Below are 241,146 nucleotides of genomic sequence, written 5' to 3' on the forward strand. Positions count from 1 at the left end.
AAAATGTGGCCAAAATCATTTTGTGTATAAGCGTGTATAAATTTTATTTACGTGGCACTTGTGGCTCTAATGCACAGAAAATAATATGATACATATTTGAAAAGAATAAGCTGTTTACATATTTTATGAGTGGATCAAACAGTGAGTGAAGCGGTACTAAAAGGCTCATGGTCACCCCACATATCGATCACAGATTGTATCAGATTCTCGTCATTGACAGAGTAATTTTATTAGGATATGTAAAGTTCCACAAGCTTGTTGAAATGTATTTACCTAGAAGTAAACTTCTATAACTATCACATAAAAATCGTTGTGCATTATAATAGTGCTCATGCAACGAATGAAGAAACGTTATTCAAGTGAAAAATATAATATTAGCACATAAGAGGTATTATTCCGACAGACAGATTGGGACGAAAACAAACAACTGAGTTGATAAGAACACATGACAATAAAAACATATTTACCGTAAAATGCATAAAAAAGGAGTGAAATCACAGGGAGATCAAGTATATTGACATACAGTAAACTACGGTTATAACGAACACGCTTATAACGAACTGACCGATATAACGAACTTATTTTTTAGTCCCGGCCATTTGTTGTATATATGCTTATAACGAACTACGGTTATAACTAACGAAAATTAGTGGTCCCTTTGAGTTCGTTATAACCGTAGTTTACTGTATATAGAATTTGCATATGGGGTCTGACCTGTTTGAAAGAAGCATGCAGACATCATTATAGGATTCAACCTTTCGACAGTCATTCACCAGGCATTTCCAGACCCTGTAAACCTTACATGTAAATGAATTGACCCGAAGTTAGATAAGTTTTTTACCTGGGTACCTCCACTGTAACTCCATGTGGGGGTGGGGGAGTAGGTCGACTGCATACATTTATGACATTTTGAAAATATTGTGAACAATATTGAAAATGAAACGTGGCAATTAAGGGGATAGTGAATGGGGTTTAACGTCGCGTCCAAGAGTATACATACACGCACACGCACACGCACACGCACACGCACACGCACACGCACACGCACACGCACGCACACGTATATATATATATAAAGTGTGTGTGTGTGGGGGGGGGGGGGGGGGGGCTGCTTCTACTAGTTGTCCAGACTAATGCCGATTTTATAGTGCTCTCCCACTTAGACCACCATGCCGCAGTTTAACATAAATACCCCATTCAGACACATTGTACTGACATTGAGCCGAACAGTCCTTGTTTTAGCCCCTTAATACCGAGCACCAGGCAGGGTAACAACAAGTACCATTTTTAACGTCTTTTGGTAAGACGCGACCGGGATTCGAACCCCGGACCTTCCGCTCTTCCATGCACAAGCTCTACCACTAGACCACGGAAGCGGTCGCCTGTGTAATCAAAGCTAGGTCAGACAAACCAGTGACTAAAAGCAAGCACAACGATTGACGCCGTTGGTCTCTGATGACACATTCAGCTTGATTTAGACTGACATTTAATCCAGAAATAAAGTTACGTTATTTGAAAATATATATCTACAAAATTAAAAATAAAATCCAAATGGAGCCCTGAACTATGCTTAAATGTAGGCAATGAAGATTTCCAAATCATTCTAGATTTTAGTTGTGTTCCCTTTTAATTTTTCTCTTGGGTCTTGGAGAAAGGCTAGACTAGGCTACATAATAACCCTCAATCACTATCCTAGTCGGTTCAAGCGATAACCCCCTTGAACACCCGGGTTAGAATTGGTCTCCAGGAACCTATGCTGATCGCAAGACTCGACCAACAGGATTGAGTGGTCAGGCTCGCTGACTTGGTTGATGCATGTCATCGTATCCCAATTGGTAGTTTATGACTCATTTGCATATATATCAACTTGTTCTCGTCGCTATATTATGGCTGAAATAATGCCAGTAGGACGTTAAAGTTTATAACTCACTCACCCTATTGCGTAGGTCGGTGCTCACGATGGCAGCCTGGTTACAGACCGCCGTCACATAGCTGGAATATTCCTGAGTGCGGTGTTAAACAACAAACACACAAACAAACAAATGTAGCGATAAGCATGCTTAAAGTACTATAGGAACCTATCTCTACTGGTAAGGGGACATGGGTGGCCCAGTCGTCTAAGGCGCCGCGATTCGCTGTGCAGAGTTGCGTCCCTTGGACACGCCAGAAACCTATGATTGTGGGTTCGAATCCCGGTTCGCCGCGATTATGTTTCTACATTTGTCTGCACCATACCTACGCTCGTGGGTTTCACCGAAGTGGTAAACGTATGAGACCTGAATCACTTCGGGCTTTCCTCCCACATTAAGCTGACACGCCGTGATATAACTGGAATAATGTTAAAAGCGGCGTTAAACCCAACTCACTCACTCGTCTCGACGGGTAGCGAGTACCGCCGAGGTGATCTTCCAGTCTATGGTTCCATTTACAAAGCTGTTATACTAGATTCAATTCGGCGCTGTCCCCTCAACCGGTAAATGACTGAATAAGATTGATCTGAAATTGAAAGTTTGAATGGTTGCACAGCGTAAGTAGTAGGCACTTATGCATTTTCATAGTGTGGTGGTGTCTATGTACGAACTCAGTAATGCGCATGTACTATATATACAGTGTGTTATTGGTGTAAGGAGCTTATCTGTGAGCATAACAACAATTAGATCGTATAAGTTCATTGCCTGTCGTATCCCACCTGCTTTGATCGATGCTCACTATATCAATCCTTGATTGTCTAGTCCAGATTCGATTATTTACAGACCACCGCCATATAGCTTGAATATTGCTGTGTTAAACAACAAACAAACAAGTTAGACACCCTGGTCAATATACATAATGTTATCATGTATCAGCACCGATACCTATATAAACTGGACGTCAAATAGCACAGATAATTGTCATTATCACCATGCGAAATATAATCAAGCTATCTGGTTGTCTAGTCGCCATCTTGTAAAAACAAAACAAAACTTTTCCCATAATTATACGCTATCTTCGTTGAAAGCAGGTGTTTATGAGTCATTATCAATTAGTAATGATACCAGGTGTTGGCGGAAAGGTAAGCGTATACTGCCTCATTTGTGGCGCTCCTGGAATATCACTCGACAGATATTGAGTGACCTGTGTCTAGGCTAACGCCGCATTGAACACTATTACAGTTATATCACGGCGTGCGAGGTTAACGTTGGAGGAAAACCCGAAGTGGTGCAAGTCTCAGACATTTAGCACTTTGGTGACACCCACAAGCATGGATATGGTGCTGACAAATCTAGAAACACAATCGGGACGAACCGGGATTCGAACCTACATTCATCACAGGTTCTTCGGAAAGCTATTGGAAAGTTATTGTGGGTAAAATAGGTGGAAAGGAATCGGTTATTTGAACATTATTGAGCGATATCAGATACTTCTTGGACACATTGTTTTGATTTTGTCAATCCGAGCAGAAATTCCGATTCATATGCATAAAAAACAGATAAGTATTGTGATGCCTTCTCTTGCTGTTTTTGACTTGCTTTACGGATTTTATACAGATAAATACTTGCCAGTAGGTATAGAAAAATAAAAAAATATGCAATTCATTTTTTTGGTTATTTTTCTGCTGGCATAAAACAAATAAAAAAGGTTAAATGTGTGAAGAGAGCCTGCATCACAGCTGTTGCTTTGATTCACGTGTTTAATATATATATATATATATATCGCACTAACTGCTTAATGAGAAGATAGTGATGTGCAATGGTGCATTTGAAGTCATTGCGCTTGCACAATTCCTGACCTCGGTGAAGGGAATGCGTGTGTGGAATTTGACTTATTGTTTTTTGATAGTTTACGGATTAAATATTACGCTGCAGAGCAGAAGTCGCGGGTGTTGGCTTTAGCAATGGTAGAACTGTATTTTGGCAAAAAAGATACACCCGGGAGGTATAAAAACTAAACAGGATGTAAAATTAACTGTCAATATTTTAAAAACAATCCCTTTTTTTAAATAGATGCATGTTAATTAACGTAACGCACAATGAAATAAAATAAAAAACGCCAAAAATATATTTCATCTCATGATTTTCTTTGCTAAAGAGATTCCATGTTAAAATTCATCCTCACTAACCTATGGTGTGTGTGTGTGTGTGTGTGTGTGTGTGTGTGTGTGTGAGAGAGAGAGAGAGAGAGAGAGAGAGAGAGAGAGAGAGAGAGAGAGAGAGAGCTGCAGTGGGTCATTGTTTGAAACGTATATTTTGGTGCAGTATGCCATCAGCTTATCGGTGGGATAAAAAAGAGAGAGCATATTCTACACTCCCTGTTTACCGAAACAAAATTTACAATCGGTTGATCCACAAAGCAAGTAAAAAAAGTGTGCACGAACGTTCGTGTACACCCCCGACCTTCGGTCTCACGGTATACACGTCCAATCTACTCGTAAAACCCCGTAGACCCCTCTATTTACGTATATTTATAAGTGCAATAATCGTGAACGCGGTGCTAAACCCCATTTCACCTCACCTCCATTGACACTTGCAACTTTCATTAAGCGTCATAAAATCTAGGTATGCGTTGTATACCGGCGCGTCACCATCTTGTTAAAAAGGTACAAGTGTTCGTTGCCCAATCGGGTTGCAATGACACGCAGTCAACAAAGTCACCGAGCCTGGCCACCAAATCCACTGAGTCGCCGCGAATGTGTTCTGTCTTTCTTGATTTGTTAGGGGCGGTCGGGTAGCCTAGTGGTTATAGAGCGTTCGATCGTCACGCCGAAGACCCGGGTTCGATTCCCGACATGGGTACAATGTGTGAAGCCCATTTCTGGAATATTGCTAAAAGCGGCGTTAAACCATACTCTCTCACTCACTTGATTTGTTAAAAGGCAACGACAGCATCGAGGCCATCATGAAAAAAAGCCACCATATTAAATGTCGAAATTGTTATAATTTTGGGTTTGGGGATGCACCTTATAAGAGAGTACGACCAGCATAGGTTGCTGAGGATGAATTTTAACCTGGAATCTCTTTAGCCAAAAAAATCATGTGATGAAATATATTTTTGGCGTTTTTATTTTATTTCATTGTGCGTTACGTTAATTAACATGCATCTATTAAAAAAAGGATTGTTTTGAAAATACTGACAGTTAATTTTATTTCCTGTTTAGTTTTTAAACCTCCCGGGTGTATCTTTTAAATCACCAAAATACAGTTCTACCATTGCGAAAGGCAACACCCGCGACTTCTGCTCTGCAGCGTAATATTTAATCCGTAAACTATCAAAAAACAATAAGTCAAATTCCACACACGCATTCCCTTCACCGGGGTCAGGAATTGTGCAAGCGCAATGACTTCAAATGCACCATTGCACATCACTATCTTCTCAATAAGCAATTAGTGCGAGTTCGTTCAATAAACAGCCAGTAATTGTTTGATTGTTGAAGAGTGATTTATCACTCCGATTCACGAGATGATGTCTGCGCTGTTGTTACGTAACACTAGGACGGTGATGTCAAGTGCAGCCGCTCATGCCGTTGTTGATACGGGCATTTATATTGCTCAACCACTCAAGTACCGTATTTTCTTTAATAAGCGCGCCGACGCTTAAATTTGTCATCAGGCTCCAAGACCTTGCGTTTGATAGCGGTACAGGGATAGACAGAGAACCATCGCTTAAGATTTCATATCTACATTATATAAATATACAATAGGGATCTAGTTGAATCTGACATACCTTGCACTCATTCAGTATTTGGCGCTTATTTTGATAATAGTTCCGTTAAACAAAGCGATCTTTTACAGATACAACACATAATTCCCATTCTTTGAGATAGTCTTGCGATAGCCTTTGCGCTAAGATAGCTTTGTACATAATTTATAGGCGCTTATTAGAGTGAGTGAGTTTGGTTGAACGCCATATTGAACATTAAGCAATCATATCACGGCTTGTCAACTTGATGTGGGAGGGACGCCCGAAGTGATGCAGATGTTACACGTGAAACCAACGAACATAAATATCGTGTTAACAAACCGAAAACAGTCCTCACGAATCTGGGATTCGAACTCGCGACCATGGGCCTCTGTCACGCATAAGGGACACAACTCTGCATGGCGTATGTCGGCGCCATAGACGAAAAGGCCTTTCGTTAGAGGAAACACGGTGATATTTAAAGGGAAAATCTGTTCAACCTTCTGACGACCATTTAGAGTCAATGTCGAGACGTTGAGTGAACGCTTGTTGTGAAACTGAGATAGAAGGGTGTTTGGACGCACATTGACTGTCTATTCAATATACATGATGAATTTTGAAGATGCAGGCAACGATTGGTTTGGGTATTGTCTTGATTGGCTCGTTTCAATTTTAATGTTCTTTTGCCTCTAAAATGCATCCTAACGAATTTGGGACGCTAGGGATACCAATCGCCTCCAGCCTAAACTCCCTTTAAAATGAATGGCTGCATATCATATACTCTGTTAATAAAATTATTTATAATCAAACAGGACCGATTTAAGATGTTGTGGGGGCATTCTTGGATATATTCAGTGCGCAATGGATAAACGAGGATTGTGTAGGATTTAATGTTGATATTTTGACATTTCAAGGTTTATGAACAAACAACAAAAATAAGATTCTGATGCAAAACAAAGGGTCTAACAAAAACCAAAGTCTTCTTCTACGACATCAAATATATTTTGATTATATCACTCAAAACATAACATTTCATTTCATACAACAAATAATATTAATCAGAATCTTTGTGTGAATTTGACGTAATGGAACAAAGACGAATCCAAGCGGTCTAGTTATTGACCGATTGCCTGTCACTCATATTGATTTTCCTTTTATCTCTGTGGCGACTCCGGATCCGCATCATTGTCCATTCCACATTTCATATTTCCCCAACTACCTGTGTTATTCTGTTATTGGTGCCCAACCTTCGAATATGAGACTGTTTTTACAAGTTTCAAAGCATCTCCCGACGTTTAAATGAAGTATGATCTGTGAACTTAATGTGTGGATCAGTTCCTAGGATTCTGACAAGACGTAAAACCTATTTTACGAAGTAAATGTCATCAAGCGGCGAGGCGAAAGCAGGTGAGTGGATGTCGCTTGTTTCGAGTGATTTATTTCAGCTGTACACATGTCATTGCGTGGGCTGTGTTTGTATAGCCTGAATGGAAAAGAATATTTATTGGATCCACCCCATACACTTTTCTTATTCAGTGGGTGCATATTATGTGTGGGTTTTTTAATCTTAGTTAACAATATTTACATCTGCACTGTCATTCTGACACAACAGTCAATACAGATATGACAACTCGTAGGTGGTCGATTTATTTGTATATATACCTGTATATGGTGTGTCAATGTGCTCACAAAGATACGTACATGCACAGATACACAAATCACAAGTAAAACCCTTATTGGAAAATTTTATCTTCGCAGTAAGAGGAGTTCTATGTTAAAAGAAAGTCTTGGACAGATATAACTTTGTTTGTGTCATAGGTTCACAGACAGCCTTTGTTATTTTGATACGTAAGGATGAAATATTTTTTGCCCACTCAGCATCTCTTAGATGGGTTTATTAGCAATAGGTAATACTCTGTTACATGTGTAATAAAATGCTTTCATCTTTGTCAGCACAACTAACATGCCTAAGATTTCAGAACCACAACTGAAACATTGGTGTTCTTGGAAAATTTGAAATATTTTGATACATTTGGTGTATGTGCGTGATAATATCCTTCAAAATATAGATGTTTAGAAATTTTGAAATACCAAGACACTTTTGATAGCTGACTTTTAAATGAATCAGATGTACGTATAGGCCTACCATACCGCTTTAGGTTCACGTGAACATTATGAAATGGTGAAAGTATGTATTGAAATCAACTTTGGATGTAAAAAAATATAAGAATTGTCTTTCACTCTTTGTCAATCTCATTAAAATCATATCTACTCTGATATAATACCCTGAACCCTGAGCAAAAATTGACTGTCTTACCCAATAGAAAGCTGATTGGGTTCTTGAGCCTATCAGAAGTCAGCTAAAATAATTCAGCTTCGTTTCTTTACCATCTCAGTTCAGAAATTTCAATCTTAGAAAACCCCACAGAACAAAGTTCACCCTTTTTGAGGTACATGCCTGGTGCTTGGAAACTATAGGATTTATGAAATATTCTCAATGTAATAGTTTGGTTTTATTAATTTGCCTTCGTTTCCGAAATACCAAAATCAGATATGCCGGTCTGAATGCTTCACTCACAATTACTAATTAAGAATTTCTGTGCTGATTGGCTGTTTAGAAAGTTCACCTCATGTGGCCCGCGGAGGCATCCTCGCTTGATTTTTACAAGACATTTACATATGTTCTATTAAAGCACCTGTTCGGATGCCTCAAGCCTATTATAGAAGGGGTTTGCAATTTAGGCTGAAGAAATCTACCAATGAATGGCATTGATACTCTGAATTTGAGTGTATTTCTTGCCAGAATAGAAATGTCAGTTACTTGTAACATGCTATCTACTACTTGATTAGTTTTAATAATTAACATTATGATTAATTATATATAAGAAGCCATACTTTCTCTGTCCTCCAGAACTATTTGTGTCTGTTCTCTAATACTACGTATGAAAACCCTGAAGCCATGTAATATATTGTAAATAAAACCAACAAAAACTCTTTCCTATTTATAAGAAATCTCAGCCAAAAGCAGAGGCGATTGTACAATTCCAACAATACCATAAGCATATGTTTATCAATCCCTATCACAATGGTGATGTTAGTAGGTGCTTGTGAAACAGTGACCATATCCTGCCCCACTGGTGGCACCTGTCACAAACACATCCAAAGGCAAGTCAATTGTTCACCTGAAAAAACTTGGGAACATAATTCAACGTATGTTATAAGTAAAAATAGAGATATAAATCAGACATAATCTTTGTCACTGATAGATCAGTCTTCAGAAGAATGTTTTGAATGGATCTCTGTGTCCAAAGCACCTTCATATTACCAAGTACCATCATGTCCAGGAAGGGGAAGATAATCCCTCTACACATTCATCATTAATGTTATGACAGTTGGAATAGCTGATGGATCAGCTTCGCAAGGATTAGGCTAATAATAGTCTTTGATGAAGAAGTCAATTTCACTGCTTCCACTGTCGGCATGTGCATCTTCCCTCCTGCCTGTTTATCCAACAGACAAGAATAGAGAGCCAGATCGGTACTATTTTGGTGAGCTATACCTTACTGGACATTCAAGGTTGATGTGTGGGATGATACCGTGGCACATGGCTGTCCTGTGTGTAAAGATGTAGCAGGCTCCAGGGCCCTTCCAGAGAGCATTGTGCTTTTATGGTTGTAGACTCCAGTTTGGTCCCAGCAGCATAGTTTTCTTATTTAAAAATACCGTATTTGACGTAATAAGCGCCCACGGCGACATTTGCTTAGATATTGGCTATTGAACAATCCCAATCAGCACCCCTTCCGAGTGATCAATGTACACAAGACATTTATTCGCGTATAATATGCACTCGTGTGTATTATGCACCCTTATTTATGGGCACTTAATTCTGGAAAAATATATCTGTCGTACATAAACATTTCAGGCTGTCAGCATAAACCACGAAATTTATCTTTCAACTCTGTTTTTTCCACCAAAATAACATTCTAATAAGAGCCCCCTATTTCTAATTTTGAGAGCGCCCTGGGTACTTATTACGTCAAATACGGTATATAACTACAAAATAAAGAGTACTGTATTAGACGTAATAAGCACCCAGGGCGCTCTCAAGATTAGAAATAGGGGCTCTTATTAGAATGTTATTTTGGTGAAAAAAACAGATGTGAAAGTTTGTAAATTTCGTGCTTTATGCTGACAACCTGAAATGTTTATATACTACATATATATTTTTCCAGGATTTAATTGCCCGTAATTTAGGGTGCATATAACACACGAGTGCATATTATACACGAATAAATTAGTTTTGTGTACATTGATCGGAAGGGGTGCTAATTGAGATTGTTCACTAGCCAATATATTAGCAAATATCGTTGTGGGCGCTTATTAGAGTGGGGTGCTTATTACGTCGAATATGGTATTATCCAAATTGAGACCACAACTTCAGCGCTGTGCGATCTAGACTTGCCAAATCATTCTAGACTTTAGTTGGATTCATTCTTTTAATTTATTCTCTTGGGTCTGGGAGACACTTTAATGGTTTAACTCCCTTTCTTTGACATGGGGGGCAGTGGGGTAGCCTGGTGGTTAAAGCATTGGCTCATCAAGCTAAAGTCCAGAGTTTGAATCCCACATGGGCTTCAAATGTGTGAAAACCCATTTATGGTGTCCCCTGCCGTGATGTTGCTGCGATATTGCTAAAAGGTGCTAAAAACTATACTCACTCACTCTTTTACATAAACCTTCAACAGTCATTGTGGAACAATGACCTGGACTGGATTAGAATGACTGAATAAATCAGATATCTATTTGAGGCTTCTTTTTGTGAGTGCTCTTTCCCTGATTGCCCTGTGGTCTTAGGCATCATAATTGTCCAGGGCCCCGTTCCTCAAAGCGATCTTAGCACTAAGGTGATCGTAAGTCCCTTTCTTTAACATATGGTTATGATCATCGTAGCGCTAAAATCGCTTTGAGGTACAGGGCCCTGATCTTTGATTTGTCATCAGTGTTCCTGTGCTCACAGGAATAGGATGCATGAAACCCTAACATCGTCAACCCTTGTTATTGTCAGGTAGGGTTTGAGAGCAATACAACCAAGAACCCCTCTAGCCAACAGAACAGTGTTCAAAATTAACGTAAGACCACTGGTCAGGACAGAAAATTCAGAAAGAATGAGTGATTTTTACCATCAGATAGAGGACAACTCTGTTGCAGATCAGTTCTGAAATTTATGAAATTAAAGTAATTTGAAACAGTGCATGGGCATTGGAACAACTGTAAGATATTTCCTGGCTTGTTTTCTTTAGGAATCACCTAGTGGCATTTTATGTCAGGCAAAAGTAATTAATGAGTGAATGTTGTTTCATGCCACAGTCTGCAACATATATAATGGCTAAAATTTAGCCTTGATCATACAAACCAGTGATTGATAGCATGAGTAAAACTCCATGCTGTCAGGGTATGTTGCCACTAGGGCTAGAACCATACACCAACGGTGCTATCCGATGTGTATCACGTTACCATGCTCATGATCAAATACGTATCACAAAACCTTGCTCACGATCCGATACGTATAACAATACCTTGTTCACAATCCGATATGGACCCGTGAAGATTCCAGGGTAGAATAGGTCTTCAGCAACCCATGCTTGCTGTAAAAGGCGACTATGCTTGTCGTAAAAGGCAACTAGCGGGATCGGGTGGTTGATACATGTCATCGATCTATCGAAGTGTTCATGAACTCCTGACTTTTTTATGACTGCCTCCGTGGACATGTCATACTAAAAGACTTGGTACTTGTTGTTACCCTGCCTGACGCTCAGCATTAAGGACATAAAACAAGGTCTGGTCGGCTCAGAGTCGGTATACTGTGCCTCAGTTGGGAATCCATTTTAAACTCCACTGTCAAACTGGCATTAGTCCAGATTAGCATGCATGCATGCACGCACGCACATCACTATACATGCTATAAATATATAAGTACAGTACCTGATTGTTTCATTATCAGATCAGGTCATCGATCCCAATTACGTGGATTGATGCTCATGATATCAATCCCTGGATTGTCTGGTCCAGACTCGATTATTTACAGACCGCCGTCACATAGCTGGAATATTGCTGAGTGCAGCGTTAAACAACAAACCAACCAACCAACCTTGTTCACGATTCAATATGTATCACAATACCTTGTTCACAATCCAATATGTATCACAATACCTTGTTCACAATCCAATATGTATCACAATACCTTGTTCACAATCAAATATGTATCACAATACCTTGTTCACGATCCAATATGTATCACAGTGCCTTGTTCACAATCCAATATGTATCACAATACCTTGTTCACGATCCAATATGTATCACAATACCTTGTTCACAATCCAATATGTATCACAATACCTTGTTCACAATCCAATATGTATCACTATACCTTGTTCACGATCCAATATGTATCACAATACCTTCCTCGTGATCCAATATGTATCACAATACCTTTCTCATGATCCGATACGTATCACAATACCTTCCTCATGATCCGATACGTATCACAATACCATCCTCATGATCCAATATGTATCACAATACCTTGTTCACAATCCAATATGTATCACAATACCTTCTTCATGATCCGATACGTATCACAATACCTTCCTCATGATCCGATACGTATCACAATACCTTGCTCATGATCCGATACGTATCACAATACCTTGCTCACGATCTGAAATGCATCATGATACTTACATGTGGTGTGTAAGCCATCTTTTTCATAGACAGGGTGGCCAAATACCTGGCACAGTGATGATTTACAGTTGGCAGTGTCAAGTATGGTGCAATGGATAAAAATATTGATGTTTTAACTTCTAATTAGTGTTTGATTAAAGCATTATTAAAGCAGACATTAAAGGTAAGAATAAATATTTTTGACTTTACTTAGTGTGGGACTGTGATCGATACTTTTATTGAGAAGTAATATTTGCAATATATATATCAGTGTATCATCCCATTACTATTTGAGACACATTTGTAGCTACCAAATCTCCATTTAAGTCGCCCATCTAACAAGAAGGCGAAGGGGACCCATTCACATGGCTCGGTCCAATAGATTCTTGGCCGGCACTGGCAGGAATCCATTTTGAAACTCGTCTCATGCATGTGACTATCATGTGACTCAACATGGCAGCAGACGCGAACCTTATTAATGGTTTGAATTGCCTATGTTGCTTTTGTTCTCAAGACAAAGTAAATACCTAATTTCTAACTTTAAAAAATCCGTCATAGGAACTATATGCGACGGGATCTGGCGTTACTGGGTTTACAGTGAATTCATGCAATATTACCACACCATTGTCGCCCATTGTATAGTACATGGTGAAACGAGCCGAGTGGACCTGACCGGGGACCCATTAAATCAACGAGTCTCTACTTGAAACTACATTGTAAAAACCAGACAGGTTAACATAGTTTTTATAAAATTTTAATTTCATTAAACCAACTCATAGGAATGATTCAATAAATAAAGGTATTAACATTATGAGAGATTATAATGATTGATTCTTTCATTTAAAGTAGACACACTATATACATCAGCGTGTTGAGACTTGAATTCCAGTGAAATGCTCACTGGATCTGATTTGTACCTGCTTCCTGGGTGATTAGCTTTAGGAACGTCTACATCAATACAAAGGACATTACTCTGTATCAATGAATCGTCGATCAAGATATTGGTTAATCACAACGATTTCACTGGCAATGGTACCATCCAGACTAATGACCAATGTTTCACACTGCTCATCACAGAAGCTGCCATAATCGTGCCGATCATGTACGTAACTAGATATGTAATATCACTTATTTGGCATTTCTGCAATGGAAATGCCAATCATAGCCAATATTGTTGGCACTTGAGAGCCGACTGGGTAATGACGTTCTTAAAATACTCAGTTGTCATTGATTCCATCGTGATCTGTTTAGACATTTTTGGACTATTGATCGGGCTGGGATATTGCAAGAAGTAGTCATCTGCACCTAAAAAAGACCTTGGCAGTGTGTGGCCTTGTATGGAGTTGAGACGAGGTGTCAGTGTTATTTGGTTTGCAGAAATCTTAATGTTTGGTTAGGTCCAAAAGTCAGTCTTGTTTAAGATGTGATAAGGAATGAGATTATGATTAAATTTCTGAATATAGAAGTTTTGATGGTTTCTGCTATAAATAGGCAAATCAATGTTGAAGTGTTCATGAACTCCTGACTTTTTTATGACTGCCTCCGTGGACATGTCATACTAAAAGACTTGGTACTTGTTGTTACCCTGCCTGACGCTCAGCATTAATGATATAAAACAAGGGCTGGTCGTCACGGAGTCGGTATACTGTGCCTTAGTTGAGTATCCATTTTAAACTCCACTGTCAAGCTGGCATTAGTCCAGATTAGCATGCACGCACGCACATCACTATACATGCTATAAATATATAAGTACAGTGCCTGATTGTTTCATTATCAGATCAGGTCATCGATCCCAATTACGTGGATCGATGCTCATGAAATCAATCACTGGATTGTCTGGTCCAGACTCGATTATTTTACAGACCGCCATCATATAGCTGGAATATTGCTGAGTGCGGTGTAAAACAACAAACCAAACCAAACCAAACCAAAACATTATCAGATCATTCTGTAGTAAACTTTTTTTTTCTTTTATTGTTTTTAGAAAGACGCACCTGTTACATAAATGGGCTTCCGCCCAGGGTAGCAGAAAGCCCGTGACATAAAGCACAACATATCAGTACATCTTACTTTGTTGTTTTTTTTACAGAAAATAACATACTTCTCACTCACACATTCACTCTTGTTTATATATCATATTGCAGTTTAGGAAAATACATGGTCCCAAACATTAAAATCTTAAGTACAAAACTAAAATTAAATTGAAAGCTGCTCCTCATTTTCGAAAAGTTGATGATACAGAATCCAAGCACCATAGTTCTGTAGTAATCTTGATCATGGTGAACTGTTAAGGATTATTTTTCCTGAGGTTACATTGAAGTTTGGTTACATGTGATTATCATGATCGTTATACTTCAGTGTCTGAAATAACTACCTGCCTGCCGGCCTGTGGCTGGTAACATTTCTGTTGGGCTGCATGAAATATTTCTCCACCTGCCGGACTGTCTGGCAGATAATTTTAAGACTAATTACGTATTCAGTTTTATCATAACTCCTTGTAGATTCTAATGTGACTGTTTTGCAGTCCAAGACGAATTGTGCAAAAACTTGCAGAAAATGTAACTGACTGCAGATTGCAGAAAATGTGAGGAATTTGCCTTGTTTTTATCAATCACTTTACCAATTTTCATTACTTTCAAGCTTTTCTACCAAATTTTGCACTTGAATGATGACAAAACATTTAAACATACAAAATATGAATCCTGTATTAAAACGAAATTGGAAATTCACACATTCAAATGTTCTTGTGACATAATGCATATTAATTTGCATAATTTTATGTCTTATCCAACAAAAACTGTTTGTAATGACAGTTTGTGGAATTATTTTGTTTTTGGAATTGGATTCAACGTTTTGAAAAATGAGTTTGTATTAATTTTATGGAGGAAATGGTTATGTTTTTAACGGAGAATTTTCCATAGGTTTTAGCTGCAGAATGTTGGTAATTTGACTGTAGAATTTGTCTAGGACTGCCTCTTGTGAGATGGAAGCTAGGCTACTGGGGACCTATTCTTTTTGGAATCTAAAATACAGCCCTCATAGGGCAGCGTGGAAATAATCAAGTTCTAGGAAACCTGAACAGTTCTATCAATAATAAGATGCCAAGCTGACATTTTCTTTGCTTTTGAACAAAGGAAATTGAAGAGTGTCAGTTTCAAGATAGATTTGCATAATTTGAAATTGAGGCCTTTATATTTCACTCTCTTTCAAGATGAAGGAATAATCAAATGTTTTTAGAGATGATAATTTATGATTTAATCCCTATAATCATTTGTTTTATTTGAAATAGGGCATTTAATTTGTAATGTCCTTGCTGTTTATGAGGTTAGTGGAACAGCTCTCACTTCATGCAAAGATATGGTATCATGCGTTACCGAGGCAATACTTTTAATTTGATAACAGATTTGATTGACCTTGACCAAAAGCCACAAAGTTTTTTTTTAGTTTCATTTGTGAGACTGCTTAGTCTTTTGTTTGCTTATCATCCTGCAAATATGTATTGCCTGTAAAAAAAATATTTTTTGTCGTTGATTTTAATTGTGATCTGTCAGTTAGCCAAAAATAAGAATTCATTGCCTGAGATATCCAGATATTCTGGTGGCAGACATTGAGTTAGTGCACAGCAAATGGTGTAGGTTATACAGATGCCAGAATATAGGCATTCTGATGTGAGGGTGCCTAAGGGATTCTAGCTGAAATGACTCTTAAAGGTTCATTGCTCTTGGGGCCTGTGTGTTGAATATGGAGCTGTGTATGTCCTAACCAGGGAAGACAATGTGCGTGTATTCTGTGTGTAGTGGTGGTGCCAGAGAAATACAGGCATTATTTTGAATTTAGCTCATTGGATTGAGTACATAGAGCTTGTTATCGCATTAGGCTTATCATGTGAACCGGAATGTTTGTAAAAACCCAAGTTGATATATGCTACTCCAAAGAAGTTGAAGAACACTGATTTTTTTACGACTAGTCTATCCGTCATGGCTTCTGGGTATTGCAATGCACAGCCTTCCAATTGTGTGTGATCCTTAACTTGTTTTGAGTGGTAAGTTTTGTGTAGTTTATATATTTGACTTGATTAGAAAATCTTAGTGAACCTGTGCTGATGAATCTAGGTTTTCCAGATTTGAAACCTCAGCACATTGTTTGAAATGTGATGACCTTAAATTGTTGGAATGTTGCTAAAAAAAGCAACCTCACTCATTCACCCGCCCGCCTGCCCACCCACCCAACCACCCACCCTATAGCTCACTCACTCACTCACTCACTCACTCACTCAAAGGCATTTATAGTTTTCTTTGGATAGTCAATATATTACAATATAAGACAATGGGTTTTTTTTGGGTTTTTTTTAAATTTTATGTGTATTTAATCAGATAATGGTGATTTGTTTTGTGTATATTACGCAAATACGCAGCTTGTCTGGATCTCTGGGATGTAAACTCCTGAAAAGACAATATTCAGGCATAGACTAAGGACAGAACAACAAGTCAGCTGGTACTGAAACGTACTGTCCTTCGCGAACACTCCCTGACCAACAGTGCCTCCTGTCCCAGCCTGATAGGTTTGGTCATCTGTGGGATTCTAGACATAAATATTGATAAATGTTTCAATACACCTCTGCATACTTGTGTCTGACTTTGGCAATACCATCAGCACGCGAAGCCCTTTCTTACATATTAGCAGGCCTTCTGTCATTCCTTGTGGGGATTCCAGGGAAAAGTTGGTCCCCAGCAATTATGGTAACGTATGTTTATCGTAGGCGGTAAACAAAATGGATTGGATAGTAGGTCTTGTTAATGTGTGTTGTCTCATGCCCCAGTGTAGGGGGTAGTAGGGTAGCAAAGTTGGTAATGTGTTCGCTCATCATGCCAAAGATCCAGGTTCACTTCTCCACATGTGTACAGTGTATGAAACCCATTTCTGGTGTCCCCTGCCGTGATATTGCTGGAATATTGCTAAAGCGGCAAAAACCTCACGCACTCACTCACTCACCGAGTGGTGTGGGTCTTTCCTCATGCTTTCAGGCACTGGTTTGTCTGGTCCAGACTTGATTACAGGCTATGGGGATATTACTAGAACATTGGTGATTCACCGGTCATCATGAATAACAACTACTTCTCTTCTGGAACAAAGAACCAAGAGCAGTGGGGTAGTCTAGTGGTTAAAGCGTTCGCTCAAACGGGTTCGATTCCTCACATGGGTACAATGTATGAAGCCCATTCTGGTGTCCCCTGCTGTGATATTGCTGGAATATTGCCTAAAAGTGGCGTAAAACCAAACTCACTCTGCATTAGGAACAAGCACCTAACCTGACCTAACCTGTGCATTTTAATGTTTCAATAATTAAAAATTAACATCCCCGGTGAAGATCTGGGTCAGAATTTGTCTTCAGCAACCCATGCTTGTTGTAAGAGAAGACTAGGATTGGAGGGTCAGGCTTGCTGGCTTGGTTGATGTTTGTGACTATATGACCAGTTGCATAGATCGATGCTCACAATACCAGTCACTGGATTGTCTTGCTGGATTGTTGCTGAGTGTGGGGTTAAACCACAAACAAAGATTAATGTAGAAAAACTAGAATTTGGTTTCTCTTAAAATTTTGATTACAATGCCCTCCTATGTGCATTGTCTTATCAATACTAGGTATGCCATTTCAGACCAATTACAACTGTCAATTTCACACTTTATCGATATACAGATAAGTAATCACTGTGTCTAACCCCGTGGATGAGGGCATTTGTGACAGAAAACTGTCACTCTCATGTGAAGAGGACGGTAGGTGTAATTAGTAATTACCAGATTTTTCCTTAAATAACGTCACGTTACACATGTGAAACCCTTTTCAAAAGAACAAAGACGTTGGAAAAAGGCTAAGAACGAAGTTGACCTATTTCTTTAGGTCACCAAGGAGAATGTTAGCCCACAGTGGTATTAATTCATTAGGTTTGTGAGTACTTTATTTCATTTATGTCACAGTGCGTAATGACTGAAGAATAATGGCTCGACTTAGTCTCCTCCAGATGACACAAAAGCCAGTGACCGCCTCAAGTGTAGTGCTTTCAGCAGCCATTGTGGGGGATGAAGATGAGGTTCCAAGTAGGCTTCCAGACTGACCATCTGGCCGACATGGATAGTTACAGTCATAATTACGCTCTTTGAAGGTCGCGTGGGGATTGCCGGGGCGTCAGGGAGGGGTGGAGTAAGGACAAGGACAAAGGATGGGGGAGGCAGGGATTATTTCCTCCCAATGTCCTGGAGGTGTGGTATGGCCACCCTGTAAACAGTGATACATAATGACGCAAAATGTGGGTCTGATTAGAATGTCATTAATCATGTTAATCAAGCAAATGCCTGGGCTCTTAGAAGACAGGAAATGTTATCCAGTAGCCTAGACAAATTGCTTAATTTTAGAAATGTTTTTTGGAAAATAATATAATCGAAAATAAACGTCATTGAATTGGAGATCTTAAGATGCTTTTTAATAAATTTTCATTGTATAATAATTAGGGATGGGTATTGGAGGTTTAAAGTTTATCACAATATTTTGCGATGCACAAGGCTGTATTGCAATATGTATCACGATATATTGTATACTTCTCAATTTTGAATTCTGAAGCAATCTGATACATTAAGGTATGAATTGAAGTTCATAAATGGAACAAAACAAGATGCTGGTACAACATAATGTTTACTCAGTCAATAAATACGTGGCCATCTTGGATGCATGCGCCGGGGGCAGCGAAGGCATTTGGCAAGTATATGACATTAAACACATGACAAAAATCGCTATTTGAAATCACCCGATATATTGAGCATGAAAAACTTATATTGTGATACGAAGTGTGGAAAGAATGAACTTCATTTTACCGATATACCGATAACAACGCACACCCTTAATAATATTATTAATATCCAAAGTTGAGTTGATAAATAGTTGATTGCAATGATCATGATGATCATGCACATATCCTAAGCAGTGTGCACATATTGCACATGCTCGGCTGTTGTCATGATGCACCCCAGTGATGCACTATGGGTAACTGGGAATGTCCAATGGAAGTAAGGATGTTTAGCAAGGAACAGTCATAGTGTGTTCACTCAGTACACCACATTCATCATCCTCAGTACTTCGTGGCTTTGTATACTCTACGTTCCTCCATAACCTGTGAACATACGTGTTCTGGTGTAGTCACTATTTTTAAACCAACCATTCCAACCATTGCCAGGTTCCAGCCAGTATTCTGACCAATGAGCACTCCGGTTACAGTGGCTATATTTCCTTGTGCCCATCGGCTCTACACATTGCTTCAGTGTCAGGAAACGGAAGAGTTTACATCAGAACCATGAATTGTACACAGCCTCACTACAGCACTTGATTTGAAATAGCCATGCATCACTACTTAACCGCAGATCGGCACTATGTATTTACGGATGGTGTAGGAATGTAGTCTATACAAACCTAGCAAGTATTGATGATGTCCATTCAATGTCCGGGACCTCTGTCCAGTTGTCCAATTGGCCGTAAAACTGATACACAAGGCCTGATACACAAAAAAACTGATACACAGAAAACTGATACACAAGGTCTGATGCAGAGAAAACTGATACACAAAAGACTGATACACAAGGTCTGACACACAAAAAACTGATACACAGACAACTGATACACAGAAAACTGATACACAAGGTCTGATACACAGACAACTGATACATAGCAAACTGATACACAACAAACTGATACATAAGGTCTGATGCACAAAAAACTGATACACAGAAAAGAGATAGACTAATAACTGCTTACATTACTATAATAGATATATGATGGTCGTATATGTAATGGATATCCAACCTAGCAAAGGATTCATTATTTTATTTTTATCTTAATTCAGCAAACAAATAATTTGATAGTTCCCATGATAATAAAGGGTCACAGTAGGTTCTTTGTATCCCACTTAGGATCCAACTTTTTTCTGGCTGATTGTATCAACTGTTGCTCATGCTATCAACCACTAGTTTGAAGTCTACTATGATGTAGATAGACTACTGCCAACAAGCAGTAAAACACATTAATACAACATTCACTCAGAAATTCTCTTTTTTGTTTGACAACTGGTTTGATTACTTACAGATGCTGTGATTTTGCATATTCTATATTCTAAGATAGTCTGGCTACAGTGTACACCAACATTGACATCCATCCGATTGTTCTTTGGTTCATGATGATTGCCCTGGCAATGGTTGCTGAAATAGCTGTTGATATCGTAATAAGATCATGTGTACTTGCAGTCTTACCGGGGGAAATATTCGTTTCGTAAAAATGTGCATCTCTTCCCACAGAAATAGATTTTATGACTAAATCAGTATACAGATAATGGATGCTTGACTTTTATCTCAGTGGTGTTATCATTTCAAACAATAACAAAGAACCTTTAAAAAATCTCTTCCTTTGCAACCAATTCACAGTGCAGGAAATTTCTGCTGACTTGGCAAATCGTGTTGAGAGAAAACATTATGATGAGAAAGTACTAATTGTGCTCATTTACATAAACACACAGACACCCTGGCAGCAGGGGTGAACCAGGCCATGGTGGCAACTTCCTATGTATTGATTTACTGCATGATGGTACATTCAAGTGATGTATGGCTCCGTCTAGGTGAACCATTTCATGGTCGACAATACAACACGCACTCTCAGCCTGTCTGTGTCTTCCCATTGTTTTACCTCAAACACTAGGCTATGTAGCATTGGTTCAGCTGTACAAAACTGTTTAGCATGCTTGCTGCCTCCTGCGATTGATATTGAAGCGACACTGAAGCGATTCCGGTAGCTCCTCACGGAATCGATCAATAGTGGATGCATTATTAGTTGGGATGACTCATCGGGGCTTCAATGTTCCTGCTCCCATCGCAGGTCTTAGTTAGACCAACCAGTTAGTGTTTGCAAGCTGCATGTACAATATTTGGGATCAAACTTAATTTGAGGACTTTTAAATTAACAAATATTCAGTGAAGAGGAGAGGAGCTTGCAAAGGGTGGGCCTGACTGGATCGTTTGTTGTTTTTAGCATCCGATTAAATTCGACTTTTTAATGTGAAGTTTGCAAGTCTGGATGTGGATCACTGTGGCTGGATTGAAAGGTTGGTTTTTTGGGGTCGGAGGACCTTCTCCTTGAATGCAGCCACTGGGGCATGACTGATTGTTGGGAGCAGCTGGTTGAAGGATAAGCCCAAGATATACATTAATTCTCATGTTTAGATGCTCGGATCAAGTTCAACATTCAAGACATGGTGTGGAAGCTGTAACGAAATCACTGTTATCCTGCATTGTTTATGAAATCCGCCCGGACACTACCTAGACCTGTTCTGTTAATGCATTAACATTGACGACATGTAAATATATGTTACTATGTTGTAATAGCATTAACTTTCTTTGATGGGCGAATTTGAACCCTTATTCAACAAACCGTGAAACTCATTGTGTTAAAAATATGTGAGGATTCAAAAACTGGAGTAGCGGCTTTGAGTTGTTTAGCCTATCTAGGATGAGTCATGGCTTGGGAGAAATCCCCCTCTCGGCTCAGGAGACAAGATACGAAATTACCTTTATCTCCACTCCCTTGCTTTCACTGCTAGGGACTGTGCAGGATGCATAGAATTTAAACAGGCTGAAGAAGACTCTAACCCTGCAGTGGAGCCGACTCTCATTGTATGTACATTTTGTGCACGACCGTGGATTTGATGGAGTGCAATCACCGTTATGTATCTGACAGACGTTTCTGACTCATAATTGTTTTCTGATGATCAATGAGAATTAGTAGATTGACAAGATTTGGAGACTGGATTCCAGGCCGAAATCTTCCTATGACGTTTGTGCTGAAAATGGAAGTGTTGGATTTAATGGATGTGTGGGACTACTGACTTCTGTGGGATGAATTCATTTGACAAGCGAGGAGGACAACGACCACTGATGGGAGAGTGAGTGGATGAAGCTGAACACATGGCAAACTCTCACCGTAGGTTCTACATGTCTTTGAAATCTCAATATAACGAGATTATGATGAGGTGAATTAAAAATTCAACAATACTCTTCAATCTAATGTGAATTTCAATTCACTCATCTAAACAATTAACTAATGGTTAAAATACAAAAAATGATCAAAGTATGATTTGTAATTGTTTTCATTCATGGTTTATTTATATGCGATTAATTGTCAAAATTCTGACTAAGATAATTGTTTGTGATGAATGTGTAATTCAAGGAATGTTTAAGTCTACTCAACTCTTCATCATAGTATTTAGGGATGCGGCACGTCCTTGATCCGGCTAACTACTTATAATTCTCGCTACAGTGGCTGGGAGATTAAGGGGATGGTTTATTTAGGGAGATCTTGGCAAATCCCTCTGTGTGACCAGACAGTCAATTGGATTCATCAAGAAGTCTTCCAACAAAACATGTTGAGATGTAGGCACTTTTTCACCAGGATTGTAAATATGTACTTTTGTTGTAGTATTTCCCTAGAAACTGTAACACAGATTCAGGGCTTTTTTCTAGCATGGGGTCAAACTTCAAGGTCAGTGGAGTGTCTTTTTCAATAGTTTTCTTATTTGTGGGTTAATGTTTGCACTACCTTCCTGATGCTGTGTTGAATGTTTGTCTACACCCGGGCAGATAATTGGCCAGATCCCCTCCGGTTCCCTCCCCTCAAACTAGCAGTTGGTGATACAAATACCTTCTGGGCCACTTAGGTAGACAGGTGCCCTCGGGGGCATCTCATAACCGAAAAGGAAGTTTAAGTGTTTCTTGTTATGGTATTGTCAAATTGATATGATTATTAATGAAACTTTTCAGTTTGATTTTTAATCTTTAAGATGATATTGAAAAGGGAGTGGTTTCTTTAGGTTTTAGTTTGCAAATTAGGAGTCAAGTTAGTTTGAGTAGTAAATTGTTGTTCTTCAGAGCTGCTTGATGTCTTTTGTGATGGGTTCAATTTCAAGTAATGTTTTCAGGAAAGCATGTTTTACTTGATTAATTTTTGCTACCCAGTACATGTGTTCTTGACAGAAGGTATTATTAATCAGAGTGCATTTATTAAGACCCACCCTTAATTATTTAATGTGAACACTCTGACACAGATATTGGGCAGTAGGGTAGCCTAGGGTTAAAAGGGTGGAATACTGCTAAGAGCAGGGTAAAACAATTCTCGCTTCCTCGCCCGCTCACTCACTCACTCACTCACTCACTCACTCACTCACTCACTCACTCACTCACTCACTCACCACTCACTCACTCACATGGATGCTTGTGTAACATTTTGTACTGTGGGTTATAAATAAAGAAATCCGAGAAGTATAAAATTTTAAAATTTTAGAAAGACACGCAAGACTTGTTTCTTCAAGAGAGTCTTTGACTAGATCAATCATGATCTAAGTGCATTTGAGCAGTAATTTGGAAAACATGCCATACAAATAAGGGTAACAATAAGTACAATCTTTTAACATCTTTTGGGATGATGGCGACAGGTGATTGAACCATTGACCTTCCACTGTCCGGGAGGTGCTCTGTCCTCAACAGCATGCAGGCAAGGTATGGATGGATGTTCCTTTGTATGTTGCCTAACCATGATATTCCCATCCCAATCACCCAAACTGCAGGCTTTTCAGGATGAATGATTTCTTGCAAGTGAGAAAGCAACAAGTGGATTAAGTAATATGATCTGCTTTACGAACGTATTGTGCCATTACATAACTGAAATACTGTACCAAAGGGCATTATGACAAACTCACTTACAAAGGTAGTACCTGCACTAAAAACTAAACTAAACACTTACTCTTTGAACACATTTCTTTAAAATAATTGTAATATATTTTTTTAAATAGAATCTTTCCCCCTCTGCTGTTTTCATGTTGAATCAAGAATACTAGACTTGGTTTAGTGTCATCTAGACTTGCCTTGTCTTTTCGTACAAAAATAAATATATTTGAGCATCATGGCGCAGGACCAAAATGTTCAATTGAAGGAATAAAAATGTTGAAATAGTCAGGCCTGTCTTCAAAGTTCAGCTTTAGTTTCAGAAGCATGTTTTGAGAAGCTCCCTGTTCAACGTTACTGAGGTAGTAGCAGTTTTGTTTAATTGCAAGGGTTAGGTCAGAGAGCAAATCAGTCCCCCTTAACCTCCCAGTCGATCTAATATTGGACAGGAAACATCAATTCTCTCCTGTAATTGTGTCTCGGCTAATGAACAGAGGACTAGAGTGCGCAGTAGTCGGTGTGTTCGACGAGAGACAGTGTATGATTCACAGGTGATGAATATGGATACAACATACATCAAGGGCTTGTGTTTGACAGCAGACATCATCGGCTGCTTACTGGGTCGTCGTGGATGGATCTTTCGTCAAAATGATGTATTATTGATTTTTGAGTGGAAATCAAGGGGGATATGTCTTGTTCAGGATTCTTTGTCTTTTGTCGATCTAAGGTTGAGTAGAAGTTGACAACTGTTCAAACTTGGAAACCATGTCATCAATGTGTTAAGTGTAGTATCTTCTATTGTCAGATTCAGTTTAAAGCAATAGGGTTTTTACCCAAGAATTCAGATGTTTTGACTATTATTGTTGCTTATCAGACCCTTTCCTCCCAAAACTGATGGTAATTTGTTATATTTTAGTTAATAATTTGGGGTACACTGGTGGCCCAGTCGTCTAAGGCGCCGCAATTCGCTGTGCAGAGCTGCGTCCCTTGTGCACTCCAGAAACCTATGATTGTGGGTTCGAATCCTGGTTCGCCCCAATTATGTTTCTAGGTTTGTCAGCACCATACCCGTGCTTGTGGGTTTCACCGAAGTGGTAAACATCTGAGACCTGAATCACTTCTGGCTCTCCTCCCACATTAAGCTGACATGCTGTGATATAACTGGAATACTGTTAAAAGCAACGTTAAACCCAACTCACTCACTCACTAGTTAGTATTGGTTTAGTCTGTGACTTAAACCACATGTCTGAAGCCTGAGTCAAGTAAAACTTCTTTTGGTTAAGTAAGCATTGCTAATAAAAGTAGATACTTTAACACTAAGGTTGACTAAAATTGATGTCAAATAACTGGTTCGGTCTAGTAAACGCAAATGTTTTTGCCACAGATGTTAACATAAATTATTTATTTACATTTTTGTGTGTTAATGTCTTTCACAGAATCTCTTTTTATTTTGGTCCCACACACATTTCCAACTTTATTTTGCAACAAAGTATATAAATATCTCCCTGATCAGAAAATTAGGCAGCAATTCCAACAAACAAGGAATCACTTTAACCAAATTTCCACTAAATAAAAGCCAGCTTTCATAATCAGTAGGGCGGTCGGGTAGCCTAGTGGTTTGCTTGTCACGCCGAAGACCCGGGTTCGATTCACGACATTGGTACAATGTGTGAAGCCCATTTCAGGTGTCCCCCGCCGTGATATTGCTGGAATATTGCTAAAAGCGCCGTAAAACCATACTCACTCACTCATAATCAGTAGCTTAAATTAAATTCCTCACTTAGGTGATAAAGGGTTGCCCACAAGACATGTGTGATACACACTCCCTTCCTAAAGAAACACGAACCATAGAAACATATAGAGAAGTATGTATGTTTAGAAGAAACGTATGTGTACCACTAATGACAAAACTAACAATCAGTCAAGTGTTACCACAGTATCTTTATTTTTATCACGATATGCTGCATGTGATTTCCAAACTTTACACGCAATACCTGCACGAGACAAATGGTGCATCTCGAGTTATGGATCTATGATGTCACATGTGATGTGTTCATGAGCGTCAGTTCACGCAACATACCAGTATGTTCGTTTGTGCATAAAACCAATCTAATGTCTATTGAATATGAGTTATATTTCATAAATTAAACAACATGTATGCAACTCACATGTTTTTGTCAGTGAGTATACAATTAGGCATGGAAGTCAAACATGGTAAAAGATCAGGGCAAACACTAGGCTCCACTTAATTTCCACATAAGCTGTAACAACCCCCCCCCCCCCCCTGAACGAGGCGCCCCAGCGTTAACGACCATGTGCAGCGAGTGTGACATTTTTGTTTTTGCATATTATCATATGTCACAGTCACTTTGACATTTTCAAGACAGAATATTTGAAATTGAAATTGGTAATCTGATCTGATGGCAAGGCAAAAAAGATGGGAAAGGGAGACGGATCTGTTTCTTGCTATGCAGCCAGCAAGGGGCCAGGAGCAGCTATGTCTATTGTCTGCATGTTGTTGTAGCATCACGGAGGTGTTCATTAGCAAAAAATATAGTTCTTCTTCTTGTTGAACTCAGCAGTTTTCTAGCTGTGTAAGGCAGTCTGTAAATTGAAGTCTGGAATAGACAACCTAGTGATTGGTATTGTGAGCATTGATCCCCCCAAAAAGGGTGTATAATGCACGAGAAATACAGTAATAGGCACAATGCAGTAATAAATAAGTCTTCATTTTTTAAATTTTTATGTTTTTGCCTCCTTTATGACGTGTAATTAAGTTGGTCTGGCCGTATGAGGAACATGGAGATATGTTGATATGGTAAGGTGACATTGTGTCATCATTATATTATCTGAATTGACTTTGATGTTTAATCGGAGTTAATACATGCTGTGTTTGAAATTAAGGGGATCTGGGCGTCGTTGAGGTTTGCTGCTGATAGTATTTCAATTAATCCTAATTTTTTACATTTAAGATGTTACAAGCACTTCAATATTCGACCTTATTAAATGCCCCACTCAGATATGTTCCCTCTGACCAGCTTCTAGACCAATCTGGGGCAGGCGGGTAGCCTAGTGGTTAAAGCATTCGCTTGTCATGCCGAAGACCCGGGTTCGATTCCCGACATGGGTACAATGCGTGAAGCCCATTTCTGGTGTCCCCCGCCGTGATATTGCTGGAGTATTGCTAAAAGAGGCATAAAAACCATACTCACTCACTCTAGACTAATTTGTAAGAAATGTTTACAAGTGCTGTATACAAAACACGAAAAATTATATCACAGTCCATATTTTGTTGTGTGCATTACAATTTTGTTTCAGTAAAACATCACTGTAGAAAGTGTATATATATTCACAGGGTGCTTATTACAGTGAGTGCGGTACTACAATCTAATGCTTTAATTTGTAACACTGATTTGCTGGTATTAAAGTATGTCGCTGATATATGCATATGGTTTAATGTGGCTAGATCTGTCCCTCATGGTAATCATAACTGAACAAACAGTAATACTCATATCAATACCTCTCTGGGAATCTCTTGATAGATTTCACAAAAACATTTTGATATTGCAGCAGATGTAGAAGTTTTATATATTGATATTGTGAGGCAACACCTGGTTTTTGGAGACAAACATGACCATAAGAATACCAGGGAGTAGCCACCCATCTGTGCCATCCCAGGGGGAACCAGTGCAGTTGACAGGCTGCTAGCACTACAACTACTGTTGTTCTTGCACTAGTAGAAAAGACAGATTGTAACAACTGCCTTTATTTCTACAGTTGAGGATTTCTAGGTGAGGAATTTACTTGTTGTTTGATACTGATAGTTAAGATATGGTATATGGTTTTACCTTGAAGTAGAAAAAGTGGGAGCCCCCTTAAAGTGGGGTCGAGGGGACCCCCAATGATAGATTCCATGTGGCTGTGCAGGCAGTATGAGGGTCCAGTAAAGTAATGAAATGGTTCGGTTTGGTTTGTTGTTTAACTCCGCACTCAGCAATATTCCAGCTATATGACTGCGGTCTGTAAATAATCAAGTCTGGACCAGACAATCCAGTGATTAATATTATGAGCATCGATCCATGCAATTGGGATTGATGACATGCATCAACCAAGTCAGCAAGCCTGACCACGCGATCCCGTTAGTTGCCTCTTAGAACAAGCATAGTCGCCTTTTACGGCAAGCATAGGTTGCTGAAGACCTATTCTACCCTGGATCTTTACAGATCAATAGTGTAGTGTACTGTCTAAATAGATATTGCTAATTCTCGCTTTTTAGTTTTATCCGTTTTACCACAGGCAGCGATAGAAACTTAACATTTTTAGTCCACTAGTCCTTATAGTGATAACATATAGCAAAACCCTTAAAAATGGCCAATTTCTTCTAGTCATTATGATACCTTAACTATAGGGCAGTTTGGCAAGGACTACAGGACCAGTGCCAGTTTCTAACGCTGCACAGGGATTCTGTTATTGATTCTGGATTCCATACTTCCTATTCTTTACAAAATATCACAAGGATGGGGCACCTTATTTATTATAGCATTTCCTCCCCAAGCCAACAAGCCAGGTTCGATAGCTAGGTTATATGTACTGTAACCTGCATAAAAATCCTACTCACTCACTCTATCTTAACATTGTGTGATTTTTCGTCAATACGGGTTCGATAAAAATCCTTCTCCCTCACTCTCTCTTGAATAGTCTTTGATATCAAATATCAAATAACCAGAATCTAATCAAGAATCAAATGATGTGCACCCATTCATTTACACCAACTAATGCCATCCATACAAACACATTCATAGAACTTCACAACCAAGACGGAGAACTATCAGCCAGAACCCTTTTCAGAATATGTGACTCCAGTAGAAATACCCCGGGATAATGTCCCAACCATTATTACTGGCTGCTGCTGTGGCACCGAGGTTGTTGTTCGCTGTTGAGGCCGCATGACCTTGTGTTAAAAAACTCGGGGAGTGAAGAGATCCTACATTGATTTGCCATCATAGACAAGCAGGAGGATATTGTCTTGAGACTCTCCATGGAAGGAGATGGGAAGGGTTAAGATTAATACTCTTGGGAAGGCCTGACAAGCCTGCTACTATATTAAACCTCGGAATGTTTTGAAATCATGGGGTCCGCAGATGGCAGCCTGAGAGTAATAAAGCTGCTTTTCTAATTCATTTCTGGATTGTGTGAGTGAGTTAGGATTTTACATCACATCGAACAGATTCCAGCTACATAGTGACTCACTGGTTTTGGACAACAATTTTTATGATAGACGATAGAGTGAGTGAGTGAGTATGGTTTTACGCTGCTTTTAGCAATATTCCAGCAATATCATGATGGGGGACACCAGAAATGGGCTTCACACATTAAATATTGTACCCATGTCGTGAATCGAACCTGGGTCTTCGGCGTGACGAGCGAACGACTTAACCACAAGGCTCCCCAACCGCCACGATAGACGATTCCAGTACTAGTATGATGCAATATATATATTTTCAAGCAATATGTTGTGAAATATTTTTTCTGTGTACCAGTGTATTGGGTAAAAAAATATGTAGCAGGTTTCATTATTATTTGTACAGTTTAATGTAAAATTTAGACAGAAACTCCTTCACAAATTATGTTTTCTATCAAAGATGATTGACAAAACCGTGGGACCTGTGAAGATCCTGGGTAGAAAAGGTCTTCAGCAACCAATGCTTGTTGTAAGAGGCGACTAATGGGATCGGGTGGTCAGGCTCATTGACTTGGTAAATGCATGTCATCGTATCCCATCGATGCTCATGATGTCAATCACTGGATTGTCCGGTCCAGGTTCGATTATTTACAGAATGCCGTCATCTAGCTGGAATATTGCTGAGTTGGGCGTTAAAAAAAATAAAATCGAACCAATCGAGAAAACTCTTACATTGTTATTTCCCTTGTATCCATGACTACAAACTCATCGTGACTGACCAGAATGAGTAATATTATGTAGAAAATAGGATCTGCATGTACAAGCAGTGTCAATCACTGTCAAACACTCTAGCTCCCAATATATCACAATACTACTTATCGCAATACAGATACCTGTTTCGCTATATATTGCAATGCAATCTTTTTGCTAATACATAGCCCTAATAGACGAAATTGTTTTAATTCTGTATTGGACCCTGCAATCAGTTTTTTCGGGGGTCAGGGTTGTTTGCGACTTACACCATCTACCATGAGCAAGGAATAGTCCATGTTATTTTCATTGTCATTTAGGAAAAATGGATGCCCACCAATGAAACTTGCTTGAAATGAAATGAAAATTTATCACCCACTCAGATGATAACGCATATTAATACAGGATGGATCATGTCCATAGTCCTCAAGTCCTTGCCAAACTGCTTAATAAATAAGGTATCATAAGGACTAGTAGAAATTTGCCATTTTTAAGGGTTTTGCTATATGTTGTCATTATAAGGACCAGTGGACTAAACATGCTAAACTTGTTAGTTTCTATCACTGATGTCATGTATCATACCTTTGTTTAATTACATGGTGCATTAGTGAATTCTTTCAGTTTTATTGTGCAAATAAGTTGAAACAACTAATTTCAATGGTTCCAAGTGGGTTGTATTCATAGATCACCTCATGTTGTGTAGCTATGTTGTTGGCAGTGAAACCTGAGTCAATTGTAAGGAATTATTTCTTTGTTCTAAAGTTATATAGCACTGGTGGGTGGCTCAGTGGTTAAAGGTTGGGTTTGATTGTCCACAAAGGTGCAATGTGTTCAGCTCTTTCTTGGTGTCCCGGGCGTCAATGACTGAAATATTGCAAGAGCTTCTTAAAACTTGTGCTCACGACACAAGACACAAGACACAAGTCTGGTTCTCCATGTGGGTACATAGTGTGGAGCATGTTGTTCGAAATGTGCCTCTGTTCACCTTGCAGTGAATGGGTACCCAGTAATATGAGATGGCAATGTTTGTTTTTAACCTTCTAGCACCTCATGGGCAGCTTGGGTTGTATACTCTCCAGGGAGCTGAGAATGATTATTGAGTGTAAAGTGATCCAGTGAGCGGGGTAATAATAGCGCTTTGAGCATGCCCCTGAGTGATGTGGAAATATATGTAGCCTATCATTATCATAATTCTGGGTGCCCCCAGTGATGTGGCTGAAATATTGCTGAAAACGTTAACCATTAACGCTCACTATATGCTTGACTTCCAAGTTAATTTGAACTCTGATAATGTTAAGTCTGATGGCAGCTGTGGGAAGTGATCAGGGCCCTGTCCCAGAAAGTGATCGGAACTATGATTTTCGTAAATCTGTGTTAAAGTATGTGAGTTCTGATTGTGTTAGCTCCACGATCGTTTGTGGAACCGGGACCAGGCCAGTTGCGATGTGAAGCAACTGCTGGACTCTATTGATTCTTCCAACTGGGTAAGAACTCTCCAAGACAGGCTCTTTGGTTAACTTGTCTACGTAGCAAAGTGTCCCCCCTAGAAGCCGACACCTTCCTATTGATTCCACGGTGTTTGACATTTAAAACACACAAGTTGACTGCCATAGGTGGCGATGTGCTGCGCGGAAACGAATGAGCCCATGGTTAACTGTGAAACTGAGCTAACAGAGCGTGTGGCGACAGAAGGGAAATTGATGTTAGGTTCAAATACTGCTGAAGAGTTGAAGATTAGCGATGCTAGTGTCAGAGATGTTTTGGAAGGGAGTTATTTTTCGTATTGATCTGTATGAAATATAGACTTTTTTCTTGCCTTGAAATATGATTGGAGTGAGTGAGTGAGTGAGTGAGTGTTGCATTACACTATTGTAGAATGTTCCAGCATTTGTCATGAACAAGCTAACACAATGTACCCATCTGGAGAATTGAACCTGTTCTTTTACATGAAAGTTTGAATCATTATGCTATCCAACTATGCGTGAAATTTCGAACTCTGGAAAGTTTCACCAAAGTGGTAAATATCTGTCATTTGGCTTTTCTCCCACATGAAAATTGCCGAAAGTATGTGAAAATCAAGTAATCTACCCCTGCCTCAGCTTTTCCACTGCATAGCTCTGTCATGTTTACAGCCAGTACCTGTCACAGTCTAGACAGCAGGTCAGTTTTGACCATATTTTCCAAGGGAGTACAATGTGTTTGTACTGCAAAAGTTCCTCTTTTTCTTGCTAGGCTCCAGATTTGTTTGTTTCTAGTTATGTGATAGTGCCTTGTGTCAAACTCAGCAATGAGCGAGGAACTCTGGAATGTCTGGGACCACGTGTTGCTGACCTGCCCACAGTAATATTACAAAGCAGTATGATATTGATAGGGACATTTTCTGAATGAGTCAGTAACTGATAAGGCTTGCACACCTTGAAATAGACTGAGATGTTATACAAAGTGGTGTGTGATAATAATGATTAATAAGTTAAGGAACTATCAGCTATAGAATCATCTGCCCAAGGCAAGGGAGTTAACTGACTTTAAAAGTCCAGTTTCCACCCATACCAAACTTGGCTGGAATTATGGAGCTATATTTTGGCTGGACTAACAAGTCTGTCCATAGACGAATCAAATATTTTATAATGAAATCAACATCCTGTTTGTAAACTTCTGTGCAGATTTCGGTCGATTGCAGGATTGGCAAAGCATGTGTACCAACAACTTAGCATCAAAAGGTATTTACCAAATCTTGTCATGTTTTTAATCACTAAGTTTAATAATTAAGGTGCTCATGTGATTTGATGCACTTCACAAAGTAAGACCCGTTTTATGACATTATATATCTAGATTATCAATCAGATCGTCTTCACTGGGCGATGTCATTTTATTTGAAGCCAGTGCAAGTGATATGAGAGGTCAGCATCAGAGATTGGCACTAGTCCTGTAGTCCTTGCCAAACTACCCAATAGTTAAGGTATCATAAGGACTAGCAGGAATTGGCCATGTTTAAAGCTTTTGCTACATGTTATCATAATAAGGACTAGTGGACTTAATATGCCTAGCTTGGTAAGGGTGAAAACAACTTTTACAGTTAGTTAACTACCTTGCCACGGGAAGATACCATTGAAAATGACTAACTAAATGCTGCAGGAAACATATGAGATGAATCCCATGATGAAAATACCTTTCATCTGAATGTCAACATTGATTAGACCATTTGTCATCCCTATTCAGTTCAAAGTTTATATGAAATTTTAATGTTCTATCATGCTTAGTATTGAGATAAGCCTTGTATGGCTTCTCCTGCAAACCAGTAAACTACGGTTATAACGAACTCAAATGGGGACCACTAATTTTAGTTCGTAATAACCATAGTTCGTTACAAGCATATATACAGCATATATACAACAAATGTCCGGGACTAAAACTAAGTTTGTTATATCGGTCAGTTCGTTATGAGCGTGTTCGTTATAAATCTAGTTCACTGTGGTATTTGAAAGATGCTGATGGTGTGTATGGTGTGTTTAGTTTGCTTGTTTGTTTGTTGTTAGTGAGGCACAAACTGCTTTAAATGGACCTTTTCTATTGAAACTGGATTGTATTTGAACTAAAATTGTTATAGTGTTATATACAGGTGCAGGAGAAGGGATGGTGATAGAGTTGCCTCCCTTTGTGCATGTCGGCTTCAGTCAGTGTGAACTATGACCTGTGAAGGCTTCTGATGCAGTATTAAACCCTAATGGCCCAGCACTTTAGCATCTGACTTAAACAGATAGTTATTCTCATACAAACATTGCTACAAATGATCAGTTTTCGATAATGATTAGTTTAGAGAGAATATTGACTGTAAAACCTGTGCTTATTTTAATTATATGACTACATTCCAGTATGATTTTGTTGGGAATCACATTCTGATAAAAGACAAATGAGTCTTGAGATAAAACAAACACAACATGAATGTAAATTCTCTCTCTCTCTCTCTCTCTCTCTCTCTCTCTCTCTCTCTCTCTCTCTCTCTCTCTCTCTCTCTCTCTCTCTCTCTCTCTCTCTCTCTCTCTGAGTTTGAAATTCTATCATACATAGTTTTGAATAAAAAATTATTAAAGACTAAAATATTACATTGCCTAAATATGTCGGTGGAATTCCCTCTCAAATATGCTCTTTAGTTACATGTATATTGCAAAACCAACAATTAATTCAAGTGAATGCCCTGTGTTTTTGTTACACAATGGCAACCTTCAAAGTCCAGTTCACTTGAACACAAATTGTATGCAAGTTGGGTGACTGAGATGGACTGTGTTGATCACACCCATAAACGTGATTCCTGTCACCTAGCTCGTAGTTGACTTGGATGTATCTAGTTCCCAATCTCTGTCTGCTGATACACAGTGGTCACCGAGACCGATTGTCTCCAGTGTGGATGGGTTCAGTAGGTCAGTATGAGGTGTTATGTCACATGGTGGTTATGATATGTATACCCATATATATATATATACTCCTCAAAAGAAGTTAAGGAACACCCGAATCTTTCCCATTACTATAGTTGATCTTTCATGCCATGACAGATTAACTATAGTAATATGAAAGAATCGTGTTTTCTTTTACTTCTTTAGAGGATATTTTGGTGTTTAATGTCCACTAAACATTATCTTCTCTCCAAATTGGTGTTAAATTGTTACCTAACCAAATTACCTGAAAAATACCATGGACAAGTGAATTTTTTCATGGCAGTTTTAGAATTTAAGAAGAAACTGGCAGATCTAGAGAATGTGCAGGGGGTGCACAGTTTTTAAAAATATTTTTTATTCAATTCAGTATATGACATTACAGAGTTATACATGGAGTAGCATGTCTTGTAGCTTACTTGTTAGGTATAGGTTACCTATACAGCAGACAGCAGGTCAGCAAGTTTAAGTTCGCTACAGGTGTCCATCAAAGTTTACAAATGGTGAAAACAGGCAAATATTTGCCATATAAGGGGTGCACAGTTTGCAGTCTTGCCGAAATTTGGTTCTTATGTTCCTTGCAAATAGATCAACTAGCCCATTGGTCAGTGACCAGTGAAAATCTAGAGGGACTAATTTTCTTTCTCCCAAAATGTAGATATTTGACGTACACCACAAGTTGTGGGCCAGTTGCCTATGACCAATGGTGGGTATCTCAGAGTATGGCTATGGGACCATTTTGCTCACACTGAGAGGGTTGTTGGTGTTCCTCAGGAGTCAGTGACCCCCTGAAAGCTGGGGCACTTATCTACTGTGAATAATTTGGATTTAGAAAGAGGGACTTTGCTTTATTGTGTGGTGCCCATTTCCGTACTATTACATAATAAGTGTCCTGTATGAAACTGAGACATCACCTCTCTGTTATTAGGGTAGTAGTTTAACTGAAAGATTGAATGCATCATATTTATGGTTGCGTTGATGGCCCATCTGCTGTGCAGAGTTGCTCCCATTGTGAGTTTGAATCCCGGATTCACCCTGATCATGTTTCTTGGTTTGTCAGTACCATACCTGTGCTCCTGGGTTTCACCCAAGTGGTAAACATCTAACATCGGCATTACTTCGAGCCTTTCTCCCACATCAAGCTAACAAGCCGTGATATCACAGAACAACTGTTCAAAGCAGTGTTAAACCCAACTTAAGCACTCACTCACACTCATAATATTTGAGTGAGTAGACAAAGTGGGTTTTGAATTATTTAAATCCAGCATACTAGGACCGCCATTTTGTGTTGGCAACTCTGTGTCTGTTCTGCAGCAGACTAAATGTATACTAAGTGCTGTTGGCAGTCAAATTGAGAAAAAAGACATCATTTTGTTCAAAATTTTGATTTTATTTAAATCCTTATTTGCTTAACTTCAGAGGTCTTTTAACATTGCATGCCATGCAATAATGTAAAACTGAGGATAATAGCCTCTTACTCCTAATTGGTCCTGTTATCAGTACAAGTCACATCTACAAAGCCATGACATTGGTGGGGTGGTCGGGTAGTCTAGTAGTTAAAGTGTTCGCTCATCACGCCGAAGACCCGGGTTCCATTCCCGACATGGGTATAATGTGTGAAGCCCATTTCTGGTGTCTCCCGCTGTGATATAGCTGGGATATTGCTAAACGCAATGTAAAACCATACTGACACATTCATAACATTGGTAATAACTATGACTAATTGGGACATTTTTAATTCCAATTTGGGAATTTGTACTGACATTTGCATCAGACCTGGTGCCAAATACCAGCCTCTAAGCAGATCTAGATAAATCCCTGGATGCCGAGAAATAATATTGCAACAGTTTTTAAAGAAGGTCTTGCAAAGATGAGGGTTGTAGTTGGTTCATTTATTGTTGGTTTTCTTGTCAGGTGTTTAATGACATCAGTACATACAAGGTTGAAGTGGGTTCAGCGACGTGCCGTAGATCAATGGCAGACGTAGGACAAGGTACCATTTGAATAATTAAACATGTAGGCAAATGAAATTATGTTATAGCAACGATCCGACTTGCTGCATTTCAGGTGAGAGCGTGCAACTATATACAAGTGACATACTTGCGGCGCCGTTATCACTCTGAAGATAACAGCATATCACTAGATGAAGATTGTCTGTTGAGTATCCTTGTAATGTGCAAGGTGCCCGTGACTATCCCAGGTTGCAATCAGCGTGCTTCATCTGTTTTGTAATGTTTCTTATTGAATGGATCCTCCCACTGCTTGTAGACTAGCCTTGTGAGAAATAGCCATTAACACCAGACCTAGGTGTTTTCAGCATTGTCTGAGCGGGATATTTCACCAAGACCTCACTAAAATAGACAACTGACTTTTTTCGTCTGTGAATAGACTGTTAATAGGTCTTTCAGCATTGTGGATGCAGTTCTCTCGTGCACGTCAGGGAGAAAGGCAGCAGACAGATAGTTAAGACTCTTGTGCTGTCGCAATCACAACCCTTCATACCAGATGCTCTTACAGGTTGTTAGACAATTGAGGACGTCGACGTACTAACATTTCCTTGATTACAGCAGTGTAGTCCTTGTAGAGATTGTGTAGTGTGGGTTGTGTTGATGTGAAATGGACACTGAATGACAGAGATGTGTTTGAAATGGGCATCTTGTAAATAGCGTGGATTACAAGACAAGAGGTTTCATTGGATATATATCACCATGATGGAGCATTCCAAGTCCCTCTCGGACACAGAGCAGCCTATGACAGAAGGTAAGGGGATGTTATCCATGCATGTCTCTCATTATGTCACAATGTTGCTATGTTTTGATATCAAGCGGGCATTCATGTGATGAATGTTTGTCAACATGCATCCAGGCAAATTTCCACTTTGTGTGCATGTGATCTATTGTTTGAATGCTTGTATGGGTTAATCATGTGTTGATGTGACATTAAGAAAATTTTGCTATGTCAGCATTTTTAACCCTGCTGTATTAATTTGAATGTCATTGACTGATATTGATATTTTCAGGACTTGTCTTCAGCATGTTCAGATTTAGTTCATTTACTTCCACAGCAGTAGAAATTGGCATTAGTCCTAGAGCCCTTGAGAAAATGCCCAATAGTTAAGGTATCCTACAGACAAGAAGAAATTTGCCCTTTTTTAGGGATTTGCCCTATGTTATCATTATAAGGACCAGTGGGCTAAACCTGTTGATTTCTATCGCTGCTTCCAGATATTGTTTAGAACTGTTATGGACCATTGGTTTGTGATATGTGTTCTATTGATAAAGCACGATGAATTACATACATTCTTTATATTAATCAAAAGATTTTATCATATGGCAATAGCGTCATGCCGTGACAAATTAACTGTAGTCATTTGAAAGAATCAGGTATTCTTTAACTTCTTTTGAGTAGTATGTGTTTTGATTTCATTTGCATTAACTATTGCTCATTACCATACTTGCAAGGAATGTCTCATGCTTCATAGTGATCAAATTGGAAATAATGTGAGGTTTAAAGAAAATATTATGTGTCAGTGTGTGAGGTGATATAATGTGTCAGTGTGTGAGGTAATATTATGTGTCAGTGTGTATGAGGTAATATAATGTGTCAGTGTGTGAGGTAATATAATGTGTCAGTGTGTATGAGGTAATATAATGTGTCAGTGTGTATGAGACTATGAGGTAATATAATGTGTCAGTGTATGAGGTAATATAATGTGTCAGTGTGTATGAGGTAATATAATGTGTCAGTGTGTATGAGGTAATATAATGTGTCAGTGTGTATGAGGTAATATAATGTGTCAGTGTGTGAGGTAATATAATGTGTCAGTGTGTATGAGGTAATATAATGTGTCAGTGTGTATGAGACTATGAGGTAATATAATGTCTCAGTGTGTGAGGTAATATAATGTGTCAGTGTGTATGAAGTAATATAATGTGTCAGTGTATGGGGTGATATAATGTGTCAGTGTGTGAGGTAATATGATGTGTCAGTGTGTATGAGGTAATATTATGTGTCAGTGTGTGAGGTAATATAATGTGTCAGTGTGTTAGGTAATATAATGTGTCAGTGTGTATGAGGTAATATAATGTGTCAGTGTATGAGGTAATATAATGTGTCAGTGTGTATGAGACTATGAGGTAATATAATGTGTCAGTGTGTGAGGTAATATAATGTGTCAGTGTGTATGAGACTATGAGGTAATATAATGTGTCAGTGTGTGAGGTAATATAATGTGACAGTGTGTGAGGTAATATAATGTGTCAGTGCGTGAGGTAATATAATGTGTCAGTGTGTGAGGTAATATAATGTGTCAGTGTGTGAGGTAATATAATGTGTCAGTGTGTGAGGTAATATAATGTGTCAGTGTGTATGAGACTATGAGGTAATATAATGTGTCAGTGTGTGAGGTAATATAATGTGTCAGTGCGTGAGGTAATATAATGTGTCAGTGTGTGAGGTAATATAATGTGTCAGTGTGTGAGGTAATATAATGTGTCAGTGTGGGAGGTAATATAATGTGTCAGTGTGTGAGGTAATGTAATGTGTCAGTGTGTATGAGACTATGAGGTAATATAATGTGTCAGTGTGTGAGGTAATATAATGTGTCAGTGTGTGAGGTAATATGATGTATCAGTGTGTATGAGGTAATATAATGTGTCAGTGTGTGAGGTAATATAATGTGTCAGTGTGTGAGGTAATATAATGTGTCAGTGTGTATGAGACTATGAGGTAATATAATGTGTCAGTGTGTGAGGTAATATAATGTGACAGTGTCTGAGGTAATATAATGTGTCAGTGCGTGAGGTAATATAATGTGTCAGTGTGTGAGGTAATATAATGTGTCAGTGTGTGAGGTAATATAATGTGTCAGTGTGTATGAGGTAATATAATGTGTCAGTGTGTGAGGTAATATAATGTGTCAGTGTGTTAGGTAATATAATGTGTGTTTATGAGGCAGTATAGTGTGTTTGAGGCTATATAATAGGTCCCTTGCATTTAGCTGATGTTGTATGAGGCAGTATTATGTGTCCCAAGTCTTGAGCTGGAAGTGTATGAGGCAATATTATGTGTCCCTAGTGTTGAGCTGGAGTTGTATGAGGCAGTATGTGTCCCTAGTGTTGAGCAGGAGTTGTATGAGGCAGTAGGTGTCCCTAGTGTTGAGCTGGAGTTGTATGAGGCAGTATTATGTGTCCCTAGTGTTGAGCTGGAGTTGTATGAGGTAGTATGTGTCCCTAGTGTTGACCTGGAGTTGTATGAGGCAGTATGTGTCCCTAGTGTTGACCTGGAGTTGTATGAGGCAGTATGTGTCCCTAGCGTTGAGCTGGAGTTGTATGAGGCAGTATGTGTCCCTAATGTTGAGCAGGAGTTGTATGAGGCAGTAGGTGTCCCTAGTGTTCAGCTGGAGTTGTATGAGGCAGTATGTGTCCCTAGTGTTGAGCTGATGTTGTATGAGGCAGTATAATGTGCCCCTAGTGTTGAGCTGGAGTTTTATGAGGCAGTATGTGTCCCTAGTGTTCAGCTGGAGTTGTATGAGGCAGTATGTGTCCCTAGTGTTTAGCTGGAGTTGTATGAGGCAGTATGTGTCCCTAGTGTTTAGCTGGAGTTGTATGAGGCAGTATTATGTGTCCCTCGTGTTGAGCTGGAGTTTTATGAGGCAGTATGTGTCCCTAGCGTTGAGCTGGAGTTGTATGAGGCAGTATGTGTCCCTAGTGTTGAGCTGGAGTTGTATGAGGCAGTATTATGTGTCCCTAGTGTTGAGCTGGAGTTGTATGAAGCAGTATTATGTGTCCCTAGTGTTGAGCTGGAGTTGTATGAAGCAGTATTATGTGTCCCTAGTGTTGAGCTGGAGTTGTATGAGGCAGTATAATCTGTCCCTAGTGTTGAGCTGGAGTTGTATGAGGCAGTATTATGTGTCCCTAGTGTTGAGCTGGAGTTGTATGAGGCAGTATGTGTCCCTAGTGTTGAGCTGGAGTTGTATGAGGCAGTATGTGTCCCTAGTGTTCATCTGGAGTTGTATGAGGCAGTATGTGTCCCTAGTGTTGAGCTGGAGTTGTATGAGGCAGTATGTGTCCCTAGTGTTCATCTGGAGTTGTATGAGGCAGTATTATGTGTCCCTAGTGTTGAGCTGGAGTTGTATGAGGCAGTATAATGTGTCCCTAGTGTTAAGCTGGAGTTGTATGAGGCAGTATTATGTGTCCCTAGTGTTGAGCTGGAGTTGTATGAGGCAGTATTATGTGTCCCTAGTGTTGAGCTGGAGTTGTATGAGGCAGTATGTGTCCCTAGTGTTGAGCTGGAGTTGTATGAGGTAATGTTTTGCTGATTCATGTTTACATTGTCTTGTCACATGATGGGCACCACCACACGGCTGTGAATGTCCAGGACACTGTGTCGTGTAACGCCAGTATGTGCCAGGAGCCTCAAGTAGACAGTGTAGACTACAATACTCCGTAACCGGACCTCGATGTCCATGTACTGACCTCATCAAGGCTGTCTGTCACCAGCTACAGCTGAACAATATTGTCAAATCACATTCAGCTATTCATTCCTTTGAACGATCTATTGTTTCGTCTTGAATTACAGTCAACATCCAAATTAATTAACTTGTATATGTATGGTGTGTTGTTGAATATGAGTAGAGACAAAGTTCTTGTTAAGAGTTTAAACTGATTTTTAGGGTTTGTTAGAGTTTTTGTATTCAGTTGATTGCATTGAAACCAAAATAACTGGAAAACCTCTGGCACTGTGGGTTCGAATCCAGGACGGGACTCAACATTGCTCAACCCCCTCCCCCCCAAAAAACCCAAGAAAAACAAACCCCAAAAAGTATACGAATCTGTACTTTACAAAGAAGGTGTTATCCCTAATATAGCATTTGTTACATTTGACCAGTTTCTAAATGGCAGTGTGTGTTTATAACTCAAAATTAATTTGAAAGTGATGTTTCATGTTTTCATAAATATTTGACATTAATGATAGGCATAAAAAAAGATTATGTGTTCTATTTTTTTTAGCATTCAAAATATTCTGGGCATTGAGTTGACATGGTCATATTTTGTAGTAAAACATGTTTGTCATGCTGATATGAGTAATCTAGAATACTATCAAATACATTTTGCACTTGTACTTTAATGCTCCAGCAAGTGATAGCATGCATGTGTTAAATATATACTTCTTATCAGCTTATTTATTCCTGCCCAGGAAGTGGACACTCATAGACACTGAAAATAGCTCCCCAGTACAGTTTAATGTGTCACATGATCTAGTCACATGACCAGCCCATTCGGACTGTCTATGGTCAGATGATGCTGGTGGAACTATATGTTCCTCTGATGTGATCTATTTATAGCATTCAGCTTCCCCCTCACCATGTGTGTCTAAGTTCCTGGCACTGCGCCTGATGCTGTGGTAGAGCAGAGGCTGTGCTTTAGTCAAAGTGGAGAGATATTTATACAGCTAGTATAGGCTTGTGGATTTATTCTACGCTTTTTGGATTACCTACAACATGGAGAAGAGTATATTTTGTGGCGGGTTTTTACTAGTGGATTTATTTTGGTGAGTGTGCATTTTTGAATGGCTGCTTTTGTGGTAGGTTATGCATGGATACCGGCATGAGATGTCTGCCTCAGTATAACACGGCTATTGTTATATGGTGTGAAACTACCTCATTTTAAGGCAGTATTTTGATTATGATTTTACTTTTCATGTGATATGACTTTGCCTTTAATAAGTAGGCATGATTGATGGGGTAAGTAGCTCATTTTGACAGGGTGGTTATTTATTATTTGTAAGTCATGCTAAACTAATTTCAATGAAATATTTCTCTCAAATTTTGTTTATGATGTGATTAGTGACGTATATAGATCCTTAATTCATGTATCCTCGTAATGAGATCTATCCAAGTATATCTACTACTATGCAGAGTTGTGTCCCTTACTTGCCAGGATCTGCTGGTCTGCTAGTGCCAGATCCTAGAACATTGATTTTTATCCTGTCAGCATATGATATCTGTGTTGTTGGATTTCACCAAAATTGTTGTCATTACTTGATGTCTGCCCATGCTTTGTCAGAGAGGTGTTGTTTGTTGTTTAATGCTGCAGTCAGCAATATTCCAGCTATGTCATTGAGGCTTGTAAATTATCAAATCTGGAGCATACAAGCCAGTGATTGATATTAGAAGAAATGATCCACACAGTCAGGGTATGATGACACACAATCAACCTAGCCGCCAATTCTAACCTGGAATTCCATGTAGTGTGTGTCTGTGATAAAGCATGGGTTGTATATTCCTCAGGGAGCTGAGAATGAAAATTGAGTGCACATTGATCCATTGGCAGGAATAATAATGTAGGATTTTAAGCATGCTTTCAGGTGTAGATTTGGTGTATTATCAGTATGTACATCATTATTGTTATCACAGGGTGGTTTTAGGGAAATATCAATAATAACACCCAAGCCTGATACTGACCAGTTGATGTACTGTATTTCCTCAGTTAATGCCATACCATACCATACCATACCATACCATACCATACCATACCACAAGTAGAAACTAACATTTTTAGTCCACTAGTCTTTACAATGATAACATACAGCAAAACCCTTAAAAATGACACATTTCTGCTAATCCTTATGATACCTTAACTATTGGCCAGGTTGGCAAGAACATACATGACTAGTGCCAATTTCTAATACTGACCCATACCACAAGTAGAGCCCCAGGGCCTTCACGATTAAGGTTACTTTATTTTATCTGAATATCTCCCCTAACAAAATTAAGTTGAGGTTAAGATTATTGCACTTATATAGCTGTGTGTCTGTCTGTCTGTCTGTCTGTCTGTCTGTCTGTCTGTCTGTCTGTCTGTGTCTGTCTGTGTGTGCAAGCCCACTGAGATACCATGCCACACTTTAACATGAATACCCCACTCAGACACACTGTACTGAGTCCAAGCTTGTTTTAGCCCCATAATGCCGAGTGCCAGGCAGGGAAGCAACAAGAACCATTTTTTAACATCTTTTGTATGATGCGGCCCCAACCTTCCCCTTTCCAAGTAGATGCGTAGATACAAATAACATAGGACATGACCCCACACACACACCTTCCTTAATTTTGAATGCTGATTAATTATCAATTTTTGACATTTGGATAATGTCAGGGACTAATTTTGAACAATGGCTTACCAAAACCTCAGGCTCTTCAGCATTATTGGTATACTTCTGCTTCAAGACAGTTTGCATGGTTTTGTTGAAATGTGAGCATTATTCTGTGGGAGTACTGGTATGATCAATCAGCTGTTGGCGAGTGGGCTAGTTATTGAACCAATCAATAACGAGTCTCGTGTTGTAGATGTAATTAACACCTAGGGTAGAGAATTGAGTGTGAGGGGTCACCCTGCAGTGTGTGGCTTCTGTGGTAGGATCCACCATCTGCTGACAGCAGATATTGAAAAACAAAATAAATGGTTAATGTAAGTTGAAATATTTCATGGAGAGAAGTATGTGGCAGGAAATATTTGGCATACGCCGACACAACTCGTAAACAGGTCACAAGTCACAGGTCACCTTGACCCTGCTACTTTGCATTTATCAAATTTAATAATAGCGTCCCAGAAACCAACTATCAATATTAGTAGATGACAGGATGTAACAACAAACAAACAATAATGACAAACCGTAAAGGAGTTAAAATTTGTTTTTTAATTAGTTTTAATTATTTTAATTTGTGGTAATAAGATCATTAAATCAATACTCAGGACAATTTCTTATCAAATTATCATTTTCTAATTCATAATGAAAAATAGTTGTCAAAAAAGTACAGGAAATTGTTTTGTTAATGATGTAATGTTTCAGTCAGATTTGCTGCTGTATTTATACCAAAAAGAGTCCTTTAGATTTGTGTAACCTACTGGTTAAAGTGGGAGCGCACATCGGGATGCAGATGATAGCACTTGTGTTTAATGTGTTCAGGCCCATGTAATGGAATGGCCACTGATTTACCATGGTCACCACAGCTCAATGCAACATCTTGTGCAGTAAGACCCGCGAAGACCCGTGAAGACCCAGGTTAGAATAGGTCTTCAGCAACCCATGCTTGTCATAAGAGATGACTCTGCTTGTCGTAAGAGGTAACTAACAGGATCGGGTGGTCAAACTTCAGGAGAACAGATTGTGTAACAGTGAATGAGCGTGTCTGTTTAACACCACTTTTAGCATATTCCAACCATATCACGGTATGGGAGGTCAGAATTAGGCTTCACATGTTGTAACAATGTTTGGAATCAAACCAAGGTCGGCATCACTTTAACCACAAGGCTACCCCACCACCCCTGTTGACAAACAAGTGGATTATCTTCATTATGGGGGTGCTGGGGTGGCCCAGTGGTGAAAGTGTTCTCTTGTGACACTGAAGGCCTGAGTTCTCTTCTTATAATGTATAAGCCTAGTTTTTTTTTTCACCTGCTGTGAGTGGATGAGTGAGGTTTGAGCAGTATTCACAGTTATATCATGGCCTCCTGCTGTGAGTGAGTAAGTGAGGTTTGAGCAGTATTTCAGTTATATCATGGCCTCCTGCTGTGAGTGAGTGAGTGAAGTTTGAGCAGTATTTCAGTTATATCATGGCCTCTTGCTGTGAGTGAGTGAGTTTGGTTTACTGCCATTTGAACAGTAGTTCATATATACATATTTATGCTTGCCACCTGCTGTGAGTGAGTGAGGTTTGAACAATATTTCAGTTTCGTCACGGTCACCTGCTGTCATATTGATGGATTATTGCTACAACCCTACTCACTCACTATCCTCATCGAGGGTTTGGGGTAGGAGTGGGACATTCTCAAATATAACCATGGTTGCAAAAGTGGCACAAAGAATGTTTTGGTGCAAATTAGGTAAAAATACAGTAATGTATGTAATTTTAATTTCATACTGTCTCTACTTCAACCATGCTCTTCACGCATCAATACACTCTATACACATAAAGATGGTGAGAGGCTTTACTAAATGTCATTGTTAGTAACCTGATGTTAAAGTGTTAGCTTGTCTCACCTTAGAGCCAGGTTCAATTCCCATGCTGTCTACAACTGTCATAATATAGCTCAGAGTAGCTTAGAACTATACTTGCTCACTCAGAAACTAAACAATGTATTGAGGCAAGAACTATTGTATTTTTTGTGTATTCCTTAAAATAACTATACATAAAGGTTTTAGCAAAAATATGAATGAGAATAAGCTAAGGTATCTTTTTAACTTGTTTTGTCTATAAATGAATGGGATTGGCTTGAAATAAAAAATTTACAGAAATTAATTTTTTGAAAAGCAAAATAATGACTGATCCTTTCAAGAACATGCCAAATTAAGTGAAATTCCTTTTCATAATGTCAAATAATGTTCTAAACTGCACCAATATGATCTGTTCATGTTTATTTAAGTTTGATATAAGTATCTCCTCAACATTGGTTCCCCGTGAAGATCCGGGGTAGAATAGGTCTTCAGCAACCAATGTTTGCCGTAAAAGGTGCCTATGCTTGTCGTAAGAGGCAACTAACGGGATCGGGTGGTCAGGCTCGCTGACTTGGTTGATGCATGTCAGCGATCCCAATGGTGTGGATCGATGATCATGATGTCAATCACTGGATTGTCTGGTCCGACTCGTTTATGTACAGACCATCATATTGCTGGAATATTGCTGAGTGCAAACAAACCAAACCAAAACAACATTGGTAATGTGACCATATCATGCACACCATCTATCAGTATCAGTTCCATTTATTCTTGTCTGTTATTGTTTTTGTCTGTGTAGCAAGTTTTGCAACCTGTTTTAAATATAGGATGTTCTTTGCAATAAATACCTTATTTTATCTTATCTCTGAAATTTATCCCAATAAATCTGCTACAAGAGCTTCTCAAGATATGCTACATAAGCCATGAGGTTGGATGTTCCTCTTGGTTGATAAGGGACTCTTTAGGAAGTTTTGAGGGCTGTGTTTACAACTATATGTATATCCATTTAGTCCAGGTCAGTGGGAGAGATTTATGGGCCCCTGGAGTGCCAAGCTCCTGTCTGTTTGATATAAGTCTGCAGCATCACTACCCTACAGGAAGTCAGCCTGCAGCCTGGCTGGTGATGAAATGGCTGTGGAGATGAGGTGATAGGCGATGTCAGCTGTGTAGAGATGAGATAAGCAATGTTCTGTGTGCCTCCAGAATGAAGTCATATTAACGAAAATAGGCCAAATGATTTATTTCTTGAATTTTAGTGTAAGCCAGGATTCGAAATTAACATTAAGTAGATTGCAGCTCTGTAGAAGATCATTTTGTGAACTATTCAAATTAAAAAAAATTTAAATTATTACATTAAAGAGAGCCTAAACTTAGGCCACTTTTCAGTGTCAGCAAGTTTTGATTGAACAAACTTATTCTGGCAACTCATCTTTGGGGATGATTCCGGGCTAGAATATAGGCCACCAGCAACCTATGCTTGTCTCCCTGTGGGAGTTCGAGGTAAGAATGTAGGCCCTCCCCCAGCAACCTATGCTTGTCTCCCCGTGGGGATTCCAGGTTAGAATGTAAGTCCCAAGCAACCTATGCTTGTCTCCCCATGGGGATTCCAGGTTAGAATGTAAGTCCCCAGCAACCTATGCTTGTCTCCCCATGGGGATTCCAGGTTAGAATGTAAGTCCCCAGCAAACTATGCTTGTCTCCCCATGGGGATTCCAGGTTAGAATGTAAGTCCCCAGCAACCTATGCTTGTCACCCCGTGGGGATACGAGGTAAGAATATTGAGCCCCCAGCAACCTATGCTTGTCACCCCGTGGGGGATTCGAGGTAAGAATATTGAGCCCCCAGCAACCTATGCTTGTCTCCCCGTGGGGATTCAAGGTTAGAATCTAGGTCCCCAGCAACCTTGGCTTGTCATAAAAGGATACTAAATTGATTGGGTGGTTAGACTCGGTGACTTGGTTGAATTGTGTGGACTGATGCTCATGATGTCAATCACCGGATCATCTGGTCCAGACTCTTGCTATGACTGATTGAGATGCAAATTACCCATTTATTCTGTTCGTAAAGAGAATGTAAATTGAGGGGGAGCTACATTTAAGCAAAGTGGCAATCTTGGCAACATTTAATCTGGTCATTCAAACCCTGCTGTTATGAGGGTAATGCTATTTGTAAGGTCAGTATCAGTTGCAGAAGTTGAGGTCTGCCATTAACTGCCCTGCTGAACAGACCAAGTTGGCCTTCGTTACCAGCATGAGGGTATTATCAAATAACAGTGTCCGACACTTAGCCTGATAACTTGTAAGCTGGTTTATGGTAATTCAATCTATTTAAGCTATTATGCCCACTAATTCGTCAAGATCAATCAAGCTATAAATGACTACCAGAATTCCACAGAGGTAATATTCCACAAACCTACAGTGACTTAGTCTGAAGCTATGGGCACCCAACTGTGATGGCTAATCTCCCTTCCACGTCAAGCCTTTTTCAATAATTTTGTTGTACGAAATTGCCCACCAGTGTATTTTTGCAAGATAATGGTATATGACTATGGTTCTTACTAAGTATGGGTACTGGAGGTTTAAAGTTGATCATGATGTTTTATGATGCCCAAGGTCATTGCGATACGTATTGCGATATATTCCATAATTCCAATGGTTTAATTCAAAGAAATTTGAAGCACTAGTGTATGAATTGAAGTTGATGAATGGAACATAACAAGATGCTGGTACAACATAATGTTTACTCATTCAATAAATACGCACTGATGCATGCTTCGGATGCATGCTCCGGGTATTTGGCAAGTGTAAAACATGATAAAAATCGCGATTTGAAATCACCTGATATACCAACCATTAAAAAATGATATTGTGATACGTATCGTGGAAAGAATGAACCTCAATTTACTGATATACCTGTAATACCTCACACCTTTAGTTATAACATAGATATAGATAACAGATATAACTTTTAGCTGAAACGTGTGAAAAAAAGGTTTTGTAACTTGAACATTCTTTCAGAGGGGCCATTATTTGCATGAAGTGTGTGGTTTTGTCAATCTGACCTGGGTCGACTATTTCTAGCAGTGCCTGATTAGGTTGCTCCTGATGCCGACCAGCAGTGGGATGGAAGTAGGAAGTGTTCCTCATCCTCATTGAAATAGAAGTCACAATGATTTGCTTCAAACCTATTTAGAGTGACTTGCCCGTGCCATGTGAAATAATGTGAAATGGAACCCAGATCCGTTCCAGAAATGTGCAAAACTGTCATGCTTGACATTCAGTGACAATTCATGTACACAGGTATCATGAACAACTTGATTGTAAAGTTATCTAAAAATAAAGATCATCACATATTTTAAAAAGTGGATGAAATTTATAATTATTTATTGTGGCCTCTTAATGGCTTTCACCAGTTGTAACTCTGCAATTGTTTCATGACAGTCTGACATGCATCGCTATCAATGATGAACATGGAAACAGGAAGAAACTAGTTTTTTGGCCTAATTATGTGATTGAGGAAGTCGTAGATACATTGGGAGCATGAAACTGTTCAACTCACATCTGCTCAATTCACACATCGGAACCAGTGACACATGTAAGGCAACCAAACAAGCAATTCATCCGTCTGCAACTTTTCAGGTGACAAATGTCAAAAGGACGTGTCAATGATTTTGTCACTTTTGATAAAAATTCTTCTAAATCATTACCAAATTTGAAAATGATCTTTAGGACATTCAGCTCATGTGTTTGAGAGAGTCAGTTTGGTTTTTTACAGTATTTCAGGTATATCACAGCCACTTGGTTTGATATTGGCTTTTAAACCTTGCATTACAAGATTTTTTTCCCAGGAACACAAACGTGATCTGAAAGCCTGTCTGTGGACTATCCAGGAGGTTTCAGTGCACCAGCCCGACCTTTTTGGCATCACTTTCACTTTGTACCCAATTACAGCCCGACTCTTCCGACTAGGTGCTGATGTTGTAGGCTTTAAGAAGTCTAATGATTGTGCATGTGCCACAAAGTAAAGCTGAGTGGCATGTAGGTCATGACGACTCAGGGTACATAGACTCACACACAGGTACATCACACCATACACCCCACGAGATGGGTGGGGGCGGTCGGGTAGCCTAGTGGTTAAAGCGTTCGCTCGTCTCGCCGAAGACCCGGGTTCGATTCCCGACATGGGTACAATGTATGAAGCACATTTCTGGTGTCCCCTGCTGTGATATTGCTGGAATATTGCTAAAAACGGCGTAAAACCATACCCACTCACTCACTCACGAGATGGGTGGACTACTTATATTGTTAAGATGACAATGTTTAAGATGGACAATACAGGTTTTTACGAAATGCACAAAGGGGCGTCCAGTACTCACAAAAGTTGAGATTGGACACAGAAAAAGAATATATTGCATCCCGGTGGATGCACAGTAATATTCATTGTACCTACACCACATCAAGAGCAGTTGTGGGTGTCATTTCACCCTTACATCATGACCACTGTCCACGTGATCATTGGTTCATTCCAGGCTCTATTAAAAGTAATTATCCAAACATACATTACACTAAACCATTTCATTACTTCATAGACCACCTCTGTGGTCTAATGGTAGAGCGTCTGCCCGGAGAGCGGAAGGTCCGGGGTTTGATCCCCGGCCGCGTCATACAAAAAGACGTTTAAAGATTGTACTTGTTACCCTGTCTGGCGCTTGGCATTAAGGGGCTAAAACAAGGACTGGTCGGCTCGGAGTCAGTATACTGTGTCAGAGTGGGGTATTCATGTTAAACTGCGGCATGGTATCTCAGTGAGCTAGCACTATAAATCAGCATCAGTCCGTACTAGTACAAGCAGCCACACATACACGTGCATGCACATCGCTATATAAGTGCAATAATTTTGGACGCAATGTTAAGCCCAATTTCACCTCACCTCATTACTTCATATTGCCTGCAAGGACCCTTAAAATGAAGTATCGTGGTCCCCTAGGACCCCTACTATTGTAAGTCAAGGTAAAAAAACCTTGACAAGAAGACACAAAATCAGGTTAGTTCATATGAAGCATGGTTAAATGGCAGGTCTAGACAGCAATTTTTTAAAGTCATTTTGTTATCAATTTATCGAAATGTCAAGATTTTTTAAAGTTTTTACCTCGATGCTAAACTTACCAACCAGTGACACCCGTACATAAAGGGTGTTGCATATTCAGAAAATTCACAATACGGCTGGAGGTTTTACTACATTGTGACGGAGGGAATGCCATGTCAGCTATCTGTAGGAGTCCATTAGCGGAGGCTGGCTGCCGGGCAGGTATGTCTGCTTGCTCAACCAACCTGGCAGAAACAGGCAGGTACAGCTATTTCGGGGCACAGTTGGGATGTCGCAATGTGTATTACAGTACATATGGTGTGTAAGAGGGAGGTACATCTGGCTCTCGGATAGACTTGCACAAGTCTCTCGGGAAATAAATATTAGTTGAAATCATAATTACCAGGTGATGGGAGGAATATGAACATGTTGTCCCTTTAAGAACCTGCATACTGTCCACTTACATAGACTTGCCTATTATAAGGATAGAATTATTACACATCCATGGCCTCAGTACAGACTTGGAGCAAGGCTAGCTCTTGGATTACAAGGCTCTGTGTGTGACCTCCACTTCCATTCCTAGGGACATAATGATAGATGTGATAACAGTGTGGCAATATTTAGCTTCTGATGCATCAGTTGGGGGGGGGGAGGGAGGGGCACGGATGGCCCAGTCGTCTAAGGCATCACTATTTGCTGGGAAGAGTTGTGTCCCTTGGGCATGCCAGAAACCTATGATTGTGGGTTTGAATCCCGGTTCACCAGATTATGTTTCTAGGTTTGTCAGCACCATACCCGTGTTCGTGGGTTTCATCGAAGTGGTAAACATCTGAGACCTGCATCACTTTGGGCTTTCCTCCCACATAAAGCAAGTGGGAATTAAACCCAACTCACTCACTCACTCACTCAATGCGGGGTTTGAAATTGTTTTTTATTTTCGCTAGTCCAATCTTTGAAATTCATGCTTGTCTGATAACCTGCGTCTACAAAATTATGCTGAAAACAAGTGAACATTTAATAATGGTTGTACTCATTGACTAGTAATCTCTGGGATTTGACATTTACCACCTTGGTGAAATTAGAACTATACTCAGGGTAAATCTCTGGGAACCACAATCACAGTATTCTGGCATGCATAAGGGATGCAACTCAGTGCGAACTGCGAATTGCTGCACCTCAGATGACTGGGCAGACTGCAACCCTACAATATCATCAAGCTTACAAGATTGGCCCAGTTGTCTAAGGTGAAGCCATTTACTGTACAGAGTTGCATCCCTTGGGAACACAAGGAACCTATGGCTGTGGGTTCGAATCTTGGTTTGCTGGTCAGTTAAATGTTCCATCCGTGAAAACAGCAACCCAACTCACTTGTGGCCAGTGGTATCCACATATGGGGTAGTGTACAGTGAGGCAACATGTGGGTAGTGTACAATGAGGCAACATATGGGGTAGTGTACAGTGAGGCAACATGTGGGGTAGTGTACAGTGAGGCAACATGTGGGGTAGTGTACAGTGAGGCAACATGTGGGTAGTGTACAGTGAGGCAACATGTGGGGTAGTGTACAGTGAGGCAACATGTGGGTAGTGTACAGTGAGGCAACATGTGGGGTAGTGTACAGTGAGGCAACATGTGGGGTAGTGTACAGTGAGGCAACATGTGGGGTAGTGTACAATGAGGCAACATATGGGGTAGTGTACAGTGAGGCAACATGTGGGGTAGTGTACAGTGAGGCAACATGTGGGGTAGTGTACAGTGAGGCAACATGTGGGTAGTGTACAGTGAGGCAACATGTGGGTAGTGTACAGTGAGGCAACATATGGGGTAGTGTACAGTGAGGCAACATGTGGGGTAGTGTACAGTGAGGCAACATGTGGGTAGTGTACAGTGAGGCAACATGTGGGTAGTGTACAGTAAGGCAACATATGGGGTAGTGTACAGTGAGGCAACATGTGGGGTAGTGTACAGTGAGGCAACATGTGGGGTAGTGTACAGTGAGGCAACATGTGGGGTAGTGTACAGTGAGGCAACATGTGGGTAGTGTACAGTGAAGCAACATGTGGGTAGTGTACAGTGAAGCAACATGTGGGGTAGTGTACAGTGAGGCAACATGTGTACAGTGAGGTAAGGAGATGAAGCTGAAGAACTGCTTCCTGATGTGAACCAGATGGTAGAACCCATTGAAGACAGAAACTACTTGTCTTCTGGAGAACTCAAACCAACTTTTGAGTCGTTGGAACCCCTCAGTTGCAGGCCCACAGCTGATTCTTGGCATCCTTTAATGGTGAGGATCTAACCAAGCCTGACAGCACTAGTGGTATAATTAGCCCTGTGGACGAGGGGCATCCCTGTTGGCTACCCCAAACTCTCTTATCTGTTAGCTGTGGACTAACCTATAGTCACAGATAAAAGGTATGTGTGAAGTTTAATGAAGTGATTCTATGAAGGATCCCCAGAAGTTCACATCAGTAGTGCAGTGAAATAGAGTTAATTTGGCAATGATTTTTTTATCAATGGGCCAGAAAATTTGTTCTGTCAATTGGCAGTTAACAAAGAATTGTTCTTAAAAATGTGAGATCTTTGGGAAAAGTTAGCTAAAGACAACTACAAGTACCATATTTACCATGACAAGATTGTTTTTTTTGTCCTAAAATAATTATATTCCACAGTTATGGTGCAGGACTAGAAGTTGGTCAGGGGCACTTAATTCTGCAAATAGGGTAGTCATGACAGCAGAGTTGTCTTGCCACTGGACTTACAGCTGTGTGAGCAGCAGGATGGATATTGTATAACAACTGTTATGTACCACCTGTTCAATATGACAGATATCAGATCACAGGTGTTGAAGGAAGACCTCAGCAGGGGCGGGCGGGGGGAGTGACGGTGTGTTCCCCACAGTTTAGTTGGTGTGAGTTATGGGCATTGCTATTTTAAAACGCTGCTATTTTAAACATATTAATCATGAGCTGTGTGAACATGTGTCCAGTTCCTCAGTTGTAGAAACCAAATGTTTCTTTCTCGTACAGACTTCAGGGTATATCAGTCATTTATAAATCTTCAGTGCAGTAAGTACACACTGTGCACTAATGTCTATCTCTGTTTTGTTTTGTAATATTCTGGCTATATGACAGCGGTCTGTAAATAATCGAGTATGGACCAGACTATCCAGTGATTGACATCATGAGCATCGATCCACTCATTTTGGATCGATGACATGCATCAACCAAGTCAGCGAGCCTGACCATCTGATCCCGTTAGTCGCCTCTTAAGACAAGCATAGTCGCCTTTTACGACAAGCATGGGCTACTGAAGATCCGGGGTAAAATAGGTCTTCAGCAACCCTTGCATGCCATAAAAGGCAACTGTGCTTGTCATAAGAGGCAACTTATGGGATCGTGTGGTCAGGCTCGCTGACTTGGTTGATGCATGTCATCATATCCCAATTGCGTAGATCGATGCTCATGATATTGATCACTGGATTGTCTGGTCCAGACTCGATTATTTACAGACCGCCGTCATATAGCTGGAATATTGCTGAGTGCGGCGTTAAACAACATCCTTTACAGAGCAGTGGCACTGTTTTTATTGTTGGCTTTTAAATGTGTTATCATTATTTGGCGAAGTGTAAAATAATTGAGCTGTGCTTTGGTGAAAGCCTTGGTTGAAATAGATTGAAATATGAGCTGGCCCCTGCTCTAAAACAAGCATTTGGTTATACCCACACAACTGGAAACTCTTCCTCATTCTTGGTGGTGTCTAATGTCATCTTGACCCAGCAAGGGCATTCATTCAAAGGAGGGATGAGATATTTGAATTTAATACATAAAAAGTACGTCTTCATTTTTTTTAATCCCCCAAATTGATGTTTCCAAAACATTAAGCCTTATACAAGAATTATGATTTTGTCATAATTACACGAGTAGGTCAATACATTAGGCTAACATTTAGTCTCTGAAATCTTATCTTACACAATATCCTTCTTGACTTCTTGAAAAATAAAAAAAGATTTCCCTATGCTGATTTCAGAATAGAGCTAGCTTGAGCTGGCTAGACTTGCTTTTGTATGCGTTTCTAGATTTATTATTTTTCATAAAATAAATATATTCCATGGTCATGGTGCAGGACTTGTCAATACATGTGCAGTAGATGATTAAATTTTAATTTCAAATTGTTTGATAGGCATTACTTAGAAGTTGACGGATGACAAGGTAGACACAATTTTATGGATAACAACTTCTTTAATACAGTAAAAAGCGACGTTTCAGTATAGATCCTTATACTGTTGTCAAGCAAGACTGAATGAGGGACAATTTCAACTTAATATATTTTGAATAATCCTTTCAAGGATAATTACCATGTGTTTCTGAGATGTCAAGTGACATTTGGAATTCTCCATTATTTAGCCATGTTTCCTGACGGCTAGTTTGCTCGACAAAGTTCATAAAATATTCAATTGAAGTACATTAGGTATGAATTTTTGTTTCATTTTTTGCTACAGATTGAAGTGATAATAGGTGAAAGTAATATTGGAAATCATATATTGGAATTAATTGTTTCGAATTAATTATGCTATAACTTTACAATATATACGATTGGAAAACCTCTCTTAGGGGCCAACACTTTGTTTTGTTAATGGGGGTAGCCTTGATTTGGGTTAGAGAGGAAACTTTTTTATTGACAACACATTTGTCTTGTGGGGTAAAACCTGGGAAAATAGTAAGCCCCTGTTAAGTATGTATATTAATAAATAGTGAAATTAAATTTGACAATGATTTTTGTGTATTGGAGTGAGTTAAAGTGGTGTTGCCTGGGTGACTTTCCCTCATAAAATTGCAATAATATAAAAATTTTTTTTATTTAACTAGACATAGTTGGGTCCAGAATAGTCGGTCTCACAGTCCCAGAACCATACTATTTTCCATTCCACCCAGCCCTTACTGTAGCCCTAAACAAAGCGAGTCTAGATTTACCACAGGTGAATCTCCCATCTCACTTGGGCTCCTTTTCACTTTAAATGTAGTGGCTTGTTTCTATCAAGTGATATATTTTCAGAGACTAAACGTTAGTCTAGGGTCAAAGTGCACTGCAGCCAACAAGTCACGTATCAGCGCCCTTCAATTGCTAATTGAAACATGAATAATGTCATTCATCAGTGTATGCAATAATTGACCTTTCATTGTAATGAGACCTTCCATGGTGTGTATTGCCTCCAATATGGCTCTGATAATCCTCAACAAATGAACACCACAGGCCCGACATAATTAACTTTGGTACTTAATTATTTATTCCTTATTTACATTGACAACAACCCTGATTACATTGGCGGCCGTTAATATTTGTATTGGTATAATTGCTATTGCTTGATATGCTGTAAGAGGCAGCTGGGAGTGTTCTCTGCTGTATGTGGATCAACAGAAGGATGCAGTGGCATAAGGGGTCCTTTTGGAGTACTTTTAAAGTACTTTTGACCCACGGGACCTGCATAATTTAAGGACTGGGCAAAACTTTCAGAAATTGTTATGAAAGATATCGAACACAGGGTTTTACAAGACGCAGAATTGAGTATCCAGTACTCATAAATGTATATAATGGATGCAGAAAAAAATATATATTGCATCCGAAGGGACATACAATTCTTTTCATAAATGCACCAACTTTTTGACAAGAAATATACAGTTCCTGTAATTAAAGTAGTTAGCAAACCTTACAGTCCTGTACACTACACCATTACCAGAGCTCCAGATACGTTTTTGGTGTTGTGGATATTTTACCCATTCATTTTAAAATCATTGGGTATCAGTAATTCTATCTGGGTATTCAAATTTCTGTTACCCACTAGTTTTTACACATGTGGGTATTTAAGTTAAATATTTAAAAACGCTATTCATCTACTCAAAAATACCACGATACTTCCACAAGAAAGTGTGATGGCAAATGATCATGATGTAACTGTCATTGTGGAGTTTGGCAAGGTTGACAGAATGCCTGTTTATAATTTCAAAATAAGTTGCTGATTCGCTAATCGAATATGCAGGGTTACTTCACAATATTTTGATGATACTCACAAGTTTTATTTTTGTAGCGTATCTGTAATGTTTGTTGCGTATTTGATACGCTTGGATTTTATTTTTCTGCATATTTCTGCATTTCTGATGCGTATTTTACGCAGATATGCAGCTTATCTGGAGCTCCGCAGCTTATCTGGAGCTCCGCATTACGTTGCTTTACAGGACCCTCATATAGAACCGTTGAAATTAGTAATTGGGGGTCCTCTGGACCCCTAGTTTTGTAGGTCAAAGTAAGACCCTGCAAATATGCAGTCTTTAGCCACTAGTCTGACGTCTAGTCTAGTAAAAGTCTGTTTGGTCTAGTAAGCTCAGCTAATAATAGTCCATATGATAGACAAGACTGCTGGAGAAGATTCTAAGAACCATGTCGGGCAAGTAGTCTCAAAAGTTTTGGGCATTGATTGGATATGTTGTAATGACTGTGAACTAGTCTTTGTTAATGTCAACACTTGCATGTTTGGAACTTATGTCGAAACAAAATAACAAATGATATATTTGGAGTAAAGACAATGGCATTGTATTCATATTCAAATCTAAATAAGGTAAGGATACAAGTGTCAAAATGTCTGTTTTTAGCAGTCTTGTATGAAAATAAGGGTGAAATGAACAACAGTATGCCATGTTCGTCAAATGTCCATAAGTGTCAATTTTAACAGCTGTTGTTAGTAGTTGTCATGAATATATTTTCATAGATGTACATGAAAACATTACAAGCTAGGGCTGGAACGAGTCCAAATTTACTTCCCAGGTACCCACCCCCACCCTCCCCCCTTTTACCCGACCCTACCCGGGTACCTGCTGTAGGTCATAAGTTGGGCACAAAGTGTTCAATTGTGAACTGTTTTACCAGAGCCCTGGCAAAAAGTGTTCAGATATAGTATAAAACGATCAGATTTTGTACACACTGAAGTAGACAGAAACTTTGTTTTTACTCAAACACATAAAAGTCAGAAGGGTACCCGGGTCCTACTCAGGACCCACCCGACCCGAGTTCCCGATTTAACCATCCCAGCCCTATTACAAGCATATAGTACAACATTATTGTTGAGTTAAAAAAATTGCTCATACTTAGATCTTCATATGAAATTTAAAGAATAGGCCTTTTTCATTCAATTTAGCCATATTTATGTATTTGACAATGTCAGAAGCCCAAAACTTGGAAGTGTAAGAGAGAAATGAGGCTAGATGTCAGCAATTTTAACATGTCTGATCATTTTCATACCATTATTACAAAGTTTTTTTTCAGCTTTAAACTTTGACATTTCCTTTTCGTGGAAAAGGACACTTACCCCTTTTCTGGCTGTGCCACATACTGATTGTAAGACACTAGGGAATAGACCCGTGAAGATCCGGGCGAGATTAGGCTTTGTCATTGTGTCGAATAGTGGAAGCCAAATAGTATCATGTTAAATAAACAAGTATGGACCCCATCAGGCACTGACACCATGAACATTGAGTAACAATCCATGCCACTGATAAAGAGACTAACAACCTATCCACTAAGTCATCTGACCCGTGAAGATCCGCGGTAGAATAGGTCTTCAGCAACCCATGCTTGCCGTAAAAGGCGACTATGCTTGTTGTAAGAGGCGACTAATGGGATCGGGTGGTCAGGCTTGCTGACTTGGTTGATGCATGTCATTGTATCCCAATTGCTTGAATCGATGCTCATGATGTCAATCACTGGATTGTCTGGTCCAGACTTGATTATTTACAGACCGCTGTCACGTAGCTGGAATATTGCTGAGTGCGGCGTTAAACAACAAACAAACAAACAGTAAGGAACAAGAAACAGAAATAATAGTCAAGCCAGATAATAAGACATACAATAGGGTTACAATTTTGTTTCACATGTCTGCAAAACTGATATGCTACAGATTTGCCATCTACCTAATGATAAGGGGCCTACAAAGAAATGTCACTAGTCCTTCCTGGATTTTACAAACTAAGTCTAACAAACATTTGTTCATTTTGAACCCTGTTCAGGATTAGAAATTGGCACTAGTCCTGTAGTCCTTACCAAAATGCCCAATAAATAAGGTATCATAAGGACCAGTTGAAATTTTCTGTTTTTAAGGTTTTCCTATATGTTATTGTAAGGACTAGACTGAAACTGTTAGTTTCCATGGCTGCTGTTCATCTTTTTGGGTTAAAATACAAAGCATGTTTATTGAACACAGTGAATATTCTTGAACAGTTGAAAGATGTCTAAATTACATTTCAGTTGAACAGTATGACAGCTTTCAATGTTTCTATTTCCAGCTTGATGCTGGGGTCGACCCTTGCCACCCACCATCTTCATCTATAAACTAATTACAGGTCACTTCAAAGGAGCAATAACATTTCCCATTTCCCCCACTGGGCAGATTGCCTCTCTGTTGTCGGCTAAGCCGGGTTTATTTGTCAGGAGAAAATAGGTGTCCCTTTTAATCTCACTCCCTCACTATTAAATGTCCTTTGATAAAGTTGAACTTTACTTACTTAATATTAATTCAATGACATTTTATAACATTTTGAAGCAAGGCGGTGGAGTTTTACTTTGTTCTGTTATTTTCAACTTTTTTAGAAGTGAGTCAGTCAGTCAGTCAGTCAGTCAGTCACTTTTAGCAATTTTCCAGCAATATCATGGAGGGGAACGATTTCACTCATTGTACCCATGTGGGAATCGACCATGGGTCTTCGTCGTGAAAGCGAACGCTTTAACCACTAGGCTTCCCAAGCGTTCCATTTTCGAAGGAGACCTTTTGGTAATAAAAAATACAATGAAACAACATGTTATATGGCGTTTTCAAACTGTAGCCAGATGCAGGTTTATGCCAGGTGGTCTTTTGTTGGCCACAGTATTCAGGATATTTGCGTGTTAATGCTTTAAATTGCAAGACAAATAAGAATATGGGAGCAGACACATTTGTTACCAAATGTCTTCCCAACAATATACATGTATCTCAATTGAACCTATCCCTGCAGTTAGCAATATCCAGCTCTATGACAGCATTCTGTAAATAATCAAGTCTGGACCACTGAAAATCCTGTGACTGACATGATGACCATCAATCTAAACAAATGGTATATGTCATGCATCAACCATGTCAGCGAGCCTGACCACCTGATCCTGTTAGTCAACATTTACAAGTGTGGGTGGCTGAAGAGCAGTTGTGACCCGGATGACCATATATGGGTTCTGGGTTAGAATCGTTCCTCTGCATTCTCTGCTAATCGTATGAGGAGTAACAATGGATGAGTGGTAAGGTGACTTTGTCGATTGGGTGTCATCTTAGCCGCTAGCCGGGACCAGTTTTATTAGTGGTAAAGATATCCTAAAGGCTAGTAGTATTTCAAACATTTTGTGGGGTATTCAGGGGTAGAAACTAACATATTTAGTCCACTAGTCCTTATAATACCATATAGCAAAATCTTTAAAAAGGGCAAATTTCTACTAGTCATTATGATACCACACTACTGGCCAGTTTGGCAAGGACTACAGGACTAGTGCCAATTTCTAACGCTGGTATTGCTATATGCCATCACTAATCAGGCAAGTTAATTTCCATCCCTGTTTGGACCCACTGCCTTGTCTGGTCCAAACACAGTTATCTATAGGCTTATCTATAGACAAGCATCATCAAGCCAGGAATACCCTAATCTGCCCAAGAAAGCTAAGGATAGATTTTATTGTGGTCTGTCTCCAGTCCCTGAACCATATTATTTTCCCTTCTTCACAACCCCTACTGTAATGCCATAGCTCTAAATAAATCAAGTCTAGGTTTACCACGTGTGAATCTCCCATCTATCAAGGGTTCCTTTTCAATTTTAATAGAGTTGTTTGTTGCTATCAAAATAACGTATTTTAAGAGACTAAGCTAGTCCTGATCCATCACTTGAATTAAAATATAGAGAGATTTTCTTTTACTTAAAGCGTAGGCAAGTCTAAATCTAACTACACCAAGTCTAGTTTCCTTGATTCCACACAGCAGAAGAGGATAAATTCTTTTGAAAAAGAAAAAATATAATTATTTTAAAGTAATGTTTTCATTAACTAAGTGTTAGTCTAAGGCTAAGCGTGAGCCAAACTTTATTGATGCAGTAGACAAGACCAGTGATTCAGTCTGACCCTTCTCACAGATTCATTTTTGAAGGTGACTCCTTTTCGTGAGGCAGTTTGGAGGGATGACAGTCATTGATTCAAGACTTTTGACTAATTCAGATTATTTTTCCTGGCACTGCGTGATCCTATACTTATTAAAAGCAGTGTAGATCGGCGGCAGCGGTGGTAGATGCAGCATCAGCAGAGACAGACTGCTTTTTAAGAATTGGATCATCTCCAAGTTTGCCACTATAAGTACCGTATTCGACGTAATAAGCGCCCCGCTCTAATTAGCGCGGACGGCGATATTTGCTAATATGTTGGCTAGTAAACAATATCAATTAGAACCCCTTCCGATTGATCAATGTACACAAGACTTATTTATTTGTGTATAATACGTACTCGTGTGTTATATGCACCCTTAATTATGGGCAATTAAATTCTGGAAAATTATATCTGTCGTATATAAACATTTCAGGCTGTCAGCATAAACCACGAAATTTACGATCTTTCACCAAAATAATATTCTAAGAAGAGCCCCCTATTTCTAATTTTGAGAGAGCCCTGGGCGCTTATTACGGCGAATACGTATCTGCTGAAGATATTTTGAAGGCACCTTAGACCTTCCTCTGCTATCAACAGGAGTTGAATATCACCCATCCCCGACATCCACGCTATTTTCAGGCATGGAAGGCAGGTTTTGCCAGCAGACATCAACATGGGGAGTATTTAGGCGTGAGCATTGGAATGGCTGTCTGTGACTTAAATCAGGTCTCAGACATCTGGGGCAAGTCTGACCATATTATGGGATATGTCTGTCGTCTTTGCTGAATTGAATGATGCATGAGTGAGTTGGGTTTAACGCCGCTTTGAACGGTATTTCCAGTTATACCACAGCAATTCTCCTATTCAGGCATGTATGGTCTCAATCGAGAGATCACTTGTAATGATTCTCTCATGGAAGATGCAGTATTAGAGTGAAAACATCTTTTGAATTTTCTGTTAATGATGTGATCATCTGAAGTTTGTTGTTTGTTTGTTTGTTGTTTTACGCCGCACTCAGCAATATTCCATCTATGTGACGGTTGTCTTTAAGTAATCAAGTCTGGACCAGACAATCCAGTGATTGATACGAGCATCTATCCACGCAATTGAGATACAATGACATGCATCAACCAAGTCAGCAAGTCTGACCACCTGATCCCGTTAGTCGCCTCTTGCGCCAAGCATAGTCACCTTTTATGGCAAGCATGGGTTGCTGAAGACCTATTCCACCCCGGATCTTCATGGGTCCATCATATAAAGGGTTGTCTGTACAATATATGGTTGTCTAGATATGAGCTTAATCTGAGAAGGACTTGTCAAGATGGAACACAACACATATGTTTCCACTTTTGCAAAATTTATTCAAAATATAAAAAATTGTCTTGGCTGATGGATTATTTTCTTTCTGTGCCTCAAATGTTATGCTTTAAATTCATTTGAAGTTGATTTTTAGACAATTTTTAAACTCTTTCATCTTGTTTTTCTCTAATATTTTTTCTAAAATTGAATCATCAGTATTTTTGTATTTATTTATATAAATGATGTACACTGACTCCTTGATGTAAGGTACATGTTTGGATGGAATGGGGAACTTCATCATTGTAATTATTGAGTCATGTATTTCGGCATGTGATGGGGAGGGTAGAGTTTCCAGTTCGCAACAAAAAGTGAAGTTTGCTGGTTAGAAATTCCAGTTGTTAAGAATATTCAGGACCAGCTTTTTGAATTTTGTTATGACGACAAACAGTTGTTGGGGAAACAGCATATGTTGCGCTATTTAAGTTACAGCCCAGCTGGTGCGAAGAAATATTGGGTAGTCTCATAAGGCATTGACCGCAAAGATCGTACTCACTGTACTGGGTAGTTTTTGCGTTTGCTGCAGCAGTTGTGCATCTCACTGGCTGATTGGGTGTCATCTGGGGACCGTCTCAAAACCTCAAATTTGATTTAATTCAAATTAGTTTCACATTGTTTTGTCTCAAAGTGGCATTTTTGGTAATAATTAGTTAAATGTCATTTGATGTTGCTTTTTAGAAAATGAGAAATATTTGTTTATGAAATTATTTTTTATTTTCAGTGTTTTTTAAGTTTTCATATACAGAACCGATTCTACCATTTTATGGTTTTAATGTTTGTGTGTCATGTTGAGGTGATTAGGTGAAGGCTTAAAGGTATTGTAGACTATCTTAACTGGGAATATTCACTTCAAGTCTCTGTAGTTAATAAAAAAATTGAGGTCCATGATTGTGGGCCAAACAGGTCACAATCCTCAGTCATGTTTCTAAGTTTCATGTAAATAGTATTTGACATGAAAGCAAGCTATGTAAAGAATCACTTCACTCCCACTCACCCTAATGATGGCTGAATGTTGAATAAAGCAGACAAAAAATGCTCTGTGTTTGGCAAAAATAGAATATACCCAGAGGCTTTTGAGAAGTGTAGGCAGTAAAATAGGTGCAGTGTGGTTCAATAGAGCTCAAACTCCCTGCAACACTACAATCATATAATCCCTCCACCCTTTTTCCAGTGAGAGGAAAACAGCAAGGTGTGTGTATTACGTCATATTTGTAAACAAACTGTCATCGCCTAATTCACCTGCTATGTAATATGCTGGTTAGATTTATCATCCACATTAAGGGCAGATGTGTGCAAAGAGGGGACCTTACAATGTATATTCAACAAGCATCTAAAGAGTGGTGAGGCTGTTTGTACGCGGACCAAAGTAAGTTGGAAGTACATGTCTATAGCTGTAGGTAGATGTTTGTGAAAGTCCGGTGTATTGAGTGAAACATATCCATAACAGACTGTTCACAACCGACATAACATAATGATTGGATTTTGTGAAGCGTCGTGAGAATTTCTGTGAGGTATGATTCACTCCAGATAACCGGTGTCACCATGATGGTTTCACCTTTCTTGGCCTGTTTCAATTTAAAGATTTAAATTCCTTATTGAAAACCTTTTACATTTGTTACAATTGCATCTGAGAGTTAGTCAATGGAGATTTGGGATTTTACACTAACCTTGTTTGACACAGTGTCACGGATGAAGATATAAACATCAAAGACTTAATTTAATTAAGTACCACTTAAATGTATTGCAAGATAATGTCTTGTTTGTAAGGGCTGGTCCCATGGGGTTTCTGGGTAGAATTGGTCCCCAGTATACTATGGTTGTCATAAGAGGTGACTAAGTTTGTTTGTTTGTTTATTGTTTAACATCGCACACAGCAATATTCCGGCTATATGCCGGCGGTCTGTAAATAATCGAGTCTAGATCAGACAGTCCAGTGATAAATATGAGCATCGATCCACGCAATTGGGATCAATGACATACATCAACCAAGTCAGCGCGCCTGACCACCCGATCCCGTTAGTAGCCTCTTACGACGAGCATGGTCGCCTTTTACAGCAAGCATGGGTTGCTGAAAACCGATTCTACCCTGGATCTTCATGGGTCAGGTGACTAAGTGGATCGGTTGTTAGTCTCTTTATCAGTGGCATGGATTGTTACTCAATGTTCATGGTGTCAGTGCCTGGTGGGGTCCATACTTGTTTATTTGATATGATAAGCATTTCCTTCCACTATTCGTCACAATGACAAAGCCTAATCCCGATTCAGGCATCTGACATTTCTGTCCCATTAGGGTTCAGGCCTGGACCTGGTTGGGGCCCCCACACCCACCCCACCCCCACCCCACCCCCACCTCCACCCCCACTCCAGCCCACCCACTCACCAACCGATCAACCCCCCACACACACACACACCCCAGTTTGTCTCGCTTTTTTGATTGTCATCCTTCAGTCAAATGCCTGTTGATCAAACAACGGATAGCCTGATGAGTAGTTTCTGATCAGGAAGTTCAGCAGTTTATACATGTTTTCTGTATGGATAACTGTTTGGCTCTCCTAACAAGTTATATTTTTGGACCATTGAAAATTTCAATGCTTCAATAGTTTGATCAGTGGTTACAGCCCTATACTATCAGCAAGGACAGAAATTCACGCTGGCCCATTAGCCCAGGTCAGTTTCAATTATGGTTAAGTTTCCTAAGGGCTAGTAGAATTTTCAACATTCTAGGGGTGTTCCTATATGTTATCACTAGTCAGGCTAGAAGACTTCTTATGATAATTTCTATCCCTGTATTTGTGTTTTCACCACACCTTCCCTGGAGTGGAGTCTTCAGCTATATAGGTCACATTGTAAATAACTGAATTGATCAGCAGGCGATCATTAACCCGTCCTTGTCTTTGTATATTCATGTCCTAACAGCAGCAAAATGTGTACTCTCTGTTTTACTGAAAGATTCTGCTTGGACTTCATATTTGGTGGTTAGTTCCAAGGGAGGTAACTCATCAGACCTTTGCGTCCCTTAGCCTGAGCTGTTGGGCCTGTTCCATTACTTTCACTATGTTTGCATCATAATAAGATGTGGTTTCATTCTCAACATGGCTGAGTACAATACTTGCATTCCAAACTGTTTTTTCATTATTATTGAAATCAACCCCTGTCCATTAATTCACTCACTAGATCAACCCCTGTCAATTACCTTATGAGACGTAATATGTGCCCACAGCGATATTTGCTAATATATTCGCTAGTGAACAATCCCAATAAGCACCCTTCCGATTGATCAATGTACACAAGACTTATATATTTGTGTATAATACGCACTCGTTTGTTATATGTACCCTTAATTACGGGCAATTAAATTCTGGAAATATATATCTGTCATGTATAATACACACAGACTTTTCTTTTGTATCATTTCAGGCTGTCAGTATAAACCAAAATTTTTTTGATATTTCAACTCTTTCACCAAAATTATATTTTGGGCGTTTATTCCGTCGAATATGGTATCTCACTCACAAGATCAACCCCTGTCAATTGACTCACTCATGAGACAGACCCCTGTCACTGAACTCACTAGACCAACACTCGTCTTTTAACTCACTCACAAAACCAACACTCGTCTTTTAACTCACTCACAAGATCAACCCCTGTCAGTTAACTCTCTCAAAAGATCAATCCCTGTCAATGGGAGTGTGGGTTCGAATCCCAGATGGGACTCAACCCAAATGAGTATTAGAATCTGTACTTTACAAAGAAAGTTTTATCCGAAATATAACATTTGTTACATTTGACCACTTTCTAAATGGCAGTGTGAATTTAAAACCCTGTCAATTTACTTACTCACAAGATCAACCCCTGTCAACTCACACACAATGCCTCCAAGGTCTTGTGGTAGTGTGTCCGCCCGGAGAGCGGAATGTCCGGCGTTTGATCCCGGGCTGCCTCATACCAAAAGACTTTCAAGATGGTACTTGTTGTTACCCTGCCTGACACTTGGTATTAAGGGGCTAAGACAAGGACTGGTCGGCTCAGAGTCAGTATACTGAGTCTGAGTGGGGTATTGATTTTAAACTGTGGCATGGTATCTCAGTGAGCTAGCACTATAAAATAAATCAGCAGACACACACACACACACACACACACACACACACACACACACACACACACACACACACACACAACCTCTGTCAACTCACACACAATGCCTCCAAGGTCTTGTGTGCCCAGAGAGTGGAATGTCCGGCGTTTGATCCCCGGCTGCCTCTTACGGAAAGACTTTCAAGATGGTACTTGTTGTTACCCTGCCTGGTGCTCGGCATTAAGGGGCTAAGACAAGGACTGGTCGGCTCAGAGTCAGTATACTGAGTCTGAGTGGGGTATTGAAGTTAAACTGTGGCATGGTATCTCAGTGAGCTAACAGACACGCGCGCACACGCACACACGCACAAGCACACACGCACGCACGCACGCACGCACGCACGCACATACACACACACACACACACTGTGAACCCTGTAGACACAATTCTCCTCGCTGCACTGTAATTTCCAAGTATTTCAGTTTCTAACACAGTCGAGGAAAAAGAAAGTTTCCTTTCCCAGTATCAGTGTGCATCCTAGCCAGAATATACAATGTATTTCCTGATTGAACTTGACCTACTTAACCTGAAGTGGCCGTGATGGTGGTCATGTGCACATTGTAGTTTCTAGACATGAAGACTCTCGGCCACGAAGCCATCGAGAAGATCCTTCAATATGTCAGAAGGTAGTGTTGGCCACTTTTTCATATCCCACTACATATCTACTACTCTGTGTAAGCAGTTTGTGACTTCGTTGCTGCTAGCTGGAAGTCTGAGTATGGTAATACATGTTTCAGCCTTGTAACCAATGTTTGATTTTGTTTGTTTGTTTGTTGTTTAACGCCGTACTCAGCAATATTCCAGCTATATGACGGTGGTCTGTAAATAATCAAATCTAGACCAGACAATCCAGTGACATTAATTATGAACATAGATCTAAGCAAATGGGATACGATGACATGCATCAACCAAGTCAGCAAGCCTGACCTCCCGATCCCGTTAGTCGCCTCTTACTGCAACAGCGTTAGAAATTGGCACTAGTCCTGTAATCCTTGCCAAACTGCCCAATAGTTAAGGTATCATAAGGACTAGTAGAAATTTGCCATTTTTAAGGGTTTTGCTATACCGTTATCATTATGAGAACTGGGGGACAAAAATGTTATTATCCCCCGCCGCGCGAAAGCGCGAAGCGGGGGATATAGTATTCACGACCGTCCGTACGTCCGTCCGTACGTCCCACCTGCTTGTTGCCGCGATATCTCAAGAACTAAACACTGGATTGTCTTCATATTTGGAACTATGGTGTATATACAGACTCCGCAGACACCAGTCGGTTTTGGTGACCTTGACCCCATTTTCAAGGTCACAGCAGGCATATCTGCTTTTGGAGTTGGAAAACGGTGTTGCCGCAATATCTCAAGAACTAATCTCTGGAATGTCTTCATATTTGGAACTATGGTGTATATACAGACTCCGCAGACACCAGTCGGTTTTGGTGACCTTGACCTCATTTTCAAGGTCACAGCAGGCATATCTGCTTTTGGAGTTGGAAAACGGTGTTGCCGCAATATCTCAAGAACTAATCTCTGGATTGTCTTCATATTTGTAACTATGGTGTATATACAGACTCCGCAGACACCAGTCAGTTTTGGTGACCTTGACCCCATTTTCAAGGTCACAGCAGGCAAATCTGCTTTTGGAGTTGGAAAACAGTGTTGCCGCGATATCTCAAGAACTAATCTCTGGATTGTCTTCATATTTGGTACTATGGTGTATATACAGACTCTGCAGACACCAGTCGGTTTTCGTGACCTTAAATTAATTTTCAAGGTAACATTAACTTAATTTTCAAGGTAACAGACTCCGCAGACACCAGTTGGTTTTGGTGACCTTGACCCCATTTTCAAGGTCACAGCAGGCATATCTGCTTTTGGAGTTGGAAAACGGTGTTGCCGCAATATTGGTGACCTTGACCCCATTTTCAAGGTCACAGCAGGCATATCTGCTTTTGGAGTTGGAAAACGGTGTTGCCGCAATATCTCAAGAACTAATCTCTGGATTGTCTTCATATTTGGAACTATGGTGTATATACAGACTCCGCAGACACCAGTCAGTTTTGGTGACCTTGACCCCATTTTCAAGGTCACAGCAGGCATATCTGCTTTTGGAGTTGGAAAACGGTGTTGCCGCAATATCTCAAGAACTAATCTCTGGAATGTCTTCATATTTGGAACTATGGTGTATATACAGACTCCGCAGACACCAGTCGGTTTTGGTCACCTTGATCCCATTTTCAAGGTCACAGCAGGCAAATCTGCTTTTGGAGTTAGAAAACAGTGTTGCCGCGATATCTCAAGAACTAATCGCTGGATTGTCTTCATATTTGGAACTATAGTGTATATACAGACACCGCATACACCTGTCAGATTTGGTGACCTTGACCCCATTTTCAAGGTCAAGGCAGGCAAATCTGTTTTTGGAGTTGGAAAACGGTGTTGCCACAATATCTCAAGAACTAATCGCTGGATTGTCTTCATATTTGGTACTATGGTGTACAGGCGGGGGATATTTCGTCACTCTGTGACAAATACTTGTTTTCTACCATTGCTGCAAGCATAGGTTGCTGAAGACCAGTTCTAACCAGGGATCTTCACAGTGGCAGTGTTGTTGGTTCAGTGATCACTTTGGGACCAATATTTGCACGCAGCAGACTCCCGAAATAATTGCTTGGAATCCCCAGGACTCGTAAATAGAAACACCCAGTTTAATCTGTGATATATTCATTTCAGAACTCTCAAATGAATCATTAATCATGTAATTGTATATTTATCTTAATCAAATCATTAGATTATATAACACTTGGAGTAACTCTGGGTTGACAGCTGTTCATGTTTAAGTGAGTTTAGGCGAATGAAAAGACAGAGCCCAGTTTACTGAGGTGACATGTATGGCATAATATCAGTGTCACTTCCTGGTGGAAGTAAGCTGAATACACCTCATAGCAAGGGGCGGTCGGGTAGCCTAGTGGTTTAAGCGTTCGCTTGTCACGACGAAGACCCGGGTTCGATTCCCAACATGGGTACAATGTGTGAAGCCCATTTCTGGTATCCCCAACTGTGATATTGCTGGAATATTGCTAAAAGCGGCATAAAACCATACTCACTCACTCACCTCATAGCAATGGTAGTTTCTAGTAGAATTAAGGTTAAGCGATTCACTGCCATGGCAATGTATAGTTGGCAGTGAGACGTCTATATTAGTCGTTATTATGTACTGTAAGGACTTTTGACAGCAATGATTTATCTACGATTCCTGACTTAAGTGGCCTCGCCAGCAAATAGGGAAAAAATATTATATTGTTCAAAAGTGGATTTTTTAGTGTTTTTATTTTGTTATTATTATCATTGTTATTATTACTGTTCTTTCTGCAGATTTGGGGCTGAATATGGGCCCGTGGCAGGTCCAGATCATCTCTGGCTATATTCATTGGCCGAGTAGTTGCCTCATAAGGTCTATAGTTGTATAGACGAAGGCTTAGGTTTGATTCCCCACATGGGGACATTGCTGAAATATTGCTAAAACTCACTCTCACTCACTCACTCACTCACTCACTCACTCACTCACTCACTCACTCACTCACTCACTCACTCACTCACTCACTCACTCACTCACTCACTCACTCAATGTTTACACTTCTTTTCTTTTTCTAGAAAATCTGTGGTTTGTTTTTGTCATACTTATTTCTTATTCTTTTGTTACAGAGAAATCTTCAGGCTCCAAAATGTTGAAGAAGGCAAAATCATTCCGAGATGACATCAAAACGAAGATTAAGCGGAGGCCGTCGACAGGGGCACAACAGATGATTCCTGAAAATAAGTCCCCGAAGAACAAGCAGTCGAAGGCCGTCAGCAGAACCAATAGCATGAATGAGGGGTCCAAAACAGACAGATCAGAAGACACAGACGTGAGTAGATCTACTAGACAAGTTACGCCAAAATAAGACACTTGTGTTCCAGGAGGCATGGGTGGCCCAGTCGTCTAAGGCGCCGCGATTCGCTGTGCAGAGTTACGTCCCCTGGACAAGCCAGAAACCTATGGTTGTGGGTTCAAATCCCGGTTCACCCCGATTATGTTTCTAGGTTTGTCAGCACCATGCCCGTGCTCGTGGGTTTCACCGAAGTGGTAAACGTCTGAGACCCTGCATCATTTCGGGCTTTCCTCCCACATTAAGCTGACACGCCGTGATATAACTGGAATACTGTTAAAAGCGGCGTTAAACCCAACTCACGCACTCACTCACTCAATCACTTGTGTTCCAGGTCACCCCACCAACCCATTGTTTCACTTGTGACCAAATGTTTTATCACTGAGAAACATCCATCTTTTACGGTTGGAAACAAATTGGATGTTTTCACATATCATTGCTGCTATTATGACCTACATTGCAACTAACATCAGTTCTAAAGAAGCCATCTGTGGTAAAACAAAATAATAAAAAATATCCTTATTACCAATATCTGTCGAGTCGGTCAAGTAATGTTTGACTTTAAACACACAATGCCATTTAGAAAGTGGTGCCAGAGTGAGGCACCTAATCGCAAGCACACAAAGTCAGCGATCTAACCCACTCAGCCACCGAGACTTCAACCAAAATGAAAGTCCAACAACTGGTTGTCTAGATCACATACTTTGTGTACCCCTCTGACAAGTAAATTGGCACGGCTCCCGTGGCCGAAAGCTATGAACACACACTGCCATTTAGAAAGTGGTCACATAAGATGATTGAACATTTTAGAAATATAAGTCCAAATTTACTATCCGGGTACCCACCACGCTATTACCTGACCTTATCAGGATACCCGCTATATGTCTCAAGACTTGGGTGTAAAAAGTCTGATTGGGAATAGTTTGACCGTAGCCCTGGTAAAATGTATTTAGATACATGTATCTAACGATCTGGTCATGCATACACTGAAGTTGACTAAAGTTTTATCTTTATTCAAACCTATAAAGGTCAGAAGGAATGGGTGCATAGTCAGACAGAAATGCGAACAATTGTGACTTGTAGTGTAACCATAGTTTTAGATATGTTTTGTCAAATAAACAATATATCACGTGACTAACCATGGGTCCGGGTAGTCCTGTGGGTACCCGCGTCCTACTCAGTACCCACCTGACCCGAGTACACGAGTTACCCGTCCCAGCCCTAATATGTAGTCCCATTTTTTGTCTTTCTAAAAATGTCAATTTTATGAAAAGTCTATCCCACCGGACATTTTCTACATTTTAGTTGAACACTCGTTCTGTAGATCAGTCTTGTGGAGTACAAGCCATTATTGGTGCTGCTCTTGGCATCTGCATTGTACAGTCAGAATAATTATTTAGTTTTTAGAATCGTATGACAGAAATGAACATTTTGGGATAATTCACTATTGATATGGAATCCATTGCTATGCATTGTCTTGGAATCAAGGGACATAACTCCTATGACCTAGGACAGGGCTTCCTTCACTATACACAACAGACAACAAACACAAAAATATGATACAAATATAGGATATAATGTAAACAAACAGTCCATTACTGTTAATTGGCAAGAATTTAATCAATAATTGCTTTATCAAAATGAATGGCAACACTTTATATCTGTTAAGACAAGTAATATTAATTCTAGGATGTGATCAAACAAGACGTCATGTCTGAAATAAGGGCCACAAACTTTCGAGGAAATTTAAAGTTTCTGTTTTCGCAGGTTTACAATTATGTAGCCAGTTATCTGTGTGTGGAACTCTAATGAGCTGTATTGGACAAATGTTAATGTGGCAATTAGCCGGCTATTTGTTAATTGCATGTTCGGAGTTGTTGTGGTATTTGGGCTTTTTATTCGTAGCAGATTGTCGAGTATGAATGCTGACACATGTGACAAGTATTCGTGTCAGTAGGATAGGTATTGCAAGCATCTGTCAAACATGACAGTCACATTAGTTGGCACATGTGACAATTATCCAGTCAAATTACTCCCTGAAGAAACATGTGACATTTACCAGATTCGTCGGTAATGTTATTTGTCCATGGTTGTGAATGTTGTCTCTTGAAATAATTGAGTCAAATGGTTATGAAGTAGGAAGACTAGAAGTTTGATTTCTAGAAGTTTGATGTATTCTTAATCTGATTGCCTTCGTGGTCTAGTGGTAGAACGTCCGTCTGGAGAACAAGAGGTGCAGGGTCAATCCCTGGCCGTGTCTTAAAAGATGTTAAAAGATGGTACTTGTTGTTACCCTGCCTGGCGCTCGGCATTAAGGGGAGAAAATAAGGACTGGTCGACTCGGAGTCAGTATACTTTGTCTTAGTGGGGTATTCATGTTAAACTGCGGCTTGGTATCTGAGTGAGCTAGCACTATAATCTCAGCTTTAGTCCAGAATAATACAAGCCAAGGGCGTAGTTAACTTTTTTTTGACAGTGGGGGCAAATATTTGTACAAGTATCACTTGTCCCCAACTTGTATTTATATGATTCAAATAAAACTGTTTTCTATAAAAAATACACTTTTGACCAAACAAGACATTAAGGTGAGAACTATTTTATCTAATGTATATTCAGGGGAAAAAATGTATTAAATTTTTAAAAAAATTTTTTAATTTGCATCACAAGTTAAATATATCATTGTATATTTATAACATAAAAAATTAAAATATTCATGGTAGATTTGTCTGTAGGACAAGGAGATTGTTAGTGATTGCAGACTGAAATGGATATGATGGCTTATTGTGCCTGTGCTCTTTTTTCTCCACAGGGATCTGTGTCACTTTGGACTTTCTTCAGAAATTGAACTTTGGTATGACTAAAATAGTTTTATGGATGGCTTTAAACCAGATTCACTAACAAGGTAGACACAATTTATGAGTAACAAGTTCTGTCGTGTGATTAATTACATTAAAGAGGTTGTTATCCATAAATTGTGCCTACTTCGTCATCCATCAACTTCTAAGAAATGCCTATCAAACAATCCCTCATTGAAAATATTGTCCTTTGGAATACCTGTTTTATCACTTCCTGTATAGCAATATTAATTGTATGATCAGTTATTATATCCTTATTCTTTGACTGAAAAACAACTACGGGTTAAGATGATGTGTTATAATGAAAATGGTGAAATATCCTTACCTCTTCCCTTCCATCAGTGTGTAAGAAAACTCATGTCTGAATGATGCAGGCTCCGCTGCCCTCTCTGCGTCTGCCAGGAGCTACCGAGGAGCTTCAGTGCACAGGGCTATTTCTCAGTAATCTCAACCAACTTTCCTACACAGGAAGGCTGTGTTTTCTGTTACACTGATTTTTATTTTCCTCCAACTGTTGATATGAAAGTATTAAACACTGTGTGGCAGAAACACGTCTGTATATAGAAGAGAGATTGGGAGCCGATTGTGATGTGTTTATCATGTTTATGGAATAATTGAAGTTTGTGAAAAAGTAAACGGTGACTGCCGAGTGGTGCATGCTGGGAGTGATGGCAGGGTAGTGAGTTTACTCCGATATCTTTTAGTGAAATGACAAGTCAAAAGATCCACAAGAAGTAAGATAAAAACAATTTCAATCTATTTTTATTAGCCAGCTCTGCCACTATTCCGAAGCCTGAGTCTAGTAAAATTCTGTTCAGTCCAGTAAGGTCAGCTAATAGATCTACTGAACATGATGTTAAGAGCCTTGTTTGGGCTAGTGGACTTAAAAGTGTTTGGCACAAACTGAAGTCTTTTCTTTAAGGGGGCAATGGGGTAGCCTAGTGGTTAAAGTGTTCGCTCATCATGTCGTAGGCCCTAGTTCAATTCCCCACAACATGTGATGCCCATTTCTTGTGTCCCGATGGGGTAGCCTAGTGGTTAAAGTGTTCCCTCATCACGTCGTAGGCCCTAGTTCAATTCCCCACAACGTGTGATGCCCATTTCTTGTGTCCCTCACTTTGATATTGCTGGCATGTTGCTTAAAGTGGTATAAAATTCAGCTCACTCACTTTTCCTTATGATTGGAAAATAAGAAGATATGACCATAGTTGTAGCTAAAGGTTATTCTGTGTTGATATGTACTATAGAGAACAGCGTCTTCTTTCCTGACAAGATCAGTGTTTGAATTAAGGGAAGTCTTTGAGGTCTCCTCTTGTGGTATTTGAATCTGGAGTCCCCATTAGTCTTAACTTTTGACAAGATTATGACAACCACTCCTTGACTCATTTCGAACTCTGCAATAGTCAATATTGTGAAGTTACTTGTGGTATTTCAAGGAACCTGTTTGTCGTACAAGGAGACATCAGAACATCAGAGTCAGGTTGATTGTGTGTCATTGTACTCAAGCGGCATAGGATGCTGCTCAGAATATCAACTTCGGTGTGCCTCTGTATCCTCCAAAATCAGTTATTTTCCAGCCATGGTGATATAGCTCGTATACTGCTGACTTGTGCGTAAAACAACAAAAGATACTCAAGTTACTTTAATTCTTAATTGTGTAAGACATTACTTAATGAACCTGACATGGGGAATGTTAGTCCTGCACCGTGACCGTGGAATATATTTATTTTATGAAAAAAAATAAAGTCTAGCCGGCTCAAGCTAGCTCTATCTGAAATCAGCATAGGGAAATATTTTTTATTTTAGAGTCAAGAAGGATATTGTGTAATATAAGATTTCAGAGACTAAATGTCTAGCTGTGGTGCAGTGGGTGCAGTGGTCGAAAATAAGGGGGTAACCAGTTCCTGGTGTCATTGAGGTCATCTGTGTTATTTTTGATATTATTCTAATATTAGTGTTATGGGAAGGACCCCTTTCAAACACTATGGTGCCAGCCCAAATCTATCCTCTCGGGGCAGAATGGGTCCCATGTACCCCAAACTCTTTATGCAAACTGGGAGGGTAATCGAAGATCTAGTCGGAGCCACATCATGTTCATGGGGTTGAAGGACGGAAGATGAGGAGGAGGGATTTGTCATGAGAAAGCCTGGTGTTGAATGGACTGCTCATTGATTAGGAATGTACATGACATAATTTATTGTGAATACGAAGTGTGTGATTGTGAAGTGCCTGATTGAGTCACTGGAGGATCACTTACTCTCCCCGCTTCCCCATGAGGGCATCTGCTGAAGGGGCCGTGTCAAACTAAATATCCACTGTCACTCTTCATGGTAATAGCTGCTATTTTACATGTGCATCTGCATCTGATGATCTATTGCTGTGGATGGAGACAAACCTTGTAATTGCATTGAGGAAGGATATCAGGTGTGTCAAATCAAGGATATATGTTGCATAGATATCAACAGCTTTTGAAACGTGCCCCCAGTTGGATTAGCGCCATGTGAATCATATCCTTAGCACAGCCATACTTTCCTGTGATTACGGTAACATTTGTTCTTGGCAGAAGTGTTTGCTGTTGAATATTTCCTGAGAAACAGTTATTTATGATATGGGTGTGTTAATGGTGATATCATAGTGTTGGTGGTGGTATAGTGTTTTGTTGTGGTGATATCATAGTTAGAGCAGTCCCAACTTTAATCCGTGACAAAAAAATAAAAAATCTGGGGTCAATTTTTGTTAATGCTGCAACCAATTTTTGATAAATTGTGCTCACAATTCTGCAAACTTTTAAGCTTTATGTTTTCGTGAATCTCCTAGTTCTCCACTTGTTTGTGTCTTGCGGCAGACATTTTTTCTGATAAAATTATCCACGACTAAATAGCTTTTGAAGTGAATCTGGTGATCACTGTTGTAAACATACAGACACGCACTTTCAGTCAGTAATAATATAACAGTCACTTTCTTTAAAACGAAATCAAGATATTAGTTTCAATTTGCCATTTCTCAAAATGTAAAATGTTTAAGAGATTGTAAATTGTTTTTTCTTTATTCCATATTACACAAACACCTCAATAATTATTATTTACTCCCATACTTTAACATGGACTACGACTGACGTGAAGCTACAATCGCTTTGTGATCGGGGCCATGGGCAACTAAATGGTCGGGTCGTCAGGCTCTGTGACTAGCTGATGCTTATCATATCAGTCACTGGTTTGTGTTGTCCTGACTTGATATCTTATTGCTGCAAATATTGAGCACTAGGATGTAAAACAAGAAACCAACAAAACATTGATCCCAAGAGCATTTAGAAAGTTGTCAGCATTTGTGAGTGAATGAGTGAGTGGTTATTATTTTATGCCAAGTTTAACAATATTCCACAGCTAGGCACACCAAAAATGGGCTTCACACTTTGTACCCATGTGGGGAAAAGAAACCCAGGCCTTGGCCAAATAAGCGAACACTTTAACCACTAGGCTACCTGTCAGCATCTGTAGCTGTTTGTATGATGAAAGAAGATGGATTTTCCCCAGTGGTATTGCCAGAGTACACACATACTCCGGCACTTTGGTAGGTTCCACTGGCATGTGGTGTAAAATCATCAGATATGCCTTCAGACACTATCAGTCCATATCTCAGTAGTGGCAGGCTTTTATCTTTTACAGACCATATTGTACATGTAACAGGATATCTTGTAGTACCCCATCTCAGACAGACAGATACCTTCATGTTGTAGTGGAAACTAGATAGTACCTCCATGTTATCTGTTGCTATGGTGACGGGTTTCCTGTTACAGGAGTGGTGATGGAGGGCTAGGGTTGAGATGGGCATGTTCTTCCATCCATCTGGTGCTGGTCAGCCTGGCTAGTTTGCCGGATGATGAGCGTGAAGATGACAGGGGCAGATAACAGAGTGTCTGTCTGTACCTGAACACTGGCCAGCTCCCTTGGTGATGGAGGGGATGATAACAGGTCATATACACCTAGCTAGTCCATCTGGTGTTTTTGCTTCCTTGTCCTAACCCTAAGGATAACAGGTCATATACACCTACCTAGCCGATCTGGAGTCTTGGGGTCCTTGTCATAACCCGAAAGATAACATGCCATATTCCCCTAGCTAGGCCATCTGGTGTTTTGGCTTCCTTGTCATAACCCTAAAGATAACAGGTCATATACACCTAGCTAGCCCATCTAGTCTTCGGGTCTTTGTCATAACCCTAATGATAACAGGTCATATATACGTAGCTAGTCCATCTGGTGTTTTTGCTTCCTTGTCCTAACCCGAATGATGACAGGTCATATAAACCTAGCAAGCTCATCTAGTCTTCGGGTCTTTGTCATAACCCTAATGATAACAGGTCATATACACCTAGCTAGCCCATCTGGAGTCTTGGGGTCTTTGTCATAACCCTAAGGATAACAGGTCATATATACCTAGCTAGCCCATCTAGCCTTGGGGTCCTTGTCATAAGTGAATGTTTATTTAAGTAACAGTCTGTAACATTACTACAGTTACACCCATTGTTCCCACCCAATCCCCATTTTAGTCGACACAAGATACTAGGCACAACTTCGCCCCTGGAATCTGCACAGGGAGGTTAAAGCCAAATTTCTAACATTAGTGGAAGGAGGGGTTGAGGATGAAGTGTAGACTAGATTACTGAGGTATCTGAAAATGAGTGAGTGAGTGAGTTGGGTTTAACACCACTTTTAACAGTATTCCAGTTATATCATGGTGTGTCAGCTTAATGTGGGAGGAAAGCCCGAAGCGATGCAGGTCTCAGACTTTTACCACTTCGGTGAAACTCACGAGCACGGCTATGGTGCTGACAAATCTAGAAACGGCTGCAAACCATGTTTTGAACCCACAATCATAGGTTTCTGGCGTGCCCGACCTGTGAAGATCCGGGGTAGAATAGGTCTTCCGCAACCCATGCTTGCCGTAAAAGGCGACTTTGCTTGTCGTAAATGGCGACTAATGGGATCGGGTGGTCCGGCTCGCTGACTTGGTTGATGCATGTCATCGATCCCAATTGCGTGGATCAATGCCTGTGATATCAATCACTGGATTTTCTGGCCCAGACTCGATTATTTACAGACCGCCGTCATATAGCTGGAATATTGCTGAGTGCGGCGTAAAACAACCAACCAACCAACCAACCAATCTGGTGTGCCTAAGGGACGCAACTCTGCACAGCAAATCGCTGCGCCTTAGACGACTGGGCCCTCTTGCCCCCCCTGAAAATGAAGAACTTGCATGGGCTGTATTGAAAATACTTGTTTCAGGGTCTCTCTAGATGAATAGAGAATAGAGAAGCTCTTGGAGGGAAGGGAGTGAAAGAAATGTTATTAATAGGCTTGATTGGAAGGATGAGTGGGAAGAGCCAATGGTGGATGGAATGTGTGTGGAGGAAGGGCAATACTGAAAATGTAGACTAGCTTAAAAGTCCATGAAATAAAGTGTATGTGTAAGGCTGAATAAAAATAATTTTAATAGGGAACCACCGAGTATTAAGGTTTCACTTTAGTCTTTTAATTTCTAGAGCTGAGAAGGGGATGAGTATATTTTGATGGAGCTGAGAAGGGAATGAGTATAGGTTAATAGAGCTGAGAATGGGATGAGTATTGGCTGATGGAGCTGAGAATGGGATGAGTATTGGCTGATGGAGCTGAGAAGGGGATGAGTATAGGTTGATGGAGCTGAGAAGGGGATGAGTATAGGTTGATGGAGCTGAGAAGGGGATGAGTATTGGCTGATGGAGCTGAGAAGGGGATGAGTATTGGTAGATGGAGCTGAGAAGGGGATGAGTATTGGCTGATGGAGCTGAGAAGGGGATGAGTATTGGTTGATGGAGCTGAGATGGGGATGAGTATTGGTTGATGGAGCTGAGAAGGGAATGAGTATAGGCTGATGGGGCTGAGAAGGGGATGAGTATTGGTTGATGGAGCTGAGATGGGGATGAGTATTGGTTGATGGAGCTGAGAAGGGAATGAGTATAGGCTGATGGGGCTGAGAAGGGGATGAGTATAGGTTGATAGAAGTGAAAATGGGATGAGTACATAGGCTAATTGAGCTGAGAAGGGGATGAATATAGGCTAATTGAGCTGAGAAGGGGATGAGTATTGGCTGATGGAGCTGAGAGGGGGATGAGTATAGGTTGATGGAGCTGAGAAGGGGATGAGTATAGGCTGATGGAGCTGAGAAGGGGATGAGTATTGGTTGATGGAGCTGAGAAGGGGATGAGTATAGGCTGATGGAGCAGAGACGGGGATGAGTATTGGGGTGATTGTTGTATCTGCTCCAGGGTCTGTCGGGTCTGGGAGATGGACAGAGTAGCTCTATGGCTGGTGGTAGAGTAGCCTGCAGTATCACTGCTATCTGTTCAATATGATGACCCCGACATCCACACCATGTTACTGTGTACACAAGGAGGGGACAATTAGGGATGAAGATACCCAACACAGCTAATGTAATGACCCATGGCCGTCTCTGCCATGTAAACAGCTGAGGCATGGCTATAATGAACTGAGGAATGAAGAGGTGTTTATGTGCATCAGTTCCTTCATAAAGTTAGCCTGCGACCCCTGACCTTACAGGCCACGTTAACTACCTGCCTCAGCAGTCTGGCTGTAGGTGTGGTGAGGTGTGAAGGGGGTGAGCTGCCCCGTGGAGTTTCAACTGACCATTGGTCTTGGGGTCATGTTTACTCCAGTGTTGACTCAGCTGCCGCTAATAATGTCAGAGTCTGGAAACATTGATGGAGCTGATTGAATCGAGATGTGGAGGCTGTGGCAGAGTTGACATTGTTTTGATATGGCTCACTGTTCTCCCATAAAGTTTCCCTTTATGCTTGTAGTGATTGATGATGAAAAATATTTTCAGGATTTTGAAAAATTGTATTGGTTTTCATGGTGTTAATGGCTGGCCCTTAACAGAGACCTATTACCAATATCTCATCTCTGGTGTTCAGGTATTCTTTGAGACACTTTATGAAGTTTACTTTTGATACTTAATTTTCAAAGTTGGTTCCTGTTCATAATCAAACTTGTAGGGAAGCTGGTAGTCCAGTGGTCGAAGGGTTCATTTGTCACATCTAAGACCCGGGTTCAATTCCCCAAATGGGTACAATGTGGGAAGTCCATTTGCTGGTGTCAACTACACTCACTCTCCAACTCATGGTATGTACAGGGATTAGTTGCTTCGAAAACTTACGTATTGTATCTGCGGAACATCTGTGTTCTACACGGAACATCTGTAGAAACATGTTTTAACAATGGACTGAAATTAAGGATTCAAGTAAAGGCTTCTTTCTACCTGTTGAACATTAAAGATTAAAAGGGGGAAAATGCAAGGCTCCTTGGACCAACCGACTGGATTCAAACTCACTTGTTCTAGGATTAGTTGCTTCAAAAACTTGAAGATTATGTCTGCTGCTCTGCAGACGCATACTGTATTGGATCTGACTTGAAATCATAGAAGTCAAAGGATATGCATGTTAAACATGAAAGATTGAAAGGAAAAATGTCAAGGCCCTTTACACCTCAGACAGCCGCAATACACATTACACATCATCTCCCACGGAAAGTAATTGATTAATGAGTGCAAGCGGATACACCAAGCATGGCATTATCGCTGCCTAGTATGTATAGCTGACCATACCCAGTAACAGTGGCACCACTTAGCACCAAGCTGTGTATGAGGGTCTTGATGGGGGGGATCAGAATGGCATTACGGCCTGCCTAGTATGTATAGCTGACCATACCCAGTAACAGTCGCACCACTTAGCACCAAGCTGTGTATGAGGGTCTTGATGGGGGGATCAGAATGGCATTACGGCCTGCCTAGTATGTATAGCTGACCATACCCACTAACTGTGGCACCACTTAGCACAAAGCTGTGTATGAGGGTCTTGATTGGGGGATCAGCATGGCATTATCGCTGCCTAGTATGTATAGCTGACCATACCCACTAACAGTCGCACCACTTAGCACCAAGCTGTGTATGAGGGTCTTGATGGGGGGATCAGAAGGCATTATGGCCTGCCTAGTATGTATAGCTGACCATACCCACTAACAGTGGCACCACTTAGCACCAAGCTGTGTATGAGGGTCTTGATGTGGGGATCAGAAGGCATTATGGCCACCACTACATATTGTAGAATATGTTTTTTGAAGTCATATTTGTAATGAAAATTGTTGAACACAGCAATGATTTTCCTTTATTTTGAGATTTTGTAAATAAAATTCACAAGGTGTTTTTTTTTCGTGTTCTGTAACTTGTCCTTTCTTCTTCTTTTACGATTAGCAATAAACTTCTGTTTTATGCTGAGCTCAGCATTTCATCATCACGATGCTGAACTGTTACAGTAAAATTTGGACCTACACTTACGATAGTGTCTTTCAGTCGATTATGCTAGAGCGTAAAACCTTTCTCAGCGATAGAAACTAACAGTTTTTGTCCAGTAGTCCTTATGAAGATAACATATAGCAAAACCCTTAAAAAGGGAAATTTCTACCAGTCCTTATGATACCTTAACTATTGTTTGGCAGGACTACAGGACTAGTGCCAGTTTCTACCACTGCTTCACAACTTTCATATGCTTTGTCCTGACTGCAGGAAGAGAAAGCAGAGAGGCAGAAAATTTGATTTGTGTCGGAACTAGTAATGAGTGTGTGAAGTCTATTGGCGCTGACCCTGTGTGTGTGTGTGTGTGTGTGTGTGTGTGTGTGTGTGTGTGTGTGTGTGTGTGTGTGTGTGTGTGTGTGTGTGTGTGTGTGTGTGTGTGTGTGTGTGTGTGTGTGTGTGTGTGTGTCTGACCTGCCCCTGGATCTGTTGAATCTTCACCCCATTTCAGAAGGGTAATGTGTTGCTGTTTGGGCTTTGAGAGGCAGTAAACTTGACAAGAAATAAATGTCAGTTCAGTGTGTGTGATAGGTTCTGTGAATTTTGTTTGTTTGTTGTTTAACGCTGCACTCAGCAATAGTCCAGTTATATGACGGCGTTCTGTGAATAATCAAGTCTGGACCAGACAATCCAGTGATTGACATCATAAGCATCGTTCCACGCAATTGGGATACGATGACTTGCATCAACCAAGTCAGCGAACCTGACCACCCGATCTCTGTTAATCACCTCTTACGACAAGCAGAGTCGTCTTTTACAGCAAGCATGGGTTGCTGAAGATCTATTCTACCCCGGATCTTCACGTGTCGGTTCTGTGAATGAAAATAAATTGATACAAGTTACAAAGGGCTGTCTACACTTAGATTTAGTACCAACTGGTATCAATATGAAGTTATGGGGGAGGTTGGGTAGCCTCCTGATTGATGTGTTTGCTTGAAATGTGAATGCCATTGTACAATGTGTAATATACCTGCCATGATATTGCTGGAATATTGCTTAAAGCAGTGTAAAACCATACTCACTCACTATTGAATTCTGAACACTCTCATGTCATTTCTTGCAACATTTTCTGTTAGAGAGGATTCTGTTTACTTTTTAGGCAGTGCTGTAGTATTTGCAGGGGTAGAAACTAATAGTTTTCGTCCACTAGTCCTTATGATGATAACATTTAACACAACCCTTTAAAAGGGCAAATTTCTACAAGTCCTTATGATACCTTTACCATTGGGCAGTTTGGCAAGGATTACAGGACTAGTGCCAAATTCTAACGCTGATTTGTGATTGAAAATTATCTCTAGACAGCAACATACACTGTGATATTATTGAAGTTCTGTTCAAAGCAGTGTTGGGCTCCATTAGCTCACTTTCCCTTACAAAAAGAACGTAGTAGATGAGTGTATATTTTGTCACTTGAAACCTGTGTACAACTTGGAGGGTGAATCCTGTTAATGTTTTCAGTGCTGATAGAATTCTCCCCGATTTTTAATGAATGTTCAACAAAGGGCGCTTTATGATCAAACCAATCCTTGTAAATTGTGAACTATCTGAAAATAGATCTTGCTGAAATATTGTTTAGACGATCAAAATCAGTCTGTCGGGGTTTAAGTATGTGGTAGATTCTACACCTAGCTCAGAAATATGAGAAATAGATCCCTCAAATGACCTCTTCGGTAACCCCAAACATTGCCGCTACAAATGGCGTCACAGAGATATAATGATAGCATATATCACAGCCTCACTGCCGATTCACAGGCCACTGTTTTAATCTATTTCCAGAGAATTTTCACTAAAATATCCCTCAAACAATAACCTCCTTGTGTTGAATTTAAAACAGGTCTTGACAGTGTTGATAAAATTGGGTTCTTGGAGGAGACGTTAATCACAGCGATCACCCCGTTCGTCTGGACCCTTATCAGTGTGTTTTCCAAGCAAAGTAATTTCAAGTTCCAATTGTTATTTCGTCAGTTGTGTGGTAACTGAGGATGTTACAGGTTTCATTTATTGCAAGCTCTGGTTTGAATGTTAGATATTCAGGAATGGTCATGATGGATGAAGCAAGATTCGACAATCGGGCATTACCTGTATTGGATAACTGTGTGAGGTAAAGCAATCTTGGGTTCAAGGCTTCAATTAAGTCTTGTATTTTGCAAGAATCACAGGAAGGCACTACCCATAAAGATTGAGGTGAACGATTGAAACTGTCCCACCTGAGTTTGTATTGTCGGAAAATATAATCGGAAATTCAGAATCAGAATAAGAATTTTCCATTGTTGAGTTGACGTGACTTTGGATTTCAATAGGCATATTATTGATTTTCCTAAATGTGGATATTCTGAAGAATTAACATGGTTTGATGGTGAAGTACCTTGACATGTACCAACCGATATCAGCTGCTTGAATGAATGAAACAGGAAGTGTTTTGTATCTTGCGGATTTTAGATGCATATAGAGTTGTTGACTGTTTGTGTATTTGAGGCACAGACAGTGTGGTTGGCTTACTATAAACTGTTGATGCTCTCAAGTCCAATGGTGATGCAACTGCTCTCTGTGAAAGTCTTACTTTACAGAGATAACACCACCACCGCTACTATTTGCTGACAATGTGTGAAGTCTTGTTAGAGCTAATTGACAAACCTGTGAAGGCGTTCTGGAATTTATACATCAAATTTGTCAGCCCCTGAAACAACTTGCACCTTATCCGTTAGCAAAGAATATTTCACAGTAGACCTCGTCCCTATCAACAGCAAAGAAACCGAAGTTGGAAACTTAGCTTCTCTGGGATAGATTCAACAGTGACAGTTCTTTGTATTGCTGTGTAAGACACACCATGTTATCATGCCTTACCACAGTCATAACATCAACTTGCTGGATAACACCCCTCTTCTTCCATCTGTGTGAAATTTAATTTCAAGATATTTTCTCCGACTCGAAACAATATCTGATATGCTGAAGGGATCGGACGGATAACACAGAATCCAGCTATGCATCATCACGGACTCAGGCGGAGTTGAATTTGAGTTGATGCAGGTGAATTGATATGAGAGGAAACTAGCTGAGTGCTGCATTATTATAGCTGTAGGCGTGTTGCCAGTGAATTGTTAGCATCTAAGGATGCGGATCCGACTCAGGAGCTATGTTTATAAGGTTGCAGAGGAGCAGGCCAAATCAGGCTGCTGTAAATGTCCGTGCTTCTCAGACATGGCCAAACACAAACAGGTATGTCGTTTTAAACCATGCTTTCTGACAGTTTTATTGAATATGTTGAAATAGCTATTTAAGATGGTTGAATGTTGGTTTATATTTAATTTGATTAATGGAATGTGATCCGCTTTTACAGACAGACCGTCTGTGTTGAGTGTCGGCAGGAAAGGTGTGGGGCCAGTGTATTTTGGTCTTTGTGGAATGACGGGGCATTGTATAGCTGTTATGTCATTGAAGTGGTTTTTGACATTTTCATCTATTTTGTTTCATATTTAAAATATTTGAATTTGTGTGTGCAGGGTTAGAAATTGGCACTAGTCCTATAGTCCTTGCTAAACTGCCCAATAGTAAAGGTATCCTAAGGACTAGTAGAATTTTGACATTTTTAAAGGCATGATATGCTATCATTATAAGGACTAGTGGACTGAAACCGTTAGATTCTACAGCTGGTGTGAATAACATGGTACTAATGTTATTGCCTTTGGTTAATCTTTGATAGTCGTGAAACAGTTGTTAAGACAAAGTCAATCTATCACACAAATTAAATTTTCCGAGATGTCCAAGATTCAAATGTTCAACCGGTGTCACATCATTCACTGTTGACACTATTTAGAGAGTTCAATCTTGTCAGGTTAAAATGGGGATGAACCTGGTTTTTTATGAATTTATTCATATTAAAAATGAAGGTCTGAAATCTATAATTACCTCAAAATTAAAAAAGCTGCAGGTTTAACCCCTCACTCACTCTAACACTGATGTTATTCAATACATAATAGTTTTCATTAACCCTGTTTATGTCAACAATAAGTAATTAGAGACACAGTAAAGTTCCAATTAGCCAGACAGTACCGTTCCTGCAAATCATCCAAATAATCAGCTGTCCAATAACAATTATGCTTACAGCGTCCAGATTAACAAAGTTTCGCTGGATACAGGTTCTACCTGATCAGACCATGTTTAGTGGTCCAGTGTTCAAAATTTAAAGCTTAAAAATCAAGGGATCCTTGTTGTAGCTCTTAGTTAAAAAGTAATCATTTAAGGGGTCCCTAGATTCGAACCAGATCAGATCATGTTTAGTGGTGCGGTGTTCAAAATTTAAAGCTTAAAAATCAAGGTACCCTTGTTGTAGCTCTTAGTTAAAAAGTAATCTTTTAAGGGGTCCCTAGATTCGAATCAGATCATGTTTAGTACTACAGTGTTCAAAATTTAAAGCTTAAAAATCAAGGGATCCTTGTTGTAGCTCTTAGTTATAAAGTAATCATTTAAGGGGTCCCTAGATTCGAACCAGATCATGTTTAGTACTACAGTGTTCAAAATTTAAAGCTTAAAAATCAAGGGATCTTGTCGTAGCCCTTAGTTAAAAAGTAATCATTTAGGGGTCCCTAGATTCGAACCAGAACAGATCATGTTTAGTGGTCCAGTGTTTGAGATTAAGGTCCTTGTGATAACCCTTATGTCGAGAGGTAAAGATTTAAGGGGTCCCTAGGTTCAAATAAGATCACACCATGTAGGGTAGTGTAGATAATGAGCTTGTTAGGGTAATGAAGATATAGTATCGAATAAGGAAACATAAACACAGACTACAGAGGGCATGTGGCGGAGGCCGAGTCTATGAATAAGTGGACTAAGAATATCTTGGTTACACTTGCAAAAGTCTCTAACACAATAATTATTAGTTGAAATCATAAGTTCCAGATTAGGTAAATAATAAGAACAAGTTGTCTGTGTAAGAGATTGGCGTCCTTGTCCTGTCCACATATCTAGACTTGCCTACTAGGAGGATAGAATTACTACACATCCATGGACTTTTCTTTCAGTACAGCCTTGGAGCAAGGCTATGTCTCAGGCCGGAACTGATGACTGTATCAGTGAGCTGGGTGGAACTGTCTAGGCTTGTTGTTCTAAGATTGGCCTTGCTCCAAGGCTGTACTGAAAGAATATTTCATAGATGTGTAGTAATTCTATCTTCCTTGTAGACAAGTCTAGATAGTCTAAGGACTCCAGTCTTTGATAGGGACAACTTGTTCTTATTATTAAATAATCTAGAACTTATGATTTAAACTAATAATTATTGTGTTAGAGACTTTTGCAAGTCTATTCTAAGATTTCTACACAGTTTTCTGCTTGTCAGAGATTATGTTGTCTGTATGTCGTCTTTTGTAACAGATTGGTTAATATTCACTATCAGTATGTCATATTGGTGCTTTGTGTGGGTTCTGACGTCAATGTTAATATGTCAAGTGTCTGTAGGTTAATATATACTATCAATATGTCATATTGGTGCTTTATGTGGGTTCTGACGTCACTGTCAGTATGTCAAGTGTCTGTAGTGTCAGAAGCTGTACACGGCTCCTATCTGACATATTGACAGTAAAGCTGGTCAGTGAATATGAATCATTTGTTACAAAAGACAACATAGGCCTAAACTCAACGTCATTGGGTAGCCTAGTGGTTAATGCGTTTGCTCGTCAAGCTGAAGGCCTGGGTTTGAATCCCCACATGGGTACAATGTGTGAAGCCCATCCCTAGTGTTACCCTGCTATATCAGTTGTGAGATAAAAGGCTGGCAGACAGAATATATTAAAAACTTAAATGACTAAAAAGTGACAGATTGATCATTATTAGATTGATTAGGTTTTGGAACAGACTTGGGGGGCACGGGTGGCCCAGTCGTCCAAGGCGCCACGATTTGTTGTGCAGAGTTGCGTCCCTTGGGCACGCCAGAAACCTATGATTGTGGGTTCGAATCCCAGTTCATCCTGATTATGTTTCCAGGTTTGTCAGCACCATACCCGTGCTCGTGGGTTTCACCGAAGTGGTAAACGTCTGAGACCTGAATCACTTCGGGCTTTCCTCCCACATTAAGCTGACACGCCGTGATATAATTGGAATACTGTTAAAAGCGGCGTTAAACCAAACTCACTCACTCACTCACTCACTCACTCACTTGAACAGACTTGTGAGTTCTGTGTGTTGATGAAATACATTTTGAACATTCTGTAGAAGTTCAAAATTGGATGTTCTGGTTGTTTCCACTAATGCTATTACTCCCATGAAGATGTATGTAGGTCCTGAGGGAAATTCCATGATGGTGATGGTGTTTCCTGGCACAAGGACTGCGTATACACGGGGGAGTCCAGATGATCTGAATCAGGCAGCAGTGGATCATTCCCGGAAGTCACGGGGCAGTAGGCCACTAGGTAGCCCATTTAGATGGCTTTATTGGAGGAACACTTGGATTTATTCGTGTATTGATTGGCAATGGCAATTTATTTTGTGCATAGATTGAAAGAAACTGTCTAGATTGTCACTCGGCCTGTTGCCCAATATCGAGTTAAAGAGCATTTGGTCTACATTAATCAGATGCTTGATACAATCTATGGGTACGGAGTTGCCAAGGAGCCTGAATATACAGTGTTGCCTCCCTTTGGCATGCCAGAATCCTATGATTTGGATTTGAATCTAAGATTCTCCCTGATTGTGTTTCTAGGTTTGTCAGCACCATACCATTCCTTGGGTTCCACCAAAGTGGTAAACGTCCAAGACTGGCATCACTTTAGGCCTTGTTCCAACATCAAGTTGACCCGTCGTGATATAACTGGAATACTCACTCCCTCCCTTATGTTTGATACAGTGATATGTCTGTAACTTTGAACTATTTTACTGTCTTACTTCATCTACCCCGCTTATGTACCTGTGCATGAGTTAAGTATTAATATTCATCTTGTGATTAAGATACGAATGTAACTTAAATTCCTCATGTTAGACAAACCAACAGCTTGTTACATAATGTCCCATCGCAAAGGACTATGGATTTACTGTTGAAAGTGCCATTTTACCAATTCACTCACTCACTCACTCACTCACTCACTCACTCACTCACTCACTCACTCTATAGCCCTGATGAACTAGCCATACTTTTATCTCTTCTGTACCTCTTTACCTACCCACCATATCAGAATTTCTTTCAGCTGCCATGTTTAAGAGTTGGAAGTGTCACAATGACAAACCAAACAAAATGCAGTGTTAGAAATTGAAATTGAAGATGACCCTGAAGTCCTCAAGTTTTTCTACTGTTGTATTTGAATCTAGGTTCCCCGAAATCTGCAGATTTTAACATCAGCATTATGACAAGGATCTCTGGCAACACTGAAATATGCAGTTCCTACCAATACACAACTGATCAGTTGCCAGATACAAACCCAGCTGGACTTGGCAATAATTATTAGTTTAAATCATAATAAATGATAATAGAAGACCCTATAAGAGACCGTCGTCCCTACTGTCCGCATATCTAGACTTGCCTATTATAAGGATACATTTACCATACACCCATGGACTTATCATTCAGCAAGGCTAAGACCCAAGCTGCAACCTCCCTAGCTGTTTGGTGCACCACCTAGACTGGCAGATGGAGGATGTCGGGATGAGATGGAGAGACAGACAGCGTGGGGCTTGTTGTGTCTGCATCTCACTGAATCATACCTGTAGGGGTATGGTTAGGCCCTAGCTGTCACATGATCGAGCTCTCTGATTGCATGGCTAGTTGCCGTCCTGTGGAAACTTGTACAAGTGGCTTGGCAGGCGTGATGGACATTGTGACGTCACAAGGTTTAATGTTAGTGTCACTTGTTGGACGCGTTAATGTGTCAATCTTTGCACTCTGGAATTATTCTAAAAGACAAGATAGACAGAATATATATAGTAGGTGGAGGATTAACAGTTACTGTTAATCCTCTACTGTTAATCCTACTGTTAATCCTCCAACTACTAGATATATTCTGTACTATGTCCCTCATTCAGTCTTGCTTGACAACAGTATAAGGATCTACACCGAAATGTCGCTTTTCACAGTATTAAAGAAGTTGTTATCCATAAAATTGTGTCTATCTTGTCATCCGTCAACTTCTAAGGAATGCCTATCAAACAGAGCCTGTGGGTGGTCCCTGGATCAATCTGATTGTCGTTGAAAATAAGATTGTTACTTGTTGGGGATCCTATGGATAAATTTGTTACATGTGTCAAGAGTGAAGTGTACAGGTTTTTGTCACCAGAATATCCCTAGAAAACCTCAAGAACCCTGATCTCCCCTTAATCCTTACACTTTGGTGGCTTAACTCTGAATGATTCTCATGACCTACGTCACGTAGAGTTCCGCTTGTGAAAACAAACAAGCTTTAAACATGACACTGCAGATATAAGTTTCCCTAGAATTTAGTAAACTGAAACACCTATAAGGAAAACAAATACCTTCCTAATTTCTATGAAAAAAAGTTGTCAAGTTCAAATCTGTCTGAAAATGTCTGTCACAAGGAAAGGAATGTGGAATTGCCTAGTTGACCACGTGTAAAGACAGAGGGACCATCCCCATAAGGGAAAAATGATTTTATCCTAGAGCTTTCTATAATGGCTTTGCTAAAGAAATATCACATAAGTTTCTAAGTGTCAGATTTTTCTGGACTTCACATTTCTTCCTAATAAAAGTAAAGATTTAAGACAGAATCAGTGGTCATTAAATTATCGCTTCAGGTCATATGGACAATTATTGTTTTGAGACATTCCCCATGTTTGGTGACAGACAAGGATATTGGTTGCCGATCAGGATGAATGTAGCCAAGTTATAGTCAATACAACACAAGGGACAACAGCCACTTCCTTGTACATGTCAGCATCAATCACCCTCCCAGTGTATTGTTGACAGGACAACATTCAGTTGTCTCCCCTGCAGGTGACCATGACACAGGCAGACTTGAATCAGTGTGTCTGTTTGGGCCAGTAAAATATGACTTGAACTGGGAATTTTAAATGTTGCCCTTTCCTGGGAATGACATGAATAGTGTTGAAATATTTAAGGCTAGACGTTTAAAGTACTGGTTTCACATACTTTTTAGTCTGTTGTTATTTTACAGAAAACAAACCATGAACTGGAAATAATGGAAACTTGTTACCTTATATTTCATTATGTAGAGTTCCATCAGAGTTTTTACCTCAGGGTTCCATCAGGGTCCAGAAAACCCACAATAACAAATTTCAAGGGGTCCTTACCGGAAACGGGACTGCCTCTGTGGTCTAGTGGTAGAGTAGAGCAGAAGGGCCATTGTTAGATCCCTGTCCGCATCATACCAAAAGAGGGGGCACGGGTGGCCCAGTCGGGTAAGGCGCCATGATTCGCTGTGCAGAGTTGCGTCCTTTGGGCATGCCAGAAACCTATGATTGTGGTTTCGAATCCCGGTTCACCCCGATTATGTTTCTAGGTTTGTCAGCACCATACCCGTGCTTGTGGGTTTCACGGAAGTGGTAAACGTCTGAGACCTGCATCACTTCGGGCTTTCCTCCAACATTAAGCTTACACGCCGCGATACAACTGGAATACTGTTAAAAGCGGCGTTAAACCCAACTCACTCACTCATACCAAAAGATAGTTCTTGCTGTTACCCTGCTTGGCGCTTGGCAAGATTTTGAAAGAATGAATATTACTGTACTGTAAGATATAATAATTAATTTAATTACAGGAATATGTCTTGTTAAGAATTTCGTAGAATAAATATTACATATTGTATATTTTTCTGTGCCCATTCTATACATTTGCGGACACTGGACGCACATTTCCGGGTTCTATAAAACCCTGGTTACAATGTGACCGTGTTTGTTTTCTTCCCCAAAGAAAGGCTATTTATTTAACAAAAACTGAACCCCAAAAAGGGGGGTGGGTATTTATACTATTATATTAAAAATTATACGGAACTTGGAACAGTGCATTGATAAATGTAGTCATTGATTTTTTCATGTAGCTTTGTCATGCTGCCTTCAGATATTTTTGGCATAACAATCCGTGAAACAAGTAATTAAATTAGTCTTGCCTTAACTTGGCCAGGTAAAATGATAACAAAAGCATTAATTTCACCATGTTTCTTGTTGTTTTACCTGAATAAACATGAGCAATACTTCCTGTTTCTATTTATAACTTAGTCATCCTACTCTTATTTTTTTTAGAAATTGGTTAGTTATTGGTGAATTGATTCATTTCTTATAGTGTTGTAAGTGAAAAATAGAAATCTCCACTTGCAAATGAAGGTCTAAAGATGTGATTTTAATGTACTTTATTCAGTGTTTTGAAATTAAGCAAGCCAGATTTTGAAATTACAACCATCAGTTACGTCTTACTGCTATAAACGTAAGGTTTTTGCAGGGACACTCCTTCTGTTGGTCCTGATGACCCTGATGGCCAATATGGTAGAATACGGATGGTAGAATATTCAGGGTGGACTTATAAGTCCCCAAGTACACAATGGTTGTTAGGCCACCTCCGTGGTCCAAGGGATTGAGCATCTGTCCAGGGAGCAGAGGGTATGGGGTTTGATGTACCAAAAGATGTTTATATGGTACTTTTTGTTACCCTGCCCATGATTCAACATTAATGGGATAAAACAAGGACTACTTGGTCAGCTTGGAGTCAGTATTCATGTTAACACTGTGCCATGGTTACTAATCTCCCCGGGCTAGCACTATTAAACTGAGTCTGTTCCAGTATAAGCAGCTAAGACCTGGGTTTGGTTCCCGACATGGGTACAATGTGTGAAGTCCATTTCTGGTGTCCCCTGCCTTGATGTTGCTGGAAAATTGCTAAAAGCGGCGTAAGACCATACTCACTCACTGACTCATCGTGCCCCGATGACCTTTTTTGGTGCTCATGGTCTCAGTCACTGGTTTGTCTGGTCCAGATTTGATTATTTTCACAGTAACGCTGCAGTGATGTGGCACTGGAATTCTGTTGCCTGTGGTGTTAAACGACATTTACACTCACACTATTATTAAGCTAAAGATTAATCCTTGTTTGTGAACGTGGTGCACTTGTCAGGTTGAACATGGCAACATTTGAGTTGACGTAAACAGTCTGTGGCTCTATACACGAACCCAGATGGAAAATAGATCTGTCATAGCAACTAGTTTACTCAGTGGCTGTCATTATTTTCCTGCATAGCTGCATGATAAGAAAGCAAAGTACAAAATAAGAAAGCCATGGACTTCGATGGATCTACAGTAAAAACCTTATCTTGGAGGGTAAGTGCAAATCACTTGGTGACTTGGAGTGAAATATGACATGACTATCCTTGCTTTGTATGTGAAAAAACCCAGAGAGCTTTAAGTGCATGACTTTAGTACACTTTGCATTGTGGGTATAGTCACTGCAAACAAAATCCCCATTTGTCAACTGTTTTCACCCGTGAAGATCCCGGTTAGAATAGGTCTTCAGCAACCCATGCTTGGCATAAGAGGCGACTATGTTGTCGTCAGAGGCAACTAATGGGATCATGTGGTCAGGTTTGCTGACTTGGTTGAGGCATGTCATCGTATCCCAAATGCATTGATCAATGCTCATGATATCAATCACTGGATTTTGCACACCCAGATATAGACTAGCAGAAATATGAGAAGATTTTTCACACTATAAACTTATTCATTGGGTTGAGTAAGAGTCGACAGAGCAATTTGGAAAATGACAAGCAAGCAAGCTAATGATTGCATATTATCTTTTTCTGAATACATTGTCAACTTGTACTCAACCCAGCAAATAGTTTACGTGTGCAACATATGCTCTTATTTCTGCTAGTCGATGTTTTAGTGTGCAGAATATCGAAATAGCAGACACATTTCTACGTTTTTGAACATGCATTAGCTTTTTTCATTGGTAGGCCTGTAGCTAAGAATTTGAGGAGGAAGTGAAATACGAGTATGAATTGTGGATGCAATATTCATAGCACAGAGACTTATATTTGGGAGTTGTTTATTTCTTATATGAGATATCAACATTATTTACAGCCTCTTTAAGGATGATGATACACGTATAAGCTATGAAAATGTTTACCTATATTTTAATAATGATGACACCCTCAAAAGAATCTGACCTAGGCAATGTTGGGCACGTCCCGCATATTCTCACAATCCTCACGTCAATTACCTGCATCTTTTCTAGCAGTACCGATTGTCATATCTCTACCACTTTTGGATGCGATTGTTTGGCCATTGTGTCTTTTTGCGTTGCCCAACTACATCTATGGGGAACAACTTACGACACTTTCAAACGTTTTTTTTTCGTCCAATAATCAACGTAATCAATTTGCGAGCGCATGTTCGAATTTTCAGAAATGACCTGATGATAGAACAATGTTCTTTACAATTTATCGCATAGCTATCTTATATAAACTATATCAACTGCTCAAACTAAGTGCTTAATTATAAGCAAACATGATTCTTGCCGTATCCAAAGGTTCGTGTTGAAAAGAAGAAAAGAAATTATCCAATGTATTTATTACCATCTCAAATGTCAAAAATGATGTATGTCAAAATAGCAAGTACAAGCAGATATAATCAGGTACTAATCGTTCTCGACTGTTCGTGTTATTATGTGAATTATGTAACAACAACCACGATAGTTATGCCAGTCAGTTCTAGCTGCTGTAACCACGGAAATGGATCTCGCTATGTAGAATGTGGACTACCATTGTGCTGTAATGCAGGTTATGTACCGGTGAAGCTAGATGGGACTATTAATACCTGCTGCAGCAGTGGTGCCTGTAGACTAAAATATGGTAGACTTGCTGTAGGCGCCACTGGCAACTCTTGGAATGTGACTGTAGACTAAAACATGGTAGACTAGCTGTAGGCACTACTGGCAACTCTTGGTATGTGTCTGTAGACTAAAACATGGTAGACTTGCTGTAGGCACCACTGGCAACTCTTGGAATGTGCCTGAAGAATAAAACATGATAGACATGCTGTAGGCGCCACTGGCAAGTTTTGGTACATGCCTGTTGACTAAAACTAGATAGACTTGCTGTAGGCACCACTTGCGATAGGCGCATCTGCCAAGTCTGTTGGTACCAAGCCTGTAGACTGAAAAATGTTACACTTTCAATAGATGCTACTGGTAAGTCTACTGGTATTGTGCCTGTAGACTTATACATGATAGACTTGCTATAGGTGTCCTTAAATCATCATCGTGACAATACAAATTAATTTCCTACCATGAGCATTATTAGAATAATTTAATATGTCCTTCTGTCACATGGCGAGGAGTCCCGCATGGAGTCGAGTCCAGGTTAGAATTGGTCCTCAGCAACCTGCATGCTTCTTGGAAGAAGACGACTAAATGGATCTGGTGGTCATACTCATCAAACCACAACACCATGGGTCGTTGCTCACAATATCAGTCATTGGATTGTCTGGTCCAGGTCACCAGCCACCATAATAAGGCTGAAAAATTGCTGAGTGTGGTGTTAAACAATGCACATGCACAGGCAGACACACATTCATGGTGGGGACTTACTGGGGGAATCCCATTTTGCTTTCTGGTATGTTTGTATTCAGTCATTGTAGCTTGCATTTCTTCAGCGTGTATTTCATATCTTTTGACCCGTGAAGTCTTCAACAACCCATGCTTGCTGTAAAAGCTGACTATGCTTGTCGTAAGAGGCAATTAACAGGATTGTGTTGTCAGGCTCGCTGACTTGGTTGATGCACAGGAGTCCGTATCTAAAAATAGACGCCCTCATGCATATTCGACTTCGGGCTCGCGTGTGGAGATGGTCATGAATATGCATGAGGGCGTCTATTTTTAGATACGGACTCCTGTGGTTGATGCATGTCCTCGTTTCCCAATTGCATGGATCGATGCTCATGATGTCAATCACTGGATTGTATGGTCCAGACTAGATTATTTACAGACCGCCGTCATAAAGCTGGAATATTGTTAAGTGCGGCGTTAAACAACAAATAAACAATAGAAAACATATATTTTACCTACTAATAAATTTGAAAGGTGCTATTAATTCACTCACACTGTTGACATGTGGGTCAGAATACAGGCTCTTGAACACAACATTAAACCCCATTTCACCTCACCTCCCTAAAATCATTGATACAATATCAGTTCAAGGAACATAAAGAATGTCATGAACAGCACCATTAAATTTAATACCATCCAACATTACTCATACGGGAACTACATTGCAAACAAACTATTAGTAATAAAAAACATGACTGATTAGAAATGACACACGACATGTCACATGACAGGAACAGCTAGAAATGAAAGAATGAAGCCAGAGCAAGTCTAGATAGGAAATGCTCTTCCTGTAAGTGGAAGGCTGTGGGTGTCAGCTCTGCTAGTATCTCCCTCCCTCCTACTTTCTCTCCATCCCACTGGGTCCCGTCTGCTTCATGAGTAGCAGACGCACATTTGGCAAACACATTGACTGATAGCTTCCCTCACTCACGCTGCATGGACTTATAAGTCAGGGACTCTGCTGTAGTGAATAGTCCCGGACAGAACAGCCTCAGGTTAAGTGTCAGGACTGTAGAAGAAGCAGACGTAAGAATGGATTTCTGATTGGAAGATTGTTTCTCATTTCTGACACATGGAATAAGATGGAATTAGTGGTTCGAGGATTTTCCTTTGGATTTGTGTGAAATTATTTGACATTGTAGTGTACGTTGAGGTGATCAGAAAACAAGTGTTGTTGATGACGATAAGTGTTGGTATGCGTTCCTAATTGTATCCAATATTACATCAGATAGGAGGTCTGATATCATGTAACATCTGTAGTGCTGTGTGAAATTGTTCCGTTTGTAGTTTGAAGGACTTTAAAAACTTGTATATCATAATAAGTAAGTGGTGAATCACTGTTTAATTAGCTGTAACTCTAACTTTGACAGTCTGCTATTATCTTCTATAGGAAGTAATACTTTATTGTGATCCTTGTGTGAAGGAAAAGCAGAAAAACTGGTCCTAACCGACTTGTTCAGTGAATTATTTGGCATCCTTGTGAGTTGGTTGGGATGTGTTGATGCCTTATCCAGTGTAGGTTGGATGATATAACCTTCACAAGAGTTGGAATTGATTCAACGCTGGCATGAGTGTTATTGTGGTTGTGAGAAGTCAGTAGATGCAGCATCAACAGGTGAGTCAGGCTGAACTGTGAAGGCAGCAGCAGACGCAAGATTCCTGTGAGCAGACGGCATCTGACTTGCAGCAGACTGCTTTCTCATATCACCTGTTTGACTTTTGGTGTGCTACAGACTTTGGAACCATACCTCTACATGAAGAAACAGATTGAAAATGTCATCCTTCGTTAGCACAAGACTTTAATTTGCTGTTACGAGAATCATATTTGATGCTGTCTCACTCCAGATGTATTACTTTTCGTGGTATTCGTGGATTGTCTGTTTCACTTAATATCAACTTGAAACATTCATGGTATTTTGTACCATAAATGTCTTATTGTAACTTGTTAAAAGAGCAGCCTTTCAACAATTCAACTGATACTTTTCCCTGGAAGACCAAGAGCTTGTTTCCACAGTGCTCATTGAGCATTTCCAGACTGGAAGTCAGATGAAAGTCATGTTGTTTTGTGTTCAGTAGTAGTATGTACCACTCTCATGCCTAACTGAGGGCTCCACAGTGCAAGAGTTCAGCGGTTTGTGCCGCCTAACTGTGGACTAACTGATATTACGGTAGTGTGTGGTGTTTGTATAGGATTCCCACAACCCGACACCACCTCATTCTGAAAGGGATACAGTTCTGTGGTTATTGGTCATTCTCACCTGTGTCGTGAAGGATCTCGTGTTTTCTTGAACTATTCCCAAGGTGGTAGCGTTTTGTACCATGGTGACCCAAATGTTGACATTATAGTCACATAACTACTGTTCTGTCTGATTGACTTTCTCCTCTTCTATGTACTGCACATGATAACAAGTATTGAATCATGTCGGCAGGAATTCGTGGATCGTGACACTGGATTGATTTTTTCTGTGATATGATGGTTAAAGTGTCTGACACATACCCAGGAATCCTGATGGTTCTATTTTGTTGTCTGAGAATATAAAACAACGTCTTTGAATGGTTAGGCTGTCCAAACTTAAACACGCCATGGGCAAGAACAAGAAGGAATCGGTGGCGTCGCAACCAAAACGCAAGGTAAATACTACTCTTGTTTCTTAGGTACTGAATAAGGAGAAGCTGTGCTTCTAAGATGATAATACTTCATTAACAGCAGAGGTAATGAATATCTGATTAAAATAATGTTTCTGTAACTTCATGACCTTTTCAGGACCAAAGTTTATTGTTGGATCACGGAAAGATCCCGAGATGCAGTGTTTTATAGGACTGGCATAATTCAGTTATGTTTTGACACATTGCAATACTTTATTCCTTGACTTGAAGATCAATTTGTGCGGTATTGTCTAAAATACTCTACTCAAAAGAAGTTAATGAGAACCTGATTTCTTTCATAATACAATATTTACTAACCATAGTATTATGATAGAATAGGGTGTTCTTTAACTTCTCATATATATACACACACACACGAGTATGATCCAATTGCAGAAGAGAGTGCTCAATACAAAGTGTGTATCATGTGTGTGTGAAACTGAGTTACAAAATGATGTAAAGAAAGTGTATCCAAATCTGTATAAATATAAGTATTTATGAGGAGGGCATGTCAAATGGATTGAAAATGAACAGTAAAATTCTATTATGATGGTATATACAAGTCTATGCTATTTTGAGTGAAATGTCCTGAATATTTTCATGTTCGGCCTTAGTTCATACTTTTGTATTCTTATTTTAGATTGTCATCACTAGTTTGCTTTTTGCGTCCAATGAAATCTGTTTGGGCAGATAATCAAGACTGATTATTCTCTAGCATTGACGTTTCATATACTATTGTGAAACTACTGGTCCGTATATCTGCCCTTGAATAGGTTGAGATAAATCCCTGCAGTATATTGAAAAACACTATATACTTTTTATCCCGTTAAACGCCAACTTACATGTTCATGCTATGAGTCATAAAACTCTACAACTATTACAGTGAGGGATAACCAGAATATAACATGGACTTTAATTTGTGTGTCATCAGAATTAGTTTGACATTATGCGGATCAAACAGGGCTTCTTGCCTTGTTTGATGGCTTGCCAAGTGGATTGTCACTCGCAGTTGTAGGTTAACTTAGGGACTTGTTTGATCCCTTGTCAAGTGGACTGTCACTCGCAGTTGTAGGTTAACTTAGGGACTTGTTTGAACTCAGTGCCTTCAACATTTAATAGAGGAAGCCTCATCAAGAACATTTTCCTTTAACAATTAGTAAAAAACTGCCTGCAGTGAATTCACTTTTTGAACTCAAGGACTTCCTGTTTCTCCTTGTGAGAATTTCTCCAAGCTAATGGGGGAACCTTGTGTCCAATGTTTCATTTAAAGTGCTGTTTTCAACATTTTGGTTGTATTTCTGTTCTAAAGTTTAATAATACCTGTGAATGTTCTACCTCTGTTTCATCCCTGCCATTGATCTTGTAATTTGGCTGTCCTCACACCATAAAATCTTCAGATTTTCAACAGAAGTTACCTTCACTGTTAATGATCCATAAACAGTTATGCTGGAAACAGTAAACCATAAGCCTATTATTGTGGGTTCGAATCCCGTTTCGCACCTATTATGTTTTTGGTTTTGTCAGCACCATACCTGTGCTCGTGGGTTTCACCGAAGTGGTAAATGTCTGAGACCTGCATCACTTTGGGTTTTCCTCCCAAATAAGCTGACACACCATGATATAACTGGAATACTGTTCAACTCATTCATTCATCCAGACAGTTGAAAATGAATTAAAACTGACTCCAAGTCAAGTCAATACTGATTAGGCAAGTCTAGATTGCCTCAGTCCTAGGACACTAGCATTGTTTGGGGTTCTGTTTGTAATTTACTATTAATGTTGTAAATATATATTCTTAAATAAGATAACTGTATTTCTGGGAGTAAATGTGAGTCCATTACTGATTGTGTAGCGTGCTGTAACATAGATGTTGCTTGAAACAATGTTACATAATCACTTTCAAGTGGTATAACATCCGTATCAGCGTACCACCAACTGCACCTCCATTGAACATGTATTTATAGCCAACATTTGCTGTTGGTAATATAAACCGGCAATGTTGGTCCCACCTGGCGCGGGCGCTGGAGTTTTAGTACAGTCGATTGTTTATGATATTGGACTCTGTCGATACTATGACGTGATGTTATGCACGCTCCTACTTGATGACTAATGCTTGCTATCTCCCTCTGAGCATTATGCATTATGCCGTTTCTGGAATACAAATCCTTTGACCAAAAATTGACAGTAATAAACAGCTTATTACTGCATGTACAGATCCAGAAGGGGGTGCCATTTTAAAAACTTATGTTAATGTTTAAAAAAATCATGCAACTGAATCATTTGGTGAGATGTTTCAATGCGAAAACTGTTAGACAATGGCACTCGTCCTGTGGTCCTTGCCTAACTGCTAATAGTTAAGGTATCATAAGGACTAGTTGAAATTTCCCATTTGTAAAGGTTTTGCTATATGCTATCATTGTAAGGTCTAGTGGACTCAAAATGTTAGTTTCTGCCGCTGAAAAACACTATTATATATTTCAGTGTGTAAACAGAAATTGTTTACTGAATGATTTTTTGTATTTATCTGTCAATTTTGTTGTTTATTAATCGTTTAAACTGTTAGTTATACAACTGACCCACAAAGTTATTGAATGATCATTTTCTTTCTTTTTAGCCTTGGGTTGAAATTATTCCAAATTGTTTAGATGAACAATAACTATCATATTATACGGAGGTAATGAAACTTTAGAGGGATGGTTTTTAATAAATAAATGCTCAATACATGAATTGATATCTTTTCAACAAATTTCACATTTTTAACATCAAAATGAAAGACTAGCTTTGTACTAATAGTCACATGGAGAGCAAGTTTCTAACATTCCTGGCTAAGATAGTCCTACAGCAAGGGACCGCCAACGTGGTCTAGTGGTAGAGCATCCGCCCAGAGAGCGGAAGGTCTGGAGTTCGATCCCCGGCCGCGTCATACAAAAAGATGTTAAAAGATGGTACTTGTTGTTACCCTGTCTGGCACTCGGCATTAAGGGGCTAAAACAAGGACTGGTCGGCTTGGAGTCAGTATACTGTGTCTGAGTGGGATATTCATGTTAAACTGTGGCATGGTATCTCAGTGAGCTAGCACTAAATATCGGCATCAGTCCGGACTAGTACAAGCAGCCAAACAAACACACACACGTACATGCACGTCGTATATAAGTGCAATAATCTTGGACGCAACGTTAAACCCCATTTCACCTCACCTCACCTCACCTCACCTCACCTCACCTCACCTCACCTACAGCAAGGTGAACAAGTGAATAAGGATGTGCCCATGGGGATTCTGGGTAGGTAAAAAGGTCCCTAGCAACTTATGAATGGGGAAGTCAGGCATAATGACGTGGTTGATGCATGTCATCCTGTCCCAATTATGTGGATCGATGCTCATGATGTCAATCACAGGATTGTCTGGTCCAGACTTGATTGTATACAAACCACCGTCATATAGCTGGAATATTGCTAAGTGGGGCGTTACACAACAAGAATTTATCAACTCTGTGGAAATACCAGAGTGCGTATGTTTCCTTTTAATCTCAGGAGAATCTATTCTGTAGTAGTTTTACTACTGGGTTGGGCCAGTCAGGTCTATCTGTGTCCTGGACAGGCAAGGTGGCATGTCCGTGAGATATTTGTAATCTGCTTGACCCAGTGGAGATTCCGGGCTAGTATTGGACCCCAGAAACATAGTCCGAGTGATCAGATGGTTATACGTTACAGACATGTCATCCTACTCTGATGGCATAGAGCATTGCTTATTATATCAATCATGGGATTGTCTGGCCCAGACTCTATTATTTACAAACCAGTGTCCTGGAGCTGGAGTGAGTGAGTGAATATGGTTTTACGATGCTTTTAGCAATATTCAAGCAATATCATGGCAGGGGACACCAGAAATGGGCTTCACACATTGTACCCATGTCGGCAATCGAACCCAGGTCTTCAGCGTAACGAGCGAACGCTTTAACCACCATTCGATTTTTATCTGCTGGTCTGTTGGCCCGTGGCCACTTAAAATTATCAAAGTCTTGCTGAAACGTTAGTCAAAATTTCCTCCATTCTCTGTGTATGTTTAATTGTTGAAATGACCCGTGAAGATTCTGGGTAGAATAGGTCTTCAGCAACCCGTGCTTGCCATAATAGGCAACTCTGCTTGTTGTAAAAGGCGACTAATGGGATTGGGTTGTCAGGTTCGCTGACTTGGTTGATGCATGTCATTGATCCCAATTGCGTGGATTGTCTGGTCCAGACTCGATTATTTACAGACCGCCGTCATATAGCTGGAATATTGCTGAGTGCGGCGTTAAACAACAAACAAACAAACACTGCTTGTAAATCGTGTAATTGCAATGAGAATATATTTAGGGGCAATGAGGTCGTGTGAATGGTTAACTCAAAGATCACCTCAGTAGAATGACATAACCAGCGACCATTTTGTAATTTTCTGAACAACAAATTCTTTATTTGCTCATGAATCGTCATGAAATTGGGCAAATGGAAGCCAACATTTAATGTCAGAGTGCAGGAAAGGACGTTTTATGGGTGAGGAGTTCTTAAATTTCCAGCGCCCCCTGGGTAACTCAGTCATGGCCTCCAACATTGAGTTTTGGGCCAGTTATTTCGGAGAAGGCCCAGTAACTTTTGAAAAATAGCAAGCCCTGCTGGCTACATACAAATCTCTTGTTAAATAAATCCCTGATGTAGCACATTACATAATGTAAGGGAGCGGCAGGGTAGCCCTGTGATTAAAGTGTTTGCTCATCACGCCGGATGCCTGGGTTCGATTCCCCACAAGGAATATTTCTGGAATATTGCTAAAACCATACTCACTCAAATGTAGAGTAAAACATAACCTGATATTTCACCATGACGCATGTAAACAGCACACAAAAAGCTTAGAAGAATTTAATATTATTTTACAATTTTTGAAAGTACCCAAATATTTAGAAAGCCCGTGTGATCCATCTTGGGCCTCATTAAACACCAGTACACTTTAGATTGTAACATATCTCCCAGGGATCGTCAATCCATACTCCCATACGTTAACATAGACGTACGACTGTCATAGTGCTACGATCGCTTTGTGGAATGGACCCAGATAAACAGCTTGTTGGTAACTATGGTGTGATGTAAGATTTGGTGTTCCCATCAGAAAGGCAAGTTGTCCAGGTTAGGCCAGCCATATTTTTTATGTGTTTGTTATCTCCTACCTCAACCAGCAAGAGAGTGGACGGACGGGCGGGCAAAATTTAAAAAAAATATAAAAAATAAAAAATATGTTATTCACAAATTATGCAACTTATTTTATGAAATTTTGAAGTTGAGAACTCTTGGTAACATGTCTTGAATTAATTTATGATGAAGATCAAATCACTTTGCTTTGAAAACGACGTGTTAATAAATAAGGCAAAAGAAAGATCATTTTTTAAATGTTCAACTGTAGGGGTAATTAGGGCATAAATTTCCACAGCGGTGGGCAATATTGAGATAAGAAAACTTTATTATTTCCTGTCTGAATGAAAATTCACTGCGGGCAGGAGATGAGATGAGAAACACAGAATATAGATACGGACCTTATTGGGTCCACTGACAAGGTTTCCCTGTCAAGCCAGAATTCAACATTCATTCAGGTTCCTGGGTTTGCAGACAGGGGATTCTAATCTGGGGGATTATTGTGAGATATTTTCACAATATGTACCAGAGATACCATATCACAGAGATAATCCCCAGGTGTTGACTACGTCTCTGTTATCTCACAGGACTTTCTGGTACACTTCCGTGACCTCTCTATCACACCAGCAATCAGAGTACTGAAACTCAAGGTTTTCAAATGATGTTGGCTGAAGATAATGTACTGCAGGGGAGGAAGTATTAGGCCATTACAAGAACAATGTTAATCTGAACCTGTGTGCCAAGCCAATAACGCAAGGGAATTGCTATCGATGCAGATTTTAGGTGATACAGTAGTATTAATATATATATATATATATATATGTGTGTGTGTGAAAGTTGAGGTAGCCGTTAAGTGGCAACAAGTGTCACAATTCTATTTGGTTAGAGATTACTCCAAGAACATGTGGTGCATGATGATGTTACTAGAAAGTGGGATGTTGTGTTGTGCTATTCAAGAAAATAGCAACTTTGTCAGCTCGCTCGAAGATTGGTCACATTATTTGAGTTGAACATTGTGGTAATGTGGGTTAGACATTGTGGGATGTGGGTTAAGCATTGTGATGATGTGAGTTATTCATTGTGATGATGTGGGTTATTCATTGTGATGATGTGGGTTAAACATTGATGATGTGGGTTATTCATTGTGATGATGTGGGTTATTCATTGTGGTGATGTGGGTTAAGCATTATGATGATGTGAGTTAAGCATTGTGATGATGTGAGTTAAGCATTGTGATGATGTGGGTTATTCATTGTGATGATGTGGGTTATTCATTGTGATGATGTGGGTTATTCATTGTGATGATGTGGGTTAAACATTGATGATGTGGGTTATTCATTGTGATGATGTGGGTTATTCATTGTGAGGATGTGTGTTTAACATTGTGAGGATGTTGGTTAAACATAGTGATGATGTGGGTTAAACATTGTGATGATGTGGGTTAAACAAAGTTATTATTTTGTGTTGCAGGAGGCGGACAAGCTGCAGATGGAGGTGGAGGAGGTGAATCGCACCCTCAACTTCATCGTCCGCGCCGTGGTGACGCAGGGGAAGCATGAGGTGTTGCCGCCGTCAGCCACGCTAGTCCTGGAGACAGTCATGAACGTCTTTACCCTGCTGAGCAACCACCTGCTCAACCAGGACAGGTATGTGTTTGTGTCATGTGTGCCGTATGTGTTTGTGTCCTGTGTGCCGTATGTGTTTGTGTCCTGTGTGCCGTATGTGTTTGTGTCATGTGTGCCGTATGTGTTTGTGTCGTGTGTCCCATATGTGTTTGTGTCCTGTGTGCCGTATGTGTTTGTGTCCTGTGTGACGTATGTGTTTGTGTCCTGTGTGCCATATGTGTTTGTGTCCTGTGTGCCGTATGTGTTTGTGTCCTGTGTGCCATATGTGTTTGTGTCATGTGTGCCGTATGTGTTTGTGTCCTGTGTGCCGTATGTGTTTGTGTCCTGTGTGCCATATGTGTTTGTGTCCTGTGTGCCATATGTGTTTGTGTCCTGTGTGCCATATGTGTATGTGTCATGTGTGCCGTATGTGTTTGTGTCCTGTGTGCCGTATGTGTTTGTGTCATGTGTGCCATATGTGTTTGTGTCCTGTGTGCCATATGTGTTTGTGTCCTGTGTGCCATATGTGTTTGTGTCCTGTGTGCCGTATGTGTTTGTGTCCTGTGTGCCATATGTGTTTGTGTCATGTGTGCCATATGTGTTTGTGTCACGTGTGCCATATGTGTTTGTGTCCTGTGTGTGGTATGTGTTTGTGTCCTGTGTGCCATATGTGTTTGTGTCATGTGTGCCGTATGTGTTTGTGTCCTGTGTGCCATATGTGTTTGTGTCCTGTGTGCCGTATGTGTTTGTGTCCTGTGTGCCATATGTGTTTGTGTCATGTGTGCCATATGTGTTTGTGTCACGTGTGCCATATGTGTTTGTGTCCTGTGTGACGTATGTGTTTGTGTCCTGTGTGCCATATGTGTTTGTGTCACATGTGCCATATGTGTTTGTGTCCTGTGTGCCATATGTGTTTGTGTCCTGTGTGCCATATGTGTTTGTGTCATGTGTGCCGTATGTGTTTGTGTCCTGTGTGCCATGTGTGTTTGTGTCCTGTGTGCCATATGTGTTTGTGTCCTGTGTGCCGTATGTGTTTGTGTCCTGTGTGCCGTATGTGTTTGTGTCCTGTGTGCCGTATGTGTTTGTGTTGTGTGTGCCGTATGTGTTTGTGTCCTGTGTGCCGTATGTGTTTGTGTCCTGTGTGCCATATGTGTTTGTGTCATGTGTCCCATATGTGTTTGTGTCATGTGTCCCATATGTGTTCGTGTCATGTGTGCCATATGTGTTTGTGGGGGTAGGTTTCCGGACAATCAGAGTACTGAAACTCAAAGGTTTTCAAATGATGTTGGCTGAAGATAATGTATGCCAGGGGAGGAAGTATTAGGCCATTACAAGTACAATTTTTAATCTGAACCTGTGTCACAAGCCAATACCAAACTTGTTACATGTATTAACCAAGGACTGAAGTCGTGTATTTTTCTATTTTGGAATTTTTTAAAAACTGTAAAAAATTCCTATTTTCAAGGCAACAAGTTTGACTTTGACTCTGTTCATAGTATTGTGTAGGACCATATCTCTAAAACCAATAGGTATTATTTCCCGACACTTTGCACACACAGAGAAAAGGGTGTCAAATGGTACCTTTTGCTACTAAGAGATTTTTGGAATTTATATTTTTTTTGTTTCCATGGCAACAAGTTTGATTTTGACTCTGTTGATAGTGGTTTGTGCCTGACATAGATTTACAAAGATCTGAATCCCAATTCCATGGGGTTGTTTTGTCACTGGAAGGAAGTCAAAGTGGTTATTTGTTTTGTAAAACTTTACATTTTTGTTTAGAAATAATTATTTAGCTGTGGTTTGTGCAAAGCGGTATTCATTTTCACTTTGTCATTTTCTCCCATTTGGCTTCAAATGAATGCAATTTGAGTTGTGAATGTAATATAAACACACTATTTTCCCCTAGGAATCATTTGGATTATGTTTGAAGTTGAATGTTGTCCTTTTATATGGATAATATTAACAATTTGAATGAAAGCAATGGGTGGGATGGCACATTCTGGAAATGGCAAGGCAATGATTAGACTGGGGTGTTTTGAAGTTGACATTTCCGTTTATAATGTTAGATTTTGTGCTCCCTTGCATATTGACATTAGCATATGCTGGATGTAGTTTCAGTGCTTGGTTTTTACGTCACCCATTCCCTGTGTAAAGTCGGGGGAAGAAGTGCCCCCCAAAAAACCAGTGGCTGACATCATGAACAACACCCACACCATACAGTGGTGACATGCAGCCAGGGACTGGTAATTTATTATAGGGTTAGGGGTTGCTTTTAAAAATTGACAGCAAAAGGGGTGGGGTGGGTTGACAAAATTTGTCACAACTATGGGGGACCATGGAAAAAAAGTTACCTAAAATTGGGGGTTCAGCAAAATATGATATGCAGTCCTAGGACCAATCTCTCCACCCCCACCGCCCGCAACACCCCACCCCCTTCACGTGACAATGAATCTGAAACCTTGTTATGAAGTGCAGCAACACAATGGGTTTGTGTTTTGTTCATTCCATTCATAAAAAATTAATATGTATTAAAATGATCTGAAAAAGAAAAGAATTGGAAACTGAAACTTTATGCACGTGTTAGGTCCATTATGTGGCATGAATTTGTTTGTTGTCTGAAGATGAAAAACCAAACGCAAAAAAACAGGAAAGGTTATGTAAATTAGTATCATCTTGCCAGACAGTGCCCAGATATCTTCCGGTTGATAAAGTTTCACACAATTATTACCCTGTTACAGTTCAAAGCTGGCTTCCCATCACAACAAAGTGTGCCAGTGCCTGGCCAAGTTCATACGATGGTCGGACAGCGTGCTGATGAAGAGTGAGGACACGTTCAACAAGGAGACTGCCAATGAAATAATTGCTGCTCTCTCTGATGGGATAAAGGTGTGTATTGCATACAAACTGCTAATGTGTCCCTGTTCATCTGTCGATGAAATGTTTTCAAATGTAAATGGGAATTTAGAATACAGCAAATCTTTGAAAACGATGGATCTTTCTCAGGGAATTTCATCACATCGATGTATGGTAGCTTAATAGAGTAGTTCCTGCTCGGCAACCTCATTTGCATATTTATTGGATTGGTTTATCACATTGATAACACTATCCATTTATCGCATGGATAACACTATCCATTTAAGAATTGTCTTCAATATGTTTTTAATTTACCGAGGTGTCAGCGTAAGAAACTGTGCTTTCAAAGACTGTTCAAGCAGAAACACAAACATCAGATGATACGAAATAAGTGAGATCTTTCCCGCAATAATGCAACACAATCTCCACCCACTCTATCATCAGACAATCAGGAGACAGTGGTCCACTAGTGGGCGTGACCTAATTGGTTATCGGTTTATGGAAGCATGAAGGCCATAATAATTGCTTGGTTAGCCGATCAAATGATATGGAATAACTTGCAAATTATTTTTAATTGATCATTCTTACTTACCTTCAGAACTGCATAAGTGAATGAATTATTTTTGTTACAAAATCCCAATGTTTGCCCCCCAGGATCTGACGCAGCTGTGTATAGAGAAGATGGCGTCCCGGAAGAGCAGCCTGCCCAAGTCCCCCACCTCAAGCTCCAGCCTACAGGGTACACTTGAGAGGTAGGGGCATGGACTCACTTACTGCACATCCTTTGATACACTATTGGGATGCCTATAGATTTCTGATATTGCTTTTTGAAACTGAGAATGAGATATATACAAGAGAATAAACGCGTCGTGTCCTTAACTGCAGTCAGAAGTGGAGTGTAGGAAATTTTGAGTCTGAAGTCTACTGAAAATCAAGCAGACATATGACTTCAGAACAGTGAAGACTTTTTCGCACAGATTTGTTCCAACATGAATTGAATTAAGATTTAATGTCATAAATGACTCATTGTGACAACATTCATCAGTCATTAAGATATGATATTATTATTATATTTTCTCTGCTTATTATCTTTCAACTTTACACTGCTGCAATAACAAATATTGCAACATCCCTAGTCCCTTGTTATACAATACACCTACCTTCCCTTGCAGCAAGCGTTCCTCCCTTCCTGACATCCCTTGTTATACACCACACCTATCTTCCCTTGCAGCAAGTGTTCCTCCCTTCCTGACATCCCTAGTTATACACCACACCTACCTTCCCTTGCAGCAAGCGTTCCTCGCTTCCTGACATCCCTTGTTATACACCACACCTACCTTCCCTTGCAGCAGGCGTTCCTCACTTCCTGACATCCCTTGTTATACACCACACCTACCTTCCCTTGCAGCAAACGTTCCTCACTTCCTGACATCCCTTGTTATACACCACACCTACCTTCCCTTGCAGCAGGCGTTCCTCACTTCCTGACATCCCTTGTTATACACCACACCTACCTTCCCTTGCAGCAAACGTTCCTCGCTTCCTGACATCCCGCTGACCCCGAGGGAACGCGAGATCCTGGAACAGACGAGCGGCATGGGTATCTATGACAATGCTACAGTATCCCGCTCCAGCGAAGGTCTCAGCAACCCCACTATATTTTCCTTCGACGTTGAAGATTCCCCGCCCCCCAAACCCCCTCTTCCAGATGGAGCAAACTCAATATTACCACGGTAATGACAACACGATAATTATCTTGTAGCATTGGAGGATTTCTGTTTTTTCTCATAAGTTTTCAGGACTTGAATCCAACACAGCCCTTCTCATGAGCGACTTAAGGTTCCAGTTGCAATTTGCTTTGTGGAGATGTGTCCCTTGTCCAGCCAGGATCCGCTTATCATGGGTAGCTCAGATTATGATCTTTCAACTGCCATGCCATGATATAATTGAAATACAGTTGAAAGTGTTGTAAAACCCAGCTGACTACCTTACTCCAACAATGACCTGACAATATTACTTCTGACATGTGTTGATTTTTCAGCCCCCCCAGCTGAGGCCAAGATTGATCTTATTAGCCACCTTTTCATGTGTTGTTCAGAAAAATCAGCCAACACTCCAAGGCTGAGGTTTCATGATCTTTTTAATTTCATCCACATTATATCATTTTGTTGTAGGATATTAGGTGCAGATGTACCCGACGTTGACTTCCCACCACCACTCCCCGACAAGGAGAAGCGCCGGTCAGGGAACATGTATGATCTCATGTCCAGCACCACCTCCACTACATCCCTTACACCAACACAGTCACCACAGAACAGCATCCTGATTAGTCCGACAGGCGAGATCCTGACACCTTTCAGCCAATCACCACACAGTGTGTCGCCGATGAGCCACTCGCCATCAAGTAGTGTCGGCTCAGGACTTAACAAATCCACAGAAGACCTCATAGCCACGGCACAGAGGTCGAGTCGGACCAATAGTATAACAAAATTAACCGAAGGACAAGTAATGAATTCATCGTCTTCAAGTGTAATGCGTTCATCGACAAATCAACATACAACGTTTGACGAAATTAATTCCCTGACTTATAAAATTAACCAGCTAACCTCCAGCATTGATGAAAAGCCTCCTCCTATTCCAAGCAAGCAGCGTCTCCACAGACTGATGTCGACGTACGATAACGTCCCAGACGCCCTCCAGGTGTGCAACGCGTCCTCTATGTCCTCCGCTTCCAGGTCTGTGTTCAACAGGACCATGGAGTCCCGGATCTCGTCCTCCTCGACCTGCAGCTCCCAGTCCTCACAGAGCTCTCAGTCTACACAGTCTTTCATGAGTGTGCTGACCCAGAAGTCTGCCTCCAGTAGTGCTCTGCTGTTCTGTGCTGACAGAACGAGCTCCCAAGAAACTTATTCAAGTTCGGAGACGTTCTCGTCGGCCACCAGTCACTCCAGCACCGAGAGTCTGCCAAAACCTCCACCTCTCCCACCCAAAAAGAGGCACAGTAAGTGGCATACATAGTCTAGCAGTGTTACTCACACTTTTAACTATTTAATAAGGCCACAGTTTTATATTTATCAGTTTACAGATTCGACTAACCAAGACAAAAGTCACAACCAGAAAATCTTATTTATATATTTTTAATTTAATGTTACTTGCCTGACCACTCCATGTTTGATAGATTAGAAAAATAAAGCTCCCAAACATTAGTTCTTATAAAAATATTAACATTATTGGAAATGTTTTGTTTTATTATTCCAGTTTGCAAATGTTTGCTGAAATTTAACAGACTTTGGGACCACATATTGGCCTCTGAGAAGGGCTAGATAAATCTCTGCTTTCACATGTTCAGAATATATGATAACGTTTTGACATTACGTGCTAGTAACTGCCTAACAGATTCAGATTTTGCCGTTTCAGTACATGCCTACATGCAGACGTTTGGGTCTTATACCCAACCGTCTTCCCTTGAGTGTATCTCACGGCACTCTATCAACTTCTACGAGGCTCAGTGGCACCAACACCAGATGGAGCTGTTCCAGCCACTTTACCCACGCTCCAACACCATCAGCGTCATCTCCGACATCTCCAACTTCAGCTCGGACACATCCTTCAGCTCCGGGTCACCGGATAGATTCACCGGCTTGCCGGCACTACCAATCAAAATGAAGCGGGTAAGTTGAAGTGGTACGAGTGGGATCCGCTTCTACCTTCTTTCTAAAGAGCTCCCATTCATCCTGTTTGATAACCCTACTGTTAATTAAACAGCACTGTATTAATGTGAGGTTTTGAATTTGACTGCTGCCACAGTTTGTTTTTGAAACAACAACCCTTGGACATCCCAGTGATATCATATCATGTATATATTTCCGTCATACCCCTGAGAAATTTGGACACATTGACCAAAAATGTCGAAGGTCAAGATCTAAAGAGTTGACGGTAACTCAGGAAGCATGTCTTCTTTGGGCCAGCATTCTGAATAGGTCCTGGGTGAACTATGTATAAGGTCATGGTCACATTGAGGTTCCTTCTACACGTATATGTTTGCCATTTTAAAAAAAATGCCTTTATCTGGCTGCTTTTTGGAGCAGGGTGCTTAATATGGTGAATACGGTAATTGAATGTAAGCATGTTGTGGCAAAAGAATTTATATTATTTCTCTTTACGTATCTGCAGCAGAATATGAATCGTCAGAGTATGACCTCTACGGGGTCAGGATCAAGTCAGTCGGACATGTCAAACAGCGCGGGTGACATCCGTGAGAAGACCGTCAGTCTCCTGGAACCAGCGGTCACGGGGCCCCGGCCAGCCATAGAGCTGTAAGTTCTCACGCTGTTCCTGACTTCCTAAGTGTAACTGTATACATATGCGGAACAAAACAGTTAAGGATCATGAATGTTTTGGGGGATATATTTTGTATTGAAGACTGAGCACACAATTTCATATTTTACAGATCACCGTGTTGTGAGTTTTCGGATGCTTAAGAATTCATAGTGTTCTCTCTAATCACATGAACACCTGAAAAACAACATCATTAACTTATAAAAGACAACTTTCTCTTAAAAACAAGCCATCAACTTAGTATTTACAATGTTTGTGTGATACTAAACCCCCTGTTAAACCTGGAGTAATCGTGATAAACATGGCCATCCGAAAAACGTATGATGTCTGAAAATCCATGATATGACGATATTTCATGATCCCTAACTATACAATGATGGGGCTGTAATATTAATTGCTCTGTGTTATTTGACAATTTCTCTTATTGAATCAAATGCCTCTCTTCTTCAGGGACCCCAAACGCCAATCTGCCCCGGCCACTGTGTGTGAAACCATCATCCCCGTCCCTCCCCCGAAGCCTGCCCCCAAACCCGTGACCCCACCCCCTCCCCCTGCCCCACAGAAGCCTGAGATTCAGAAAGACGCTGATTCTGACTTTGCTGAGCTGAACCCGCTGGATGATGTGGATGTGTCAGATCAGCTCATCAGGAAACAACAGGTGAGTTGTGGATGAGTGAGTGAGTGAGTTGGGTTTGACACTACTGTGAACAGTGATCCAGTTATATCACGACATACCAGCTTGATGTGGGAGGAAAGCCCGAAGTGATGCAGGCCTCAGACGTTTACCACTTTCGTGAAACCCACAAGTATGAGTTTGGTGCTGACAAAGCTAAAAATATGACTGGGGCAAACCAGGATTCGAACCCACAATCGTAGACTTCTGACGTGAGTTGCAGATGAACACAGGCAGTTTGTTGCGCTCCGCAATTTCAACAATCATGACGATCGGGTCAACGTCCAGGCAGCCTGCTTCTGCCTCAGATTAGGTCTTTTTTCTGTCTGCTCATCCATTCATACTGTGTCCACATCTTATGTCAGTTGTTTACTTAAGGGATTGATCCCTGACAGGCATTTATTGTGTGGAATAGGGCAGAGGGCAGGTGGTATTATTACCCAAACAGGATGTCAGTAATAAAATGCTAGTCACCGATTGTTAATTGTTAGTTTAATTATTCACAATGTCAAGATGAAAGGTCGTTTGTGAGATAGATGCCGATAAACATTATTCTACAGTTACACAATTGTGTTATTCCATGTGACAGGGTGAAGATGGCCCCGACATCCGTGGCGGATGTATAGATGCACTGGTAGTACATGCCACAGCTGCTGGGAAATCAGGTACATGTTTCCTCAAAACTAATTTCTTATCAATTTATAACTTTTGGGTGACTGTGAAACAAACTCTTGATATTAACACACTTATGAAAGTAAATAGATCTGTCTAAATCAGACATCAAAATATTATTTTGAGTTCAAGTACTGGTTTAAATTGGAGATGTTTTTGGCTGTTGAAAATTGTCAACGTTAATAATTATTTTGGAATCGGCCACATTTTGTTCTTGTTGTGGAAGTATCAGAATATGTTTTACAGTTGTCTTTATTGAGTCATATCATATTTTCTGTACATCACATAGATAGGTGGTTTGTATACAGTGAAATCTTGTTAATCAGGACGATAAAGATCCTTGTGAAGTTATCCAGAATAACAAATTTGGAATCGAAGAGACAAAGTAACATGCTCTTGACAATACCAGGAGTTTACTCAAAGCCCGGATTAGCATGGTTTCTCTGTATTCAGCGGACTTGAATCCATGACTGTGGGCCTATGAGCCAACACTGCACAACTGACATATCACAAAGACATAATACTTATAACTGGATTCTGTTTCTGATCGGTCGGCCATTTTGAATGTAGAGAATTATACCTTGACCCCCTATTATTTGCTCTCCACAAATGTTTTGTCTGGTTTTGACTTGCAAGAGAGACTGGTTTGAAACATGTCTTGCCTGGCATCATTTTGTCACTATGGCAATGGTAAGGGAGTACTTATTAAGTTCAATGTAGGATAACAAACTCAGTTTTAAGAAATGTATAACACACACCATCCAACCCACCCAACCAAAGTATTATTAATGAAAAACAACTGAAAATTGTTCTGAAAATGTTCATTCTCCTATGTCAAAAGCTAGTTATGATGTATACTACTCAAAAGAAGTTAAAGGACACCCAATTCTTTCATACTACTATAGTTAAACTTGTTTGTTTTTTGTTTAACACCGCACTCAGCAATATTCCAGCTATGTGACGGTGATCTGTAAATAATCAAGTCTGGACCAGACAATCCAGTGATTGACATCATGAGCAATGATCCACGCAAGTGGGATACAATGACATGCATCAACCACGTCAACGAGCCTGACCACTCGATCCTGTTAGTTGCCTCTTACGACAAAAAATGTCGCCTCTTAGAGCAAGCATGGGTTGCTGAAGACTCATGGCAGAATAACTATAGTAATATGAAGGAAACAGGTGTTCTTTATCGTCTTTTGTGTAGAAGTTGTCGAGTTGACTATTCTTTTATAGAAATCGTTATTTTGTGTGTTTTTGAAGAAATATTTAACAATTACAACTGTGTTTACTTGAACTGAGAAGTTACCTTCAAAACCCACTCACAAACATGGAATTAAGATTGTTTTTCAATATTGAGCTATTGAACTGCTCCCTAGATCAGTGATGAAGATGTGTGACTGTAGAACCAGTCTCTCTTGGTAAAATCATTCATCCAAAACCCAAAGTCCGAGTCTAAAGGTGATCTGCAGGCAAAGACTTTATGTTTTACTGTTAAAGATATTTGTGAACTTTTACATTGAAAGAATTGTTTTCTGACATGCCTAGGAAATACATTTAACTTTTCTGGCTGATTGTGGGTATTGGCAACTTGGCATCATGGGTAATATGATTCTTGTTTTCAAAAATATTTGACTATTTCACATTAACATATTATCACAACAAAACTGCTTTCATTTTGGTCATACATGCGCTATTTCGAAACTTCAAGGAAGCTTTAGGTTGAGTAATTTTAGCTTCATTGGTTTTGACTTTCGTTTCCTGGATATAATCGTTTTGAATATTTTAATTACAAAATTAACTGTAAACATTAAGAAATATTTAGATTTTTGTGCGTACCCATGATGCAATTGTTTGATCCCGCCCCTCTCATGATCATGCTGCATGAACCAATCATTTCTCTGCATTCTTCACACAAGGCTCACAAGGCGATCTAGTAAACCAAGAAGGTAAGCTATAGAGAGTTATGTCCCTTCCTTAACCCATTCCTCAGTCAAACTAGCCAAGTTGATGGGAATGAGTGCTCTGTTATTTCATTATTTTCTTTTGCTGCAATTTTGTTTCCATTGCTGAAATTGTTCACTTTTTTGTCTCTTTTTTTTTTTTTTTTTAAAGAACTGCTTATTTCGTGTAAAAATGAATACATGTATTATATTTTTTAAGATATTGCTTCTTTAACACAAAATTGTTTGTTTGGGCAATTATTCGTTTGGAATAAGTGAATGACAATGCTAATCGAGAATTGTTAAGGAAAGTAACGGAGCACCTGAGTTTTGACAACATAAGGAAAGTTGTTGTCATTTCTCCTATGACCCGTGGACCCATTGTTGAGATTGTGACTTTGGGGCAGGACCGTTTTCCAGTATATATATCCATATTGTATCTGTATTGGTGGCTGTAGCAGAGATCTATTTCATTTCTCACATAACAGCATGACATTTTGGAATGTCTGACTTGGTTCAATTTCACCTGATATCATCATATACATGAACATCGTTTCCCCTGCGTGATGCTTTGCATTCATTGTCTGTTTTTCACTGTGGTGTATTTTCTTTTGTGTCATTTTCGTTGTTCTCTTGATATTGTGTCGGTAAAAAACTGAAGGAATCTCTTACTAATATTCAGCAACAAAAATGTTGCATTATGGGTATGATTCCCTTGCCATTTCCCAGTGACCTTGACCGTAACCTTGACTTTCCCAAACCTAATGTGCACATGACGTAGGTGAGGTATTGTTATATAACTGAATGTATATTTTTAAATATTGTGAGATCTTCTGTGTTTTCTGCCTGTCTCTCAGTTTAAAACTTTGTAACAAAACGATTCAAGAAATATCAAATAGTTGAATAGAGTAATGTCAATCATATGTTTTTCTGCAAAAATAATTTTGTCAGTATTTTATTTCCATTGCTTACTAACAAACTGCAGAAACGCTGATTTTGATCTTTTCTCTCATTCAGCTGCAAAGTAAAGAAATTGCTTATATTTCACGTCATACTCTTCCCCATCACTCACGACCTGGTATGCATAAATAGATCTTGAGGTGAAAAAGTTTATTTTCTTTTTTTACACAATGTCTCGTCTCTGTGTGGCTGGAATACTGCCTATGTGACGTTAAGGAAGAACTCACTCACAAAACACTTTGTTTTATTTGTCTGGCTTAACTATGAGGACTGCGTCATACTGATGATACCAAGTTGATTTTCATGTATAGAGCATGCCATAGTGAATTGGCCAAGCTGGTGGTGGGTGCATTGTGAATGAGAATGGTAATTAATGCTTGCATTCTCACACATTTGGTGGGCTACTGGTTAATGGAATCTCACGTCTGGGTACTGGGTACATACATGTGATGGGTTAGGGGGGACGGGAATCTCACATCTGGTGGAGATCGGGGGACAGGAACCTCACATCTGGTGGAGTTTGGGGTACAGGAATCCTGTGTCTGCTGGGGTTTGGGGTACAGGAATCTCGCATCTGCTGGGGTTTAAGGTACAGGAATCCTGTGTCTGGTGGGGTTTGGGGGACAGGAATCTCACGTCTGCTGGAGATCGGGGGACAGGAACCTCACATCTGGTGGAGTTTGGGGTACAGGAATCCTGTGTCTGCTGGGGTTTGGGGTACAGGAATCTCGCATCTGCTGGGGTTTAAGGTACAGGAATCCTGTGTCTGGTGGGGTTTGGGGGACAGGAATCTCACGTCTGCTGGAGTTTAAGGTACAGGAATCCCGTGTCTGGTGGGGTTTTGGGTATAGGAATCTCACAGCTGCTGGGGTTTGGGGGACAGGAACTTCACGTCTGCTGGAGTTTAAGTTGTCTGGTAAGGTTTTGGGTACAGGAATCTCAGGTCTGATGGGGTTTTGGGTACAGGAATCTCATGTCTGCTGGGGTTTAAGGTACAGGAATCTCACTTCTGCTGGAGTTTAAGGTGCAGGAATCCCGCATCTGCGGGGGTTTAAGGTACGAGAATCCTGTGTCTGGTGGGGTTTTGGGTACAAGAATCTGGCATCTGCGGGGTTTAAGGTACAGGAATCCCGTGTCTGGTGGAGTTTAAGGTACAGGAATCTCACATCTGGTGGGGTTTGGGGTACAGGAATCTGGTATCTGCTGGGGTTTAATGTACGGGTGTCCCATGTCTTGTGGGGTTTGGGGTACAGGAATCCCATGTCTGGTGGGCAACTGGGTACAAGATGATCACACATCAGAGGGAGCCACTGATGTGATGCAGGTTTTACATTGATGTGATAAAGCTGTAGATATAGCTGTTATTGAAGTGGAGAGAAAGAAAACCCAAAAGTTTTATCTTCAGATTTTTTTTCTTCAAAGTTAATAGAATTAATTTTGATTTCCAATGGCTGCAATTGTAACCATATTGAGAAAGAATGAGGTTTTTTGTTTTCACTTGGCACTATTATCGGTAATTTAGCCATACTTAAATCATACATTCTATTATCCTGATACTACGCCAAGAAAAAAAGGAAACCATCCAGTGTGTGCATTCAGCCGTGTTATTAAGTGTCTGTAATGATGGGTCATTACAGTGGTATTTACCATGAATTACCTTGATGTGTTAATTGTGACAATTGCAAGGAATGTGACAAAACAGATCAATGTTGTACATCTCTTGTTCCTATCTCTCTGTCTTCTGCCTGTCAACTGTGCGTGATAACGGTGTTGTGTGTGACGTTGTTGAACAGTAGCCGTGTGATACAGGGAGGTATCAAGCATGGGAAGGCTCATACATGTGATAACACCAAGACAGTGTTCCATTCTTTGTCATGCAATGAATAACAGAAAACATTTGATCCTTTAGAACAGATTCATTTTTTTACCTGGTTTAAGAATCCCTTGGATAAAACAATTCAAATGTATTTTTTTTTAAATGTAGTGGGGTTTTTTGGTTCCACAGACCAGTATGAAGTATATTGTTAAATCATTTTGAATACTATATTTAGAACCTGTTCAAAATGTATCTTAAAACATTCAGAACACGAATTATGATGAATAATGACAGATCTATATCTATGACTGAAGGGAGGTAACTCTAAACTTGCCTTGACATATCTACATACTTTTGTTTTGCCCTACCTACTTAGCATTGTAAGAAAATCCAAATATTATTTGAAATTGAAATTGAATTTTTATCGACCAACCTGTAAGGCCCCTCAAAAGTAAGAGTCTGACCTTAGTCATTTTGATTTACCAAGAAAATTTGTAAATAATTAAGGACATATTCTTCACATCAGGGGCAAAATGGTCGCTGTGTCGCTTGGTGGTAAGAACAATGGGTAGTCATGTGGAAGACCTGCGTTTGATACCCCATCGGGGTACAATGTGTGAAGCACATTCTTGCTTTTGTGATATGGCTGGAATAATCATAAGGATGAAATAAAACCATTCTCCCTTTATGGAATGTACGATACCAGTGTTTTGTTGTGACTGGAACTGGTCAATGGTAGATTATGACAAGGGAGTGGTCAATATTTTGACATTATTTTAAGGTACAAAAGAGAATGTCCTGAACTTATTCTATTTGTCTGCAGGAGGTTGAATTGTTACGTATGTACGTACTGTATGATTGTGGCTGATGGTGAGGTCACTTGATGTAAAGGTAATGGAGGGATAATTAAGGAAGAGGAAGTGAGAACAAGTTCTGATTAACTGAGAGTAATCGTTTACTAGTTGTTAGGAATATTGCATTCTATAAAATTACAGATGTGATCTGAGACTACATGATGTTTTTTAAAGTTAAGAATATTGCAGAAGATGAAATTTGGAGGGTCTGAGAGTATGTGACAAGTTGTTGGGAATATTGCATTGGATACAATTATAGAGAAGAAAGAAACTAATATGAATCTTTATATATTTAGGGTAGGAGTTTTGAAATTGTTCAAAAGTGAATTTGAAGTTTAGTTTAAAAATCATAAATGGCAAATTTCTTTTTTTCTGTGAACTTTTCTTGGAAATCTGTGATGCGGGTGATTTAATTAATGTGAGGAAGATACCTTTTGGTGAATCAGGAATCAAGTGGTCATCTCTCGACCGTGCCAGGAACTTGTGTTTTCGTTACATTCAACTGGCAGGACTATGCCTGTTTTCAGAGTTCATCTACCAGGAGGCGTTCCTGACAACCTACCGGACGTTCATCGTCTGCAAGGAGCTGATAGATAAGCTGCTGTACCGCTTCTACAAGTTCCAGCATGTCAAGGACAAGAAGAGACTCTCCCGGAATGCTTTCTCCCTCCTCATTAGGGTGGTGGATGAACTGGGGTAGGTGAACAGAACATGGAGGAAGCCATGATGGCTGGTTGCTTCTATGTTTGTTTGTTTGTTTCAGGGTTACAAATTGGCACTAGTCCTGTAGTCCTGGCCAATCTGCCCAATAGTAAAGGTATCATAAGGACTAGTAGAAATTTGCCATTTTTAAGGGTTTTGCTATATGTTATCATTATAAGGACTAGTGGACTGAAACTGTTAGTTTCTACCGCTGTTGTTTGTTTGTTTGTTTGTTGTTTAACTCCGCACTCAGCAATATTCCAGCTATATGATGGCGGTCTGTAAATAAAGGAGTCTGGACCAGACAATCCAGTGATTGACATCATGAGCATTGATCCACGCAAGTGGGATATGATGACATGCATCAACCAAGTCAGCAAGCCTGACCACCCCATCCCGTTAGTTGCCTCTGACGACAAGCATAGTCGCCTTTTACTTCAAGCATGGGTTGCTGAAGATCTAATCTACCCCGGATCTTCACGGGTCTGCTTCTATGGGACACTGTGTAGTTGCATCAGGTAATGATGACTTTTGGGTTGTCCATTGGTTCTAAAGCGTTGCAATTGGCTTTGTAGAATTATGTCCCCTAGAAACACCAGGATCCAGTGGTTGTGGGTTCAGAGTGTACATAGGTGTTTAAAGAACTACTCTTTTGAGTATAACCATAACCAAAAAAGAAAAGTGCAGACTACCGGTAGAAAGAATAGATATAATGACATTCAGAGTATACAAGGTTATTTAAAAATGGAGATGGGTGTTTAAAAATGAAATGAGATTAATTGAATTATTATGAGTGTCAAATTTAATACAATAATAGTTTGGAAGTATTAATCAATGCTGGTCTCCATACAACTTATTACAGGGAGATTTGATTGAATTATTATTTGCTTTCAAAATTAATGCAGTAATAGTTTCCATACAATTTATCACAAGAAATGTTTTTGAATGATTGTAATTACATACAATAATTGTTTTGAAATTTTATTAAATGCTAGTTTCCTTACATCTTGTTATAGGAAATACAGTTGAATTATTATGGGTGTTGGAGGTGGATACATTAAACATTTTGAAGTATTAATGATAATCAATGCTGGTTTCGATACACCGTGTTAAAGGGAATTATAATATTAAAATTAATCACTGCTGATTTCCATACAACTTATTACAGGTACATGGAGTTAGAAGAAGAAGTGGTTCGGCGGATGATGGACCTGGTATATGAACTGGTCTGTCAGGGAGAGTTGATGCTGGCAAGGATTCTTCGCAAGAAAATTATCGAGAAGTGTGAGCAGCGTCAGAAGATCCTTGCTGACAATGCCAACACCGTGACCCCCGTACAGTCAATCCAGCTGTCTCAGAAGTAAGAGAGATAATGCACTGCCGTGTTCAGAACAAAGCGCGAAAGTCAAGTGCTTCTTGTCATTACAATCGTGTTAATAGTTAGAAACTTAAGGGTCCCTAGATTCAGGTGCTATAGGAACAAACCTCAAGGGACCCCACAACCCCAGTAATTTTGATCACTGCCCTGCGTGGCAGTTTCCATCATGAGGACCCTATTGCGATTTTGTTGCAATGTATTGTTTGTTGTTTACTGCCAATCAGAAATTTTCCAGCTATATGATGGCAGTCTGTAGGTAATTTTAGACAATCTGGTTATTGACATCATGAGCACTGATCTACACTGTTGGGAGACCCGTGAAAATCAGGGATAGAATAGGTCTTCAGCAACCCATGCTTGCCGTATAAGGCGACTGTGCTTGTTGTAAATATAAGAGGCGACTAACGAGACTTGGTTGATGCATGTCATCATAACCCATTGCAAAGATCGTTGCTCATAATGTCAATCACTCGATTGTCTGGTCCAGACATGATTATTTACAGACCACCGTCATATAGCTGGAATATTGCTGAATGCGGCGTTAAACAACAAACAAACACAGTTGGGATTGGTAAATATGCATCAACCATGGCTGCTAGTCTGACCACTAAAAGAACGCCATGTTTAATATTCTGCCTGGGAAACATGTAGATGTACAAGAGTTTCAGATCCAGTAGTCACATGATATTCCTCCTCCTCCTTCAGCCTGCCAGACCTTCTCCACTTCAAGTCTCAGGAGATCGCAGAACAGATGACGCTCATGGATGCTGAACTGTTCCAGAAAATAGAGGTCAGGAAAGTTTTGTTTTCGCGCCAATATTTGTGTTTGTGTTGAACTAAGTTGAGTTTGCAAATATCTTTTGTATGAGTAATATAATATTTTGTAATATTATTATTCCTGTGATCCTACCTCTATAACAAAAATGCTGTATTTTGGCTATCATCTCACTATAAAATCTTCAGATTTTCAACAGAAGTCCTCTTCACTGTCAACTATCCATAATCAGTTAGTCAAGTAATGGTATCTAGCTTGCCTCTTGTGCATGTGAAGGCGGAAAACCTCACTTGGCTCATGCCATAAATCGTGTATTTTTGTTGTCGTCACAAGCAAATATGGGATAATCTTCTGCTGAGCTGCCATTATATTTCTGTCCTTGTTCCTGCTTGTGACATCATCAGAGGACCCTTTCAGATCGTCTTCGGGGCACGAACAGTGTCAGTGACATATGTCACTTTCGGTTCCGATGACATCACTTCCTGTTCTTATGACATCACTCCACATTATAATTTGGGTTGTGTTTGTGTTCAGCTGAATTTATGTTGCAAATACTGTATTTTTTGTAGTGTTCTTTTATTACTATAAATGGCATAAAAACCCAACGCACAATAGAATTTATTTTACTGTAATAAGATGACTATTGGAGTTTTCTGAGCTCAGTTTAGACATAGTTTTGGTATGGAGACCTTGACAGACGGAGTCAGTATTAACCCTTGGCTTTCTGCAGATTCCTGAGGTTCTGTTGTGGGCGAAGGAACAGTCTGAGGAGCTGAGCCCCAACCTGACCCACTTCACTGAACACTTCAACAAGATGTCGTATTGGTAGGTGTAAATCTCACTTCCCTGAACACATCCACAATATCGGTTGTCCTGAGGTCCACAAGGGTGTTAGTAGACAATGTTAGTGGAATGAATTAATCTTACTGCACACTCATCTGAATCAGTAAGAATACCACAGTTATGCTTTTATCTATTTGGTTCATTTGCAGACGACAGAAAACAAACTTAGAGTTATTCCCCCTTGATATATTTCATGCAGAAAATTTGGTAAACATACAGAAAATGGTGTCTTTCATCAGTAATTCGAGAAATATGTAATTGCTGATTTGGTTTATTTGAGCCCTTTCTGACCTCGAATATATGTTCAGGTGTCGCACACGCATCCTGACGCAAGACGACCCCAAGGAGAGGGAGAAGTACCTCATCAAATTCATCAAGATAATGAAGGTTAGTGTCATCCCTACATCACCACAACCGCCTCCGTGGTCTAGTGGTAGAGCGTCCGCCAGGAGAGCCGAAGGTCCGGGGTTCGATCCCCGGCAGCGTCATACTAAAAGACGTTAAAAGACGGTACTTGTTGTTACCCTGCCTGGCGCTAAAAGGGCTAAAACATGGACTTGTTGGCTCGGAGTCAGTATACAGTGTCTGGGTGGGGTATTCATGTTAAACTGCAGCATGGTATCTCAGTGGGCTAGCACTAAAAATCGGCATCAGTCCGGACTAGTACAAGCAGCCACACACACACACACATACACGTGCATGCACGTCACTATATAAACTATATAAGTGCAATAATCTTAGACGCGACGTTAAACCCCATTTCACCTTACCTTCTGTTCTGATGACCCTGATGACCCTGATGACCAGTATGGTAGAATACGGATGGTAGAATATGCAGGGTGGACTTATAAGTCCCCCAGTACACAATGCTTGTTAGGCCACCTCCGTGGTGCATGCACGTCGCTATATAAGTGCAATAATCTTTGACGCAACGTTAAAGCCCATTTCACCTCACCTAAATCACCACACACCCAAGTAGGGCTCTCAAGGGTAATCGAGAATTGAAGCACACGTGTAGTTTACATTCCCCGACTGCCTCCCTGGTCTAGTGGATAGAGTGTTTGCCTGGAGAACGGGAGGCCAGTGGTTCATCCCCAGTCACTTGAGACCAGAAGATGTCCGACGTAATAAGCGCCCCGCTCTAATAAGCGCCCACGTAGATTTGCTAACATATTGGCTAGTGAACAATCCCAATTAGCACCCCTTCGGACCCCTTTTCGCATATAATATGCACTGCTTCCTTCCCCAATTCGCGTATAATACACACTCGTGTGTTATGTGCACCCTTTATTATTGGCAATTAAATTCTGGAAAAATATAACTGTCGTACATAAACATTTCAGGCTGTCAGCATAAACCACGAAATTTATCTTTCAACTCCAAAATAATATTCTAATAAGAGCCCCCTATTTCTAGTTTTGAGAGCGCCCTGGGCGCTTATTACGTCGAATACGGTACTTGCTGTTATCCTGTCTGGCGCTCATCATTAAGGGATATTACCCGGACCTGTCCACTTGGAGTCAGTATACTGTGTCTGGGTTGGGTATTCATGTTAAACTGTGGCATGGTATCACTGGGCTAGCATGAAAAAGCTGGAATTGTCCGGAGTAGTACATGCAGCCACACACACGTACATGCACCTCACGATATAAGTGCAATCATCTTGAGCGCCTCACTTCAGTGACCGATGTCAAGCAGTTAAGTAACAAACCAGGGGAGATAACTCTTCACATCTTTGCTTCACTGACATGTGTCTGGACATATTTTGACTTGGATTAGGCTGGAAAAAGACAAAATGTTGAATTTGCGGTATATTATTATGTAAATTACCGACTTACCTCCCCTTGTTTTGTGCATCACTACCAATAAAATCGAGTCCTAATCCGGTTTTAATGACAGGTACTCAAGGCTGTTCTGTCTACCCTTCAAGATCCTATACTCCAGTTCTGTGTGCCTTTTTAAAAGTTCTGTCCCACCTACAAGTGATTCATTCCTCAATATACTGTAAATCTTGAAATTAATTTATATGTCTCCAAATTAATACGACTGCTGACCCCCTAGCCAAAAATGCAACTCAATATCAATGGGACTCCCCCACCCCATCCCCAGTGGAATGATACATATCCTTACCTTAATCCAATCAAACAGCAAATAGCACTGCTTATTAGCACTGAGTAGAACACTTCCGTTAAAACTATAAACAGTGTTTTCCTAATAACGACACACAGTTTATCTGCGGACATGTACGGTATATGTTTACTCTGTTGACTGGTATTAGGGAAGTTCAAAGGCAATAAAATAATTAAACCAACAATAGTTCACTGATTGCTATGTCGAGAAGGTGTCTCTTGATCCTAGCGGTAATAACTCACCGGATGTAATTCCTATTCTTTGAATGACATTGTTATATACTTGTTACAATTGTTGCACAACAAACCTCGATTCTGTTTATATTCAAGTTAGTATATCCGCTTTTTAAAGTGTGCAGTGATGCTGTCTTATTGTTGATAGTCTTTTGGAGATATAAATGTGAAGGTAATTAACACGAGCAAAGAACTTTTTGTTCACACTCACAGTAATTTCAAGATTTACTGTACTGGTTTTAAAACATTGTAAAGTCTGTGTCATGCAATATGACGACAGATTCCAGTGTGTCGTGTACGATTATTGCAGCACCTGAGGAAGATGAGCAACTTCAACTCATACCTGGCCATTCTGTCTGCTCTTGATTCGGCACCAGTGAGGAGACTTGAGTGGCAGAAGCAAAACTTAGAGGTATGTTTCCTAGCTCTGGAGAGTTACCTCCCTTGACAGTTGTTTTAATTGTACTCTCTTGCCTTGATTGACACCTCGTTCCTCATTACCTTAAGTTTCTGCTGTTTTAACGGATGGATGTAGATGTTGGTGATCTAAATACTGAGACACCTGCACTGTCAAACAGCTCGCCTCACCTCATTTTGTTGTCCAAAGTACCAAGAAAATCAGTCATTATTTGTGTTCCTTTGTTTCTTCACTTGATCCAAACATTCAATATGAACACTGATATGTTGAGCAGTTTGTTTGGAAATAGAAATATGAAATACCTCCTCCTCACAGTTTTGAAAAATTTGGATTATTGTTGACACTTAATACGTTGTTGATACTTGGACTGTTTTGACCACTGGATGTTGTTGTATTTCAGGCTCTGAAAGAGTTCTGTCAGTTGATTGACAGTTCTTCATCATTCCGTGCATACAGACAAGCGCTCTCCGAGACGGAGCCTCCATGTATACCGTACCTGTGAGTATTCCTCAGACTTGTCACGACATGTGTCATGATGTTACGTAGGACATATGTCATGATGTTACGTAGGATATATGTCATGATGTTACGTAAGACATGTGTCATAATGTTATGTAGGATATATGTCATGATGTTGTATAGGACATGTGTCGTGATGTAGGACGTGTCATGATGTTATATAAGACATGTGTCATGATGTTACGTAGGATATATGTCATGATGTTACGTAGGATATATGTCATGATGTTACGTAAGACATGTGTCATAATGTTATGTAGGATATATGTCATGATGTTGTATAGGACATGTGTCGTGATGTAGGACGTGTCATGATGTTATATAAGACATGTATCATGATGTTACGTAGGATATATGTCATGATGTTACGTAGGATATATGTCATGATGTTACGTAAGACATGTGTCATAATGTTATGTAGGATATATGTCATGATGTTGTATAGGACATGTGTCGTGATGTAGGACGTGTCATGATGTTATATAAGACATGTGTCATGATGTTACGTAGGATATATGTCATGATGTTGTATAAGACATGTGTCATGATGTTTTGTAGGACATGTGTCATGATGTTATGTAGGACATGTGACGTGATATAGGACGTGTCATGATGTTGTATAAGACATGTGTCATGTAGGACATGTGACGTGATGTAGGACGTGTCATGATGTTGTGTAGGACATATGTCATGATGTTACGTAAGACGTGTGTCATGATGTTATGTAGGACATGTGACGTGATGTAGGACAAGTGTCATGATGTTATGTAGGACATGTGTCATGATGTTATGTAGGACGTGTGTCATGATGTTGTATAGGACATGTGTCATGATGTCATGTAGGACATGTGACGTGATGTAGGACATGTGTCATGATGTTATGTAGGACATGTGTCATGATGTCATGTAGGACATGTGACGTGATGTAGGACATGTATCATGATGTTACATAGGACATGTGTCATGATGTTATGTAGGACATGTATCATGATGTTACATAGGACATGTGTCATGATGTTATGTAGGACATGTGTCATGATGTAATGTAAGACATAATGTCATGATGTCATGAGATCTGTTAAGATCCGGAGTAGAATAGGTCTTCAGCAACCCATGCTTGCCATAAAAGGCGACTATGCCTGTCGAAAGAGGCGATTGGGTGGTCAGGCTCGCTGACTTGGTTGATGCATGTCATCGTATCCCAATTGCGTGGATCGATGCTCATGATGTCAATCGCTGGATTGTCTGGTCCAGAATTTATTATTTACAGACCGCTATCATATAGCTGAAATATTGCTGTGTGCGGTATGCACTTCACTCTACAGAGTCCTTAGACGTGCCATTATTCGCTGATCACTGTTTCAAATTCCAGATTTCCCTGATTTTGATGCTCAGTTTTACACTCATACCCTGCTTGTGGTTTCACCAATCTGCCTTTCCACCCACAATATGCATGAGTTTACCGCAGTAATGTTGAAAATATCATTATACCTCACTCACACGGCTGGGACACAGAACCCATGTCGTCAAGGGAACCACAATTGGCTGTGTCCCTTGGGCATGCTATGGGTTTGAATCCTGGTTCGCCCTGATCATGTTTTTTCTCTCACTGGCATTTCTACCTGGTACTTGTTACAGAGGGTTGATTCTACAAGACCTGACCTTCATAAACATCGGCAACCAGGACCTCCTGCCCGACCACAGCATCAACTTCTCCAAGCGTTGGCAGCAGTTCAACATCCTCGACAGCATGCGCCGATTTAAGAAGTGGTATGTGAATTCAGCAAATTTCTGTCGACTTCAGGTCAATAAACTTGGGCTCAGTTTTTGCTAATCTATGCAGGTTGATTAATCTATGGGTCGCCATCCGAGGGCTGTGATATTGATGAACATGCCATGTAGCTCACGTTGTCACTCCATTTCTATTTCTCAGTTTTTCGTTCTGGCAGCTTTTGTAGCTCACCTGGTTCTGAATTATGACGTGGATAGGTGGATCCAGAGGGGAGGGTCCATGGGGTCCGGACCAGCCCTTTTGAAAACCAAATGAAGTACAGTAGTATGATGTAGGCAGTATAATTGAGGATTTTGATATTGCTGGATCTGTCCTTGAAGTGAGCTCATGGCGTGGCACACTATGTGACCTTTAACCTCTTGTGTTAACAATGTTATGAACCTGCGATGATGGGAGGATTTCCAGCACTGTTATAAAATCAGATTTGTCCTTTGTATATGAATCATTGTTTTTGTCTGAAAGAAACATACCCCCAAAATCAGTTTATGAAAACAATTTCGGAACTTCTCAATAAATGATTGCACTATTCTTTGTCAAGTGAGAGTGACATTTTCTTTTTATTTACAGCAACTATGAATTCAAGAAGAGTGAGAAAATATTGTCTATCATCAATGAGTTTGATGACTATTTATCTGAAGACCTTCTGTGGCAAATATCAGAGAAAATAAAACCAAGGGGAGGAAGAAAGAAAGTGGAAGTGGACTAAACACTTGACCAGATCCAAGAACTGTGGAAACCTGACGAAGTGTGAGATGAACAGATTGACAGATGCACATGCTGAGTGTCTTCCTATCAGAGGCTTTGTGCCCAGTCCAGACTGTGAAGCTTACAAGTTTTTGTGTTCCAAGTCCATCTCACTGGCCTCGTGACAGTGCCACATTAATAGGACCTTAACAGGACTATCTACGGCACTGGTGGATTGATGAACGAACTTAGGCAGGCAATGTGAGCTGTAGAACCCAAATCTTATTATTGACCTTGTGTGTCAAGTCAGTCATCTCCATGGACTCGCTCCTGTGCCACTTTGATAGGAATTAACAGGACTATCTATGGCACTGGTGGATTGGTGAACGAACTTAGGCAGACTGTGTGAGCTGTAGAACCCCACGTTTGTTATTGACCTTGTGTGTCAAGTCAGTCATCTCCATGGACCTGCTCCAGTGCCACTTTGATGGGAATTAACAGGACTATCTACATCACTGCTGGATTGATGAACACAGTTAGGCAGACAGTCAGGCAGACAATTAGGCAGACAATGCATGTGTAAAGCTACAACACCCCACCATCTCCATGGCCTCACAATAATGCCACTTTCATAGGGATGTCTACGGCACTGCTGGATTGATGAATGCAGTTAGCCTGACTGTACATTATTTCTGCATAGAAGTCCATCTTAAAAAAAGAAGGTGCTTGTGTAGGGCTGCCTTGTGTGCTGAGCATATGCAGAGCATTGAGTTGACGTAAAGACCTGCCCCGCTTGATGCAATATGTCTTGTTGAACTTTGAACAAATCCTAAGGGTATATAAGGTCGGAGGCAGGCAGAGTTGTGTCCCTTTGAAGCCAGGATCAACTGGTTCTGGGTTTGAATCCTGAATTCATCCACTTATGATACTTGGTCTGTTGCGACTATATGGGTTGGTAGGTTTCATTAAAGTGGTAAACGGCTATGACCTGCATGACTTAAGACTTGTCTCCCACTTTAAGCTGCAAAACAAGTTAACGATGCCTGATATGTACTGGGACATTTAACCGAAGCATTCAGTTACTCGATGTGTGTATTTGTTTGATGTGTGGAGGTATCATTCGGTTTGATACTTGGACAAGTTACCATGACACTGATATAACCCGTCTAACAAATTTCAACATATCTGATGTTCATTGTGAGGAGAAATCAAAGAATCAAATGTGGACATTATGGCCGATAATTCAAGCTGGAGAAAAGCACCAATTTTCTGGATATCTGCAGTGAATTTCAAGGAAGTAGTGAATGTTTTGCTGTGATTTTTATTCAGAATCTGAACACCTTGTATAGAAATCTTGATATGAAAATTGGATATTTGTGGCCTCTTGTCATTTACAGCATTCATATCATTGTTGGATTGTTAAATTTGTTTTTACCACTGAATACCAAAATGTGTATTTGTGTTGTCATTTCATGTTGAAATGAGTTTGACTTTTGATAAAGTGCGTTGCAGCCACTTGCACCTGGATATTTTAATCTGGGTTATCTGCCCTTGTGTGGAATGGTTATCACAAGGCAGTAGAGGATTGACCTTCGGCAAATCTTCTGGGTTATCTGCCCTTGTGTGGAAAGGTTATCACAAGGCAGTAGTGGATTGACCTTCAGCAGATCTGGGTTATCTGCCCTTGTGTGGAAAGGTTATCACAAGGCAGTAGTGGATTGACCTTCAGCAGATCTGGGTTATCTGCCCTTGTGTGGAAAGGTTATCTCAAGGCAGTAGTGGATTGACCTTCGGCGAATCTTCTGGGTTATCTGCCCTTGTGTGGAAAGGTTATCACAAGGCAGTAGTGGATTGACCTTCAGCCAATCTGGGTTATCTGCCCTTGCTACGACAAGGCTGTGTGGAGCAATGTATAGGCTTTCAGCTACTCTGAAAGAATGATAGAGTTTAATAAGTTACAAATTGGCTGCCATATCTATATCCGGCCTATTGCCTGCATCACACCAGACACCAGATGGCGCTTCCCAACAATACCTGAAGGTTATAGTTACGAGATTGAATAATTGTTGTGTCAAAGATATTAAATTAGTTTATGCAATTTAGCCGATGACGAGTGTGTGTGATTAGATGTGTAAAAGCTGCCATATCTGTTGTTGTAACTTTGGCTGTTTCTGCAGGGATTAGGACAACAAATTGGAGATGTTTATGCATAATGAATTGAAGATATTTGTATTTGTTGATTTGTTAATGCAACTAGTGGTTCACCACAGGGTACGAGTGCTGGATAGGACGGAATACAAGACTGTTTATGATTGTAGTAGACCCAATTCCCTTTACCTCGAGTTGGGATGAGAAGTGACATGCAGTTAGTCAGGCGATACTATCCAAATAATCATTTTTCGATGGCGTTAGTCTTTATTAGGGCTGGGACGAGTCCAAATTTACCACCCAGGTACCCCGTCCACCCCTTATTGCCCAATACCTGCTGTAGGGTCAACAGTTGGGTACAAAACGTCCAATTAGGAATTGTTTTACCGAATATCTATAAAACAATCTGGTCATGCAGACACTGAAGTTGACTGAAGCTGTATCTTACTCAAAATGTCAGATGGAATGCGTGTATGGTCAGAAAGATGTGTAGCGACTTGCAAGTAACCATGGAGTTGTATTTAACAATATATCAAGTGACTAACCATGGGTCTGGGTAGTCCTTTGGGTACACAGGTCCTACTTACTACCTACCCGGTCTGAGTGCCCGAGTTGCCCGTCCCAGCCCTAGTCTTGTCATGCTTGTTTACCCATGTATGCCAGAGAGAATACTGTAACTAAATCTGCAGGATTTGTGTCAGAGATCGTCGATACTACTTTAGCAACACATGGCAAGTTTCAGACATTTTTTAGGGAGAAAAAAAAAGAAAATGTATTTTTATTTGATTTATTTTTTATTCCATCTACCTAGACCAAGAAATAAAAAAATCTTTAAATAAATCTGTGCATGTTGGTGGATATTTTGTACATTTGTTTGATTTTTCTTTTGGTACGCATCTCTGTGAGAATCATTCAAAGCACTTTTCCAGCAGATTTTTCCTTTCATGAACAAAAACAACCATCCACGTTTTGTTTTAAGGGGGATTGATATTCCACAGTCTTATTCCTGACAAGTAGAAGTTGTAGGTCGTGCCCGATGTGAAACTGTGACCATCTCGTTGTAGTTAGGGTAATGCTAGATTGATGTTCATAATGAAGTTTGGGTTTAGCCGACCAATAACGTATGGATGGTCAAACTATGAATGCCATTGACCCGATTCTCTACAAGATCCTCATGTGTAATGAGATGAAGCTGGAACTTGTATCATGATTGAAGTATGGCCATCTGAGGTAAACTGATTGTGTGACGCCTGACATTTTCGGGGGTTTACGGATTTGATAGTGTAACATTTAGTCTGTAGGTCGATAAAAATAAAAATAAATGCATTGTACAGGATTTTTTTAATCATCTTAATGTTTGATCGGGGGGTAATAAAAAAATAATAAGGACAAATTATTGCTGGAAATTTTCTGTTTTAGTCATATAGAACCCTTGGATTATGTTTATCTTTATTGTCAGCAGTTAACAAAACCTTTTCATGCTGTTATATTTTATTTCTGAATTTTGATTTTTAAGATTGGATCCGTAAACCAAAGCCAAAAAAGTGAGGCCTAATTTTGACTTAATGAGTGAGTGAGTTAGGTTTAACGCTGCTTTTAACAGTATTCCAGTTATATAGCAGCGTGTCCTAATGAAGCATAATAAGCATGATATTTGCCATTAGATGACATCATTGGTTTGTGTACCCAGCTTTATCAGCGTGTCATATCAGTTCCTTCTCTAGGACATTGATGGATTGTTTTCCAAAATGTCCTGGAGATTTAGTCCAATTTGGTCATGGTATCGACAAGTGTTCTCTCAAAAGAAGCTAAAATGTGAAAATGTGCAATTGACATTAGTCTCTTGCCACATCATTGCATTATGTCAGATCACTCAGACATACTGAAATGTTTGATCATCCAGCAAAGGTGAGCTTCTGTAGCTCTTCTGGTTCTTGGCTCCATTCAAGAAAGTGGCACACAAAACAGAAATCCACTCTTCAATGGAATTACAGGGAAGAATAGGTCTTCAGCAACCCATGCTTGCCGTAAAAGGTAACTATGCTTGTCGTAAGAGGCAACTAACGGGATCGGGTGGTCAGGCTTGCTGACTTGGTTGATCCCAATTGTGTGGATCGATGCTCATGATATTTATCACTGGATTTTCTGGTCAGGACTCGATTATTTACAGACCGCCATCATATAGCTGGAATATTGCTGAATGCTGCATTAAACAACAAACAAACAAACAATTCAATGAAGTTAGCTCAAGCCAATTTGGAATTAAGAATGATATTTGCATGTATACTACTCATCTTCTGATAGGAGCGGTCAGGTAGTCTAGCGGTTAAAGCTGTCGCTCGTCACGCCGAAGACCTGGGTTCAATTCCCGAGATGGTTACAATGTGTGAAGCCCATTTCTGGTGTCCCCCGACGTGATATTGCTGAAATATTGCTAAAAGCAGCATAAAACCACACTCACTCACTCACTCATCTTCTGATAGGGGTAGTGAAATATTTCTTACCATATACATCTATGTGTAATAAGTATGGTTTGTCCTGGAATGTCATGGTTCCCTATCATCCCTAGAGTATGTTTTAACATGTTGCATCTTTTGTTATCTGATTTCTGCATGGTCAGCATTTTCTTGCCTATTCACCATAAAGTACTCCAAAAAAGTTAGGGACCACCCGATTCTTTCATATTACTGTTAGTTCATCAGGACATGATGGATTACTTCAGCCATGAAAGAATCTGGTAAACCTTTACTTTTTTTGAGTAGTATAGATGCCTAAGTGTTTCATATCAGACTAGATTTGTCAAGAAAATGTAAGGAGGACCACAATGTGTTAATTCTTAATTCACTTGTTAAGTGATTTGGCAAGACGATGATGTGAAATTATGATAGTAGCCTGAAACATGATTGCCTGTCCATCTTGTTTTGCACATGAGGCAGTGGCTTCTAGATCGCTTAGACTTGCACACATATGCAATGAAAGGATGCATGTTTAGGGGAGATGTACAATCATGAATAAAAAAGATGGAAGTGACCTTCAAAGTGGCAAGATCATGTGACTTACTAACCTTTGACCTGTGTGGCTGGTCCACTTGCTGAGGATTAAAGGGAGAGAACTTGAGTCTGCTGGCAGACCACAAGAAAATACAGGCAAATGCTGTGTAGACCTGATGTAAATTGTAGAGATTGTGTATATGCATTTGTGTGCTACGATCGCATTATATTGGATGTGTGATCTTCACACACGTGATATGTTATAAATATTTGTACAGTGTGAAAGTTCATATTGAATGTTAGGTGTGTACAAATTGCCATCTGTACAGACCCCAAAGATATTTGACAGTGCTTTTTTGAAAAATTGATGTATTGCTCTGTTATGTATAATTGTCTAATTCCATAACTTATTTAATTCTTATTCATAGTTAATACCAGTTAATGTACAGGAAAGTCTTTATAAACATTTTTAAGAAATGTATTTCAATTGTGAGAAATGCAACAGTGCTTTAAGACAAAGATTATCTGTCACAATCCACGGTTTGATATGATCTACTCAAGAGAAGTTACTTTAATTTGACATGGCTGGTGGGTATTGGAACACAGCTTTCCAATTGTGGGTGTTTCTTAACTTCTTTTGAGTAGTATATATCCATTAAGTAAGTCTGAAGATTGTGTTGTGCTCTCTATATCACAAGTATTCACATGTTATATGCTAAAATGGCAGACACATCGGTTGGTGATAGGACACTACTGTTAAACAACTGCAGTGGTTCCCCTTCAGAAGAGGTACTGTATTTCCTCTATAAAGAGCCTGGACACTATTGACTTCAGTTTACATTTAGACCAACCCCCTATCAGAGGCTAGCTCTTACCATGGCCCAGTCCTTTGTCCTTCTGTATCTGTTTCCAGATGAGGGGGTACAGTGATTAACATTCAGATCAATTCCAGCCTGAGTGGCTAGTCTATTAAATTGCCAGTCTAGCTAAAACGTTGCCAGTCTGACCTTTTTACTCTTATTGTTAGATTGGCATTCTAGGAGTTGGTGAGTGAGAAAACATACAACTTTATGGTTAACAACTTCTGGTTTACGATGAAGTTATCATCTGTAAGGTTGTATGATTTCTTTAACTCTTGACTGAATGAGAATAATTGATATTGTGCAAAATTGATCTCTACTTGAAATAATAATTGCCCATTTTCTGAGATATGTTGATGTTTGGTCATTCTCAAAATGCCATGATTTTATTCATAACAACCTTTAAAAAATTGCGAATTTTTATATATTTATTAACTAAATCTACAAAAATGCAGAAAAGATTCAGCCTGACTATAAGACTTGCATGTTGTAAAAGCAGACTGTCTGAGGCTGGTATTTTCAGCACTGGATGACAGCTCAGTTTAATAAACTTTCTCATTTTCACGTAATGGGGGAAAAACATTAGGTGTAGTTGCTCTCACCCTTATTTGCAAACCTTACCCCTGGGCCAGACTTTTAATAGAGGAAAGATGGTAATCTGTGGCAAGAACATGGTACATGCTTTCAGTGTCTAGATGTTTTGTAATAACCAAGTGTTTGTTTTCAGGTTTCGGCATTGTGTCCGAGCTGACCTGACACCTCTTTGCCTGAATGTAAACGATGTAAAATATCCTGGTGTGATTGACCATCTTTTAGGAATCACTATGCCTGCGATCATGTGATGGGTTTTAATACCTGATAAAACTTACCATTTCATGGATGATGTACACATTCAAGTAGAGGCGCCTGTATTATTTTCGAACTTGCTTGTCACCTTATGTGCAGTAGTTGCCATCCAGTAGGACATCTTTAAGAATCTTTCAAAGTTTGTATACTTGCTTTTCCACCAGTGGTATATTTGACATAACAGTCCTGTGAGGCTAATCTGCTTGCAGCTGACTCTAGGTGGTGACGAGTAGTGTATAGAATCTGTACAGCATGACAAAGCCTGGCTCTGCCTGCGGATCTCTGTGTAGCCCATTTATTCATACCTCACTGGACTCCTTGTGAAGTCTAGGGGCATTACCAACTTATTTTTTTAAAGATTAGGCATTATTTCAACCTAAAGGAACCATAGATTGTATTGATGCTTTTAGTCTCCAGTAATTTGGTAGCTTTTATGTTAGTTTAGAACAAGATAATATGAAAATTGTATACTGTAATAATTTACCGTATTTGCTGTAATAAGGTCCTGATTCCCCCGACTAACTTCTAGATCAATTTGTAAGTATAGTCGTTGTAAATGCCCCTACTACATGACTGTCCCTATTTTCCTATGTGTGTTCCATATTTTATTTCTTGCAGAAAATTGTGTAGAAGGGGTATAATTACTTGATAAATACTTTCAGAAACATTTTAGTTCTGTTGCCATTTGAGCTCATTTTTTTTTAAAATTATCTTGTGTAATAAGTGCCCCCCCCCCCTCCTCTCCCTTATATATTTTCTAAGCACCTAGGGCATTTATTATGTTTATTATAGCAAATATGGTATGAATCATCTCTAAGATTAACGAAGATATTTTTATTTCGTCACCACAACATGATCAGACTCTGTGTGATTGGATGAGAAAAGGGAGAATTATTGTGTCATATTGACTGACTAGTTCAAGATGTTCCTCGAGTAGTCCTGTTATTGGTGCAAGGATATAAATGGGTATTACATTTGAGGCATGCATATTTGGGCTACTTATCTATTTCTACTGTGGTCTGTATACTTGGAGTGAAACAGCTTCTGGGATGGTATAGATGTATGCAATTTTTCCTGTTTATTTATTTATTACAAGAACTGTGCAATGTTGATGTGCTGTTGTATCATTTGCAAACATGAATAAATGTCCTTTCAATATTTTATGCTGATGTTTTTATTGGCTAAGATGTCTAAAATATGGTGTTCTGGAAACTTGCTTGTTGAAGCTCATAAAGCATCAGCCCTGTGGGATCCTGGGTTAGAATAGGTCCCCAGCATCATATGCAGGTCTTAACAGGTGACCAAATGGATTGGGTGGTCAGATGCTGTGATACCTTACCCTGAAGTCATGGATTATTGCTCACAATATCAGCCAGTGGATTGATTGTCTGGTCCAGACTGAATTATTTACAGACCACCATCCAATTCCTGGAATATCTTTTGTAGTGTTCCAGCTCTATTCACATTGTACACTAAGAATGGGATTTACATATTGTACTCTTCTGGGGAAACTAACTGGGTCTCTGGGCTTGTTGACTAAACATGCAATCACTTGGCAACCCAGCCACTCCACCCGGAGTGTGATCAATGAACATACTGAACTTCTTCCTGGTGGAAGACTGTAACACCAACTATCAACTGGTGGTATCCAGATGGATGACTGTAACACCAACTATCAACTGTTGGTATCCAGATGGATGACTGTAACATCAACTGTTGGTATCCTGATGTGTGACAGTGACACCAACTGTTGGTTTCCAGATGGATGAATGTAACGCCAACTGTTGGTATCAAGGTGGATGAATGTAACGCCAACTGTTGGTATCCAGATGGATGACTGTAACGTCAACTGTTGGTATCCAGGTGGATGACTGTAACTCCAACTGTTGGTATCCAGATGGATGACTGTAACGTCAACTGTTGGTATCCAGGTGGATGACTGTAACTCCAACTGTTGGTATCCTGATCTGTGACTGTGACACCAACTGTTGGTTTCCAGATGGATGACTGTAACGTCAACTGTTGGTATCCAGGTGGATGACTGTAACACCAACTGTTGGTATCCTGATGTGTGACTGTGACACCAACTGTTGGTTTCCAGATGGATGACTGTAACGTCAACTGTTGGTATCCAGGTGGATGACTGTAACACCAACTGTTGGTATCCTGATGTGTGACAGTGACACCAACTGTTGGTTTCCAGATGGATGACTGTAACGTCAACTGTTGGTATCCAGGTGGATGAATGTAACGCCAACTGTTGGTATCCAGGTGGATGAATGTAACGCCAACTGTTGGTATCCAGATGGATGAATGTAACGCCAACTGTTGGTATCCAGATGGATGACTGTAACACCAACTATCAACTGGTGGTATCCACATGGATGACTGTAACACCAACTATCAACTGGTGGTATCCAGATGGATGACTGTAACACCAACTATCAACTGTTGGTATCCAGATGGATGACTGTAACACCAACTGTTGGTATCCTGATGTGTGACTGTGACACCAACTGTTGGTTTCCAGATGGATGACTGTAACGTCAACTGTTGGTATCAAGGTGGATGAATGTAACGCCAACTGTTGGTATCCAGATGGATGACTGTAACACCAACTATCAACTGGTGGTATCCACATGGATGACTGTAACACCAACTATCAACCTGTGGTATCCACATGGATGACTGTAACACCAACTGTTGGTATCCTGATGACTGACCGTGAAACCGATACTCTCAGCAATCGACTAAGAGAGTATTTCAAGTTTAGTTTTTGAACAGAGAGCTGAAATGTGGTACTTGTCTATATCACGTCATATTTTTTAGGAGCGGTGAGACGTCATAATATAGTGGTTAGTTTTTGTATATAAACTAGGGGCGGTCGGGTAGCCTAGTGGTTAAAGCGTTCGCTCGTCACGCCGAAGACCCGGGTTCGATTCCCGACATGGGTTCAATGTGTGAAGCCCATTTCTGGTGTCCCCCGCCTTGATATTGCTGGAATATTGCTAAAAGCGGCGTAAAACCATACTCACTCACTCACTCTATATAAACTAGTTACGCCTGGTATCCACCAGGTAGCGTCCAGATAGTGTGAAACTCTCCAAACAGATGCGGTCGACCTAAGTATAGTCCTCGCCACTTAAAAATCACGAAATATCGCCATCGTTAATCAACGAAGCCGGCTGTATTTGCTTATACAAGTTATTCTGCCGATGAGGAATATTATTTACACGAATGACAAAAACTGCAATGTACGCTTTCCAAGAAACGTCAACTATCTTAGCGATAAATGTCCTCATTGACTTCTGACCACGTGCTTACAATCCGAAGCATACGTGAAGCAATATATCTGTTAATTAATCATCGCGGTATTTGCTGATTCTATGTACAGTGAATATATATAGTAGCCAAGTTAAATGAGCAACGATCTAGGCAACTTGGGAAACGAGGACACCAACCAAGTCAGCGAGCCTGACCATCTGCCTCTTTCGTATAAATATGTAATGGTATCATGGAGATAATAAAACTGTGCTTTTAATGTTGCACTAGGAGATTGTATTATATTCTGTTCTGTGAATATGGCGCTAAGCTTGACTGAACAGCGCAGCATGAGGTTTCAAATGAAACTTGAACGCAATTATATTTAAATCAGTCAAGTTTAGCACCACATTTATAGAACATAGATTGTTTACTGCAAAACGTTTTTGTAACACGTATATACATCGAAAGCAAAATAACAAAAACGACATGAGGGCATGCATGAAAGCTAATGGTTGATTGATAAAGCAACAATAGAGAGAAGTTAATGGTTGATTGATACAGTAACAATAGAGAGAAGCTAATGGTTGATTGATAAAGCAACAATAGAGAGAAGCTATTGGTTGATTGATAAAGCAACAATAGAGAGAAGTTAATGGTTGATTGATACAGTAACAATAGAGAGAAGCTAATGGTTGATTGATAAAGCAACAATAGAGAGAAGCTATTGGTTGATTGATAAAGCAACAATAGAGAGAAGCTAATGGTTGATTGATAAAGCAACAATAGAGAGAAGCTAATGGTTGATTGATATAGTGACGATAGAGAGAAGCTAATGGTTGATTGATATAGTAACAATGAGGGAAGCTAATGGTTGATTGATATAGTAACAATAGAGAGAAGCTAATGGTTGATTGATATAGTAACAATAGAGAGAAGCTAATGGTTGATTGATATAGTGACAATGAGGGAAGCTAATGGTTGATTGATATAGTAACAATAGAGAGAAGCTAATGGTTGATTGATATAGTGACGATAGAGAGAAGTTAATGGTTGATTGATACAGTAATAATAGAGAGAAGCTAATGGTTGGCTGATATAGTTACAATGAGGGGAAGCTAATGGTTGATTGATATAGTAACAATAGAGAGAAGCTAATGGTTGATTGATATAGCAACAACAGAGAGAAGCTAATGGTTGATTGATATAGTTACAATGAGGGAAGCTAATGGTTGATTGATATAGTAACAATAGAGAGAAGCTAATGGTTGATTGATATAGTAACAACAGAGAGAAGCTAATGGTTGATTGATTTAGTGACGATAGAGAGAATTTAAATGGTTGATTGATATGGTAACAATAGAGAGAAGCTAATGGTTGATTGATATAGTGACGATAGAGAGAAGCTAATGGTTGATTGATATAGTGACGATAGAGAGAAGCTAATGGTTGATTGATATAGTGACGATAGAGAGAAGCTAATGGTTGATTGATATAGTGACGATAGAGAGAAGCTAATGGTTGATTGATATAGTGACGATAGAGAGAAGCTAATGGTTGATTGATATAGCAACAACAGAGAGAAGCTAATGGTTGATTGATATAGTGACGATAGAGAGAAGCTAATGGTTGATTGATATAGTGACGATAGAGAGAAGCTAATGGTTGATTGATATAGTGACGATAGAGAGAAGCTAATGGTTGATTGATATAGTGACGATAGAGAGAAGCTAATGGTTGATTGATATAGTGACGATAGAGAGAAGCTAATGGTTGATTGATATAGTGACGATAGAGAGAAGCTAATGGTTGATTGATATAGTGACGATAGAGAGAAGCTAATGGTTGATTGATATAGTGACGATAGAGAGAAGCTAATGGTTGATTGATATAGTGACGATAGAGAGAAGCTAATGGTTGATTGATATAGTGACGATAGAGAGAAGCTAATGGTTGATTGATATAGTGACGATAGAGAGAAGCTAATGGTTGATTGATATAGTGACGATAGAGAGAAGCTAATGGTTGATTGATATAGTGACGATAGAGAGATAGCCGAACAAAACAACTACCGCTGCCCGGACCCAGGTACCCGTGCGCGATAGAGCCATTTAGTATCAAGTTCAGTTGTGTGAACAGTGGTATAACGTTACCCAAACGTCTCATCAAAACAGAATAAGGAAGTTGTCATCCATACAATAACTTGTCTTTACTGTTATTACCAACAGTTCAACTCTGTGTTCAAGTCTGTGTAAGCCAGCTGTCATAAAAGATTGCAGTGCGTATACTTGAAGTAGACACCCCCCCGACCCGCTGCACACAGGGGACATTGTGGGGACTCATTGTGCGTCATGTGCCAGCCAGCAGATGCAGTTGAATCGCTGGTAAAGCCTTGGTAAAGCTTAAAGAAACCAAATGCACTAAAGGATTTCTGTTTTTGTGTTACACCTCAAAACTATCAATGTTTAAAGGGTTAACACCGCTGGATCATGTGTCGCACAGAAGATGATTGCATGTCGCGCGTTATTCGACGAGACCACTGACGACGGTAAGTCAAACATGAAACAGGTGGAGACACTTGTTCTAAACTATATATTCATATACGTTCTTTATCGTGGTCAGTTACAAGAGCGGTCATCGAAAAACCATTCCATGCGAGTGGTTTTGGTTGTAGACATTAAGTACGGGAAGAAAGCAAAATGCTTAGAACATGTTTAACAAATAGCCACTAAACTGTTGAACACAATGGCCTAGTTTGATAGGCTTACCTTGATGTTAGACATGTTGGTGCGTCTTTTGTGCAGATGGGGGAACAATGAAGGATTATGGTAGAAAAAATAGATTGTTTATGATCAGTTTTGATCTGTTATATACCACCTTCTATCTACACTCTCTATCTATCTACAAACCGGAGAAATATTAAGTTTACGCAATGGCGGAACATCTTAAAATCTTGTTTGATGCAATACATGTAGGAAATGACGTATCAACCAAAACAGTGAGCCTGACCACCCCATCCCGTTAGTCGCCTCTTACGACAAGCATAGTCGCTTTTTACAGCACGCATGGGTTGCTTAAGACCTATTCTTCCCCGGATCTTCACGGGTAGACAAACATGAGACTGACACAATGATGGAGCAGTGAAATCCATCTCCTGTTGATATATATACATGCGCCTCTGTATTCACCCTTCTTGCACTTATTGTGAGTCAACTATTTTGAAGTACTAAATATACATATTTAAGTGTTAGTTCAGCCAACAAAACGACATTCTCTAACTCTTGGTCGGCCGGTTCTCGGACGATCTTCTGTGGAATTGAACTGTGTGTTTCGGTCACAATGGCAGTAAATGGTGCTGTAGTGGACGTTGAAGTGGCGTGCAACAGAAGACTGCGATTTCCCTCTTTGGATACGTACTATGGCGATGTTCCGATCGGCAGTGCTGAGTCTCGACATTTTCGAACTTCGAAAATGTTGACAATTGAATGACAAATTATTGGCTTATGCTTGCCTTTTTATAGCCACTACCACGAGTTACGAATGCCATAATTTGCACGTGCATTTTACTTTTCCTCCATGACATTTTTTAACAAGTGTGAAAACAATGCCGTCAAAGACATTGCAAATCGACAATGGCTGCGTTTTGACGCACCGTTTGTCGAATATCAGGCCACCGACATTTTTTCAATAACATATATGCAATTTATATACCGGATTTTTTGTGTAGTCAGGTTCAATGAACTACGCACTATCTGTGCGTCTCTTTTCCTTTTTTTAAGAGTGTATATTCAGTGTAAGGGCTGGGACGGGTACTCGGGTCGGGTGGGTAATGAGTAGGACCCGGGTACCCACAGGACTACCCGGACCCGTGGCTAGTCACGCGATATATATTGTTTAATGACAAAAAAAATCACTTTATAACTACATGGTTACACGGCAATTTTAAGTCTCTAATGTTCGCATTTCTTCATGACTATGAACACGTTCCTTCTGACTTATATATGTTTGAACAAAGCTAAAACTTCAGTCAACTTCAGTGTATGCATGATCACATCGTTTTATATGTGTATCTGAATACATTCTGCCATGGCTACTGTCAAACTATTCCCAATAGGACATTCTGTACCTTTCTTTTGACACTAACAGCGGGTATCCGGATAGGGTCGGGTAATAGGGGTGTGGGTAGCCGGGTAGTAACTTTGGACTCGTCCCAGCCCTACTCAGTATACAAGCTTGCCAAGCTTGTGACAGCGCTCACAAAGTTACGTTTCTGAATGCAGTGCATTGTAGCATTTCTCAACAGCCTAGTTCGAACACAATAGTGGGTGGCACTTGGCCTCTGAAAGCAGACTGACATGCAAAGTGCGTATTGATTGAGCGGCGATAAATGGGATTATCTATGGAATCCGAGAAGGGACATTGACACATTGTCGCCCTCACAAAAACTAGCAAAACGTGTCAATATTAACCAAAATGCGACAATGCGACATTATCAATTTCGGGTTGAGGCGCATTATAACGACTTAATAATGCATATTTTGACCTTTTGTCGCATTGTCGCCCACTGGTAAAATATACTGAACCGCAAAAGAAACGTCACCATGGATAGATATATGAGAAACCGCACTTATGTGTCGCTGGTGTGTCCCCATGGTCTGTCGAGAAGTTTCCGCAGCAGTAACAAAGCGATCTTGAAGATGCTGTCGCACAATCTGACGAGCCCGTATATGGTCCTTTCGTGGACTTGAAATGCATTGGCTACTTGCCGGGCGGTTTGTCCAGCTTGAAATCGTCCAAGCGCTTGGTGTCGCTGATTTCTTGTCAATCTTGGCATGTGGTAGCAATTCAATAACGAATTAATTCTATCCGATCTGGGTGTATTTTAATAGGGCAAGAAATGGGAGAAAGCATGTGCATTTCAATTTGCACGGTACTCACGTGCGTCGGCTTACCATGGCCGTTGCCGTTTGGGCGATCGGTTTTATTGTCATCTGCTTTGGATTTTTTATCATCAAATTTTATTTTTCCGGACTAGGTAATGTTAAATTTTAGAAACTTTGACAAAAATTACCCAGATATTTAAATGACAACTTTTCATGCAGTGTTACCTGGGGTGACGTTTCTTTTGCGGTTCGGTATATAAAAAGATATTCAATGCGCAACAACGCGACAAATGGTCAAAATGTCGCGATGACGCATTGTCGCGCTTTGGTTAAGTTTGACACTTTTTGTTTCTTGTTTTTGTAAGGGCGACAACGCGACAATGTCCCTTCTAAGATTCCATATTTATCAATGTCTGTCGTGTCCCATGTGAAATACATGTGATATCATGCATGTGTCAACGGCACCACCACTGTATATAAACGCGCCCTCTTGTCATGCATATACAGATTGTATATGTATTTGTGAAAATAACTCATCCGTTTTATGACCGTAAACCTACTCACTTTGACAATATGCCGACATCAATCGAGTTTTCTTTTCAATATCTGTAAACAGCATTTTACAAACTGTAGTATCAACGGAGACAGCACTGTCTACAGGGCGGTCGGCTAGCCTAGTGGTTAAAGCGTTCGCTCGTCACACCGAAGACCCGGGTTCGAATCCCGACATGGGTACAATGTGTGAAGCCCATTTCCGGTGACCCCTGCCGTGATATTGGTTTGTTTGGTGTGTTTGTTGTTTAACGCCGCACTCAGCAATGTTCCAGCTATATGACGGCGGTCTGTAAATAATCGAGTCTGGACCAGACAATCCAGTGATTGATATCATGATCATCGATCCACGCAATTGGGATCGATGACACGCATCAACCAAGTCAGCGAGCCTGACCACCCGATCCCGTTCGTCGCCTTTTACGACAAGATTATTCACCTTTTACGGCAAGCATGGGTTGCTGAAGACCTATTCTACCCCGGATCTTCACGGGCCTGCCGTGATATTGCTGGAATGGTGCTAAAAGCGGCGTAAAACAATACTCACTCACTCACTCACTAACTCAACTACTACATCTTTAAATGCGAGATTGGAAGAATGAAGAAGTCTGCCCTCTGTCCACGTTGTTTACAGCTGACAGCGCGTCGTTCATGGCGTAAACAGGACAAAAACGTTTCCATAATCATAAGAAATGTCTACTAAAAGAGTCCATTGTATGATCCCAGCTATATCGTGCATGCATAAGATGTGTTTCTAAATCACTATCAAATAGCGATTATACCAGATCTTCGCGAAAAGGTGAGCGTAACTGCCCCATCGGTGGCACCGGTCACAAACACATGCTAAGGCAAGTCAATCGTCACTGAAAAATGTGATACTAATCAAAATAGTGAATTACCTCGGACATTATTTAAGTCGCTCCACATTTCTACCATAAACCGTTTTCAAAGCTTTGGCCTTGAATGTGATATCATTGATCAACCAACTTTTGAGCAAGAGCCGTATTTTCTTAGAAAGACTATGCTCAATTGTACCTAATGAAATTAATAATGTACACACCAAAGGCTGAAATTGCTGGAATATTGCTTGACATAAAGGGAAAGTTGACTATTGGGATGTTAAAGTCATCCCTGTTGTGGATGGAGTCTCGTCACTCTGAATCGTTATGCACAGATCTAAATATGAAACAGAAGAGGCGGTTTCACTTATCTCTTTTATTTCTAGTTCAAATAAATGGAAGGGAATTGGCTATTTGACCTTCATTGAACAATATCAGATCATTGATATGCATGCAGTTAAATTATTGGCCAACGACCATTGTATATATCACCTGGGGCGGCCAGGTAGCCTAGTGGTTAAAGTGTTCGCTCGTCACGCCGAAGACCCGGGTTCGATTCCCGAGATGGGTACAATGTGTGAAGCCCATTTCTGGTGTCCCCCGCCTTGATATTGCTGGAATATTGCTAAAAGCGGCGTAAAACCATACTCACTCACTCACTCACTTATCTTCTGTTAGGGGTAGTGAAATATTATGTGTAATAAGTATGGTTTGTCCTGGAATGTCATGGTTCCCTATCGTCCCTAGAGTATGTTTTAACATGTTGCATCTTTTGTTATCTGATTTCTGCATGGTCAGCATTTTCTTGCCTTTTCACCATAAAGTACTCCAAAAAGATTAGGGACCACCCGATTCTTTCATATTACTGTTAGTTCATCAGGACATGATAGATTACTTCAGCCACTATCTCGAGTCCCGTATCTGCGAAGGGCAGAATATGACAAGGATGTAGGGGTAGAGAGTATTCGAGCTTGTCCATGTTGTCGTATAGGGACCAGGACGTTACAGAGTAAGATATCGTTGAGTGAGTCCTCGCAAGCAGGCATGGTGGATCGTTGCGCGTGTACAACAACCTTTTAATAAAAACAGCCACAAACATCGGAACCCCCAGATGCTTTAAGCTTTACTCATATAATTCAGGAGAAGGGGGGGTGCCTGTCTCTGCTTCGTTCTGGTTGACAAATTTAAGTGTCGTTGGTATGTTTCGAACTTTTAAGCTAAGCTGAGGTAATATGTGCTTTTGTGACCGTGTGCTGTTTAACGACGATCAGTGTCTCCATGGTCCTTTGTGAGATGCAGTGGTGGTGGTGGTGGTGCTTAATATAATACTTGTAAAGGATACCCAAGGTCTATTCCTATAACATTTACTTGTGAACAAGATATTGCATATATTGTCTTACTCCTTTGTGAAAATGTGTCAATTTATTGAATGAGTTAGTTACGTTAAACGCCGGTTGACAATGGCAACAGACACTGTACAGAACCTTGCAACAGGTGCTTGACAACTGAAACAGTCGCTATACTGAACTTGCAACAGGTGCTTGACAATGATAACAGTCACTATGCTGAACCTTGCAACAGGTGCTTGACAATGGGAACAGGCACTGTACAGAACTGTAACACTATCAGTGTTTGCCAAATACGACTGATGTAACACTATCAGTGTTTGCCAAATAGGACTGACCCCGTGAAGACCCCGTGGATATGTCAAGTACATATCAAGTGGACCAGTGAGTGGTGGTTTCATGTCACCTTAAGGGGAACAATTTTAAGTGGCTCGTCATGGACACCACTTGATGGTCAATTTAATCTCAAGTTGACCACACCAAATTTTAGTACCTGTGCAAAACAAAATGCTTCACATTCCATCATTACTATATATAACGGGCGACTTCCAAATACCGGCAGACTTGGTCTCAGCACCCTAAGGTACAGGCGAGTATCTAGAGGGAGGAAGGAAAGACGGCACACTTCCTTTGACTTGTACATATGCCATTGTAATTAAAACTACGTAATCCTCAAACTGCCTTCTTGTGTTGTGTTACAAGAAGGGGTGGGGTTACGTAAACTGGTGCCAAGACCAGGATCACCTTAAGGAGCGAAGGAGAGGGACCCCAGGAGACGACTAGGATCGAGGGAATTGGTCCCGGGACTCGCAAAAAGGTGATTCTTTGGGTTGTTGCAAGTGTTTACGTGAGCAAAATGGCAGAATATGCACAATTCTTATAAGGGTTAGCGGGGGAAATAACGGGGCAGTTATCAGCACCCCACATCCCTCAAAGAAGCAAGGGCTTCGGCCACGCGTGAACAAAAAATTAGGGCTAGATTCGAACTCATGTTGGGAAAACCGAGTAGCCGAGGGCATGATTTTTATAGTAGAGGGCACGATTCTGGAGGCGAGAAGAGCCTACGGACGTTGATCATGCTAGACAGCGTCGTAATTGTTTCTCATGCGGGAAGCCAAGTCACCGGGCTAGGGATTGCAGATCAAAACGTGTTCATGCTGTTAATGAGAGAGAGAGCAAGAGGTCAGGGTATGTTGGCTATGCAATCAGCTGGGCCACTGTAAACGAAATTGTCCAAACAGACCACCAAGAAAATAAAACCAGGGAAACGAAATTCTCTTCCTCATAAGGAAGCCGATGAGGGAGGGAAGGCGACAAATGACCCAGTACATTCAATAAATGTAGCGGGGAGACCAAATTCGTGTAGTATCAACATAGGAAAAAAACAATGGAGGTGTTTAATTGATTCTGGGGCTGAAGTGTCGATAATGCATCGTATGGTGTACTATTAAAAAAAAGATAGATTTCCGTTAAACAAAAAGAAAGTCGCTTTACAAGGGGTTAATGGGAATTCGTTGCAGGTAGATGGGAATGTGAAAGTTCACTTTAGGATGAGAGGCGTCAATCTTTCCCATACCTTCTTTGTTGTAGGAAACATGAACAGAAATCTTATTTTAGGACACGATTGGTTGACAAAGGCAGGTGTTAGGGTGTATTTCGACTTGGATAGCTTAAGAGTAGGGAAAACTTATGTACCGCTAGAGGAAGATATCCATATATCTTCTCTAGTCAGGTTAGCAGCGGATACAATAGTAAAACCTCAGTGTAGAAATATTTTAAGGGCAAAATTTAAAAATAGACCATATTTTGACACCTCAATCACGTATGAAATCTCAGCAATTGAAAAGAGTTACCCAGCAAATGAACCAGGTCTACTCATAGGATATTCTATTGTTAGGATTGACAAACATAGGAATGTCCCATTACTGTTAGTCAACAACACCAACCGTACATTTAGGTTGAAGAGAGGTTGCGTACTAGGGAATCTAAGAAGCGTAGCAACTGACAACTTAGTGAACTTATCTGATGAATTAGCTGATAGGGACATATCCAGTGATCTCAATGTTGACATTGACGCTCCAGTTCATTTGAAATCAAGGTTAAATGATTTAGTGTCTCAATACAAGGATTTATTTGCAAAGAGTGATTTAGACTTAGCGCAGACAGAAACTGTACGTATGAAGATAGACACAGGTGACAATGTTCCGATCAAGATGAAGCCATATCGAACACCTCTTAACAAACGCAAGTTTGTAGATAAGCAATCGATGACATGTTAGATGCTAAGATCATTCGACGTTCTAGGTCACCATGGAGTTTCCCCATTGTCGTCGTTGAAAAAAAAGATGGCTCGAAGCGTTTTTGTGTGGACTTTAGGATTTTGAACTAAATTAGCCATCCTATTTCAACGCCTTTACCCCTCATAGATGACATCTTAACACAATTAGGAAATTAAGTTTTTCTCATATTTCGATCTTAAGTCTGGATACTGGCAGGTAAAAATGGACGATGAAGATAAAGAAAAAACTGCTTTTGCTTGTCATAGAGGTCTTTTTGAATTTAACATGATGCCTTTTGGATTTTGTAATGCTCATTCAGTTTTTATGGAACTTATGAATGAAGTTTTACAGGGTCTCGATGCATTTGCAATAGCCTACTTAGACGATATTTTGATATTCTCAAAATCCGAAGAACAACATTTAGTTCATATTGAGACAGTTTTTGAATGACTCCGTCAACATTCACTAAAACTCAAGTTGTCAAAATGTAGCTTTGCCAAGGAGGAAACTCAGGTTTTGTCATCAATCAAGATGGAATAAAACCTGACAACCAAAAGGTAGAGGCCATTAGGTCAATGGAAGCCCCAAGGTCAGTAAAAGAAGTACGAGGGTTCATAGGGATGTGCAGTTATTACCGCCGATTTATCCCCAATTTCTCAAAAATTGCTGAACCCATGGTAAAACTTACCAAGAAATTTGCGAGATTCTCATGGTCTGAAGAATGTCAAAAGTCTTTTGATTTCTTGAAAGACAGTCTGACGGTTGTACCATTACTGACCTATCCCGACCCGAATAGGCCATACACTCTGTACACGGACGCCAGTGACAGCTGTGTAGGGGTGTGTCTGGCTCAGACACACGAAAGTGAGGGTGAACAGGTAGAAAAACCCATTCACTTTCTATCACACAAATTGTCAGACACTCAGACACGTTGGTCGACAATTGAGAAAGAAGCCTATGCAATTCATTATGCTTTGCAAAAGCTTGATCATTATTTGCACAATGCGCAGTTCACGATCAAAACTGATCATCAACCACTGAGATATCTATTAGAATCTCCCATGCAAAACCGGAAAGTGCAACTATGGGCACTGGGAATCGCGTGCTATAACTATAGGACGAGTATATAGCAGGAAACAACAACACTTGTGCAGATCTACTATCTAGAGGCCCCATCAAACACAGATAACGGCTGCAGGCCTAATGAGGAAGACATTGAGATTGATCGACCCGACAACAGTCTGAGGATTGAGGCATTGAACTCCACCAAATTCAACCCTAAGGATTTTGCTAGCTGCGATTTGTCAATTCCCGAGGCATCTTCATTGCCACGCGGAATGGAAATGGATATAGACATGCAGAAAGAGCAGGATAGGGATGAAAACATCACGAGCATCAAAGAACAACTGGAAAAAGGTCAAGGTGACAAGTCACACTTAAAAAGGTACTTAGTCATAAATGATCTATTGTACTATGTCAGTGCAATTGAGGATGATCCATCGCCCAGGTTATATGTACCCGAAAAGTTCAAACAGATCGTGGTCACGCAATATCATGATGCAAACGGACACATGGGGATTGACAAGACATTTGAGGCAATAAAACTGAAATATTATTGGCCCAACCTCTACAAGGAGATAACTGAGTATATTGGCAAATGTATCCCTTGTCAATCTAGAACCATGAAGGCCCAGAAACTAGCATTGCAGGAAACTGAGATTCCGCCCTACCCATTTGTGAAGGTAAGTATGGATCTCTCAGGACCCTATCCGACAACATTATCTGGGAATAAATATATCATCGGATTTGTTGACCACTTCAGCGGCTGGCCTGAGGCGTTTGCAGTACCTGATGAATCAGCAGAGACAGTTGCCCATCTGATACTAGAGGAGATATTCCCGAGGTTTGGCTGTCCACTACAGATTGTCACCGATAACGGGACGGAGAATATTAACAAGGTTGTCAGTGAAACATTGTCAGCATTAGGGATCAACCATGTCAGGACGTCATTTTATCACCCCCAGTCCAATGCAAGAGTTGAGCGATTTCATCGTACATTACATGATGTCCTTGCGAAAAAGCTGAATGACAACGTAACAACATGGGACTTATACCTGAATCAAACCTTGGCTGCCATTCGTTTCAACATCTGTGAATCATCCAAGTTTTCGCCATCCTTCTTGCTGTACAATCGTGAAGTTGTTCTTCCTGTTGACAACCTGCTACGACCGAGACGTAAGTATGCAGGTGACGAAGAACATAAAACAGCACTGCAACAGCAGCACAAGGCATTCGTTCTAGTACACAAGAACATGAAGAAAGCAAAGAAAAGACAGGCCCGATATGCCAACAGGAGCAGTAAACCAAACAAAATCAAGGTTGGCGACCCTGTCTGCTATAGATTTCATCAAAGGAAGAGTAAGCTACAGAACAGGTGGAAGCCGTTCTACAGGGTTATTGAACAAACATCGCCAGTAACTTACATCATACGAAATCAGCTTGATGGATCAACTACACGAGATCATGCAGAACATCTAAGGATTGCTAATCTAGATGACTGGGAAATTCCCAAGGACACAGAAGGTAGACCTCGAAGAAAACAACATTATGTTGCACCACCATCCTCAGAATCAACCTCGGATGAGGAGGTACAAGGATCGAAGGATCCCATGTCAAGGACCACAAAGCGGTATAGACAGGAACGTTCAGACTCAGGACTCAGGAACTCAGGACTCAGGAACTCAGGAACTCAGGAACGTTAATAGAGTCACGTCACCTAGCTCTCAAGCGTTTGGCAAGTTCGGCTAACGGAACGTCATTCTCAGAGTCCGAGTCAGAGAATGACGTTCCGTTAGCCGAACTTGCCAAACGCTTGAGAGCTAGACGACGTGACTCTATTAACAATTCGACGGAGGACAACGGATCAAGTGAATCATCAGATAATGATAATGTATCTGTAAATGAGGTTAAGGAGACAAGTCAATTAACCCCTGATGATAAGGTTAAGAAGTTGCTTGATGCAGTAGCCGGGTTACTATAGGGCTTCGTAGTATCATCGGGCACTGCATGCATATCTTGTTTGTTTTGTATATATGGTATTGAGCATATATGGTATTCATGTTTAAGTATAACTGATGATTATAGTTGTATGTAGTCTTGGTTAGTCACAGTTATATATGTTTTTTTTATTCTGTATATTTGCTGAAAATGGGTGTGTTTACCATATTAACAGTGTTGTGTTTTGGTTTAGCCGGTGGTCTATTAGTTTCTGAAAACGTGTTTTTTCAAAAGGTCAACGATATTTCTACAACTCGTTCAAAATGGCTAGTAACACTAGTAACAGACATGAAACCTTATCTTGACTATATTCAAAGATGTAGGCGGGATATCGAAGAGGTTGCATTCGTTTTGCGTAGACTGATCAGTCGCTACCATAGCAGCACTGATGTTAACAAAGTAGAAGGAACCTTCTACAGGTTAGACAAGGAAATTACGGGTCTTAATAATACACTAAGTTCGCTAGAAGTTAGTTTTCTAGAATACAGAAAGTTGATGAGACCAAAACGATCATTAATCCCATTTATTGGCGATGCTTTAAGTTATCTATTTGGAACAGTATCCGAGTCTGATTTAAATTCAATCAAAAACAATATCAACAAAATTGCTAAGAACCAAGAAACCATATCGCATGTAGTTCATGAAGAACTCACTATTTTGAATGTAACAAGGATTCAAGTTCAGAAGAACCGACAAACAATTAATGCAGTAATTGATAATCTCAAGGAAGTAGAGGTTAATGTAGCCAACATCACCCGAACTCGGGCGGGGCGTATAGATAAACTTGAATGGGCCACTAACGCTTATCTCAAGATAGATTTAGTAACTGAAGACCTAAGACAAACAATACAAGCATTGATGTCTTATATCAATCACCTCCAATCACAATTTAATGCTCTTTCACTCGGACACTTGTCGCCAGGCACTGTCACTCCAAGTGAATTATTAGTATTATTACGTGAAATAAATATTCACTTACCAAATGGGTATAAACTTGCAAAGGATCCAGAAAAGGAATTATGGAATTATTATCGAACATTAACATGCTCGACCTTAGTTTATGAGGAAAAGATTTTGACTTCCACTATTAGATTATAATGGGCAATACGAAATTTATAAAATTCATAATTTACCAATACCTCTCCTCTCAGATGAAACGCATGAATTTACTAAAGTAGCTGGCATGGTTGCCACATATAAATTAGAATCACGCATGTTAGCTGTTGATGTTCGGCGAACTAAATACATGATATTAAAAGATGAAGAATACCGGGCGTGCAGTGAACCACTCACAAATTATTGTCAGATAAGCAGCCCGACTTATCCCATAAATCTTAGTCAGATGTGCATGATCGCGCTCTTCGTGAAAGATTTAGATAACCTCAAGAGCTTGTGTAAACGTGAAGTTACCACGCACATGATACTGCCTAGGACAGATAATATTGGTGAAGGCCAATGGGTCATTGCGACCGCTGAACAACTAGACTTTACTTTAGTATGTAAACATGTATTACTATTTACCCACCAATAGGTATGTTACGATTAAACGTCTCTTGTACAGCTTCAAACAATCATTTGACATTACTACCATTTTATCGTAATGAAAGCAGTTTTGAATTAAATGAGGTCTGGGCTCAGTTACCTCATATGCCAAACGTTTCCGATATGCTGTTATGGAAACCCTTTAAGGAAAAATTCAGAAATGTGACAATATCGAAAGTTCCAAATCACCTCAAGAATATAGATACGGTATCCATTAAACATTTAATTGATGAATTACATAGTGTAAATACTGAAATTAGTTGGGAAAAGAAAAGTAACTGGAAATGGTGCTTAGTTGGGGGTATCGTGTTACTAGTCATAATATTATTGATAATGGTTTTAAGATATAGAAAATTGTGGCTATCCAAAATGCTCATTTGGGGAAAGCACACCCAGGAAACACCCGAATTCGAGTTGGTGGGATCTGATGTGATCCAGGTCGCGAGTACCGACTCCAGGGGCGGCTTAGCTTCTGCACCAGTGATGACGGGGGATCAGACTTCGGCGCCGACAACGACGTCATCAATACGACGCCTGTACCCTGGCCTGGATGCCCACTACTAAACTGTACAGTGTTGCGGTATTGTTGCTGCGTGAACTAAGATGAACAGGCTGGTGACGAAGATGGACGGCGGCCATATTGGAACTTGTGGTGACGACCATAAAGTTGAACTAAGTTGAAAAGAAGAACACAACGCAGAACTGACGATCACAGATGACCATAATGGTGTGTCTGTAGCCGGTCGAGGGCCAAGATTGTGACGAAGTGACATTTTAAAAGCGATTAAGTCCGGTCACGGACAGCATGATCGTTGTAAAATATTTACACTCTTTTTTGTATATGTATATATGGAACTGTGTGTATTTTTAAGATCGACTTATGAAGCCTGGAAATATCAACGATATTTCCAAGTAGAAAGGGGCGGATGTAACACTATCAGTGTTTGCCAGATACGACTGACACCGTGGATATGTCAAGTACATATAACACTATCAGTGTTTGCCAAATACGACTGATGTAACACAATCAGTGTTTGCCAAATACGACTGACCCCGTGAAGACCCCGTGGATATGTCAAGTACATATCAAGTGGACCAGTGAGTGGTGGTTTCATGTCACCTTAAGGGGAACAATTTTAAGTGCCTCGTCATGGACACCACTTTATGGTCAATTTAATCTCAAGTTGACCACACCAAATTTTAGTACCTGTGCAAAACAAAATGCTTCGCATTCCATCATTACTATATATAACGGGCGACTTCCAAATACCGGCAGACTTGGTCTCAGCACCCTAAGGTACAGGCGAGTAGCTAGAGGGAGGAAGGACGGACGGCACACTTCCTTTGACTTGTACATATGCCATTGTAATTAAAACTACGTAATCCTCAAACTGCCTTCTTGACAACTGAAACAGTCGCTACTCTGAACTTGCAACAGGTGCTTGACAATGATAACAGTCGCTATACTGAACCTTGCAACAGGTGCTTGACAATGATAACAGTCGCTATACTGAACCTTGCAACAGGTGCTTGACAATGATAACAGTCGCTATACTGAACCTTGCAACAGGTGCTAGACAAACAGAAACAATCGCTATACTGAAACTTGCAACAGGTGCTTGACAATGGTAACAGTCGCTATACTGAACCTTGCAACAGGTGCTTGACAATGGAAACAGTCGCTATACTGAATCTTGCAACAAGTGCTTGGCAATGGGAACAGACACTGTACAGAACCTTGCAACAGGTGCTTGACAAAGGTAACAGACACTATACTGAACCTTGCAACAGGTGCTTGACAAACTGAAACAGTCGCTATGCTGAAGCTTGCAATAGATGTTTGACAATGGTAAGAGTCGCTATACTGAACCTGAATACTGAATACAAAAACCCTATTCCTATAACATTCACTTTACATATATTGTCTTAATCCTTTGTGAAAATGTGTCAATTTATTGAATGAGTTAGTTGCGTTAGACGCCTCTTGACAATGGGAACAGACACTGTACTGAACCTTGCAACAGGTGCTTGACAATGGTAATAGTCAATATACTGAACCTTGCAACAGAAGCTTGACAATGGGAACAGACAATATACTGAACCTTGCAACAGAAGCTTGACAATGGGAACAGACAATATACTGAACCTTGCAACAGAAGCTTGACAATGGGAACAGACAATATACTGAACCTTGCAACAGGTGCTTGACAATGGTAACAATCAATATACTGAACCTTGCAACAGGTGCTTGACAATGGTAACAGTCGCTATACTGAACTTTGCAACAGGTGCTTGACAATGGTAACAGTCAATATACTGAACCTTGCAACAGGTGCTTGACAATGGTAACAGACAATATACTGAACCTTGCAACAGGTGCTTGACAATGGTAACAGTCAATATACTGAACCTTGCAACAGGTGCTTGACAATGGGAACAGACAATATACTGAACCTTGCAACAGGTGCTTGACAATGGGAACAGACAATATACTGAACCTTGCAACAGGTGCTTGACAATGGTAACAGTCGCTATACTGAACTTTGCAACAGGTGCTTGACAATGGTAACAGTCAATATACTGAACCTTGCAACAGGTGCTTGACAATGGTAACAGACAATATACTGAACCTTGCAACAGGTGCTTGACAATGGTAATAGTCAATATACTGAACCTTGCAACAGGTGCTTGACAATGGGAACAGACAATATACTGAACCTTGCAACAGGTGCTTGACAATGGGAACAGACAATATACTGAACCTTGCAACAGGTGCTTGACAATGGTAACAGGCAATATACTGAACCTTGCAACAGGTGCTTGACAATGGTTATAGAACCATATTGGTATATAAACTCCACGCCAAAAGAAACGCGAACCATAGAGTGAGTGAGTTAATATTTAACGTCGCATCGGCATTAATTCAGCCATATAGCGACGCGAACCATAGAAACATACGGAAAAGTATTTACGTAAGAAGAGATGTTTTCAGCGTGTACACTTTAATTGCAAAACTAACAATCAGTCAACTAACAATTACCACAGTGTCTTTATTCTTATCACGATATGCTGCACGCGATTTCCTAACTTTACGCGCTAATCCTGCACGAGACAAATTGTGCATCTTGAGTCATGGATCTATGACGTCACATATGATGCGGTCATGAGCGTCGGTTCTCACAACATACCAGTATTTCCGTTTGTGCGTAAAACTAATCTGATATCTCTTGAATATGAGTAATTCCTCATATATTAACCAACATGTATGATTCGCGTTTCTTTTGTAGGTGAGTATATGTTAAATTGAGTCTTATATGTTTGAATCCCTCTTTTAGATGCAGTGCAGACATGGGTTTTCACACGTCTCACTGGCTGTCACGACGTCATTGTTCCATGTCCACGGCGCTACTGCTCACCATCCTCGTCTACATCTCTCTGTGGACATTATCATTGGTGGCTTGGACCAGTCACAGTACAGGAAGTGACGTAATATCCATGTCACTTGATTTAAGTCATCAATACTTTGCAAAGCAAACGGTAAATGGAGATCCCGCCCAGGGTGGAGGAAATGGTGGCTTGTCTGGAAACACGTCTTTACCAAAGACATCAAAAACAGGATCTGATGGCACTGGTGGACAGTACAACAATGATTTGATTCTTGGACCTGTAGCTGACCGTCTTGAAACCACATTGGAAGATTTTGACGTAGTAGATAAATACCACAAAAATACACGTTCACTGAAACCTTCAAAGAACAAAACTTCTAAAATTGGACATTCAAAGGACGCATCTATGTATTCGTCAGGTGGGAAACAAAGAAGTTCTGACTTCGACAATATCAGAAAATATTTCATTGGTCGTGAAAATATGACGAACTCTTTTGTAAATCTTCATCGATACCATTTCTCAATGAAACCAGTGATGTGTTCTAGCAACGCACACATAAAAATTATTATTCTGGTGCATTCAGCCGTTGGCCATTTTGAAAATCGGCAGACTATCAGACGTTCACTTCATGACAAAAGGACTCGCACCGGAATTCTGTTCGAATTCGTGTTTTTGCTCGGTCAGACTTTAAACACGAGTCTCCATCGAAAATTGACCGCGGAATCGGAAAAATATAAAGACATTGTTCAAGGAAATTTTACCGATTCATATCAGAATATGACATACAAACATATAATGGGACATCACTGGGTAGTGCACAATTGCAGACATGTGAACTACGTCATCAAAATTGACGATGACGTCATCGTTAATGTTGAAAACGCAGTGAACTATATTTCGACCAAGAGAATTAAGGAAGGACAAATAGTGTGCAGTGCCAATTTAAAAAGTAAGATTAAAACATTTGGAAAGTGGGTCCCCAAGAAAAATCAATTTCCTTTCGACCACTATCCGCCATATTGTTCCGGATTTGCATACTTGGCACCAATGTCAGTAATAAAGCGTCTGTATGGGGCATCGTCTTCAGTGCGCATGTACTGGATTGATGACGTGTACATCACGGGTTTGCTGACGCTCGCCACTAACACTACTATCGTAGCTCTCTCAAATATGGAAGCATATAAGCACTTAGTAAAATCCCCAATACCAACGTATATAATGAAGAAAGCACTGTTCATATTCAATGACCCTGGTTATACATATGGTCGCTATTCTTGATTGAAAACATGTCCATGAGAAATAAACTCCCGGGTGTCTTTTGATATTAAATATTATATATCAACACGAGTCAATATAGTTTACAAACTCCGATGACGTCACAATGGTCTTCAAAGTATCATGGTTGTTTATTACTAATCTCATTATAATCAGACTTAGTTCTCGCTACCGCTAAACAAAGACCTGAGGACATTCAATTGCGGATCATGTCAGAACGACCTTTCATCTGACCAATCACAGCATCGCTTATCAGATCATGAAGTGACAGTTGGAATGTGATTTTTAATCGTGTAACCTCGAAAACACACACACACAGGGTATTCCGAACGACAGTTATGGGCTTCATGTCTGTATTCATACATTCTACGCCATCTATTAGCAATTCCAGGATGTTCTTTTGTTCAGTTTTTATTTTTTTAATCGAGTACATGTCAATATATGTTTCGAGGCGTCGTCGCCAGTTTGAAGCTTGTGCCGTAAAGCTCGATTAAGCTGCCTTCTGATTGGCTATTGTCGACCTCTTGTTAGTCATTCCATTGGTCGGTCAAAGTTCGCGAAAGGTCGGTCTGACGTGCCCCCTAATGTGGGACGTCCTCAGATCTTTGTTTAGCGGTGGCGAGAACTAAGATGATCTTAGATCTGATTTTAATGAGATGAGGCTGTTTGCTTGCTTGTCTCTTGTTTAACGCCGTACTCAGCAATATTCCAGCTCTATGACGGCGGTCGATAAATAATCGAGTCTGGACCAGACAATCAAGTGATGACATCATGAGCATCAATCAACGCAATTGGTATACGATGACATGCATCTACCAAGTCAGCGAGACCACCCGATCCCGTTAGTCGTCTCTTATTATTGCTATGTACTTTCATTGTAGCTATATACAGTCAAGTCTCGTTAATCCGACACTCGTTAATCCGACAATCGGCTTTATCCGACACTAATGATGGGAACCGATTAAATCAGTGCTATTTAGTCCCGTTAATCCGACAGTCTCCCACGCCGACTCCGACACACATAATTTGCAACAAATTACCGAAATCACTCAGTAATCAGTCTCGTTAATCCGACACAGTGATCAGCTTACTCCGTGGTCATCTGCCAGCGAGTACACAGCCCCATGTTTTGATGCGAGACGAGTCGGCGAGTAGCTGCATATTTCAACGGCTGCAGAGATAAATTTGCTTAACAATAAACAATTACTGCTTTAATTAAACAAAACAGGATTACTCACATGCCTTGATTATCTCAATCTCATAAAATCGGATACAAGTTCTGGCTACCGCTGAGGACGTCCCATTACAGATCACGTCAGATCGACCTTTCGCAAACTTTGACCGACCATTGTATTACTTGATCTCACAGAAGGAAGCTAGATTTAGATTACATATAATATTAAATATATGTTGATATATACTCTTCCAAAAAAGAAACGCAAAGCCAGATTTGTGTGAGGTAGGACAATACATTTATACTAGGAACCGTAGAATTTATTGAGACAAAATGTTGTGGAGAGAACACTTGGTGGTTGTAGTCATATCAGTTATCGGTACATAGGAAAAGTCAAAGGTGAAGGTCAGCTACCATCAATAACGCGTATGTCCCCGTTGGAATTGATAGCGGCCTGACATCTCCTGCCCGTGGAAGAGACAAGTATGCGAATCACATCCTGGGGAATGGTAGCCCACTCGTCCTTCAACGCAAAAGCCAACTGCTGCTACGTCTGGGGTTATGGATGACGTCGGCGTGGCCGTCGATCCAATTCATCCCACAGGTGCTCTATCGGGTTCAAATCCGGGGATCTGGAGGGCCAGGGGAGAGCATCAGTAGTATAGTGTCACCAGGCAGAAGTTGGTTTTGGTAGACCATGGTAGACCACCAGACTGAAAGGGTCCCCCAACCTATCGGAGCGAGCGCAAGGGAAGAGGGGGGGGGGGGGGGGGGGGGGGGTAGTATATGATGACTCATGGATCAACAGCACGTCACAGGTGTGGGGGAATGAAAGGTGTGTGTGTTTATAAGGTAGAAAAGAATTCGTAAGTAAACACAAGTAAAGGGTATTAATAGAGCTATGTGTATGGCGTGCTGCCCTGAATAGACAAGCAGCCCAGTTTGAATTGAGCGCGCTTGACAACTCACGTGACCTCGTCGTTTCAAATTGTTTATTGGTCATAATAGTTTCGTTTATTTCAGGCGTTAGTAGAAATTACAATTAGTGTACAACTCACGTAGTCGTTCAAATTGACCGCGCTCGCTAGAGCGTGCGACTTGGTTTGGTGAATGCAGGGTGTGTGTTGAAAGTACAATCATACCGCAATAGAGACGGGTTGTGTCAACATGATATACGCCGGATAATGTAGGTGGGGAAAAAAATGTACGTCGAGCTGGATCAAATTCATCTTACACGGTCTACACGTTGTACACCATGAACGTTAGACAACCTGTATAGAAAAAAATATATAGACAAAATAGATAAGACTACGCAATCAGCAAGCTAGCAGTGTAGTTTACATTTAGCGCGCAAGAACGAGCTAATGTGTAGCAGAGTGAGACTAAGCGATCGACCGCCCATAACAATGCCGACATACCCCGGCCTTACAATTAATGTTAACATACCAACCTCGCCTGAAGCTTCCCATTCATAAATTGTGTGACCAGTGTCCCGTATTTATGATATGTTAGGGAACATGTGTTGTACATTTGTTATTTTAAAAGGGAGTTAGTTCAGAGAGGATATATATATATATATATATATATATATATATATATATATATATATATATATATATATATATGTATATGTATATATATATATATATATATATATATATATATATATATATATATATGTATATATATATATATATATATATATATATATATATATGGGTATTCCCCTCATTAAACCTTTCTTTCGTTGGTGTCTATTAAACGTATCCGGTATTTAATACATTTGAATGATGTAGGCAAGTATGTGCGTGTAGATGTTGTACCTATATCCGAACACGAACGTATGACACCTTTCAATAGATCAATTACGGTTCTAACCACGACACGCAACATGACTATGAGCGTGGTTAGCAGTTCATATTCATAAACACATCGTAAATGACAGATTTCTGATGAATGAACTCGCCCGCACACATGTCTATAGGGTTATGTTCGCCCGAACTGTAAACAGTGACACATTGATAACAGGAAGGATGTGTGGAATGCACTCGTCCTTGTAAGGGTAAAATACGCGTTTAAACTCACCATTTAAATGATGACATTACTTTTTAGATGTATTGGTATCAGTGAGTGAGTGAATTTAGTTTTACGCCACATTCGGCATTATTCCAGCTCTAGGACGGTGGTCTGTCAATAAACGAGTTTGGACCAGACAATCCAGTGATCAACAGCATGAGCAGCGATCTGTGCAACTAGGAACCGATGGCACGTGTCATCCGAGTCGGCGAGACTGACCATCCAATCCCCGTCAGTCGCCGATAAGCATGGGTTACTGAAGGTGCTGCTCTTAAACGGTTTCGTACGGTCTGATCGGAGAATCTGCGCAGTCCGGGTATTTAGGATGCGGTTGAAGTGGCTGTGGTCGTCCTTTCACGTAGGTGGCGCAGTCGGATGTAGCGGTCTTGGGCGGGGCTGGTTACTCTTGGTCGTCCAGACCTTGGCCGATCACGTGTTGATCCATGCTGTTGAAACCGATCCCACAGACTTGTGATGGTGCTGGGCGCTTCATTAAAAACCCTGGCTGCAGCTGATGGGGATTCCCCTGAAGTTGTTTCTTTGCACTTCTTGGTATGTTGTTGAACTGTCACTGTTCGATTGTCCAATCAAAATCCCACTTTAATACCGTTCATAGTGCTGCTGCACGTGCAGTACGTGCAGCTCCATGGCCCATTTCGTAATGCACTGGGTGCGGTTTTTTTCCGAATCGTACGTGTTTCCCGACTAATGGTTTGCATGTCCTTGTTGTGGTCATTTAGATCCGGGAAATGTGTCACAGACATTTTAACACATTAAACCTCTTCATTTTGCTCCTCTTGGTCCGCTATTTTTGCTTTTATGGCCAAAAATATCCGTATTGCGTTTTATTTTTTAAGAGTATATCTTTAGACTGTGATAGACAGTAAAAACCATTTACAATATAATAGTATTTTCTATACATAGTGCAATAAATGGAGCGTGTTATGCTACAACTATTGGGTCAATTACGGGCTGAAATTAAGACTACGAGCCGCGGGAAGCTGAAGAAAGGGGTGCTCTTACATCAGGACAGTACGTCAGTGCACAAATCATTGCCATGACTACAGTCCACGAAGAGTCTGTGAACTCCTTCAGCACCCGCCTTATTCTCCTGATCTGGCTCCGTCAGACGTCTATCTGTTCCCATACGTAAGAAGGGTCTAGCCGGAACCCATTTCGAGTCGCACGATGACGTCACAGCAGCTATGGAGAACTTTTTGGACAGCCAAAATAAGACAAAGGGGTAAAAAAAATAATAACATATACTGAACAACAAAAGTTCCTGTGACATTGAATAAGATTTAATGCAAAGGTATGTTTTTTACCAAATCAGATAAAAGAATCCTGTAAGTGTTCAAATGGTTTAATTTGACATACTGACTTCAGAATATGCGTGATTTCATAAAAAAAACATGAACATGCCAAAATGTCAATTAAAAAATCAATAGCGTGTGTGTGGTTGCAAAGCAAGCAACACATCTTCGTCTCATGGAATGGACCAGGCGTCGCACAAAACACAACTCGTCATTGGCTAAGGCAATTTGAATGACGTACGCCACAGGGACGGCATCGCTCGAGATCATGTTCTACCCTATGTGCAAATGCAACGTCACGTTGCAGCAGGATAGAGCCCGCCCACACTTTGAACGTTTTGTATAACGGACTGTTTGAGGCAGCATAACATTGCTGTACTGTCATGGTCGTTATCTTTCATTTGAACAAATCTGAAAATTTAATTGCGAGTTCTAAATTTTTTTTATTATTTAATACAATACGCAGATGAAGTGGGCCAGAGTGAGTGAGTTAGTTGGGTTTAACGCCGCTTTTAACAGTATTCAGCAACGATATACACCCTCAGAAGCAGGCCTAAGGACCTGATACGTTTTCAGTGGATTTTCTGCATGATTTACCATTGGTTCCATTGAAATATGCCCTGTTCTTATTATGATGCAACTTTATGGGGATTGTCTTTGTACTTGTTTGTAGTTGAAAGCACTCAGCAATATTTCAGCTATATGACTGCGATCTGTAAATAATCGAGTCTGGACCAGACAATCAAGTGATTGATATCATGAGCAATTGGGATAAGATGACAAGCATCAAACCAAGTCGGTGAGCCCAACCACCCAATCCCGTTGCCTCTTTCAAGCATGGTCGCCTTTTAGGTGTCTTTGTAATTTGTGTGGCAATATATATTTAAAGTGTGTACATATTCCATAGTATCTTAGCTCCCTGCTGCTTTTCTTTATATTGCTGTCTGAATGCTTCGCTTGGAGATCCTTAGAAGCCCAAGAAGCCTCAACAGTGGCTGGCAGAACTTTACCAGACCCAACCTTCTATGGAGGTATTTCTTCACTCAGCGACATGGTATGGGAGTAAAGATCTGATCGTAAAGAGACTGCCACCAATAAGAGTGTGTGCACCAGATTACCCATAGGAATCAACCCTATCAAAAGCTGATCTCATGAGCTGTGATTGCACCAGAATATGCCATGCAAAGGGAGACAACTCTGCACAAGTTGTGAACAAACAAAAACGGAGAGTGTTTTCAAAAATTGAAAATTGAATTGAAGTAACAAATACAGTGAAATAATCGATTGCAAAAACAGTTGGCAATTTGTATTCCTGATCACCTTATGTCTTATTGCTATGATTTGAATAGTGGGGAATATCACTCCTGGTAAACAGGGAACATTAAGTGTAGTTGGCGATGTTCTTATTTAATGTAACATGTAGATACACATTTAGTCTGTCTTACAGACCCTGATACAAATATATATCAAATACAGCCCATGCAAGTCTATGTTTGGCAAGTCTAGATTACAGCAGTATCAGTATCTGAAAATGAAGAGTCACTGGGGTCCCTTTTATTATATTTTATATTAAGATAACTGAACAACTGTTTTTTTCTGTACGATATGTTCATTTCAGAGACTAGATGTTAGTCTAATACACATTACACATCAATACTGTAGCTTTACACAAAATGAAAACACCGTGTATTTTTTTCCCTTAATTTATTTTCTGATGTACATTTTTCGCGCATTACATCATTTTCTGTGCCAGCTCCTTTGCGCGTGCCTTCTCGAACTTGGCCCTCTTTGCTTGTGACTTGGCTCCCATGATACCACCACCCCAGTGTCGGCGGATCTGAAAACAAGGAAAATAATTTGAATATTTCAGTCGTACATATCAGGAAATAGTGGGATTCCCAGTCTGTATAACCACTGTACCCACCAATATTCCGTTCTGTAAGTAATTTTTTTTGTTTTGTTGTGTTTGTTGTACAAAGTTGTTCTCAGCAATATTCCAGCTATATGAAAGCATATGTACATAATGGAGTCTGGACTAGACGATCCAATGATTGACATCATGAGCATCATTCTACGCAATTGGGATACAAAGACATGCATCAAACAAGTTGGCGAACCTGACCATCCAATCCTGTTACACAGCTCTTACATGGGCTGCTGAAGACGAATTGTCAGCAATACATGCCATATCACTTCACATTAATTGATGAGTCTGGGTCTGACAAACAAGTGATGGCATGATTAACAATTCAAGCAATCATGGTGCAACAACATGCATTCAGACAAGCCACCCAATCTGTTATTCATAACATGGAGTCTCCATAGCGAGACAACCACATGACATTGGAGAGGGGTTATGACTGAGAAACCTCTGATTAACTTAATATACTAGAAAAGTTTGTACTCTATTTTCAAAAGAAAGTATCAATACTATTCTTCATACATCAAGTCCTACAGTCTTTTATCCTGCAGATGTGTTAGTAGTCCACACAAGCTCAGACACAGCCAAGGAGTGAATCATAAAGATCATATACAATGAAGAGTGACATCACTGCTTTGTGTGGACGAAGGCAGAGGTCTTGTTCAACGAAGCGATCTCAGCATTAAGGCATTCTCCCATACAATGTCAGTGCTAATACTGCTTTGTAGAACAGTGGTACCGTGAAGTTCCAGAGAAGAATAGGTCTTAATTAGTTGCTCATGTCAATCACTGGATTGTCTGGTCCAGACTCATTTATTTACAGACCGCCATCATATAGCTGGAATATTGCTGAGTGCGGATTTAAACAAGAGACAAGCAAGCTAACAAGCATAACAACACTTTGCAGACCATTGTGACATCAGACTTTGTAAACAATTGTAGAACAGTGTCCATGTCTGCATAAATTTGTACTGTTGAAAATTCTGATGATGGGTCAAGCAGTAGCCCCGAAATGTTCTTACAAACAATACCACGAATACAGAACTTGTTATCTATTAAAAGGTCCAAGTAACTATTAAATACATATGAAGGACTTTTATTCATGAGGACTGCTAAAGCAGTTAACAACACAAATCCTCCATGTAACACTTATTGGTTGCTTCTATGGCTACCGAAATTGTGTGGTTCCCATAATACTGACTTCAAAACAAAAGGTAACATGCTACAGTCAGCCATGTGTTTAAATTTAGCAAAAATGCATGTTTAGGACTGGAATGTCGATCTACTAAAACTAACAAATGCTTCCCATTGCAAAGACATCCATCTAATGTAAGTGCAGACTCAGACAGCCAATTGGAACGGAAAATTTGATTAAAATCAGTAATATTCATCCTCATTGTAATCATCACAGCCAGCACTTTCAATTCTGACATTTCACATTGTATCTTCTAATTAAAAACACATCCCACATGTTGTACGATATCACTAGCAGCTGATCACTACTTTAGAGGAAATGGCCAGCACCTATTTAATTGTATTGTTTTTGCAGCCTCCTAAAAGCTATTTAAAAATGATAGCCAGTCAGATTAAATGGGCCAATTTGCAGTACTTTTTCTCTAGTTCGTATATTACTGTACTATCTGCCATGTTATCATATGGAGCTAACGCGATGCAGGTAACTAGTTTTTCCCCCCCATAATCGTTCTGACAGATTTGACAAACTGCTCCAGCACTCAAGTCTTACCTAACAATGAAGACTGGGCCCCATGTACCTAGTTTGTGCAGGGACAAAGCTCAGACACAGCCAAGGAGTGAATCATGTAGATCATATACAATGAAGAGTGACATCACAGCTTTGTGTACAAAATAAACGTGAAGACACTCTGGTTTTCACCTCAGAATTCCTCGTTTCACTTTCACTAACTCAAACCCAGGCCTTTGGTATAATGAGAGAGTGAGTGCGTGAGTATGGTTTTACGCCGCTTTTAGCAATATTCCAGCAATATCACAGCGGGGGACACCAGAAATGGGCTTCACACGAACGCTTTAACCACTAGGCTACCCGACCACCCCCTTTGGTATAATGAGCAAATGGGTTAACACCAAGGCTATCCCATCGCCTCCATATGCTAACAAACCCAGACATTATTGGTTACTATTCGATCAGTTTTAGCTGCCAATTCTTTCGTAATTGAAACATTGAAATTTCATCTTCTGTAGCTCTGGTTTACAATTCTTGAGTTAAACATAATCGACTTATAAACCAAACAGAGCCTTGCTATTAAGGTTGAAATTAATTCCATTACTTTTAACTGATTAAATTCATTAATTCAATTAATATTGCTACCTAACGAGTTCTTCTACAAAATAAGAGTAAGGACTGTTCTACATGTATACTTTAATTATGATAGTCAATATTTGGAGGGTGGCCTAGTCACTGTAACGCTGTCCTATCAACTACAAAATTGCCAACGCTGCAAGGGAAGTAACTGTAAACTGCAATTGTTGCATATAGCAGGAGCAGTCAAAACTAATCACCATGCTCCTAGCCATCACAGATAAAACTGACAGCATCAATGTGGGTAAATGTTGGCGATCACTTAGAACATCTGCTCAGGGTTAAAAAGCTCAAATGTATGTTCTTCATGAACAGTCAGGTAAAGTAGATCATCACTGCAGAATGTTCTTAAGTGAGTGAGTGAGTGAGTTTGGTTTTACGCCGCTTTTAGCAATATTCCGGCAATATCACGGCGGGGGACACCAGAAATGGGCTTCACACATTGTACCCATGTCGGGAATCAAACCCGGGTCTTCGGCGTGATGAACGAAGAATGTTCTTAAGAGATGTTGACAACCTACAGTGCATTCCGCAACAACGGTGATGATGCACATTTAACTAACATCAATTTCACACAACACATACCGCTATAAATATTATCCTGGACCCACTTCCTCAAAGCAATCTCAACGCTAAGATGACCATTACTCCTATACTTTAACATAGATTTACCATAATCGTAGCGCTAAGACCACTATGTGGAACGTGGCCCTGGTTAACAAATTAGTGTATATTCCTTTGGCATTATCAGATCTCTTAGGAGTATACAGCCAGTTTAGTAGTTTGAAAGGCTCTGCATTCATCGTTCCATCTCAGTGTTCGAAACTAAGGGAGGGGCCGGGGGGATCCTTGAGGTTTGCTCCTATTTGTATCTAGGGAACCCCCAAATCATGAACCTTTAACATGAGGGCCATGACAAGGACGCCAACTTTCATGCTCACTTTAAACACTGCATCTTATGTTATATGTTATCGGTGACATCAGCCTTCAAATACTAGTCACCATGGTAGCATAGTGAGTATGGTTTTACATCACAACTTCACACACTGAATCTATGGGGGGATTGCGGCAAGACATGTGCACATGCCTTACGAGGCAAACAAACTGCCCCATATATTCTGTATATTTTCATGAGCAAGAGCAAGAGCAAGTAGAGATCACGGAAGTCCAATTACCTCTTTGATCAAGGGTAACCATGGGAACTATAGTACATCAGACACATTTAACGGGCGCAGACTCAGACAGCCAATTGGAACGGAAATTTGATTATAATCAACGGTGTACTCATTCAAACTGTTTATCATCATTGCCAAGCGCCAAAACCAGAATTGAATCCCTTGACCACTTCACCCTTTTTATAAACTATGCAGTGTTCGAAAATAAGGGGAGTCCTTGAGGTTTGCTCCAGTTTGAATCTAGAGACACCATAAATCATTATCTTCTACCATTAGGGTTCTATCGACTTACATGCCTAATTTAAACACTGCCATGTCATAATGAAGTAGTGTAACACAACATCCAGCAATATTCCAGGAACATCACGATAGGGACCACTAGCTGAAGCACGCTGGATCAAAGGCATTACTAATTAACAATTATTTTTACCTCCTCGCTCCTTTCATTGAAGTTTGTCTTCACTGATTCTACAAGTTTGCCAAGTTGACTCTTGTCCTCTCTGTAAAAATAATGCATTCAGGAATAAACATGTAGTACACCTAAAAGAAATCAATCATTGAAAAACAAGTGGCATTCCAAGCTCAGAGATCTAGGTGGTAGATTAAATGTCTTCAGCATTTTCCAGATAGCAAATTTTGACATCATCACAGCTTGGAAACATACATTTCTACTTTCTATTCTATGTAAAGACTGCCATTACAAATTTGGTGAAAAAATACATTTTGTTCAAATTTGGGATTTTTTTTATTGTATTTTATTTAATTCATAGGTATTTAACAATGCATTTATCGCAATAGTCAAGCTAAGAATCTTCCTCTTTAAATGATCCTATCAGTTAAATATAAGTCGCCTCTACAAAGTCATATAACATGAATGTTAAATTACGCTGCAATTTGGGATATTTAATGGGCATCTGCCACTTTGTTGTAGATAAATCCCTGTTGCTAGCAACTACTTTTAAACATTACTTCAGTGCATGACTTACGAGTTGACAGTGGTGAGAGCTAGACAGGTAGCCGTCTTCCTGTGTACGACACGCCCAAGACGAGCCTTGCCCTTCACGATACAGTAGGGGACGCCCATCTTCCTGCATAGCGCCGGCATGAACAGCACCAACTGCAGACAGGATCAATCCGATCAACAACAGTACACAGTTATAGTACTTAGACTAACATAGAGGCTGGTAATCTTGCTCAGCAGGTCATGTTTTCAACAGAGGATTCTGGTGAAGAAATTCGAGTAACATCATGGCAAGAAAACAAGCTCTATCAACTTCATGCATATAAAATTTCAGTTAAACTGTTGTCATAGATACGAGGGTCCAGCCATACTAAATTCATGAACAGCGACGTTTGTTGACAACAGCAGAAATCATTCACATAGACTATCTCACTATTTACCAGAAGTACAGTAAGTAATGTCAAGTAAAGGATTCCTCACTGAAACTGTTTAACCATGCTCTACCATGTCGTAAAGACAATGTTGTTTGTTGTTTAACGCCGCACTCAGCAATATTCCAGCTATATGATGGCGGTCTGTAAATAATCAAGTCTGGACCAGACAATGCAGTGATTGACAACATGAGCATTTATCCACGCAATTGGGATCGATGACATGCATCAACCAAGTCAGCGAGTCTGACCACCCGATCCCGCTAGTCGCCTCTTACTCATGTAGAAAATGACAATTCTTAAAATGGTTGCTCAGACATCCAAGGAAGGAATTTGCCATCTTTGAGGTGTCACCCTCTCTGTGGAAACTGCGAATAATGGATAAAAAGCTTCATCATTGCAACCATTCAAGAGTTTTCATTCCCCCGTAGTAACCCATGTGAAGAAAGTGTAGACTATTGATGACAATGATGCAAAGTGAACATAAGTCTAGATCTTAATTCAACAAACATGGACATTCACCTTCATGAAAACTACTAGTCACTTAAAAGTCCAGGGTTCGTGAGAATTTCAGTCCGAAAATTCCAACTTTGCCACAATTCCAATTCAGCAAAAGCCTAGTTAAACTGTTCGGTCTAAAAAGTTCAGCTAATAGTACATATAACACTAAATTCTACTGAAAATGAAGCTAAGGATTTGTACTTGTAAATGTTTTTTGCACAGACTGCTAGGCATACTATTGACAGATGCTTCCCCAAAAATTCAAAGACGTGCAAAATAAAATCCCCCGCACTCATGCTGATTGGCTGGTTTTAGAATTAGACCTCTTTGGCAATCCCCTGACAAGCATGCATATTGCACTTAGATACCAAGACCACAACCTGGACCAATCTTCTGGCACCATTTGAGTTGCAACTTTACACTGACTGGTGATATATCTGAAGTTTCTTGCTCAGATTTAAAAAGCTCGAGTTTGTGATCAACATAAGCATTCTGTAGAAGTTATAACCATCATTGCAAGACAACTGCAGATGTTTAATGTCAACTAATGTGTAGTTCTATAAAAAATACAATTTGCCCTTTCATACATTTAGAATGTTTCACAACACAATCAGCTATAATAGAGCATATCAGGGTGGCATGTAAAAAGCAGTTTGGTTTACGCGAATCAGTGTGACCGATTCCATTACCAGTGATCCATCCGGGGTATGTTTCATGTGTTAGTTGTTCGTTGCACTCAAAAACATTCCAACTATACGCAATATGACAGCTTTCTGTGAATAATCTAGTCTGGACCAGGCAATCCTGAACATCTATCGCTGAAATTGGGATAAGATGACATGCATCAACCAAGTCAGCGAACCTGACCACCCGATCCTGTTAGTCGCCTCTTACTCATATAGACAATGACATAATTCTTAAAATGGTTGCTCAGACATCCAAGGAAGGAATTTGCCATCTTTGAGGTGTCACCCTCTCTGTGGAAACTGCGAATAATGGATAAAAGCTTCATCATTGCAACCATTCAAGAGTTTTCATTCCCCCGTAGTAACCCATGTGAAGAAAGTGTAGACTATTGATGACAATGATGCAAAGTGACTAAAATTTGAACAGAATCTAGAACCTAATTCAACAAACATGGAGATTCACCTTCATGAAAACTACTATGTCACTTAAAAGTCTAAGGTTCGTGAGAATTTCAGACAGAAAATTTCAATTAGCCACAATTCCAATTTAGCAAAGACTGAAGCAAAATCCTAGTTAAACTGTTCGGTCTAAAACGTTCAGCTAAAAGTACATATAACACTTAATTCTACTGAAAATGAAGCTAAGGAGCCAAATTTGTACTTGTTTTATAAAAATTTCTTGCACAGACTGCTAGGCATACTATTGTCAGATCCTTCCCCAAAAATTCAAAGTCGTGCAAAATAACCCCCCCCCCCACTCATGCTGATTGGCTGGTTTTAGAATTAGACCTCTTTGGCAATCCCCTGACAAGCATGCATATTGCACTTAGATACCAAGACCACAACCTGGACCAATCTTCTGGCACCATTTGAGTTGCTACTTTACACTATGACTGGTGATATATCTGAAGTTTCTTGCTCAGATTTAAAAAGCTCGAGTTTGTGATCAACATAAGCATTCTGTAGAAGTTATAACCATCATTGCAAGACAACTGCAGATGTTTAATGTCAACTAATGTGTAGTTCTATAAAAAATACATTTTTCCCTTCCCATACATTTAGAATGTTTCACAACACAATAAGCCATAATATAGTATATCAGGGTGGTTTGGTTTATGCGAACCAGTGTGACTGATCGCATTAACAGTGATCAATCCGGGGCATGTTTTGTCTGTTTTGTTGTCTGTGATTGACATCATGAGCATTTATCTCCGAAATTGGTATAAGGTGACATGCACCAAGCAAGTCAGTGAGCCTGACCATCTGATCCCGCTGGTCGCCTCTAATGTCAAGAATGGGTTGCTGAAGACCAATCTAAGCCGGATTTTCACGTTCTAACTTAGTATGATGCACTCAGCCCATGCTCAGCCAATTGAAAGAGTGACTACACAAACAAAATATTAGATAATGCTTGTGACAGGTATGCGGTTCAAGGGACATATTGTGTTCCTATTTCCATATTCATCAGCGTTAGAAATTGGCACTAGTCCTATAGTCCTTACCAAACTGCCCAATAGTCAAGGTATCATAAGGACTAGTAGAAATTTGCCCTTTTAAGGGTTTTGCTATATGTTAGCATTATAAGGACTAGTGGTCTAAAACTGTTAGTTTCTACCGCTGTTCATTCAGATCTCATGAGCATAAGCAAAGTAGAACATGAAGGTCCAAGAACATCCAGGGGATTTGATCACCGACTTCTAAAGTACATCTGACACTTAAAGAACGCAAACTCAGACAGCCAATTGGAACGGAAAATTTGATTATAATCAACGGTGTACTCATTTGTACTGTCTATCATCATTGCCAGCGCTACATTCAGTGTGGAAATAATGTTATACAAAACCTATGAAGAAGCACAATTTGTTACCTTTCAGTTATATTCTTGTCCATTAGATCTGAATAGATAAGGCAAGATGTCCACATGTACTAGCCAGCATGTATTGTACCTCACTGTTATCCACATTATTTTCATAAATGATTGAGAAGCTTTGCAGTTCTCACCTCGATTGGGTCTACATCATGTGCGATGACAACCAGCTGGGCTTTCTTGGACTCGATAAGAGTTGTAACTGTGTTGACACCAGATCGCACAACTGGAGGGCGCTTTGTGGGCGCATCTTCCTTCCCTGAAGCACGGTCAGCAGCACGGGCACCGAGACGAGCCTTCTTCTGCTGCTTGGTCTCAGGCTTGTACTTGTCCAACAGTCTGAACAGCTGGGTAGCTGAAATAAGTTTCATATTGTACCTGTGCCAACATACTCAGCAGTGTAAAAGGACTGGTATTCAATTCCAAGCTCAGAGATCTAGGTGGTAGATTAAATGTCTTCAACATTTTTCAAGATAGCAAATGTTTGTTTGCATCACTGCTTGGAAATACATGAAAATAAGGGAACTGGAGCTTTGGTTAAACACTGCCCCTTTGACTATCTTCAACAAATTTTCAAGAATTGACTGCTGACACATAAGTCTGCTACTAACAGAGAACCATAACAATCTCAATGTTAAAACTTGAAATTCTTACCTGTCTGTCTGTCGAGAGCCTGAGTGAACTGGTTGAGTGGAGGGGGAACCTTCAGACGCTGCTTCAAGACAGCGAACTGACGTTGGAGTCTAATGTATTTGGGCCATCTCACAAATCGGCTAAGGTCACGTTTGGGCTGGATATCCTGACCTATAAATTAGAAATGTAACAAACAATGTTACAAACTGCAAACCAACTTCAAACAAACTGTCACCAACTGATTTGAATAATTGCTCAGACATCCAAGGAAGGAATTTACCATCTTTGAGGTTTCACCCTCTCTGTGGAAACTGCGAATAGTGGAAAGGTCTTCATCATCGCAATCACTTCACAAATTGTTGCAAGTTGTACAATTGTAGAAGAATGTAAACTGATGTTACACAATATAAATAACACATTTATCATTACTTTATAATTACAGGGATTAAAAATGTATCGGTAATCAGGCAGGAGGAGGTCTATTACCAAAAAAACCAATAGTGTCTTACATCCAGAAATTACTAATTCAACATATACAATGTATTTTGAGCAAGATGCACTTATTTTAACAATATCTTGAGGCAAACCCTTAAAGCCAAAGAGTTTATGAATTTCCAAAAAGCAGCTAGTTCCCAGGTTAGACTAACCAGATTACAGCATGTTAATCATGCTTGCTTGACAACCAATGAATTAACAGTCGGGTTCAAACTTACACAATTCAACCTAGACACTGATCAGTAATGGGTCGCCTAAACGCTGCACAACATCCAGGAAAATTATTATCAACACTTGGAAAAAGCATGCAAATCCTTGCAACTCGTAGAAATCCCCCAGTAATATTGCCAACCAGGTGATCCCTAATATTTTAAGAAAACATGGTTGCTCAGACATCCAAGGAAGGAATTTACCATCTTTGAGGTTTCACCCTCTCTGTGGAAACTGCGAATAATGGATAAAAAGCTTCATCACTGCAACCATGCTATCTCAGTAATATGATTTCAGTGACACCTATGATGAACCATGCATTAAAAGCACCTACTTCAATCATGATTCTCATTATGTAGATGATATAACAGTGTACAGGATCAAGGATAAAATGTGGACTAACCTGTTAGCCACAGCCAGTTTCACCAATGTTTAAGGTATCCAAAGGATTGATAAAATGTTTAAAACACTTTGCGAGTGTTCCCATATATTATCACTATTCAGCTTAGTAGATCTGATTTTCTAGGTTCATTTCTATCCCATGTATCCCTGTGCAATGGCTCCATTCATAACTTGCCTCGTCAGCATCAATACTCACCAATTCCAAAGTTCTTTGGCCTCTTTTCAAAAAGAGGGTTGACCACTGTTTTTGGCTCAACCTTTTTCGACAGCAAAGGTGCTGCCGCTATCTTCTTCTTGCCCTTTTTAGGTTTCGGCTAGATAAAAGAATCGTTAAAAAAATTCATAAAACAGGTAGATCTCTATCAATTTCTATTGTGATGACATGTTTATGATAAAGACTGCTCAGACATCCAAGGAAGGTGTTTGCCATCTTCGAGGTTTCACCCTCTCTGTGGAAACTGCGAATAATGGTATAGTCTTCATCACCGCAGTACAAAGAAAATATACTCAGGATAGCATTGGCAAGGAAAAAAGCGTATTTTATATGCATACATCGCCAGCTGATGAATGGCTGAACGTTCTGAAACATGTCCATAACTATGGCACAACTCACGTAACACCTTACTGCGAAACACATTTACCTTGTTACATCCTCCAAATAGAGCAGTTTTACTGATTTTGATTAATACCACGAAACGACATCTTAATTCTCCATAAATTGGAAAAGCAACGATCTCAGAAAGGATGAACGACAACATACAAGCGTGTGTACTCCAGATTACGAGGCATGTTTACCCCTTTTCTCGTTTCGATTATTTGGTAACACCAACTGCAAGCATGTCAAAATGTTGTCACAGCAATACAGAACAATCAATGTTTAATGTATACAACACGATAAATAGATATTTATGTGAGGCTGAAGTGGAGATGTTGCCTGATTGTCCTCCCTACTGAAAAACGTAATCACCCACCATGTTGGTTGGCCGAGAAAGGCCGAAATCTCGTTGTTTGTCGTAGAATGCGAGACTAAAGGGAGATAATAGAGAATAGTTGTTTCCGGTTTCAAATACTCTCCAAATAATGTGGATAAAGGCTTTGGCTTTCGTACATTGATGAAGAGTAACTAAATAATATGCGAATTGTAATTTGTAATTTCAGGTAACTTATACATTATCCATCTGCCGATATATTAAAAACCTCGATTAACCCCACCAAAGGATTCGAGAAAGTTGCAGAAACATATTATTATTCGGCATACAATAGGCCTAATAATAAAAGATATAAGATCTCTGTTCCGAAAATAATCTGCTACATTATGTACAAAATTACCATCTACCAAATAATGAAAGTGGCAATCCACAAGGAAATTTCACGACACTAGTCCTTCCTGACTTATACTATTCTCAGACGAGCACAGGATCGAACCCTGCCAAATAATATACTGTTATTAATAGCATGTCTGATGTCAAATATTGCATTCTTCACCACCATGCTCACTTCATTAAAACACTGATATATTTACTGTACTATTTTTCACATTGATTCATTTATATTACAGGAAGAGGACACTGACAATAATTAAATTCCATCATTTGTGCTTGTATTATTGAGCTGAATCATGTCCCAACACACCCGGTCAATGCCCCAGAGTAAGGACGCTCTTCTGAAGTCTTACACCAAACGTTTAAAAGATGACATCCGTTCCATGTTAGACAACTTTACAGAGATTATCAAGTTGGCACGGGTAAGTCAGAACAGGGTTTTATTTACGCCAGAGCTGGTTGTGTCTATTTTTTCAATGCAAATTACATTCTTCTGATACGTAAGCCAAATATGACCAATTTTGAAAAAAACCATTGTATTATCATCATAAAATGACATTCTGGTTTAACTAGAGTGTCTAATTATGATGCCAAATCATTTTAACAAAATATTAAGTTGTTTATAAGAAACAGATACCAAGGTATTAAATGGTTTGGAGAAGATATGAGGTTGTTAGATTATAATTAGCTCAAACCATGTAAATGACATGCTAAGTCGTTAAAACCAAGATGCCTCCCCAGCAGTTGTGCCTCCTTAATTTCTAATACATGAAAGCCCTAATTTGGTCATCCTTATTTTCGTCAGCTTGAAGAGGATTCACAGATATCTCGCACAACCCAGAGTGAACAGGACCAGTATGAGATGCAGGTCAGAGCAGCCAACATTGTAAGTTGTCAGCCATGTCAGTGTTAGAAATTGGCACTAGTCCTATAGGGGCGGTCGGGTAGCCTAGTGGTTAGAGCGTTCGATCGTCATGCCGAAGACCCGGGTTCGATTCTCGACATGGGTACAATGTGTGAAGCCTTTTCTGGTGTCCCCCGCCGTGATATTGCTGGAATATTGCCAAAAGCGGCGTTAAACCATACTCACTCACTATAGGCCTTGCCAAACTGTCCAATAGTTAAGGTATCATAAGGACTAGTCAAAATTGGCTCTTTTCAAGGGTTTTGCTATATGTCTGCATCATAAGGACTAGTGGATGAAAACATTGTAAGTTGTCAGCCATGTTTAGCTCACCTAGCTGGCAGGGATAGAGCCAGTGTGTGCTATTGTGAACCATCATCATTGTCATCATCATTGTCACTTTCGTTACTGTTAAAAATGATCAACAAATTCTTCTTCTGAGCTCAGATCTGGGTCTCCTATATTGATGTTATATTGTCGACCAATCCTTGTGTCCCCCGCCATGATACCCATCAAGATGGGTATCAAGTTGGAGTAAAAGATATGATTTGAATAAGATTTATTGTTAAAAACTTGTAAGCTTGGTGTAAAAACTTTGAACAATAACTATATAATTCTTTGAAAAAAAATTAGCTTTTGTATGTGGCACAATATTTTATGCAGACTCGTGTCCTTTGGGCTGAGTCAGAAACCTTTGACCGAGGGATTGAATCCTGGTCTGCCATGTTTATATTTCTAGGTTTGTCAGCACCATGCCTGTGCTCGTGGGTTTAATCCAAAGTGGTAGATGTCTGAGACCTGCATCACTTGGGGCTTTCCTCCCATATCTAGTTGACATGCCATGATATAATAACTGAAATATTGTTAAAAGTGGTGTTAAACCCAACTGACTTACTCTACAGCAATGTCATGAAATCAAATCTTTTACAAGGATACGATGCCTCTCTGCATGAATGTGTGACTACCCCTCCATAGAAGGTTACATCAGTGAACTTTCTAAACAATTCGAAATATAAATAATACACAATAAAGGCTGTGCCTTTGTAGTGTGAATATTTTATACACCCTGTTGTGTCTGAGCCCACAGCATCTACATCCAACATGGAATACCACCAAAGGAATACATGTATTTTGGTTCTGTGTGGGTATTCTTGTTACACTCCAAATTTCATGATGGGATCACATTCGTGACCAACTGGTGTTATTCCGGGATATGCCAAATAGTGACTCGTGCCCCTCTCATGGCTAGTTTTTGCAACTGGGTTCCATCTAAGCGCAAGCGGGCATAGCTAAAAGAATTGTCAACTCGTGGCGTAATGATTCACGTATATCTTTCCTATGTATATATTTTCCAGAAGCTATTTAAAACACATTGTGACTTAAGGTATTATACAGCATGCTTGAACACATTTAGCTGTGTTTTGGGTATATTTTTAGATGCAAGACAAAAATTATTATTTTCTCACAAAACATTCATCAATAGGGGGTCGAGTCTTCTTGCTGGTTACGGAAAGGGGCTAGTGGTGACGAATGGGTGGGATCAATTTGGAAAGCTGCCATCTAATTGGCTCAGGAAGCCAGGCATTATTCTTTTAGACTGGACCCCCTCCGTGGTCTAGTGGTAGAGCGTCTGCCCGGAGAGTGGAAGGTCCGGGGTTCGATCCCCGGCCGTGTCATACCAAAAGATGTTAAAAGATGGTACTTGTTGTTTCCCTGTCTGGTGCTCGGCATTAAGAAGCTAAAACAAGGACTGGTCGGCTCGGAGTCAGTATACTGTGTCTAATTGGGGTATTCAATTTAAACTGTGGCATTGTATCTGAGTGAGCTAGCACTATAAATCGGCATCAGTCCGGATTAGTACAAGCAGCCACACACACACGTGCATGCACATCGCTATATAAGTGCAATAATCTTGGATGCGACATTAAACCCAATTTCATCTCACATCTTTTAGACTGTGGTCAAAGTTCACTCAGAGTTCACCTGTCATGACCTTCTATAAAAGTGTCCTCAGATTTCCACGTCGGTACTGAACTGGAGTATAGGATCTTATTTAAATGAGATTGTTTCTCAGTGGTGGAAACTAACACTTTTAGTCCACTTGTCCTGCTAATGATAACAAACAGCAAAACACTTAAAAATGGCACATTTCTACTAGGTCTTATGATACCTTAACTTTTTGGAAGTTTGGCAAGGACTACAGGACTAGTGACAGTTTCTAACAATGTTTGTACAGTAAGTTTGGGTAGTAATTTGACTTCCATATCTAGTAAAGGATCTGATTTAAATGAGATTATTTCTACAGTAAGTTTGGGTAGTAATTTGACTTCTATATCTAGTAAAGGATCTGATTTTATTGAGATTGTTTCTCAGTGGTAGAAACTAACAATTTTAGTCCACTTGCCCTTATAATGATAAACAGCAAAACCCTTAGAAATGTGCCATTTTTGACTTCCATATCAATAAAATGACAGGTTAACTGCCACCTCCAGCATATCTAAAGCATTGCCTGAGACAATCTCATTAAAATCAGATCTTAGTTCTCGCTACCGCTAAACAAAGATCTGAGGACATCCCAGTACGGGTCACGTCAGACCGACCTTGCGCAAACTTTGATCAACTAATGGAATGACCAATCAGAAGGCAGCTATCTCATGCTTTACGGCACTTATTTCAAATTGGCGACTACGCTTCAAACATATTTTGACAGATTTTCGATTACAAATTTGAAACCTGAACAAAAGAACATTCTGGAATGGCTAATAGATGGTCTAGATTGTATGGATTCAGTCGTTAAACCCGCAACTATCATTCGGAGTTAAAGTTTTCGAGGTTGCATGATCAGAAATCACATTCCGACTGTCACTTTCATAATCTGGTAAGCGATGCTCTGATTGGTTGGATGAAAGGTCGTTCTGACGTGACCCCTAATGGGATGTCCTCAGATCTTTGTATAGCGATAGCGAGAACTGAGGTCTGATTTTAATGAGATTGTGCCTGAGAAGAAGTTGTTGTAAAAACATTGATGTGCTTCTGGCTATGAGCAACCAATTCAATTCCGCTTCATGTCCAGTATGTTCTCTACTCCAGTTTTGTTGTGATGTGTCTTTTTACCTTTTTCAGGTGAGAGCAGGCGAATCTCTGATGAAACTTGTGTCAGACTTAAAACAGTTTTTAATACTAAATGATTTCCCGTCTGTGAATGAGTCAATCTCCCAGAACACACAGCTATACAAACACATGCAGAGTGAAGTCGACGCTAAACTCATGGTCCTCCGAGATGAGATGGCCACGGATCTATATGAGCTTGAAGACGAGTATTACTCTTCAGTCTATAAATAGCAATGAGGTCAAGGTTAAACAAGTGTATTGCTTTGTGTGGGTTTTTAAAATCAAGCTGGTATTGATGTTGGAGAAAATATATTTGAGCAAAATAACAAGTTTGGTTTCATTATTTTAGGGTAATCAGGGTTTGAAAAGGCTTTCAATTTTAAGGCTTGTCTTTAAAAGTGTTTTAATTTTAATTTTGCCTTGAAAAGGCCTCTGAAATGGATAGTGTGCTTTAGAAAGGCCTTGTATTTTTCCAACCAATCCTCAACAATAGTAAATTACCTAACAATAATAGATCTTTTCATATTTTAGAAAAAAAACCATGGTAAAAATTGCACAGAACAGTTTGCATACGATCTCTCTATAGCCAGTAAGCAGAGAGTTTTCTCCATTCCAGTAATATGTCATTAGTGTTGACTATGCCCAGAATCCATAACAAATTGAACCGAAACGTCTGAATTGTGTTAATATGTACAATGGATGAACCAGGCAGAAATCAGTGAATCAATTGTGTTTATTCAAAATGAACACTACTGTTACTTGACAATTTGAGTAACGAGTATTGTATTGTATCTTTCATGTTTTCTCATTATGACAGCATTTGATACAAAGTTTTATTAAATGTGTACATGTTCATTGTAAATATCATTAATGAATAAATCACCTACAGTACACATCTGTGTTTGTTCCAACTATTCATCAACAACAATAGATCAATCCTCATGATGTCAGTTACAAGATTGTCTGGGGGCACGGGTGGCCCAGTCGTCTCGCCCACGATTCTCTGTGCAGAGTTGTGTCCTTTAGGCATGCCAGAAACCTATGATTGTGGGTTCGAATCCCGATTTGCCCCGATTATGTTTCTAGGTTTGTCAGCACCATACCCGTGCTCGTGGGTTTCACCGAAGTGGTAAACGTCTGAGACCTGCATCATTTCGGGCTTTCCTCCCACATTAAGTTGACATGCCGCGATATAACGGTAATACTGTTAAAAGCAGCGTTAAACCCAACTCACTCACTCACTCACTTACTACTAGATTGTCTTTTCAAACTTGATTATTTAGGCTGCATAATATAGCTGGAATATTGCTGTGGGTGGCGTTCAACAGCAAACAAACATCAAGCAGGGATGCTCCATTCTTGGGGATCAAATGGCCAAAATGGCAGCTTAGGGAGCGGTTGAAAGGTTTGATGTCCGTCACAAAGTTTAAACCCTAAGTTAGAGAGGTGGGGGGTGATGTTGCTTGCAGGTCTTATCCATTTGACAAACATTAACTTTTCAGGGGATTTACAGTTCAGGGCCCCGTTCCACAAAGCGATCTTAGCGCTACGATTGTCATAAGTCAATGTTAAAGAATGGGAGTTATGATTGACTTAGCGCTAAGATCACTCAGCCCGTTTAATCATCGTAGTGTAGGATTCTCTAGATTTCCTAAATTCAAAATTTTACAGTTGATTTTTTCAGATGTGTCAAAACTTACGGAATTAAGTTTCTTAGCCCCCCATGCCATCAGGCTTATGTTCTGGGTGTTCGGGTAAATTTAGAGTATGTTATCTCTCTATGTACAGTAAGCATGTGGTAGACAGAGTTAGATATTTCAACTTTTACAAACACCCTATTTCTGACAAGTACCTGGAAAGTTGCAATCCTTACTTGGGCCAGAAACCTTGGATCATGGGTTTGAATTCCAGTTCGCACTGATTGTTTTTAGGTTTGTTAACACTATACCCCTACTTTGGGTTTCACCAAAGTGGGGGGGCACGGGTGGCCCAGTCATCTAAGGTGCCGCGATTTGCTGTGTAGAGTTGCATCCCTTGGACACGCCGGAAACCTATGACTGTGGGTTCAAATCCCGGTTCACCCCAATTATGTTTCTAGGTTTGTCAGCACCATACCCGTGCTTGTGGGTTTCACCAAAGTGATAAATGTCTGAGACCTGCATCACTTCGGGCTTTCCTCCCACATAAAGCTGGCACGCCATCATATAACTGGAATAATGTTAAAGGCGGCATTAAACCCAACTAACTCACTCACTCACCAAAGTGGTAAACATCTGAGACCTGCATTACATGTTTCTTTCCTCCCACATCAAGCTGACACACCATGATATTACCAAATACTGTTCAAAGCAGCATTATACCTGTGAAGATCAAGGTCAGAATTGGTCTTCAGCAACCAATGCTTGTCATAAGAGGCGACTAACAGGATCGGAGGGTCAGGCTTGCTGACTTGGTTGATGTCATCGTATCCCAATTGCGTGGATCGATGCTATGATGTCAATCACTAGATTGTCCAGTCCAGCCTTGATTATTTACAGGCCATCATGATATGGCTTGAATAGTGCTGACAGACACTGTACTAACCTCCATACTAGGTGATTGGTTCACTGGCGTTGGAAGTCCCTACCCAATGTTTGCCAACTAACTGCTTCTTCCACTATACAAAAGTTCAATTGTAAATAAGTAATAAACAAAAAAGGTCAACTTCAACAAATGTTTTTATTTATCATTAAAGTTAAACAGTCAGGTGAGTTCCAGCTAGAATTACTGTTTGCTGATTGGACAGAACCTGAGATCACAGTCACATGATAGGGACACTCGCCAGAGATCAGCCTATCACAAACTTGCATCTAGAAATATACAATGCAACTTCAGGAGTCCGGACCCTGTTAGAATCAGACTCTCTTTACGTAGGGTCAGGCACACTTTACTGCATGTTAGGGTGGGGCCCCTTTACTTGTGATCAGGGCTGAGGTTCCCTCTCTTCTACTAGGGTCAGGGCTGGGGTTCCCTCTACTCTTCTAGGGTCAGGGCTGGGGTTCCCTCTCCTCTACTAGGGTCAGGGCTGGGGTTCCCTCTCCTCTACTAGGGTCAGGGCTGGGGTTCACTCTTCTCTACTACGGTCAGGGATGGGATTTCCTCTCCTCTACTAGGGTCAGGGCTGGGGTTCCTTCTCCTCTACTAGGGTCAGGGCTGGGGTTCCCTCTCCTCTACTAGGGTCAGGGCTGGGGTTCCCTCTCCTCTACTAGGGTCAGGGCTGGGGTTCCCTCTACTTTTCTAGGGTCAGGGCTGGGGTTCCCTCTCCTCTACTAGGGTCAGGGCTGGGGTTTCCTCTCCGCTACTAGGGTCAGGGCTGGGGTTCCATCTACTCTACTAGGGTCAGGGCTGGGATTTCCTCTCCTCTACTATGGTCAGGGATGGGGCTGGTCTGTGGTAGTCTGACTCTGGCGTGGACAGACACTACATAAGGCTAATGGTTAAAGCTATCACAGCTGTATTAAAACTATTAGGATAATATAAAAACAATTTACAACAAAAATAACACACGATAACAATACAGTTGGTTATAGACACACAAAAACAATACAGTTGGTTATAAACACTATAACAAAACAGTTTGGTATAAACATGTTACACAATGTCCAGTTAGATTGTGTCTCCGCAGTCTTACAGTGACCCATCCTTTCATATTTAATTTGGACATTTTTAATAAATAAATAGATTTGAAAAATACCTATATTAGAAAACATGAAATGCTCTGACTACAGACTAGTGAAAATCCTTAACATGATTATGTAATGAGTTTGTGAAAATGATGTCTAAAAATGTAAAGTGTAATTTCTCTTTCTATCTGCATCAAAACAATGACTTTCTTTATTAAAAAAGAGTATTTTAGATTCAAATAAGTTAAAAAAGCAGCAGGTCTTTTAAACCAACATCAGCCCCAATAAAATCATGCTCAGTGTGTCAAATTGCCTGGGTATATTTTCAAACATTTTTGAAGCCTTACACCTTGGCTCATTTAATCATAACATTGATACTTTATTATTTTGTTAATAAAAAACGTCATATGCAGAGCACGAAAATCCCTTTGTGCTGCTGAGGCCGGAGCTCGAAGTACAGTCCCTCTTTAAAACTGACTTGTGTATTCAGACACTGTCAACCAAGACATCGCTCGACTCTGATTGGTCAATATGACCTGAAATTAGTGCTGAATATTCTTGAGGTGGCAATGTTTATCACAGAACGCTTCTACCACCTGGACAAACACGACACATGAACTAACTGTGAGTCCCAGCTATGTTCTTCAAGACACTGCGGCTACAAGGGTGAGTTATACAATACTGGTGATGGAGGTTACATAGAGTTATACAATACTGGTGGTGGAGGTTACATACCGGCATAAACCTCCAGTGACATCATCCTATTGTTCTCATCTTCCCGAGGCAAGGGAGTTATAACACAATAAGTGCCTGGCTTCGAAGTGCCAGGTATGTTAGATCAAGTTTGTAGTTCCTTGGTTAACACTCCACAAAAAGTGTTATTGTTGCAATTTCATATTACACCTGCGATGTTCACGTTCACTCTGTAAATTCTGTATCAAGAACATAAAATTCTATTGTATGTCAATATATTAGCATGTTCCCGAGGCAAGAGAGTTAACTGACTATAAAAGTCCAGTTTCCACCCTTGCCGAACTAGGCTGGTATTATGGAGTTACATTTTGGCTGGGCTAACGAGTCTATGCATAGTCAAAATAGCGCACTGAATTCGAAATCCGGTTTGTAAAATGTCGTGCAGATTTCTGTCGATTAAAAGGATTTGCAAAGCATGTGCACTGCCAACTCGTTGTCAACAGATATTTTCCAAATCTTATCATGTTTTTAATCAAGGTGCTCACGGGATATGATGCACTTCACGATGTAAGACCTGTTTTATGACAATATGGATCTTGATTATCGATCAGATCATCCTGATTGGTTGCCACCATTTTGTGTGAAGCAAACGCAAGTGATACGAGAGGTTGAATCTGATGGGTTCATATGAGAGGCTTAGAAGGGCCATAACTCGTAATAACCACTGGTGGCGCTACAGTCTAGCCCAGGAATTCCAGCTAAGTTCGGCAAGGGTGGAAACTGGACTTTTACAGTCAGTAAACTCCCTTGCCTCGGGAAGATGATTGTTCTCCAGCCGGGTTAAACCTCATAAACAGGGATGTTATAATATCTCTGGGATTTTATATAATATCCCAGGGATTTAATTAATACAACATCTGTTTATATTGTAACATATGAATGTTTCTCGCTAGAAATTTTAACACAATGTAATGAAATGTAAAATCAAATGACAAATGTTTTCTTTATATTCCTGGGAATCAAACATGCAACCTTCGTATCTAGCCCAGTGAGTGTACCGCTAGGCTACAGAGGCGCTGACAAATCACAATACTTTTTAGAATGTCTTTTTGAAATACCAGTATGCCGGCAACAGATATTTTACGCCCCTTTCCTAAGGGTCAATGGAAAGACTTTTGAAACTTAAAAATGTTGATAAATGTTGTTTTAAGTTTCTTTTGGTTTTTTTAAGTTAGATAAAACACTTACCCTCTGGTTTTTATGAGATTTTTGACAAAACTGGCTTGGGCGGGATCAAGCAATATCTCCGAGGAGATATACTACAATGAAATTACATCACAATGCTTGCAAACCATTGTGACATCATTGGTTACCATGACACCACAATCCAATGACATCACTCTTCTCTCTGCCACTGAAGCTGTAGCTGTACTATTTACACTCCAGGGCCCCGTTCCTCAAAGCAATCGTAGCGCTAAGGTGATCGTAAGTCCCATACTTTAACATAGGCTTACGATAACTGTGGCGCTAAGATCGCTTTGCAAACCATTGTGACATCATTGGTTACCATGACACCACAATCCAATGACATCACTCTTCTCTCTGCCACTGAAGCTGTAGCTGTACTATTTACACTCCAGGGCCCCGTTCCTCAAAGCAATCGTAGCGCTAAGGTGATCGTAAGTCCCATACTTTAACATAGGCTTACGATAACTGTGGCGCTAAGATCGCTTTGAGGAATGAGGCCCCAGACCCTGGTTATTACGTTGCATGAACAGAAAAAGGGTGTAGTATTATTTTTGATGATAAATAGAATCTTGTTTTCCAAGCTCAAATATATCAAAACTTGATGATAAAAGTACAAATATCCATAGGAAATTTCATCAGTTCGTCTTTGAAATATTTAAGGATCTCGGGTGAAATTCTCTGTGTAACATTCAGTGACGCTAACAAATGACCTTTGACTTCCAAGTAACATGTGATGCACCTTATCAATAACATAAAACGGTCATAGTACTTTCACTTTCTATGATATCTGTCGTTTTATATTTCTCTTTTTCAAAACCATCAAAGATGAGGTAGTTGGGCAATTAAAAAAAATATTTTAAACTCTTTTGTTTGATTTTGAGATTGTGGCTTATGGCTCTGGTCTAGTCTGTCACCTAGACCCTTGAGAATAAATAAGAAAAATGAATCCAGCTTAAGTCTAGAATGATTTTGGAAGTCTAGATTACCACACCTCCTTTAATTACCGTATTCAACGTAATAAGCGCCCAGGGCGCTCTCAAAATTAGAAATAGGGGGCGCTTATTAGAACATTATTTTGAGTTGAAAGATCGTAAATTTCGTGGTTTATGCTGACAGCCTGAAATGTTTTACATACGACAGATACATTTTTCAAGAATTTAATTGCCCATAATTAAGGGTGATATAACAGAGGAGTGCGTATTATACAAGAATAAATAAGTCTTGTGTACATTGATCAATCGGAAGGGGTGCTGATTGGGATTGTTCACTAGCCAATATATTAGCAAATATCGCCGTCGAATACGGTAAGCATTGTTCTGCATTCCATTTGGATTTTATTTTGTAGAAACAAACAAGTTTGGAAAACAAATCACCGCTGTGTACATTTTCTGATTTGCCCGTGTTTAGAACAAATCAGGAAATGTAAATACATATTTGTGTAAGATGGAGACATTGAAAACACATATTACTTGAATCCTGGGTAAGGGCTGATGAAACATATACAGTGGCCCTGATCTAGGATTTATCATGAAAGTTGTTGAATGAAGGTCTATACAGCTGATAAGGGTACACCCTTTCATAAAACCAAAGGAAAATATACTATTTCACTAATTCAGGGCTGGTAAGAAACAGTGTGGCCCTAAATGAGCCCATTCACATGTTTGATGATAAAGACATCTTAATGACAGGGACAGAAACATAAAGCTATTACGGAAAGCTATTGGTGTATATTGAAGTTGTTCAATCCATTTAGGATTGTGTGGTGTGAATTGTTCAATCCAGTCAGGATTGCACTTAATTAGGCACTTCGTTTCATGATTGTACTACAACTTGTAACAAAACACTGACACACTCATACTCGCCATGAAATATAACAGTTTCACATACAAAATATTATCAAATTCACAGAAATAAATGCTTGAGCAGAACCAACTGGCCCAAGAAATCAACTTGTACCTATAAGGATGACAAATGATAAAAAAAAGGTCAACTCTCAAACAAAACATTTCCTCAAAAATCAAACGCTACAAACTGAGAACATAACTTGTACAATAACAACAAAGATATTGGCCAAACCTATTCTGACATGACAATGAGCAATGGATGCCAACACAGACCCAGCACCCAACTTAGATCACAGTAATTCTATAGTCTCTACAACATTCTTCACATTCCCATATCAACAAATAACAACCACCACTACAAATACTAGTATTTGTGCAGTGAAGCAGACGTTTTGAAGACAACATGTTTTAAAATCATCCATAGGGATTAGCAAATATTACATCCCTGCACCTGAGGACAATTTCCTCTACAGTTAGACAAATTAATTCCTGGACTGCACTTATGCTTTCATTCAGATGACACGTAAAATGACAAAATATTTCCGGTAATCGGAATATGGTTGAAATTATTTTCAGTGGATCTCACTGAGCATCAAAAGTTTCGCATAATGCTGATTGGCTGGTTCATGCCAACTGTTTAAATGTTTGAATAATGGCACAGTCTTTAGCAACAAGATGTCATCCATGAAGTGTTGTCAATACTTGTTCATGTTGGATCAGGTGATTTAATGTGAAGTTCCAACAAAAACTGTTCAGCCGACGTCTTCACATTTAGTTGGAAAACCACTTATTTACATTATTTCCGTAAAAAGAAGATAAAATACTATATACTACTGAAAAAAAGTTAAGGACCATGCAAGTCTTTGACATTGCCCTGACAGATTTACTACAGTAATATCGAGTGGTCCTCAACCTTTTGCAGTAGGATATATTGAATAACATAAATTTACAGGTTATCTGCCCTTGTGAAATAATGTTGAAAAGTCCCTGCCTTACACAATGTTAGAAAGCAAAACAATTCTGTGTTAGGCGTCGAGGCGCTAAAAAAAAGAATGTTGCAATTCAGCATGTGGATTAATATATTAGGCAAATAAAAATGATTCACACTTGTCTGGTGAACATTTTGGAAATATTTAGTTTAAGTGTGAAAATTGTTTGTGTTTCTATGATGCTAACGACAGTGTGTATGAGGGAGAAGGAATGGTGACTGTCTATAATGGCTTGTAGACTCCGAGCTTCTGCATGGCCATCTCGCACGGCTTCATGATGTCCTGAAATAACAACCAACATGAAGTTCACATATACACTAACTCTGTGAGGGATTTTCTAAAACTTTAAGGCCAAACCAATTTGTTTTCTTGTTTTACAAACAAGTCCACCCCTTAATTCTAAAAAACATAATACTGTATTGTCGTAAGTGCTGTGCGACTATAAACACCCCAGGGCACCGTTCCAAAGAGCGGTCTTAGCGCTACGACTATCGTAAGCCAGTGTTAAAGTATGGGAGTTACGATCACCTTAGTGCTAAGATGGCTTTGTGGAACGGGGTATCAAATTCTAGATCAATCTATAAGTTATTTTTAACAGTGCCCACTACAAAGACCAAAATAACATTACAGACCATATTTAATTGTGTATTTTACATAATGTTTTTACAGAAAAAAAGAGCTCTGGCTTGTAGAAGGTATATATTAGTTGCCTAGTAACTATTATAAAAAAATGTTTCATTGATGTTGGAACCAAGTTTGTTCTCTACTGCTTGACCTCTGATAACAAATTTAACACGTGAATGGCATTAATAAGAGTCCCCTTTTTGTCAGTTTACAACCAAGAAATGAAATTGATCTGGCCTCACTGATATAACGTTGATCATAATTAAAGATATAGTCTTGGAATCATTATCCCAATGTATTTTTATGTGTAAAGTACATGTGTTTTATTTCTCAGCTACAGTTTGAGCTATTTATAAAAAAAAAACAAATAAACAGGATTTTAAATTTAACAGTACTCAAGTCAAAGTAAATAATCATGCCCAATTCTAATTTCGGGTCTCTTTTTCAATTAATGATATATAAGACTTTACTTTAGGTTCATAATCATATGATTGCATTGCTATAACCCAAAGAGTACCACAAATGAATCGGAATAACACATTTTATGATAGAAATCAAATATATCAGAACTTTACAGAGATTTAATATAAACGTCATCTGGAACAATGTATCATCCAATATTTGTTCTTAACAATCACCAACGGTGAGTATGATATTATCATAATGAATAATACATGACGACCATTGCCATAGCAACTGGCCTTACAAGTGCACATCTTACCCTGTTGTCCCAGAAACGTTTGTGAGTGGGGAGCAGTATGTGGGATCCCACCGCTAGGTGGCGCATTTCAGCGTTCATGTCATCTACAGTGTGACAAACAGAGGCAAGGATAGAGACACACCACACACACGACACACTCAGTGCAGTAAGCCAGAACTCTCATCTTCCCACACGAGGGAACTGTGGACCTACTGAAGATGCTCACCACCACCCAGGAGGAAGAACAAACACCCATATTCATCCAGTGTATAATATCTCTTTTCTATTAGAATCAACACCCTGGACCCACCACAGTGTGACCCAATGCTAAAAATAGCAGTTCAATCAAATTGCTCTGTTCTTTCGTGATTGACACCAAGAGCAAAATCACAATTCCTCAAAATTTTGCCATTTTATACCTGCTCAAGCACAACTGGGAACCTGTGTGTGTGTGTGTGTGTGTGTGTGTGTGTGTGCGTGCGTGCGTGCGTGCGTGCGTGCGTGTGTGCGCGCGCAAGTATGTGTGCGCAAGTGTGTGTGTGTGTGCAAGTGTGTGTGTGCATGCAAGTGTGTGTGTGTGTGCAAGTGTGAGTGCAAGTGTGAGTGCAAGTATGTATGTAGCAGGATACCCCTCCACCTGTCTTAATTCTTAATTCATAGGAAATACTTTTTCCAGCTAATATTTATTATATTTCGATAAAATATATTTAGTGCTTGTAATGCATGTTCCCGAGGTATGAGCATCCACTAGCTTTTTTATCAAAGTCTTGTTTCCACGGAGATTAGACTTTTTACAGACTAGTGGACACACTTGTCTCGGAAAAATGCTTGTAATGAGGCTGTAATTTTGCATGCAGATCTACGCCGAACTCTCGTTCAGAAGCAGCATGTTAATTAGTTGTTGATTTAAAGTTCACGAGCAAGAGGAATGCTGTGCAAAGTTAATTATAAGAGAGATGAGGATTGGGACGTCACCCTCAAATGAGTCCAGGGTAATTATTTAACTCAGCTGACCATATTGACAGATCTTGTTCTTACTACAGAACATCCCATAAGGTTCCAAGTAACCCTAAATATGAAAGATAAGAGCTCTGGCTTGTTGAATCAGTTGTTGATGTCACATAACAGCTGTTGCTCAGCACAGCGGCTGTTGCTGCTGCTAGGATCACAAGTCCATGATGATCAGCTTTCGTTTATTGACGACGAAACAGATTTAGAGTTATTGACTATCAATGATGAACATTTTACGAAAATATAGTCCTTTGAGAAATGCTTCAATGTGAGTGATCAATATAATTCCTTAGCTTTTCAACTTTCTTTGTGATGTTCTGAAATTTGGATGATTTGTCAAAGCTGTATGGACATTTATATCTGCCTACATACAGTAGTTATGTGAGCAGGTCACAATACATGCAATACCTGAGTTACGTGAGGAAATATTAGTGCAAAGACATGCAAGCATCAATACACACAGGTGTCAAATAAAGCCAGGTCACTGTGACCCAGAAAATGTCACAGTGACCCAGACTATATCACAGTGACCCATACTATATCACAGTTACCCAGATGAAATCACAGTGACCCATACTATATCACAGCTACCCAGATGATATCATAGTTAGCCTGACAGTATCAGAGTAACCCTAGCATCCAAGATGATATCAGTTACCCTGATGATATAGTTACCATGACGATATCAATGACCCAGACTATATCACAGTTACCCAAACGATATTAGAGTTACCCAGATGGTATTGTAGTTAGCCTGGCAATATCAGAGTTACCCTGATGACATCATAGTTACCATGACGATATCACAATGACCTAGACCATGTAACAGTGACCCCAATACGACCTAAATACCACGCTCAACCAGATATCATCATGACATCACACTTACCAGATCTCATATTAACCCTAGCAAAACATGTCCCTTTTGATAACATATTGCTCAGCACTGCATCACAACGATCAAGATGAGATTCACAATGATATCGGCGCCCGTGAAGATATCATGCCCCAATTTACATCCCATGACTAAGATGATATCACAGTGCCAGTGCATGAGTGAGTTCAAAGAGGCTGGTAATGTGGTGGAGGCATATCATACAAGAGTAATCTCCCCTGAATGATGTCTGTCTATGAAGTGGAGGTAAGAATATCCTGGTATTGACTTGAAGTAAAATTGGGTCAAAGCTGGGCTGTCATTAACCGAAACTAGGACAATAAACTTGCCGGTAGTATTATGTTAAAAAATGTCTCAACATGCCATAAATCAAATTGAGGGCAATGGGGTATCCTAGTGGTTAAAGCGAAGGCCCAGGTTCGATTCCTGACATGGGTACAATATGTGAAGCCCATTACTGGTGTCCCCGACGTGACAATGCTGGAATATTGATAAAAGCGGTGTAAAATTATACCCTCTCACTCATAAATTGAATTGTCAACCTTTCTTCAAAACAATATCAAGAAGACAATGATTGTAGGTGAGAAATATCCTGCAGGATAGCTTGGCATAATGGAGCCATGTCCTGATATAATAACTTACACACATTAATGATGATATTGCCTTAAAATAACTTACACACATTAATGACGATATTGCCTTATAATAAGTTACACACATTAATGATGATATTGCCTTATAATAACTTACATACATTAATGATGATATTGCCTTATAATAACTTACACACATTAATGACGATATTGCCTTATAATAACTTACACACATTAATGACGATATTGCCTTATAATAACTTACACACATTAATGATGATATTGCCTTATAATAACTTACACACATTAATGACGATATTGCCTAATAATAACTTACATACATTAATGATGATATTGCCTAATAATAATTTACACACATTAATGATGATATTGCCTTATAATAATTTACATACATTAATGATGATATTGCCTTCTAATAATATACACACATTAATGACGATATTGCCTAATAATAACTTACATACATTAATGATGATATTGCCTAATAATAATTTACACACATTAATGATGATATTGCCTTATAATAACTTACATACATTAATGATGATATTGCCTTTTTTAATCTGGGCACTGAGTGAGGGACACTTTACACAGCGAATACGATTCCAGCATTAGTCGGGATGCCTAGAATTAGTTTCACACATTGTACCCTTATCAGGGATCAAACCCAGTTCTAGGCGTGAGGAGAGAAGGCTTCAACCACTGTGCTACCTAGAAATTTGGTCTGAAGGAAAAGCTTTGAGGCTGAGTAACATGGCTGTCACATGTCACATTCTTCTAAAACCTGACATTTTTCATAGACTGATTTTATGTATGTTTGTTAATATACAAATATCCTCATTCAATCAAAGGGACTTCTTCAACAAAGGCGATAACGTTGCTTCCTGACCCCATGCTGACCCCACGACATCACAAGCCTCGTCAAACAGAGCCGCAAGTCACAACACACCCGTCCACACCGATCAACTTATACCTGTCTCACCTCATTCTTATTAAACTTCAACTGAATCTCTTTTATGAGTGCAGGTACTTTGAAGCTCAATAAATCCTTACAAATATCATCTAAAAGAAAACATGATCAAACATTACAAGCTCTCGATTCGGAGAAACACAGCAGCTGTTAGTTCACCTTTAAATTCAAAGGAACATTTTCTATGTTGTAACAATAACACAAAAGTAAGAATAACAATCAAGTTGCATGTTCAACACTTTCAACATGAATTTAAACAGTAAAAGATGTGTTCCACTGACATTTAGAAGTTGAAAGAACATGAAGGCATGAAACTTGTATACACCCCTGAAACTTGTTACACACAAACATCAAATAATAAAGAACTTGATACCCATATGATAATAAAAGTTGCATGTCTTCATTTCTCAAAATAGTCTTGGTTTTCATTAAATCTGAAATATTTCCTGACCAAGTAAATAGATTTCAGATTCTCAAGGGATGTTTTGCCTGGTAAAGGTATCGACCAGTTTATATTCAAGGGGTGGGTGTGGCAGAATTATTTAAAAACAAAACAATTTTGTACCAAAGAATACTGGAAAATGTAGAAAATGATAATTGATTTGACTTCTCATTTCAGGAAGAAAATACTGTACCGGTAACTGAAAAAATATTCTATCACGCACAATTTCCATCCTCTCCCCTCTCCCCCCGAATATTAATGGTTCATCCCTGATATGCAGTCATAGTATGCGACAACAGACAACGTTCAGTGTCAACCATCAAGCCAAGGAGCCCAGTCTTCTTATACATGGAAATCAAACAATTATCTTTTACTGGAATAAAGGCCAAAATAAATATGTTATGAATATTATAACAAAAAAGACATTGATATTTACCATATTCTGTGAGTTCCATGATGAGAGTGACAATAGATTCCACAACATCGGCGTTGTCCTTGTGCAGCTCATACGCCCTCATGATGACGGGGATGCCGTCCTTACTCTCTGCTGCCCCACTACCCCCCTCGCTTGTCAGTACTCGGTATGCACACTCCTCTGTAACATCAGATGTGGGACATGTCTCATCATGGGGGCTATGTCTCATCATGGGGGCTATGTCTCATCATGGGGACATGTTTCATCATGGGGGCTATGTCTCATCACGGGGGCTATGTCTCATCATGGGGACATGTCTCTTCACGGGGGCTATGTCTCATCATGGGGCTATGTCTCATCATGGGGACATGTCTCATCATGGGGGCTATGTCTCATCATGGGGGCCATGTCTCATCATGGGGGCCATGTCTCATCATGGGGGCTATGTCTCATCATGGGGGCCATGTCTCATCATGGGGGCTATGTCTCATCATGGGGGTTATGTCTCATCATGGGGGCTATGTCTCATCATGGGGGCCATGTCTCATCACAGGGGCTATGTCTCATCATGAAGGCTATGTCTCATCATGGGGGCTATGTCTCATCATGGGGGCTATGTCTCATCATGGGGGCCATGTCTCATCACGGGGGCTATGTCTCATCATGGGGGTTATGTCTCATCATGGGGGCTATGTCTCATCATGGGGGCTATGTCTCATCATGGGGGCTAAGTGGGTATGGTTTTACGCTGCTTTTAGCAATATTCCAGCAATATCACGGCGGGGGACACCAGAAATGGGCTTCACACATTGTACCCATGTCGTGAATCAAACCCGGGTCTTCAGCGTGACGAGCGAACGCTTTAAACACTTGGCTACCCGACCGCCCCAAGTACTACTAGTAGTAGTAGCAGCAAGAGGGTGAAAGAGGGTGTGTCTCATGACATACATGTAACCTGTTTATACTGACCATCTGGTTCCACCAGCCCAGACAGCGCCATGCAGGCGTTCTTCACCACTTTGGCGCTCTTGTCGTGTGTTTCTATTGCACTGAGAAGTAGGCCCACAGTGTCCAGGTCATTCACAACGTCAAAACTCTTTTCTGAAACATATGAAGTACACAGGTGATGCTTTTTCTAAATTGGTTTCAGGTATCATTGGCTCTAAAAAAAGGAAACTTTGTCGGAGGGGGACCTAAACATTGCTGATAAGCGAAGTTTTAGTTAATCAGCAAACTAATACATTCACCACAGGGAATGAATAAACATAATATGTCAGATTATGAGGCATGACACTGGCTGCACAAATACATCACAAAACAGAAATTTGTCCCATGCAATGCGCTATTCCTATGTTTGGAAAACAATGTTAGGAGCATCCTTCTATTGAATGAGTGAGTGAGTTGGGTTTAACGCCGCTTTTAACAGTATTCAAGTTATATCACGGCGTGTCAGCTTAATGTGGGAGGAAAGCCCAAAGTGATGCAGGTCTCAGACGTTTACCACTTCGGTGAAACCCACGAGCACGGGTATGGTGCTGACAAACCTAGAAACATAATTGGGGTGAACCGGGATTCGAACCCACAACCATAGGTTTCTGGCATGCCCAAGGGACGCAACTCTGCACAGCGAATCGTGGCGCCTTAGACGACTGGGCCACCCGTGCCCCCTCCTTCTATTGAAGGGACAGCACGTTGACAGTGTGTAATATTTTCCGAGTGTGACGTCACATGACCGATTCAATTCTCAAACCAAAACAATAGAGCTCCACACAGTGAAGCCAAAGATCCAAGCACTGTGCAGAGTAAACTGGCTTCAGTCATGTTTATATTAGAGGCAAACTGAAGAAAAAGGTTGTTTGTTTTTCTTACGGCTGATTTACAAATTGCCAGTTTGATTAGATTACAAGCCAGTGTTTATCAAAGCCTCGGTGACAATATAAATATGCCTCAGTGGTATGAAGCCAATCACTCTCCAACCAAGAGTCTCTTGCGGTCAGCCAAGTTCCTCTGTCACATCGTCAAATCTTACACAGTCCATTCATGTGTTAAAGTTTCACTTTGGACGAGTCCACACATTTAGATAAACATAACATTCATTGAGAAAATATCCTAAAAAGTGGAACACTATTGTCATTTGCATATTTATCCTCCATGTAATTATTCTGTCATCCCAGCCCTACGGAGGTCAAGCGATACGGTCACTTCGATGTGTAAAGCTATATTGTCATGCACCTCACTGTCGCAGTTGTAGTAGTATATCTATATAATTATGCAAAACAATATGTAAAGCGCACAAAAAGTCTTGTATTAGGTTAGGGGAATCAGCTATTGTTTGCAAACAATACTTCAGAATGGTCCACATCCTGTCCAGATGAGGCCAAATTTTCAGCTGTCGATGCTGTATGTGGTCTTTCTCTGACCCACTGTCTTAAACCAAGACTGCTATATTGTTTCACTATAAGGGACCCCTAGGTGTTCTTATTCTTTCTGGTATTTCTTGCATTTAGGTAGCTAATATGTTAGTTAAAACTAGGGCAGGGACGGGTAAGTCGGGTACCCGGGTCGGGTGGGTACTGAGTAGGTTAGTCACATGATATATTGTTTAATGACAAAAATATCTAGAACTCTATGGTTACACTAAAGTCACTAATGTTTGCATTTCTTTCTGGCTATGCACTCATTCCTTCTGATTTTTCATATGGTTGAATAAAGATATAACTTAATTCAACCTCAGTGTATGAATGACCAGATTGTTTAATACATGTATCTAAATACGTTTTTGGCAGGGCTATGCTAAAAATGTTCCCAATCAGACATTTTGAGATATCTCCTGAGACCTACAGTGGGTACCCGGGTAGGGTCGGGTAATCTTTTCCCCCACTCAAGGTGTTACATTTTCAACCAAAACTTCGGAGTCATGTTTTAACTAGGACTTCTACTAGGGGGAAGGGCAGATCCAGCTTTTTTAAAAGGGGGGTTTAACATATAACAAACCTCTCTCAGAAAGTTTTACAGCCTACAACATACATTTGGTTTTCAAAGGGGATCTGCCTAGGGGGAGAATACAATACTTACTTCAAAAGCTGTATTAACAATGAGTGAATGGGTGCCACCAAGAAATGTATTGAAGCAGAGAGTTTAATCGTGGGAAGAAGCGCAAAGTGACTCAGTCATGGCAGTTCAACATTTACACTGACTGATTTCTTTGCCCTTCTCAACTCACCATCCAGACAGAGAGAGAAGAGGGCCGCACATGCAGCATCTGCCACCTCCTGCGACGCAGGATGTGTCTTCATCGCCGAGCATATCGTCTCAAGAGCTTGACTGTCGTACGCTGCCTGCAAGTTATTTTCTGAAGAGCAAGATATAAATACATGTAGTCACACGACTGTAGCTCACCTGACTGGACTATTTGTAACATTGGATGAAAAAGATCATTAAAAAACTGTTAAAAGGTTAAGAAGATTATGAAAACACATAACAGAAGTTGAGATATGGTCGAACAATGATACAGACAGTAATAATATAACCTACTTGTGGGCCAAATTGACAATACATGGCAATACCGTTAAAAGTCATAGCATTCCATTCCATGGTTTAGGAGATATTATGTACACAAAGTTTCAGCTTAAAAAAGGAAATAAAATTAAGATCAGATGAAATAGAAGGGAAACAAAGTAAATAAACATTAAGCCCTACATAAGCACAGTATATACTGAACCAAAAAAGTTGAATATTTTTTGATAATAATTTTTTTTTCATGATCCCTAACTTGTTTTGTCTATTATATGTTCTGCTTGTTACATAGTGTCCCACCATTGACTGTGAGACTCCAGATGGCGCTGCAACAGGTGGCACACAGCTCGGGGTTCTGTAGATGGGTCCTCATGGCAAACAGTATCTGGGTTATACCGCCCAAACTTCCGATCAGCTCACCCGCCCTATCTGAAGGAAACAAGGCATGAAGCCGTTATATTCAAGGTGTACTGACCAATGCTCCTACAGCTGCTTCATGAAGTCTCAGTGGACTGTTCTACCATGATTGAAAATGTGCTGTTTGAACTGCAACTGTTCTATCATGACTGAAACTTTCTATTATCTTTGAAACTGTTTTATCATGACTGGGACTGTTTTATCATGACTGGGACCCTTTTATCATGACTGGGACTGTTTTATCAATGGACGTGCTGGACGTTTTCAGTGGAAAACTATTTGTCTGACTGTCTGCTGACATCAGGAGCTTGCTACTACTTACTGTCTGCTGACATCAGGAGCTTGCTACTACTTACTGTCTGCTGACATCAGGAGCATGCTACTACTTACTGTCTGCTGACATCAGGAGCTTGCTACTACTTACTGTCTGCTGACATCAGGAGCTTGCTACTACTTACTGTCTGCTGACATCAGGAGCTTGCTACTACTTACTGTCTGCTGACATCAGGAGCTTGCTACTACTTACTGTCTGCTGACATCAGGAGCATGCTACTACTTACTGTCTGCTGACATCAGGAGCTTGCTACTACTTACTGTCTGATGACATCAGGAGTATGCTACTACTTACTGTCTGATGACATCAGGAGCATGCTACTACTTACTGTCTGCTGACATCAGGAGCATGCTACTACTTACTGTCTGCTGACATCAGGAGCTTGCTACTACTTACTGCCTGCTGACATCAGGAGCATGCTACTACTTACTGTCTGCTGACATCAGGAGCATGCTACTATTTACTGTCTGCTGACATCAGGAGCTTGCTACTACTTACTGTCTGATGACATCAGGAGCTTGCTACTACTTACTGTCTGCTGACATCAGGAGCTTGCTACTACTTACTGTCTGCTGACATCAGGAGCATGCTACTACTTACTGTCTGCTGACATCAGGAGCATGCTACTACTTACTGCCTGCTGACATCAGGAGCTTGCTACTACTTACTGCCTGCTGACATCAGGAGCATGCTACTACTTACTGTCTGCTGACATCAGGAGCATGCTACTATTTACTGTCTGCTGACATCAGGAGCTTGCTACTACTTACTGTCTGCTGACATCAGGAGCTCGCTACTACTTACTGTCTGCTGACATCAGGAGCATGCTACTACTTACTGTCTGCTGACATCAGGAGCATGCTACTACTTACTGTCTGCTGACATCAGGAGCTTGCTACTACTTACTGTCTGCTGACATCAGGAGCTTGCTACTACTTACTGTCTGCTGACATCAGGAGCTTGCTACTACTTACTGTCTGCTGACATCAGGAGCTTGCTACTACTTACTGTCTGCTGACATCAGGAGCATGCTACTACTTACTGTCTGCTGACATCAGGAGCATGCTACTACTTACTGTCTGCTGACATCAGGAGCATGCTACTACTTACTGTCTGCTGACATCAGGAGCTTGCTACTACTTACTGTCTGCTGACATCAGGAGCTTGCTACTACTTACTGTCTGCTGACATCAGGAGCTTGCTACTACTCACTGTCTGACATCAGGAGCATGCTACTACTTACTGTCTGCTGACATCAGGAGCTTGCTACTACTTACTGTCTGCTGACATCAGGAGTATGCTACTACTTACTGTCTGCTGACATCAGGAGTATGCTACTACTTACTGTCTGCTGACATCAGGAGCTTGCTACTACTTACTGTCTGCTGACATCAGGAGCATGCTACTACTTACTGTCTGCTGACATCAGGAGCTTGCTACTACTTACTGTCTGCTGACATCAGGAGCATGCTACTACTTACTGTCTGCTGACATCAGGAGCTTGCTACTACTTACTGTCTGCTGACAACGCCATGAGTATAGCTGCTGCAGTTTGCTGCAACTCCGAACAGCTTGGGTGAGTCTACAACATACACAACACCAACTCAAACATAGGTCACCATCAACAAATCTTACAGTACTACACTGCTTGGAACAGGACCAACTTCATTATTATTTGGAGCTGATTGACAAAGGATAGTAACTGGTGAAACCAGGATTCAGCCACATGACCAGCAGATCCTGACAAGGCCAAGGGACACAACTCTCAATAGTTAAATGTAGCGTCTATTACCATCATTGGGCCACCTATGCATTCCACCTGAGCCTGACCACCTGACACAACAAGCACCTGTCAGGTCATAGCTCAGTCGGGTGATTACTCACTGACTTGTTTGTTTGTTTGTTTGTTTGTTTGATTGTTTGAAGTTTAACGCCTCGCTCATCAATATTCCAGCTATATGCCGGTAGCCCGTAAATGATCAAGTCTGGACCAGACCATCCAGTCATCGATACTGTGAGCAACGATCCACACACAATCACGTCACCACGCCTGACGATTAAGTCGCCTCTAACGACCAGCATTTGTTGCTGGAGACCAATTCTAACAAAAGCCCACAAGGAGATCACTGATCGAAAACCTTCCATGTTATAGCCATTGTGACCAGCTAGTCCTCAAAGTCAATCCCTCTGATGGGCTATGGGTCCTGTTGAAGGATCGTTTGTTTTGTTTGTTCATTGTTTAATGCCACAATATTCCACCTATATGACAGCAGCCAATACTGAAATATGAGCCCTGGAGATATAGAGGATGGACAGCAGTCTGTAAGTGTGGACCAGACAAACCAGTGATTGATATTATGAGCAACATTCAAGGTCACTGAAGCAGGTCACACACAGTCAACCCGGGTCACAGGGTCTGACCACCTGATCCATTTTGTTGCCTCTTACGAGTGAGTGAGTGAGTGAGTGAGTGAGTGAGTGAGTGAGTGCCTGAGTGATTGGGTGGGTGGGTGAGTGAGTGAGTGAGGTGTGGGTTTACTCTGCTTTTAGCAATATTCCAGCAATATCTCTGGGGGAAACCAGAAACGGGTTTCACACATTGCACCCATGTTGGGAATCAAACCTGGGCCTTTGGCGTGACGAGTGAAAGCTTTACCACTTGGCTACCCCACCGCCCCCTGCTTCTTACGACAAGCATATAGGTCACTGGGATCCAGGTGATAGCCAGAATCTTTCGGAATATTGAACCGTCATGGATACTCCTGCTTACCTTCATGGCGAGGATAATGACAGAGATGATTTCAGATGTGAACAGAACATCCCCAGTCTGAGCTGCAACAGGGAAACAGGTGCTTGAATCATGAACAATCATCGACAGTCATCAACACTCAACAACACTCAACAACACTCAGCATTTACCAGAACAGTTATCAATGCATTGTTTTCAACTTACATCGTCAGACTTATCAATATACATGTTTTTAGGATTCTTATCCCCAAGATAACTGAAGTCAGGAGGGAAAAATAAAAATAAGTATCTTTTTTAAAATTAAAAATGAAATAAATGACTAACTTTATTACTGCATTGTGCCTACTACTATATTTTCTCAGCATGACACACACCCATCTTGTGCATCTGCCAACCTTTTACTTCAGGTAACGTTTTAGCTTAAGCGATTGTGAGAGAACCAACAGAACAAAAAATCAATGTAGTGTACATTTGGAGATAAAAACTAACTTGTTATGATAAATGATTTCTGTTTTTTTGTAATAATGGCTAAAAAGTAACAGGCAGGTCTGTAAAATAAATAATTAAACTGGTCAAGCCAAAGGTGTTGATTGTTTAATTACTATAAATTAGTCTTAATTAGGTTAAGTTTGCTTTGGGTTTTTTCACCTTTGTGTTACAACTGCAAGAGCAAAATGAATGTTTTGTTTGTTCAAATGTGACTCTTTTTTAAGAAAAAAAAATTGTTTTGGAAACAAAACAATTGGTGCATTCATTCTGTTTCGCAAGAATAGTTGATATTTTGCACAATTATACATTATGTTTTGATTCAGGCATTCCAGAGTTCTTTGTAGAATTATTGTTTCCTGAACTTTGCAACAGTAAATACCAGTAAACAAAATTGATGTATTAGTTCTACTGGAAATGGTTAAAAAACAAAGTCTAGCTGCTACAAGATTAATATATATTCTATAAAAAAGCAAATTTGTGAGGTGGAGACTAAATCTGCTTAGGACATGATAAATGTCATGAAAATGAACTGAAGTAGAAGACAGTGACATTAGTTACTTACATGCACACCACTTCATACATACTTTTTTAGCTTTTAGCAAAAATGAAGAAAACACCAAACAAGTTCTTTGCAAAAGCTACTATGGGATACAGTTAATTGTTATCAAGTTCAGAGACTTTTTCATTCAAATTGGGAAATTTTACTGACATTGGCTGCAGACTTGGGGCAGAATATCATCCTCTGAGCAGATCTAGATAAACTGAAGTCATTACACCTTTTCCAAACACACCACTCTGATAAAAACCTTTGCCCTTAGAACAGTGAAACCCTTCAAATCTGGATTGTATCCTTCCCAGTAAATACAAATTACTGGATCAACATTCACTGGGACAGAGTAGTGTCCCTTTATTTAAATACTTGAAATACTATCACAGAGTAATGTCCCTCTACATATATTATTATTTCAGAGAAACATCCCTTTGAACATATACTAGTTCAGAGTAACGTGCCCTTTTACATATACCCATTACAGAGTAACATCCCTTTGTCCATATACACATTACAGAGTAGCATCCCTTTGTCCATATACCAGTCCAGAGTAATGTCCCTTTGTACATATACCCATTACAGAGTAACGCCCCTTTGTCCATAAACAAGTCCAAAGTAATGTCCCATTGAACATATACCCATTACAGAGTAATGTCCCCTTGTACATATACCCATTACAGAGTAACATCCCTTTGTCCATATACCAGTCCAGAGTAATGTCCCCTTGTACATATATACCCATTACAGAGTAACATCCCTTTATCCATATACCAGTCCAGAGTAATGTCCCATAGTACATATATATACCCATTACAGAGTAACATCCCTTTGTCCATATACCAGTCAAGAGTAATGTCCCTTTGTACATATACCCATTACAGAGTAATGTCCCTTTGTCCATATACTAGTCCAGAGTAATGTCCCATTGAACATATACTCATTACAGAGTAATGTCCCATTGAACATATACACATTACAGAGTAACGTCCCTTTGTCCAGACATACAAGACAGTAATCAGGAAGGCAGGTTTCAGTAAAAACAGGGTCCAGACTAACAGGGTTTCACTGTATGTGAAAATTATTAATATCAATAAACAAATATTTACTTTATTTAGGGTCTTTTACATCAAGTACCAACTTCTAAAAATGCCAAACAGTACATTAAGTGCTATGGATATGGAGATAATTATTCACATTGTCCAACTATTTTTTATGTAAAGACTAAAGTATACCAATGTTAACGCAATGTTATAACATTATCTAGCTTGCAAGTAACTGTAATAATAATAATAATCTTTCAGCTGACACTCCCTCATCTGTCTAGTTGAGACATAAGCACTAGCTAAAACAAGGAAACAAAATAAAAAACAAGGAAACAAAATAAAAAACAAGGAAAAAAAAATAAAAAGCAAAGAAATCTTGTCCTGATTTTAGAAGTGGAGTTGACCAGGTTATCTAAACCGGCAGGTAAACAATGGCTTGATGAGCTGCAACTAGTCACTGTCATCTTTTAATTCGCCATAATGGAAACAGACATGAATCAGGTTTAGCAGTGTAACATGTCAAATGAAACACGATTCACTTCATGCATATATTAGCCAGTATGCAGCTACATAAAAATAAACATTAACTGTTTGAAGTTGATGGATGTGTACCCTTGTCTCACACCAAATAATTGCTAGTTCAGGTGAGCTAAATGGGTCAGCCCCCTCCCCTCCTAAAAAACAGAGGTTGGTGGGGTGATGAAATGTGAGAGCCCATTTGATAGGATATAAGCGTTAATTATTTTCAATTTACAACAAATCTATGATCAGGTGAGCTACAAGTAAAAACTACATCTGAAACATGTAATTGCTTTTGAAGAATTGGTTAAAGCGAGAACAAGTGAGTTTCTTTTTCAACTGTGAAAAAGAAGTTTCTCAAGTATCCGAATCAAATTTCTTTCAATTTCGACATTTTGGAGAAACAATAACATATTATTTTCTGAATTACCATTCATAAAATATTCTAAACAAATTTATCAAACATTAGAGCAAGCAGCATATTTTCTTCTTCAAATGTGAAAAAGAAGTTTCTCAAGTATCAGAATTAAATTTCTTTCAATTTCGACATTTTGGAGAAACAATAACATATTATTTTCTGAATTACCATTCATAAAATATTCTAAACAAATTTATCAAACGTTAGAGCAAGCAGCATATTTTCTTCTTCAAATGTGAAAAAGAAGTTTCTCAAGTATCAGAATTAAATTTCTTTCACATTTGAGAAGCAAGAATATTAACATTCTTACACAAACATTAATGAATATAAAATGCCTCTGTTACAAGTCCTCCACCTCTAAATGCTAGATGCACAACACGTGATAGTGTGTTATACATGAGTGTCGTCATGTGATGTTAGTATGGGTATCGTGTACAATCTGACGACTCTCATACCAGGCTCCGCCTTCCCGAACCGGGCGCATACTTCCAACACTGGCAAAGCAAAGTGTACAAGATCATTCTATTGTTTGTTTGTTGTTTAACACCACACTCATTATTCCAGCCATATGACGGCGGTCTGTAAATAATTGAATCTGGACCAAACAATCCAGTGATTGACATGATCATTCTTTTGTTTGTTTGTCTGTTTGCTGTTCAACACCGCACTCATCAATATTCCAGCCATATGACGGTGGTTTGTAAATAATCAAGTCTGGACCAGACAATCAAGTGACTGACATCATAAGCATTGATCTATGCAATTGGGATACGGTGACATGCATCAACCAAGTCAACGAGTCTCACCACCCGATCCCGTTAGTCGCCTTTAACGACAAACACCGTCGCCTCTTCTGACAAACATTGGTTTCTTAAGACAACCCAGATCTTTACAGGTCCGTAATCATTCTAAATGATTAGGAAGGTAGTATGCAACATCACTGCTTACATCACGTCTTCCAAAACAACACGTAAATAAGATTGTAGCAAATGCTCATTAAAAGATACTTCATTTTGATCTGATCAAACTAATGCCAAAAGAACTTGTTTCTTAAACACAAGCCATACTGAAAATACAACCAAAAATGTTGAAACTATTTTAACAATTACAGCATTTTTAGTTTGAAATTTCATAAAACAAAAAATTAAATTGTGGTCTGGCCAAAATACATATCAGATTCCTTGCTATATTACTGATTAAATAACAGCATCTAATACAATATATACAGCATGGAATCCATCTCATTAAAATCATATCTTAGTTCTCGCTATTGCTAAACAAAGATCTAAGGACATCCCATTAGGGGTCACGTCAGAACGACCTTTCATCCAACCAATCAGAGCGTCGCTTACCAGATCATGAAAGTGACAGTCGGAATGTGTTTTCTAATCATGCAACCACGATATATTTAACACGAGGTATTCAGAACGACAGTTACAGGTTTTATGATTATATCCATACAATCTATGCCATCTATGAGCCATTCCAGAATGTTCTTCTTATCAGTTTTAAATTGTTTTAACCGAGAATACATCAAAATATGTTTCGAAGGGTAGTTGCCAGTTTGAAACTATTGCCGTAAAGCTCGAGAAAGCTGCCTTCTGATTGGTTAATGTCGATTTCTTGTCAGTCATTTCATTGGTCTGTCAAAATTTGCATACGGTCGTTATGACGTGACCCGTAATGGGATGTCCTCAGATCTTTGTTTAGCGGTAGCGAAAACTAATATCTTATTTTAATGAGATTGCATGGAATCCAGATCGTATTGATTAATACAATAATATGGCTGAGATAGTTTTAATTTTTACTCACTGGCTTCAGTATTATAATCATTGCCCAACATCATCCATCAGTACTGATTAAATGAGTGAGTAAATGAGTTGGGTTTAACACCACTTTCAACAGTATTCCAGTCATATCATGGCATGTCAGCTTAATGTGGGAGGAAAGCCTGAAGTGATGCAGGTCTCAGACATTTACCACTTTGGTGAAACCCACGAGCACGGGTATGGTGCTGACAAACCTAGAAACATAATCGGGGCGAACTGAAATTTTAACCCACGATCATAGGTTTCTGGTGTGCCCAAGGGATGCAACTCTGCACAGTGAATTGCCGTAGACAACTGGGCCATCCCTACCCCCCTAAGACTGACTTAACATATTAATCATTGTCCAACATGTAAACAAAGTCCCGTTGAACCTACCTGAAACGATGACGTTATTGAACACATTGCAGCCTGCTATTTGTATAGTCTTGTTGTTGATGTTATTCTTCATCGCCGCGGCAATCAGACGTTTGCTGTTCTCCTCTAGGAGGACGCCTTCTTGTTTGGTGAGCTCGACCAGGTGTTCCATGCCATCCTTGACGCAGTCCTCATTGTCAATCATATTGGCGATGTGTTCCAGGACGACCAGGATCCCGGGGGACTCGGATGTTAGAGGATCTGGGAAAGACAAGTCACACCTGATTCTCTTCTGACTCAGACTGAGGGGTTCATTTTCCGAAGTACTTTGAGTACAAGCGTGAGGCACTGAGAACAGATCTGCCTGGAATCTTGTTTGGTACAAATATAAAGTAAAGACGACCTTTTCTATCCTGGAATTGCAGAGACACTGAGAACCTAAACTTGCCTTGAGTCCTCACTATACACATAGAGGAGGTGCTGAGAACCTGGAGGTCTCACTACTAGGCACCAGGAGGTACCGAGAACCTATACTGGCCTGGAGTCCTCACTATACACATAGAGGAGGTACCGAGAACCTGGAGGTCTCACTACTAGGCACCAGGAGGTACCGAGAACCTATACTGGCCTGGAGTCCTCACTATACACATAGAGGAGGTGCTGAGAACCTGGAGGTCTCACTACTAGGCACCAGGAGGTACCGAGAACCTATACTGGCCTGGAGTCCTCACTATACACATAGAGGAGGTGCTGAGAACCTGGAGGTCTCACTACTAGGCACCAGGGGGGTACCGAGAACCTATACTGGCCTGGAGTCCTCACTATACACAGAGAAGAGGTGCTGAGAACCTGGAGGTCTCACTACTAGGCACCAGGGGGTACCGAGAACCTATACTGGCCTGGAGTCCTCACTATACACATACAGGAGGTACCGAGAACCTATACTGGCCTGGAGTCCTCACTATACACATACAGGAGGTACCGAGAACCTATACTGGCCAGGAGTCCTCACTATACACATAGAGGAGGTACCCAGAACCTATACTGGCCTGGAGTCCTCACTATACACATACAGGAGGTACCGAGAACCTATACTGGCCTGGAGTCCTCACTATACACAGAGAGGAGGTACCCAGAACCTATACTGGCCAGGAGTCCTCACTATACACATACAGGAGGTACCGAGAACCTATACTGGCCTGGAGTCCTCACTATACACAGAGAGGAGGTACCGAGAACCTATACTGGCCAGGAGTCCTCACTATACACATACAGGAGGTACCGAGAACCTATACTGGCCAGGAGTCCTCACTATACACAGAGAGGAGGTACCCAGAACCTATACTGGCCTGGAGTCCTGACTATACACATACAGGAGGTACCGAGAACCTATACTGGCCTGGAGTCCTCACTATACACAGAGAGGAGGTGCTGAGAACCTGGAGGTCTCACTACTAGACACCAGGAGGTACTGAGAACCTATACTGGCCTGGAGTCCTCACTATACACAGAGAGGAGGTGCTGAGAACCTGGAGGTCTCACTACAAGGCACCAGGAGGTACCGAGAACCTATACTGGCCTGGAGGTCTCACTATACACATAGAGGAGGTACTGAGAACCTGGAGGTCTCACTACTAGGCACCAGGAGGTACCGAGAACCTATACTGGCCTGGAGGTCTCACTATACACATAGAGGAGGTGCTGAGAACCTGGAGGTCTCACTACTAGGCACCAGGAGGTACCGAGAACCTATACTGCCATGTTATCTCCATGGGGAGACAAGCAAAATATACGGGAACCATTTCTGCCCAGAATCCTCATTCGGTACAAGCACAAAGTAGGACCATTTCTGTCCTGGAATCCCAATTCTTAAACTGACTTGGAGTCCTAATCAGGTACAAACATGAGACTCTAAGAATCCATCTGCTTGGACTCCTCATTGGATACAAGCATGAAGTACTGCTGACCTTCTCATAATCACAATTGGCCACAGACATGAGACACCGAGAACCTATACTGGCCAGGGCCCACTTGCACAAAGCGATCTTAGCGTTAAGATGATCGTAAGGCTATGTTAAAGTATGGGAGTTAGGATCATCTTAACGCTATCGCTTATCGCTTTGTGCAAGTGGGCCCTGGAGTCCACACTATAAACATGGAGGTATTGAGTAGGGCTGGGACGAGTCCAAATTTACTACCCGGGTACCCCCAACCCTATTACCCGACCCTACCCGGGTACCCGCTGTAGATATTTAGAGATAGGTACTAACTGTCCGATTTCGAAAGGTTTGACCGTAGCCCTGGCAAAATGTATTTAGATACGCGTGTAAAAGTTTACTGCATGAAGTTTTATCTTTATTCAAACATATAAAAGTCAGAAGGAATGGGTGCATTGTCAGAAAGAAATGGGAACATTAGTGACCTGTAGCATAACCACAGAGTTTTAGATGTTTTTTGTCATTAAACAATATATCCCGACTAACCTACTCAGTACCCACCCGACCCGGGTACCCGACTTACCCGTCCCTGCCCTAGTTTTAACTAACGTATGAGCTACCTAAATGCAAGAAATATCAGAAAGAATATGAACACCTAGGGGTCCCTTATAGCAGTCTTGGTTTAAGATAGTGGGTCAGCGAAAGACCACATGCAGCATCGACAGCTGAAACTGGACAGGATGTTGACCATTCTGAAGTAGTGTTTGCAAACAATAGCCGATAACCCCCAAGCTGACTTGGCTCTGCTTGCCTAACCACGGGTCCGGGTAGTCCTATTGGTACCCGGGTCCTACTCAGGACCCACCCGACCCCGAGTACCTGAGTTACCCGTCTCAGCCCTAGTACTGAGAACCTATGCTGATATGTTATCTCCATGGGGAGACAAGCAAAACATGCAAGTGATATTTCTGTACAGGACCCTGTTCCACTAACTGGTCTCAGCAGTGCGACTTTTGCGGGAGTATGGTTAAAAACAGGATCCAGAATGGGTACTGGAGGGTCCACATACCGACTTTCTTTTCTTCCGTCTGGGCCTGCCTCCTCCTCTTCTCCAACATGGAGGAGTCCCTGGCCTCGACACACTTCTTGATGTAGGCACACTTCTCCACCAGCTGCCTACAGGGAGGAGAGCAGAACAATCAGCAAGTCTAGCACAACATGGGAAAACAGAGCCATACCCTGGCTGATTAGTCATCTATCTCAGTCCCCGCACCATTTACCTTCCGCCCAGCCCTTACTGTAATGCAGCAGCCCTAAATGAAGCAAGTCTAGACAGGTTCTGACTCCCTCATCTCAATGGGGCTACTTTTCAATTAAAATGGAGTTGTTTTTAACATGAATACCCCACTCAGACACAGCATACTGACTCCGAGCTGACCAGTCCTTGTTTTAGCCCTGTTTGCCGAGCGTCAAACAGGGTAACAACAAGTACCATCTTTTAACGTCTTTTGGTATGACACGTTCGGGGATCAAACCCCTGACCTTCCTCTTTCAGGCCGGAATCTACAACTAGACCACGGAGATGGTCACGTTGGGGTGAACGATATTCGTCACACCATGTGTTCTTGACACTGGGTCAACCAGTCCTTGTTTTATCCTGTTAATGCCGAGTGTCAGGCGGGGTACATTGAGTGAGTGAGTGAGTTACTTACTCAGCCGTCGGCCTCCGCGTGGGGTTGTACTTGAGCATCAGACGGATAGCAGTGATCAGGTCGCCCGAAAAATGCTGTAAGGAGGAACATTATTATTATTGCAGGAGAGCCCTGGTGGGGGTTTCTTGTTTTGTGTAAAACACCTCAAAAACACAAGTGAAAGTGTTGATCTTAATCTAATCATAAAAGTTGAACATAAAGCAACAATGAAATACTGATTTGTGTAAAACAAAAATGTACTGCTCATTGTACAATTTGAAAAACTTGATAAGTGGTCGAAAATTAACATTGCGTTCTTGGTCTTTACAACTAATTTAACACTGCAATGACTGTGAGATGGCTGTCAGTGGTTTCCTGTGGCAAGGGAGTTAACAAAGTTGACTTAAGAGTCCAGTTTCCTCCCTTGCCGAACTGGGCTGAAATTTCTGAGTTATATTTTTGCTGGACTAACAAGTCTATGCATAATCCAATCACAAACACGTAATGAAATTGACATCCATGTCGACTGCTGTGTAGATTTCTGCAACTTGCCTGATTTGTAACGAATCGATACTCTTCACTGGATGTCGACAGATATTTTCAAAAAAATTTCTTGTTTTTAATCAAGTTGTTCAAGTAAATTTTTGTACTTTACGAGGTAAGACCTATTTTATTACAGTATAGATCTTGATTATTGATCAGATCATCTTGTCTAGATGTGCCATTTTGTCTGAGGCAAATGCAAGTGCCGTGAGAGGAAGAATCTGATTGGTCAATAGGTGGGACATAGGAGGGACATAACTCGTAAAAGCCACAAAACTATAGCCGAATTTGGCAAGGATGAAAACTGGACTTTTATAGTGAGTTAACTCCCTTGCCTTGGGAAGATAAAACAAAAGCAAAAATATTGAGAATAAAAATTGACAAACTAAATAAGATTTAACAATTCAAGTAAATTATCACTGCCTACTGACTAAAGGTCCATAATTTTTTTTTCCTATTTTACGTTTTTTAAATCCTCGATCACCCCCTACCTTGGCCACATCCTCGAAGATCTCCTCCAGCACGCCAGGGTCGTCCTTTACTTCCTTCAGCTTCGTGGCCACCATGACACCATCAAACATGGCCGTCGTCGTCATCTCAAACAGGATACAGCCCAGGGCCCACATATCACTTCTCTCGTCATACGGATTGTCCTGGACCTCCGGTGCCATGTAGTTGGTCGTGCCTGTTGTACAGATAGAGAATCTTACCCGAGTGTCTTTTGATATCAAATATATCAAAAAGAGTTGCTAAAAGCGAAAAAATTCCAAGGCTTGCCAAGGATTTTTGCCACTTTTATCAACGAGTGTTGATATATTTGATATCAAAAGACACTCGGGTAAGATTCAAAAGACATGTCAAAAGACACGAGAGTGAGATTTTATTTATCATCCAACATCATTCTTTCAACTTTTTCAGTTTGTAAACAGTAATTAGCAGTGTCTTCAGTTTAAAAAGTACTGCAAACAGCTTCAGTAGCAGAGCCATTAGTGATGTCATTTGATTGTGACGTCATGGTAACCAGTGACGTCACAATGGTCTGCAAAGCATTGTGATTTAATTTCATTGCAGCGATATCTACAGTGTTGATATCACTTGATCTCATCCAAGCCATAGCTACTGTGGGAGCCAGTTTTGGATGATAAAAGTAAATGTTAGATTCCAAACTAAGTGCAGGCACATTGGCACAATCGCTAGTTTGTTCAAAATTGTTTTGTTTTTTATAACTGCTTTTTTTCCTCAATTCTGAGGTAGCTGTATTTTATCATTGCAACAAGTGCATTATTGTTAAACTAAGCATTAAAGCCTCTTCCTCTATATAGGTCCTGTAATCAGTGAAATAATGAGTGAATTCTTCCAATATTACAACTATATCATAGCAGCATGTAAATATTCACGTTTGGCCCAGAGAAGCCAGTGGTTAATATCATGAACAATGAGCCATGCTATGAGGATGTGACTACAGTGAATATATGAAGAGCACTGTATCGTCTTGAGTATGCACACTTGAGTATGATGAGTACTACCTATTCCTGAGCACATGTTTCGGGAAAGTTTGCTATTTCGTATATTGTGCACAGTCTAATACCGCATCGTATCATTTCAGCTGAAAACCTGTGAATGATCCGCAGTAGGTCGAAGGAGGTATATTCCCCTTTGGCCAATATCCTACTTTGCCTATGCAATTACGAGATCCGGGATAGAATAGGTCAACAACCCATGCCTTGCCGTAAAAGGCGACTATGTTGTTGTAAGAGGCGACTAACGGGATCGGGTAGTCAGGCTCGCTGACTTGGTTGATGCATGTCATCGATCCTAATTGCGTTGATCAATGCTCATGATATCAATTACTGGATTGTCTGGTCCAGACTTGATTATTTACAGACCGCCGTCATCTAGCTGGAATATTGCTGAGTGCAGCGTTAAACAACAAACTCATACACACACATTTCAGGTGAAGGAACAGGAGTGACCAACCAGTGATTGATACTACATTGGGGTACGATGACATGCAGTCAACGAAGTCACGGAGCCTAACCATCTGATCCATATGATGATGACCCACATGGTACACAAAGCATTCTTCTACTGACCCACTGTGTTCCTGGTGCATGTCTTGGCATCGCTCATGATGGTTGCAACGCCGAAGTCCCCGAGGCAGATGCTGTCGTTATCTTGAATGAAGATGTTGCTTGGCTTCAGATCCCTGGAAACATCATCGGCGACCACAACAAATCAATCATTGTTTCTTCAGAATGTTTCATCAGAATTGAAAAACATCGACGATTTTCTCTAAGATGTTGATATCTCATAAATTAACAGAACATAAACTTTAAACAAGATATCAGTTGATGTAAAATTTCCTTAAAAGATAAAATGACAATCTGGAAAACATTTTCACAGAATGTTTTTAAGACATGGTAAATTTGTTTGCAATTGAAGCTAAAATCAATTATGGTTTATACCATTATCACCAACTTCATAGCAAAATTGGGGGCACAGATGGTCTAGTTGTCTAAGGCGCCGCGATTCGCTGTGCAGAGTTGCATCCCTTGGGCACACCAGAAACCTATGATTGTGGGTTTGAATCCCGGTTGGCCCCGATTATGTTTCTAGGTTTGTCAGCACCATACCCGTGCTCGTGGGTTTCACCAAAGTGGTAAACGTCTGAAACCTGCATCACTTCGGGCTTTCCTCCCACATTAAGCTAACACGCCGCGATATAACTGGAAAACTGTTAAAAGCGGCGTTAAACCCAACTCACTCACTCACTCATAGCAACATTACAGTGGTCTGTTCCAGCAAGTGTATCATAGAGCTAAAACAATCGTCACTCTCATATGTTAAAATTAATTGATTTGATCGCTTTATCAAACGAGGCCCTCAAAATTAACTTTCACCAAGTGAAGGCTGCTACTCGTATTACCTGTGAATGACACCTTTTCTGTGTACAAATATGAGTGCCTCCAGAATTTCCCCCAGGTACCTCTTGACAACCTGAAACAGACAATCATACCGTACATTCTCGACCCCTCAGTGATCATAGTGCTACAACTATCGTAGCTCTCACATGGTCCTTGAACCAGGATCCAACCGTGATGAATGGATTGACAGACTGGACCGATTCCCATATCTGCCTCTCTATATCTCCACGCAGGGGATAATGATGGCCTACAACATCATTTCTCTGTGAACACGCAATGCCATTTACAAAGTGGTTAAATGTAACAAATGTTATATTTGGGATAACACATTCTCAGTAAAGAACAGATTCTTGTACTTTTTGGGGGGGTGAGTCCCATCTGGGATTCTAACCCAAACTGCAAGGGTGAGGCACCTAATCGCAAGCACACAAAGTCAGCGATCTAACCCACTCAGCCACCGAGACTTCCACAAAAATGAAAGTCAGACAACTGGTAGTCTAGATCACATACTTTGTGTACCCCTCTGAAAAGTGTAGATTGGCAGGCTCCCATAGCTAAAAGCTATGAACACACACTGCCATTTAGAAAGTGGTCAAACGTAACAAATGTTAAATTTGGGATAACAGTACAGATTCTCATACATTTTTTGTGGTGAGTCCATCCAGCATTCGAACCCATACTGCCAAAGAGAGGCACCTAATCACCAGCACACAAACTCAGTGACCTAACCCACTCAGCCGAGGCTTCCACAAAATGAAAGTCCGACAACTGGTAGTCTAGACCAAGTATCAGTAAAGCTATGACTAGTGTTAGTCCTGGCTACAGTTCGACCGCCTCTGTGGTCTAGTGGTAAAGCGTTCGTCCTGAGAGCAGAAGGTCCGGGGTTCGAACCCCGGCCGCGTCATACAAAAAGATGTTAAAAGATGGTACTTGTTGTTACCCTGTCTGGCACTCGGCATTAAGGGGCTAAAACAAGGACTGGTCGGCTCGGAGTCAGTATACTGTGTCTGAGTGGGGTATTCATATTAAACTAAGGCATGGTATCTCAATGAGCTAGCACTATAAATCAGTCCGGACTCGTACAAGCAGCCACACAAACACACACACGTACATGCACGTCGCTATATAAGTACAATAATCTTGGACGCGACGTTAAACCCCATTTCACCTCACCTCACCTGGCTACAGTTCATGCTTTGAGTGAGCACTGACACTGCATCACTTGTCTGATTCAGACCGGGTTCAGACAAGTTGTGATTATCCTCATCTGTGTCATTATCAAGCCCAGAGGTAATAAATACAATCTTCAAACTGGGATATTGTTTTCATACATTCCTAACACTTTGGTTGACAAAATCATGCAAGTATAAAACACTGTATGATGTATTATGGTGGGGGTTATCTAAAATCTAATCTAATGACCAATCAGCGGCTACATCAGGTATTAGTAACACTACTCCACTTCAAACACTCCCTGTCTGCTATCTACCATATTTCCTCCAATAAGAGTTGGTCTGAAGCAGTGTACAACACAATAAGCACCTGGCCTCGAAGTGCCAGGTATGTTAGATCAAGTTTGTAGTTCCTTGGTTAACACTCCACAAAAAGTGTTATTGTTGCAATTTCATATTGCACCTGCGATGTTCATGTTCACTCTGTAAATTCTGTATCAAGAACATAAAATTCTATTGAATGTCAATATATTAGCATGTTCCCGAGGCAAGAGAGTTAACTGACTATAAAAGTCCAGTTTCCACCCTTGCCGAACTAGGCTGCTATTATTGAGTTACATTTTGGCTGGACTAACAAGTCTATGCATAGTCCAATCAATATCGTGAAACGAAATCAAAATCTGGTTCATAAACTGTCATACAGATTTCGGTCAATTGCAGGATTTGTAAAGCATGTGCACCGCCAACTCGTCAACAGATATTTTCCAAATCTTTTCATGTTTTTAATCAAGGTGCTCCCGTGATTTAATGCACTTTGCAATGTAAGACCCATTTTATCACAATATAGATATTGATTATCGATCAGATCATCTTGACTCAATAGGAGAGGCATAGAAGGGACATAACTGGTAATAGCCACTGGTGGCGCTACGATCAAGCCCAGGAATTCCAGCCTAGTTTGGGAAGGGTGCAAACTGGACTTTTAAAGTCAGTTAACTCCCTTGCCTCAGGAAGATGATATATTAGTGACTGCAGCTTATGAAGCTGATCCACTTATTAGAGGAAATATAGTAGTTGCTTTTGGCATGGCAATTTTTATGATGCATATCACCCTTGGAGTTAAAGATTACTCAAATTACACGAGACAATGACAGTAATTACAAGGTCTAGATCTAGACGGCCCAAGACCGTGGCACTTAGTCCCTCTATAAAGTAACCAGAGGGATACTAGTAGAGCTGACCCGTTTTGTTTGTTTGTTGTTTAACGCCAGCTATATGACAGCAGTCTGTAAATAATCGAGTCTGGACCAGACAATCCAGTGATTGACATCATGAGCATCGATCCAGCAATTGGGATAAGATGATATGCATCAACCCATCCCATTAGTCGCCTGTTAAGACAAACATAGTCCCCGTTTACAGCAAGCATGGGTTGCTGAAGACCTATTCCAACCCGGGTCTTCATGGGTCACTCGAGTGGTGAACATGTCCATCGCATTAACAGCAGTCATGGTGAATACACAACCCTGGTCATTTACATTCAAAGGATTGTCCCAACTCATGTAACATCACTTGGTTACACGTATTGATTTCATGACGCATTTTGGGCCAGGGGTCGACACTCGCATTAATTTTAAGACACATTGTAACCCAGGGGTCAATGCTTCCATTAATTTGTTGACAAAGATTTCATGCTCGACAGCATCTACCAACAACAGAGTGCTGGAGGACTAGTGGCAGCCGACATGCCGGGGTGTTCAACACGACCTCACCTCTTCCTCCATGGGCTGCTTGTCCTTCTGGTACTGCTGAATGATCTTCTTCAGGTCCCCCTTGCTGTAGTAGTCCATCACGATGCACACGAACATGGATGACTCCTGGAACAGTCAGTAAGAAGGTCAGGGAGACAACTCTAGCTTCATAAACCCAATGTTACTACACTACTAGCCCCCCTAGCCCAGACAGGTGTGTCCAATGTTACCACTAACCCCCCTAGCCCAGACCGGTGTGTCCAATGTTACTACTAGCCTCCCTAGTCCAGACCGGTGTGTCCAATGTTACTACTAGCCTCCCTAGTCCAGACTAGTGTGTCCAATGTTACTACTATCCCCCCTAGCCCAGACCCATGTGTCCAATGTTACTACTAGCCTCCCTAGCCCAGACCCATGTGTCCAATGTTACCACTATCCCCCCTAGCCCAGACCCATGTGTCCAATGTTACTACTAGCCTCCCTAGCCCAGACCCATGTGTCCAATGTTACTACTAGCCCCCCTAGCCCAGACTAGTGTGTCCAATGTTACCACTATCCCCTCTATCCCAGACTAGTGTGTCCAATGTTACTACTAGCCTCCCAGCCCAGACCGGTGTGTCCAATGCTACTACTAGCCCCCCTAGCCCAGACTAGTGTGTCCAATGTTACTACTAGCCTCCCAGCCCAGACTAGTGTGTCCAATGTTACTACTAGCCCCCCTAGCCCAGACTAGTGTGTCCAATGTTACCACTATCCCCTCTATCCCAGACTAGTGTGTCCAATGTTACCACTAGCCCCCCAGTCCAGACCGGTGTGTCCAATGTTACTACTAGCCCCCCTAACCCAGACAAGTGTGTCCAATGTTACTACTAGCCTCCCAGCCCAGACTTGTGTGTCCAATGTTACTACTAGCCCCCCTAACCCAGACCGGTGTGTCCAATGTTACTACTAGCCTTCCAGCACAGACTAGTGTGTCCAATGTTACTACTAGCCTTCCAGCCCAGACTAGTGTGTCCAATGTTACTACTAGCCCCCCTAGCCCAGACTAGTGTGTCCAATGTTACTACTAGCCCCCCTAGCCCAGACTAGTGTGTCCAATGTTACTACTAGCCCCCCTAACCCAGACTAGTGTGTCCAATGTTACCACTATCCCCTCTATCCCAGACTAGTGTGTCCAATGTTACTACTAGCTTTCCAGCACAGACTAGTGTGTCCAATGTTACTACTAGCTTTCCAGCACAGACTAGTGTGTCCAATGTTACTACTAGCCTCCCTAGCCCAGACTAGTGTGTCCAATGTTACTACTAGCTTTCCAGCACAGACTAGCGTGTCCAATGTTACTACTAGCCTTCCAGCCCAGGCTAGTGTGTCCAATGTTCCTACTAGCCTCCCTGGCCCAGACTAGTGTGTCCAATGTTACTACTAGCCTCCCTAACCCAGACTAGTGTGTCCAATGTTCCTACTAGCCTTCCAGCACAGACCGGTGTGTCCAATATTACTACTAGTCTCCCTAGCCCAGACTAGTGTGTCCAATGTTACTACTAGCCTTCCAGCACAGACTAGTGTGTCCAATGTTACTACTAGCCTTCCAGCACAGACCGGTGTGTCCAATGTTACCACTAGCCTCCCAGCCCAGGCTAGTGTGTCCAATGTTACCTCTAACCTCCCTAGCCCTGACTGGTGTGTCCAATGTTACTACTAGCTTTCCAGCACAGACTAGTGTGTCCAATGTTACTACTAGCCTCCCAGTACAGACTAGTGTGTCCAATGTTACTACTAGCCTTCCTAGCCCAGACCGGTGTGTCCAATGTTACCACTAGCCTCCCAGCCCAGGCTAGTGTGTCCAATGTTACCTCTAACCTCCCTAGCCCTGACTGGTGTGTCCAATGTTACTACTAGCTTTCCAGCACAGACTAGTGTGTCCAATGTTACTACTAGCCTCCCAGTACAGACTAGTGTGTCCAATGTTACTACTAGCTTTCCTAGCCCAGACTGGTGTGTCCAATGTTACTACTAGCCCCCCTAGCCCAGACTAGTGTGTCCAATGTTACTACTAGCTTTCCAGCACAGACTAGTGTGTCCAATGTTACTACTAGCCTCCCAGTACAGACTAGTGTGTCCAATGTTACTACTAGCCTCCCTAGCCCAGACTAGTGTGTCCAATGTTACTACTAGCTTTCCTAGCCCTGACCGGTGTGTCCAATGTTACCACTAGCCTCCCAGCCCAGGCTAGTGTGTCCAATGTTAATAATAGCTTTCCTAGCCCTGACCGGTGTGTCCAATGTTACTACTAGCCTCCCTAGCCCAGACGGATCTGTCCAATGTTACTACTAGCCTTCCAGCACAGAACAGTGGAACATATATTATCCCTTTGGCCCGGACTGGCCCAGTACTGTCCAAGTCACACACACGGTTGCCCACTAAATCGGACGGCACGAAGATGTTTACAAAATCACTCTTTCTACTTCCTTTCTCGTGTGTAATCTCATTCTAAAAATAGGAAACGTATAGGACAGTATATGGAATATAGTCTATGGGAGTGGATAGTATATGGAATATACTCTACGCCAGTTGACTTATTATGGACCAAGGCCTGTTAGTGTCTTACCTCCTTGTCCCACATGACGAAGAACTCCTTGTAGCCGCACACATAGGGATGCTGCAGCTGCCGGAGCGCCATGGCCTGGGGACACAAACACACTTCCTTAAATGACAGTCAGACAAATAATGGACGAATAAAAGTATATGTGATCTATTTTCCTCATCTGCGTGGTACTATTTCCCTTGCAAACAATCCCTATCCGACTCAGGAAGTAAAGTTTATTGAACCAAAATGTGTACTTGCAATAACAGTGAAGAGCATCATCGTGAAGTACTACATCACAAACAGGGCTGAGCAAACGTGATAAAAAAAGGATTTTTACCGGTCTTGATTAACAGAGCATATTTAACTATTTCTAATATCATTATTTCTAACATGTTTAGTATTTAATCTAACTGTTCGAATGACAAAAGATGGTCGTTAGAGTAGATTTTATTGCACTTGACACATTTCTTATCATGCTTATATAAGCTTAGGTACATGACAAATTCACAATTAGTATACAGGTTTATATAATCATTCATCATGTCAGCTGTTTTATAAAAAAGTATAATTAATAGAATTTTAATAGCATCTTTTAAAAATATTTTATAATCATAAGATTATCCATTTTATAATGGAGAAGATGTTTATCAACAAGAAAATATCTCAATATCTATGTTAGTGTGCTAATGGCCAACATTCCTCAGTTATGCCCCTTTACTACTTCGCCAATAGATGGCGCCAAACGCTACGGTCCTGCGATGTTTCGGATTTGATCAAAAAATTCCTAACATGGAACAACATTCCATTGATGACGCCATACAGAGCAATGTCACTCAACATGGTTACAATGCAGTGACATCATTGTTCAAAGAATATAGTGGCACTACTCCCAACCGCCCCAAGACAAAAGCAATCCACGTAAAATGGGAACTAATTCTCTCTTTGTTGGATCCACAACGCTGTAACTTTGATGACTTGACATTTAGCCTGTGGTTCTCAATGGCTCAATGTCAGGCTGGCTGACAGTCACTTAGTGAGGACTTACTGTGACTTGACAACTTAGTTGGACAATCAATAACCAAACTCATACAGCCATTACTAATGACGAAGGAGGTATACTCCCCTTTGGCCAACATCCTACTTTGCCTACACAATTACGAGACCTGTTAAGAGCCGGGGGTAGAATAGGTCTACAACAACCCATGCTTGCTGTAAATGGCAACTATGCTTGTCGTAAGATGGACTAACGGGATCGGGTGGTCAGGCTTGATGACTTGGTTGAGGCATGTACTAAATGAACTCACACAAAGTGAAAGTCAATTCTTAACTCAACACAGCCCTAAATATTCAAGGCATTTTCAACACAGACCTAAATATTCAAGGCCTTTTCAACACAGCCCTAAACGTTTAAGGCCTTACTCAACACAGACCTAAACGTTTAAGGCCTTCTCAACACAGACCTAAAGGTTTAAGGCCTTCTCAACACAGACCTAAAAGTTTAAGGCCTTCTCAACACAGACCTATAGGTTTAAGGCCTTACTTAACACAGACCTAAAAGTGTAAGGCCTTACTCAACACAGACCTAAAAATAAGGCCTTCTCAACACAGACCTAAAGGTTTAAGGCCTTACTCAACACAGACCTAAAAGTTTAAGGCCTTCTCAACACAGACCTAAAAGTTTAAGGCCTTACTCAACACAGACCTAAAAGTTTAAGGCCTTCTCAACACAGACCTAAAAGTTTAAGGCCTTACTCACAACAGACCTAAAATTTTAAGGCCTTCTCAACACAGCCCTAAAAATATAAGGCCTTCTCAACACAGACCTAAAAGTTCAAGACATTTTCGAGGCTGCATGAACCCTGACAGATTATTAACGATTATCAAATAAACCAACACCTAGCCTCAAGAAGAGTTTCATTCCATTTACTTCTGAGCAAACAAAAGCATGATATACAGGCCTATCACTACAAAGAACAGGTGGGGTTGCTCAAGTTGGACAAACTACTTAGTATTGGGGTAAGTATATGACATAGGTAAACATAGGTAATCTGTGTGGTAACGTAGATAAGCAAACACCTCCACGTCCCCCAACAAGGTCAGGGCTGTGTCCCCACCACTCAATAAACACACACCTTCACATATATCTCTTCTGTCCCCCAGGAAGTCCCGTGTGTTTGGGCTCCCTGATAAAGTTTATCATTGATATTGTTTGGTCTTTATTTTGAAAAAACAACCTGACAATAAAAACAATGTTAATCCAAATAAGGCTAGACCAATCAAAACACTTGACCTATGGTCCTGGTGAGCTATAACCAACATTTCAGAACATGTTTTTGTTCTTCAAACAATTAACTGACTATGCTGCCATGTGAGCATGCTTTGCTAAGTGCATCTCTTTTTATTTTTTATTATTCATTTTTCCCAAAGATGATATGTGACAATAATACACAATGGATGAGACATGTCCGGTTGTGTTCAAGGCATAAGCCCTCCGGAATTGAGCACTAACGCCATTTTCAGTCTAAGTCAATGTTGTTGCTATGGAAACTCGAAAAATTATTTTTTAAATCCCCACTACCAAAAGGCACCAGTTTACCACTAGACCTATCTATGTGCCAAGTTTGGTGAAGAAATATTGTACTGTTTTCAAGATCTGCTACAGAAATGAGCACTACTGCCATTTTCAGACTGTCAAAGTTGTTGCCATGGAAACTTGAAATATACATTTTTCAAAAATCCCAAACTATCAAAAGGCACCAGTTCACCACTAGACCTATCCATGCACAAAGTTTGTTTAAGATATCTCTCGGGTTTTTTTAGTACTCCTCTGGAAACGAATTGTGACGGACAGACGGACAGACAGCAATCCATTCCTATATCCCCCTTCTACTTCGTGGAGGATGATAATTAGCCTCATTTTGGGATTATGACCATATGGAATAAGCACTCAATGGCGACCATGCAACTGGAAGGTGCGCCCTAAGTGACCTCCAGCTGACAGGAATGAGAGCTGAAAAACTGAAACACTGTGTTAATATTTAACCCTGGAACAAAGGGACAACTGATCTACTTCAGCAGTATCCAAGCTTACTGTGTCTGTAATGAACCCTATTGTATCAGTAGCTTCAGAGAGCCCTGGGGGACCTGAGTTTGTCATGCATCAGTGGTGTAATACAATAATTCACTACTGTAATGGTCACGATGTTGGTCACTGGGATTAATCAATACTACAACACTGTCAGACCACTTTCACCAGGTGCACTGAACTTATAATACACATATCCAAAATACAAATTTCAGACAAACATTTGGCTATTTACAACAAATATTTATAAGGTCAAAATATTATTCTACTTCATCATGTTATTGAAATTTATTTACACTGGTTAACGGCTTATCAAAAAATGACACTTTGAAGATGCATATTCAATTTGTTTTAATATTTGGCAAAATGGCCACAAATATCAAAATGAGTTGTTCTGGATATTTAAGCATGAGGTAATCAAACACAATGTCATCGTTCGGGTTCAAATCTAACTCGATGTGTTTCGAGATGGACTTGAACACAAAAACACATCTTTTCTCATCTTGAGTTGAAGTGGATTATGTGTTTTTATTGTGTAATTTACAGCTCAAACATTTAGTGAAAATCCCTAAACATGTCACATGGATATTTCACAGAGATTAAGAAAAATAAAGGCTCCATTCATTCACATAATCACATCCATGCTCAACTGAACTACAGTTGTAACTTCCCCACAACTAAACCGTTACGATGGCGTCATGCTAATGTTTACTGGCCATTTTAAATGTGCAAGTAAAACTGACGCAACTTTAAGATTAGATAAGATAGACTTTATTATCCCAAGGATATATGTTTTATGCAACATAAAAACTATAGGTATCACAGAGAAATTATATATCAACCATACATTGTTCACAGACTCAACAGTTATAAGATTTAGTTTATATTTTTGATTTTCTATCCATCTTCAGATACATTTCCAGCAATCTTAATTAATTTATGCTCTCTGTGTACATTCTTTTTCTTGTTTTTATTTCCGTTTTGGACATTTTTAAAACTGTTTGTCAGAAAAAAAGCTTTATAGATAATGTTCTTTGTAAAATACAATCCAACACTTAGTAACGTTTCTTCACTTTCAGAGCTCCAGATAAGCTTTTGGTGTTGTGGGTATTTTACCCATGCATTTTAAAATCATTGGGTATCAGTAATTCAATATGCGTATGCAAATTTCTGTTACCCACTAGTTTTTACAGATGTGGGTATTTAAGTTTAATATTTAAAAACACTATTCATCTAGTCCCTGCAAACTGGTGTCGTGTGGGTTCGAGAGCTTTATAGGACTCAAAAATACGATACTTCCACAAGAAAGTGTGATGGCAAATGATCATGATGTAACTGTCATCGTGGAGTTTGGCAAGGTTGACGGAATGCCCATTTATAATTCAAAATAAGTTGCTGATTTGGTAATCGAAGACGCAGGGTTACTTCACAATATTTTGATGATATGCACAAGTTTTATTTTTGTAGCGTATCTGTAATGTTCGTTGCGTATTTGATACGCTTGGATTATATTTTACTGCGTATTTCTGCATTTCTGATGCGTATTTCACGCAGATACGCAGCTTATCTGGAGCTCTGACTTTGCAACCATATCATGATTTATGTCGTAGAAATCACTTGAATCTGTTGATTCCGGAAGAGCATCAGTAGATTCTCATGATTTCTCCATTATTGCTTTTTTGTTGTTTAATGCCACACACAGCAATCTTCCAGCTATATGACAGCGGTCTGTAAATAATCGAGTCTGGACCAGACGATCCAGTCATTGACTTCATGAGCATCGATCCACACAATAGGGATACGATGACATGCATCAACCAAGTCAGGAAGCCTGACCACCCGATCCCGTTAGTTGACTCTTACAATTCCTCCATCACCTATCAGATGCCAATAGTAACCATGGTAACTTACCTCCTTGAAGGCCTTGTTGGCCTCACTCTCATCGTGACATTCAACCTGAAAAACATGCACAGACTGATAACACACAGAAAATGTGAATAGTATTTATGGTAACTTGGAAAATAATTAACAATATGAATATATATGCTTGACAATAAGCAGTCTTTACAAGCAGTCCAAAGGACTGGGATAGATAGATAAATCTACTTGATCTCCAATGCCCCTCGCCAAAACATGTTAATAATATGAATATTTCTTCAAAATAATTCTTCAAACTTAAGATGTACAAAGTGTAGCACATGAAATATATTAATGCAAGTAAAGGTGCACCAAATTTCTGTTTTGAAAAAGTTAATAATCAATAGCTATCCAAAAATAAAACAAAAAACTCTGGACCACCATTCAATTAATTTTTCTGGTCCTACAGAAAATGTGTTATAAGAGTAAGGACTAGTGTTTGTGTCAAACACTGATAAGGCTCTGTAAAATAATATTTTTGCTTATATTTCCTTTCTAAATAAAGCAATAATAAAAAATAAATTTGAACATTACCCCCAAAGTGTATGAAAACTGTTCATTAATATTAACTTTCCAAACATGTAGTCATGTTATGACATAACAATGTTCACCAGATCACCTAGACAATTTGTGAGTATGGTTTTACCATGTTTACAGCAATTTAGCAATAATCCAACAATATCAAGGCAGAGGACACCAGAAATGGGCTTCACACACTGGAACCATGTTGGGAGTTGAACTCAGGCCCTTTGCATGATGAGCAAACGCTCTAACAACCATGCGAACCCACACCCCACCCAGGGTATGCTTTTGAGATATATTATTATCATAAGTATCGGATACATTCAAATAAAATCTCCCCCCTACAGATGTGTTAAATGTACATCTAACTCCTGCACATGTTGTCACAAAGAGTGTATTAAAATACTACAGGTCTCTTTAACATGTTCCATAAGAGTAATATTAGTAAATAAACATGATTCAAATTGAATATTAAACTTTTATAATCTTTATACTTATCAAAACATTCAAAAAAATATTCTCAAGATTGAATCAGTTTAGGTGGTCTGATCATAATGTATGTAGCTATTAGTGACATCAGTATGTATACGAGATTGTGTTTATAAATGCCATGATATTGAACTCACCTTTTTCAAAACAGACTTGTTTCCATCTTCTCTGTCTTCTACGAGATGTACAGAGCCCTGTCCACCCTTTCCGATTCGTTCCAAAATCTGAAAATTTAACCACAAATAAAACAAACCATTCTAAACTATGGTGACTACCTGTTTTTAAATATAATAATAGGTGACAGTAAATATTTGACAAGAGATCGCGAACATAACGCTCCACTTACCCTGTAGTTCTCCATTCTTGACAACCTGACGCCGGGGAAGTGCGCATGCGTGTTGTCTATCGCCGGTCATAACCCGCTAACTTCGAGTCCTTGGTTACCATAGAGTGGAAACATAAATGCTACCTTATTTATGTATCTCCGTATTTCAAACTGTTGGGCAGTTAAAATAACGTTATGCAAAGCGAATTCGTAAAAATATATGCACGATTTAAAAAAATAGTTTATTGTCATGGTTTGATATTGTGATGTCATAAAGTATAGTCCAACTGTGACGTCATAATAGGAAGACAAATCGGGGTCATCTAAAAAAGGTATACTAGTATATTATTTAAAAACAATATTAAAAGCATTGTGGTCTTTGAAAAAAAAAGTAACAGGTTAAAAGAGTTGCGCAAATTTTTAATTTCATTTTTGTTGCTGACTAGCCTTAATTCTATTAGTAATTCGTAAAGATATATCTGACACTGATTATAACGATATTGCAAAGTTTCGCTATGTACGTTACCTTGGCAACTGTCATTTAATTTGCTCCGGAATTTCAACAGTGCAGTGCGTGGAACATCAAGTATTGTTGATTTCATTACAATGAGGGGGCACAGGTGGCCCAGTCGTCTAAGGCGCCGCAATTCGCTGTGCAGAGTTGCGTCCCTTGGGCACGCCAGAAACCTATGATTGTGGGTTCGAATCCCGGTTCGCCCCGATTATGTTTCTAGGTTTGTCAGCACCATACCTGTGCTCGTGGGTTTCACCAAAGTGGTAAACGTCTAAGACCTGCATCACTTCGGGGTTTCCTCCCATCTTAAGCTGACACACCGTGATATAACTGGAATACTGTTAAAAGCAGCGTTAAACCCAACTCACTCACTCACTCATTACAAGGACAGTGAATCGTTGTGAACAGTGTGCACTGATATTTACAATCACATTTAAAATACATTGAAAATAATAAAAACTAAATATTGCATATTTTTAACATGGTCATGATATGAGACAATATATCCAAATAGGTATTTTAGTCGCTGTTTATCATTATATATAATAAAATAATATTTATGAAAACTTTGCGAGATTTTTTAATATTAATTAGAAAAATTGGTCCGGCTAGTCAAATTGGTCCTCTACAAGCGTCTGCACGGAGAGCGGAAGGTCGGGGGTGTTAATCAATCATACCCAGTTACACAAATTACGGTTTTTTTCTGAAAGTGACCCATATATGCTTTAATATAATACTTTGGTTTATGATATGCTTTGTTTACATTTGTTTTTATTGTTATTTAAAGCATATGGTTTATTTACTTTCGTATTTCGAGTAAGTTACGGATCTGCAAGGTTCGTGTATCATAAAACGTTGTTCCCAGAAAGCTAAACAATCGCGCAAACACTCTCTAAATAAAGACTCAAGCTCCGCAACAGCGCCTACACAGTAAAATGTACTATAAGCTATATAGGAAATGTCGTAATGCGGAGTTCACATGACAAAAAGAAAATGTCGGATATCTTTTTACGTCAAATTTGTCACACCTTTTAACGATAATTCTGAAGTCGTCAACCTTTTGCAGCGATTTGACCGAGTGTCTCCTTCATTTAGGAAGGAAGAAGATGGAGATGGCTGGAGAGATAATTCACCTGAACGTCGGTGGGTCCAGATTTTCCACTTCTCGTCAGACTTTAACATGGATCCCTGATTCTTTTTTCACCAGTATGCTGAGTGGTCGAATTTCAACACTAAAAGACGAAACGGATGCCATATTCATCGACCGAGACCCACAACTCTTTACTGTTATCCTCAACTTCCTGAGAACGAAAGAGGTACATCTGAAGAATGTTGATCTTCCAGCTCTTCGACATGAAGCCGAATTCTATGGCATCACACCACTGGTTCGCCGATTGATGTTATGCGAGGACTTGGATTGCGCTTCATGTGGAGATGTACTGTTCCATGGGTATCTCCAACCACCTCTACCGCCAGTCGCTGAAGGTATGTCTACATCCTCAGACAGCAGCTTGGACAACAGTGAACCACCCTGCAGACCAGGAACTGCTTTGAGAGTTTCAGATGGTGCTTCAGCTTCATGCCCTGTCCATTCCAGAAATTCTTCTCTTGATGCTCGAGCATCTCACTCAAGACAGGGTTCAAATGATTGGAGGATAAAAGACCAGATGAGAAACTCATCTTCTGATTTACGCCACTCAAGAAATTCATCCCTTGATCTGACGAAAACCTTCTGTAACAAGGATACATCCACACATACATCCTTTGTGGATCCACTCAGAGTTACCATGGTTCGTGGACATCATAACTGGATATGCATAGCCTACCCACACTTTGTCTGCTGCTACAGAATGAAGGACTCGACTGGATGGCATCTCATCTGGGTCAGCCCCCATATGGAGCCCCAAGTTGAAAGAATAGCCATCAATGCGAAAGTGCTGAATCCGAATCAAGACAACACACATAAAATGGTCACAGCCTCAACAGCAAATCTCATCCATCTTTGGTCTATCAGTGATGAAGGGGAAAGTAGAGAAATAGGTGTGTTTAACCTGAACGTGTCTGTTGACTCACTTTTCTTCATTGGAAGTCAGTTGGTAGCTCTGAGTCAGACTGGAAAAGTTGGAGTTTGGCATTCCATGACTCAGCACTGGCAGATTCAGGATGTTGTCCCGATAAGAAGCTACGATACTGCTGGCTCCTTCCTCCTCCTGGGCTGTAATAATGGCTCCATCTACTACATTGACATGCAGAAGTTCCCTCTGAGAATGAAAGACAATGATCTGCTGGTGACTGAACTGTACAAGGACCCTAATAATGATATGGTTACAGCTCTCAGTGTCTACCTCACCCCGAAAACAAGCTTAAGCGGAAACTGGATTGAGATTGCATACGGCACCAGCTCGGGGACTGTTCGTGTCATTGTTCAGCATCCAGAAACGGTGGGTCATGGTCCACAACTGTTTCAAACATTCACAGTGCATCGCAGTCCTGTTACAAAGGTTATGCTGTCCGAGAAGCACCTTGTGTCAGCTTGCTCCGAGTATAATCACGTCCGAAGCTGGAGTGTGACACGTTTCAGGGGAATGATCTCAACTCAGCCTGGATCAACACCCCTTGCATCCTTCAAGATTGTTTCCCTTGAAGACCTTGACCCTCATATCAGCTATTCTGCTGGAAATGACTTCGGTCCGTTCGGAGAACGGGATGACCAGCAGGTCTTCATACAGAAAGTAGTCCCTGAAACTGACCAGCTGTTTGTGCGACTGTCTTCAACTGGACAGCGAGTTTGCGTGATTAAATCAGTGGACACCAGCACAGTAAGTGCATTCTGTGTCCACGAATGTGAAGGCTCTAATCGAATGGGATCTCGACCTCGACGATATCTTTTCACAGGGCACTCAAATGGAAGCATTCAGATGTGGGATCTGACAACTGCTCTTGATTTGATGAACAAAACAGAACAAATCCCAGTGGTTGGAGGCCCCAATCCATGTGAGCTGGTTCGCCTCCTCGACCAGTGTGACCTCAGCTCCTCACGCTGTTCCACCCCGTGTCTCAGCCCATCACCGTCGCTGCTCACCGGCCCCGGCTTCCAGATGACAGGGATGAAGCTCCGAGCTTCCATGGCGGTACACAGCTCCATCTCCGGCAGTCACCAGAGCCTCATCCAGATAGCAGGCGCCGAGGAGGGTGCAGAGGGGGGAGCCAGGAACACACTACCCAGACCAACACCCCAAGTTACCAAATTTTAGCTTGGGTCAAATTATTGATCTAAAATATTTTGTTTTGTATAAGTGACAACAGCAACATTAGCAGGATTAAACACGTTCAAGATTGAGCATGAACGTCAAGGGGTCCTTGTCAGTAAGATGTGGAGAGTCCCAAGATGATGCATATTCAAGTATGCTACTCAACTTTTGATAGGGATTATGAGCATCCAGGTAGGGCCTGATAGTGTCAGATAGCTTGGATATGTTGTGATACAAATAGTTTTTTATATTGGCATGTAACTGAAGCACGTGTAGCTTCATTTCAAGTTGATTCAACATAAATACTCAGTGCAGTAAGTTTTGTGTTACGTCACGGTGTGACATATCTCATCTAATGTTGAGTAGTATAGAATTGGTGAAGAACCGGGGTAGAAAAGGTCTCCAGCCACCCATGCTTGCCGTAAAAGGTGACTGATTGTTTTAAGAAGCGACTAACAGTATCCCAAATGTGTAGATTGATGCTCAAGATGTCAATCACTGGATTGTCTGGTACAGACCCACGTCATATTGCTAGAATATTGCTAAGTGCGGCGTTAAACGAAAAAGTTAAAAAAATCTAAAAACATAACATGTTTATTGTTAAGGGATGCAAACCTTTCTTCAGGACCTCAGGGAGTCCTTTATTTCAAACACTATAAGATGGGATATCATGTAAAAGATGGACTGCACCATTTCCAATGTATGTATAGACATTGGTATTATTTTGTAATTGATGTATTTCTGAGTCCCTGTGACAGATGAGACCAGGGCCCACTTGCACAAAGCGATCTTAGCGCTAAGATGATCATAACTCCCATACTTTAACATGGGCTTACAGTAGTCGTAGCACTAAGATCTCTTTGTGCAAGTTGGCCCAGGCATCCAGATTAGTCAGAGATATACAGGCATTAAGAAACCCACAAGCAACGTTATTAAATGAGCTTTAGAAGCTAGACAATGGTATTATTACTGTGTGTGAAGCTGAGATATTATCTGTATGTATTTGATTTATTGTTAACTTCTAGATTGATTTATATTGTACAATTTGAATTTACAGACAAAGCGATGTTGTGAGACTGCCTTTTGGCCTGAACCTAATGTTTTTTAACATGTTGAAGTATGTTGGATACATGTAAGTCACTTTACTTAGAAGCTTTGTGTTCAACCATTTAGCACCCTGGGAGCAGTATGGAGAAAATATTGATGTAGAGAGTTCACCTGTACATTTGCTGTCTGGGTGATAGTTTGTTTGTTTGTTGTTTAGCGCTGCACTCGGCTATATTCCAGCTATATGACAGCGGTCTGTAAATAATCGAGTCTGGACCAGACAATCCAGTGATTGACAACATGAACATAGATCCATGCAATTGGGATCGTTGACATGCATCAGCCAAGTCAGCGAGCCTGACCACCCGATCCCACTACGATCCCGTTATGATCCCGATCTTACAACAAGCATAGTCGCCTTTTACAGCAAGCATGGGTTGCTGAAGACCTATTCAATGTGTGAAGCTCAATTCTGGTGTCCCCCACTGTGATATTGCTGGAATATTTCTTAAAGTGGCGTAAAACCAAACTCACTCACTCATTATGGCTATTCTAGAAGCTGTTAAAATACTCGTACTTGGAAGATTCACACAACTACAGAAGCAGGGTGCTGAATGAGTTGAACACATTAAGACTTGCAGTCTTGACGCCTTTGATAAGACTTGACTTCATTAAGTCATTTTCATTGTTTACAAATTTCACAAAATAGTATTAGAGCACAACAATTTCACTTAACATACTTTTTATATGGACGTCTTATTTATGTTTTTCAAACTTGAGTATTTTTCTGGACTCTCGGGAAAAAGAACTTGTTATGTACTATACTACTCAGTGTTTGAAAGGGATAATTAGATATGTTTTTCTTTGTAAAAAGTGTTAAATATACACTTTACGTTGAGTTTTGTGTATCATGAAAGAATAAAGATATCCCTATCAAAAGTTTAGTGGTATATATTAGGATAAAGAGTAGCAAGAACAGTTGGCTTTGTGTCGCCCATGGTGATGATGGTTCCAGCAGCCGTACCTTTATTGTTTATATTTTCTATGACATATTTTTACTTATCCTCCGTCAGTTATACTTGGTGAGATACAAGGTGTAGGATGTTAGAGATTAATATAGCGCAAGATATAATATTTACCCAATATTCCCGGTGTTGCCATGGTTACCATATTGTTACTGTTGTTGTGGTTTCAGCACGTGCAGTATATTTATTGACAGCTGATATGTTAGATCTATCGCCACCGTCCTAGGCGGGTACATTTTTTTAAGGCTTTGTTGAATAACATTGTGTCTGATGATGTGTAAAATCCAAAGATCGGTGAGTAGACAGCTGTAATGTGCAATATCTCAACTGACAAGTAGCGTGGCTATGAATGTCTGTTGGTATGCGAGGAATAATATTGGGGGGGTCCCAGACATAAAACTGAGGTTTGACTCGGAGGTTAATCACTTAACACTGGGTAGGCACCTTTGGTTATATCCAACAAGTCCACATCTATTTCAGACTGGTGTTTATGTAAAATAACTAGATGTTGAGAGAATACTACTTAATTTCCCCCTTGATAAGCACTATTGTCTCAGATTAATAGAATATGGTCCTCGCCACTTGAAATAAATATCCATTTTTTGTGTAAGAAACATCAAGTTTTGATCACATGATTACTATCTGGATAATCTTTGGCAGTCAGGTGACAATATTAAGGGTATATTTAGCAGTGTGTGTGCAACGTACATACATTACCAGCACGAACTGAAAGAAACACATGTGCAGATGTAGTATTTAAGACGTTTTTGACCAAGGTCATTGCTAATTATAACCACCGACTGACTTTCGATTCTTACCCTGATTGTAACCACGTGATCAAAACTCATTGATGATGTATATCGCTAGCACAAGGGATTTTTCTTGAAAAGCACACTTTGCCATTTTTGTAATTAATGTAAGTAATATTCCTTTTTGTGGAATGGCTCCTTTCCACTTTTTCACATGCAGCTATCTTAGTTAATTAATCATTGCAGTATTTTGTGATTCTATTTTTTGTGTTGAGGATTACAGTGTGTTTAAACCTGCGGCTCTACTTGACAGGATTGTAACTTGTGCTCACTAACTTTGACTTTCTTATCATTGTACTGTATTTGCCTTAATAAGCGCTCCGGGCTCTTAGACAATTCACAAAGAGGGTGCTTGTTAGAATCATACTCAACTCAACTCAAATTTGTTTTCTGAGATCAAATGATATGGAACTTAGTTCAAGTGTTGATAAGACTAAAATTTATAATAGTTAATAGGAAAATATATTACCCTTTCTATGTTACTGTTTTCTGGAAAATAATCTAATATGCACAGAAATATATATGGAATGTCATTTGTTGTTTTGGTTTCTTAGTAGGAAAGCTTATAAAGGGGGGGCTTAGGCTAAAAAAGAAATAACGGGGTAGTCTTGGTTCTCAGGCACCGCCTGCATTATCATATGATTGGGGCTTATTGGAACAGGGTGCTAGATACGGCAAATATGGTAACTGAAGTTGGTGATTTCCTTGTAGTGAAGAAATATGTGACATTGACGGCCTTAACTTATGTTTCTTATCAGAATAGAAAGTATCAGTTACATGAAACATGCATGTTGCATCGGAATCTGTTTCAGTGATTCCTCCTTTGTGTCCCAAGGCACTTGCCTGCTTGCAGTACTTATTGGTTGCTTCCATTATCAATTTGTATGCATACAGAACACCATAGTTGGCACCAGGTAAAATAACGCCGGATATGATTGTACCAATTTATAGTATTTATGTTATAATGATTATATGGTATCCCTGTAACAGTATGATACATGGAAATAAAATCTGTTTTAAAATGTGGAAGGCTTGTATTTGTTTGCATTTTACCAAAAATGTTTTTTCCCTAACTTGTTTCCTAATCATGCTCAGGCCTTCCCTTTTTTTAATTGGTTTATGATCCCCCGACCCCCAATACCGAGAAAATGGAATATAAATATAAATCATCACAAATATTTTTCTCATTGCCAGCCTGAAAAATCTTTACATGACAATGTCGTGTTGACAGCGAAGGGTAGTAACTCCAGCCACATCCAGGCTCCTTACCTTCCCTTGTGACTGGGACTCGGTGACCAACTCACCAATACTTGAGTATGGTTTTACACCGCTTTTAGCAATATTACGGCACCAGAAATGGGTTTCACACATTGTACCCAGGTCTTCGGCGTGACAAGCGACCGCCCCACCAATAGTGGAAGCACTGCTAGTTGTCCTAGGATGGGGTTCTAAGACTGTACACCTTAATATGTATTTCTTCACACAACTTCTCCCTGCCTTTAGTGACCCGTGAAGATCCGGGGGAGAATAGGTCTTCAGCAACCCATGCTTGCCGTAAAAGGCGACTATGCTTGTCGTTAAAGGCGACTAACGGGATTGGGTGGTCAGACTCGCTGACTTGGTTCATGAATGTCATCGATCCCAATTGCATGGATCGATGCTCATGATATTAATCACTGGATTGTCTGGTCCAGACTCGATTATTTACAGACCGCCGTCATATAGCTGGAATATTGCTGAGTGCGGCGTTAAACAACAAAACAACAAACAACCAACCCTTCCTTTAGTTGTAGGAACCATGGGGTAGCCTGGTTGTTAAAGTGCTTGCTCGTCACGCTGAAGGCCGGGGTTCAATGTGTGTACAATGTGTGAAGCCCATTTCTGGTGCCCCCTCCCAGTGATATTGCTGCAGTATTGCTAAAAGCAGTGTAAATCCCCCATCACTCCCCCCATGACCGATGAAGATCTGGGGTGTGGAATAGGTCTTCAGCAACCCATGCTTGCCATAAAAGGCGACTATGCTTGTCGTAAGAGGTGACTAAAGGGATCGGGTGGTCAGCCTTGCTGACTTGGTTGATGCATGTCATCGATCCCAATTGTGTGGATCAATGTTCATGATGGGAATCACTGGATTGTCTGGTCCAGACTCGATTTTTTTTACAGACTGCCGTCATATAACTGGAATATTGCTGAGTGCTGCGTTAAACAACAAACAACAAAACAAACACTATTTTAGTTGTACATGTCATGTACTTTCATGTTTAAGAGCAAGGGTAGCTAGCCTAGTGGTCAAACGGATTTCTCTAGACCTGCTCAGGGGTCAGGTCATGTCTTCTAAGGTGCTGCAAAGAAAATGACAAGTACTGATTTAAACAGGAATATGTTACACAAGCAACATTTTGTCAGTTCTTCTTTGCATCATTTAAGTCATTGTGCTGTTTCCTTTCCATATCTGCGACACGCGTGTTAGAGAAGTGAAGATGAGAGTAATCTCCCTTGGTCATGGTACTAGAGTCCTTGATATGGGAAAGGAATCAATCTCAAGCAGATCTGTATTCGAACACCTGACAGAGCCCTACATCCCCAAGTGAGGTAATATGGGTTTCAACGTCGCATTGTGTGTGTGTGTGTGTGTGTGTGTGTGTGTGTGTGTGTCTGTCTGCTTGTACTAGTCCTGACTGATGCCGATTTTATAGTGCTAGCACACTGAGAAACCATGCTGCAGTTTAACATGAATACCCCACTCAGACACAGTATATGGACTCCGAGCCAGCCAGTCCTTGTTTTAGCCCCTAAATGCTGAGTACGGGGCTCACCGGGCCGACACACTGCCACTAGACCATGGAGGCGGTCCCTACAGGCCTACAGGCATGCCAGGATCCTTTAAATGTCAGTTATATCTGTGCATGGTTTCAAAATATGATGCCATGCATGCATTTCTGTCTAACCACATGAAATGGTCTTCAGCAACCCATGTTGGTCGTAAGGCAACTAATAGGATTGGTTGGTGGCATGGACTATGCATGGCATCATCTCCCAATCGTGTAGATCGTTGCTCATGATGTCAACCCCTGGGCCCACTTGAACAAAGTAATCTTAGCGCTACGACTATCATAAGCCTATGTTAAAGTATGGGAGTTACGATCATCTTAGCGCTAAGATCATTTTGGCCCAGGCTTGTCTGGTCCAAACTCGATTATTGACAGACCACCATCATATAGTTCTGACAGGGTGTCATGGCAGATTAACTATAGTAATATGAAAGAATTGGATGTTAATTAACTTCTTTTGAGTAGTATATTTTAAAATGGCCAATTTATATAGGAATCAATAGTAAGCTGTGTTGAACACCTTTCCAGGTGAATATATTGTTACGATATGCGGAGGTGGGTTGATAAGTGAATTCTGACTGACCGGACTGCACTTAAAACAATAAACAAGCAAAACTTAAAATGGTTTATTGTCATCGTTATAAAAATATATCAGTTGACATTGTTACACAATTAATTTTGGTACACACAAGAGCAGACACAAACAGATACATAAATGCATATCTGCGTGGAATTATAATATATATACAAGAACAGAAATAAATATCTGGTTATGTGAGGGCTAATGTAACCTGCAATCTCATTAAAATCAGACCTTAGTTTTTGCTACCGCTAAACAAAGATCTGAGGACATCCCATTAAGGGTCACGTCAGACCAACCTTGCACGAACTTTGACTGACCAACAGAATGACCAATCAGAAGGCAGCTTTCTCATGCTTTACAGCACTAATTTCAAATTGGCGACTACGCTTCGAAACATATTTTGACAAATTCTCGATAACAAATTTGAAACCTAAACAAAAGAACATTCTGGAATGGCTAATAGATGGTCTAGATGGTATGGATTCAGTCGTTAAACCTGTAACTATTGTTCGGAATACCCGTGTTAAAGTTTTCGAGGTTGTACGATTAGAAATCACATTCCGACTGTCACTTTCGTGATCTGGTAAGCGATGCTCTCATTGGTCAGATGTAAGGTCGTTCTGACGTCACCCCTAATGGGATGTCTTCAGATCTTTGTTGAGCGGTAGCGAGAACTAAGGTCTGATTTTAATGAGATTGATGTAACCAGCAGTTAACCTCATAATCCCAACACACTGACATGGTAACGGACCTCGCCAAACTCCGTCTAACTATACTACTCAACATTTGCTAAGAATCACACCTTTGAGTGAGTTGGGCTTACCACAGCTTTTAACAGTAATCCAGTTATATCGCAGCATGACAGCTTAATGTGGGAGGAAAGCCCGAAGTAATGCATGTCTCAGTCTTTTACCACTTTGGTGAAATCCACGAGCATGGGTATGTCAGGAATCGAACCCGGGTCTTCGGCATGACAAGCTAACGCTTTAACCACTAGGCTACCCGACCGCCCCTCCACCGCATGACAGATCCAGGGTGGAATAGGTCTTCAGCAACCCATGCTTACCGTAAAAGGCGACTGTGCTTGTCATAAGAGGCGACTAACGGGATCGAGTGGTCAGGCATGCATGGTTGATGCATGCCATCGTATCCCTATTGCATAGATCAATGCTCATGTCAAACACTGGACTGTCTGATCCCGATTATTTACAGACCGCCGTCATATAGCTGGAATATTGCTGAGTGCGGCGTTAAACAACAAACCAACCAACCACGTAAGTAAACACTTAAGTCAATAGACTACCCCACTGCTTCCAATCACGAAAGAACAGTGTAGCAATAGACTAAGCCATAATGGCAACAAATAGATTATTAGAACGGAGACATGATACACTGGATAATCTATTGGTTGGTTTGTTTGTTGTTTAACGCCGCACTCAGCAATATTCCAGCTATATGACAGCGGTCTGTAAATAATCAAGTCTGGACCAGACAATCCAGTGATTAATATCATGAGCATCGATCCACGCAATTGGGATTGATGACATGCATCAACCAAGCCTGACCACCCGATCCCGTTAGTCGCCTTTTATGACCAGCATAGTCGCCTTTTACGGCAAGCATGGGTTGCTGAAGATCTATTCTACCCCCGATCTTCACGGATAATCGTGGATGCTTTAGATGAGGCTTTTCCTGTTATTCCATATAGGAATTAAATGTGTTGTCATGGGAAGACTATTTGATCGCTGTGGGACGATTCACGGATACATCATGATACATCAAGTTTTGATACAACCATTGTATGACAGATCACTATACACAAAAGGGTACATTGCATAGCTCCGAGACCCATCACAAGACATGTATTGTGGCTGTGCACATTATATCTCAGGGCACCACAGCAGTGATTGGCTGTTACATTTCCACCCCAAAACACACACAGAGCATATCTCTTAGGCAAACCAAGTTAAATATAAAATGTCATGTTTGGAATACATGCTTTGTGATCAAATTTGTTCACATTTCAATCTTCACTTACAACAAACAGTAACATCCAAAATGTGTCTGAATGAAATACAACAAAACCGGTTATATAATTTGGGGGTCCAAGGGACTCAAAATGTTTAACTGGAGGGGTCCCAGTTTACTGAATGGGGGTTGCCAGGAATATATAAAAAAATGAGTACAATACTCTACCACAAGTAAGACTGCATAAGCTCAGAGGCCGTTACTTAAATATTAGTATGTCTTATTAGGGCTTGATTTAATTACACAAAACATTGTATCAGTGCAACCTATTATTGAAAATGCAACCAAGTGCAGGTTAAAAAACTTCACATTTCTGTCTGACTAAGCCTTACTTTTCCACACAACCTGGTTTTGTCTGGTGCAAATATGTTTTCAGATCAACACGCACCTGGTGCAGCTAAATCAATTACTTAAAATCAAGCCCTGCTGATCTTGACGAGGAGGAAAGCCTGAAGTAATGTAGGTCTCTGACGTCTTCCACTTTGTAGAAACCCACAAACAGGGGTACTGTGCTGACAAACCTTGAAACAATCAGGTTGAACCTGTGATCATCATCTACCCGAGGCAAAAGAGTTAACCAACTAAAAAAGTCCAGTTTCCACCCTTGCCGAACTAGGCTGGTATTATTGAGTTACATTTTGGCTGGACTAACGAATCTATGCATAGTTTAATCAAAATCGCGCAATGAAATCAAAATCCAGTTCGTAAACTATCGTGCAGATTTCAGTCGACTGCAGGATTTGCAAAGCATGTGCACCGCCAACTCATTGTCAGCAGATATTTTCAAAATCTTTTCGTGTTTTTCATGTTTAATCAAGGTGCTCACGTGATTTGATTCATTTCGCGATGTAAGACCCGTTTTATCACAATATAGATCTTGATTATTGATCAGATCGTCCTGACTCGGCGCCGCCATTTTGTTTGAAGCAAATGCAAGTGGTACAAGAGGTGGAATCTGATTGGTCCATAGGAGAGACTCAGAAGAGACATAACTGGTAATAGCCACTGGAGGCACTACGATCGAGCCCAGTAATTCCAGCCTAGTTCGGCAAGGGTGGAAACTGGACTTTAAGAGTTAGTTAACTCTCTTGCCTCGGGAAGATGGTGATCCTAGATCCCTGGCACAACCAGGGGAAAAAACTCTGCACAGTGAATTGAGGCACCATCTTTTCTGAAGGGACAAGAACATGGCCAATTGTGTATGTACTACATATACTTCATATACTTCATGAATTGTGAATACAGTTTATAGTTTCCACCCATTACTCATCCATGTGGAAGTTACTGATACAGAATACACGGCAACCGCCAATAAAATAGCACCTTTAAATGCATGTCATAAAACACATTACCAATCACAGACAGAGAGTTGTATTAAAACAACTTTGCATGTTTTGAAACAACAGATACTGAACAACACCGGTGTTGAACACAAGTGAGTGGAGGTGAAACGATACAACGGTGCACTGTGTGATTTATGCGCTGATATGATACAAGATACATTTTTTCTGTATCGATACAAGACGATACACTTGCTGAAATACATTAATCGTTGTTTAATGACCTCTCAGCGTTTTTGTCAGTCAGAAAGCGCAAAATGTGTTGTAATTAAGTACACTACTAAAAATAGCAGCAATGAACCAGTGTCTACAGCTAGCTTTTCCTTTTGAACCTGCTCTGAATTATTTATAGTCAAAACATTTCCACGCAACTTGATGTAAGTACGCGTATCGCGAAGGTATTGCATCATGACCTTTGTGTCATGACCTTGCTGTATTGTTTCACCTCTACAAGCGAGATCAACCTTTAACCAATGGCTTCCTTGTTAAAATGCATGTTCAGAAATGTGAATTTCTGGCTCAGAATCAACTACAACATCAACAGCATGGGCTCATCATAATGGTTACTGGGAGAATGTTGACCAAACCAGCAGACTGAGTACTATTGTCTTCCGAAACATGCATCCAGGGAAACATTTTATTAGTTTAGGTTAACAGATTCAACTGACCGAAGACAGATATGCCATTCATGATATCATATGACCACTTTATCTTTGGATTAGAAAAGAAAAAATATATACAACTGTAAAAATCCAATCCAAAGTAATTGTTACTTTTTAAATAATAATTGATCAAATGTACTGTATACCGTCTCTGGCCCCTGCAAAGATCTAGACATGAACGTCGTTAGACCAAGGATCCTAATACTGGATTTTCTGCTCCATTTGATGATACTTGTGACCAAGGAAATGCTATAGGACAAACTGGCTACTGTCGAACATTTTGTGGAGTATGTCATGGTGACATCTTATCAACTATACAACAGCTGCTTACTGCACACAGCGTGTTGCAGGGACTTCCTGCCTCTGCTACAGAATGGAGGCAATTGTTTTAAAGGATAGCGTGTCTTGTGTCATATGATAAGTAACAGTTAGAACACCAGATTTTGCAGACAGGAATAGGGACTATCGCCTCCTACTACAAGCATAGTCGCCTCATATGGCAAGCAAGGGTTACTGAAGACCTATTCTACCCCAGATCTTCAAGGGTCTGGGACTATTAAGACAAATTCTTGACTTAAACCCATGAGCATGGGTATGGTGCCCACAGACCCAGGAATGTAATTAATACAAACCTGGGAAGCAGACCCCAGACCAGCAGATGCCCAAGGGACACAACTCTGCACAGGAAATCATAATGCCTAACACTGCTTATCCCCCCTTTCATCCTAGTCTGAAGTTAATACACAGTGACAAACAGGAAGCACATTATTTTTCATGTTCCCAATACAGCACATTTGAAACAAAGGGGGAAATACATCAATAATAATCACACCAACAAACACTTAACTATTAAGTCCAATTACCATATTTGACATAATAAGTGCTCACTAAGAATACTGAAAATAACACACAGACAAATTAAATAGTTTTCAGAGGTTAAGGGGAAGTGAACAAGCTTCATTCAAAAGTTATTAAAACTGACACTTTTTTATAATATTAGATTTTTTGTCTTAGGGGGTGTGCATAAAAATTACTCATCAGGGGCAAATAATATGTCAAATATGGTAACGTAACTTTGCTCATTTTACATAAACATAGATATGTAAATGAGCTCCTGACGTATAGATACTGACAAACACTACATACAGTTGATGTTTTATTGACTATATACCACTGGTTACTATGGTAACCACACAAATATTATAAACTGGTTACATTTCCGAAAGTAACTGTTATGGAATGAAAGAGTGTGTGAGTGAATAAATATTGCTTCAAGCCGCTTCAGCAACATTGCAGCTATTCACGGCTAGTGATGAAGATGGAACAAGGAAAGAAAAAATATGAGCACAATTCTCAGGAAATGCAAATATAACGTCTCTCTTTGGGGGAGTGATTTAGAATGAACACCCCTTTGATCAGAATTCCGGTTATATCACAGCGTGTCAGCTCAGTGTGGGAGGAGAGCCTGAAGTGACGCAGGTCTTAGACGTTTACCACTTTGGTGAAACCCACAAACATGGGTATGGTGCTGACAAAACTAGAAACATAATCGGGTACAAAGGGATGCAACTCTGCATAGCAAATTGTCGCTGCTTAGATGACTAGGCCACCCATACCCCCAATTTCCCTTTGGATATACAAAATACTGAATATTACTTGGGAATTCATTACCACATTAATTTGGTTGAACAAATACCCATCATTCAGTTGATGAGTGAGTGAGTTAACAGTTTGTTACATTACAGTGTGTCAGTTTAATGTTGGAGGAAAGCCCGAAGTGATGCAGGTCTTAGACGTATTACCACTTTGGTCAAATCCAAAAACACAGGTATGGTGCTGACAAACCTAGAAACATGATCATGACAAGACTTGGATTCAAAGCCACCATCTTGAAACTACTAAGGGAGACAACTCCGCCATGTGAATTGTGGCACTTTGGACATGTGGGGTAACTGTGCCCTTCAAACAAAGACAACAGTGGAAGTTAACAGATGACTAGGGGTTAGGATTCTAGGGTTCCATGGTGATGTACCTAGTGACTGGAGTCGAACTGAGACAATGTTGTCCTTGTGTCCTTGAGCAAATAACTGCTATAGTATATACACAACAATATTTTGTTCACAGACAGTGCAGGGTTTGAATGACTACAAACTGACCCAAGCCTAGTCCCACATTAATGATGTGTGTTTGTGGATATAGCCATGTGTGGGAAACAATAGTGGCCTAAAATCAACATACATCTAAAGTTTCAAATATTTTAAAGGCATTAATTCTGTTTTCTCCAATTTTTTCTGCCATAGCTTAAAATTCCCCCAACTCCCTGGGTGCATACATGGTCTACCACAACCACAGCACCAGGCCTCTCTGAAGAAAACAACCTCAAGTCAAAGTGTTGGCCTATTGAAAATATGATATTTGATTTGATTCTAGACCTAATTACTAATGTATGACAACAGGAACATACAAACTACCATCTTGTCCCTGGGCCTATCACAGTTTGCAAATACTTTGATGACTCCCTGATGGAGACAAGAAGTCCTATCTCAAACAGAGACACCTTCAGACAGGACGTCCCATGTCAGACAGAGACACCTTCAGACAGGAAGTCCTATCTCAGACAGAGACACCTTCAGACAGGAAGTCCCATGTCAGACAGAGACACCTTCAGACAGGAAGTCCCATGTCAGACAGAGACACCTTCAGACAGGAAGTCCTATCTCAGACAGAGACACCTTCAGACAGGAAGTCCCATGTCAGACAGAGACACCTTCAGACAGGAAGTCCCATGTCAGACAGAGACACCTTCAGACAGGAAGTCCTATCTCAGACAGAGACACCTTCAGACAGGAAGTCCCATGTCAGACAGAGACACCTTCAGACAGGAAGTCCCATGTCAGACAGAGACACCTTCAGACAGGAAGTCCTATCTCAGACAGAGACACCTTTAGACAGGACGTCCCATGTCAGACAGAGAAACCTTCAGACAGGAAGTGCCATGTCAGACAGAGCCACCTTCAGACAGGAAGT

The 241,146-nt window shown here is 40.2% G+C and overlaps 6 protein-coding genes and 5 non-coding genes across 17 annotated transcripts; 4 read left to right on the top strand and 7 right to left on the bottom strand.

Moving 5' to 3' along the window:
• Nucleotides 1-6,890: 6,890 nt before the first annotated feature.
• On the top strand, nucleotides 6,891-135,978 carry LOC139459707 (rap guanine nucleotide exchange factor 1-like). Of its 7 annotated transcripts, none has more exons than XM_071241349.1 (21): nucleotides 6,891-7,062; nucleotides 69,950-70,152; nucleotides 104,257-104,432; nucleotides 107,129-107,276; nucleotides 107,898-107,995; nucleotides 108,770-108,976; nucleotides 109,418-110,244; nucleotides 110,646-110,914; nucleotides 111,417-111,559; nucleotides 112,032-112,239; nucleotides 112,844-112,919; nucleotides 114,849-114,878; nucleotides 119,030-119,198; nucleotides 120,373-120,564; nucleotides 121,288-121,372; nucleotides 122,088-122,182; nucleotides 122,509-122,587; nucleotides 124,874-124,975; nucleotides 125,382-125,479; nucleotides 127,139-127,270; nucleotides 127,860-135,978. In XM_071241349.1, the coding sequence occupies exons 1-21, from the start codon at nucleotides 7,035-7,037 to the stop codon at nucleotides 127,996-127,998; spliced, it is 3,504 nt and encodes a 1,167-aa protein (XP_071097450.1). In that variant the 5' UTR covers nucleotides 6,891-7,034; the 3' UTR covers nucleotides 127,999-135,978. The 7 variants fall into 7 exon arrangements, with proteins under 7 accessions (XP_071097450.1, XP_071097447.1, XP_071097448.1 ...); XM_071241346.1 differs by lacking the exon at nucleotides 6,891-7,062 and adding an exon at nucleotides 36,635-37,245; XM_071241347.1 differs by lacking the exon at nucleotides 6,891-7,062 and adding an exon at nucleotides 36,635-37,245 and having other exon boundaries at nucleotides 111,420-111,559.
• Nucleotides 135,979-140,474: 4,496 nt separating this feature from the next.
• LOC139459731 (beta-1,3-galactosyltransferase brn-like) lies at nucleotides 140,475-157,274 on the top strand. The gene is made up of 2 exons (XM_071241380.1): nucleotides 140,475-140,629; nucleotides 155,915-157,274. The coding sequence occupies exon 2, from the start codon at nucleotides 155,928-155,930 to the stop codon at nucleotides 157,242-157,244; it is 1,317 nt and encodes a 438-aa protein (XP_071097481.1). The 5' UTR covers nucleotides 140,475-140,629; nucleotides 155,915-155,927; the 3' UTR covers nucleotides 157,245-157,274.
• A 6,205-nt stretch (nucleotides 157,275-163,479) lies between these two features.
• Nucleotides 163,480-173,783, bottom strand: LOC139459745 (large ribosomal subunit protein eL8-like). The gene is given in 6 exon segments (XM_071241405.1): nucleotides 163,480-163,641; nucleotides 167,669-167,738; nucleotides 168,225-168,355; nucleotides 171,819-172,039; nucleotides 172,339-172,488; nucleotides 173,621-173,783. Coding segments are annotated over 6 exon segments (825 nt in total). The 5' UTR covers nucleotides 173,769-173,783; the 3' UTR covers nucleotides 163,480-163,536.
• Nucleotides 166,334-166,404, bottom strand: LOC139459983 (small nucleolar RNA SNORD36). Its single transcript, XR_011652731.1, has one exon. It is a non-coding gene; the product is annotated as a small nucleolar RNA SNORD36 (small nucleolar RNA).
• LOC139459988 (small nucleolar RNA SNORD24) lies at nucleotides 167,817-167,892 on the bottom strand. The gene has a single exon (XR_011652736.1). It is a non-coding gene; the product is annotated as a small nucleolar RNA SNORD24 (small nucleolar RNA).
• On the bottom strand, nucleotides 169,578-169,650 carry LOC139459984 (small nucleolar RNA SNORD36). The gene has a single exon (XR_011652732.1). It is a non-coding gene; the product is annotated as a small nucleolar RNA SNORD36 (small nucleolar RNA).
• On the bottom strand, nucleotides 170,732-170,804 carry LOC139459985 (small nucleolar RNA SNORD36). Its single transcript, XR_011652733.1, has one exon. It is a non-coding gene; the product is annotated as a small nucleolar RNA SNORD36 (small nucleolar RNA).
• On the bottom strand, nucleotides 172,109-172,186 carry LOC139459986 (small nucleolar RNA SNORD24). The gene has a single exon (XR_011652734.1). It is a non-coding gene; the product is annotated as a small nucleolar RNA SNORD24 (small nucleolar RNA).
• Nucleotides 173,784-174,488: 705 nt separating the features above from the next.
• LOC139459753 (mediator of RNA polymerase II transcription subunit 22-like) lies at nucleotides 174,489-179,639 on the top strand. The gene is made up of 4 exons (XM_071241415.1): nucleotides 174,489-174,582; nucleotides 174,983-175,168; nucleotides 175,552-175,632; nucleotides 178,774-179,639. The coding sequence occupies exons 2-4, from the start codon at nucleotides 175,043-175,045 to the stop codon at nucleotides 178,990-178,992; spliced, it is 426 nt and encodes a 141-aa protein (XP_071097516.1). The 5' UTR covers nucleotides 174,489-174,582; nucleotides 174,983-175,042; the 3' UTR covers nucleotides 178,993-179,639.
• Nucleotides 179,640-181,513: 1,874 nt separating this feature from the next.
• On the bottom strand, nucleotides 181,514-224,065 carry LOC139459756 (serine/threonine kinase-like domain-containing protein STKLD1). Its single transcript, XM_071241418.1, has 20 exons — nucleotides 224,051-224,065; nucleotides 223,842-223,928; nucleotides 222,688-222,732; nucleotides 217,713-217,787; nucleotides 215,126-215,230; nucleotides 212,184-212,254; nucleotides 211,351-211,463; nucleotides 209,749-209,942; nucleotides 208,736-208,809; nucleotides 208,093-208,199; nucleotides 205,108-205,347; nucleotides 203,359-203,397; nucleotides 199,906-199,967; nucleotides 198,651-198,717; nucleotides 196,685-196,813; nucleotides 196,092-196,220; nucleotides 193,838-193,969; nucleotides 192,890-193,048; nucleotides 188,543-188,625; nucleotides 181,514-187,479 (listed from the first exon to the last, which is right to left on the bottom strand). Exons 1-20 carry the CDS (start codon nucleotides 224,063-224,065, stop codon nucleotides 187,420-187,422), a joined length of 1,986 nt encoding a protein of 661 aa, XP_071097519.1. The 3' UTR covers nucleotides 181,514-187,419.
• A 1,473-nt stretch (nucleotides 224,066-225,538) lies between these two features.
• LOC139459719 (BTB/POZ domain-containing protein KCTD3-like) lies at nucleotides 225,539-231,691 on the top strand. The gene has a single exon (XM_071241364.1). It carries the CDS (start codon nucleotides 225,650-225,652, stop codon nucleotides 227,795-227,797), a length of 2,148 nt encoding a protein of 715 aa, XP_071097465.1. The 5' UTR covers nucleotides 225,539-225,649; the 3' UTR covers nucleotides 227,798-231,691.
• The last annotated feature ends 9,455 nt before the right edge of the window (nucleotides 231,692-241,146 follow it).

This window comes from Haliotis cracherodii, unplaced genomic scaffold, assembly GCF_022045235.1.
Source record: "Haliotis cracherodii isolate W230 unplaced genomic scaffold, xgHalCrac1.p SCAF_13, whole genome shotgun sequence".
In the NCBI taxonomy this organism is placed as follows: domain Eukaryota; kingdom Metazoa; phylum Mollusca; class Gastropoda; order Lepetellida; family Haliotidae; genus Haliotis; species Haliotis cracherodii.

Excerpts from the sequence above, each read along its gene's own strand:
- LOC139459731 (XM_071241380.1), top strand. The coding sequence starts at position 155,928 with ATGGGTTTTCACACGTCTCACTGGCTGTCACGACGTCATTGTTCCATG.
- LOC139459707 (XM_071241346.1), top strand. The coding sequence starts at position 37,194 with ATGATGGAGCATTCCAAGTCCCTCTCGGACACAGAGCAGCCTATGACA. Across the intron at positions 124,976-125,381 it reads GGCAGAAGCAAAACTTAGAG|GCTCTGAAAGAGTTCTGTCA; the intron begins GTATGTTTCCTA and ends GTTGTATTTCAG. Across the intron at positions 125,480-127,138 it reads CCTCCATGTATACCGTACCT|AGGGTTGATTCTACAAGACC; the intron begins GTGAGTATTCCT and ends TACTTGTTACAG.
- LOC139459756 (XM_071241418.1), bottom strand. Across the intron at positions 208,810-209,748 it reads TCTTCGAGGATGTGGCCAAG|CATTTTTCGGGCGACCTGAT; the intron begins GTAGGGGGTGAT and ends TCCTCCTTACAG. Across the intron at positions 198,718-199,905 it reads TCATTATCCTCGCCATGAAG|ACTCACCCAAGCTGTTCGGA; the intron begins GTAAGCAGGAGT and ends TGTATGTTGTAG.
- LOC139459719 (XM_071241364.1), top strand. The coding sequence starts at position 225,650 with ATGGAGATGGCTGGAGAGATAATTCACCTGAACGTCGGTGGGTCCAGA.
- LOC139459753 (XM_071241415.1), top strand. The coding sequence starts at position 175,043 with ATGTCCCAACACACCCGGTCAATGCCCCAGAGTAAGGACGCTCTTCTG. Across the intron at positions 175,169-175,551 it reads AGATTATCAAGTTGGCACGG|CTTGAAGAGGATTCACAGAT; the intron begins GTAAGTCAGAAC and ends TATTTTCGTCAG. Across the intron at positions 175,633-178,773 it reads AGGTCAGAGCAGCCAACATT|GTGAGAGCAGGCGAATCTCT; the intron begins GTAAGTTGTCAG and ends TACCTTTTTCAG.